Below are 288,358 nucleotides of genomic sequence, written 5' to 3' on the forward strand. Positions count from 1 at the left end.
TAAGAAAATCTTTGAAAATCACTGGGATGTTTTAAAAACAGATAAAATCTTGGGACCTCTGTTGCCCAAGACTCCAAAGGTGGTGTTTAAGGGTGTTCCATCTCTCCGGAATAGGTTAGCACCTAATGTCATCAACCCACCAGAGAGACCATCCTTTTTCCACAACTTGATTGGATTTTATCCTTGTAAAAAGTGCTTGGTCTGTAAATTTAATACCTGTGGCAGAAGGGCTAGTCATAGTTTTTCTTCCACCGTACTTACAAAATTAAACATTTCTGCACGTGTGCCACTACAGGAATAGTTTATCTTTTAACTTGCCCTTGTGGCAAGCAATATGTCGGCCGGACCATCAGATCTTTTACTACATGGGTTTCGGAACACATCAATCTCATTAAAGTGGGCAGTACTAAACACACTGTCCCTAGACACTACAGGGAGGTTCACGATCGGAACCCTGTGGGTACTCAATTCCTCATTATAGATAGGTACGTGCCCCCCTGGCGGGGCGGGTCGATTTTTAGAGGTGTCTCGCGTTTAGAGACCTACTGGGTATATGAGTTGGGGTCCCATTTTCCACAGGGTATCAACGTGGAGTGGGACATCAACTCTTTTATTAACCAAGCTTGAATATAAATATGATCTCTCTTATTGTCTAAATGACAAAGAATATTGTTATTATTTTTTACTATACAAGATGATTATTGGTTGTCTTAATTTATGTAATGGAGTCCGGGATAATTACGGTTTAATTCAGAATGCAATTTTTGATATGTACGCTGTTGATGTCCCCCATTGGCAGTGTCCCTTTAATATTATGGTCCATGATTCTAATATTGATCACTAATTAACCTTATTAGAATGTCCTTGTATCACCTTTATAAGGTAATGTTATTGCAAGCATTAGCCTTGTGTAATAATTTTTATCCCCTTTTTTTCTTTTTCTTTTTCAATCTGGTTTTATTTTAACACTAATGCCTTTTTTCAGTGCACTGATTTATTTCTCCTCTCTGCTGACACTTCGCCTCAGATTGAGGCTTGATTTTCTCCTTATGGAGTGCAGCGGTATTACTTCCTCTCTGTGTGATGGGAAGTGCATCACACATGAAAGTGAGGCTTGAGGTGCAGGCTGGCTGAAAGGGAGGGTTGGCTAGTGCTCTGACCAGTTCCTGGTAGATGGACTGATTCAGGGCACAGCTTACCGTTTTTTTTGTACTTATTTTTTTGTACTTATTTTTCATTTTTAATCTCCTAATTTAGAAACATGAGATACATGGTTCTCTGCTTCATTAATTTGTTCTTAATATAACTATTCAATTAGTCATCCTATGACCCTGTAAACCGGAAGTGATTCTTACTTGTTGCACTTCCGGTTTGTAGACACTCCCAGTGGGGGTCATCTTCTGTTTATAGAGCGGTGAGGTGAGGGTGGTCCATACCCCAGATGATAGCTCCTTAGCTGAAACATGTCAGGTGGACCCCTCACGATCGCCGCTATTTGATATTTGAGTTCTGTTTCGTTCTTCCAAAATGTGAGTCTGTTTTTTATTATTTTAATAAACTAGTGTTTTAAAACGTTATTACGCTATGTGAGTTTTGTTTGCTCCTTGCATGGCATATAAAACTACACGTTTGGCTTATGCTGGATTACCTATGGGAGAGGAAGCCGTGGGGACCCCCCCTTTTCTTTCCACCATCTGTTGATGACATCTGACAAGACGCATTTCCCAGAACCAGTGGTTATTATGCTTTTTTGACTTGTCTGGCGTACGCCATTTCAGGTCAATATTTTCCGGTAAGCCTCCTCTACTCCTGGTGTTGGCCCCGGCACGGATGTACAATCTATGCACACTTGTGTTCTCCCTTCTGCCCACTCGCCAGATTTGGTGCGACTAAAATTCTGTGAATACCATCTGGCTATGCATCATCACCCCCTTTGAACTCTGTTGATGTTTTCTTCACTATTTTTCTACACATTTTTTATGGACTTTTAAAGTTTCACGTTTTTTATGTTTGGTGTCTGGCTCATGGAACCAGCACGGGTTTCTACTAATCACTGGCACATCTGATGATTAAGTATTATTGTGTATTTACTTTATATGTGATCAACACTGATTAATTATTTGACACTATCCATTTTATGGTTATACATTTTTTGGTAGTATTCACCTATTTTTATATGTCTTTATTGTAATACACACGGCTGTGGATGTGATATATACCGCCACAAAACTTTTGTTTCTTTTGTTTTTTTTCTGCCTTGAGTCTATAGGTGTGTTGGCTGCTTTTCACTTTCACTCTAAACGTAGCGCTGTACTTAATTTTTATTTTTGCTTTCCACGTTTTTGGACACGTGTTTTTACCGCAATTTGCGTTCCTTCTTTTTTTACACTGTATATAGCTGGTTGCTTTAGAGGGGGCCGGGAAGCCGGCCACCGTGTCCCTAACAACCGATGAGTCATCATCAGCTGTCAGCGGGCTTCCCCGCTGAATGTAAAAAAAAAAAAAAAAAAAAAAAAAGAAGAATTGCCGGCTAAAAAAAAATGGAAAAAAAAACAGTCAATTAAAAAAATAAAATGGCGTGAGGTCCCACCCAAAATCCATACCAGGCCCTTATCCAAACATGCAGCCCAGCAGGTCAGGACTTCTGCGCATGGAGGGATGGGGCGCTTTAAATTTTTAAAATTTTTCTTTTACTTTTTATTTTTACGCTGTACCTTTATTTTCTTTTTTTTTTTCCTATTACAAAGAATGTAAACATCCCTGGTAATAGAAATAAGGATGACAGGTCCTCTTTATTGAGATCTGGGGTCAGAAAGACTCCAAATCTCTCATTTACCTTTAAAAGCAAAAGAAAAAAAAATTTAACTTTTACTTAAATATAAAAAAAATTGTTTACTATGGCCCGGGAACCAGAGGTGACGTCAGACGTCGCTCCAGTCCTCCAAGGGCATAGAGACGAGTGGTGGCCATCTTGGCCTTACTTGTCTCCATGCCCAGCGAACGACTGCATTGGATCGTCCTCTGGCTTTACCAATGGGTCAGGTAAGCCCATAGTACAAAAACAATAGGGGTTATGGCAGTTAGCTCCTGCCATAACACTGGTATTTAACATCAAAGTAATGACGCATTTTTACTATGGGCCCGTCGGCAAGAAGCACAAAGAAACGGGCAACGTTGAGGACCGTAGACGCTGTGGTCAGCCAATGAAACTTAATGCAGCATCATGCTTACTTTCCTTTGACATCAGAACTGGTGGAAACCAGTGGGACCCAGGTACAGCCATCTTCTATCAGGAGAAGTCTGACAAGACATGGTCATCATGGAAGAACTGTTTCCAAAAAGCCATCCTTCTGACGTGGAAACAAAGTTAAGTGACTCAACTATGCACAAAAACATAGGAACTGGGGGAGCAGAAAAATGGCATCAGGTGCCCTGGACTGATGAGTCAAAATTTGAAATATTTCGCTGTAGCAGGAAGCAGATTGTTCGCCAAACAGCTGGAGAATGGTACACAATAAAGAGTGTCTGCAGGGAACAGTAAAACAAAGTGGAAGTTCTTGGCATATTTGGGGCTGCATTTCTGCAAACGGAGTTGGAGACTTGGTCAGTGGTTAGTTCTTCAAGTTGTTTGGAACAACCTACCTGCCGAGTGACTTCAAAAACTGTGTGCAAGTGTACCTAGAAGAACTGATGCTGTTTTTAAGGCAAAGGGTGGTCACACCAAATAATATTACTATTATACAGGCTTTATATAGTGCCAACAGTTTGTGCAGCGCTTTACAGCATTAGGGCAGACAGTACAGTTACAATAGTATTCAATACAGGAGGAATGATTTGTATTTTGATTCTGTTCATTATCTTTCCATTTTGTTAATTCATAAAAAAAATGTGTGAAATTATATATACACAGTATATACACACTATATATAGGAGAAAGTATTCAGACCCCCTTACATTTTTCACTTTGTTATATTGCAGCCATTTGCTAAAATCAAGTAAGTTCATTTTTTTCCTCATTAATGTACACACAGCACCCCATATTGACAGAAAAACACAGAATTGTTGACATTTTTGCAGATTTATTAAAAAAGAAAAACTGAAATATCACATGGTCCTAAGTATTCAGACCCTTTGCTCGGTATTTAGTAGAAGCACCCTTTTGATCTAATACAGCCATGAGTCTTTTTGGAAAAGATGCAAGTTTTTCACATCTGGATTTGGGGATCCTCTGCCATTCCTCCTTGCAGATCCTCTCCAGTTCTGTCAGGTTGGATGGTAAACGTTGGTGGACAGCTATTTTTAGGTCTCTCCAGAGATGCTCAATTGGGTTTAAGTCAGGGCTCTGGCTGGGCCATTCAAGAACAGTCATGGAGTTGTTGTGAAGCCACTTATTTTAGCTGTGTGCTTAGGGTCATTGTCTTGTTGGAAGGTAAACCTTCGGCCCAGTCTGAGGTCCTGAGCACTCTGGAGAAGGTTTTCGTCCAGGATCTCTACACATACCGCTTAGAATTAAGGCCAAAAAGTTCTATCTTGGTCTCATCAGACCAGAGAATCTTATTTCTCACCATCTTGGAGTCCTTCAGGTGTTTTTTTTAGCAAACTCTATGCAGGCTTTCATGTGTCTTGCACTGAGGTGAGGCTTCCGTCGGGCCACTCTGCCATAAAGCCCCAACTGGTGGAGGGCTGCAGTGATGGTTGACTTTCTAAAACCTTCTCCCATCTCCCGACTGTATCTCTGGAGCTCAGCCACAGTGATCTTTGGGTTCTTCTTTACCTCTCTCACCAAGGCTTTTCTCCCCCGATAGCTCATTTTGGCCGGACAGCCAGCTCTAGGAAGGATTCTGGTTGTCCCACACGTCTTCCATTTAAGGATTATGGAGGCCACTGTGCTCTTAGGAACCTTAAGTGCAGCAGAATGTTTTTTGTAACCTTGGCCAGATCTGTTCCTTGCCACAATTCTGTCTCTGAGCTTTTCAGGCAGTTCTTTTGACCTCATGATTCTCATTTGCTCTGACATGCACTGTGAGCTGTAAGGTCTTATATAGACAGGTGTGTGGCTTTCCTAATGAAGTCCAATCAGTATAATCAAACACAACTGGACTCAAATTAAGGTGTAGAACCATCTCAGAAGAAGAGATCAGAAGAAATGGACAGCACCTGAGTCTCACAGCAAACGGTCTGAATACTTAGGATCATGTGATATTTCAGTTTTTCTTTTTTAATAAATCTGCAAAAATGTCAACAATTCTGTGTTTTTCTGTCAATATGGGGTGCTGTGTGTACATTAATGAGGAAAAAAATTAACTTAAATGATTTTAGCAAATGGCTGCAATATAACAAAGAGTGAAAAATTTAAGGGGGTCTGAATACTTTCCGTTCCCACTGTGTATATGTATATTGGCCCACTGACAAAGAAATGATCAGTCTATAATTTTAATGGTAGGTTTATTTTAACAGTGAGAGACAGAATAACAACAAAAATATCCAGAAAAACGCATTTAAAAAAAGTTATACATTAATTTGCGTTTTAATGAGTGAAATAAGTATTTGGTCCCCTACTAATCAGAAAAATTTCTGGCTCCCAGGTGTTCTCTATACAAGTAAGGAGCTGAGATTAGGAGCACTCTCTTAAAGGGAGTGCTCCTAATCTCTGCTTGTTACCTGTATAAAAGGCACCTGTTCACAGAAGCAATCAATTAGATTCCAATCTCTCTACCATGGTGAAAACCAAAGAGCTGTCCAATGATGTCAGGGACAAGATTGTAGACACACACATGGCTGGAATGGTCTACAAGACCATCGCCAAGCAGCTTGGTGAGAGGGTCACAACAGTTGGTGCGATTATTCACAAATGCTGGGTGGCACAGTGGTGTAGTGGATAGCACTTTCGCCTAGCAGTAAGAAGGGTCACCGGTTCAAATCCCAACCATGACACTACCTGCCTGGAGTTTGCATGTTCTCCCTGTGCCTGCATGGGTTTCCTCCGGGTACTCTTGTTTCCTCCCACACTCCAAAGACATGCTGGTAGGTTAATTGGATCCTGTCTAAATTGTCCCTAATATGTATGAATGTGAGTTAGGGACCTTAGATTGTAAGCTCCTTGAGGGTAGGGACTGATATGAATGTACAATGTATATGTAAAGTGCTGCTTAAATTGAAGGCGCTATATAAGTAACTGAAATAAAATAAAATAAATGGAAGAAACACAAAATAACTGTCAATCTCCCTTGGTCTGGGGCTCCATGCAAGATCTCACCTTGTGGAGTTTCAATGATCATGAGCACGGTGAGGAATCAGCCCAGAACTACACAGTAGAATCTTGTCAATGATCTCAAGCAGCTAGGACCATAGTCACCAAGAAAACAATTGGTAACACACTACGCCGTGAATGACTGAAATCATGCAGCGCCCGCAATGTCCCCCTGCTCAGGAAAGCACATGTATGTACAGGCCTGTCTAAACTTTGCTTATGAACATCTGAATAATTCAGAGGAAAACTGGGTGAAAGTGTTGTGGTCAGATGAGACCAAAATGGAGCTTTTTGGCATCAACTCAACTCGCCGTGCTTGGAGGAGGAGGAATGCTGCCTATAACCCCAAGAACACCATCCCCACTGTCAAACATGGAGGTGAAAACATTATGCTTTGGGGTTTTTTTTCTGCTAAGGGGACAGGACAGCTTCACCAAAGTGAAGTTCATCAAAGGGACGATGGACGGGCCATGTACCGTCAAATCTTGGGTGAGAACCTCCTTCCCTCAGCCAGGGCATTGAAAATGGTTTGTCATGTTTTGTGAAGGGATCAAATACTTATTTCACTCATTAAAATGCAAATCAATTTATAACTTTTTTTGGATAATTTTGTTGTTATTCTGTCTCTCACTGACATAAACCTACCATTAAAATTATAGACTGATCATTTCTTTGTCAGTGGGTAAACTTACAAACTCAGTAGGGGATCAAATACTTTTTTCCCCTCACTGTGTATATATATATATATATATATATATATATATATATATATATAAAATATGTTTTTTGTTTGTTTTTTTATGGAAGGCTAACACCATATTTGACTTAAAAACTGTTTTTGTTGACAGCAATTTAAAAGAAGTGAATACAGTTCCAGGAAAAGAGAAACGAAAGTAGCTGCCATTTGGGAGTGTGCTCAGGGGAATTCCAAATTCCAGCCTCAGCAGTTTTATCTTTAACCTCACATGGGATTAACTACCTGTGAAACTAAACTCACATAAATTTGCATATACAGATTAGGAAATCACCACTATACACATTACAAAGCTTACTAAAAGAGATGTCTCATTCCTCCTGCTGAATAAATTCATGTTAACCACTTCAGCCCTGAAAGATTTGGCTGCTCCAATGACCAGGCCATTTTTTGCTATACGGTACTGCGTCAATTTAACTGACAATTGCACGGTCATGCAACGCTGTACCCAAACAAAAATTGGTGTCCTTTTTTTTCCCACAAATAGAGCTTTCTTTTGGTGGTATTTGATAACCTCTGTGGTTTTTATTTTTTGCACTATAAACAAAAGAAGAGCGACATTTTGAAATAAAACAAAACAAAACAAAAAAAAAAAAAAACACAATCTCTTTTACTTTTTGCTATTATAAATATTCCAAATTTTTTATCAAAAAAAAATTTTTTCCTCAGTTTAGGCCGATATGTATTCTTCTACATATTTTTGGTAAAAAAAAAAAAAAAAAAAAATCGCAATAAGCATATATTGATTGGTTTGCGCAAAAGTTATACCGTCTACAAAACAGGAGATAGATTTATGGCAATTTTTTTATTATTTTTTTTTTTACTAGTTTACCCTAGTGGCCAAAAGGTGAAGCGACGTAAGGTAATGTCGTTTCGCCCAGCCGTGCCATGGTCGGCAAGCAATTAAGGACTTGTTCAAATGTGCTTTGAGCTCTGAATAGCAGTCAGCATTTGGGTCACTCTTCAGAGAGCATTAGACAGGCCTGCTTTAACTCCGCAATAGAGCACCCCAACTGTCTGCTTTGCACACGGTTATGGGGCGCTTGCGAAGCAGCTAATTGAATGGGTCTTGATCGATGAGGGTATCATTTCTGCCATGGCTGCAAAGTATAGCATTAAGGCAGTGGCATTTTAGCAATGCTATCATCATTTGATTTCTTTTGGAGGGGGGGGCCTGTGATATCTAACAGCAACTCTGCTCTTGAGCATCCAGAGACACACACAGCAAGCCATGCCCCTCACTGCCTCCGCACAGGAGTTTGACTGACAGCAGAAGGAGCCTATTGCCGCTTCTGCTGCCTATGTCTTCTGGGAGACCAGGAAGAGAGGAGAGCAAGGCTGCATCCGGGACAGAGCTAAATCAATACCAGTGCTCAGGTAACTGTTTAGGGATGAGGGGGGGACAGGTAGTTATTTGTTTATTTTTCAAAACCGCTTTAATAATAAATAAATTTAAGAAACCATGGAGCATGTGCTTAGCACCACCCTCCCTAGTAACATATAGACTGTTTTCCAAAGTGGTTGTAAAGTAAAGACTTACCTGTAAAATAAAGCCATCCAGCGAGATGCTGTCACCACTGACAGAGCTTCTTCACCCAATCTTCCTTATGGTTTTGTGGGCTCTGGCCGTGCAAAGGAGTCATGGCCGTGGCACAGAGCTCTTTCACCGTGCGCTCAATTCACAGTGCAGTGTGCATGAGCCGGTGACGCCACCACCTGCAAAACATGCAAATATCTCCTAAACGGTGCAGGTTTATGAGGTATTTATTTTACGTACACGTAAACTTAACTATAAGCTTGCCTGTAAAAGTGACAAAGCATATTTTATTACCCCTTTAAAAACTTGCCGTCCGGCTCACGCCAATATACATCGGCAGAGTGGCACCGCTGTGCAAAAGGGCATACCTGTACGTCCCTCTGTAAAAGCAGGATAGCGGGTGGGAGTGTGCCTGTGGGTCTTGCGGACTCAATGTCCGCCGGTGGCCCGCGATTGCGGTGAGGAGAGGCAGAACGGGGAACTGCCTATGTAAACAAGGCATTTCTCCTTCTGCCTAGTGACATGACAAAGATCTACTGTTCCCAGTGATCTCTGTCATGTTTAAGTAAGCCCATCCCCCCTACAGTTAGAACACACTGAGGGAACACAGTTAACCCCCTTGATTGCCCACTAGTGTTAACCCCTTCCCTGCCAGTGTCATTTTTACATTGATCAGGACATTTTTATGGCACTGATCAATGTAAATGTCACTGGTCCCCAAAAAGAGTAATTTAGGGTCAGATTTGTCTGCCACAATGTTGCAGTCCTGCTAAAAATTGCAGATCGCCGCCATTACCAGTAAAAACAATTTAAAAAATTAAAAGTCCCTTTTTTTTACCAAAAATATGTAGAAGAATATATATTGGCCTAAACTGATGAATAATTTTGTTTTTTTAGAATTTTTTTTTTTTGGATGTGTAATAGCATAAAAGTAAAAAAAAAAAAAAATTCTCAAAATTGTCAGTCTTTTTTTTGTTTATAGCGCGAAAAATAAAAACCGCTAAGGTGATCAAATACCACCAAAATAAAGCTCTATTTGTGGGGAAAAAAGGAAGTCAGTTTTGTTTGGGTACGTCGCACGACCGCACAATTGTCAGTTAAAGCGACGCAGTGCTGTATCTCAAAAAATGCTCTGGTCATTAAGGGGGCAAATCCTTCCAGGGCTGAAGTGGTTAAAGGGGAAGAAAGTTTTTATTTGCTATCTAAGCCAAAGATAGCATTCTTCTCACAACTGTCTGCAGAAGCACAAGTAAAATGTTTTAATGAAAAATAATGAATAGCCACCCATATATAGTATGTATAATATACTTTATTGTATAACAGATCATACAGCAGATATAAGTTTTCATCAGGGTATACGGGTGCTGATGAACACTACAGGTATACTGAATATGTATGTAATAAATACTAATATTGATGCTTGGAACATAACGACAGTGATAAAATAATCTGCACTGTTAACCACATCTGTTTTGGTGTGTATGTAATGTTTGTATAAGTTGTAGTAAAAATACAATAAAATGTATCTGATTCAAAATGGAGACCCAATAGGCCTGCATTGTACGCGAGGACGGCGAGTGCCCAGCCGGGCATTGGAAGGAAAAGAAGAGTACCGGTGACCCAGGGAGTGAGGAATAAGGCAAATATTACAGACTTTTCCTCTATTCCTCTACCCCGTAGACTTAACAAACTTATATTTAACTGACAAAAAAAGATTATATATATATATATATATATATATATATATATATATATATATATATATATATATATATAAAAAGCAGCCTCTCAGTGGGTGGGCTTTAACGCTGAGCAGCCTCAAATATATGTAAACCGTTTACTGTGCTGAGCGCGCTCCCAGCACAGTAACTGAAGTGTCACGAAAGGCTCCCAACACATACTTGTGATTGGAAGCTTTCGATTGTGTAATCGCTGTGACAGCCAATCACAGCGGTCACGTGAGCAAAATCCTTTCTTCCACCTCCCGACATTTCGGTCCACTTAAAGGGCTAAGAGGTGGTGGTGGAAAGGGGTTAAAGCTAGATTAAAAAAAAAAAAAAAAACCCTCGTCGTGGGGCCCCTTGAACTGCAAGGGTTGTTTTTATTTTAAACCATGATATTCAGTCTATAGGTGAGGTCTTTTGGAAAAGGAATCATATCTACTATGCTATCAGCCCCCTAAACACTAAGTTTACTTTTATTGAGAAAAAAAAAAACAATCCTCTTTAGGGTGAACAATGTACATTTGCAAAAAAAGTGAATCTGAATGGGAGTGACATTTTTCATTGTTAATCAGCTTGTGCACTTGCAATGTTCTAATGAGGATAGTGGCTGGCCGCTTCCATCTTCACCAGTTTACCTTCGGGGTCCCTGGACACCGGTTATGGGACTGGCTGGAGCCGCAATGACGTCACTCCCACGCATGCATGGGGAGCTGCCGTTTACGGCACAGGACTTCCTTCAGTTCGCATGCGCCAATGACGCCATCAGCTGCATATACAGTAAATATCTCAACGGGGCACGTTTAGGAGATACTTACAGTACCTATAGGTAAGCCCTAGATTATAGGCTTACCTATAGGTACAAGTCAGAGATGGGAAGTTTACTCCCACTTTAAATGTGTATTTCTATAACAAAAAGTGTAAAAAAGTAGATTCAGATTTAAAACTTGTAAAACAAGAATAAAATAGAACTGACCCCCTGGACAACAATAGCAATATGTTCACTCAACACTCAAGGCTGCTTATAAAGTGCTCCTGCGGTGGTACTGGGTCCCGGCTAGGTTTGCCCACGCTTATCCTGGAAGCAGCGATGGATGTTTTCGGAATTGTGGTCAGTGTGGGGACGTCCTACATATATCGTGGTCCTGCCCACGTTTGATCGACTTCTGGTCCAGAGTCTCTGGCCTATTGCATACTTTATTCCATGTGACGGTCCCAAAGGTTGCCCGGCTGGCTCTCTTGCATTGCCCTATACCAGGCCTCTTTGCACCTCAGCAGAAATTGGCCTCATACCTTTTTATTTCTGCCAAGTGGACCATTGCCCATGCCTTGAAGACTCCAGCTGTTACCTTCCAGGGGGTGAAAATCAGAATGACTGCTCTTATGGTTAATGAGCAGATGTCCAGTATATTGAGAGACTTGCGTGCAAAGTTCTTGAAAATCTGGGAACCGTGGAGAAGTCTTTCTTTCCCGTCCCTGCCTCCGACTAGCCATGGTCGACTTTAAAAGCTTGCTTGCATGGGTCCCGCATGGGCATGGGCGACACTCTCCTTTCTTTCTCTCTATTTTCTTTTCTTTCTCCGTTTGCTCCTTTTCTCCCTTCATTCTTGATATGAAAGCTATCATTACAGATTGCTGTTCTCGGAGGAGTAGAGTATATAGCCTGTGATATCTACCCAATACCTAACTTGGTCCTCCATGGTCCAGGTAACAGTTTTTTGTTATGCATTACACGTTCATATGCTGTTTCATGCTTGTCTGAAGATGCCCCTGCATGGGCAAACCATTGCATGCTATGGTTCTTGAAACTTTAATAAAAATATTTTAAAAGAAAATAGAACTGACCCGAAAACCATTTAGTTTAATTTTAATTCATAGTGCTCTGCAGTTCTTTTATCATAGATTAAATGTATTTGTAAAAAAACAAAATAAAAAAGTATTTAATCATATATATATATATACACATACACACACATACACACACACGTACATCTCCAAAAATTAGAATAGAATCAAGAAAGTTAATTTATTTCAGTAATTCAATTCAAAAAGTGAAACATATATTACATAGATTCATTACACACAGAGTGATATATTTCAAGCATTTATTTCTTTTAATTTTGATGATTATGGTTTACAGCTAGTGAGATAGACCTGTAAATTATATACATCTATAACTCTGTGACTCTATAACAAGTGTGTGAAAAAGAATGAGAGACAGGCATTTACCCTTTCCAGAAAAAGAAAAACCACAGATATTCCCCATAATCAGTTTTCTTTTAAAAAGCTCTATGCATTCCCTTTAAAAGTGACTTGGTCACCTTGATACAACAATAAAAGCACAGGTTCCCTGGAAAAGAAGTCTCTTAAAGCCCAATTAAAGATTCTTATTTTCTTTCTATAAATGCAGTTGGGCTGCATAAACAGTAAAATGTGGTTTTTTCCTTTGTTTTTAGGGAGCACTGTTGACTGAAGTACAATGCAGGCGGCTTATCTGACCACTAGAGACTCCACTGCTGTGGCCTGTGTTGCGCAGTGGTCCAGCTCTCCAGCCAGCACAGAGTATTTTAATCCTAGCCGCAACAAGTAGTACAGTAATAAAGAAAACAGAAAGGTGCTCAAATTCATTAATGCCTATGTAGTTTGACTGCGTTACAGTTCTAATATAGGAAACTTCAATTGGGCTTTATTACCCATGTGCTCCGTTGATAATCTCTTATGTATTCTGGGGGTACTGTTTCCTGAAGGATCTTATACATCGGATATCTGCGGTGTGTTTCCTCTCACCAGCCCCTACGTCATTATGGGACACAGGAACGATGTGAGGACCAGCAAAAGGAACCACGAAGCACTACCAGAAGCGTCAGATTTCCTTCAGGAAACGGAATCTCAGCGGCACTGTAAACCCAGGGAACACTGGGACTTGTAGCCTTTCCATCGGGCAATACAATTACCATCCCCACAACAAATGAACCTCCGGTCTTTAAGAGGTTTCTGTTACCAGGAGGCGAGGCAGGGTTTCTGATCATATGACTGCCGTTATTAGCTGTCACAGCAGTCACATGATCAGAAAGCTCCCGATCGCAAATAGAGATCGGAAGCTCTCCGTTAGCCACCAGCAACTGTGCCAAGAGCATGCATAGCGTGTGCTCTCGGCACATCTTTGTTTACATTCTGGTACGCATATATGCAGCCGCTCTGCGTTAAGGCTCTCTTGCCGAGAGGCCACATATATGCGTACCCCTGGCATGAAGTGGTTAATACAATTGTTATGACACACAAACATAACAAGTAATAATGTATATCATTATGGATATGTATTTCATATACATAAGGTTATAGTGAAGTGTGCTTTTTTTTCAATATTTCAATTTTTCTGCACTTAACCAGGGAAACGTCACTATAAACCCAAGAACAAAAAAGTGTAAAATATTGCAACTCATTCAGGCTTATCCGATCCAATCGTTAGATGTGATGGCTGCAATAGTTTTGTTTTTATCAGGGTGCTCACTAAGCGCCGGTTCACATTAGAAGCGGCACGACTTGTAGGTCGCCTCACCGAGGCGACCTGCACACGACTGCCGCGGCGACTTGCAAGACAACTTCTGTATAGAAGTCTATGCAAGTCGCCCCCAAAGTAGTACAGGAACCTTTCTTCTAAGTCGGAGCGACTTGCGTCGCTCCGATTAGAACGGTTCCATTGTACAGAACGGGAGGCGACTTGTCAGGCGGCTAGGTCGCCTGACAAGTCGCCCCCGTGTGAACCGGCTCTAACAGTATTGTTTTGATTTCAGGTAAACAGAACTTCTCTTCCTCTTCTCCATAACATGGGGGGGTTCTGCAGTCCACAGAGATAGCTGGGAGCACTGTAACTTATAGCTCTGTGCAGCACAGGAAGTTACATCTCACTAACTGTGCAGCACAGGTATAGAACACAGGAAGTTACAGCTTGCAAGATTTATGACAGGATCAACGTAAATGTTTTATACTAATCAAAAAGATATGACAAAACAATAGTATATTTAACAGACCAAAAGGAAGAAAATTAGAGAAGATCATTGTTAGGGTTTACACTATAGGAAAAACACTAAGGGATCATACACTGGATTTCAGCAGCAAGAATCAGTAGATTCTTGTGATCAGCATGACAGGTACATATAAATAGCGGTAGCTGCTCGGCCTATATAAGCTGACAAGCACAATAAAGCCGCAAACCACAGCTGAAGTTAGGGACGTATTTCCGAACCTGGGCACAGTCAACCACAGGTAACTGCTTGGTTTGCAGCTATATTTGCGAACAGCGGTGGCTGCTGTCAGCTTGTTACTAGTTTATATAGGCTGAGCAGCCTCCACCATTTGCATGCACCTGTCATTCTGGTCGCAAGAATCTGATGATTCTTGCCACTGGAATCCAGTGTATGCAGCTAAATGGCTGTGCGAAGGAAGCCTTAAAAAACAGTGTAGCCCAAAACTGCCAAACAAAGTAATGAAAATGAGTTTAACATTTAAGCAAGGTGTGGTAAATTGATTGAACAATGACATATAAAAATTTAGCAATCATTTCTTATAAACAGGAATCCTTCAGATTAATTGCACTAAGCTACCACACAGTACAAGAGCTTACAACTTCTCTTTGTGTATCTGTATACAACTCTCCTCCACATATAGTACGGCGTGAAGGGGCTCGGTTAAGGTGTAGAGGTGTCTGATCGGGTCACACAGCTCATAAAAGGATAGCTCCCCAGCTTCATAATCCAGGTATACCCTGAACCTCTTAATGGTAATTCCAGATAGATGTTCCAGACGAAAGTCATAATTACTATAAAACCTCATCAAACACCAGGACTTGTTATTAAATCCAATCCGTGAAAAAGGTACTATTCTGTCCATGCTGGGATAGCACATTCCTATCCCCCACTGATATTCTTTTAGGATCTCCACCTCCCAGTAATGTCGCCCTGAGGAACATGTCCTAGTGCTAACACCTGAGGGAGCTGCTGGAATCTGTTAGGGAATCATGGGCGAATCTGCTTTTTACGGGTCCAGGATGCAGTTTTCATGTCATCTGATATGCAGTTTTTTACCTGCTGTGTTTACATCAAGTAATAGGTTGGCGCGTTCTGGTGTACAAAAGCAAAGATCCACAACTTTCTTTAGATCAGTCCAACTTTTGTGTAAAACTCTTTTGATCAGAGCCTGATCTATTTAGCGTTGATCAGGGTGATGAAAACCAAGCTTCTGAAACATCTCTCTGTCCTTTTCCCACTCCAAGGCAACCGTGTTTGATGTTTTGCCTGATGTTTGTACGTGAGTCAGCGGATCAGTAATGTCACACTGCTTTTCGAACGGTTGTCCCTTCCTGGACAGTCTGTCGTGCCTTATTTCCAGGTATTGGATCACCTCACTGAATGAGCATACGTAGCCTGCTCTTGTTGTCTGGCAATTTTCCTCTGGACTTTATTCTCCAGATCTCGCAATTGTCTCCTGATGTCTTTAAACACAATAGTCAATCTCTATGTTTTAGTAACTACGCTTTTCCTTAATCTTCCAAGGTCATCTTGAAGATCCTTTATTAACTCTTCATTTCCTTCCTTTTCTTTCTAAGGCTCCAGTCAACGGGTCCATGCAATATCTTCTGTTCCTTATACAACATACATGGACAATCACAAGGCTGGTCCTTATCAAAATACAAGAGCCACACCCAGGTAGCCATTTGTATGCTGAAGCAAATATACCTAATATGGAAATGTAGTCACAGCATTTAAGATGTAGCCTACTATAAAAATATATATATTTATTACACACTGTGTCCACACGTATATACAGACTGTAAACTGTTTTTTTTTATGATTTGGGATAGAATTTTGATTCTGTTAGATTTTTATTGCTGCACGATATCCAATCACTTTCTTTTCAGTTGACCACCCACCTTGTGCCTTTACAGTCATGTTACTCTGTGAGTTTGATACCGTAATAGGAATCAGGAATTAAAGGTCCACCATATGTACAACACTCCTCAGCTGAAAAAAATCTCTCTGACATATTTTAAGGGGTCGTCCTCTTCATCAGATAGAGTCTCGGGCAGGTTGGTGGTGTTTGACAACTTTTTTGGAGGTGATGGTGTCAATTTTGGGCTTTGGGTTCCTTCTGAAGAAGTCTGAGGTTTCTCGTCTCTGTTCTTGCAGGATTCCGCCTCATCTCTTTCTATAACAGTTTCCGCATCACCGCCCTGCTCCTTTTTACTCTAAAGTAGAAACAAAATTACAGTTGCCATTAGGGCAGTGTAGAATTTCTTTTCTGCCTTTCTGCTATCAAAGTTAGGTGAATTTATCAAAATTGGAGCAGCCAGAACCTGGAGCAGCAGTGCACAGCAACCCATCAGCTTCTACCTTATATTTTCAAAGCTTAATGTGGAAGTAAAGGCTACATAGTACACTGCTGCTCTCTCCTCCTATCTATGATATATACTGCTGGCAAAAAAAGATGTTTGTAGATACTTTTTTTTTTAATCCGCTCCAGTCCGATCACGTGATACATGAGCTCTGCCTACCCTGTGTCCTGTACAGGCTGCTGCAGGGGAGAGGAGGGATTGCTGACATTGGAGGAGCAATGGAAACTGGTTGGTGATGTCTGGCTCTCATGACATAGGGGAGCTGGAGAGTATGTATCACATGACTGGACTGGAGCAGATTAAAAAAAGGTATTTACACACATCTTTTTTTACCAGCAGTATACAGCAAATGTAGAAGAAGGGGGGTGGAGAAGCATTTTTAAGCAGACGTATATATAGTCTTTACTTTCACTTTAAAATGAACAAGCTGAAGATACAAGCTGACTTATTGCCACGTACAGCTACTCTGGTGTCTGCCTGCTCCTGTTTTGATAACTTCCCTCCAATGTATGATTCCTTAAACATCTAAAAGGGTTGTTCATTCTATTATTTTTTTTAAGGACCCGGGTTCCTATACTGTTAGAATCAGCAACAATCTTCAATAAGATTATACAACAAATTACCTTGTTTTGCACATTCAATCCCCCTGTAAATATTGATGGTATTATAATATTAAACAGGCCTAACCCTGCTGCTGTCACTCAAATGATGCTCTGCTGTATATAATCACTATTATTTTTTTAAGTTTGAGCCTCACTAAACAGCCTGTCATTTATCTCACGAGAGGTCATAGATGCAGACAGTAGGAGCTTACTCACAGCAGAGCACTGAATCGTGCCAGCAGAGTCACCTCTTCCACCCTGCACACATTTTGATCAGCTCCTGCTTTGTTTAAATTTTTTTGTGCACAATGATCACACTAATGCGACTGACACTGCATATGATACAGTTTGTATGGCTGAAATCACATCACATCGCATTCGCACCAAAATGGTGCAGGACCCTTTTTTTTATGTCCGCACTGGAATCGGATAGCATGGGTGTTCAGACCTATGCGATCAGATTCCATAGTTTGCACTGCGGTCTGCGAACCCATTTGGGGGTGTCAATAACTTTATATTGACACCCGCAGCAGGTCAGAGAGCGCAGTGTGAATTGCCTGCAATTCGAATGCGATGCGGGAACCCGACCCGCACAGGAATCACCATGGTTCCCGCATCACACCAGTGTGAACCTTGCCGTACTCTGCTTCAACTGACACTTCTGTTTTATTACTTTATGGATGCACAGATAAGAATTCGTTGATCTTGACTGAAATCATAACATTTGCTAAGAAGCTGCAGACTCCTCTTGTCTGCCTACACAGTAGCAAGGAATGGGGTGATACAGACAGGAATGGAAACTTCCAGGAAATGATCAGATTCCTTCTAAAGGGCCACAACATGGCAAAAGAAAAACTACATTTTTTTTTTTAAAGAGTGGGGAAACATGCAAATGCTTTTTATCCTGTACTGCTGCAAAGCTTTCATTTCAAAAGTGAGGTCTGGCGTCAGTGCTTCTTTAACCAATTTTCTACAGGAGCAATTTTTTTTAATTTTTTTGCACACTTTTCACAATCTGAATTTTTTGCTGTAAAATTAAATTAAGGTATATATTTTCTGAAACCAGGGGCAGTTGCAATATTTTTATGTCGCACATTAATTGCGCCAACTTTTTATCAAATGCATTTTTATTTTTTTTAGGAACAAATAAACTAAAATGAATTTGAGTGCAAACACAATTTAATACCCAATTTTTGTTAAAATATAAAAGATGGGGGGGGGCGCATGCGCGAAGCCGTCCCAGCAAGGCACGCTGGCTTAGAGCTCCATGACTCCCGCGATTATACAGCCCAATAGCCATGCTACCCCATCCCGCTGCTGGGTCACAGTTACCGTGGCAACCTCCCGAGACTGTCACAGATCTACAGTCCACCATTACTGCGTTATTCCAAGAACTGGCACCATCAATTCCAATATAGCGACTTGAAATGGATAAGATCATCGCACTCTGGCACCGCGTACTGAAGACGGCCCCCCTCACGACATTGTTGTAAAGCTCCGTTTTTTCCGAGCCAAAGAACAATTGCTGACAGCATTGCGTCACAGACAATCGCTGGAGTTCCAGGGCCACCATTACCAGATCTTTCATGACCTATCCCAAGCAACGCTGGCGAAACGGAAAGCCATGAAACCTCTCCTTCAGATTCTACATAAACAACGCATTGCCTATTGCTGGGGATTTCTATTTTCCATTCGCTTCTCATACAAAGATTTATCTCACCAGTGCAAGTACAGCCGAGGATCTCCAATCAACACTCCAAGAACTCCTGATGCCTTAGGACCCCGCTGCTATAGGATGCTGCCGCAGATCTGCCTCTCATTCTCCCAGGAAGCCCCAAGCTTCCTCCGACCTGAAAGAATCCTCAAGCATCCATAAACGTGGACGATTTGCCTCACCCGTACCTGCCCATGAAGACTCCATGGACTGACCACCTACCCACAAACAGATGTCACTTTCCACCTCCACCTTGGAGCGTCCTTCCGGGACTTCCACCCTACCGTAACTATACCCTGAAACCTTAGAACTACTTACCATACTCAGTTTCTTGTTTTATTGTTCACAATATTAAAATTGCCTGAATCACCATGTCCATTTTTGAACACGGTGCCTCACGCTTAGTCCTTGAGCCACTTAGTTTATATGGTTTCTGCTAGTTAAATGTTGTTCTTTGCCTTTTTTACAGGTACTTCTGCCTCCCACCATACTTACTGCCTGGGCTGGATTGAGGGCATTTATTCCTGGCCCATGCAGCAAGACCTACCCTGAGCTTTAATGCGTTCTCTTTGTTCATGGAATGCTACCAGATGCCATATATGGCACCTTATTTCTTTACTGATGACCCATTATCAGCTATGTTCTAGTGGACCCATAGGTCTCCTACAACACTCCATTATCAGGTTCCACATACTCAACTATTTGCCTATCCCATTATGAGGGCTGTAGATCTCTCAGAGACTGTTCACTGCTGCCCACTCCAAGTCCACGAGTACCCTACTAGGAAATCTCATGGACCCATTTTTTGCCCTTGGTGACCAACCGGAGCATATCTTTCCTCTTAGACGCCTGAAGAGAACTGAACCCTGCACGGCGCCAGTACACCCACTACTCGCATCCACAAAGTATTTTCACGTATAGACCACATCTTCCTCACAGTCGGCTCCTCTCCTCCTGGCCTCTTCTATCGTCCCTTACACCTGGACGGACCATAGTGCGGTACTTGTGTCACTTTCCTCTCTCATCCCTAGGCCAACTCACACCGCCTGGTATATCAATGATAGTTTTCTGGCTAACCCCACCCATCGATTGGACATTGAAACAGCAATCAAAGATTACGTAGCAAATAACAAGTCCACTCACATATCTCCGCTAACTTTATGGGAAGCCCATAAACCAGTCAGAGGGGTTTGTATCAGTCAGGCTTCCCACCTACGCAAGGAGAAATGTTTACAACACAAACTTTGGAAGATACCTTCTTTAAAGCCTTGGCGACTTTCCAATCTTCTCCCTCTTCTGACAACCAAAACATTCTCGAAAAAGCACGCCTTGAACTGGACCTTTTTTTGACACAGGAGGCTGAAAAAACCCTGCGAAAAACTAAGCAGGCCTTCTAAATGAAGGCAAACAAACCTGATACCTTCTTGGCCCTAGCGTTCCGTAGAGCCGAACATACCCCAAAACCCATTAAAAACTTAAATTACCGTATATGCTGACACATATTTCGGCAACCCCCTAAAAATTATAAGGGAATTCCGCAGACGCCTCACTGACCTCTACCGAGACCCCAAAACCTATGACCAAGCCCTCCTCTCCTTCTTACGAATGCCCGCTCTCAACTCTGAGCATCGTGAAAACCTTGACAGGCCAATCACAGCGGAAGAAATACTCTTAGCAATCAAATCCTTAAAGCTGCGCACACATCCAGGTCCAGACGGCCAATCCGCAACCTACTATAAGAAATTTTCTGATCTTCTCTCCCCCCTTCTAGTAGATGCATATAATGCCCTCTTGGATGGCCACTCCTTTCGCACAGAATCCCTAACGGCAGCTAAATCTGATACCCAAACCCCACCACTGATGACTCTACCTGGTCTAACTTTAGACCCATTTCGATCCTCAACTTAAATGTCAAAATCCTGGCAAAAATCCTGTCCACCTGTCTTAATCCCTACATAGGCTCCTTAATACACAGAGACCAGGTTGGGTTCATTCCTGCTCGCAAAGCAGGCGATAACATTTGACGCGCAACGATTCTGCCTCATGCTGCTCGCACACGCCATATCCCATCCTGCTTTATCTCCCTAGATTTTCGCAAGGCCTTTGACATGCTTTCATGGCCTTACTTGAACTTTATCTTACGTCGATGGGGGTTTGGCAAGCACTTTCTGTAGTGGACTTCAGCTTTATATTCGAACCCCAAAGCTTTTGTCTCATATGCTGGCTTTCGCTCAGATCCCTTCCCCATAGAGCAGGGCACAGGACAGGGTTGCCTACTCTCCCCACTTCTCTTTGCCCTGGCTATTGAGCCCCTAGCCCTCCTTATACGCTCGAATCCCAACATCCAAGTCCTAGAACTGGGGGGTCACCAGCATAAGCTCTGCCTTTTTGCGGACAATATCCTTATTTTCATGACCTCCCTCTGATCTCAGCCCCCAACTTGTTAGACACGCCCTCTATTTTTGGCCAAATTTCTGGCCCTGAAGTCGACAGCCCTCAACAAATCTATGCCAAATTTTCTCCAATCCCACCTCAGTGAGGTCCTCCCCTTTCCTTGGGCAAACAAACATATCCCCTATGTAGGCATCAAACTAACCGCCAATCCCTCTGACCTTTATACTGCTAACTAACCCTCCCCCATGCTCTCCCACATCACATCCCTTATGTCCAAATGGACCCTGCTACCAATATCCTGGATGAGCCGAATCACTGTTGAAGATGTCCATCCTCCCGAAACTCCTCTACCTATTCCGTGTATTCCCTATCACGGTACCTTCACACCGCTTGAGAATTCTGAAACGCCGAACTTCCTCCTTTATTTGGAACAAACTGAGACCCCGCATACCTAAACCCACTTTGTACACCCCTAAAATAAGGGGAGGACCACGGAGTACCACATTTTTTTAAATACTACTATGCTGCAAAGCTAGCTCAGCTCAAGAAGTACCATGCCACTGTAGAAACCCCGTTATGGGTAGCAATAGAGTCCATGGACTGTGATCCTCTCTCAACAGCCACTTTCCTCTGATTGGCCCCAATCCACCGCAGATCTTTTACCAACCCGATGATAAGACATAGCCTTGTTTTCTGGGATAGGCTTAAAAGTTGATTTGGTCTCCAATCTCCTCAAAACCCCTTACTCTTTTCTCTGCAACCCCTTTTTTTACCCAGCTTGGTCCTCCCGGACCTAATTTTCGAGCCTGGACTAGAGCTGGCCTCATTAGAGCCCATCAGTTCTTCACGTTTAGCTCTTTCAAGCCCTTCCGGACCCTATGTGAGACACACGACATACCCTCTTCAGAACTGTTCCGATTTCTACAAATCAAACATTTCCTTATGCCGTGTACCCCCTCTGACCCCTCAGACTCAGGTTTTACCCATTTGAACGGGCATGTAAGTCTGACCCAAACAAGTGTGGATTAATCTCGGAGCTCTACACTTTACTAGTAGGCTGATACCGCAAAGCCCCCCCATTTACGTTAGCAGATGAGAGAGAGATTTAAACCTCACACTTGACCACGCAGATTGCTCCTCTATCTGGCAGGCGACTAAATCTTCCTCCCCCAACATAGCCGCCTTGGAAATGAACTATAAGGTGCTTACCAGGTGGTACCTGGTCCCTTCCAGGATACACAAATTCCTCCCTCAATATTCACCACACTGGTTCCGCGGATGTAGTGTAGATGGAACACACCTTCACATATGGCGGGATTGTCCTATCACACAAACCTTCTGGTCGTAGATTTTCTCCATCCTATCAAAGCTGTTTAATACATCCCTATCACCTGATCCCACTGTAACCCTCCTGAACTACAAGCCCAAGACCCTGACCCACTGTCAATTTAAGCTTCTGCTATACGTCACAACAGCTGCCAAACAGACCATAGCAAAAGCCTGAAAATCCCCCTCCCTCTGTGTACTCGCAACCAAGCATAGACAGAACAAAATGGATGCCTAGCATAACCTTTCATCACCCAAGCGCTGATCCATGCTAAAATTGAAGCAACTTTATTAAATAAAATTCCAAAATCCGAGAATCCCTTGAGTGACCCATTTCTTACCCACAGGTTTCGACGAAACCCTATTACGCCCATAGCCCTGATACCATACTCTCCTCGCCTCACCCTTAGAGTCTGCCTTCCACCTCTCCTACCCCATTACCCTCCCCCCTCAACTCTTACTCTCTGTCCCCCCCCTTTTTTTTTATCTTCTCTCTCCCGTAGCCTCCTCACCCCTGCTCGGAATCTGCACTAAACAATCCCCACACATGCCCACATATTCTATCTTAGACTACAGTCTCCCAAATATCTTAAGTTCTTTACTACTCTCCTTAACCAGGGAGCCCCATTGCTACCCTCAAAAATAACGATTGGGCACACCACGGAGAGTATAGGCTGAAACCCTCCTCTCCCCAAAATTCCCCACCCCTACAGTTAATGTGTTCTATACCCGTATCATACTCCCTCACCTCGTAGTAATTTGAAATAGACCATTCCTCCTTGCTTTCCCTTATTTGACCACTGGCCTTCTGTGATTGTCTTTGAATGTTAATTAATGACACATTACACCTGCTTTATCCCAAAGACTATGTCAGTGCTGCTCCCCCTTCTATTTTGAAATCTATTGTTCCATTCTTATTAGTTGTTCACATAAATACTCAATGTCTAGAAGTATTGCCTTCCCCTCATGGCGCAGTCTGCTCCCAGTAGGGGTGCTTGAGGATGTTAGGCAATACTCCACACTTTACACTCTGCCTCTGGCATATACACACACACACATATATATATATATATATATATATATATATATATATATATATATATATATATATATATATATATATGTATATATATGTATGTATGTATGTATATATATATATATATATATATATATACAGTAAGGTCCATAAATATTTGGACATCATCACAATTCTAATCATTTTGGCTCTATACACCACCACAATGGATTTGAAATGAAACGTACAAAATGTGCTTTAACTGCAGACTTTCAGCTTTAATTTGAGGGTATTTACATCCAAATCAAGTGAATGGTGTAGGAATTACAACAGTTTGTATATGTGCCTCCCACTTTTTAAGGGACCAAAAGTAATGGGACAATTGGCTGCTCAGCTGTTCCATGGCCAGGTGTGTGTTATTCCCTCACTCCCATCCCATTTACAAGGAGCAGATAAAAAGGTCCAGAGTTCATTTCAAGTGTGCTATTTGCATTTGGAATCTGTTGCTGTCAATATGAGATCCAAAGAGCTGTCACTATCAGTGAAGCAAGCCATCATTAGGCTGAAAAAAGAAAAACAAACCCATCAGAGAGATAGCAAAAACATTGGATGTGGCCAAATCAACTGTTTGGAATATCCTTAAAAAGAAAGAACGCACCGGTGAGCTCAGCAACACCAAAAGACCCGGGAGACCACGGAAAACAACTGTGGTGGAAGAATTCTTTCCCTGGTGAAGAAAACACCCTTCACAACAGTTGGCCAAGACAAGAACACTCTCCAAGAGGTAGGTGTATGCATGTCAAAGTCAACAATCAAGAGAAGAATTCACCAGAGGGCATACAGAGGGTTCACCACAAGATGTAAACCATTGGTTAGCCTTAAAAACAGGAAGGCCAGATTAGAGTTTGCCAAACAACATCTAAAAAAGCCTTCACAGTTCTGGAACAACATCCTATGGACAGATGAGACAAAAATCAACTTGTGCCAGAGTGAAGAGTATGGAGAAGGAAAGGAACTGCTCATGATCCAAAGCATACCACCTCATCAGTGAAGCATGGTGGTGGTAGCGTCATGGCGTGAGCATGTATGGCTGCCAACGGAACTGGTTCTCTTGTATTTATTGATGATGTGACTGCTGACAAAAGCATCAAGATGAATTCTGAAGTGTTTCGGGAAATATTATCTGCTCATATTCAGCAAAATGCTTCAGAACTCATTGGACGGCACTTCACAGTGCAGATGGACAATGACCCGAAGCATACTGCGAAAGCAACCAAAGGGTTTTTTAAGGAAAGAAGTGGAATGTTATGCAATGGCCAAGTCAATCACTTGACCTGAATCCGATTGAGCATGCATTTCACTTGCTGAAGACAAAACTGAAGGGAAAATGCCCCAAGAACAAGCAGGAACTTAAGACAGTTGCAGTAGAGGCCTGGCAGAGCATCACCAGGGATGAAACCCAGTGTCTGGTGATGTCTATGCATTCCAGACTTCAGGCTGTAATTGACTGCAAAGGATTTGCAACCAAGTATTAAAAAGTGAAAGTTTGATGGATGATTTGGATGTAAATACCCTCAAATTAAAGCTGAAAGTCTGCAGTTAAAGCACATCTTGTTCATTTCATTTTAAATCCATTGTGGTGGTGTATAGAACCAAGAAGATTAGAATTGTGTTGATGCCCCAATATTTATGGACCTGACTATATATATATATATATATATATATATATATATATATATATATATATATATAAGATGGGGTTACTTTAAGTAAATAGATACCAAACATGTCAAGCCTTAAAATCGCATGCACCCATGAAATAGCGAAAACCTATGGTACCCAAAGTTGTCAAAGGGCAACACTGTGTCATTTAAGCTTTATTTTATTTTTTTCATTAAAATAACAAACATGCTATACTTACCTGCTCTGTGTAATGGTTTTATACAGAGAAGCCCCGATCCTCTTCTGGGGTCCCCCGCCAGTGCTCCAGGCGCCTCCCCCCAACCCAGTGCGCCCATGGAAAGCTGCATTTTATGGGGGCACCCGTGCATACTCGCTCTCGAGCCATCCTGTCTGCGTCTATTGACACAGAGCGGGCGGCTCGGCCCTGCTTGCTCGGCACAGGAGTTGATTGACAGCAGCGGGAGCCAATGGCTCCCACTGCCATGAATCTGCCCAGGGAGGAGGGAGACAGCGGCAAGAGACGCTACTCTTGTACACATCACTGGATCGCATCGGGCTCAGGTAAGTTTAAGGGGGGCTGGGGGATTTTGCAGTACAGAAGTTTTTAAACTTAATGCATAGAATGCATTAAGGTGAAAAACCTTAAGGCTTTGGAACCACTTTAAAAGCCTGTACATCTTATCTGTTTAGCGTTGACCATAAATGATAGCCCTAGGATTGCTGTTCTCACTCTGACATTCAAGATGATACTTCACATGTGTAATGCAACTTATGTTTACAACTAAAGAGAAACAGGGCCCTCTATGTCACATGACTGCCCAAAAGAAAAGAAATCATCTTCCTTTGCAGTTTTTTTTTTTTTTTTTTTTTAATCTGGTAACCGAGTTGTTTTAACCCCCTGAATTCTAGAACTTTTTCTTGCCCTTAATACCTAGTACTTAATAATACTTAAAGAGTAACTCCAATTTTGTTGAGAAAAAAAAAACACTCCCCTCCACCTGATCTATGTACATTGCAAGGATTTTAAACTTTTTGCAAAGATTCCTACCTTTTGTTATTCTGAAGAAATAGTTGTTTGTGTGTCCATGTGCTAAGTGAATCTAATGGGATTGGTTCTAATGAAGAAATTGGCAAGGACTGCAACCCTTTAGATGTGATTTCCCTTTGGGAGTATCCCACCAAAAATGATATGTTTGTTGCCAAAAATCTGATTTGTATCTTAGTACAGACTTCTGGGAAAATCAGTTAGCCAATCACACAATCAAGAAATGACATTTTCAGGGGGTGTACTGTACATCACCTGTGTACAGAACGTCTCCAGGTAGCAATGATGCATTTTACAGAAAATTACAGCACTGCAGATTGAAAAGGAAATGTAAAACACATTCAATTACAATATGACTTTATTTGCATTTGCTATATTATTTTTTATTTGCTATTTTTTTTAGTTTGTCTCTCTGGAAACAGGTAAAACATAACTTGTCACAGAGCCTTTGATAAACCCTGCATTAGCTGTAGGTATATTTAGCCACACAGTAAAGTGACCAGGTAATTGGTTATGTATAAGGCCCCTTTCACACTGGGGCGGGGGTGGGGGCAGCATTGGTGGTAAAGCGCCGATATTGTTAGCGGCGCTTTACTGTCAGTATTCGGCCGCTAGCGGGGAGGTTTTACCCCCCCGCTAGCGGCCGAGGAAGGGTTAAAAACCACCACAAAGCGCCTCTGCAGAGGCGCTTTGCCGATGGTATAGCCGCACTGTCCCATTGATTTCAATGGGCAGGAGCGGTGAAGGAGCAGTGTATACACCGCTCCGAAGATGCTGCTAGCAGGACTTTTTTTTCCGTCCTGCTAGCGCACTGCTCCAGTGTGAAAGCCCTCGGGGCTTTCACACTGGAGAGACAGCAGCGGCTGTTTCGGTTCGGTTTGCAGGCACTATTTTTAACGCAATAGCGCCTGCAAACTGCCTCAGTGTGAAAGGGGCCTTAGTCTTTAGATCTGCAACAGAAAAGAGTCTTTTAGGCCATTTGTTTCACTCATATGTTACTTTTTTTACAAAAAGTTACCTTGTTTATGATCTCAAGTGCGTAGTCAACCAATTCTTTTTCATTCATACAGTAAACTGTTGACTTCCTGGGTGATCTGGACATGTAAAACAAAAAGAAAATTTACTTACACAAGAACACATCCTTGCCGTGATCTTATCACCAGACCACTCATTTCAACAACAATTTTCCCACAAGATTATATGTGCATTTAACATATTTTATGCATGTTATCTAGATGTACCAATCTCCCTTGTGTTGACATCCAAAAGTCCTGAGACTGCAGCTGGGCACCGCCATCTTGGATGTTATGCCAGCAGCCCCAGCTGTCACTTAACCACTTAAAGACCAGGCTTTTTCTTGCACTTTTTGTTTACATGTAACAATAATTTATTTTTTGCTAGAAAATTACTTAGAACCCCCAAACATTATATATTTTTTAAAGCAGGGGGGTTAGAAAATAAATTGGTGGGTTTTGCAATTTTTTATGTCACAAGGTATTTGCCAAAAAGAACAAAAAAAAATCTGCAAGGACCACTCTTAGTATAAACTAAATGGCTGAACTAAAATATTCCAACCAGCCAAATATCTACCGCTGACTCACCTTCGTATATATAATATACGGATATCCCCACTGCTATCTGATGAACTGGCTATACTGCTGCTTGTACAACAGCACTTCAGGTGCAATCAATGACTGTCCGGAAGCTGTGATATTACAGCAGCATCCACTTTTGTATCCATGTAATACTCACAGTAAAAAGCCAGGACAGTAATATGCCCCAAAATTGTTTAGAACATGGTGTATACACTGCAGCAGAGTGCAGGGGTCAGGACCATGTAATGCACAGGGCAGCTTGCAGATTTCAGTGGGCAGAGGTCAATGCCCCCTTATGGTGGTGGCTGGTAGTAAGTTCCTCTTTAAATGCTGGTGGTCAGCGATACAAGCCTCCTTAAATGGTGGTGATCAGTGGTGAGTGCCCCATAACTGTTCATGGTCAGTGGTGCTTTTGCCTTCATAACATCAATCGCCATTGTGCCTCTAGATGGTCAATCTGCCCCCTCGCTGCTGTGTATCCCTTTTAATGGTCAATATACCCCCTTTGTGATTAGTGAGCCCTCCTTTCGTTGGTGGTCAGTGGGAGCAGATACTTACAAAGGAAGAAGCAATAGGCAGCAGAGGCAGAAGGAGGGGGCTGTGTTTACATTTTTTTTTTGTTTACACTTGTAAATGCAGTGATTGGTTCACATCAATCACAAGGCACAAAGCTGCTCTGCATGGATCTGTGTATTTTGCCTGTGACAGCTTGATTACCAGAATCAAAAGGGTCCATTGGCCGTCCATATTTTCTACTGAGTCTGATAACCTGACTTTTTTTTTTTTTTTTAAACAATGGCGTGATTATAAGGTGGTGAAACTAAGTGGTGATTGGTCAAGAAAGTAGCAAGTCAAGTCTTACCTGTACTTCTTTCTCTTCACATTTCTTGAAAATGGTTTCTTTGTATCTACTTTGTCCTCCGTCATCCACTGTGGTAGGACCCTCTTTTTTGCCTTGGATTCATCACCATCCATTGAACTGGGTTATTCACATACAACAATATTCAATTATTTGCAGTCGGTTACATTGCAAATAACAAAGATGTAAACCCTAACTGGATGACATTTAGTTTGCAAAAACACTGTGTATCATAAGCCATTTTTTTTTAAATACAGTTTTCACCTTTTTTTTTTAAAAGAAAATCAGTTTTATTTATATTATCTCCTTCAAGCTTTGAACTCTCCCAACTGCCAATCCCCTGAAACTACTCCTTTTTTACCACTCTAAGACCCCTTTCACACCAAGGGCGTTTTGCAGGCGCTATAGGGGTAAAAATAGCTCCTGCAATCCGCCCTCAAACAGCTGCAGCATTGTCTCCAGTGTGAAAGCCCGAGGGCTTTCACAGCGGAGCGCTGTGCTGGCAGGACGTCAGGAAAAATCCTGGCAGCAGCTTCTTTGGAGCGGTGAAGGAGAGGTGTGTTTACCGCTCCTCCACCTCTGCTCCCCATTGAAATCAATGGGGCAGCGCCGGGATACCGCCGGCATAGCGCCGCTATTGCGGGCAGTTTTAACCCTCTCTTGGCCGCTAGCGGGGGGTAAAAGCACCCCGCTAGCGGCCGAAATGTGCCGCTAATCCGACGTTAAAGCGGCGCTAAAAATAGCGGCATTTTACCACCGACATTATGGGGGCCCGGTGTGAAAGGGCTCTAACAGTCGCATTCTGACATCATTGTCGTACGATGCAGGACCAGTAGTGCTGCATTGTAAGAACACCAAAGGCATGCCCTCAACCCAAGCATCAGAAAGAACAGGAGAGCACTGCCAGGGGGACCAAGAGGGTGAAGTATTACAGCTTATTCATTATCCCATCCCCAAGACTTAAAGTGCAATTAAACTCAAATGTTTTTTTTTTTTAAACCGCTGACAGGTAGAGTTTTTATTACAGAAGAGACCTTCCCTGTCTATGGTGATGTACACTAAGCCGTGCATGCACAGCTTAGAGTACATTTGCGGCATCGCTCTGTACTACGATGAAGCGATTCCTGCACACCTGTTTGTGAGTAACGTCATTGTGGCCTGGCCATTCAATCAGTCAAACATTAAACCTGGAAGGAAGACCATGAGAAGATGGAAGCACCCGGGACCAGATGGAGCACTGGAGGGCTTTATTTTGACAGGTAAGTCAAACTAGCACATTATGGCAAAATCCTCCTGGGGGCCCCCTTTAAAAATAATATATATATATATATATATATATATATATATATATAATTTCAAAAATAAGTTGCGCTAAACACATAAATGATGAATAAAAATTGTGAAAATTAAATGAGTAATTGAGTCCATCCAGTGAAAAGATATCCAAGGTGATCCCACAGTGATAATAAATGAAAATGCACCAAGAAATGAGTGATATTCAGAAAATCGACTTCCACCTCTTATAGAATGGCTGCTTACCGACTCCCTATGATCTCCTATTACGGGAGAACACACACGCTTTCGACTCTATACCCAGCCAGGGCCTTTAGTGAATCCAGAGAAAATCGCATTTCAAGATGCGATTCACAATTGGGCACAGTCGTACAGTAAACCCAAAGAAAAATAGAAGCCTCCATAGCATAAAATCTTTGTGGCATTTATTGGTTTAAGAATGTAGTACACTTACAAATATGCAAATAGTTTGTGGCATAAAAGCATGCCGGCCGGCTCAAAGTTGCAGCCCGTCACTCGGGGACCTGCGCAAACGCGGTGACGTCAGCACGTCGCTTCTCCCTATGCGTTTCCTCACAAATGACGTCATCCTGGTAGGACACGTAGGGTTTTGGATAGAGTGGAGAGGGATTAGAACACCTATCAGTTTTATTGTTGCCTGTGACCCCGTTAAGGAGATTCAGCCTCTCTTTTTGTCCTGTTCAGTTATTGAAAGTGAAAGGAAAAATCCTAAATTTTGAGTTGTCCCCAGAACAGGAATGGAGCAGAAATCTTCCAATGGGGACACTAGTTTTGGTGACAACCATGGATTTGCTCACACTTCCTGTCTTAGCCAAGGGACAGAAACTGAATGGGAATCTTCTCAATGGGACACAGATGGCAAACAAAACAAAATAACTAAAACAAAACTGATGGGGGTTATAACCCTCCCTTACTCTATCCAAAATAAAACAAAAAAAAAAAGTGTCTGTAAAGCGGAGCTCCAGTCATTTTTGTGTTTATTAAAACTCAGCAGCTACAAAAAGTGTAGCTGATGACTTTTAATAAACACACACTCACCTGTCCCACGATCCAGTGACTCGGCCGCCTAAACCCTTGATTCTGTCCCTCTCCTCTCGCCGGCATTACAACTTTGGGCACCCGACTGACAGCTTGTTGTTTTACAGCCAGGTGCACACTGTACCTCCCGAATGGTCCGGCAATCTTCTGGGACCTGTGACGTGTCCCAGAAGATTGCGGGGAGAGAGGGGGAGAAGAGAACTTCTGCTTGGATCGCCTAGGCCAGTGATGGCGAACCTTGGCATCCCAGATGTTTTGGAACCACATTTGCCATGATGCTCAACTACACTGCAGCGGGCATGAGCATCATGGGAAAATGTAGTTCCAAAACATCTGGGCTGCCAAGGTTCGCCATCACTGGCCTAGGCAGTTCGAGCAGTGGGGAGCGGGTACCTGTCAAAACTATGTACCCCCTCCACCAAAAAAATAAAAAATGACATGCCAAATCTTGCAGGGGAGGTGTGCTTAAAATGGAACTTCCCCTTTTGGGTGGAGCTCCATTTTAACCACTTCTTGACTGCACGATTGCCAAAAATTGCTACAGCGTGGTCATCCATGGATGTCCTACCAGAACCATGCCCCCGTGCGCCCCCAGCTCGCTCTGTGATTGCTGTGTCCTTCAGACACAGCTGATCGCAAATCGGGGTAAAGGGACAATCACAGCAGCCCTTTACCATGTGATCAGCTGTGTCCAATCACAGCTGATCATATGTAAACAAACTTGCCAGTTATCGGCATTCCTTTCCCCACAGGTTGTCACAGCATGAGAAGGGAGCCGGTCACCAGCAAGTATGACAGGGGACATTTGCACTGATGATCAGTGCGGCCTAACAGCGCACATCAAGGAGAAAAATTACTTATTTTCAAAAAATTTTAACAGAAACTAAGAAAAACTTTATTTTTTCAAAATCTTTGGACTTTTTTCATTTGTTTAGCAAAAATATAAAACCCAGTGGTGATTAAATACAACCAAAAGAAAGCTCTATCTGGGAAAAAAAAAAAAAAAAAAAAATTTCACATGGATACAGTGTTGCACGACCACACAACTGTCGTTCAAAGTGCGACAGCGCAGAAAGCTGGCATGGGCAGGAAGGGGGTGAAAGTGTCCGTATTGAAGAGGTTCATTTTACTTTCAAATGACATTGTCATGTCATTGCATATACTGATGAGTATTTTTGTTTAAGGCAGAAATTGGGGTTGAAAGAGAAACCAAACCAGAGCAGAGACCTCTCCAATAGGGTCCTGCCTCTTTCAGAGGGAGAGGGACTATTGCGGTACCATGAGGAAAAGAAGACTTTATTTAAAAAATAGTAGATTTATTTCAAAATAACAGTAAAAAGTCCTACAAGGGACATGTACTATACATTATCATGATTTAACATACACACAAAATATATAGTGATTGTTACAGCATTGTTGACACTAAGTTGGTATAACTGATGCCCACATAGATGCATGGACAGAGGTTATATAGTATAATACTTGCAGACGTGACCTCTACAGTTTCGCGGTCACAGCCGCTTCTTCAGGAGGCGTCTGATAGTATATAATCTATAAAAGATAAAGGAAACAATACAGTATCAACATGACAAACAAGAATAAATAAGCAGTTATCAGAAGAAGTACAACATTAATATTGGAGAACATAATTGAAATTTGGAAGTTGCACTCACCAAACTATAACCTCAAAGGTTCTCTGGAGCGATACTGTGAGACGCCCTCAAGAGGCGTTCCCCCGGGGGTGGGCCAGGGAGGCAAATTGGGGTGATACTATTGTAAGAAATTCAATAAAATAAAAAATTTTTAAAAAATTTGTACGGTGTGTGTTCTACTTGAGAAACCACCCGGGAGTGTCAACTTAAAAGGTAAGGAGGGGTGGAAAGAAAGGAAAAGGAGAGGAAGATAGATAACCAAGAACTGAAACCAGGGAATGGTGAGGGGGGAGGGGGAATTGAAGAGAATCAAAGGGGGGGAAAAAAGGAAAAAGAGGGGGGGGGGGGGGGAGATGGGATGAAAGGAGGGAAGGAGCGGAAGGAGAGGAGGGGTAATGGATAGGGGGAAGAGCGGAGAGGCGAGGGGAGGAAAAACAGGGGGGAGAAAAGAAGGGAGGAAAGGGGGGAAAAAAGGGGAAAGAGGGGAAAAGAGGAGAAAAGGGGGGGGAAAGGGAAAGAGGGGGAAGGGAAAGGAGGGTGTAAGGGAGGGGAAGGAGAGAAAAGGAGGGGAAAGGACATAGGAAGGAACTAGGGAAGGGTAGGTAGGGGGAGGGGGGGAAAAGGGTGGAAAAGGGGGGAAAAAAAGAAAGAGGTCACAGGGGAGGGGTGGAACGGAGTGGGGGTGGGCAAAGAGAGGGAAAGAAACACAAAAGAGGAAAGGGGGGGGGTTAGGGCGGAGGGGAAAGAAGGAATAGAAAGGGGACAGAAAGGAATGAAGAAAGGGAAAGACGTGAAGGGGAAAAAGATAATGACCCAGTCACCTGGTTAAGAAAATAAAAGAAAACACTGAACTGGGGAAGGGGATCATGGTATCAGAAAGATTACCCACCGTTGCTGTGGTAAAAGCTAGATTCAAAGGCTGCTGGCACCCAGAATGACGTGACTAATGCAGTCGATGGCCAAAAAGCCACACCGCACTGTCAAATGGAGTCGCTGTAAGGAAGATGGGTAAAGAAAAGGTATTAGGAGGTGGTTTGAGGAAAGTGCAAAGGTCGCAAGGTACTCTGTGCCAAGGAGGAGGGGGAGATACCATAAAACAAGTAATGGTAATCCCTGTCCTACATGGGGGACATTGCATAGGTACTTACAGGGGCTCCGGATAGCGTCGGTGAAGTGCTGGGTGTCCGCCTGTGACAGTGAGCAGCAGAGTCTAGACATCTTAAATGCCTCCAACCCGGAAGTTCAACGGTGCCGAAGACGACCGCTGCTAATACTTCCGGGTCCGGTCCTCCACTGTTGCGCAGGAGCAGGAGAGTCACCCTGCGCAAGCGCACAGCTCACATAGTGATCGGTGCCTAAGCAGTGATCAGACGAGGCAGCAGCTGGGCTCCGTAGAGCCAAGCCTGCTGCCGGAGGAACGCAAGCCCGCCGTGGGGGGAGAATTAACTCCTCACATCCCTCCACAGAAGGATGGCTAGTGCAATTGATAATAGTAACTTAAATACAGACAGTGTTGATCAAAGAATAGACTGAGAGAGGGGAGGGGATGCATAGTCTCCAACGATGGGAGCACACAGGGACCCACAGTTAAGGGGACATGCATCACAGCCCATCCCAGGAAATATAGAGACAATTCAATCTAAATATACATAACTCTTGTTAATAAAGCATGTAATCTACTGGGAATTTGGAGTCAGCCATAAAAAGAGGAACATCAAAATATCAAAATTATATAGTGAAACCACTATATGTAAAGAGTCCACTTACATACAATCATAGGAAAAAACCTGAGACTTTGTTGGGGAAAGCCTAAAAACTTTTTTCGAATCACGGCAGAGGCTGGGGGAACTATAACGGAATTATTCAAGAAAATGTTTGTATGAATGTGCCTCGTTGATACCGGGAGGAACACATGCATTAAGTCGCTCAATCCAGAGGGACTCACGTTTTAAAATTTCGCGGTCCCAGTTGCCCCCTCGGGGGTCTTCAGGGACAACGTCTAACACGGTGAACCGAATGTAGTCAAGATTAAAGCGATGGTGGATGCCTATATGGCGGCCCACAGTAGTGAGCTTGCCGTTTGTAGAGGCATACAAGTGATCCCCCAGTCTCTGCCGTAACTCCCTGATTGTCTTCCCCACATAAAAAGCGCTGCAGGCGCAAGTCATGAGGTAAATTACCCCGCGTGTGCCACAGTGGGCTGAAAGTTTGGGGAAAAACATTTCACCATTGGGAAGTAGAAAGTGTTGTCCTTCTTGGATCCAGGGGCAATGTGGGCAATTGCCACATTTGAAAGTGCCCCTGGGTTCCAACGGACCAGAGGAAGGAATCCTATAGTGACTGTGTGTTAATCTATCCCTCAGGGAGGTGGCCCTCCTGAAGACCAAATCAGGAGTTGGTTTAATGTATTTTCTAAGTGTGTGGTGGTCGGTTAGGATATGCCAATGGCTGGACAATATATTTCGTAGTTGCTGGTGGTGGGAAGAGAATTTAGTAATGATCTTAGTCATGTAAGGCTGTTTAGGACGTGAAGGGCCAAATAATAATGTTTGTCGGTCTAGAGCTAGGGCCTTATTAAATGCTTTTCTCAACACGGTGCGTTTGTAGCCTCTAGCCAAGAGTCGTGTGCGAAGAGCATTGGCCTGTCTATAGAAATCCCCGTCCTCTGTGCAGTTCCTTCTCAGTCTCAGATACTGAGCATAAGGAATACTGCGAACCAGAGGACGGGGATGGAGACTGGAGGCGTGCAACAAGGTATTGCCCGCGGTGGGTTTGCGGTAGAGGTCCGTAGTTAAATGTCCAGTAGAGTTTTTAGTGATCTGTACATCCAAAAACGGGATGCTCAGTCTGTCGTAAGAGAAGGTGAAGTGAAGATTGAAGGAGTTAATATTGAGCTTTGCAATGAAAGTTCGTAAAAACTGCTCTGTGCCTGTCCAGATGACCAGAAGATCATCGATAAACCTGAACCACCTTAAAACATGGTTCAAGAAAGGTTCCATAAGGTCGTCACTGAAGACAGCCCGTTCCCAACCGCCAAGATACAAGTTCGCGTACGAAGGGGCACAGGATGTGCCCATTGCGACGCCTTGAATTTGAAGATACATTTGGTCCATAAACAAAAAATAATTTTTAGTCAAAATGAATTCTAAAAGTTTTAAGATGAAGGTATTAGTGGGCCAAGTATGGTGGTCCTGTTCCATCAGGAAGGAGCCAGCCATCCGGACGCCCTGTTGTATCCCTGATGTAAGAAGGTAGTCTCATGACGTGGGGTAAAAGAAAAGTATCCACCAGTTTACTGGCGTTCTCCGTTAGTGAACCTTTGCCAGAGACAATAGGTCGACCTGGAGGTGCAGAGAGGCTTTTGTGAGTTTTCGGCAGAGCATAAAACGTAGGGGTACGTGGGTATTGTACATTGATGAATTTATAGGTGTCTTCATCGATGAGGCCCTCAAGGAAGGCCCCACCGATGAGTCCCCTAAACTCATCAATGGTTTGTTGAATGAAATGGTTTTCAATAGGTAAGTACCAATTGGAATTGGAGAGAATTTTAAGACACATGGTCTGATATTGGTGATGAGTCATCAGCACCAGGTTTCCACCTTTGTCAGATTGCTTTATGACAAGGTTGGTGTTTTTTTGAAGTCTAGTGACGGCTCGAAACTGTTGTCGAGTCAAATTAGAGGGTAATGTTTGCCATCGCTCTCTTTTAAGGGATAGGATGCATTCGTGCAAGAAAGCCCAAATGGATGGGCAAGTCAATAAGTCAGGGAAGGCTTTGGACTTCATTTTTAGAGAAGTTTTGGGGGTAGGATGTTGAGGCTGGAGGGTACTGATCGTTTGGCAGGAAGAGGGAGAGTCGGAGTTGCCGTCTAAGGCATCCGACGCGACCTCTCCCTCGTCAAAGAGTAACATGAGGTCCCGTAGGGCTCTGGATTCCGCTATCGTGAAATTCTTGTTTTTTTCCGCTAGTTCTTTTTCCAAATTGGCACGTTTACGGTCAGGATCAAACATGTAATTAAAGGTCAATTTTCGGGCAAATAAATAGAGATCTTTAATTGTCTCATAGATATCGATTGGTTCCGAAGGACAGAAGCCCAGGCCCAAATGAAGGACCTGTTCCTCCTCCGGAGTCAGCCGGTGGGATGTAAGATTGATAATATTGAGGGAATGGGAATCTTTTCCGTTAGTGGGAGTGATTAATCGTGAGACGTGCTTGGGGTTGGGGCCTTTTGCACAAACATGTCCAGGTTCCCTTGTTTGGGGGGCTCTGGGTTTGGTTGTACTAAAAAACCAGGCTGTGATAGGAGTGTTTGGATGTTAGGTTGTAAAAGTTTTGGGATAATGTTGTGTAAGGTGGGGTGGAGAGAACCCGTGGAAGGGGTCTGTCCACCAAGCCTTGGTGTTTGTGGTGTTTTTAGTGCTTTGCCATGTTGTTTGCCTTTTTTAGGGTGTTTGGTAGTGGAATTGTCACCAGTAAGGGACCTTTTTCGAGGGGCACCTGGTGCTCGTGACAAAGTGGAACGGGTAGTGACCTGTGAAGATACGGAGGATATCGATGAGTCAGATTCCGTGTAGTCTGTTGCTGTCGGGATCGGGGATTGACGATTTTGACGCTTGTTTTTACGGGGAAATGATTTCCCAGACCACTTGTATGCATAGCCCTCCGAAAATGCCAATTTGTCCTGGGAAAATTTTCTTTGTTTTTTAATGATAATGTCTTTGTTAAGACTTTCAATTTTATCTCGTATTTCCTTCCACTTATTTGTGAAGGAGTTTGATTCTTGGATATTGGGAAATTGATTGAGTAATCTGTCAATTTCCGCATCAAGAGACATCATGTCAGAACGATACTGGGTGGTGAGTTTTGACATGAGTTCTATACTGCACTTAGTTAGAGTATTTTCCCAGGACTTTTTAAAATCCACAGAGGGATCTTTAATTGTAGGGAACATTTGGACGCGGAGTCCAAGGGGACAAACTTTTTCAGTAATGTACAGTTCAAAATATTGGATGTGCCAATATAGGTGGGATTTTTTCTTAAGGAGATTGAACAACCTGTCTGTGAACGTTTTGGTTGCGTCCTCTAGCTGTTGGTTGGCTAAACATCCTGCTTGTATGGTGGACATAAAATCCCCCCAGGCAGTGCCCAAAACATCCATAGCCCAAAATGTACAAAACAACAGGAAGGAACCCTGACCGTAAGCAAGAAGGACTCAAACAGAGAAAATTAATTAAATAAAAGGCTGCTACAAAACCAGAAGTAACCACAGTTTAGAAACATATATTTAACAAGTGGCAAAAGGGGAACAAAAGGGGGAAAAAAAAAGGGGGGAAAATTGGATCCGAGGATCCGGGTGTGTTATCCACCCAATATTTGGGTTATCCACCCAAAGATTCCCATTCCCTCAATATTATCAATCTTACATCCCACCGGCTGACTCCGGAGGAGGAACAGGTCCTTCATTTGGGCCTGGGCTTCTGTCCTTCGGAGCCAATCGATATCTATGAGACAATTAAAGATCTCTATTTATTTGCCCGAAAATTGACCTTTAATTACATGTTTGATCCTGACCGTAAACGTGCCAATTTGGAAAAAGAACTAGCGGAAAAAAACAAGAATTTCACGATAGCGGAATCCAGAGCCCTACGGGACCTCATGTTACTCTTTGACGAGGGAGAGGTCGAGTCGGATGCCTTAGACGGCAACTCCGACTCTCCCTCTTCCTGCCAAACGATCAGTACCCTCCAGCCTCAACATCCTACCCCCAAAACTTCTCTAAAAATGAAGTCCAAAGCCTTCCCCGACTTATTGACTTGCCCATCCATTTGGGCTTTCTTGCACGAATGCATCCTATCCCTTAAAAGAGAGCGATGGCAAACATTACCCTCTAATTTGACTCGACAACAGTTTCGAGCCGTCACTAGACTTCAAAAAAACACCGACCTTGTCATAAAGCAATCTGACAAAGGTGGAAACCTGGTGCTGATGACTCATCACCAATATCAGACCATGTGTCTTAAAATTCTCTCCAATTCCAATTGGTACTTACCTATTAAAAACCATTTCATTCAACAAACCATTGATGAGTTTAGGGGACTCATCGGTGGGGCCTTCCTTGAGGGCCTCATCGATGAAGACACCTATAAATTCATCAATGTACAATACCCACGTACCCCTACGTTTTATGCTCTGCCGAAAACTCACAAAAGCCTCTCTGCACCTCCAGGTCGACCTATTGTCTCTGGCAAAGGTTCACTAACGGAGAACGCCAGTAAACTGGTGGATACTTTTCTTTTACCCCACGTCATGAGACTACCTTCTTACATCAGGGATACAACTGACCTGTTAAAACATATTGAAGGGGTCCAGATCCCTCCGGACGCCCTCCTCGTGGCTATTGATGTTGAGGCCTTGTACTCAAGCATTCCCCACGAGCAGGGCGTCCGGATGGCTGGCTCCTTCCTGATGGAACAGGACCACCATACTTGGCCCACTAATACCTTCATCTTAAAACTTTTAGAATTCATTTTGACTAAAAATTATTTTTTGTTTATGGACCAAATGTATCTTCAAATTCAAGGCGTCGCAATGGGCACATCCTGTGCCCCTTCGTACGCGAACTTGTATCTTGGCGGTTGGGAACGGGCTGTCTTCAGTGACGACCTTATGGATCCTTTCTTGAACCATGTTTTAGGGTGGTTCAGGTTTATCGATGATCTTCTGGTCATCTGGACAGGCACAGAGCAGTTTTTACGAACTTTCATTGCAAAGCTCAATATTAACTCCTTCAATCTTCACTTCACCTTCTCTTATGACAGACTGAGCATCCCGTTTTTGGATGTACAGATCACTAAAAACTCTACTGGACATTTAACTACGGACCTCTACCGCAAACCCACCGCGGGCAATACCTTGTTGCACGCCTCCAGTCTCCATCCCCGTCCTCTGGTTCGCAGTATTCCTTATGCTCAGTATCTGAGACTGAGAAGGAACTGCACAGAGGACGGGGATTTCTATAGACAGGCCAATGCTCTTCGCACACGACTCTTGGCTAGAGGCTACAAACGCACCGTGTTGAGAAAAGCATTTAATAAGGCCCTAGCTCTAGACCGACAAACATTATTATTTGGCCCTTCACGTCCTAAACAGCCTTACATGACTAAGATCATTACTAAATTCTCTTCCCACCACCAGCAACTACGAAATATATTGTCCAGCCATTGGCATATCCTAACCGACCACCACACACTTAGAAAATACATTAAACCAACTCCTGATTTGGTCTTCAGGAGGGCCACCTCCCTGAGGCATAGATTAACACACAGTCACTATAGGATTCCTTCCTCTGGTCCGTTGGAACCCAGGGGCACTTTCAAATGTGGCAATTGCCCACATTGCCCCTGGATCCAAGAAGGACAACACTTTCTACTTCCCAATGGTGAAATGTTTTTCCCCCAAACATTCAGCCCACTGTGGCACACGCGGGGTAATTTACCTCATGACTTGCGCCTGCAGCGCTTTTTATGTGGGGAAGACAATCAGGGAGTTACGGCAGAGACTGGGGGATCACTTGTATGCCTCTACAAACGGCAAGCTCACTACTGTGGGCCGCCATATAGGCATCCACCATCGCTTTAATCTTGACTACATTCGGTTCACCGTGTTAGACGTTGTCCCTGAAGACCCCCGAGGGGGCAACTGGGACCGCGAAATTTTAAAACGTGAGTCCCTCTGGATTGAGCGACTTAATGCATGTGTTCCTCCCGGTATCAACGAGGCACATTCATACAAACATTTTCTTGAATAATTCCGTTATAGTTCCCCCAGCCTCTGCCGTGATTCGAAAAAAGTTTTTAGGCTTTCCCCAACAAAGTCTCAGGTTTTTTCCTATGATTGTATGTAAGTGGACTCTTTACATATAGTGGTTTCACTATATAATTTTGATATTTTGATGTTCCTCTTTTTATGGCTGACTCCAAATTCCCAGTAGATTACATGCTTTATTAACAAGAGTTATGTATATTTAGATTGAATTGTCTCTATATTTCCTGGGATGGGCTGTGATGCATGTCCCCTTAACTGTGGGTCCCTGTGTGCTCCCATCGTTGGAGACTATGCATCGCCTCCCCTCTCTCAGTCTATTCTTTGATCAACACTGTCTGTATTTAAGTTACTATTATCAATTGCACTAGCCATCCTTCTGTGGAGGGATGTGAGGAGTTAATTCTCCCCCCACGGCGGGCTTGCGTTCCTCCGGCAGCAGGCTTGGCTCTACGGAGCCCAGCTGCTGCCTCGTCTGATCACTGCTTAGGCACCGATCACTATGTGAGCTGTGCGCTTGCGCAGGGTGACTCTCCTGCTCCTGCGCAACAGTGGAGGACCGGACCCGGAAGTATTAGCAGCGGTCGTCTTCGGCACCGTTGAACTTCCGGGTTGGAGGCATTTAAGATGTCTAGACTCTGCTGCTCACTGTCACAGGCGGACACCCAGCACTTCACCGACGCTATCCGGAGCCCCTGTAAGTACCTATGCAATGTCCCCCATGTAGGACAGGGATTACCATTACTTGTTTTATGGTATCTCCCCCTCCTCCTTGGCACAGAGTACCTTGCGACCTTTGCACTTTCCTCAAACCACCTCCTAATACCTTTTCTTTACCCATCTTCCTTACAGCGACTCCATTTGACAGTGCGGTGTGGCTTTTTGGCCATCGACTGCATTAGTCACGTCATTCTGGGTGCCAGCAGCCTTTGAATCTAGCTTTTACCACAGCAACGGTGGGTAATCTTTCTGATACCATGATCCCCTTCCCCAGTTCAGTGTTTTCTTTTATTTTCTTAACCAGGTGACTGGGTCATTATCTTTTTCCCCTTCACGTCTTTCCCTTTCTTCATTCCTTTCTGTCCCCTTTCTATTCCTTCTTTCCCCTCCGCCCTAACCCCCCCCCTTTCCTCTTTTGTGTTTCTTTCCCTCTCTTTGCCCACCCCCACTCCGTTCCACCCCTCCCCTGTGACCTCTTTCTTTTTTTCCCCCCTTTTCCACCCTTTTCCCCCCCTCCCCCTACCTACCCTTCCCTAGTTCCTTCCTATGTCCTTTCCCCTCCTTTTCTCTCCTTCCCCTCCCTTACACCCTCCTTTCCCTTCCCCCTCTTTCCCTTTCCCCCCCCTTTTCTCCTCTTTTCCCCTCTTTCCCCTTTTTTCCCCCCTTTCCTCCCTTCTTTTCTCCCCCCTGTTTTTCCTCCCCTCGCCTCTCCGCTCTTCCCCCTATCCATTACCCCTCCTCTCCTTCCGCTCCTTCCCTCCTTTCATCCCATCTCCCCCCCCCCCCCTCTTTTTCCTTTTTTCCCCCCCTTTGATTCTCTTCAATTCCCCCTCCCCCCTCACCATTCCCTGGTTTCAGTTCTTGGTTATCTATCTTCCTCTCCTTTTCCTTTCTTTCCACCCCTCCTTACCTTTTAAGTTGACACTCCCGGGTGGTTTCTCAAGTAGAACACACACCGTACAAATTTTTTAAAAATTTTTTATTTTATTGAATTTCTTACAATAGTATCACCCCAATTTGCCTCCCTGGCCCACCCCCGGGGGAACGCCTCTTGAGGGCGTCTCACAGTATCGCTCCAGAGAACCTTTGAGGTTATAGTTTGGTGAGTGCAACTTCCAAATTTCAATTATGTTCTCCAATATTAATGTTGTACTTCTTCTGATAACTGCTTATTTATTCTTGTTTGTCATGTTGATACTGTATTGTTTCCTTTATCTTTTATAGATTATATACTATCAGACGCCTCCTGAAGAAGCGGCTGTGACCGCGAAACTGTAGAGGTCACGTCTGCAAGTATTATACTATATAACCTGGGACTGGGTCATTATCTTTTTCCCCTTCACGTCTTTCCCTTTCTTCATTCCTTTCTGTCCCCTTTCTATTCCTTCTTTCCCCTCCGCCCTAACCCCCCCCCCCTTTCCTCTTTTGTGTTTCTTTCCCTCTCTTTGCCCACCCCCACTCCGTTCCACCCCTCCCCTGTGACCTCTTTCTTTTTTTCCCCCCTTTTCCCCCCTCCCCCTACCTACCCTTCCCTAGTTCCTTCCTATGTCCTTTCCCCTCCTTTTCTCTCCTTCCCCTCCCTTACACCCTCCTTTCCCTTCCCCCTCTTTCCCTTTCCCCCCCCCATTTCTCCTCTTTTCCCCCCTTTCCTCCCTTCTTTTCTCCCCCCTGTTTTTCCTCCCCTCGCCTCTCCGCTCTTCCCCCTATCCATTACCCCTCCTCTCCTTCCCCTCCTTCCCTCCTTTCATCCCATCTCCCCCCCCCTCTTTTTCCTCCCCCCCCCCCTTTGATTCTCTTCAATTCCCCCTCCCCCCTCACCATTCCCTGGTTTCAGTTCTTGGTTATCTATCTTCCTCTCCTTTTCCTTTCTTTCCACCCCTCCTTACCTTTAAGTTGACACTCCCGGGTGGTTTCTCAAGTAGAACACACACCGTACAAATTTTTTAAAAAATTTTTATTTTATTGAATTTCTTACAATAGTATCACCCCAATTTGCCTCCCTGGCCCGCCCCCGGGGGAACGCCTCTTGAGGGCGTCTCACAGTATCGCTCCAGAGAACCTTTGAGGTTATAGTTTGGTGAGTGCAACTTCCAAATTTCAATTATGTTCTCCAATATTAATGTTGTACTTCTTCTGATAACTGCTTATTTATTCTTGTTTGTCATGTTGATACTGTATTGTTTCCTTCATCTTTTATAGATTATATACTATCAGACGCCTCCTAAAGAAGCGGCTGTGACCGCGAAACTGTAGAGGTCACGTCTGCAAGTATTATACTATATAACCTCTGTCCATGCATCTATGTGGGCATCAGTTATACCAACTTAGTGTCAACAATGCTGTAACAATCACTATATATTTTGTGTGTATGTTAAATCATGATAATGTATAGTACATGTCCCTTGTAGGACTTTTTACTGTTATTTTGAAATAAATCTACTATTTTTTAAATAAAGTCTTCTTTTCCTCATGGTACCGCAATAGTCCCTCTCCCTCTGAAAGAGGCAGGACCCTATTGGAGAGGTCTCTGCTCTGGTTTCTCTTTCAACCCCAATTTCTGCCTTATTCACATTTAGGATGATGGTACCTATTAACCACTTCAGCCCCGGAAGGATTTACCCCCTTCCTGACCAGAGCACTTTTTACAATTTGGCACTGCGTCGCTTTAACTGCTAATTGCGCGGTCATGCAATGCTGTACCCAAACGAAATTTGCATCCTTTTCTTCCCACAAATGGAGCTTTCTTTTGATGGTATTTGATCACCTCTGCCGTCTTTATTTTTTGCGCTATACACGGAAAAAGACCGAAAATTTTGAAAAAAATTGATATTTTCTACTTTTTGTTCTAAAAAAAATCCAATAAACTCAATTTTAGTCATACATTTAGGCCAAAATGTATTCGGCCACATGTCTTTGGTAAAAAAAATGTCAATAAGTGTATATTTATTGGTTTGCGCAAAAGTTATAGCGCCTACAAACTAGGGTACATTTTCTGGAATTTACACAGCCTTTAATTTATGACTGCCTATGTCGTTTCTTGAGGTGCTAAAATGGCAGGGCAGTACAAAACCCCCACAAATGACCCCATTTTGGAAAGTAGACACCCCAAGGAAATTGCTGAGAGGCATGTTGAGCCCATTGAATATTAATTTTTTTTGTCCCAAGTGATTGAATAATGACAAAAAAAAAAAAAATTACAAAAAGTTGTCACTAAATGATATATTGCTCACACAGGCCATGGGCATATGTGGAATTGCACCCCAAAATACATTTAGCTGCTTCTCCTGAGTATGGGGATACCACATGTGTGGGACTTTTTGGGAGCCTAGCCGCGTACGGGGCCCCGAAAACCAATCACTGCCTTTAGGATTTCTAAGGGCGTACATTTTTGATTTTACTCCTCACTACCTATCACAGTTTTGAATGCCATAAAATGCCCAGATGGCATAAACCCCCCCCCCAAATGACCCCATTTTGGAAAGTAGACACCCCAAGCTATTTGCTTTGAGGCATGTTGAGTCCATGGAATGTTTTATATTTTGACACAAGTTGCGGGAAAGTGACACATTTTTTTTTTTGCACAAAGTTGTCACTAAATGATATATTGCTCACACAGGCCATGGGCATATGTGGAATTGCACCCCAAAATACATTTAGCTGCTTCTCCTGAGTATGGGGATACCACATGTGTGGGACTTTTTAGGAGCCTAGCCGCGTACGGGGCCCCGAAAACCAATCACCGCCTTCAGGATTTCTAAGGGCGTGAATTTTTGATTTCACTCTTCACTGCCTATCACCGTTTCGGAGGCCATGGAATGCCCAGGTGGCACAAACCCCCCCCAAATGACCCCATTTTGGAAAGTAGACACCCCAAGCTATTTGCTGAGAGGCATGGTGAGTATTTTGCAGCTCTCATTTGTTTTTGAAAATAAAGGAAGACAAGAAAAAATTTTTTTTTTTTTCTTTTTTCAATTTTCAAAACTTTGTGACAAAAAGTGAGGTCTGCAAAATACTCACTATACCTCTCAGCAAATAGCTTGGGGTGTCTACTTTCCAAAATGGGGTCATTTGGGGGGGGGTTTGTGCCACCTGGGCATTCCATGGCCTCCGAAACTGTGATAGGCAGTGAAGAGTGAAATCAAAAATTTACGCCCTTAGAAAGCCTGAAGGCGGTGCTTGGTCTTCGGGGTCCCGTGCGCGGCTAGGCTCCCAAAAAGTCCCACACATGTGGTATCCCCATACTCAGGAGAAGCAGCAGAATGTATTTTGGGGTGTAATTTCACATATTCCCATGGCATATTTGAGCAATATATCATTTAGTGACAACTTTGTGCAAAAAAAAAAAAAAATTGTCTCTTTCCCGCAACTTGTGTCACAATATAAAATATTCCATGGACTCGACATGCCTCTCAGCAAATAGCTTGGGGTGTCTACTTTCCAAAATGGGGTCATTTGGGGGGGTTTTGAACTGTCCTGGCATTTTATGCACAACATTGAGAAGCTTATGTCACACATCACCCACTCTTCTAACCACTTGAATACAAAGCCCTTTCTGACACTTTTTGATTACATGAAAAAATTATTTTTTTTTTGCAAGAAAATTACTTTGAACCCCCATACATTATATATTTTTTTAAAGCAAATGCCCTACAGATTAAAATGGTGGGTGTTTCATTTTTTTTTTCACACAGTATTTGCGCAGCGATTTTTCAAACGCATTTTTTGGGGAAAAAACACAATTTTTTAAATTTTAATGCACTAAAACACACTATATTGCCCAAATTTTTTATGTTATAAAAAAGATGATCTTAGGCCGAGTACATGGATACCAAACATGACATGCTTTAAAATTGCGCACAAACGTGCAGTGGCAACAAACTAAATACATTTTTAAAAGCCTTTAAAAGCCTTTACAGGTTACCACTTTAGATTTACAGAGGAGGTCTACTGCTAAAATGACTGCCCTCGATCTGACCTTCGCGGCGATACCTCACATGCATGGTGCAATTGCTGTTTACATTTGACGCCAGACCGACGCTTGCGTTCGCCTTAGCACGAGAGCAGGGGGGACAGGGGTGCTTTTTTTTTTTTTTTTCTTTATTATTTTTTTGCTTTTTTATCTTATTTTTAAACTGTTCCTTTCATATTTTTTTTTTTTAAATCATTTTTATTGTTATCTCAGGGAATGTAAATATCCCCTATCATAGCAATAGGTGGTGACAGGTACTCTTTTTTGAAAAAATTGGGGTCTATTAGACCCTAGATTTCTCCTCTGCCCTCAAAGCATCTGACCACACCAAGATCGGTGTGATAAAATGCTTTCCCAATTTCCCAATGGCGCTGTTTACATCCGGCAAAATCTAAGTCATAAAATGCTCGTAGCTTCCGGTTTCTTAGGCCATAGAGATGTTTGGAGCCACTCTGGTCTCTGATCAGCTCTATGGTCAGCTGGCTGAATCACCGGCTGCATTCTCAGGTTCCCTGTTGAGACAGGAGAGCCAGAGAAAAACACGGAAGACGGGGGGGGGGGGGGGCATTCCCTCCCACTGCTTGTAAAAGCAGTCTAGAGGCTAATTAGCCGCTAGGATTGCTTTTACATGAAAGCCGACCGCTGGCTGAAAAGAATGATACCAAGATGATACCTAAACCTGCAGGCATCATTCTGGTATAACCACTCAAAGTCGTGAATGGCGTACCTGAAGACAAAAAAATGGTTAACAATAAAGCACAGTAAACGGTAAAGTATAAAAAATTGCAGACCTGAAAAACAAACATGATAAAACATAATAACAATAAAACATTGCAGAATAGAATACAGTAAAAAAGAGCAGAACAATAGAGAGAGAATAGAGAGAGAGAGAACAATAAAACGACAACTATTTTTTTTTATTTTATATTTTTGTATGTGTTTTTTTTTTTTTTTTTTTTACACTTTTTTTTGTAACTAACTTTTATAACTGTAACCGGTTCCAGGTTCGGGTCTCTCAAAATGTGATGGCATCTTGGGAGACCCTGTGAAAGTGTGCCTAGTCTGTGGAATGCTGTACCCTACGCTAATACTCAACTAGTGAATGGTAGCGTTCAAAACATTCACCAATGCAAAGACCAGGATTGTCAGGACAGGAGGGACAATAATAGCGGGTGTCATGCCTATATCCGCGCTTGCTGCAGACACAAAAATCTTTTTTGGGGGGGTTCGTTGGGTAGGGGTACTCGGGAGGACATAAAGAAAATGCCTCTCATGCAGCCGACTGCATTTGGTTGGGGATGTGAATGGGGGAAGTACGGGCGCTGCAGAAGTGGTCGGTTCCCAATTAGGATTGGCAAATGCAGCAGGAAGGGCATTATGGGCACGACGGGCCTGTGTTTGTCTTCTTCTTGGTGGCAGCGGGACACTACTTGTGCTTGCCACCTCACCAACTTGAACTGCACTTATGGGACTCGCCACGTCACCAAGTGTTACTGCAGTGCTGGTTTGACTACGACCGGGGTGTACTAGGCTGCTGGTGCTTGCCAGTTCACCAAAACGCTACCAAAAAAACTGTTAGCGATCGCAGGGATCAGGCCTGACTCTGCGAACGCTGCAGTTATGCGTTTAGTGACAGTGATCGATCGATACTGCACTTGGGTGGGCTGGGCCGGGCTGGGCGGAGGGGCAAAACGCAGGTGCTAGCAGGTATCTGGGCTGATCCCACTAACACTGCGTTTTTGGGAACCCTAAACTGCTGGGGACGCTAGTATAGATCTGATCGGATCAGGTATTGATCTGATCAGATACTATACCACTAAGGGAGGTGTACGGTGCGTGCGTGGGTGTTAGCGCGACTGGCGCTAACCTGACGCTGCCTGGGGCTGGTGCTTGCCAGTTCACCAAAACGCTACCAAAAAAACTGTTAGCGATCGCAGGGATCAGGCCTGACTCTGCGAACGCTGCAGTTATGTGTTTAGTGTTTTGTAAGTGACAGTGATCGATCGATACTGCACTTGGGTGGGCTGGGCTGGGCGGAGGGGCAAAACGCAGGTGCTAGCAGGTATCTGGGCTGATCCCGCTAACACTGCGTTTTTGGGAACCCTAAACTGCTGGGGACGCTAGTATAGATCTGATCGGATCAGATATTGATGCGTTCAGATAGTATACCACTAAGGGAGGCGTATGCTGCGTGCGTGGGTGTTAGCGGTACTGGCGCTAATCTGACTCTGCCTGGGGCGACGCATATCACCGCCGGGCGATCAGGGGGCTAAACCTTTATTCGGTAATAAACGGCGGGTGCCCTGACACTATGAAAAATAAAGGAACTAACCAGCATCACCCGTAACGGTTATACGGTGATCAGTGGTGAAAGGGTTAACTAGGGGGCAATCAAGGGGTTAAAACATTTATTAGGTAGTATATGGGGGTCCCTGTCGCTATAAAATGCTGACGGCGAACCTAAATATTTACGTCCCTAACTAGCGTCACCAGTGACACTAATACAGCGATCAGAAAAATGATCGCTTAGCGACACTGGTGACAGGGGGTGATCAAGGGGTTAAAACTTTATTAGGGGGGGTTAGGGGGGTACCCTAGACCTAAAGGGGGGTAACACTCACTGTCCTACCACAGTAACTGTCACTAACTGACACCATGCAGTAATCAGAAAAAAAAAAAAAATACTGCTTGGTGTCAGTGTTACAGGGAGGGGGGAGGGGTGATTGGGGGGTGATTGGGGGGGGATCGGGGGGCGATCGGGGGGGGGGGGATCGGGGGTGTTTTGTGTGCCTGGCATGTTCTACTGTGTGTGTGTGTGTTGGTGCACTTACATGGCTTCTCTCCTCGGCGCTAGAACGGAAACTGCCGAGCCGAGGAGAGATGACATCACATCCTCTGCCTGTGTGTACTATACACAGGCAGGGGATGTTCCTCATTGGCTGGGAGCGATCGCGAGGGGGGGGCCACGATCGGATGGTCTCCCCCTCGTCTCTCATCGCTCCTAGCCAAATGCCGACCGCCGCTGGCACCGGGGGGGGGTCCGATCGGACCCCCCGCCCGCGGGAAGGCAATCACGTATGGGTACGTGATTTTGCCTGCCCGTGCCATTCTGCTCACGTATATATGCGTGAGGCGGTCGGCAAGTGGTTAACGATATCATACCCCCTTTTGTAAATCATGTGGCATACCCTTGAACTGGAGAATTTTTGTTTGAAATTCTGCTAGTACATTGGCAGCTTTGGATTGTGGAGGGTCGGGTCAAAGTGATTTGTACTCCCCACACCGCTCAGTGGAATATTACCCTAAAAACTGATTGAGCTGCAGCCAGTGAGCAGGAGGAAAGTCTGTGCCCCCTCACTGCTGGATCCAGTGGCGTCACTAGGGTTGGTGTCACCCGGTGCCAAAAAAATTGGTGTCACCCCCCTCCACCAACTACCTCAGTACAGACCCCCCTCCACTAACTACAGACCCCACTCCATCAATATAGCCCCCCTCCCTCAGTACAGACCCCCTTCCATCAATATAGACCCCCCCACAGTACAGACCCCCTCCATCAGTACAGACCCCCGCTCAGTGCAGACCCCCTTTCCTCAGTATAGACCCCCCACTAAGTACTGACCCCCTCCCTCAGTACAGACCTCCCATCAGTACAGTCTGCAGACCCCCCTCCATCAGTATCAACCTCCCACCTCAGTGCAGACCGCCCCATTAGTACATACACCCCCCCCCAGTGCTGACCCCCATCAGTATAGAATCCCCCGTCAGTGCAGACTCCCACATCAGTATAAAATCCCCCCCTCAGTGCAGAGCCCCCCATTAGTATAGAATCCCCCCTCAGTGCAGACCCCCCATTAGTATAGATTCCCCCCTCAGTGCAGAGCCCCCCATTTGTATAGAATCCCCCTCGGTGCAGAGCCCCCATTAGTATAGACATCCCCCTCAGTGCAGAGCCCCCCATTAGTATAGACATCCCCCTCAGTGCAGAGCCCCCCATTAGTATAGAATCCCCCTCAGTGCAGAGCCCCCCATTAGTATAGAATCCCCCTCAGTGCAGAGCCCCCCATTAGTATAGAATCCCCCTCAGTGTAGCGCCCCCCATTAGTATAGAATCCCCCTCAGTGCAGAGCCCCCCATTAGTATAGAATCCCCCTCAGTGCAGAGCCCCCCATTAGTATAGAATCCCCCTCAGTGCAGAGCCCCCATTAGTATAGAATCCCCCTCAGTGCAGAGCCCCCCATTAGTATAGAATCCCCCTCAGTGCAGAGCCCCCCATTAGTATAGAATCCCCCTCAGTGCAGAGCCCCCATTAGTATAGAATCCCCCTCAGTGCAGAGCCCCCATTAGTATAGAATCCCCCTCAGTGCACAGCCCCCATTAGTATAGAATCCCCCTCAGTGCAGAGCCCCCCATTAGTATAGAATCCCCCTCAGTGCAGCGCCCCCCATTAGTATAGAATCCCCCTCAGTGCAGAGCCCCCCATTAGTATAGAATCCCCCTCAGTGCAGAGCCCCCATTAGTATAGAATCCCCCTCAGTGCAGAGCCCCCCATTAGTATAGAATCCCCCTCAGTGCAGAGCCCCCCATTAGTATAGAATCCCCCTCAGTGCAGAGCCCCCATTAGTATAGAATCCCCCTCAGTGCAGAGCCCCCCATTAGTATAGAATCCCCCTCAGTGCAGAGCCCCTATTAGTATGGAATCCCCCTCAGTGCAGAGCCCCCCATTAGTATAGAATCCCCCTCAGTGCAGAGCCCCCCATTAGTATAGAATCCCCCTCAGTGCAGCGCCCCCCATTAGTATAGAATCCCCCTCAGTGCAGCGCCCCCCATTAGTATAGAATCCCCCTCAGTGCAGCGCCCCCCATTAGTATAGAATCCCCCTCAGTGCAGCGCCCCCCATTAGTATAGAATCCCCCTGCACATGTCCACCCACATACTGTATGCATAAAGTTTACAGACCTCAGAACAGCGCGGACAGATGCACACAGCCGTGTGTGTCCCTTGGGCTCCTCCTGTGTGAAGTAAACAGAGAGGAGGGGGAGGCGGCTTCAGTCCGCTGTGCTGAGGGACACAGCACAAGCCGCAGCGGGCAGTGTAGCGGTGTGTGCCGCTACCTACGGGTGTCACCCCTCTGGCGGGTGTCACCCGGTGCGGCCCGCACCCACCTAACAACGCCACTGGCTGGATCCCCTAGGAAGATAGAAGTAGCCAGTCAGGCCGCCTCCACCTAAAAGTGAAATATCACTGTAGGCTAGGTTCACACTTGTGTGGGAATGCTCAATCACGTGTACTCCTGACCCAAAGGTGCTACTCTTAGCCAGTGGCGTCACTAGGGTTGGTGTCACCCGGTGCCAAAAAAATTGGTGTCACCCCCCTCCACCAACTACCTCAGTACAGACCCCCCTCCACTAACTACAGACCCCACTCCATCAATATAGCCCCCCTCCCTCAGTACAGACCCCCTTCCATCAATATAGACCCCCCCACTAAGTACAGACTCCCCTCCCTCAGTACAGACCCCCTCCATCAGTACAGACCCCCGCTCAGTGCAGACCCCCTTTCCTCAGTATAGACCCCCCACTAAGTACTGACCCCCTCCCTCAGTACAGACCTCCCATCAGTACAGAAACCCTCCCTCAGTACAGAGTCTGCAGACCCCCCTCCATCAGTATCAACCTCCCACCTCAGTGCAGACCGCCCCATCAGTACATACACCCCCCCCAGTGCTGACCCCCATCAGTATAGAATCCCCCGTCAGTGCAGACTCCCCCATCAGTATAAAATCCCCCCCTCAGTGCAGAGCCCCCCATTAGTATAGAATCCCCCCTCAGTGCAGACCCCCCATTAGTATAGATTCCCCCCTCAGTGCAGAGCCCCCCATTTGTATAGAATCCCCCTCGGTGCAGAGCCCCCATTAGTATAGACATCCCCCTCAGTGCAGAGCCCCCCATTAGTATAGACATCCCCCTCAGTGCAGAGCCCCCCATTAGTATAGAATCCCCCTCAGTGCAGAGCCCCCCATTAGTATAGAATCCCCCTCAGTGCAGAGCCCCCCATTAGTATAGAATCCCCCTCAGTGCAGAGCCCCCCATTAGTATAGAATCCCCCTCAGTGCAGAGCCCCCATTAGTATGGAATCCCCCTCAGTGCAGAGCCCCCCATTAGTATAGAATCCCCCTCAGTGCAGCGCCCCCCATTAGTATAGAATCCCCCTCAGTGCAGCGCCCCCCATTAGTATAGAATCCCCCTCAGTGCAGCGCCCCCCATTAGTATAGAATCCCCCTCAGTGCAGCGCCCCCCATTAGTATAGAATCCCCCTCAGTGCAGCGCCCCCCATTAGTATAGAATCCCCCTCAGTGCAGAGCCCCCCATTAGTATAGAATCCCCCTCAGTGCAGCGCCCCCCATTAGTATAGAATCCCCCTCAGTGCAGAGCCCCCCATTAGTATAGAATCCCCCTCAGTGCAGAGCCCCCCATTAGTATAGAATCCCCCTCAGTGCAGAGCCCCCCATTAGTATAGAATCCCCCTCAGTGCAGAGCCCCCCATTAGTATAGAATCCCCCTCAGTGCAGAGCCCCCCATTAGTATAGAATCCCCCTCAGTGCAGCGCCCCCCATTAGTATAGAATCCCCCTCAGTGCAGCGCCCCCCATTAGTATAGAATCCCCCTCAGTGCAGAGCCCCCCATTAGTATAGAATCCCCCTCAGTGCAGCGCCCCCCATTAGTATAGAATCCCCCTCAGTGCAGCGCCCCCCATTAGTATAGAATCCCCCTGCACATGTCCACCCACATACTGTATGCATAAAGTTTACAGACCTCAGAACAGCGCGGACAGATGCACACAGCCGTGTGTGTCCCTCGGGCTCCTCCTCCTGTGTGAAGTAAACAGAGAGGAGGGGGAGGCGGCTTCAGTCCGCTGTGCTGAGGGACACAGCACAAGCCGCAGCGGGCAGTGTAGCGGTGTGTGCCGCTACCTACGGGTGTCGCCCCTCTGGCGGGTGTCACCCGGTGCGGCCCGCACCCCCCGCACCCACCTAACAACGCCACTGCTCTTAGCACCCCCACACATCAGCAAAGGCAGCACACTCTGGCGCATACCAAATCGCATGGTGCTGCCTCAAAGTGCTGCAATTTGATCAAATAAAAAAAAAGTCTGGCTGGGACTTCTTTCACCGCATTTCTTGCAGGTACAGCAGCCCATTTACATGAATGCACCCGCAACATTTGTGTACAACCTTAGTACCACCCAATTTTGACATCACGGGCTCCTAGACAGGTAAGTGTCCTTATTAAAAGTCAGCAGCTGCAGTGTTTGCAGCTGCTGACTTAAAAAAAAAAAAAGAAAATTTGGCTGGAACACTGCTTTAAGGTGGTCAGAACATTAGCAGCATCCTGAAAAGGTGCCAGTGAGATAACTACTGACAGACATCTCAGAAACAGAATTGCTCCTGTAGCCCAGGGGTAATGTCACAGCAACATTAGCCATGGGGGGGGGTCTGATCTTAAAGACCTGTTGGCAAGCAATAGGCCCTCCTCACACGAAGCATAAATCATGAACCCCCTTCCTTATTTTATTAATGCAACAGCCAATGATCGTCCTCCCACCCAGCTCAACCCACGTGCTCCCCTCACCTGCACACAGCCACTTCCGCGTTCCAACCATTCTGCACTGCCACGCCCACTCCTGTCCTGGGAGGGCGCAGTGGATTCTGGGAAGGCAAGCTGTAAGGCTGAAATCAATTTCAACGTGCAACTAACCAAATTGACAGCAGGTGGCGCTGTTTGCTGACAGAGAATAGGTGGAATTGCAGATTACAGAGCCCCGAAGAATGTTTGCTCTAGCTCAGAACCGCTGTGGGGAAAACTTGAAAGTGCAAAATCTGGCACAGCTCTGCATAGAAACCAATTAGCTTCCAGGTTTTATTGTCAAAGCTTAATTGAACACACTAAAGTTAGAAGCTGATTGGCTATGCACAGCTGCACCAGATTTTGTACTCTCCACTTTTAAGTAAATAATCCCCTCTTTCTCACTCATGGCAAATGTTCCCCATTTTATTTCTCCATCTATACAAATGTCCAATAATGAGAAAATGTAAAAGGAGACAAGTGCTGCACTAATCTGATTTTACACTCTACTATGGTTACACCTGCACTTCTCTTGCATTGGCTATCATTCCTGCATGTTGGTGGGAAGGCAGCCCAGAATTCAGCAGAAAAAAACACTTGAGAGTTCATTCACAAAAGGCAAATGTATGCAGGTTCTTGGTGGCAGAACTAGCAGAAGATCCCACATAAAATACGTGCCTAAAGTACTCACATTTAGGCACATACAATTCGAATTTCATTTCAATGAATGATTACACATGTATGTGATTATGTGCATGTAGAGGCAGCTGTGTGTATGGGCTCATCTATTACTATAGCACTGCATTTGGATGTGCACAAAACTATACGCTGTACACATCTAAATGCAGCAATTTTTCTTCCATGTGAAAGAGCCCTTAAGGTTGAACTATAGTCAAAACTTTTTTTTTTTTTTCCTCACTATGGATAGAGCAAGGGAGGGCTATAACCTCTGTTTCTTTTTTTTTTTCGCCATCTGTTTCCATTTGTGGAATTTCCCTTCCCTTCCTGTCCCATAGCCAAAGAGGAAGTGAGAGGAAATCCCTGTCCCCATTGGAAGATTTCCCTGCTATTACTTTTCTGTGGACAACCCAAAATTTAGGGATTTTCTTTTACTTTCACTTATAATAGTAAACAGGACAAATAGAGAGGGTGAATCTCCTTAGCGGGGGCACAGACAACATTAAAAACTGACAAGCTTTCTAATCTCTCTGCGCCCTCACTATATTTTAAAAGCTATGCTCCTTGCAGGATATGCCCAGACATCTACTTTCATCTCTATACGGCTTGATTCAAGCCCTTACACATAATGACTTACCCACATACATAGCTACCAACTGTCCCTGGTTTGGAGCAATGTCCCTCTGTCCCTCATTCCACCTCATTTTGGTCTGATCTATATAGATGTATATAAAATGCACTTTTTATGTTTCAAAAAGTGTTTCCCAGTGGTAAACCTTTCATCCAATTTCTAAATTGCTGCATTTGTACATTTTAAAAGCCAATATAAGACCCCTTTCACACTGGCACTTTAGCGTTAAAAAAAGCACCTGTAAAGCGCCTGAAAGAAGCCTCATCTGTACTCCCAATGTGAAAGCCCGAGTGCTTTCACACTGAGGCGCTGCGCTGGCAGGGCGTTAAAAAAAAAAGTCCTGCAAGCAGCTTCTTTGCAGCGCTTTAGGAGTAGTGAATACACCGCTCCTAAAGCGCCCCTTTCCCTTTGAAATCAATGGGAAGCACCTGCAAAGTGCTTTTGGCAGCTGTGCTTTGTGGGGGCTATGCCTACATACATTTGTTAGTAGGTGTCCCTCATTCCCATCTCAAAATGTTGGGAGGTATGCACATATACTAGAATATGGTCCGCAGATCTGGGTCAGGACGTCTCAAGAACGGAATGGCAAACCTCATTTCATTTTACTCACAAATCCTCCCATTTCCTGCTACTCATAAGAAAAGAATTTAAAAATTCTAGCCCGTTGGTACAGAGATCCCGAAACATTACACAGGAACTTCCCGTCCACCCCTGTCTCCTGCTGGCGTTGCGGTGCAGTTTCCGGCACCTACCTCTATGTCTGGTGGGAATGTGAGAGGATACGTCCCTTCTGGAATCAGGTATTTCAAGTATACAGTACTATCTATGAAGAACCCTCTGAGGTCAACTCCAACTGTTGCCCTTCTTTGTATTCTCCATGGATCTATGCCATCACAAAAAAGAAGCCTTCTCCGTTTCTTTTTTTTGCAGCATGGCAGCTCATTCCATTATATTGGAAAACTGTCACAACCCCACCGCTGTCATTGTGGGTCTCCACGGTGAATGACATTATGAGGATGGAAGAGATGTTGGCACTTGATAATAATACCTTTCATAAAAATAGGATCTAAGGCTGGATTCACACCTATGCATTTTTAGTGCTTTTTGCATTTTGCAGATTTGCACCACAGTCCATTTAACATGGTTTCCTATGGAACACGTTCTGTAGTGCAAATCTGCAAAATGCAAAAAGCACTAAAAATGCATAGGTGTGAATCCAGCCTTATGGTATATTTGGCTCAGCTTCTCTTCCTCTGATACCCTTGCTAATATGCTCTTGAATCTACTCAGGCCCACCCCACATTAGCCTTGACTCAGGGCTCCTAGAGATGGTCCATCCCTGGTACATCTTCCTACCCATGATTCCCCAGCAGATCTTCCCCCTCTCCCTCTGTTCCTACTGCTCCCGTTTTCCTATCTTTTCTTTGCTCTCTCCTCTTTCTATTTTTATTTTTCCTTTTTTATAGTCTCTCCCTATCGTCTTCTTTTCATATGCAAAATGGAACAACCTTTTTCCCTTTGTTGTTGAATTATCATGACATTTACCATAATCCTTTATGTTTTGATGTTTACTGGCACGAGTCCGGCTGTAAGCGATAGCCACTGGGCTGACTCGATGTCCCATTTTACCATTTAATGTCTTGCTTATGTATACTGAATGTTGTTCTCAATAAAAACATTTTCAACCCTAATCTCTCAGCGCTCTATCCAAAACTAAAAAAAAAAAAGTTTTGCCTTTAGTTATACTTTTAGATGAATTCCAGGTATGGATTTTATAGCATAGTTACCTATGAGATCCACGTGGAAGCTGGAAATCAATGTAGTAGTTGCACAGGAATCACAGCTCAGAGGGTTACCCTTCATCGGTGTAACATTGATGATGCGTAAGGACCCACTGTGCCCCCACACATTACACACCAATGAAGAAATGCCATTCTATTCTCTGTCTTTGCTGTAGCAAAGATTGACACTCGCAGCTGCAGCAAAGATCCCTCTACTGCAGTGGTTCTCAACTCCTGTCATCAGGACCCACTAACAGGCTAGATTTTAAGCATTACCTTGGGGAGAAGCAGACTAGAATACTGCAATCACTGAGCAGAAAATTGTATCACCTGTGATGTATTTCAGTTGGCCTGGCCTGTTACTGGGTCCCGAGGACAGGAGTTGATGGAAGAAGAGATCTAGAGCCAGTCTAATGCTAGGAGGTGGGGGACTGTGATTGGCCATTGCTAAGGCCAATTACAGTCCTGCTGGCTCTGCCTACCAGACCCAAGGAAAAGAGGAAGAGAGCCCAGAACAGACAAAAGGAACCAATGCATGATGGCAAGCTGTTCAGGGGAGGGCTGTGTGGGTTAGTGTGTCACTTCTGAACTTACCCCCGAGCTCTTCATCATCTAAAGCTGATCTCTGAACTCAGCGTCACTTACTCCTGACTATGTATGGGCCATACACCCCCCCCCCGGTTTGGTTTGTACCAGAACAGGCAAAAAGTTCTAGCGAACGTGCGAACCCTGGGACACAAACATGAAAAATCAAAAGTGCTCATTTTAAAGGCTTATATGCAAGTTATTGCCATAAAAAGTGTAACTTTTTTTCAGGAGCTGTGATTTTAATAATGCTTAAAGTGAAACAATCAAAATGAAAGATTCCTTTAAACATCGTGCCTAGGTGATCCCCTTAGTCTGCCTGTAAAGTGGCGCATCTGTGCGATGTGTAGAACAGTTCCGCAGCAAAATTACATTTCTAAAAGGTAAAAATGTCTTTCAAACTTGTTTGCGGTTGTAATGTATTGCCGGCTCCCGGCAATATAGATTAAAAAAAAATCAAGGAAAAAACAGCATGCAGTCCGCCCCCTTCGGGTCTAGTATGGATTTTAAGGGATACTCAAGGCCAAAAATTAAAAAAATTGCCGTGGGGGTCCCCCCCAAAATTCATACCAGACCCTTATCCGAGCATGCAGCCTGGAGGTCAGGATAGGGGGGACGAGCGAGCTAGCGGGCCCCCCCATCCGAACCATACCAGGCCACATACCCTCAACGTGGGGAGCGTGCTTTGGGGTCCCCTGGCCATTGGTTGTCTGGGTCTGCGGGTGGGGGGACTTATCGGAATCTGGAAGCCCCCCTTTAACAAGGGGACCCCCAGATCCCGCCACCCCCCTTTGTGAATGGGTGTTCCCTACTGCAGTAGTTATTATTAATTTGGAACCACTAATCAACATGAGGATAGGAGTCGCCTATCTATAAAATGTCCAACTCAGGTACATTGTACCGTTTTCTCTCTGTCATAGGGTTCACCTTAACCACTTCAATACACGGTATTATATACTCTGCACTATATATATTACACACACACACACACATACACACACGCATATACATACATACATACATACATACATACATACACACACACACACTATCCTGCCTAATCTAGCTCAAGTTCTCTCAATCTCTCCATGTTATCACACTACATACGGCCATGAGACACAGATAATTCATTTCAGAACTTTTTCCACCTTTAATGTGATCTATAAACTGTACAACTCAATTGAAAAACTATTTCAGGTGAGAGAAGTAAAAATAAAAAAATAAAATAATGTGGTTGCACAAGTGTGCACACCCTCTTATAACTGGGGATGTAGCTGTGTTCAGAATTAAGCAATCACATTTAAACTCATGTTAAATAGGAGTCAGTACACACCTGCCATCATTAACCACCTCAATACTGGGCACTGATGATCAGTGCCCTGATTACATACCTAGGTGTCCTCTGCGAGGAGATGCAGCTGATCGGCTCTCCTTTCTTCACACTCTGTCAGTGAGGCGAGGAGCGCTGATTACCGGCATCTCTGTGTTTACATGTGACCTGCTGTGATTGGACACAGCCGATCACATGGTTAGAGTGGCAGTTCTTTACAAAGATCGGGGTCCTGCGCCATATCCTAGCAACACGACACGGCCGCGATCCCGTGGCCGTTCTGGGCGCCATCATATGACGTCCAGCAAGAACGAGAGCCGCACCGCCCCCATTTAAGTGTTTAAAGTTCAGCTGTTCTAGTAGGTCTTTCCTTGAATTTTCTTAGTCGCATCCTACAGAAAAAGCCATGGTTCGCAGAGAGCTTCCAAAGCATCAGAGGGATCTCATTGTTAAAAGGCATCAGTCAGGAGAAGGGTACAAAAATAATTTACAAGGCATTAGTTATATCATGGAACACAGTGAGGACAGTCATCATCAAGTGGAGAAAATATGGCACAACAGTGACATTATCAAGTACTGGACGTCCCTCCAAAATTGATGAAAAGACAAGAAGAAAACTGGTCACGGCGGCTGCCAACAGGCTCTTCAGCAACATTAAAGGAGCTGCAGGAATATCTGGCAAGTACTGGCTGCATGGTACATGTCACAACAATCTCCCATATTCTTCATATGTCTGGGCTATGGGGTAGAGTGGCAAGATGGAAGCCTTTTCTTAGGAAGAAACACATCCAAGCCAGACTAAATTTTGCAAAAACACATCTGAAGTCTCCCAAAAGCACATGGGAAAATGTATTATGGTCTGATGAAACCCAGGTTGAACTTCTTGCACATAATTATAAGATATGTTTGGTGCAAAAACAACACTGCACATCACCAAAAGAACACCATACCCACCGTGAAGCATGGTGGTAGCAGCATCATGCTTTGGGGCTGTTTTTCTTTAGCTGGAACAGGGGCCTTGGGCAAGGTAGAGGGAATTATGAACAGTTCCAAATATCAGGCAATATTGGCGCAAAACCTTCAGGCTTCTGCTAGAAAGCTGAACGTGAAGAGGAACTTAATCTTTCATGCATGACAACGACCCAAAGCATACGTCCAAATCAACAAAGGAATGGTTTCAGCAGAAGATTAAAGTTTTGGAATGGCCCAGCCAAAGCCCAGACCCGAATCCTATTGAAAATCTTTGGGGTGATCTGAAGAGGGCTGTGCACAGGAGATGCCCTCACAATCTTAGAGATTTGGAGTGTTTTTGCAAAGAAGAGTGGGCAAATATTGCCAAGTCAAGATGTGCCATGCTGATAGACTCATACCCAAAAAAGACTGAGTGCTGTAATAAAATCAATAGGTGCTTCAACAAAAAAGTATTAGTTGAAGGGTGTGTACACTTATGCAACCATATTATTTTAGTTTTTTTATTTTTACTTCCCTCCACCTAAAAGATTTCAGTTTGTTGTTCAACTAAGTTGTACAGTTTATAGTTCACATTAAAATGTGGAAAAAGTTCTGACATTATTTATCTTTATCATTTTTTTTTACATCACAGAAACCTGATATTTTAACAGGGGTGTGTAGACTTTTTAGATCCACTGTATAGTGTGGGGCGTGGACTTAGCCCCCTGAGCCATGATTGGCCAAAGGCACCCTGCCTTTGGCCAATCGTGGCTCTCACAGCAGATCGCGCTGTGATTGGCCAAAGCATGCAGGTCAGGTGCATGCTTTGGCGAATCTACAGTCTTCAATGCACTGCAATCTCGCAGTGCATTATGGGGCGCTCCGTGATGCTTGAATTTGCCGCGAAAGCCCCATATGTTCGGTTCTTCTGCAAACAAACGAACATCGGGACCATCCCTACTCCTGACCCCTAAACTTTGCCTCACTTACTACTGTCCTCTGAATCACTTACTCCTGAACTCTGCATCATCTACTACTGATCTCTGAACTCTGCGTCACTTATTACTCATATACCCTGTTTCCCCGAAAATAAGACCTAGCGCGATTGTCGGTGATGGCTACAATATAAGCCCCACCCCCCAAATAAGCCCTAGTTAAAGTCCTTGTAGGTCTTATTTTCAGGGTAGGGCTTATTTTCAGGGAAACAGGGTAGGGCTTATTTGGGGGGTAGGGCTTATATTGCAGCCTTCACCGACAATCACGCTAGGTCTTATTTTCAGGGAAACAGGGTAGTTACATAGTAGGTGAGGTTGAAAAAAAGACACAAGTCCAACCTATGTGTGTGATTATATGTCAGTATTACATTGTATATCCCTGTATGTTGCGGTTGTTTAATAGTTTCAAAAAACTATTAGATGCTCCCTGCTGAGACCACCACCTGTGGAAGGGAATTACACATCCTTGCCGCTCTTACAGTAAAGAACCCTCTACATAGTTTAAGGTTAAACCTCTTTGCTTCAAATTTTAATGAGTGGCCACGTGTCTTGTTAAACTCCCTTCGGCGAAAAAGTTTTATCCCTATTGTGGGGTCACCAGTATGGTATTTATAAGTTGAAATCATATCCCCTCTCAAGCGTCTCTTCTCCAGAGAGAATAAGTTCAGTGCTCGCAACCTTTTCTCATAACCAATATCCTCCAGACCCTTTATTAGCTTTGTTGCCATTCTCTGTACTCGCTCCATTTCCAGTACATCCTTCCTGAGGACTGGTGCCCAGAACTGGACTGCATACTCCAGGTGCAGCCAGACCAGAGTCTTGTAGAGCGGGAGACTTATCGTTTTACCTCTGGAATTAATCCCTTTTAATGCATGCCAATATTCTGTTTGCTTTGTTAGTAGGAGCTTGGCATTGCATGCCATTGCTGATCCTACCCCCAGGTCATTTTCCATCCTAGATTCCCCCAGAGGTTCTCCCCCCAGTGTATAGATTGCATTCATATTTTTGCGACCCAAATGCATTATTTTACATTTTTCTACATTAAACCTCATTTGCCCTGTAGTTGCCCACCCCATTCATATGTTCAGATCTTTTTGCAAGGTTTCCATATCCTGCAGAGAAGTTATTGCCCTGGTTAGTATCGTTCGCAAATACAGAGATTGAACTATTTACCTCATCCTCCAGGTAGTTTATGAACAAAATAAACAGGATTGGTCCCAGCACAGAACCCTGGGGGGCCCCACTACCCACCCCTGACCATTCCGAGTACTCCGCATTTATCACCACCCTCTGAACTCGCCCTTGTAGCCAGTTTTCAATCTATACACTCATCCTATGGTCCATGCCAACGGACCTTATTTTGTACAGTAAACATTTATGGGGAACTGTGTCGAATGCTTTTGCAAAATCCAGATACACCACGTCTATGAGCCTTCCTTTATCTAGATGGAAACTCACCTCCTCATAGAAAGTTAATAGATTGTTTTGGCAAGAACGATTCTGCATGTGATTCCACATCTGAACTTGGCATCATTTATTCCTGACCCCTAAACTTTGCCTCACTTTCTACTTACCGCTGAATTCTGTATCCCTTTCTCCTTAACTCTGCATCATCTACTACTGACCTTTGCATTCCTTACTCCTGAACTCTGCATCATCTATTACGGATCTCTGAACTATACGTAACTTTTTACTGACATTTAAACTCTGCATCACTTACTACTGACCCGATTTACTTACGCCCGAACTTTGCATCATCTACTACTGACCCCCCAGACTCTGCGTCACTTACTCCTGAACCTTTAACTCTGTCTCATCTACTACTGATCACCGAACTCTGGGTCATCTACTCCTGATCTTTGTATCACTTACTACTGAACCTATGCGTCACATATTAGTGAAACTGAATCTCTTTAAGCCATGGCCAATATTCAGCGCAATGAAACCCACACTCAAATTCCGCCACAGCATATTGTGCAAGCCACACTTTCTCTTTCAGACAGGAGTGTCCAACATATTATCCTGTATACAGGCCCACTGCTGTCTGCCGGGTTCCATGCCATGCTGCACTGTGAACACTAGGATCACACGGTTGGCGAATAACGTGCACTGGGGACCTTTTTTTTTTTTTTAAGGCCACACCTATTGCAAGTGTGGTAAGTTGACCACTGTATGCACCCCTTTAACTGTCACTTTTGCTGGACAGTTTGGTCTGTTACAAAAGTGGAAATTATCGTATCTACTAGATAATTAAAATTATATCATGGCGGGGGAAGGAAAAAAAAAAAAAAAAAAGACTTCTGTGTTAATGCTAGTAATCGCATAACATATGTAAAAATAATCTTTCCCTTAGCTCCACTTTAACTTACATGTATGCTTTTGACATGTGATGCAGAGAGCAGAGGGAACAGAACACAGGACCCCGGTGCTGCAACATGACAATGCTAACTGTGCTACCCCAAGAAAGGAAAGGATCAGACACATCCGTAGTACTGGCTAGGAAGCTGCCAAGTTTAATGTTAGAATATGTTACAATTAGATGATGCAAGTGCTGAAAAATTCCAGTACATGGAATGAAAAAAAAAAAAAAAAAAAGGAAAATGTTAAATAAAAACACTTTTTTAGAGTATCTTTAAAATAAAGTAACAAATAAAAATCTATAAATATATTGCAGTTCATGAAGGTGGAAGAAAGTAGTTCCAGCAAAAGCTGTGGAACTAAAAAGGCCCAGCGTGACAGGTGTTTTTCTATGAATCAGACTAAAATACATGCTGGCTCTATCCATGTATAACGAACATAGTTCAAAAAGCAAAACACCACTGCCTGGATGGTATGAACACTGGCTAACACTCATATCTTTTGTGCAGCAAATCTGGCACTTTTTTTCTATTTTGCCAGAGAAAGAAAAGCATAATTTCAGTTGCTTGAGTGTACTTAAAGGGGCTCTCCACTTTAAATGATGGGAAGAGAGATGACTCTTTGTACTTACATGGAAGGGACACCCCTTCTTTCTGCTCCACACAAAAGCAACAGTTGAATCCACATCGAGACTGACAGTGCCAATACATGGACCCAGGCTGTACCCTCCAGATCCCACGTGTAGTGCTGGACATAGAGGCAGGTTATTTTTCCATAGAAGCTAGTGTGCTGTTAAAGTGCATCCAAAGTCAGAACTTTTTTCATTATTAAACTGTGGAAGCGCCCCTGTCAGATTAATATTTCTCTATGTCCATTATGGAGAGATTCACCCTCTTTGCCAGGTAACCACTCATCACAGATGTCAAAAATTCTTCCAATGGGGACATCTGTTCCTTTGCAAGAACGAAAAATAATTATATGCAATACTAATGGTTAAATTACAATATTAAGTGCTTATATGCCCTTAGGCTTTTTATAAAACAGGTTCACTTACTAGAAATTACTTTGAGATGTTTTAGTCGATCGTCCCTGGCAAATGTACAAGATTTGAGACTAAAAAAAGGCATTCTTTGCTTAACACTTGTCTTGTCAGCACATAAAAGCCTAACTCCAGGTTACACTTAAAAGAGAAGTATTTTTTTTATTTCAGAACCATACTTAACAAGCAACATCAGTCCCCCGACACCTCTAAGCCAGAGCGATCAAACACCGCTGATCGGTCGGTTCTCACAGCATCCTGAGCAGAGAGCTGGTGACCGTCAGTCACTATTCTCTGCTCTGCCCCCCCCACAAGTTTTTCACGTCCTAATCTTTGCTCTGTAACTTTTCCAAAGAAACATGTAAAACCTTTCATCGTGAGCAGAAGATTGTTGTTTACAATGTCAGTTATGTCTCACAGGAGGCAGGTTTCATTTTCTGTTCTGTAGACCCAACCGGAAGTTAGAGGAAATCAAAAGCCAAGATGGAGATTTACTATCACTTCCTGCTGGGACTTGAGTGCAGAGAGTGAAAGTCCCTTAGTGGAAAACAATCAGCAAAAAAATAAAATAAAAAACTGACAGGACTTTCACCATTCTTTGTTAAAAATGTAAAAAACAAAAAACACTTGGACTTGAGTTCTACTTTAAGAGTTTTTTCATGGTTAAGAATACTCATCATCAGACCCCTCCCCCCCGGAAGTTTTATGTAGGTGGAAACTTGCCCCAGCGCTGCAGGTAATACTTCCAGCAAATAGCTATGGTGATGTTTACTGGCTAATTGGTCTTCTGATCCCTTTAACTAGAGGATTCACATTCATTTTTGTAAAAGATGATTACTCGGCTGATACTTGTTGCAAAATTTGCATATCATGGCTCTATACACTTCATTCAGTAGGGCTCATGGAATGTCTTCAGTCAGTGATATCAGTTCTTCCATTTAGCAGATGGTGCAGAGACAGTAGCCTGTGTTGCTGTATGGAGGGGTCAAAGTCTAGCTTTCAATGGAAACCCCCTTTCATTTGTATTACCTACCCAATTACAGAAAATGGTTACATAACAGTCAGTAAAGGCAAAACACACCTAAGAACACCACCTTTTACAAGCACTTTACTTAAAGCGGTTGTAAGCCCTGAACACCCCTCCCCCCCCCCAAAAAAAAACAAAAAACCCTGTAAAAGGCATAATGAGCTAGTATGCACCGCATACTACTCATTATGAAATACTTATCTTAGAACGAAGCACCCGCACGGCCTCCTGGTCACCACTGAGGGAGCTGACATGTTCTCTCTTCGTTTCTTCTGTATTCATGGCTCTGGCGATGTGCGTGGCCAAAGCCGCAATTACGTCAGTCCCGCGCATGCACGAGGGAGTACTCTTTCCGGCAACATCCATCGGACCTTCAGAGCGCATGCACCGCTGATGTCAGCAGCTGCATGCAAGGTGAATATCTCCTAAACCATACAGGTTTTAGGAGATATTCATTTTACCTACAGGGAAGCCTTATTATAGGCTTCCCTGTAGGAAGAACAAAAAGGTGCAGGAGGGGTATACAACCGCTTTAAGGTTTTTCACCTTAATGCATTCTATGGGGGGGGGGGGGGGGGGGGTTCCGGTCCAGCTGTCTGTATCAATGGACGCAGCAGCAGGACTCATGCTCCCAGGGAAAGCCGCTTTCCACAGGGGCATCTTATGAAGAGGTAGGGCCTGGGGCGCAGGCAAGGGACCCCAGAAGAGGAGGATCGGGCTGCTCTGTCCAAAACCATGGAGCAGGTAAGTATAGGCATGTTTTTTTTTTAAACAAAAATAACGGTTTACAACCACTTTAAATAATTTGTTTGGGCCACTATGTTCACATCTAAGTGATGCAGTCACTGTCAGTACTGTATCATAATGTAGCATCAGCTACCTACAGTATGCAGTGCTGTGTCCTAGCAGCAGTGCAGGGACTTCCCACCTGCTGCCAGCACATAATTCAGCTGGGCTACTTCTCAGCCATTCATAGAAAACCTTGTATTGTTATGAACGAATACAGGGCTTCTTCTGATTGGATGAGATGAAAATCATGTCATCATCCACGTATCACTCCACCTTGGCCAGTCAGAGGAAGCCTTGCATTCATTGTTAAAAATTCAAACCCTGTGAATTGCTGAAAAGCACTAGATTTTTTTTTTTTAGCAGCAGACAGGAAGTCTTTGCACTGCTGCCGAAACACAGCGCTGCATGCTGTAACTGATGCTACAAGAGTATGATACAGTATCAGAATAAGAATTCGGAAAAAAAGTTTGCTTTGGCCACTTGGCCCAACTATAGTTTCTCTCTGTGAAAATTATGCTTTCCTGTCCTCCTCTACAGTGCTCTATATTGGCAGAATTGAGCAACAGCTACACCCCTCTGCACAAGTGTCCTCATACTGAGGAAGCGCATCTGACCAGGACTGCTACTGACTGCTTACAGTGGATCTTCACTGAATCTGAGCACCAAAACCAAAACACTATTCAATTCATTTTTATTATTGAAAGAAAAAAAAAAAAAAAAAACTCCCCCATCCATGTCTCTCTGCTTCATTTTGTTGAAAAATCACATTGAAAAAAAACCCTTAGCATTTCTGACCATAGCCATCTTGAATAAGGGCAGATGATTCATGTAGAATCATGCATGCAGGAGAGTGTGCTTAGCTGAGAAAAGCCCTCCTCTTCCCTTTCTGAAGACTTCTGGGATATAGGACATCATTTGCCTAGGCAAGAAACCTGGAAATAACCGAGGAAATTTAAAAAAAAAAAAAAAAAAAAAAGTTTAAAACAAGTAAATATGATATACTTTCCTATCCATTTACTAATGCTAGCACCACAAGGATAGGATTAAAAATAACCAATACTGATTGGGAGAGTGCAGATTCACACCTATGCAAATTAGTGTGGGTTTCCCCACATCTAATTCCCATAGCAGGAGAATGTGACTGGCTCCCTATGGAGACGGTTCACATATCTCCGTTGCGGCTGTGGAGAGCACTGCACAGAAATGCTGTGTGTGTCTTTGGCTCCGTTTCAGGGCCGAATTCAGGCATAGATTCAGCCCCGATTCGTCCCTGAAACAGGGAATAGGGACGCACAGCACTCCTGTGCGATCCGCAGCGGGTTCCAGTGTGAACCGAGCCTAATACTGAGGGCACTGGGTCTACCTGTGGTGCTCACTGGACTCCCAGTCATATTTAGATACCTACACAATTGGGGTAACAAGGAACTGAAAAACAGGACTAAGAAAATAAAGGCTGCGAGTACAATGTGACAGATGCAGAGCTTGCAAGTCAAAAACATGTTCGCTACAGCATGTTTAATAATATTTACCTTCCAGGTTACTTTTAAAGCAAGACCATCATTTGCATGTGTACCATAAACTGCTAAAATTGAGCAAGATTGTCCTCATTCATGTGCTGGTCTCTGTAGGCAACTTTCCATCCTCCAGAGCTCAGTCACCCTCCCACATCCACCAACTAATGTGGGCCTCATGAATGAGGCATTGCAGGACATGGGCACAAGATGCCAATGCCTCCAGAACCCAATCACACAGTTATGGTAGTTTAAAATACAAGTTCAAACACTACCTTAAAGGAAACTCATACGGAAGAAATACAGAGCAGCCATCCCTGATGTCTCCTGAAAAATGAATGCCTGCCTATCAAACTGACTTTCATACAAGTAAGCAAATCGGTTGTTGTGACCTCAATCTGATTTTGATCATATTTGTTTTGGACCAGTGGCCCAGTTCTGTAACCAAAGAGGGTCAGGTAAGTAGCATTTTCTAAAACAACTCAGCAATGGTACTCTACAAATATCTTGCAGTAGAGGATTTTTAGGAGCACTTATCTTCCAAACACAGAGGAGACAGTGCAAGAAACTTCAGCATTGCAACTGATGTTAGAGAAGTGAAAGGGTGATTCTGGTTGGCCACTACTGGTTATTGCACAATGGTCTTAGTCTTGCTCAAATGATGACTATCTATCCCCTGCAAAGTCGTTCTGATATTAAAGTGCCTTTAGAGACGCTGTGGCAGAACTGGTGGCAAGGGCCCCTGCTGATTGCTAAAAGCACTGGAGCAAAACTGGGCAGGAATTAGAAGTCCTGTATTTACATTAGTGATGCAGACTATTGCACCTGCCATATTTGTTGGCTCTCCAATAATCATATAAGAGTAAAAAGGGACGTTTCTTCATCAACACCTCCACTTTAAAAAACAAAAAACAGGTCACCTCTCTCCAACAGTCATTTCAGTAGTAGGCAAACTGTGCTGGCCTGAATCGTCAGCAAATTGTCACACACAGAGCATTGCTGTGGAGACTATTTACTGAACGATCCCTGCCTTTGTCCTCCTCCTGCAGCAGAAGTAACACGCCTCCCAATGCATCTTCCACAGTGGAAATAAATTCAGCAATCTGGGGTAAAATAGGACCTCTCTTCATAATGCTGCAGAGGTGGTAGAGCTGGGAGCCCACTGCTGAGCTAAAAGAAATTAGTTCAGCTTGCTCCCAAGGCTAAAATACTATATCCAGATTGGTGGTTTCATCCTAGAAACTTACTAACAAGCCAGAGATTTGGGGAGCTTTTGTTAATAAATAAGACACTGTGTGAACTGGTAGCCTGAAACCTGCTAAGGTTACCTAAATGTGAGTTGTGTTAGACCTGAACATAGAAAAATGTTAAAAAACAAAACAAAAAAAAACAAACACGTTCTTTGCACCCACAACAACCATCATTTTGTTCCTTCCATATTACTATTGCAAAAGGGTAGAATTAAAAGGTTAATGGTTGCTACAGGGAACAAGTACAGTTCTTCTTTTAGAAGCTTTGAATCACAAAGTCCAATAATACTGGTAAATTTCTACCCATGCTGGAATGTACAATGGCCAGATCTGTGCTGCTACATTTAATGTGTCGAGAGATTTCCACAAGTCTGAACTTCCTGCTCCCTAAGCTAGGATGGCGGCAAAGATTCAACAATTTTCCTCGGTTATGAAATACAAAAGAAGTCTGAGATGCAGAGTTAGGATTTTTGGGCCAGTAAAGTGGTCAGTCTGATTTTTCCATCCATTGAGGCAGTTAGGCAAGTGCCGCATTCCACCGCTGTACTCCAGTCCACTGTGACGACAGGGGCCCTGTGTCCACCCAGAGACAGGCAGTTCTCTAATGTACTACCATCACTGTTAAGCTGCAAAGGAAGGAAAATAAATTACAAGAATTAGTTTCCGATTTACCGGCTCAGATTTAATTTTCATCGTACTGTATCTTACTTTACAGTGGACAATTTACAACTTTACAAATTGCAAGCATGAAAACAAATTCGGACAATTCACAATATACGTTTTCAGAAAAGCTACTTTTATCATTAAAAAATCCATCCTTCAGCTCCAGTACAGTAACTTTGCCTAGGCTGCAGTTATGCCATCAGTGTGTCCCAGGCAGACAAGGAGGATTTTCTCAGTGGTACAGAATGCAACATTGTAACAAGTCACAAGGTCAGAGACTGTAGCAGGGGCTAAGGCCCAATTCATAAGGGGCGATTTTTGTTGCATGCTCAATGCTGGCACTCCATTGTTCTTTATTAGGACACGCAGCTGCATAGACAGAGCTGCTGTGTCACAAAACGACATGGTTATTCAGGCACCTGAACACAGATGTCATATTGGGGCTCTGTCTGCAGCTGCATATCCCAATAGGGAACCATGGGACGGTGGCATGGGGATGTATGCAACAACTATGCAGGTCCTACACGGGTATGCAGATAAATCGCCCCATGTGAATGGAGCCCAAAAAGTGTTAAAGTATTTATCAGAACTGCACGGTGTATCTAAAGCCAAAACTTGTTTTATGTTGATCTTTAAAAAGGGAGAAGAAGTTTCCTCACTCCTTTCATAAGGCGTGAAAGAAAACCTCAAATAGGAGAAGTAAAAAAACCCCAAAAAAAACACACACACACTTTAACCATGCATTCCCCCCCTCGCCCTTGTTCCTTCAGTGTTTTGCAGCTGAACAATTTCTCACCCCGATTCACTGCACACTGAAATTTTCACAATGTACACTAGAAGCTGCAGCAAGTCAGATACAGTCCACCTTTTTTGCTGGATGGAGGACATCCAGCATTAGCTAGCCCCTCCCACTAGTTCTGATCAGCATGCATTGCATAGTAAAGCAGATGTGCATCACTGAGGCAAAAAAAATAGAAAAAAAATAAATAAAAAGGGTATGTAATGCATGTGCTTCTACTATGGAAGCTCTCAAAATTTAGAGTTAGGACTGCAGATAATAGTAGGGTGGCTTGGTGCAGCTCTGCAGCTTATGCGTGGATTTGCAAAGGTGTGCAAACTAAACCCCTACTTTTAACTCATACTGTTAGACAGGATAATTGGGTTGGTTGCAGGCTGGTTGGTAAGTTAAAGCGGAGTTCCACCCAAAAGTGGAACTAACGCTCATTTGTTGTCCCCCCCTCCAGTGCCACATTTGGCACCTTTCTGGGGGGAGGGGAGAGCGGATACCTGTGACAGGTATCCTGTCCCCACTTCCGGGAGTCTGTGCACAGCGCATCATGTCACAGCTTGGCTCCCTTCTCCTTCCCTCCGCCGCCGGGCCAGTAGGACAGCGCAGCGGTGCCTCGCACATGCACAGTAGGGATCGGGCGTGAAGCCGTAATGCTACACTGCCGGGTTCCGCAGCTGATGGAAACATCACTGGACTCTAGGACAGGTAAGTGTCCCATTATTAAAAGTCAGCAGTTGCAGTATGTGTAGCTGCTGGCTTTTAATTCTTGCAGGGGTGGGCGGACCTCCCCTTTAAGCTGGGAATTTTCTTTGGCTTTGTTTGACATGCAACACCCTTTCATGTACTTCTTGCTGCAAAGGCAAGTTATAGGTGTGGGCAAAGGCAATTTGTTTTTACTTTTGGAATACTGGTGAGGGGATGCACTGGACACCTTTGCTGCCATTGTGCTATATGCTGGGTGTCCAGTGTGCCCCTCTGCCTTTGAGGGGTGGGCTCCCTCCAGGCTAACCTGCCCTCTGCCTATCCAGTGACCATTTGTTTGTACTGATTGCATGAAAAGGGTAAAAGGGAAAAGTTTTATTAAAAAAAAAAAAACAAACAAAAAAAAAAATCACTCATATGTTCATAGGGAAGGAGGTGGGAGAATTAGGGAACTCAAAATATATGCAGAGTAAAAAAAAAAAAAAAAAACATCAGCTTTAAACATTGTAGGAAGAAATTATTTTGAGACAATACTGACGTATAAAGCACCAGAATGTCTCAAAAGAGATCAATGTGATAAAAGGGAATCACCTTATAGATAACTCCTCCATTACTTGAGCAGGTGAGCATGTAATTGCCTTCTGAGTCAAAAGCGAAGAGCCTGCCCCTGGGAAACTGGACTTGCTTGTAGCCGCTATAACCGGAGAGCATAAAGGGGCCAGTGGCGTCAGATGGAAGTGAATATTCTGAAACTTTCTGACCACTCTTGTGAATATTCCACTGGATGAACTGTAAGGCAAAAGGGTGGTAATGGGAGGGGGGGATAGGTATAAAACAGAGGCACAGGCAGTATGGCCACACATGCTGTATTATCATGCACAACACAGCTTACAACCTCCACTCAAATGCTCACCTTCCCGTCTTCTCCGATGCTGTACACGGCATTCTCATCATAGCTGAAGTCAACGGAATAAACTTCCCCCTTATGTGCCTTCCAGCTCATGGCGCACTGATGCTGCTGCATGTCTATGGGAAGAAAAACAATCATAGTTTGCAACACAAAGTCCACCAGAACTATTAGGGCTCATTCAGATATATCTAATGCATTGTTATACGTTAACGAGCGCATGTTAACGAATGCTATAATGCGTGTTACAAGAGTTGCATTATAGCTGAAATCGAGATTTCCCCTGCCCCCACACCCCTTTCTCCCACTAATTACTAGCATACATTTTTTTTTTTTTAAAGCCTACCTAAAAGCCTCTTTTATTCACCTATGTCCATGGTCACGTCACATTTTGGTCCCAAGTCTATATTATTCTTCTGCTTACAGAAGGTGTGCACACTCCCTATTATCTGCTCAGCACCAGGGTTCTCTCAGGATCCAAAATAGAGAGTCTGCAGGCAATGAGGGGATCAGTCAATGCTGGCACCCAGAGAAGGAGCCATTAAGGAACCTGGACTGCAGACTCCACAAAGTAGGCTTTAAGGCAGCACACTCAATGAATTCAACACACCAGAATGCAGTGAAAATTGTATCTGCACAATTTTTTCTGATGCAGCATATAGAAGCGAGTTACCATTATGGATTACTGCTTTATGGTGTCATTCCAAATGCAGTACATGTGTTGCTTGTGTTGCTGTGCATTATAGTAATGTGCTTAAAATGTTTTACCGCTGAGCAACAGTGTTAATAGGCCCTTACAGTAATAGGCATGGTCTTTGAAAGTTGAGCTACTTTTGTCACCACCCCATGTTTGCATATAAATTTCAATGGAGAATCCACCAGAGGGACAAATAATAACTTTTACAGTAGAGAGTACTCCTCATGGAATTCTCACAAGCCAGTGATAGAACTAAAAAAACTCCCATAATGCAATGAGGATGCAGAGAAATGAAACCCACCCCTCTCCAACTAAGAGGATATATGTTGCGGGTGCACTTACATATTCAAGCATCTTTTTCTTTGTTGTAGACAAAATACATTTCCCATCACTTCCTGTCCGAACAATGAGGTGAACTTGCTCCAACATGGTCAGAGATGGTAAATGAACACCTGACAGAGTTCAAATCCTCCCCCACTCTGTCCAACACTAAAGAAAAAGTCTGAGCTTGAGTTGTGCTTTAAGGTTATGTTACTACAGAAAGGGGGGCAGGGGGTAGGGAACGGCCGCAGTTGGCTGCTCCTGTCGGCCAATATCTCAACCCCCCCACAAGGAAACAGGAGGGGACTATTGCGGTACTGGATATAACTAGATATTAGATAAGAAAGGGTAGAAAAGGAAGTGGTGGTTGGATAAAAATTCAATTTTAATAGAAAACATTATTAAAAAGGATTATTACAATATCACATATAGTTGTAGTTCAAAGCAAAGGCAGTATATACAACCATATGATTTACACCCGAAATTAATGATGGATACATAGATAGCTTGAATTCTCGACCGGTTTCGCGGTATTCACCGCTTCCTCAGGAGAGCAATATCTATAGTACAACATGAAATAAATTGTAATAAATACAAACAGATCAAAAGGTGTATGAATAAGTAATTATTGCAGCAAAATCATTAAATCATACATTCAACAATTACATACAAATTATATACAATAGGGATAAGCTCACCCGTTCAGGGATTCTCCGTGGGTATGTAAGGCCCCATGTAGTTCCCCCTGCGGCGAACACAGGGGATAGCAAACAGCCTCTGGTGAATAAATTTTTGAATAATTGAAATATGTAGGTCACTGAATTAGGGGATCAAAAAAATCAAAAGGAAGAGTGGAATATAAGGGTGCCAGTGTTAAAGCTCTGAGATTTCCAAACAATCAGTGTGCAAAAAAAAAAAATATGAAAAGAGATAATTGATAGTGATAGAGAGTGTCCCCGGTGCCCTTGGGTCCACGAAAGTAGAACTGTGGTTCTACCCATAGGGGAGATTCTGGTCCCACGGACCTTCGCCAATTGTGGTACAAAAGGGGTGATCTATCTTATGAACTGTATATGCAAAGCCTTTTATGTGGGCAAAACAATCCGGGAATTTAGACAGAGAATTGGCGACCACCTCTATGACTCAGAAAGGGGCAAATTAACGACTATCGGCCGACACATTGGCCTATACCATAGATTCGATAACACTGTGGCCAAATTTCTGGTACTGGAGGTGGTTCAACCTAGTCCCAGGGGTGGCGATTGGGATCGCTCGATACTTCAAAGGGAATCCCTGTGGATCGAGCGACTCAATGCCACCATCCCCCCCGGCCTAAACTAATCAGTGTCCTATAGGGCCTTCCTATGAGGTCTTGTTCCAGTTTTTCCCTCCCCCCCCCCCCCCCCGTTTTTCTCCTCCCTTTCCTTCCCCCCTCCCCCTCCTTCCCTCCCTCCCCCTCCTTCCCTCCCTCCCCTCCTGTCCACATCTCCCTTCACGGCCGCTATGAGAGCCTACAGCCTCCTGACGCTGCGCTTTTTGAGGATCACCTTGTGGGTAAGTTCTGTTCCCTTTTGTTTTCCCTTTTCCCAGCCAGACCCTTCCTGCACATCGTGTCCTCTTTTTACACTAAGTTCACCCAATACGGCTTTCCTATGTAATGCCACTTGTAGCATTAATGTACTTCTGTTTTTGTCCATATCCAGAGGGTTTTCCCTCTGCTGAGGACCAGTACCCCCCAACCCGGCACTGCTCTGTATCTACTGTTAATCCACATTACCTACAAGGCTGCAAACTTTATCCCCAGTTTGTTACTTGTATATTGCTCGTTACTCGTGGGCAAATCTTTTTTATATTTATGGATGGTAATTTGAATATTAATTTCGATTGCAGTTGCTGCTGTGACCTCCCTCTCCCCGCATACATCACTGGTTCCAGCCTTGGGGGGCTCTCATTGCTATTGCAACAGTGCTTGATCTTTCCAACTTTGGTATATGATCCCCTGCTATGCTGTCGTCCTCCTCCTCAGCTCATGCGTCTTAATCAATTAACGTTTTAGTGGTGAGTGCCAGCTCTCAATACCTGTGTGCAACTTTTTTCAGTTCTGATCTACTCCCTACACAGATGGAATTATTGGTTTGCTCCCCTTTTTCACTGACCCACTGGTCCCTCTCTTCCGCTTACCTTTCCCTCTTCCTCCCCCCCCCCCCCTCTTCCCCCTCCCCCTCCCCCCCCCCTTTCTCTTCCCTTCACTGTCTTCCTCCCCCTTGCCTCTTCCCCCCTGTTCCCCCCCCTCCCTCCCCCCTCCCTTCCCATTTCTTGTTCCTTCCCGTCTTATCCCCTGGTTTTCCCCTCTCTATCACTATCAATTATCTCTCTTCATATTTTTTTCTTTTTTTTTTTTTTTTGCACACTGGTTGTTTGGAAATCTCAGAGCTTTAACACTGGCACCCTTATATTCCACTCTTCCTTTTGATTTTTTTGATCCCCTAATTCAGTGACCTACATATTTCAATTATTCAAAAATTTATTCACCAGAGGCTGTTTGCTATCCCCTGTGTTCGCCGCAGGGGGAACTACATGGGGCCTTACATACCCACGGAGAATCCCTGAACGGGTGAGCTTATCCCTATTGTATATAATTTGTATGTAATTGTTGAATGTATGATTTAATGATTTTGCTGCAATAATTACTTATTCATACACCTTTTGATCTGTTTGTATTTATTACAATTTATTTCATGTTGTACTATAGATATTGCTCTCCTGAGGAAGCGGTGAATACCGCGAAACCGGTCGAGAATTCAAGCTATGTATCCATCATTAATTTCGGGTGTAAATCATATGGTTGTATATACTGCCTTTGCTTTGAACTACAACTATATGTGATATTGTAATAATCCTTTTTAATAATGTTTTCTATTAAAATTGAATTTTTATCCAACCACCACTTCCTTTTCTACCCTTTCTTATCTAATATCTAGTTATATCCAGTACCGCAATAATCCCCTCCTGTTTCCTTGTGGGGGGTTGAGATATTGGCCGACAGGAGCAGCCAACTGCGGCCGTTCCCTACCCCCTGCCCCCCTTTCTGTATTAGACATTTGGGATGATGGTACTTTATCTGGTAATTAAATCCTTCTATTGCAAGCGCTTTTTCCCCTTTAAGGGTATGTGTTTTTTTTTTTTTTTTTTTCTTTTTCGATAAAGAGGTTAGATCGCCTGTCAGGTTTCATTGCTCTTCTTCCCAGAGGGGGGACGCAGACAGCAAACAGCAGGCAGGTCACCAGAACACAATGCAGCCTATAAACCAGGGCATTTATTTGTAACAAACCAAAGTACGATATTTCAGGGCCACCAAGGGCCCCTTCCTTAGACAATCATATAAAACAGCGACAAGATGTAAATAGCCCAAACAACCAATCACAACCCTGGGGTTGTGACTGGTTGGGGCTATTTAAATCTTGCAGGCATTTTATATGATTCAAGCTTATAAAAGGTCTAAAGAGAGCACCAGAGTTCAAAAAGGTTCAATATTAGTATTAGTTTACAAACAATACCATAGAACAGCCGGGTTCCACGGACTCACCCTTCTTCAGGGCTTAAAGGCTAAGAAGGCCACTGTTCACTGTTGCAAAACAGGGAAAAACATGTACTTATTTATTTTTACAAGACCATGTTACGTCCTAGATACATGGTTCAAAAGGTGAACTCAGCCTTTACACATAATATATAATTATAAAGGGTATAGGATAAATAATTTAAAAAGTCAGTGACTCTCCTTACCACCCCTTCCCCTGGTAGGCCCTTAAACTACATAGATGCTGGCAAGTCTAAATGATATTGTACAAATAAGACTGTAATGTATGTGGCCAGCTTTAGGTTTAGAAATGTTTTAACATACCAAACAATCTGATAACGCCATCTGCAGCCCCGGTCACAAGTAAGTTGCCATTGTGATTGAATGATGTGCAGTTCACAGCGATGGGTGCAGGTTCCAGGGAGAACTGAAGCTGGAGAGATAATGGAATACATACTTAGTGTCTGGACTTTACTGGAACTGAGATTTGCATCTGCACCTAATAAAATTTGGCACTGTGGCACAAACTAAAGCCAGGTTTTCACTAACCTATGAATTGCATTCTTACATCTGTCTAACCTGCTGTGTATTCTGGTGAGGCCTGATATGGCAGTTATAGCTAGGTCTTGGAAAACTTTAATTCTTTGTGTCCCAGTGACTTAAAACAGGATCATGCAGGCAATGGCCCATGCCAAAATTGAGGCAACCCTGCATGATAGAATCCACAAATATCAGAAAGTTCGGCAGCCGTGGATTGATAACTTCTTGCCTCCTGATTTTGATACAGCCTTGCTTGAGTTACAGGGACCTTTTGTTTTTCACCCTAATAACTACCGTGGACATTACACAGCAAGGAACCTACCCCACCACTTCCATTTGATTCCTCTTCCTGGTACTTCTGATTCCTCTAGGGAACTATCTGCCCCTCCATAATCCCGAGCTATGGTTGGGAAGAGGCATCTAGCACTCGCCTCTTGGACAGTTGTCTTAATTGTTGCTGGTTCCTCTATATTTTAAACCATGAAATGCACACTTGCACTATGACCCTTCTTTGACAACTTTTCTACGTTAAATTTTTTTCACATGATCATTGGGCAATATCTCTCCTTGAGAGGAGATGGTTAAAACCCTACAAATTGTTTATACTATTTGTGCATTATTTTCCAAGTTACAAATAAAATATTTGAACAAGAAGAGGGGCCCAAATTCAAAGGCGCACCATTGGGCTTTCAAGGATCCTAAATTACATGTCTAATTTCCTGACTGACTATCACATTTTTGGAAGCCCTAGCGCACCAGAAGAGTGGAAAACCCCATAAAATTACCCTATTTTGTAAACAAACACTCCAAAGTAAATTTTACTGAAAAGGCATAGTGTGTCTTTTGAAAATGCCATTTTTATCCACAAGTTTTTTGGAATTTCTTTTTTTTTTTTTTTAACACAACCTTTTCAATCAAAAAGATTCAGTATTTCTAACACATATATTAAAGTGTTACTAAACCCACAACAGTAAAATCAGCCTGTATATGCAGTAAAGTATGCTTGGTATACTCACTGTGGAACCTAAGGGGTAATCCTCCTGCATTACGTAAAAAGGCTATTTAAATCGGTCTCCTCTGATCCTCCTCTTCTTCCACAGTCCCCAATACATCTCCTGACGGAACATAGCTAGGGGGACAAGCTGCACATGCTCAGTTTGGTGTGTATTGCTAGAGTTTTTTTTTTTCTTCTTGGGAGAGTGCGTGTGATCAGCATCAGCACTGTCCAGGCAGAGGGTCAGGGGTCCTGCATTCTCACAGGACAATCAGGGGAGAATGAAAACTCCTCCTACAAGCTTTAACCAGACACTGATAGAAGTCAAAAGACTGCTATGTACTGCTGACGAGAAAAGGTATTTAGTAGTTTATATTTACTAACATAACTGCAATTCCATGTTCTGTGTACTGCGGGAGACCAAAATATAGTGAATGCAGGGTCTTGAGTTTAGTAAAACTTTAAGGAATACTTAGAATTACACCCAAAAACGAATTCTGTTTCTTCTTCAGAGTATGGCGATACCAAATGTGACACCTTTCACAGCCTAGCCACATAAAGGGGACCAAAGAAGGAAGCACATTCAAGAGTTCCAGGGGCAAAAATTATGCTTCCAATTTCCTGACTATCGATCATATTTTTGGAGGCCATGGAGCAACAGGACAGTGGAAACACCCATAAAATGACCCCCGTTTGGAAAGCAAACACCCCAAGGTATTTTAAGAGGCATAGTGAGTCTTGTCATTTTTTTGCCACAAGTTTTTGCAAAATGCAGAAAGAAAATTATTTTTTTTTGACAATTTCTCACACAACACAGACACTGCCATACTTCAAACTACACCTCAAAACTCATTATGCTACTCCTGCAAGAGTATGGCAATACCATGTGTGAGACTTGTCTGAGCTGATTACATACTAAACATTGTATCTTGTGTATCACACAAATCAACCGTCTCCAAACCAATGTATTGTAATGGTCACCTCTACACAAGTGGTTAGGGAATATAAATAAACCTATAGCAGCCCTAGTTCCTATAAGCCAAACAAGCAGAGCCTACTGGTACTTGGCTACCCCAGGAATGCCATGTTCATTAGCCTGGTGTCTTGCAGGAATGTAGTCAGCAGAATGCGCAGATGGGGCAGTTCAGGCCGCAGGCAGACATGGTCAGCAAACAGGCAATGGATTGGCCCAGGCAGCAGGCAGAAACAGGGTCAATCAACAAGCCAGAGTGAGTACAGGCACTGCACTGGTGTGGCAGTGATCTGGGACAAGAGGACTGCTGCAATGGTGTTCAGGGACACTGCGAGGGGGCTGCAGTGGTCAGGGATAGCTGCGAGGGAACTACAGAGGTCAAGGACACTGACTGGTACAGTGGTGATTGGGGATACTGACTGGTGCGGTGGTGAATAGGGAAACTGACTGGCACCACTGATCTGGTGACATCAGAATAATTTATCATTTTACAGTAAAAATCATAAAATAAAATGCAGATGCAGTCTCCTTACATAAAGAGTCATCACATACCTCACATGGACATTATCTTCATAAAAATACATACATTGCATAAAAACATACTGCAGATTTAATTTAACCCCAAAAAGCCTCTAGCATTCAAAAAAAAAAAAAAAAAAAAAACAAACATACAGACTGTGGAAAGTAACCATTTTGCAGTCTGGTAGTACAAGAGGAAATACTTCTAAATCTCCTGCCCCGAGGGCAACACTTTAAACAAGGCATTCGCAGGATGGGAGCGATCAGAATAATAGCAGCGCTCCCCTAGTTCTTTGATGCTCAGGAAATATGTCCCTTTAATAATCTTGCTTGTCCAAGATGGAAGAGTGACCGGGCGTCTCTCCCAGAGCTTTGCTGGCGTGTTCTAATATCGTACCTGAGTCTGGTGTTGTCCTGTGCTGCTGCTGGGTAGACGGCGGATGCCTTCTAAATCCTCCGGTTGTGGGAAAGCTGCCAGGAGGATACATTTTCCCCTGGATATATCATTTGTGGATGGCCCCGAACACCGTCCTAGGCCTGAGCGGCGGCAGCGTGCCAGCATGGCGTCCCAGACGGACTCCTCGGAGGACCCCCCCACTTCCCCGCCGGGGATTCCGGAGGTAATGGCGGGGATTGCCTCGTGTCATTCGGCTATTGCCTTGTGTATTGCTACACGCCTCACTACTGCAGAAGGGCGGATAGGCCATGTGGAAGATACTGTAGCGGCGCATGATGGAGCTATACGCACGCTACAGTCTAAAATGAAATCCCTGGAGTACAGAGCCGAAGAAGCAGAAAATCGCTGAAGGAGAAACATCCACATCATTGGTCTGACAGAAGGGGCTGAGGGCAAAATTCCTAGTCTTTGTGGAGGAACTCCTGCGCTCCCCTTTTACCAGCGGCTCAGTTATCACCCTACTTCACTGTGGAGAGGGCACACCGTATGCCGCCACAGCCAGGGCCAGAAGGAGCCCCTCCACAAAATTTCATACTCCGGCTCCTTAACTTCAGAGACCAGGACGAGATACTGCGGGCAGCGAGATCTGTGGGTGAGCCACTATCGGAATAATCGGCTGATGACGTTCCCAAACTACTCTGTGGAGACACAGAAGCTTTTCAGGTCCTTTGACTCGGTTAAAGCGACACTCCGTCCCAGAGGGCTTAAATTTAGTGTCCTTTTCCTGGCCAAGCTGAGAGTCATCGATGAGATGAGACAGTCCGGTTATTTCTCTCCCCCAAAGATGCTGCGGACTGGCTAGAGTCCCTACTCCCACGGGGTTGAAGATCCTGGACATCGCTGCAACATGGTTACTACTCATCTACCTGCTGTTCCCGAGCTGTGACCCCTAAGATACTTTAGTTCTTTCGGTTGGTGGGAGGCCCCATTACTTACCTTGTTTGTCTCATGTTTTTGTCTTGGGGACTTTTGGGGGTCTCTTCCCTTATATTGGGGCTCCTCACGAACTACAGAGGCATTCGGGATGCTGCAACCGCACAGGCCCTTTCAAGATTTGTGCCCCTAGCTCAGTCCAGGCAATTGATCTGACTCAGGTAATATTTTTTCATCTTACCAGCACCTCCTGATGGGAACTTTATGTCTTTATTGCTATCGTTTCCAGAAGGCTGTCAAGACTGACTACAGATATGGCTTGCTTTTCACTCTAGTTTTGTTACACGTCTCCAGTGTTCCAGTTGCCTTCGGGCCAGTTAGTTAGTGTGAGACCACATGGATCCCCATCATGTGGGAACTGCGGGGTGGGAAAAGGGAAGGTCGGCAGTTGCGGACTAATGCGTTATTTTCTTTTATGCGAGTTTAATATGTACAGATGCATTAGTGTTCCTTTATGGCATGGTCTGGTGTTTCTTGATATATTAACTGACATTATGTTACTGATATGGGGTACAATTGAGAATGGATTGGCCCTGTTCGGGAAGGTTCCTCTGGATGGGGCCCCTTGGGGAGTTGGAGTGAGGGCTGACTGGAATTGGCTTAGGTTCATTTCTGTGGTTTTAATTTTATGGCAGCTGTATCTGTAATCTCCTGGAATGTCCGGGGGCTTAACTCCGCTGTCAAGAGATCCCTAGTGTTCAAATTCCTCCAGATTGTTTTTCTACAAGAGAGACAATTAGTAGGATCTCGTATCCTGGGCCTCAAGGGGGCATGGGTTGGCTCGCACTACCACGCCTTGCACTCTGGCTACTCAAGGGGGGAGGCCAGTATACTGGTACACAAATCTCTTCCCTTTCAGCTCTTGGACATTAAAACAGATACAGAGGGGCGATATATAGTGCTGCATGCTTTGATAGAGAGTATACCCCTGGTGTTAGTGGGCTTATATCTACTGCCTCCGGCAGATGGCTCCTTACTTGGGGATATTATGCGTACTGTGTTGACATATGGGGTGGGTGATGTACTGTTCCTGGGGGATTTCAACATGACCCCTACTCCAGATTTGGACAGACTCTCCTTTACCTCCCGTTGGACCCCCGACCTGGCTCAGTGGATGGGTCCGTTCGCTCAGGTGGATGTCTGGAGACACTTTCACCCCGCTATACGGGAGTTTACGTGTCATTCGGTGTCCTGCCGGACGTTCTCACGCATTGACCTAATCCTTGCTACTCGTACCTTGCTCAACCGTTTCAGAGGTCTCCATCCTTTCCAGGGGGGTCATGCTCTGGTGAGGGTTGTACTGAGGATAGGGGAGAACGATTGTGGAGGCTGTCCATATACTGGATAGAGGATCCTGCAGTCCAAGAGGGTATTCAAGAGGGATTGTGTCAGTACTGGACTGATAATGCTAACTCCACTGACCCAGCTAGTACTTGGGATGCGTTTAAGGCCTGGTCGCGTGGTGCCTATATATCCCGCATTGCAGTGGCCCATAGGACCTCTGCTCAGTCATTAGAGTTAGAACGGGAGGTGGGTGAAAAGGAGGCCTCCTATGTCGCTAACCCCAATCCCACCGCCTATGGGGCTGGCAATTCGCCCTGCAGAGATCACCTCTGCTCCGAGTAGATATGACTCACAAGTCAATGCTAGATACTGCTCAGAGAATATTTGAACATGGCAATAAGAATGGTAGGATTCTGGAGTGGCTTTCCAATTTACCATGAAGCACATTAGTGGGGTTAAAGACGATACAGGTGCTTATATTCCTCCCGTGTGGTTTATACTACAAATGACCTACACGCTTACATGGGCGGGGTTGCTTTTCCTAGACTGGACTTGCCGGACAGGGCTTATTTTGAGCAGGATATTTCTTTAGAGGAGGTTCAGCTAGCCATGACTACTTAAATCTCTACTACTAAAACTCAGGGAAGACCCCAGGGACTGACGGACTTCCTACAGAGTTCTATACACAACATCCGGATCCGCTTGCCCCGTGGCTTACTTCCCTACCGCAACAGTTCTTTTTAATGGGGGGCTTGCCGGATTCTATGTTGGAGGCGGTGGTGGTTTTGGTGCCCAAACCAGGAAAGAACCCTGAGGAATGCTCCTCGTACCGTCCAATCCCTCTCCTCAATGTGGATGCAAAAATTTTGGCCAAGATACTGGCGAGTCGGCTATCCACAGTGTTGGAGCAGGTCATCCATGTTGATCAAATTGGCTTCATGCCTGGGAAGGGCAACGACATCAACATTTGCCGCCTCTTTGTGAACCTTTCTATCCCCCATGACAACAGCGGGCAGAGGGTCATAGTGTCTTTAGATGCTGAAAAGGCGTTAGACTCGGTGGAGTGGGGCTTTCCCTGGAAGGTGCTGGATAGATTCAGGTTCGGACCTAAATTCCTTCAGTGGGTGTAGATGTTGTATAACTCCCTTAGCGCATGAATACGCACTAATAATCAAATCTATGAATCTTTTCCATTGCCTTGGGGTACCTGGCAGGGATGCCTTTTGTCCCCTGCCCTGTTTGCCTTGGCCCTGGAGCCCTTGAAAATTCTTATTTGGGATTCTGCATCGGTTAAGGGTTTGCGGGTGGGACCTATGGAGGAGAAGATATCTTTATATGAAGACGACACCCTCCTCTATTTGCAAGAAGTAGGCTCCTCTCTGAATGCAGCTCTGGCCTTGTTTAATGCATTTGGGAAATTTTCTGGGATATGTATTAACTGGGACAAATCCACGCTGTTCGCTCTTGATCCTCAGGGTGGAGTGGACAACCCACCTACCCAGCTGACATGGGTTGAGCAGTTTAGATATTTGGACATCCAGGTAGGGAGGGACCCAGCAAAATTCTTAGACCTTAATGTACTCCCGCTGCCGTCTCAACTTCTGGATAAATGCACGGGGTGGAGATCTCTGCCACTGAACCTCTTGGGGCGGATTAGTCTCCTTAAGATGATTTTTCTCCCCAAGTTTCGTTTTTCGTAATTGCCCGACATGGATGCCCAACTTTTTTTTTTTTTTTAAGGCTGTGGAGCGCTGTATGGGGGATTTCATTGGGGGGGGCGTTCCCAGACTGGCAAGGTCGACGTTAACTCTTCCGATGCATTCTGGTGGAATGTCGCTACCTGATCTGAGGGTCTACTTCTGGGCAGCTGTCCTGGTAACTGTTCGATGGTGGTTCATGCAATCCCGGGCTAACGCAGCGGTGTGTCTTGAGGCAGCTGCCCTGGGGTGCATTGGGGAGGTGGGCAACCTGGTTTATCATAGTCAATGTGTGCACCCTATCCTGCCACATCCCACCAAGACTAACCTTAAGGTATGGACGGTAGCTAGGAGGAGATTCCATCACCCTGATAGATGGTCTCCTGTTACACATTATGGGGAAACCCCAACCTCCCGCACCTTCGTTCCATCCCTGACACTCAACTCTTGGCTAGGCATGGGATAAAGACACTGCGAGATGTGTTGGCAGCGGGCACTTTATTATCCTTTGCAGCACTTGGCGCCAAATTCAATTTACCAGGGTCAATGATCTTTAGATACTTCCAGCTGCGGCATGCAATACGGGCCCAATTCACTTCTCCACCTAATCTAAAAATGGATCCTATTGAGGAATTACTAGCCCAGGAATCCCTACCCAAACACCTATCTGCCCTATACTTTGATCAGCTTAGTGCAGATTCTCCCAGGATGACGAGTCTTTGGGACAAATGGAAGAATGACATACCTGACCTTGACAGGGAGGACTGGGAGGATTGCTTGGGTGATAGTATCAAACTGTTGATCTCATGCCGGGATAGGCTGATCCAAATTAAGTTTATACACAGGGTGTACTACACACCACAGAGACTGCACCATATCTATCCTCAAAGATCCCAGGATTGTACTCGCTGGGGGGGGGGGCGGGGGACTGTTGCCACTTATATGCACATGTTCTGGACCTGCCCGAGAGTGGCCAGCTTCTGGGGTGAAGTGATTGATATTATAAATTCCCGTCTCCAACTGGACCTTCCGGTCAACCCGGAGTTGCTACTATTAGGGGTGAACGATGATGATCAGAGGCCTAGATGTACCAAAATGTTAATCTTTTACTCATTGCACTATGCTAAAAGAGATTGTCCTTAAGTGGAATTACCGTCCCCCCTCCATAGTCTCATGGGAAAAGGCTATAAATGCAGCACTTCCTATGTATAAAATGACATGCATCAGCAGGAATTGCCCCCAAAATATTTGACAGGGTGTGGCTGCTGTGGACGGCATAGGGAAGGATGGCCTTTGTTTCCTCCTTCTGTGTGGTGCACGGTTGAGCCCCTCTTGATATACTCCATATTTAATACTGTAAATGGGTGTTAATGGTGGGGTATTTGCAATTACTATCGGTCTTTAAGACTAGCTATGTGATCTACGCTACCTTTCTTCCTATGTCTGTATATAAAGTAACTTTGTTATTTTACATAGGGATATTTATACGTGTACCATGCTCAAGTTTTTCAATAAAGGAACATTCTGTTTAAAAAAAAAAAAAAATCTGACAAAGATGAACATGAAGCTCTACCTAGGACAGGATCTGCTCTACCTCCTCTTTCTGCAGCAAGATTTCTGGGTCCTTCATGATGGTTGATGTATGCCTCTGGTCCAGAGTAGCAGAAACAACACCAGAAGTTCTATGATGGTGATTGAGAGATTTCTCAGACAACCAAGTCATTAAAACGGGGCTGCAGAAAAGGACATTAATTTCTCCTCCTAGGACACTAACAGTGTTTGCCAGTGTCTGATTTTCCTGTAGGCAGCGTTATAACCCCAATAGTAATACCTTCTGTGTCTCTTATTGGACAAGAAATATCTATTTCTGCAAATTCAATTGCGCTTTTACTTTTCTGAACAGGTCTAAGTGATAGCAGGAAGATAGCCTTACCTGTTGTTTCATGGTTTTTGTGTCCCACAGTAGTAATCTCCCTGGCACTTGGTTGGTCCCATTCTCTCCTAAACCAGGAACTGATGGTTCTAGTTGAGTAGGTGAGCACACTGCTGCTGCAGAACATACAAAGGAAGTCCCGCTGGGGTTGCAAGCCAGAGATAGGATCCTGAGAAGGCAAATATTAAAACATTTGTTTGAGAATGATTCTGATAAAACTACAACCTTTACATACACAAATGTTCTACAAAATGTGTGCACAGATGGTAACACTACAACATCATGTGCATTAGTGATGTAATTCCCTCCGTCAATGGGCTGCTAGACCCCAGCACTATCAAAAAGCAGAAGCTCATTTGTTCCATCATAACTCGAAGCACTTTGTGTCTTCCATGGCCAAGGCAGCGGAAGAAGCGTCAGGGAAACACTGGTAAGTGGACTATCAGTGGGTCGGGAAAGAAGGGAGGGGCCTTTGCAAAGACATCACAATTTTGTCCTCCAGTATCAAATAACCCAAAAGTATAGAGCAAAGACTGTTACGTTAAAAAGACATAATACAAACAGCACTAACCTTGGCATATCATCAATAATATTGATCTCACACAAGTTTTTCTTTGCTTCCGTGTCATACAGGCGGACAGTACCAACCTCACTGCCTAGTAAGAGCTGCATCGGAGAGGGACAAGAAAAAAAAAAAAAAAAAAAGGAAGAACACATGAAATTCATATTCAAGCCAAGTGATCCAACACTACAGTCTACAATTTTACATAAAGATATGGATCTCCATTATTGCTACAGCAAATTGAGCCAGGAATCTGCATTTACCTTAAAAAAAAAAAAAAAAAAAAAAAGACCCATTCCACTGAGAACACTAAAGCCCCTTTCACACGGACATTCTAATTAGGGCAGGTGAACCTGATCAGAAGGTCTATTCTTCCCTATGGACAGACAGGTGTAAACAGACCGTCCATTTACACCCACCTAGCTCCAACTGGGCCTGCTATAAAAAACAGGAGAGGACTCTGTCCTCTTCCTGTTTAGGTGGAGCAGGTAGGAGGTAGTTGGGTGTAAATGGAAAGTAGAGTCCATTCACTCCCAGCCACCAATGGAGCAGACCAGGATCGGTCTATGTCCGCTTTGCATTAACTGAGCAGACACAGATGTGTCATCCGTCTGCTCCGATCAGCAAGGGATCTTTTTGAACTTCATAAATTAAAAAGAAAAAAATTTTTTTTCCCACATATTTAAAAAGTACCTGACTGTAAGGACCCTAACTGGATGACATTTAGTTTGTTAAAGAATGTATATCAATTACCATTTAAAACATTTGATTTTTTGATTTTTGTAATGAAGATTGCATCTTATAGGACAAGCAATCAAGCAATCGCGCTTTGTAAAAATTTGGTCCCCCTGGCTTAGTTAATTGCAGGTACTGGACACGCAGGGTTGACCCCAGGAACGAGAGAGCATGACCCCTCCCCCCCCCCCCCCCCCAGGGGGAACCACTTTCTTCCCTCTCCTTCCCTTTTTAGACCTACTATTCTTTCTTCTATACTCCCTTAGTACCTTTCTTCTCTTTGATTTCTCAATTTCTTTTTATATGTGCATGGCCCTCCTGGTATTGGTAGAGGGGTCATTGGACCCAAGTACATGGTAGAACAGATGTCAAGACCTAGCTCTGGGAGTGTACTGGTTATAAGATGAAAATGTTGTTATAGAGAGAGTTTTTATTGATGCTCAGGTGTTATGATGCCATAGGTTTTAAGGGCTTTTACTTTATTACTTATAAAGGCACGGTTTTTCTTCCAATCAGGGTCCTTCACATCATAGAACTGCTGTGAGTCTGCCCACAATCACTACCTAGACCTTTAGGCTTCATTTACACTGCTGCTGGTAAACAGACATTTAGGAGCAGTTGTAAAACGTCCCGTGTACATTAAGCAAATACTGCTGTGTATGGTTATATATATTAAAAAAAAAAAAAAAAAAAAAAATGTACTCGTGCAAATGCTCTGATACTAAAACGGATACCTTCACACAGTTTCAGTGCGATTGTAGAAAGTCTGGTGTGATTTTGTTCAGGGGTTAAGGTGGGAATCTTTAAATCGTATGACACTGGAAATTGCTCTTGAACAGTTATGAAAATCAGATAGATAGATAGATAGATAGATAGATAGATAGATAGATAGATAGATAGATAGATAAAAACTGCGCTATACCATTGATTGAATGTGAATATACATAAATGAATCGTACATGTCATGAGATGATGAAATATGAATCTAGAAAATTCCTCTCATGAAATACCAACACTAAAGAAATCCAAAAAAAAATGCAATGATCAAATAAATCATAAAGGATCAGTGACAAACAATGCAAATAAGGCTGTGAATCAATATATGCATATCAGAGTTCATAAGTGATCTTGACTGAAGAAAATCAGAAACCTTGAGTGAAAGTGAGAAGAGTCCCAAAGAAAAGCCCCTCAATACTCTACGGAGAGGACTTGATTGTGAAAACTACGTTGAAACACTGCTCACAGTGATCCTTCACCACACAGATTTTACGCTTACCAAAAAGCAAGCAGTAAAGGCTTGTATGCAGACCCAAACCAGGGATATCCAGCTGGCAGTATGACTTGTCTGTGTGCAGCGTAACTGCGGGAGTGCAACAAGAGATCCACCCACTCGAGCTCAGAGGCCAGTCGCTCTGTGTTGTCCAGTTCTTCTGGATAATTGGCTCTCTAGCCTTTAGTTGAAGTTCCCTGCTGCAGTATGGCCCACCTCTGGCCTATGGATTGGGTTTACTCCTGACACCCCGATAGGAACTGACCCGACTCCTGAAATAAGATTTGCTGTCTCCTGGCCACCTCTGACCCCTTGATGAGACCCTCTGTCTTTGCCCCCCTGGTGAGAACTTCTGTCTCCCTCACTGGGAGCGATCTCCAAACTGAAAGTATGAAAATCATACCCGATGCTTAAAAATTACACTGCGGCTTTTCCGCACATACGTGAACCGGCTCCATCGAAATAGGCATCGGTAATTAGTATACGCGAGTACTTGAGAAAAAAGTATCGGTACTCGTACTTAAAAAAAATAAAACTGCCATTGGTGCATCCCAACTTTCCAGGACCTGTACTGTCAGCTGGACATTTGATATCCGTTTTTTAAGCTGATGGTGGTCCAGGTAGCTCACAGTGGGGATATCCTGGGTCCTCAACAACCCTAGAACCAGACCAAATATTTTGGTAAACATTCTGAGGCCCGTGGACACGCCTTAGAGTAAAGGCACAAATATTGGCAATCCTCCACTGCGCTGGTGAGGGTGAAAAATCAGGATGTGTGGGTAGCCATCGTTAATTTCCACAGATGCCAGGAAATCCCCCCCCCCCCATGAAGTGAAGCATTCACCAACCAGGTGGATGCCATCCTGAATTTCTGAAATTCCAGCAACTTGGTTAATATCCAGAATAGGCTAGGACCTTCACTGTGACGAGTATTTCAGGGTCCATTTTTTCATACAGAGCTTAAAAGTAGGCTTTACGTAGAGGCTGCGGTTTTCTACTCAAGAAAATAACTCTTCTTGGATTCCAAAGATGTCATAGGTTTGACCTGTCACCTTCTTTAAAGGGTTAAAAGTGTGCTTTTACTTTGTCAACTTGGGGATAAAGCCACCCAAAGATGGTGTAAATAATAGGATTTTTATAACAGCTTACCTGTAAAATCTATTTCTCGGAGTACATCATGGGACAGAGCCTTAAGTAATTACTTAATAGGTTATAGGCCACCTTCAGGTAATGGACACTGGTATACCCAATCCGAGGAGTTCACTCCCTATACAACCCCTCCTCCTTCCAGGAGCACATCAGTTTTTGTAGCAAAGCAATATACTTAAATCCCAAAAAAGAGGGGAGGGACTTCTGTGTCCCATGATGTACTCCAAGAAAAGGATTTTACAGGTAAGAGGTTATAAAAATTCTATTTTCTTGATCATGGGACACAGGGCTTTGCTTAATGGGATGTCCCATAGTAATGCTACTTGAGGGGAGGGAGACACAACCCGGAGGGTACCCCCAGACTTGAGGACCTATGCGGCTGCCTGCAGCACACTGCGCCCAAAGGCGATATCCTCATACCTCCTTACATCCAGCTGATAAATTTTGTGAATGTATGCACTGAAGACCAAGTTGCGGCCTTACAGAGCTGAGCCATGGAGGCCTGATGACGCACTACCCAAAAAGCACCAACCACCCTGGTAGAGTGCGCCTTAACTTGAAAAGGGGGAATCTTACCCTTAAATCATAAGTTTGAATTATCACTTGCCGAATCCACTTAGCGACAGTGGATTTCGACGCTGCCTGTCCTTCTTAGGACCCTCTAGCAGAATAAATAAGACATCAGTCTTACGACTCTGAACAGTTGCCTTTAAATAGATTTTCACTGCTCTCACCACATCAAGACAATGTAGTGACTTCTCTTCCCTGGAACATGGTTTTGGAAAAAAACGATGGCAGCACAATATCTTGGTTAAGGTGAAAACCTGAGACCACTTTTGGTAAAAAAAAACCTGGACGAAGGCAAAACACCACTCTGTCCTCATGAAAAATCAAATATGGCTCTTTACAAGAAAGAGCAGCCAATTCCAAAACCCTCCTTGCTGAGGATATAGCAACAAAAAATACCAAATTCCTTGTCAAAAGGACTAAGGGAATATGTTGTATCGATTCAAATGGCTGTTTTTGTAACAGACAAAACTAAGTTCAAGTGAGGTTTGAGGGGCGGATTAAGCCACGTTACCCCTTGTATAAAACTCTAGAGTAAAGAATGAGTAGCAAGTGGTCTTTGAAATAAGACCGATAAAGCTGAGACTTGGCCTTTAATAGTACTCCAGGCCCATTTCATTTCTACCCCTAATTGTAGAAAGGCAATAATTCTGCCTGTGATATATCTCCGAGGGTGCCAACCCTTGGATTCACACCAGGAAACATAAGCCTTCCAGACCCTATAATATATAGTTCTGGAAGCTGTCTTCCTTGCATTAATCAGGGTAGAGATAACTGACCCGGAAAGCCCACGTTTCTTCAGAATGTGGTTTTCAAATAGCCAAGCCATTAAATTTAGAGACCGTAAGGAAGGATGGAATATCGGTCCCTGTGAACAGATCTGGCCGTAGTGGGAGGGACCATGGGCCCTCCACTGCTATCTTTAAGATTTCTGCATACCATGACCTTCTGGGCCATGCTAGTGCCACCAGAATTACCGGCTTTCTTTCCAGCTTTATCCTGCAAAGAAGTCGTGGCAGCAACTGAATAGGGGGAATGCATAGATCAGTGAGAACTGATCCCATGGGGTCACCAACGCATCCGTTTCGCATGCGAATGGATCCCTTTTTCTGGCCACAAAGTTGACTAACTTCATGTTGAACCTGGACGCTAGAAGATATACGTCCGGAGTCCCCCATCTTTGACAAACAGCCTGAAATATGTCGGGGTAAAGAGACCATTCCCCTGGGAATAAATGCTGGCAACTCAAGTAGTCCGCCTGCCAATTCTCTACTCCCGAAATGAAGACTGCCAATAGGCACGGAACATTCCTTTCTGCCCAAGTTAGAATATGGTTCACCTCTCTGCGCTGAGAGGCTCTGGGACACCCTTGGGGGCAGCTGCATTGGCAAGTCTAAAGCTTGAATTGTTCTGTTCCAAGCAGACAGGATACAGTTTTGCAACAGTCTTGAATGAAAGTGGGCATAGGGAACTGCTTTGAATGAAGCCACCATGGTTCCTAGCAACCTCATGCAAAGGCGAATGGAGGGATCGCCATTTGACCTGACCATCCGCATCAGCTCTCTTATGGAGTTGATCTTTGCCTGAGGCAAGAACACCTTTTCCTGGGCTGCGTCTATGATCAGATCCAAGTACTTCAGCCTTTTTAGCGGTATTAAGGAAGATTCTCTAGGTTGAGAATCCAACCCAAACTTTCCAGATAATTGGTTGTAGTGTGTACACTCTGCTCCAAACGAGCCACCGACTGATCTATTAGCAATAGCTCGTCTAGGTACGCTACAACTGTTATGCCCTGTGCCCTTAACCTGGCTAGAGATGGGGCCAGCACTTTGGTGAACACCCGGGGTGCTGTGGCTAGCCCAAAGGGCAGGGCTACAAACTGGAAATGCGGCTGTTCTAACTCGAACCGCAGAAACTTTTGATGAGCGGGAAATATAGGGACATGCAGATATGCATCCCTGATGTCGACTGATGCCAGAAGTTCTCCTCCTAGGATAGAAACTACTGACCTGATGGTCTCCATGCGAAAGGAGCGGATCTTCAGGAACTGATTTAGATTACTTAGATCTAGAATGGGTCAGACGTCTCCACTTGGTTTTGGTACCATGAAAAGATTTGAATAAAACCCCAGACCTTGCTCTTTTGTGGGGATCTGTATGATCACCCCTTGAGATATTAAATCGGTCTAGTGCCTGAAACAGATGGTCTTTTCTCTGGATCTTTGGGAACGCTTGACCTCAGGAAGCGAGACGGTGGAAAGTCCCGAAATTCCAGCTTGTACCCCAGCATTGCTGTGGAGATGATCCATCTGTCCTGAATTTCCTTTTTCCAGACTTCTGAAAACTGCAGAAGTCTCCCCCCCCCCACCTTGGTGAGGGGGGTTGCTTCTTCACGATGAAGCTTTAGAATTCTGCTTTGCAGGTTTCCAACCCCAGGACTTCTTTTGAGCCTGGGTTTGACCCTGAGGTTTTCTTCTAGTCTGACGGCGGAGGCCGTCTCCACTGCCTAGAGGCGGAAGCCCCTGGTGCAGGGGAAAGAGCCCGTTTAGATGAAGGGGTGTTTATACTTTCTTTTGACTGGCAAGAGTACTTTTCCCACTAGAAATTGTTTGGATATATTTGTCCAAATCTTCTCCAAATAGCCGCTCCCCATGAAAAGGTAACCCAGTTAGGAGGTTTTCACATGGTGCTTCAGCTGACCAATTTTTTAACCACAGGATTCTATGCATATGCACAAGCATAAGGCGGGACGCCTGGTGAATAGAATCTTTAATGGCATCTATGGCAAAGCATAATGCTTTTGGTAGTTCAGCCAAATCCCGAGCTTGTTGTACAGGAAGTTCTCTAAGGGCCTGTTTAAATTCGTCCTTTAGGGATTGACAGATGCCTATTGCAGCAACTGCAGACCGAGTAACGGCACCTGCCATGGAAAAAGAAGATTTTAACAGGGATTCCAACTTTTTATCTGTTGGATCCTTAAGCATTTGTGCATTGTCTACAGGACAAGTTAGGCCTTTATTCACATTGGAAATCACAGCATCAACTGCTGGTATTTTCCATCTTTTGGAGAATTTCTCCTCCAGGGGATAGAGAATTGAAAAACTCTTAGGAGGGAAAAAATGCTTATCCGGGTGATCTCATTCAGCAAAAATAAGCTGTTCTAGTAATGCATGTGCAGGAAACGCATGCGAAGGCTGAAGAGGTTCGAAGAAACTGAGCTTTCAGGAGACTCCGTCAGGGGCAGCATGAAAGTGGAACGAACCATCTCCTTAAGAGTTTGTATCAACAATTTCTCAGATTGTGAGGCTGAAAAAGGTTCATCTACCGTTGTTTCCTCCACAGAGGAATCATCGGTTTGTTTTTCCTCCTAATTGACAGAGTAAAACCTCAACCTGAGACCACTGTTCCCTTTGCAAAGGTTCTGAAGTTGGGGAGGGGGATCTAGCACAGCGCTGATGTCCCCCTAACCCTTTGGTCCCATCAGGGGGGAGAAAGAAAACATTTTGCAGATTTCTTTTACCTTGAAAATTTCCCTGCACACGCTGCTGCGACCACACACAGACTGAGCTTTACAGTGAAGACAACAGAGTAAGGTATGTGCATAGACTCCCTCTACTGGAGAATTAAGGCATGACATTTTTTCCCTAATGGAAGAATACATAGATGTTTTTAATACCCAAGTTTCTTCCCTTACCTTATCCCCGCCGCAGGATTTGCTGAATTAACAGACAATCCAACCCTCACCCATCACGGCGGGCTGCGTTTAGCAAACCTTCAAGGACTGGGTCCCTAGATACTGGGGTTCCAACTCCCTTCAACCTGTAAAAGCACCCTACTAGGAAAGCTAGGTAATGTAGCAAGACCAAAGCCCTGGGTTCCAGCCCTACAAAGAGGCGTTACAGGCAAAACCTCATGCTTCATATACGAGGCCTCAGTTACCATCCTTTTAGGCCTCAGTGGCACTTTGGATGGACCTGGTGTATGGAGGCTATTTAAATCCAGCATGGATCCCTCCTGGAGCTCCTCAGAGCACATCTTCACTCGTGACCAACACCTTAGACACTGGCGAAAAAAATCAGATGTACTCCTGGAAGGAGGAGGGGTTATACAGGGAGTGAACTTCTTGGATTGGGTATACCAGTGTCCATCACCTGAAGGTGGCCTATAACCCATGAAGTAATTACTTAAGGCTCTGTGTCCCATGATGTACGATAAAGAAAAGCATTTACCCGCCAAGGGCAGCCACTCAATTTGCAACTCAAGTTGCAGTGACATTCTCCCGATCAACACTTGAGCTATAGGATCCTCCTCATGTGGACAGACATGGGGCCCACCCTTGAAAGTTGCTGTATGGAATCTTCCATGGCCACTACAAAGAAACTCTAGGCCCTCTGTAAATCTTCCAGGAACTGCCAGATGACCTGTTACTTTTTGTCTGATTCTCTAGAATGGAGCATACTCTTTGCCCAAACTTTAATGGCTTGACAAACTCCAAGCCAATTTCAGCAGCTGCTGAACATTAACGAGTTTATATTTTGAGATCATATCATATCCAAATGACGAATCACAGTAAGAGTGTATATAGGCAGATCTTATTTTCTTAAGCCCGGATGAAGGGGGCAATGTGTGGCCCCCAAAAGGCAACCAATATATGCCTTGTATTAAAATCTCATTGTGGACTTTAATCCTTTGGTGTAGAACTTCCACTTTTAAAATTAAACATTCTCCAACATATCAGAGGCACTTACTAGTTCAATACTACAGGTCCAGAAGGCCCAATCTTTATCCATCATGGCTGGTGTGCCCCTGTAAGGTCTTCAGGGACTTTACTGCCCTCCAGGGAGACCAGTATCCTGAACATGTAGAAAACCCTGCCAGCAAGCTCGCCATATATATTGCACCCTAGACCGCTGCCCACAAGGTCCAGTGTCAACTGGCAAAATTACATGCCATCCTCGCTCTTGCCTGTAGGCACTAGGTACAGTCCCTCTCAACCATCAAGCCGCAGCATACAGACTGGATGCAGTTCTCCTCCACTGTATCAGGGGTGTTCATAAAGGCCATAAAATAAAGGAAATCTTTAGAGACATCACAGGCAAATCCATTACCTAAGGAGACTTGCTAAAAACTGAGTTAGCTTAGCTGAGAGGGGTTTTATCCAGGAGGGGACTTCATGCTGTTTTTTTTGGCTGCGGCTGCTTTATAAAGGAACATGTTTTTGTTCTTTGTTTATTGAATTGAAACAAAGTAGAATTAAGCTTTAACAGCGTGGGTTACAGTTAAACTCTTGTGCACTTACCAGTCTGTCTCTCTTTGTTGCCCACTCCAGAGACAGCAGAGCGGACTTGGAGATGGCAGATGCCTTGGTCTGCATAATACCATCGATGGACCATACTTTAATCACGCCATCAACATCCAAACTGGCTACCCTCCTTCCTGAGCAATCCACCCTGTGGGAAGGAAGTACAGAAACGTTAGTGCAAAGCTTATGCTGCTGAATACAAGGTAATCCAAGTAATTCTATTTTTGCCCAAACATCTTACACCAGTAAGGGTATGTAGACTAAGAATGTGAGTGTCTCAAAAAATGCTAGTCAAGCAGCCACAGTCAAAAGGCTTATACTCTTTGGATGCAGTGTCACCTACCTTCATTTTCCAATGTAAACAAAATTAATGGTCATGAGAAAAATGGGTCAAATACATTCGGATAAATTATCACTAATGTACTATACTCCATTTAAATAATCTGAGTGTCGTAAAGCAGCAAAGCAACCCGCATCGATGTATGTGTTCTCAAGACAAGAGCAGGATTTTATGGAAAAGATGATGAGTGAATTATTTCAACTACAAGGAGAAACTTTTTCAATTTGCCTCAATATATTTATGCACTTTTGTACAATCTTTAGAGAAATATACAATATATCAAAGCCCAATGTCAGCTAAAAAGGACACACACTTCGTACTGGAGAAGGATCTGGGGGTTTTGGTAGTTCATAAGTTCAATAAATAGCATGCAATGCCAAGCTGCGGTTTCCAAAGCGAGCAAAGTCCTTTCTTGTATTAAAGAGGAACTGCAGTCTGCTCACAGAATTTGTAATAAAAACATCTTTGTCATTCTGTAGCTTCCCTCGAACCACTCTGCATATTATTTGATCTATTAACTGTGATTCTGTACGTGCCAGATATGCTTCAGAAAGCCCTCTCCATGAAGTCTGGCTGCAACCAGTGCAAGATATCATTTTGCCCCTGTTCAAATCATTAGTAAGACCTCATCTGGAATATGCAGTTCAGTTTTGGGCACCAGTTCTTAAAAAGGATATCGAGGAACTGGAGAAAGTGCAGAAAAGGGCAACCAAACTGATAAGAGGCATGGAGGAGCTCAGCTATGAGGAAAGATTAGAGAAACTGAATTTATTCTCTCAAGAGGAGATTAAGGGGGGGGGGGGGGGGGGTATGATCAACATGTACAAATACATAAGTGGTCCATATAGTGAACTCGGTGTTGAGTTATTCACTTTACGGTCATCACAGAGGACAAGGGGACGCTCTTTAGGTCTAGAGAAAAAAAGATTTCATCTCCAAATACGGAAAAGGTTTCTTCAAAGTAAGAGCTATGAAAATGTGGAATAGACTCCTTCCAGAGGTGGTTCTGGCCAGCTCAGTAGATTGCTTTAAAAAAGGCCTGGATTCTTTCCTAAATGTACATAATATAACTGGATACTGACATTTATAGGTAAAGTTGATCCAGGGAAAATCTGATTGCCTCTCGGGGGATCAGGAAGGAATTTTTTTTCCTGCTGTAGCAAATTGGATCATGCTTTGCTGAGGTTTTCCGCCTTCCTCTGGATCAACTGTGGGTGAAGGATTGTGTATATGGGATTGTATGAATTTTTTTGGTTGAACTAGATGGACTGGTGTCTTTTTCCAACCTGACTAACTATGTAACTATGTAGTGTGTTTCTGCAGAAAGCACAAAAAAAAAAAAAAAAAAAAAAAAAAAAAAAAAAAACCTCATAGGGGGGAACCAGGCCAAAGACATTTAGTAGCGGCAGCATGCTTTTTTTTTTGTATCACCTGTCACAATGGGGTTAAAAAAACTAAAATTAGTCCTTTATTAATACAAAAAGAGCAGATAATCGCTACTCTAAGGGGTTCATTTATACTGTGAAACAGTGAACATAAATAATAAATATATAAAAACATGAATCTATATGAAGGGTGGAAGGGAGATAGAAATCTTTTATATTAAAGTTTTCATGGATATGATCATTTTAAATATAATGCACAATACTGGTAAAAGTTTACTTTAAATGTAATTGTAATGCCTTCTATTACCTCCAGTCTATCAGCCTCCACCTTCTCTGGGTTCAGATGCTGATCTTCCCTGCACACAGTCTAAAGTAATTTTTTTTCTTTTAACAAACATGTTATACTGTGTAACGGTTTTGCACAAAGCGGCCCGGATTCTCCTCTTCTGGGGTCCCCCACCGGCACTTCTAGCTCCTCCTGCCTTTAGAGTGCCCTAATAGCAAGCTGCAAAGTATATTATAGCGTGCCGCTATATTAATTAAAAAGGCGAATACTATCTATCTCGCTATCTATCTCGCCATCTATCCATCGATTTAGCCATCTATCTCGCCATCTTTTTTTTTTTTAAACTATCATTTTCGATACCAAAATTTCCATTTGGTGCACCTCTAAATATTTTCCTTCACTGGCCTGAGTAAGGACTCCGGAAAGGGAAACACAGACTTATGACTTCAGGGGCCTGAGGGCAGCATAGTAGGTGTCAAAAGGCCTCAGGTTGGGCACAGGAGTCTAGCCCATGAATATCTAGTCCACATGATTGTAGGTGACTCTACTATTTCCTTTAAAAAGAAAACATGGTGTTAACTATTCACATATCGAAGTTTGTATTTTAACTGTGTTGAACTCTTTGGCCTGGCATTCTGCTCGTCTACTATAGTTTGACATATTGGTGACAAAGCAGGTACCTGCAATGCATGATGGATGAGTGATGCTCTCCATATTCGTCCTGGCTCAGCACTATGAAGGGTTGCTCGGGTTTCTCTCCTCTTGCACCGTTTCCCCCGACACCCCTTATCAATGCCTCTACTGGGTCTTGCTGAGTTTCAGGGCGAAGCTCAGGTTCTGGCTCTGAAATTTCAGGCTTCTTCTCTGTGCTTTGCTGTAAGAATTAAAGATACAGTTTATCTCGTCTATGCTGCGATGTATGGACAACCAGTGCTTATCTAAACTTTGTTGTTGTGATCTAGAGGTTAGTAGCAACAAACCAGTGAATGCAACAGGGACAAAAGACACACACTCCCGAAGTGTTGGATTCCATAGAGCAGGTGGGAGGCGTGCCATCAGATTAATACAGGAGAATCTCCTGTTTACTCGGCAGCGTCTGTAATAGGAGGGCCTGTCTCCTGGTCTGGCATTGGACGACTGTTCTATCATAGGAGACGAGATTTTGCTTCAAAGAGGCCGCCGCGTAAACAGGAGATTCTCCTGTATGTAATGTCAGCGCTCGTCCTGCCCCCCTTCCTGTCCCCTCCGAAGCTGCAGATGGGCATGGATCAGGCTGCATTCATGGCAATGGGGAGGCTGCAGATGGGCACTGACCCTTATTTTGCTTCACAGTTCTTTATTTATAAAATTTAAATTTTTTTCCTGAAACTTCCCTCTTAAAGTTAAGGTGCGTGTTATACGCCGATAAATACGGTATATCCAAATAACAGGAACACAAATCATCCTTAGTCCTGGGCGGTGCTCGAGGATTCATTGGGAGCCACAAAAGAGATAGAGATGACAGAGACACACACAAGTTCATCTCTTCACCACACAGCGGCAAGAGAATTCTTGTTGGGCAGTGTATTAGGGCTCGGACGAACACACTTATGCCCTGTACACACAATAGGGTTTTCCGACAACAAAATCCATGGTGTTTTTTTCCTGACGGATGTTGGCTCAAACTTGTCTTGCATACACACGGTCACACAAATCTTGTCGGAAATTCTGAATGTCAAGATCGCTGTGACGTACAACATGTACGATGAGCCGAGAAAAATGAAGTTCAATAGCCAGTGCGGCTCTTCTGTTCGATTCCGAGCATGCGTGGAACTCTGTGCGTCGAAATTGTGTACACACGATTGGAATTTACGAGAGCGGATTTTGTTCTCGGAAAATTTAAGAGCCAGATCTCAAATTTTGTGTGTCAGAAATTCCAATGGAATATGTCCGATGGAGCCTACACAAGGTCAGAATTTCCGACAACAAGCTCCCATTGAACATTTTCCGTCGGAAAATCCTATCGTGTGTACGGGGCATTAGGATGAATTTTAATGGTTCAAAGAACGTCAGGCAAAATGGTCAGCCCTCATCCATGTTCACTTCATCAAAACTGGCCCTCTATGAAAAAAGTTTGGACACCCCTGCCGCGGGAGCCTTTGGGCAGTGGTCTTTGTTCATTATACCAGCAATTGGAAGCGCTGGCCTTGGGAAAGGTATTTACCAACTTTTTTTTCCCCTCAGGCACAACTTTTATTGCGACTTTAAAGGCCTGTTTCGGTTGGCTTTTGAATCCCCATACAAAAGTCTATGGGAGTGCAAAACCCAGGAGGTGGTTGACTGCACCGGTCATCGAATTCTGAATAAGCTCAGAAGTGTCAAGTTGATGCCATCGTCAAAAGCTCAAAAGCCCATTGGCAAAGGCCCAAATTTTGGCTATAGGGAAACTTTAAAAAGTTTTATGTATAAAGCTTGGAGTGCAGCTGTGATAAAAATTAGGTACTGGGTTTCATACAAATTTCAGATTTATATGGAAGATACACACCACAGCAAACAGCGTCACTGCAAAATATATGTAATGTATGTAAATTCCAGCAAGCCTAAATCAGATATCCAGATTTATTTTCTCATTCAGACTTTTTTTTATATCAAGTAATTTAAATTTATATCAAATAAATTAAAGAGTTTTACATAGAAAAAAAAAAATTACAAACATTAGTTCAGGGTTGTTCTCAATCAGTTTAAGCCATCCATAAAAATGTTGTAATTGGGAGGCCAGATAATATAATGTGGCATTAAGGACTAAAAAAACACTTCTATCCTTAGAGAGTTGGAGCGTACCAAGTTTAATTCTAGAGTGGCCATGTTTCCATAGTAATTCCCTGAATTGGGCGTCTATTGTTCTAAATATAGGCTGTGAAAGCCATACTGGACAGTTGAGCAACCGGTAAAGTAATTGTGGCATCCATATCATCCTTCATTCAGACTTTAGCTCATGTTCAGCTGGTATAAACATATTTTATTGAATGCATCCATATGTTCATATCTGGGAGCAGTAATTTTGTGAACATTTAAGGAATGGCTGGAATATCAGCCACTAAAAAGAGTCAGGTAAAGAGGACCTCTGCTCACTTGAGACGGTGTCTTAGCGAGGAGCTCTTTCCTCTCCTGAAGCCGTCGCTGTCTCTGTTGCAATAAGGTCGGATCACTGGCACTGGGCACACCAAGAACACTCTGCACGCTCTTCACCTCCTTGGCTAGGCTGAGCACCTCTTTAGTTTTCTGGGCCTTGAAGGTAGAGAAGCACCATTAAATACTGATCAGATGATATAGTAACAGAAAACTAAACCATCTATACATTATAACAGCAAGGTATAGCAAAGTGGCTGTGTTCGTTCTGTTTATAGATACACAGCAAACAAAAAAATTACAAACCTTTAAACACTAGTGAGGGTACACAGCATATCCACTAACTGGCTCTCATTTTCATAATGTGCTCTCCTATTGCACGGATATGTATATTTCTAGTCTGATAGCCTTTTATTCTATGCTATTATTTTTATCTTCTGGATAGCGCTAACTCTAGACTGAAAAATCAGGCAGAGTATTCTTTGATTCTAAAAATGCCCTATATATGAGCCCACCGCAGCCATGCCTTCACACATTGGAGTGCAAGAAGGAAAATGCAAAGGGCGTGACACTGTACTTCCTGCAACTAACTAAAAGTTAATCTCCAGACAATACACTTTTGAAGAGGATTGGACACCCAAACTTTTATTGCCATCTCTGTACCCACTGGGAAGATTAACCACTCTATTTGCAATGGTGACCTTTGATGGGAAATCCAAAATGTTAGAGTTATTCCCAGAAAGGCGATGGAAGGTATTCCAATGGGGACACCTAAGGTCTAAGGGGGGGAAGCATCACACCATGGGAGATTTACCTGCAACTTCCCTCTGGGACAGGAAGTGAAGAGAAATGTTGAAACCCAATGGTACAGGGACATGGGAAAAATAAAAAAAAGAAGAAGTGTAGAAAATCCACACTAGGTAAGTGAAACTCAAAAAACAGTTTGCTAAAAAAATTTGATAATTCTCGAAATACAACCCCTGGCAAAAATTATGGAATCACCAGTCCCTGAGGATGTTCCTTCAGTTGTTGAAAAAAAAGCAGATCACAGACATGGCCAAAAACTAAAGGCATTTCAAATGGCAACTTTCTGGCTTTAAGAAACACTAAAAGAAATCAAGAAAAATAATTGTGGTGGCCAGTAACAGTTAGATTTATAGAACAAGCACAGGGAATAAATTATGGAATCACTCAATTCTGAGGAAAAAATTATGGAATCACCCTGTAAATTTTCATTACAAACACTAACACCTGGATCAGATTAAATCTGCTTGTTAGTATGTAGGTAAAGAGGGTAAATCATCACGCCGTGTTGCACAAGATGTTGGTTGTTCACAGTCGGCTGTGTCTAAAACATGGACCAAATACAAACAACATGGGAAGGTGGTTAAAGGCAAGCATACTGGTAGACCAAGGAAGACATCAAAGCGTCAAGACAGAAAACTTAAAGCAATATGCCTTGAAAACAGAAAATGTACAACAAAACAAATGAGGAACACATGGGAGGAAACTGGAGTCAACATCTGTGACCGAACTGTAAGAAACCGCCTAAAGGAAATGGGATTTACATACAGAAAAGCTAAAAGAAAGCCATCTCTAACACCTAAACACAAAAAAACAAGGTTACAATGGGCTAAGGAAAGGCAATCGTGGACTGTGGATGATTGGATGAAAGTCATATTCAGTGATGAATCTCAAATCTGCATTGGGCAAGGTGATGATGCTGGAACTTTTGTTTGGTGCCGTTCCAATGAGATTTATGCAGACGACTGTCTGAAGAAAACATGCAAATTTCCACAGTCAATTATGATATGGGGCTGCATGTCAGGTAAAGGCACTGGGGAGATGGCTGTCATTAAATCTTCAATAAATGCACAGGTTTACATTTAAATTTTGGACACTTTTCTTATCCCATCTATTGAAAGGATGTTTGGGGATGATGAAATCATTTATCAAGATAACGCATCTTGCCATAGAGCAAAAACTGTGAAAAAATTCCTTGAAGAAAGACATAAGGTCAATGTCATGGCCTGCAAACAGTCCGGATCTCAATCCAATTGAAAATCTGTGGTGGAAGTAAGAGCCCTTGCACACTGGGGCGGGGTCGGCGGTAAAACGCCGCTATTATTAGCGGCGTTTTACCGTCGGTATGCGGCCGCTAGCGGGGCGGTTTTACCCCCCGCTAGCGGCCGAGAAAAGGTTAAATACCACCGCAAAGCGCCTCTGCAGAGGCGCTTTGCCGGCGGTATACCCGCGCCATCCCATTGATTTCAGTGGGCAGGAGCGGTAAGGGAGCGGTATACACACCGCTCCTTCACCGCTCCGAAGATGCTGCTGGCAGGACTTTTTTTACCGTCCTGCCAGCGCATCGCTCCAGTGTGCAAGCCCTCGGGGCTTTCACACTGGAATGAAAGCAGCGGCACTTTCGGGGCGGTTTGCAGGCGCCATTATTAGCGCAATAGCGCCTGCAAACCGCCCCAGTGTGCAAGGGCTCTTAAAGAAAATGGTCCATGACAAGGCTCCAACCTGCAAAGATGATTTGGCAACAGCAATCAGAGAAGGCTGGAGCCAGATTGATGTAGAGTACTGTTTATCACCTCAGTCAATGCCTCAGAGACTGCAAGCAGTTATAAAAGCCAGAGGTGGTGCAGCAAAGTACTAGTGATGTGTTGGAGTGTTATTTTGTTTGTTTTTCATGATTCCATCATTTTTTCCTCAGAATTGAGTGATTCCATAATTTATTACCTGTGCTTGTTCTATAAATCTAACTGTTACTGGCCACCACAATTATTTTTCTTGATTTCTTTTAGTATTTCTTAAAGCCAGAAAGTTGCCATTTGAAATGCCTTTAGTTTTTGGCCATGTCTGTGATCTGCTTTTTTTCTACAACAATAAACAACTGAAGGAACATCATCAGGGACTGGTGATTCCATAATTTTTGCCAGGGGTTATATATGTGCCAAAGCAGCGCTATAGATCAAATATGCAAATAATTGCAATATGAAACAGCAAATAAGGCGCAAAAAGTGCAATATGGAACAGCAAACCATAAATGCAATATAAGACAGCACATAATTAAACATGCATGTTCCAATAAGAAATAGTAGATAAAGTGCCACAGTGCAATATGGAACAGCATTCAATAAACTGTGGATATACATCCAACACGTAACCATGCATAAAATGAACAACACATCTGCAAACAAATGGCCAGTAAACCTGTACAAAGTAAAAGTAATCTGAGCGGCTACAGAGCCACTGTATTACTTTTTCAGGTGACGGAAGGGGGTCTTCTTCCTGCCGCCACCTTTACTGGGTTCTACCATCCTATCAGGGAGGCCGGTACCAATGCAACTGGCAGCATCAGCTTCCCTATACACAGTGAGAGGAACGGATATTGTTCCTCTCACTATGTTATGTCAGAAACCAGAAGTGACGAGGTTGAAGTTTACAAGCTATTACCGGCTTGTAAAAGCATCGGATTAAATCAATCTCGGCTTCATCAGATGCTTTGGAGGTCAGAGGAGAGATATAGGGTCTAATAGATTATAGAAAAAGATCTGGCAATAGGGTATATTAAAGCTTAAGCCCAGGTTCACACATGTGCGAACACAGACATCGCATGCAATTCGCACCCACACTGTGGTGCTGATCACTTGCAATGTCTGTGCAATGTGAGTTCAGCCATACAGTTGTATGGCTGAACTCGCATTGGATTCACAGGAAAATAGCGCAGGGACTTTTTTTTTTCCCCTCGCACTGCAATCGGATCGCATGGGTGTTATCACCCATGCAATCCAATTCCTGTGCGAGTTCACTGCGATCTGTGAACCGGTCTGTGGGTGTCATTAACATTGTATTGACACCTGCAGCGGTTCGCAGAGGGCAGTGTGAACTGCCTGCGGGAGAAATGCGATGCGGGAACAGGCGATGGAATCGCGCTGGTTCCCGCATCGCACATGTTAACTTAGGCTTAAACGCCATGTCATTTTTATCTGCATGTCCGGTAATCTCCAGCTGTTCAATGCTGCAGTGTGTTATGACCAAGGCCCGAGAAAGGGCTGAAACATCAGCCTTGTTTTGGCTTGGATTCCCTTAGATGTCTTAATGGATCTACAATAGATTACATAAAGTTTTAAGCGTTAATATACCATAATGTCGGACTTTCTATTATCTATATTGTGGAGTGGCACGTGCGGCGGCATCCCAGGCACAGGTATTTTACCCTGTCCAGTCAAGTATATTTATTATTTGGTTAGTAGAATCACATTTGTTTAGTTTGAAGCAGGGGCGTTGCTAGGGGGTGGCTATTGGGGCTATAGACCCGAATCTGGGGCCCATAGCCCCGAGTCTCTTGCTGCAGGGTCCCTGACTAACCAGCGGGTAGCGGCGGGCAGGCTGGCTGCATGAGAGAGGCTGGAGGAGAGGAGAGAAGCGAGTGGGCAGACGAGCAGAGATGACATCTCTCTCTGCCCACTCCACATCAGCGCTCTTCACAGCCGGGCCTCTTCAATTTTGGAGCGAGGTGCGTCGAGCAGCAGAGAAATGACATAATCTCTCACTGCCCGTCACACATCAGCGCTCTTCGACCCTCACAGCACGGTGGAGTGGAGGTCACGTGCTTCCTGTCATCGTGGAGCTCCACTTTGCAGCCAGACCCCCTTGCTTCAATGTCGGAGGTGCAGCGGGAGCAGCGATATGACATCTCTCACTGCCCGCCCTGCATCATCGCTCTCCTGCTCTTACTAAATGGACCAGTGCTGTCAGCCTGCCACCAATGCAGTGTCAATGCACATTTGGTGGCACTGGCTGGCATGGCAAGTTACAATCCACATCAGTTGGCAGGTGACGTGGCAAGTGACAATCTGCAAATGGTGACAGGAGATGTGGCAATCTGCAAACTGAGCCAGGAGACGTGGCAAGTGACAATCTGCAAATGGTGGCAAGAGACGTGGCAAGTGACAATCTGCAAATGGTGGCAAGAGACGTGGCAAGTGACAATCTGCAAATGGTGGCAAGAGACGTGGCAAGTGACAATCTGCAAATGGTGGCAAGAGACGTGGCAAGTGACAATCTGCAAATGGTGGCAAGAGACGTGGCAAGTGACAATCTGCAAATGGTGGCAAGAGACGTGGCAAGTGACAATCTGCAAATGGTGTCAAGAGACGTGGCAATCTGCAAATGGTGGCAGGTGACGTGACAATCTGCAAATGGTGGCAGGTGACATGGCAAGTGACAATCCACATCTGCTGCCAGGTGAAAGTGACAAGTGACAATCCACATCTGGTGGCAGGCGACATGGCAAGTGACAATCCACATCTAGTGGCAGGTGACGGTGGCAAGTAACATGCTGTATCTGGTGGCAGGAGATGTGGCAAGTGACACGCCCTGGTCTCCCACTGATTCTGCAGTATGGGGAGTTGAACCACTTCATTATATATTAGAAAGTAACAATAGAAATAATGCACTTCAATCACCCTGACACCATATCAACCATGGTGCCATGATGATTGAAGCACCAACACCAACCATCGCCCGTGAAAAATTGCTTAGGTCTCCCCCTAACACATGCAAAAAGGTTGGTGACTGCCGCTATGGGCTCTAGCCCCAGATCTTTTGCAGACCTAGCAACGCCCCTGGTTTGAAGTATGGGGTTTAAAAGACCTCAGCTCTCTCCATAAAGAGGACTTGTCATGCCCTATGCCATCACAAGGGATGTTGTTCATCCCTTGTGATAGCACTAAAGTTGATCAAAAATGATTAAATCTACAGAGTAAAAAAATAAAAATAAAGCCCACCCGTTCCCACACGTAAATGGGAATGCACTCAAAAGTCCCGCACGCACATGTAATCGGTGATCACACCACATGCGTGAGGTATTGCCGCAAATGTCACACTGAGCAATAATTCTAGCGCCAGACCTCATGTGTAACTCTAAACTGGTAGCCTGTAAAAGGCTTTTAAAGAGTCAGCTATGGAAATTTTTAGGCAACGTAGTTTGGCACCGTTCCACGGGCACACACAATTTAACCACTTGCCAAAGGCTCGCTGTAGTTTGACGGCGGCAGAATGGCTCCCCTGTGCAAATCACCGTAGCTTTACAGCGGCTGCTTCAAGGGGTATAGGGGGGCGCGCGCGATTGCTCCTTACAGAGCTAGAACTGGGGTGTGTGTGTGTGTGTCCCCTGGTTCTGGCAGGGGAAAGGAGACAGATTGCGTGTTCCTAGTAAATAGGAACAACGATCTGTCTCCTCCCCCAGGTAGTCCCATCCCACCCTACAGTTAGAACATGCTGAGGGAACACATTTAACCCCTTGATCACCCCCTAGTGTTAACCCCTTCCCTGCCAGTGACATTTATATAGTAATCAGTGGCCATTTTTAGCTCTGATCACTGTATAAATGTCAGTGGTCACACAAAAGTGTCCGATCTGTCCGCTGCAATAAAAAAAAAAAAAAAAAAAAAAAAAAAAAAAAAAAAAAAAAAAAAAAAATCGCAGATCGCCATTACTAGTAAAAAAATAAAAATGCCATAAATCTATCCCCTATTTTGTAGACGCTTTAACTTTTGCGCAAACCAATATACGCTTATTGCAAATTTTTTACAAAAAAATATGTAGAAGAATATATATCGGCCTAAACTGAGGAAGAAATTTGTTTTTGTTTTTTTCATTTTGGGATATTATAGCAAAAATTAAAAAGATATATATATATTTTTTTAAATAGTTCTTTTTTTGTTTATAGCGCAAAAAATAAAAGCCACAGGAGGTGATCAAATACCACCAAAAGGAAGCTCTATTTGTGGGGAAAACAAAAAAAAAAAAAAGGACATAAATTTTAAAGCGACGCAGTGCCGTATCGCAAAAAATGGCCCAGGCAGGAAGGGGGTAAATTCTTCCGGGCTGAAGCGGTTAAAAGTGTGACAGGTTTGGTATCCATTTACTCGGTGTAACATAATATTTTATGTTTTACCAAAATTTTGTTAAAACATTAAATACATTATATTATTAGTATTATATTGTGTTTGTGCCCACATTTAAGTGTATATTATTTCCAGAAAATGTGTTTGATAAACCACTGCGCATATATTGTGTGAAGTGCAACAAAAAACATTTTATTCTCCAGGGTCTCTGCTTAAAAAATTGCACGTTTCAGTCAGTTTTTATGCATGTTGACATCAGTTTTCATGCACATCACATACCCTGTTGATACCAATGTTGATTTCATGCAAATTTTTTTTTCCTTGCAGAAGACAGCATACACATTGCAGATTCCTGCGCAGAGAAAATCTGCACGTTGTGGTGTGAACAGGGCATACAAAGAAGAGTTTGTGTACAGGAAAACTGACGTCTCTGCACCATGGTGTGAACAAGGCCTTAGTCTGTTCCTTAATTTTTGCAGAAAAAAAAAAACAAATGCCTACCCAAGAGTCAAAAAAACAAAAGAAACCCATTAAAAGCAGAGTTCCACCTAAAAATGGAACTTCCGCTTTAAGGGAGGTGACCCCCTGACATGCCACATTTGGCATGTCATTTTTTTTTTTTAGGGGAGCCGGTACCCTGTTTTCAGAGGGTCCCAGCTCCTACTTCCTTGTGGCACAGGAAGGGAGATCACCTCTCCCCCCCCCCCCCCCCCCCTCGGCAATCATCTGGGACACGTTACAGGTCCCAGATGGATTGCCCGGCCAGACGCGGCTCGCGCAATGGGTGCCCAGCTGTGAAGCCAAAGCCAGGCGCCAACGCTTACAATGCTGGCGCCGCAGAGAGGAGGGGGAGACGAGTGGTGCTTCATTCCCTCGCTTCGCTGGACCCTGGGACAGGTAAGTGTCTGATTATTAAAAGCCAGCAGCTGCAGTATTTGTAGCTGCTGACTTAATTTTTTTTTTTTTTTTTTTAGTAGAACTCCGCTTTAAGGTTCTCAAACTGCCAGACCAGCAGTATTTACATCTGATCTTACCTGATTGTTTGCTGGCTCCTTCTTAAGTGGCAGTGCAGTGGAACTCTGCGTTGGTGAGGATATGGTAGCTGGTGGAGGCCTGGAAGGCACAGCCTTTTTACTCTGCGGGAGCAAGGAGGAGAGGAATCCAGAGGACTTTTGGGACTGGACCATTGATCCAGCATGCCTTTGACTTGATACCATGTTACTATGAAAGATAAAAAAACAGACCAAATCCTTTATGAAGCACCTGGAGCTTCCTATGATTAGCATTCTAGTCTTGTAGCACTGGTGTCTAGGGTTTAATTTCTCCTATGAATGCTGTTTTTATATTTTGTATGTGTCCCACCCAGTACTTTTTCAGAGGACTTTGAGTTCACCTGCTTGCTTGTTTTGGATCAAGCAAGGAAACTAAATCTAAACTAGTGTGCATGTGTGTGCGCGCACGTGTCCTTGCATCTATATTAGTAACATAAGACTAAGCACAGGCACTGAAATCAGTGCCCAATATACACTGTTAGGCACACTTAATGTTAAACTAGATGAATAAAATTAACAGGCAACTAAACCTGCATCTCACCAGTACTTCACTTACAGCTCAGAGTCCCCCAGCCGATCCATGTTGGAGACATAATGAGGCAGCTTGTGATGCACTATGGGGCCATCGTCACCTTCTTTTCTCAGTCTGTGAGCCTCCGCCTGAAGAGCAAAGATCTAAAAAAACAGAGACAGGATTCAAACACACAATTCAAAATTACTTTTTTTTTTTACAATCACTTGAAACAAAACTTCACAAAAAGCATCTTTCTCAGTTATCTTTTATTTCCATGGAGATAGGTTGCCCGAGGACACAACCCAATGCTGAAAGTGCTAACACATCATTAACATTATGCAATAAATGAATAAATGACCATAATAATGACAAGCAATGCAGAACTGATTAGATAGAGTCCATAAAAAGTTCATAAATATTGAATAGTTCATAAGCTTCAAAGTGCGGTTTCAAATTTCCATTGTGCTGTATAAAGTGCCAAGTGCTGAAAAAACACAAAATATTCTGTGCAGTCCGTGCTCTTCTCGGTGTGCCCTCTCACTCACCAGATATAATGGACTCCCTTGACAGAAATCACAAACGCTTGTGTAGATGGCTGGGCTCTGTTGTCCCATGGGCTGTACCTCAGACTGTAGCGTAGATTGTTCTCAGTGTACCGTCATAGGATATGAATAAATGGCAGAGAAAGCGATGTAGCATAATTCAGTTTATTAACCATAAAAAAAAACAATATTCACTCGCATGTTAAAAACACTGTAGCAAGTGTAAAAGCCTGGAACCAGAAGTAACCATTGTTAGTGAGTGAAACTCCTCCCTCACACACCTAATCTGAATGAATAGCTCAATGACTACAGAATGAAGTAAAAAAAAAAAAAAAAAAAAAAAAAAAAAAAAATTTGATCTAGAAATATTTGTGGAAGGTACCCATCTCCATACGCGTACACATTTCAAAGACACTGACAGAAATGGATATATCCCTGTCAAAAGTGGTCATCACCCAAAATGGCTCAATGGTATCCCTAAGGGACAAATTATGCGCATTAGAAGGAACTGTGATTCAGTACAGGATTTCAACACACAAACAGAATTATTGATGGATAGATTTGAAGAAAAAGGGTATAAAAAGACACATTAGTTAAAGAGCAGGTCAAGAACATGAGTAGAGAGGAAATACCAATAACAAAACAGGAAAAATACATTTGGGAGATTAATTTTAGCACGGTGTTCAACAAAAAAATTCAAACAAATTGAAAAAACCATATAAAAAACATTGGCCCGTACTGAAGAGGGACCCTATACTATCAAAAAAATCTAGTGGACAAACCTTGTTTTGTTTACAGGAGACCACCTACTCTTACAAATAATTTGGTGGGAACTGTACCTGACCCCCCCCCCCCCCCCCCGAAAAGACTGTCACTTTTTTGATCTAGATGTTTTTTTCAATTGTGACAGGTGTATGATTTGTAGAACATGCTCTTCAAATAGGAAAAGGAAAACTACTGATTCCAGTCTAACACCACAGGAAAAACCTTGATTTCATATGATAGGTGACATGTACTATCTTTTGGAGTGTACTTGTGGTCTGCAGTATATCGGAAGAACCACGAGACAACTAAAAATTAGACTTATGCCGCGTACACACGACCGGACTTTTCGGCATCAAAGGTCCGACGGAAAGAATCCGGACAATTCGATCGTGTGTGGGCTTCATCTGACCTTTTCTGTCCAAAAATCTGACGGACCTTAGAAATAGAACAAGTTTCAAATCTTTCCGACAGACTCGATTCCCATCGAAAAATCAGTTCGTCTGTATGCTAGTCCGATGGACCAAAAACGACGCAAGGGCAGCTATTGGCTACTGGCTATGAACTTCCTTATTCTAGTCTGGTCGTACATCATCACGTTCGAAACGATTGCACCTTGGTGTGATCGTGTGTAGGCAAGTCCGTTTCGTTGGAACTCCGTCGAAAAGTCCTTTGGAGTTCAGTCCGACGAGAAGTCCGCTCGTGTGTACGTGGCATAAGAGAACATAACATAAGAAAATAATCTTACCATCATAGTCTATCCAACCATTTTAGACTACATCATAATAGGGACCCCATACAACTCAAATTTTGTGGGATACACAGAATAAATAGACATTGGAGGGGGACACGTATGAGAAGAGCCATTTTCTCAGAATGAATCAAGATGGATATACCAGATGGGTATATTGATGCCCAGGGGGTTAAATGTAGAGATGGATGTTAACCATTTCATCTCCTATTATAATTTGTTTAAAGTAATAGGGTTAATAATACCTCCAAAATGTAAATTTATGAGTCCATTAGAACAGTTATCAAAATAGTAGATTAGAGCCAACCAATAGTGATAGTAAAGCCTTAAAATTATATTAATTTCCAGGAACTTAGTACCCATATTTTAGTAGATTATCTAGAAATTCCTATGTATTAGGGATGCATCCAACCATTAGATGGGGATATTATTAGGGTTGTCCCGATACCGATACTAGTATCGGTACCGATACCGAGCATTTGCCCAAATTACTTGTACTCGGGCAAATGCTCCCGTTGCTTCCCCCGATACCTAGAGGACAGCTGTGATCGGCGGTGGGGGAGTTACAAGATTCTCCCCCCCCGCCGGCTTTCAGCTGCTTTAGTGACATACAGCGGTGATCGCTTACCGCTGACTGTCACTGCATCCTCCTCCATGCCCCCTCCTTTCCTCTGTCCCTCTCCGCTGCCCCCCTCCGTTCCCCTCTCCTTTTCTGTGCCTCTCCGCTGTGACTGTCCCCTCCGTTCCCCTCTCCTTCTCTGTGCCTCTCTGCTGTGACTGTCCCCTCCGATCCCCTCTCCTTTTCTGTCCCCCTCCGTTCCACCGTCCTCCTCCTCCTTGCTTTGTGAATAGACAGAGTCAGCTGACTCTGTCCATTCACATAACTGAAACATTGTAATCTCCTGTGATTGCGATGTCTCAGTTTATGAATGGAGAGGAGCCGCTGTCTTCTCTCCATTCATTCTCAGTGCAGCTGAGGCTGCAGAGAAAGGGACTGGGGAATCTCTATCCTCTGCCTCTTTCTCTGTCTCAAGGGGGAGATATCAGAGGTCTGTTAAGACCCCTGATATCTCACCAAAGCCCCCCAACAGGGCTGATAAAAAAAAAAAAAAAACACATATTGCAATAAAGTATAAAAAAAATATTATTTTAAAAAATAAAAATTGTAAATAAATAAAAAAAAAAAAAAACAAAAAAAAAAAAACCACACACATACACCGTTCACCCGCTCCCCACCCCCCAAAAAAGAAAGCACTGTTAAAAAAAAAAAAAAAAAAACCCAACACACTGTCACGTGACATTAAAAAAAAAAAAAAAAAGTATTGGTAATCGGTATCGGCGAGTACTTGAAAAAAAGTATCGGTACTTGTACTCGGTCCTAAAAAAGTGGTATCGGGACAACCCTAGATATTATTATGTAAAAGTACTTAAATTATCTAGCATCAATCATACCCGAAGAGAGTATGAATATTTCCTGCGGAAATTTTTAGAGTCGATATGACTTAAAGCGGAGTTACAGCCCCTTTTCAAGGTGGTCTTAAACTAAACTAAAGACCACCCCTCGTTTTTGTATATCTCTCTCTTTTTTTTTTCTTACCTACCTTTAGAAAGAATAAAATTTACTTCCGTCCTAGCCCGGCTGCGGCGCAGTATGTCACGTGTTCTTCTGCAGCAAGCCCTCCTCCTTCTCCCCCGCTGCCTTCTGGGACTTGTGTGTGTCTCAGAAGATGAGCTGGCCAAAGCGCAGCGCGACTCACGCATGCGTAGTAGGAAACCGGCTGTGAAGCCTGAAAGCTCCACTGCCGGTTTCCCTTGGAATGGTGGCGCCTGCACCCGAGACGGTGGACGAATCGGCCTCGGGTGTCCAACATTGCGGGCTCCTTGGACAGGTAAGTGTCCTTATTAAAAGTCAGCAGCTACAGTACTTCTATAGCTGCTGACTTTTAAAAAAAATAAAAAAAATTGTGGCTGGAACTCCGTTTTAATCTTTGTAAGCATTCACTAACCAAAAAAAATGTATATCGTAAAAACCATATAGGTAATCGCAGAGAATTTAATATTGGGGTGGTTAGATTCCTTATCTAGCCACTATAAACAAAGATTTGGTTCAGAAAAGGTTCACCAAACCTGAATTACATATAATTTTAATCTCTATTTTTAACATTTATTTGAAATCATCCATTTGTTTGTTTAATTTGACCCTTTATTAATTCATCTACCTCAAACTGAAAGGATATATACAGTTAGAGACATTAATTTAGTTCTGCGAGTTCTTGGTGTACTAAGATGGAGGATTCAGAAGAGGTGAAGCCTAGTGCACCTTTAGAATCAGACACAGGAAGAGGCTATGACATAATTCTGTAGTCATTGAGCGATTCATTCAGATTAGGTGTGTGAGGGAGGAGTTTCACTCTATATACTTGCATACAACACCACCCGGGGACATCCTTTGATACCGTCTCGTGGGAGGGACGAAACGCTTCAGTTGACCGCAGGTGGTGATGTCACTTCCGGTCGGCGAGTCACAAGTCAGTCAATGGTTACTTCACATTCTGGGGTTTAACACTTGTTACAGCATTAACATGTGAGTGGATATGTTTTTTTTTTTAATAAATGGAATTATGCTACATCGCTTTCTCTGCCATTTATTCATATCCTATGACAGTAAACTGAGAACAATCTACGCTACAGTCAGAGATACAGCCCGTTGGACAACAGAGCCCAGCCATCCACACAAGCATTTGTGACTTGTCACGGGAGTCCATTATATCTGGTGAGTGAGAGTGCACATCGAGGGGAGCACGTACTGCACAGAATAATTGTGTTTTTTCAGGACTTGGCACTTTACACTGCACAATGAAAATTTGAAACTGCACTTGAAGATTTTGAAACTTATGAAGGATTTGTGAACTTTTTATGGACTCTAATCAGTTATTATGTATTTATTATCATTATTAATATTGTCATTTATTGCACAACGTTAATGATGTGTTAGCCCTTTCAGCATTGGTTAGTGCTCTTACGTTGATTTTCACATTCGAAGGCACATTCACCTTTTGAGAGTGGCAACCCATTTATTACATTTATTTAAATATTTGTTCACACAATTTCTCACCTATCCATTAGCGCAGGAGTATATCCTGGTGTGTTACACACATCTATATACCCACCAACTCTTGCCTGAGGACACAGAAGGCTCCAGTCAATGGAGTAACCAAAGAGTCCTGGTCAACAAAAGGGTCTACAGAAGTCATGAGCTCGTTACCATTTTCTTCAGTTAGCTCCCAGCTATCAAGCAAAGGTGATCACTTTTATGGTACCGTAATGTGTGCTTGATCGTCAAAATAGACCCTTGATGTCTACATAAAGAGATTGTGTTACCTGTGAATCCATTTGGCAAAGCTTTAGTCGACACAGGGCTTCACTCTTTAGCCCTATCCCACTCTAGCAGTCCTCAGTTTTGTAGTAAGCAATGCAGAATAACAGTATAGGAGGGGGAGTGTGTTCTGTGTGCCAATAAATGTAATTTACAGGTAAGTAAAAAAAAGACAAAGATAAGTAATTTTAGAACTTTTTCCACCTTAATGTGACCTATAAACTGTACAACTCAGTTGAACAACAAACTGAAATCTTTTAGGCGGCGGGAAGTAAAAATAAAAAAACTAAAACATTATATTTGCATAAGTGTGCACACCTTTAAATACTTTGTTGAAGCACCTTTTGATTTTATTACAGCACTCAATCTTTTTGGGGACAAGTCTATCAGCATGGCAGATGTTGACTTGGCAATATTTGCCCACTCTTCTTTGCAAAAACACTCCAAATCTGTCAGATTACGAAGGCATCTCCTGTGCACAACCCTCTTCAGATCACCCCACAGATTTCCAATTGGATTCAGGTCTGGGCTCTGGCTGGGCCATTCCATAACTTTAATCCTCTTCTGGTGAAGCCATTCCTTTGTTGATTTGGATGTATGCTTTAAGTTGTCAAGCTGAAAGATGAAGTTCCTCTTCATGTTCAGCTTTCTAGCAGACGCCTGAAGGTTTTGTGCCAATAATTACTGGTATTTGGAACTGTTCATAATTCCCTCTACCTTGACTAAGGCCCCTGTTCCAGCTGAAGAAAAAAACGCCCCAAAGCATGATGCTGCCACCACCATGCTTCTCTGTGGGTATGGCGTTCTTTTGGTGATGTGCAGTGTTTTTGTGCCAAACGTATCTTTTGGAATTATGGCCAAAAAGTTCAACCTTGGTTTTATCAGACCATAACACATTTTACCACATGCTTATGAGAGACTTCAAATGCGTTTTTGCAAAATTTAGCCGGGCTTGGATGTTTTTCTTCATAAGAAAAGGCTGCCTTCTTGCCACTCTACTGCATAGCCCAGACATATGAAGAATATGGGAGATTGTTGTCACATGTACCACACAGCCAGTACTTGCCAGATATTCCTGCAGCTTATTTAACTGGTTTCCAACCGGCTCACGCTGATATACTGTGGCAGAATGGCTCCCCTGGGCAAAAACCCATATGGGTACGTCCATTCCTTTAGCAGCCAACAGAGGGCGCGCGCCCGCTGCATGGCAGGGGTACCTGATGCGCTTGGCCGACGGGCGCGATTGCGTGTGCAAGCACCAGCAAGGGGATTTGTGTGTGTAAACACACAAATCCCTGTGCTGTCAGGGAACAGGAGCCATATTGTTTGTTCTTACTAAAAAGGAAAAACGATATATGTCTCCTCTCCTAGTTAATCCTATCCCCCCAGTTAGAACGCAATAGTAACCCCTTGATCGCCCCCTAGTGTAAACCCCTTCCCTGCCAGTGACATTTACACAGTAGTCAGTGCATTTTTATAGCACTGATCGCTGTATAAATGCCAATGGTCCCAAAATAAGTGTCAAAAGAAAGTCTCTGATCTGTCCATCACAATACCACTAAAAATGGCAGATCACCGCCATTACTAGTAAAAAAAAAATAGGATTTTTTAAAACAGCTTACCTGTAAAATCCTTTTCTTTCGAAGGACATCACGGGACACAGAGCCACAGTAATTACTGATGGGTTATATAGGTATCACTGGTGATTGGACACTGGCACACCCTATCAGGAAGTTCAACCCCCTATATAATCCCTCCCCCTTGCAGGGATACCTCAGTTTTTGTAGCCAAGCAATATAGTGTATTAGAAGAGGGGCGGGACCTCTGTGTCCCGTGATGTCCTTCGAAAGAAAAGGATTTTACAGGTAAGCTGTTTTAAAAAATCCTATTTTCTTTCTCGAACAGCACGGGACACAGAGCCACAGTAAATTAAATTACTGATAGGCTGTCCCAGAGCAATGCTACCTGAGGGGGGGGAACCACGACCAAGTAGGGTGCAATCAGACCTGAGGACCCTGTACCGCTGCCTGCAGCACGCTACGCCCAAAGGCGATATCCTCATGCCTTCTCACATCCACCTGATAGAATCTGGTGAATGTATGAACTGAAGACCAGGTTGCGGCCTTGCAGATTTGAGCCATAGAGGTCCGGTGATGCACTGCCCAAGAAGCACCAATAGCCCTTGTGGAATGTGCACTGATCTGAAACGGAGGAATCTTCTGTTTCAAACCGTAAGCTTGAATGATCAACTGTCGAATCCATTTAGAAATGGTAGCTTTTGACGCTGCCTGTCCTCTATTGGGACCCTCTGGCAGCACAAACAAAACATCCGTCTTGCGGATCTGAGCAGTTGCCCCTAGATAGGCCTTAACTGCTTTTACTACATCCAACGAATGTAGAGATCTCTCTTCCGGAGAACAGGGATCTGGAAAAAAGGAAGGTAGAACAATGTCTTGGTTTAAATGAAAATCAGAAACCACCTTTGGTAAAAAACTAGGATGAGGGCGTAGTACCACTCTATCCCTGTGTATAATCAAATAAGGCTCCTTACAAGAAAGAGCTGCTAATTCTGATACTCTTCTAGCAGAAGAGATGGCCACCAGAAAAATTAATTTCCTTGTCAACAAGACCAAAGGAATCTGACTTATTGGTTCAAAAGGCTGTTTCTGTAACACAGCCAGGACCAAGTTCAAGTCCCAGGGGTTTAGGGGCGCTTTAACCGGAGGATTAAGACGCATTACCCCCTGCATAAAGTTTCGGACCAAAGAATGCGAAGCAAGTGGCCGCTGAAATAATACTGATAAAGCAGAGACCTGGCCCTTGATGGTACTCAAGGCCAGCTTCATCTCTAATCCCATCTGTAGAAAATCAAGGATTCTACCTATGACATATTTCCTGGGATGCCAACCTCTGGATTCACACCAGGTTATATAAGCTTTCCAGACTCTATGATAAATCATCCTGGAAGCTGGCTTCCTTGCATTAATCAAGGTAGATATGACAGGACCTGAGAGCCCACGACTCTTCAGAACGTGGGTCTCAAGAGCCAAACCGTCAATTTTAGCGTTTGTAAGGCAGGATGGAACGCTGGACCCTGAGATAACAAGTCTGGGCGTACCGGAAGGGTCCACGGGGAACCTACCGTCATCCTTACTATTTCTGCCTACCAAGTCCTTCTGGGCCAAGCAGGGGCCACCAGAAGTACCGACTTCCTTTCCTGCCTGATCCTGCGAAGGAGTCGTGGTAATAGCAGAATAGGCGGGAATGCGTAAATCAGTGAGAACCGATGCCACGGAATCACCAACGCATCCGTCCCGCATGCAAGAGGATCTTTTGTCCTTGCACAAATCTGTCTATCTTTTTGTTGAATCGGGATGCAAAGAGATATACATCTGGAACCCCCCATCTTTGGCATATGGCCCAAAGGACATCGGGAGACCATTCCCCTGGAAGTAACTGCTGGCGACTTAGATAGTCCGCCTGCCAATTCTCTATTCCCGGGAAGAAAACTGCCGATATGCATGGCACATGCATCTCTGCCCAGACTAAGATCTGGTTCACCTCCTTTTGAGCAGCTTGGCTCCGGGTGCCTCCCTGATGATTGACATAAGCCACTGCTGTGGCATTGTCGGACTGGATCCTGACCGGACAACCCTGTAGCCTGATAGTCCAGGCTTTTAGAGCTAGATGTATCGCCCGGATCTCCAGAATGTTGATGGGTAAGGTCCTCTCTGTTTTGGACCATACCCCTTGGACCGCAGCCTGTTCCAGAACTGCTCCCCAACCTGACAGACTGGCATCTGTTATTACCACCGTCCAGGTAACCGGCAGAAAGGATTTCCCCTTCTGCAGGCCTTCGGGTATGAGCCACCAATTGAGGCTCTGACGCACCGCATGCGACAAGTGCATCAGAAAGTCTAATGCCTGAACTTTCTTGTTCCAGGTCGACAGAATACTGTGTTGCAGCATTCTTGAGTGAAACTGAGCATAGGGAACTGCTTCGAAAGAAGACACCATCTTCCCTAGTAGCCTCATACAAAGGCGGACTGAGTGACCCTTCTTGGTCCTTACTGCCAGAATCAGCTCTCTCAAAGCAGCGATCTTTGCCTGGGGTAGAAATATTTTCTCCTGGCTTGTATCTATAATCAGACCTAAATACTCCAGTCTTCTTACTGGTTTTAGGAAAGACTTTTCTAAGTTGAGGATCCAACCCAGGTGTTCTAGATACCTGACTGTGGTCCTCAAGTCTCCATTCAAAGAGGCTACCGACCGGTCTATCAAGAGCAGGTCGTCTAGGTATGCTATAACAGCTATACCCTGAGCCCTTAATCTGGCCAGAGGAGGAGCCAAGATCTTTGTGAACACTCGAGATGCAGTGGCTATCCCGAAAGGCAGAGCCACAAACTGGAAATGGCGCCCTCCTACCTCTTTTTTTTAATAAATGGAATTATGCTACATCGCTTTCTCTGCCATTTATTCATATCCTATGACAGTAAACTGAGAACAATCTACGCTACAGTCAGAGATACAGCCCGTTGGACAACAGAGCCCAGCCATCCACACAAGCATTTGTGACTTGTCACGGGAGTCCATTATATCTGGTGAGTGAGAGTGCACATCGAGGGGAGCACGTACTGCACAGAATAATTGTGTTTTTTCAGGACTTGGCACTTTACACTGCACAATGAAAATTTGAAACTGCACTTGAAGATTTTGAAACTTATGAAGGATTTGTGAACTTTTTATGGACTCTAATCAGTTATTATGTATTTATTATCATTATTAATATTGTCATTTATTGCACAACGTTAATGATGTGTTAGCCCTTTCAGCATTGGTTAGTGCTCTTACGTTGATTTTCACATTCGAAGGCACATTCACCTTTTGAGAGTGGCAACCCATTTATTACATTTATTTAAATATTTGTTCACACAATTTCTCACCTATCCATTAGCGCAGGAGTATATCCTGGTGTGTTACACACATCTATATACCCACCAACTCTTGCCTGAGGACACAGAAGGCTCCAGTCAATGGAGTAACCAAAGAGTCCTGGTCAACAAAAGGGTCTACAGAAGTCATGAGCTCGTTACCATTTTCTTCAGTTAGCTCCCAGCTATCAAGCAAAGGTGATCACTTTTATGGTACCGTAATGTGTGCTTGATCGTCAAAATAGACCCTTGATGTCTACATAAAGAGATTGTGTTACCTGTGAATCCATTTGGCAAAGCTTTAGTCGACACAGGGCTTCACTCTTTAGCCCTATCCCACTCTAGCAGTCCTCAGTTTTGTAGTAAGCAATGCAGAATAACAGTATAGGAGGGGGAGTGTGTTCTGTGTGCCAATAAATGTAATTTACAGGTAAGTAAAAAAAAGACAAAGATAAGTAATTTTAGAACTTTTTCCACCTTAATGTGACCTATAAACTGTACAACTCAGTTGAACAACAAACTGAAATCTTTTAGGCGGCGGGAAGTAAAAATAAAAAAACTAAAACATTATATTTGCATAAGTGTGCACACCTTTAAATACTTTGTTGAAGCACCTTTTGATTTTATTACAGCACTCAATCTTTTTGGGGACAAGTCTATCAGCATGGCAGATGTTGACTTGGCAATATTTGCCCACTCTTCTTTGCAAAAACACTCCAAATCTGTCAGATTACGAAGGCATCTCCTGTGCACAACCCTCTTCAGATCACCCCACAGATTTCCAATTGGATTCAGGTCTGGGCTCTGGCTGGGCCATTCCATAACTTTAATCCTCTTCTGGTGAAGCCATTCCTTTGTTGATTTGGATGTATGCTTTAAGTTGTCAAGCTGAAAGATGAAGTTCCTCTTCATGTTCAGCTTTCTAGCAGACGCCTGAAGGTTTTGTGCCAATAATTACTGGTATTTGGAACTGTTCATAATTCCCTCTACCTTGACTAAGGCCCCTGTTCCAGCTGAAGAAAAAAACGCCCCAAAGCATGATGCTGCCACCACCATGCTTCTCTGTGGGTATGGCGTTCTTTTGGTGATGTGCAGTGTTTTTGTGCCAAACGTATCTTTTGGAATTATGGCCAAAAAGTTCAACCTTGGTTTTATCAGACCATAACACATTTTACCACATGCTTATGAGAGACTTCAAATGCGTTTTTGCAAAATTTAGCCGGGCTTGGATGTTTTTCTTCATAAGAAAAGGCTGCCTTCTTGCCACTCTACTGCATAGCCCAGACATATGAAGAATATGGGAGATTGTTGTCACATGTACCACACAGCCAGTACTTGCCAGATATTCCTGCAGCTTATTTAACTGGTTTCCAACCGGCTCACGCTGATATACTGTGGCAGAATGGCTCCCCTGGGCAAAAACCCATATGGGTACGTCCATTCCTTTAGCAGCCAACAGAGGGCGCGCGCCCGCTGCATGGCAGGGGTACCTGATGCGCTTGGCCGACGGGCGCGATTGCGTGTGCAAGCACCAGCAAGGGGATTTGTGTGTGTAAACACACAAATCCCTGTGCTGTCAGGGAACAGGAGCCATATTGTTTGTTCTTACTAAAAAGGAAAAACGATATATGTCTCCTCTCCTAGTTAATCCTATCCCCCCAGTTAGAACGCAATAGTAACCCCTTGATCGCCCCCTAGTGTAAACCCCTTCCCTGCCAGTGACATTTACACAGTAGTCAGTGCATTTTTATAGCACTGATCGCTGTATAAATGCCAATGGTCCCAAAATAAGTGTCAAAAGAAAGTCTCTGATCTGTCCATCACAATACCACTAAAAATGGCAGATCACCGCCATTACTAGTAAAAAAAAAATAGGATTTTTTAAAACAGCTTACCTGTAAAATCCTTTTCTTTCGAAGGACATCACGGGACACAGAGCCACAGTAATTACTGATGGGTTATATAGGTATCACTGGTGATTGGACACTGGCACACCCTATCAGGAAGTTCAACCCCCTATATAATCCCTCCCCCTTGCAGGGATACCTCAGTTTTTGTAGCCAAGCAATATAGTGTATTAGAAGAGGGGCGGGACCTCTGTGTCCCGTGATGTCCTTCGAAAGAAAAGGATTTTACAGGTAAGCTGTTTTAAAAAATCCTATTTTCTTTCTCGAACAGCACGGGACACAGAGCCACAGTAAATTAAATTACTGATAGGCTGTCCCAGAGCAATGCTACCTGAGGGGGGGGAACCACGACCAAGTAGGGTGCAATCAGACCTGAGGACCCTGTACCGCTGCCTGCAGCACGCTACGCCCAAAGGCGATATCCTCATGCCTTCTCACATCCACCTGATAGAATCTGGTGAATGTATGAACTGAAGACCAGGTTGCGGCCTTGCAGATTTGAGCCATAGAGGTCCGGTGATGCACTGCCCAAGAAGCACCAATAGCCCTTGTGGAATGTGCACTGATCTGAAACGGAGGAATCTTCTGTTTCAAACCGTAAGCTTGAATGATCAACTGTCGAATCCATTTAGAAATGGTAGCTTTTGACGCTGCCTGTCCTCTATTGGGACCCTCTGGCAGCACAAACAAAACATCCGTCTTGCGGATCTGAGCAGTTGCCCCTAGATAGGCCTTAACTGCTTTTACTACATCCAACGAATGTAGAGATCTCTCTTCCGGAGAACAGGGATCTGGAAAAAAGGAAGGTAGAACAATGTCTTGGTTTAAATGAAAATCAGAAACCACCTTTGGTAAAAAACTAGGATGAGGGCGTAGTACCACTCTATCCCTGTGTATAATCAAATAAGGCTCCTTACAAGAAAGAGCTGCTAATTCTGATACTCTTCTAGCAGAAGAGATGGCCACCAGAAAAATTAATTTCCTTGTCAACAAGACCAAAGGAATCTGACTTATTGGTTCAAAAGGCTGTTTCTGTAACACAGCCAGGACCAAGTTCAAGTCCCAGGGGTTTAGGGGCGCTTTAACCGGAGGATTAAGACGCATTACCCCCTGCATAAAGTTTCGGACCAAAGAATGCGAAGCAAGTGGCCGCTGAAATAATACTGATAAAGCAGAGACCTGGCCCTTGATGGTACTCAAGGCCAGCTTCATCTCTAATCCCATCTGTAGAAAATCAAGGATTCTACCTATGACATATTTCCTGGGATGCCAACCTCTGGATTCACACCAGGTTATATAAGCTTTCCAGACTCTATGATAAATCATCCTGGAAGCTGGCTTCCTTGCATTAATCAAGGTAGATATGACAGGACCTGAGAGCCCACGACTCTTCAGAACGTGGGTCTCAAGAGCCAAACCGTCAATTTTAGCGTTTGTAAGGCAGGATGGAACGCTGGACCCTGAGATAACAAGTCTGGGCGTACCGGAAGGGTCCACGGGGAACCTACCGTCATCCTTACTATTTCTGCCTACCAAGTCCTTCTGGGCCAAGCAGGGGCCACCAGAAGTACCGACTTCCTTTCCTGCCTGATCCTGCGAAGGAGTCGTGGTAATAGCAGAATAGGCGGGAATGCGTAAATCAGTGAGAACCGATGCCACGGAATCACCAACGCATCCGTCCCGCATGCAAGAGGATCTTTTGTCCTTGCACAAATCTGTCTATCTTTTTGTTGAATCGGGATGCAAAGAGATATACATCTGGAACCCCCCATCTTTGGCATATGGCCCAAAGGACATCGGGAGACCATTCCCCTGGAAGTAACTGCTGGCGACTTAGATAGTCCGCCTGCCAATTCTCTATTCCCGGGAAGAAAACTGCCGATATGCATGGCACATGCATCTCTGCCCAGACTAAGATCTGGTTCACCTCCTTTTGAGCAGCTTGGCTCCGGGTGCCTCCCTGATGATTGACATAAGCCACTGCTGTGGCATTGTCGGACTGGATCCTGACCGGACAACCCTGTAGCCTGATAGTCCAGGCTTTTAGAGCTAGATGTATCGCCCGGATCTCCAGAATGTTGATGGGTAAGGTCCTCTCTGTTTTGGACCATACCCCTTGGACCGCAGCCTGTTCCAGAACTGCTCCCCAACCTGACAGACTGGCATCTGTTATTACCACCGTCCAGGTAACCGGCAGAAAGGATTTCCCCTTCTGCAGGCCTTCGGGTATGAGCCACCAATTGAGGCTCTGACGCACCGCATGCGACAAGTGCATCAGAAAGTCTAATGCCTGAACTTTCTTGTTCCAGGTCGACAGAATACTGTGTTGCAGCATTCTTGAGTGAAACTGAGCATAGGGAACTGCTTCGAAAGAAGACACCATCTTCCCTAGTAGCCTCATACAAAGGCGGACTGAGTGACCCTTCTTGGTCCTTACTGCCAGAATCAGCTCTCTCAAAGCAGCGATCTTTGCCTGGGGTAGAAATATTTTCTCCTGGCTTGTATCTATAATCAGACCTAAATACTCCAGTCTTCTTACTGGTTTTAGGAAAGACTTTTCTAAGTTGAGGATCCAACCCAGGTGTTCTAGATACCTGACTGTGGTCCTCAAGTCTCCATTCAAAGAGGCTACCGACCGGTCTATCAAGAGCAGGTCGTCTAGGTATGCTATAACAGCTATACCCTGAGCCCTTAATCTGGCCAGAGGAGGAGCCAAGATCTTTGTGAACACTCGAGATGCAGTGGCTATCCCGAAAGGCAGAGCCACAAACTGGAAATGGCGCCCTCCTACCTCGAAGCGCAGAAACTTCTGATGAGCAGGAAAAATGGGCACATGCAGATATGCATCTCTGATGTCTATTGATGCCAGAAATTCTCCTCCCTGCAGGGTGGGAACTACTGTTCGAATTGATTCCATGCGGAAGGATTGAATCCTTAGGAATCGGTTCAGATCCCTTAAGTCCAGAATGGGCCTGACATCCCCATTTGGCTTTTGGACCGTAAAAAGGTTGGAATAGAAGCCCAATCCCTGGTCCTTTGCGGGAGCTATCATAATGACCTCCTGCGACAAAAGTCGCTCTAACGCTAGAAGGAGCGACTGCTTCTTCTCTGGGTCTCTGGGGACACTTGATCTGAGGAACCGAGGAGAGGGGAATTCCTGAAACTCCAGCTTGTACCCTAAGGTTACCGTGGAGATTACCCATCTGTCCTGGAAATCCTCCTGCCAGAGCTCTGAGAACTGTCGCAGTCTTCCCCCCACTCGAGTGAGCGGGGGCACCCCCTCATGCAGAGGTCTTAGTGTTTTGCCTAGTAGGCTTCTTTCCCCAGGACATCTTTTGTCCCTGGGGTTGACTCTTGTCTCTGGACCCCGATGGAGGCGGCCGTCGAGACTGCCTGGAGGCTGAAGCCCCCGGCGCTGGGGAAAGAGTCCGTTTGAAAGAGGGACGCTTACTCTTCTTCTTGACAGGTAAGAGAGTGCTTTTCCCACAAGAGATTCTCTTGATATAGTTATCCAAGTCCTCTCCAAACAACCTTGCACCACGAAATGGAAACCCAGCCAGTAGCTTCTTACATGGTGCTTCGGCTGACCAATTTTTCAACCATAGGATTCTACGTATATGCACCAACCCCAGTGAAAGACGGGAGGTTTGCACGATAGAATCTCTAATGGCATCAACCACAAAGCATAAGGCCGCTGGAAGGTTATCAAACCCCTGGGCCTGCTGTTCAGGTAATACTTTGATGACCTGCTTAACATGGTCTCTTAAGTATTGACAGACTCCAATCGCTGCTACTGCAGGTTGGGCCACTGATCCTGCTAAGGAGAAAACATCCTTCAATAGGGATTCCATCCTTTTATCTACAGGATCCCTGAGCATCTGAGCATTGTCTACAGGACAAGTCAGGCTATTATTTACGGAGGAAATGGCGGCATTAATAGCCGGAATTCCCCACATTTTAATAAACCTTTCTTCCATCGGATAAAGTGTTGAAAACTTTCTCGGCGGAAAAATACGTTTGTCTGGGTGATCCCACTCAGAATAAATGAGCTTTTCAAGTAAAGTATGAACAGGAAAAGCATGTGCTGCTTGGAAAGGTTTCAGTGACCCCAAAGCAGAAGAGGATTCTTTAGCAGTTTCAGGTATGGGCAACTTAAATGTGGAGCGGACCAATCCAGTGAGGATCTGCACTAAGACTTTCTCCTCTTGGGAAGTCGCAGAGGGTCCCTCTCCACCTGATTCCTCTGAAGAGGAACCATCCGTCCCATCCCGATCCTCTGAAAGGGATTCATCTCCTTTATCCCAGAGCTCCTCTTCCTGAGGGTCTTGGGGAACAGAGGAAAGCCTAGTGCGTTTTCTTCCACTGAGTGAAGACGTAATCACGGCCATTAATCTTTCCTCTAGACCATTAATGGTTGAGGAAAAAACCTCTTGTGTAATATATACAGGGGCTAAAGTGCCAGAAGCAGGTGTAGCCCCTGACCCCGATGGCTCTCCCTGGCTAGCCGTCCCTGGCCCATCTTTAGGGGGGGAGGATGCTGCCGACAGGGGGCCCTCAGAACCTGAACGAGATCCCCTAGTGTCTCTGGTTCTTGGGGTGCTTGAACCTCTTCTACCCATAGTGCAAAGCAACAAGGTGTGAGGTATACAAATGAACACTGCCTGCTGAGCGATGTAGTCTGGCTAAAAGCCTTGCTACCCAATGCTCAGTCTGGTGTTACTTCAGTAAATGCTGCCTAGGAGAATGCCTGTGTCCCACCTTACATGCGACCGTCAGCTCTGTGTCTCTCAGAAGGCTGAGTGCACCTGTACAGAGTGCCTTTAATAGCCTGCAGCTGGCCTGAGTGGGAGTCTAAGCACTCTGTGCTGACCTCCCGCCCCCCCCCCCCCCCTCGAGTTTTGAAAAAAAAATAGCGTTTCCCACGCCGGCCGACTCTCCTGTCATGCTTCTGGAGGAAGGCTGGGAGCGGGGGGGGGGAGAGAAGGGGAGAGGCTGGTAGCAAGATCTGCCTGAACGGCTATATTCAGAGATGGTGGCCATAAGGCCACAGAGCCCGGGTGGTATAACCACTTTCTAGACCCCTGTGGCCCCTCTCTAGCCTGGGGGGGACATTCAACCATGAGAAATCCCCCCCTTCCATCTTACCTTGCAGCCGGCCTGAGATGCTGGGATACATGTGCAGCGAAAACAAACACTGAGACAGACAGTCAGCATGTGAAAGTTTGTGCTCTTGGCAGCCCCCGGTGGTCACAATAGGCATAGCATGCATTTACCTTAAAGGGGTTGTAAAGTTATTTTTTTTTTTTTTTTAAAATAACAAACATGTTATACTTACCTTCACTGTGCAGCTCGTTCTGCACAGAGTGGCCCCGAACCTGGTCTTCTGGGGTCCCTCGGCAGCTGTTTCAGCTCCTCCCCGCAAGCATTTACCACCTTCATGCGAGCTCCCTCGCACGGTGGTGAGTGCTTGCGGGCGCGCTCCCGTGATACAGCCGGCGGCTATAGCCGCTCGCTGTATCACTCGGCCCCGCCCCCCGGCGCGCGCTTTCAATCCATCCACTGCAGCCAATCAGCGTCCAGGCTGAGCTGCAATGAAGCTGACGAGGACGAGGAGCGAAGATTCGAGGCGTCAGGTAAGTAAAACGGGGGGCCTGGGGGCGGCGGTACTGTCAAAAGTTTTTTCACCTTAATGCATAGAATGCATTAAGGTGAAAACATTTTTACCTTTACAACCCCTTTAAAGGAGAAAAGCCACTAGAACTTCTGTGGAATCTCCTCTTACCTTATCCAGCCGCAGGGTGCTGTTTACACAGACCCAATCTTCACCTCTCACGGTGGGCTCCGTTTGAAAAACCGTCAGAGACTGGGGCCCCCTACGAATAGGGGGATCCAACAGTTCTGGGACCGAAAAGCACCTCGCCAGAAATTAGGAAGTTTAAAGCCATTTTCTGATCTGCGGGGTCCAGCTCTCTAAAAAGAGAAGCATTACGGGTAAAACCTCGTTTCTTCGGACACGAGGCCCGGGTACCATCCAATTCAGCCTAAAAAGGACACTTTGAATGGATCAGGTTCGCCTGGCTTGCCCCAGTATAGGATATCAGAATATTCCCTTTGGAGCTCAGCACAGGACATCTTTACACGTCCATCACCTAAGACACTGGCGTAAAAACTGAGGTATCCCTGCAAGGGGGAGGGATTATATAAGGGGTTGAACTTCCTGATAGGGTGTGCCAGTGTCCAATCACCAGTGATACCTATATAACCCATCAGTAATTACTGTGGATCTGTGTCCCGTGATGTTCGAGAAAGAAAATAAAATAAAGCCATAATTCTTTCCCACAGTTTGTAGACACTTTAACTTTTGCGCAAACCAATCAATATACGCTTATTGCGATTTTTTTTTTACGAAAAATATGTAGAAGAATATATATATTGGCCTAAACTGATGAGGAAATGTGTTTTTTTTTTTTTAATGGGGATAATATAGCAAAAAGTAAAAAAACATTGTTTTTCGTTTTTTCACAATTGACGCTTTTGTTTTTAGCGCAAAAAATAAAAAACCGCAGAGATGATCAAATGCCACCAAAAGAAAGCTCTATTTGTGGGGGGGAAAGAAGGACGCAAGCATAGTTTCGGTACATCGTTTAACGACCGCGCAATTGTCAGCTAAAGCGACGCAGTGCCAAAAATTGTAAAAAGTGCTCTGGTCAGGAAGGGGGTAAAATCTTCCGGGGCTGAAGTAGTTAATGTTGCTGTAGGCCTCTTAGCAGCCTCCCTGACCAGTTTTCTTCTAGTCTTTTCATAAATTTTGGAGGGACGTCCAGTTCTTGGTAATGTCACTGTTGTGCCTTATTTACTCCGCTTTTTGAGGACTGTCTTCACTGTGTTCCAAGGCATGTCTAATGCCATAGAAATTCTTTTGTACCCTTCTCCTGACTGATGCTTTGGAAGCTCTCTGCGGACCATGGCTTTTGCTGTAGGATGTGACTAAGAAAAATGTCAGGAAAGACCTACTAGAACAGCTGAAATTTATTTGGGGTTGATCTGAGGCACTTTAAAATGATGGCAGGTGTGTACAGACTCCCATTTAACATGAGTTTGAATGCGATTGCTTAACTATGAACACAGCTACATCCCCAGTTATAAGACAGTGTGCACACTTATGTAATCACCTTTTTTTTTTTTTTTTTACTTCCCCCTCCCTTTGTTTTTTAATCGAGTTGTACAGGTCACATTAAAAAGGTGGAAAAAGTTCTGAAATTATTTATCTTTGTCTCATTTTTTTACGTCACAGAAATCTGACATTTTAACAGGGGTGTGTAGACTTTTTACATCCACTGTAGATCCTGGAACTTCCCCAAACAATAAGGATGGGCAACAACTAGACAAACAGGACTGCCAGCAGGCCCAATGGATCCAGTCTCAGGGTGCAGCTGCAAGAAACTTGCATTCAAAAGCTGCATCTTCACCTGTCCAGTTAAAAGACAGGATGTTCACCTAGAACGCTGAAAAGGTATAAACAGAAGAACATGTGGTGGCCTTACAAAGCTCAGCAACAGAGGCATCCAGGAAACCCCCACAGATCTGGTGGAGCTAGCATGTAATAGTGCAGAAGAAGTCTTGTCATTTAAAGTGCAAGCTCCCACGATGAGCTGTCTTACCCATCTAACGATGGTGGATTCTGAAGCCAGATGTCACTTGCAAGGTTGTGAAGGTAGGACAAATAGCAGCCCTTCCTGATTGAAGCTGTAACTTTGAGGTCACCAACTGTTCTATTCCTGGCTCCATATTACCTCTCCAGTGCTGTCCCTGGCTACAGCTTCACTCCCTCACTTCTGGCTTTCAACTCCTGTGAGGGAGCAGGGCGTGATGTACCACTGCTGTGCATGTCACACACAGCTTGGTAAAGGATCCAACATGAACACTTATGCACAGGAGCCTCCGTACACACCCAGCTTGCTACAGGGGACAGCTGAGGTAGGGGGAGGAGCCTACGGCACCAGCAGGGACAGCAAGAAGAGGAGGAAAACAACCTTTCTGTGCAAGATTATTACACAAAAGCAGGTGCCCATTACTTTTTTTTGTCTTTAAAGTCACAAGGAAACACAGGGTGCTGCAAGGGAGGCATGATCCGAAATAAGCCTCGAATAAAAGGTTTTTAAAAGGGCGAGTGCGTTCACACCAGGCAAAAAAGGATCTCCAAGTGCAATAAATAGATCTTTCTAGAAGATTCTGCTTTTAGCAAAACAGGAATGACAAATACTCTGCTGTCCCTCAAGAACTGGGCTTCAACAGCTATGATGTTAAAGCCAGTGACTGAGAAGCAGGATGGAATAGGGAGTCCTGAAAGAGTAGGTCTGACCTGTTTGAAAAGAGTCAGTGGTCGTCACCTAGCAGTCTGAGTATATCTGTATACCAGGTTCTTCTAAGTTAGTTTGGTGGAATGAAAATCACTGGCGTCTTCTCTTGCTTGATTTTTGCAGAGCAGGAGGGGCAGAATTTTCACCAGATGAAAGGTATAAGTTATCCTGAACCAAGTCCAGGGAATTCAATGCCAGTGCTAATGGGTCTTCGGTAACTAGTTTAATCCAGAGGCTAGGATATGAGTGCCTGGAGTCCCCCCCAAATCTGATATACAAGGTTGAAGAGGTTAGGGTGAAGGGCTCATTCCCCTATGTCCAGGCGGCGGAGGTTGAGCTAATCCACCTTCCAGTTGTCCACTCTTGAGGCATGGATAGCAGAGAGAGAGAGATCGCTGGAGATTGTTTCTCTGTCCAGGAGATATTCTTGCTTGCTTCCTTCAAGGCTGCATGACTCCTGGTGCCCCTTGGCAATTGATGTAGGCAACAGCCATGGCATTGTCTTACTACACCTTGATTGGGCGTTTCAGAAGGGGGGGGGTGGGGGGGGGGGTCAAGTGGTGAGAAGCCATCCCTATTGCTCTGAGCTCCAAGATGTTAATGGGGAGCTTGACCTCCTCTGGTGACCATGTTCCCTGAACTGTGAGGGATTGGAACACTCTTTCAGAGCCGGAAAACTGGCATTGATTATAACTTTCCAGTGATATGGGAGAAAGGACTTACCCATTGTCAAGGCTAAGTTAAAAATCCACCAAGATAGGAAATTCCTTGCTTAGCTGGATAGGAGCATGGGAAGGTTGAGAGAAGGAGCATACTTGTTCTATACCAACAAGATTTTGTGTTGAAGAGGCCTTGAATGAAATATGGGGGAATAGAACAAGGTTCAAAGGAGGCCATCATGAAGCCTATAACTCATTGGAGAATCTCAGAGAGGGGCATCTCTTTCATCTTAGGTCCTGTGTAAAACGTCTGTCAGGAGAGAGTAATTTGTTATCTGGAAGGAAGAATTTTGCTTGGGCTATGCCTAGAATTAAGTCCAGGTATTCCAAACCAAGAGAAGGTTGGGGAGCAGATTTTTAGGAGGTTGAAGTATCCGATTTGTCCCGCGGACATCTGCAGATAGCTGAAAGGGAGACAAATCCTTCAGAACTAGGTAGTCTAGATAACCTGTGACCTGGGTGCCCTGAGTTCTTAGAAGGGCAAGAAGAGGTGCAAGGATCTTTGTGAAAATCCTGGGAGCAGAGGAAAGGCCAAAAGGCAGTGCAACAAACTAGAAGTACTGCAAAGTGCAAAAAGCACAGATTAAGTTGAGGAGGTGGATAAATGGGAATATTCAGACACGCATCTTGTGTGTCTAGGATAGAATGAATAACCCCATTGGGTTTTTGAACTGTCAACACATCTGAATAGAATCCTTTGAACCTGCCTTGAAGTACTGAACAACTACTCCCTGGAACCAGAGACAATTCCAGGTGTCCTGCAAATCTGACTGTCCTTGGGCAAATTTTGTTTCACTTGAAAGAAGAAAATGGTGAGGAGGCAGTTTTGGAACCATGTTTCATTCCTTTGAAACCAATTGAACTCACAGGTCTGGAAAGTTTGTATCCCAGATGTGCAAAATGTACAAGACGCCAGTGTCAAAGGGCATGCATGGAAGGTGCCCGTTACAGGCAGATTCAGCTGACCAGGTCTTAAGCCACAATTTTGCAAATGTGAACAGAAATCAAAGCCATGCTGGAGATCTGTGCTAAAAATGCATCAAAACAACAAGGCAGAGGGTAACTGCTCAGTTAAAGTATGGTCCTGGATCAGACCATAGATCAACTTCTGTACAACCTCTGTCCCTGAAGAAGTAATCAAAATTTGGTCAGTCCCTACTGACCCGGTCAAATTTAGATTCATGTATAGCTGACTTTAGAAATACTTCTCCATGAACACTTGATTCCATTTGTTAGTCCACACATGCTGACCTGCTGTCTCAGCGCCTCATTCTCCTCCCGGATGTGTAGAATTCTCTTCATCAAAGCTGAGAATATTTGGGACAGGTGCAGGCAAATTAACCCTTCCACAGTAGGAACGAGCAGCATTTCCTGAATTGATGCAAACCTTTATCTGATTGGATGAAGTGGAGAGGCGGGGTGGGGATGTCATGCTCTTCACCTCATCCAATCCGAGAATGCTTTGCTTTCATTCAGAAAATGCTAAGCATTTTCTGAATGGTGCCCGTGTCGAGTAGCCAACCTCCTGTGCTCAGCTCAGCAAAGAGGTGCAGCCATTTGGCCTGGAACTGCTCTTGGCCTGGAAAGCACTCTGCAGCTACCTTGGTACCAGCTCCTTATGTGGAACCCAGTGCCAATCCAGCAGGATCCGGACGTAGCAAAAACCAGTCTGAGGATGGTCAAGCCAAATGCAAAAATCGAAGACACAAGCTCTAGCAGCAATGAAGAGAAAAAAAAAAAAAAAAGGGATGCTAGCAAAATTTAGGTTAGACTTTTCTCAGCAGAGCTAGAGAAAAAGTAATTCACCCCCCTAGGACACTAGCAAAAACTAAAATATGCTGGTAGTGGGAGGGGTTATGCTGGGCTTGCCTACAGTTTTATACAGGAAGTATACCTCAAAAAGGTTAAATGCTTCCTGTCAAGAAAAGATTTTACAGCAAATATTCCTATTATTAGTGATGACTGATTGGACACATTACTAAGGAATAAAAATGTATAATACAGAAACCTTTCCAAAGGGTTAAAATGGAGAGGAGAGGGAGGGGCGTGGCTTAGCAATGGCCGAGTAGAGACATGTATTGTCAGAGCTCCCGGCCCGACCCGATTTACGGAAGCCACAAACCAGATAAAGACCTAGATGGGCACGGAATGAGCACCCCTAACCGATACAGGACACGATCGGCAACTAGGGGAACCCGACACTGGACCTCTCAACCCAGCATCCAGCGATATTTTAGAGACTCTCAACGGCAAATCACCAGGTGCCATTGTAGCCGTGCCACGTGAGTCCCGCATGGAACAGCTCCACATCCCAGCGCAGGGGAACTCATCGACTCACTCAACGAACCCAGACCCCTTCACAGAAACGCCGGCAGCTTTCCAACCAGGGATGGAGGATCACACCCAAAGCCAGAGCTGCTTAGATGCCGACCTCCAGACCATGCTTAGAGCCCTCCCCACGAGGGCAGACATTGAGGCCCTAATAGTGCGGATAGAGGAAGCACATAACAGAGATATCCAGGAGGTACAGACAGAACAACATTCTATAGCAGAACGGGTGACCTCAGGTGAAACATCGGTGGCGTCATTAGAGACCCGAATGCAGGCGGTGGAACGAACACAAGCAGCCCAAGACTTGGCTACCCAGGAGATGCAACTACATCTCGAGGAAATGGAGGACCGCAGTCGCCGCAACAACTTGAGACTGCGGGGAATCCCTGAAGCAACAGGCCCAGAAGACCTTGTGGAAACGGTCACCGCAATATTCCGCAGAATCTCGGGAACTCAACCGCCCACAATGGAATTTGACCGGGTGCCCTAAATCCACAGACCCGGTCAGACCGCGGGATGTTCTCTGCCGCCTGCACAGGTACATACAGAAGGAAACCATACTACGGAAGGCCTGGGAACAAGGAGAAATTGATTTCCACGGCGCAAATATCCAGATCCTCCCAGACCTTTCCAGGGCTACACTGCAATGAAGGGCAATGCTAAAGCCGGTGCTGGAGGCTGCGAGACGACACGGATGTACTTACCGATGGGGATACCCTTTGGCGGTCATTTTCCGTTCCGCACAGACCTCCTTCACATTGAGAACGCCAGCCGACCTTCCGGGGCTCTTCATCTTTCTGGGAACGGAACCTTTCCAGATGCCCAACTAGCTACAGAGACTCCCAAAACCAATGGGCCGTATAGGCCCATCTACTGGTCGATTCTCCCAAACTGCACGTCCGCAGAGGAACCGTGGACGCTGTCGCATTCCAACCAACGACGGAACACGTGAGTTCTAATTTAAAATCACTCCAGTAGCCTGACGTTAAGTTTCAGAAAAGGCAGACTATTTCTACACCTTGTTGCTAAAACCCGCTATGCTAACTTGACCGCATACCCCGTCGACCTTTACACTGCTACCTAGCTAGGGACTCTGCGTTGTGATCGGTCACTATTGCCGTGATATGGCCAGAGGGGAGGGGGTTTATAGAGATGCCCCTGCTTACACGTTTGACTTGTGCACCCCTCCGCCCTGCATCTTGCTGCCCGGAGTCGGTATCATGGTGAGGTCATGGCGGGTCCCGGAGGCAGATGGGGGAGCCCTGTTTATTTGCAGTTTGCTATTTGGCTGTGCCCTACTGTTCCCGGATGGTCGCCCCACAAGAGAAAACTTTTACCAGCTCTGCACCCCCGTTCTCCTCGTCTCCCACAACCTCCCCCCCCCCCCCCCCCCGACACTCGCCCACGGGACTGTACCCTCATGGATAGTCATCAATACTCCATCAACCTCAAGCTACAGCTGACCCGTACACCTCCCTGGGCTCTGGATTTACTGACCCCGGATTTCTGTGCATCCACATGTGCTTGAAGTCTCAGAGGAGTAATGAACAAGTCCCCTCCAACAATAATAGCGGTCTAACATTCCTGGAGCCATTTATTTTCCTGCCTTTATTCCTCTACTTTACACGCCAGGTACACCAGACTTCCCTTCGACACTAGAACTGTAATCCTGAGTCGAGTGGGAGAACCAGAAACATCAGGAAGCACCGAGACATTCCAATAAAGGTCACGTGAGTAACCCCGCTGGAAGGACTAACAATCGGATGCAATAAGCTGAGACTTTCTTGAATATATATGCAATTGGAGGCCATTTATTGCAGTGCACAGAATCAGGGGATCCGGTCAGAACAGCTATTTTAGGAACATAACACCGATGCTGGGAACTGAAATTTTTGATAATCCCTAAAGAGGGGGGGGGGGGTATGAACAGTCTGAAATGACACATGAGTGGGGGGGATTGGGGCAGGGGGAGGGGGAAGCAGCCTTCATCTTCACTTTCGGCTCTGTCTTCCGGGGTGACCCTGGGGCACCCGGGCTGGGGGGGGGGGGGGGGGGGCGGTTGGCAAGTTTACTCTTTGATAAGTCAGCCTTTATCTTATTTTTGTTGAGAAGAAGTTATGTTATGTTAACTTATAGAATGCTAAGCAAACTGTGGTTCTTTGTGGTTCTAGGTCCTCTTGTCACATACATCTTAGCACCATAATAATACTACCTATTATTATCTATCCCATACACAGTTATGTAGACTAGGCAGATGGTCGGGAAGGGTCCAGGGGCTCCCTGGTAGCCCTTGCTGTACACGCCCCCACCTAGGACAACGCTCATCATCCCAGTGATACTGGGGAGCGTAATAGCATTTATTTCTTGCTAACTTTTAGATTTTCAACCAAGTGAATTGAGTGGTTGCTGTAGGGAAACTTTCTCGGCGGACACTCCGTTTACTACTAGAAGACTGGTCAACTCCAGAGACTAGTCCTTCTGCACGTTCTTTTTTCTTTAACCCCCCCTCCCCCCACCCCGGTATGGAACTGTAACTTTTCCCCTTCTCATTCCCAATCTTCATACTCTTTCACACCCTAATCCCCTCGAGCATGGATGAGATTAAGATCGTCTCCTTAAAATGCAAAGGGTCTTAACGTACCCGAAAAAAGACGGATGATGCTTAATAGCATGAGACGTCTGAAGGCAGACGTAGTCCTGCTACAAGAGACTAATTTCCGCGAAAACACATTTCCAATTCTAAAAAACAGATATTTCCCGATAGTATATCACTCTACCAATTCGGAAGTCAAATCCAGGGGAGTCTCAATCCTGATATCGGCCCAACTACCGTGGTCTTTGACTGCTGTTATGTGGGATCCATCGGGCAGATTCCTATTCATTAAAGGGCCAGATAGGGGGTATTGGGGGTAACCATTGCAAATCTATATGCCCCGAACACCCAGCAAGACGCCTTTGTCAAAAAACACCTAAACATCTTGAGGAAATTCTCCGAAGGGCAACTAATTGTGGGCAGTGACCTCAATACCCCATTACATCCCGAGGTGGACACTTCGACGGGCAGCTCCTCTACCACTCGTGGCATGCGTAATGCCATCCATTTAGCTCTACACTCAACACAACTAATCGACGTCTGGCGGCTTTTTCATCCTGGGGAATGCGACTATTCCTTCTTTTTCTCGGCCACATAACGTTTACACACGTATAGACTATTTTTTACTCCCTCACAACCAACTACACGCGGTAAAAGACACCTCCCTGGGATCCATCACGTGGTCGGATCACGCCCCGGTCACTCTGATGTATGCCCTGACGGACTTCTACAGAAGCCAAAGGAAACCGTGGAGACTCAACGAATGTCTGCTACAGACCCCCGAGGTACTCACAGACGTGACAAGGGAAATAACCAACTACTTTCAGACTAACTACGACACTGACTGTGAAGCGGGTTTAGTGTGGGAAGCCCATGAGGCAGTAATACGCGGCACATTCATCAAACATGGCGCAAGAACAAAGAATAGCACAACTAACCTTATTACTGAACAAACTTCAAGACCTGGAAACCAGACACAAACAAACCCCGACCAACTTAAAAGGAAATAAACTTGACGCACTACGCACACAAGTAACCGATCTACTTAACTTTAGAGCTAAAGCGGCGCTCCAGATATCGCGTAAGAAAGTCTACGAATCGGGTAATAAGTGTGGTAAACTACTGGCACAATCCCTACACTCCCAAAAATTGGCTTCCTACATACCGTCTCTTCACTCCGCGACGGGTCAAAAGGTAACCCTACCCCACCACATAACACAGGAATTTTGATCCTTTTACAAGTCACTTTATAACCTACATGAGACATCGACATCATTGGACCAGATAACCGACTATATCAACACGTCTTGTATGCCCACCCTGCCGACAGAGACATGCAAATTATTGGAAGAACCTATCACACTACCTGAGCTACAATTAGCAATTAAAAAAACTAAACCAGGGAAAGCCCCTGGGCCAGGCGGCCTCACGCTTCAATATTACAAGCCATTATTACCTTCACTAGGGGACCACTTAGTCAAACTTCTAAACAATCTCCTTAGAGGAGGAAAACTGCACACCACCACATTGCAAGCCCAAATATCCGTCATCCCAAAAGAGGGCAAAGAGTTATCGCCCCATCTCTCTGCTGAATACCGACCTCAAATTATTCACCAAAATTATAGCCACGAGACTACAAACCCATATACCCCACCTAATACATTTAAACCAGGTGGGCTTTGTTCCAAACAGGGAGGCCAGAGACAACACCACCAAAGTCCTGACCCTACTTTACACGGCCACTCGTACCAAAACTCCTAGCGTCATCATAGGAACGGATGCGGAAAAAGCATTCGACCGTGTCAATTGGGCCTTTATGTTTGCTACGCTACAACATGTGGGTCAGGGCCCCAACATGATTAGATGGATTACAGCAGCATATGAATCACCATCTGCTAGAGTTAAAGCCAACGGAGTACTATGAAAATCCTTCCCGATTGCTAAAGGGACCAGACAAGGGTGCCCTTTGTCACCCCTTCTCTTTGCGCTCTCCCTGGAACCTTTTTTATGCGACATACGATTAAACCCTAATATCACAGGTGTCGCAATAAACCAAACTCAGTATAAGGTGTCGGCGTATGCAGACGACCTTATGTTCTCACTCACCAATCCAGTGATCTCCCTCCCGAACTTGTTAAGGGAATTTAAAACATACGGAACACTCTCTAACTAAAAATTAATTTTACTAAGTCAGAGGCCATGGGAGTGGGAATTTCGCAATCCCAACTTACACATCTACAGTCCAACTTTAATTTAAAATGGACAAAGACGACACTGAAGTATTTGGGCACACATATCCCCTGCACATTCTCACGACTGTATGAACTAAATTTCCCACCATTCCTACGAACAGTTAGATCTCTGCTCAACCGATGGCACACGGGACTTCACTCATGGATAGGATGCTGTAACATTTTAAAAATGTCAATCCTCCCGAAGTTTCTGTACCTTATGCAGGCATTACCTATCCATATACCCCCATCATACTTCAAACACATACAATCTACTTACGGAATTCATATGGGCCTCGGCTTACACAAACTATTGATACTCCCCAAACAATACGGTGGCCTTGCAGTACCGGATATTCGGGCTTATAATCAGGCTGTACATATAGGGAGGCTCATAGATTTGTGTCGACACCAAGTTATGGACACAACTAGAACACCAAAGCGAAATCCCCATGAACAGATCCCCATGGTGCTACACTAATTTGCCAGCAGAAATGAAACATCATCCACTGATTGGCAACACGACACAAGTCTGTGCACAGCTCATCTCCAAAGCGTCATTATCCTCACCCAATACACCTTTATAACCCATCTTGGGTAACCCCAAGTTCTCACCAGGCATACAGGACATAATTTTCCAGGGACTGAGCGACGCAGGGTTACATCAGGCCGACCATTTTAGTGTGGGAGGACGTTGGTATACTATAGCTGAACTATCTGATCCCAGAGGACGGTTTAGCTTGGACTTCTGGAGATCCCAGCAACTAGGCCACTTCCTACATTCCTTAAAACCACCTGATGTCGATGATAAACCCCTTACATCTTTGGAGGAACTCTGTGATAATACGGGACCCATAGCACATACACTTTCCCTGGCATACAACTTACTAAACACACCAAAGGCAGACTACATACCCCGGAGCCTAGCCAAATGGGAAACAGATTTAAACTGTCAGTTCAATTTGCCCAAACGACAATACATTTTAAAGTTTACACACAAATCCTCCATCTGTAGTAAAATTCAGGAGACCAACTACAAACTCCTTTCGAGATGGTATAGGACCCCAACACTGCTTCACAAATTTTTTCCGACAACACCTGACATCTGCTGGCATTGCCAGGCAGACAAGGGAACACTTTTACACATTTTCCGGTCTTGCCCTAAGCTAACCCATTACTGGCAGGAGATACGAAGAGTGACCCAAAAATCCCAGATGACCCTGCATTCTTCCTACTGCACGCGACTAACATCCCTAAGAAAATTTATAAAAAAATAATTGATAAGACACCTACTAGACGCAGCCAAAGCCTGCATACCACTTCTGTGGAAATCCACACACCCACCTTCCATGGATCTTTGGATTGGGAAAGTAGAAGAAATAAAGCATATGGAGGACCTTAATCCTCACGGCACAGAACAGACAGGAAACCTTCACTAACACTTGGCAACAATGGAATATCTTCATCTACTCAGACGAAGGTCAGGCCCTAAGAGGATCCACTACTATTACATAAGATTAGGGATGAGCCGAACACCCCCCTGTTCGGTTTGCACCAGAACATGCGAACAGGAAAAAAGTTTGTTCGAACACGCGAACACCGTTAAAGTCTATGGGACATGAACATGAATAAACAAAAGTGCTAATTTTAAAAGCTTATATGCAAGTTATTGTCATAAAAAGTGTTTGGGGACCTGGGTCCTGCCCCAGGGGACATGGATCAATGCAAAAAAAAAAGTTTTAAAAACGGCCGTAGTGATTTTAATAATGCTTAATGTCAAATAATAAAAGTGTAATATCCCTTTAAATTTTGTAGCTGGGGGGTGTCTATAGTATGCCTGTAAAGGGGCGCATGTTTCCTGTGTTTAGAACAGTCTGACAGCAAAATGACATTTCAAAAGGAAAAAAAAGTCATTTAAAACTACTCGCGGCTATTGCATTGCCAGTCCGACAATACACATAAAAGTTCATTGATAAAAACGGCATGGGAATTCCCCACAGGGGAACCCCGAACCACAATTAAAAAAAAAAAAAAATAAAATAAATAAATAATGTGGGGGTCCCCCTAAATTCCATACCAGGCTCTTCAGGTCTGGTATGGATTTTAAGGGGAACCCCGCGCCAAAATTAAAAAAAAAAAAAAAACACCACACGGTGTGGGGTCCCCCCAAAAATCCATACCAGACCCTTATCCGAGCACGCAACCTGGCAGGCCACAGGAAAAGAGGGGGGGGGGGGGGATGAGAGCGTCCCCCCCTCCTGAACCGTACCAGGCCACATGCCCTCAACATTGGGAGGGTGCTTTGGGGTAGCCCCCCAAAACACCTTGTCCCCATGTTGATGAGGACAAGGGCCTCATCCCCACAACCCTGGCCAGTGGTTGTGGGGGTCTGCGGGCGGGGGGCTTATCGGAACCCCCCAGATCCTGGCCCCCCCCCCCCGTGTGAAATGGTAAGGGGGTACAAAAGTACCCCTACCATTTCACTAAAAAAACTACCAAAAATGTTAAAAATGACAATAGACAGTTTGACAATTCCTTTATTTAAATGCTTCTTCTTTCTTCTATCTTCCTTCATCTTCTTCTGGTTCTTCCTCCGGTGTTCTCGTCCAGCATCTCCTCCGCGGCGTCTTCTATCTTCTACTCCTCGGCCGCTCCGCACCCATGGCATGGGGGGAGGCTCCCGCTCTTCTCTTCATCTTCTTCTCCGGGCCGCTCCGCATCCATGCTGGCATGGTGGGAGGCTCCCGCTGTGCGACGCGTCTCCTCTTCTGACGGTTCTTAAATAACGGGGGGTGGGGCCACCCGGTGACCCCACCCCCCTCTGACGCACGTGACTTTGTGGCATTCCCCGTGACGTCACAGGGAAGTCCCGTCAAGTCACCGTGCGTCACAGGGGGGCGGGGTCACCGGGTGCCCCCCCTCCATTATTTAAGAACCGTCAGAAGAGGAGACGCGTCACACAGCGGGAGCCTCCCACCATGCCAGCATGGATGCGGAGCGGCCCGGAGAAGAAGATGGAGAAGAGAAGAAGATGGAGAAGAGAAGAAGATGGAGAAGAGAAGAAGATGGAGAAGAGAAGAAGATGGAGAAGAGAAGAAGATGGAGAAGAGAAGAAGATGGAGAAGAGAAGAAGATGGAGAAGAGCCATGCCATGGACGAAGAGCGGCCCGAGGAGAAGCAGATAGAAGACGCCGCGGAGGAGATGCTGGACGAGAACACTGGAGGAAGAACCAGAAGAAGAAGAAGGAAGATAGAAGAAAGAAGAAGCATTTAAATAAAGGAATTGTCAAAAACTGTCTCTTGTCATTTTTAACAGTTTTTTAGTGAAATGGTAGGGGTACATTACCATTTCACACGGGGGGGGGGGGCGGGATCTGGGGGTCCTCTTGTTAAAGGGGGCTTCCAGATTCCGATAAGCCCCCCGCCCGCAGACCCCCACAACCACCGGCCAGGGTTGTGGGGATGAGGCCCTTGTCCTCATCAACATGGGGACAAGGTGTTTTGGGTAGCCACCCCAAAGCACCCTCCCAATGTTGAGGGCATGTGGCCTGGTACAGTTCAGGGGGGGCGCTCTCTCATCCCCCCTCTTTTCCTGCGGCCTGCCAGGTTTTTTTAATTTTGGCCGGGGTTCCCTTTAATATCCATACCAGACCTGAAGGGCCTGGAATGGAATTTAGGGGGACCCCCACGTCTTTTTTTTTTTTTTTTTTTTTTTAAATTTTGGTTCGGGGTTCCCCTGTGGGGAATTCCCATGCCGTTTTTATCAATGAACTTTTATGTGTATTATCGGACTGGCAATGCAATAGCCGCGAGTATTTTTAAATGACTTTTTTTCCTTTGAAATGTCATTTTGCTGTCAGACTGTTCTAAACACAGGAAACATGCGCCCCTTTTACAGGCATACTATAGACACCCCCCAGCTACAAAATTTAAAGGGATATTACACTTTTATTGTTTGACTTTAAGCATTATTAAAATCACTGCTCCTGAAAAAAACAGACTTTTTAAAACTTTTTTTTGCATTGATCCATGTCCCCTGGGGCAGGACCCAGGTGACCAAACACTTTTTATGTCAATAACTTGCATATAAGCCTTTAAAATTAGCACTTTTGATTTCTCCCATTCGAGTTTGCCGCGAACACCCCAAATTGTTCGCTGTTCGGCAAACAGCCGATGTTCGAGTTGAATATGAGTTCGACTCAAACTCGAAGCTCATCCCTACATAAGATGTACCCCTTCATAGGTTCCGCGCTCCCATTGGACAAAGTCATTACAGAGCCACACCAATGTACCATGAGAAAACCCTTGCGACATCCCAGGCTCGAGGGGACATTTCATTTCCCCTCCCTAACCCTCTCCCTTCTTCCATTCCCCCCCCTCGACACCATTTAGCCCACAACCCCCTTTCCTTTCCCTTCATTTCAACCCAGACTGCTCTTTTCAACCTTTCCTATTCCCATATTCGGGAACCCCCTTTTTCTAAGAGAAAATGAAGGGACGGGATACACGTGTCTCAACAACACATCTAGATATACATAAACACAGAAGACAACTTCATTACTGAATACCAGAACCTTCTGACAATGGTTTATGTTGTGACATCAGGCGGAAGTAAACTAGAAGTTGTACCTACTATGTCAGAAATTGATGTTAGTAATATTGATCTACATTCTGTAATATGTGTTACCTTGTAAAATGTAGGCCCGTGTGGCCCTGTTCCGGTTATAAATAAAAAAAAATATATATATATATATATATATATATATATATATATATATATATATATATATATATATATATATATATATATATATATATATATATATATATATATATATATATATATATATATGAGAGGGAAAGGGAGAGAAAAGAGAAGATAAAAAGGGTGTAAAACAGAGTGTTGGCGCCAGAAGAGGCAGCACTAGTGAATGAAAGCAAGAGAGAGCAAAATAGAGAGCACAAGAAAGCAAGTGAGAAAGGAAGAAGAATTTTCCTATATTTCTACATCTATAAGTGATTTGTGAGAATAATTTCTGGGTAAAAACTTAGACACTTCTACACTGATAAGCAGGGCTCTACTGTGAAGTGTTTAAAAGACTGGTGCTGGGAAACCACTTAGTGAAATACTTCCCCATAGATAAGTAGACTTCATTCCAATTATTCCCCACATATACTGACCTTCTGTCTCAGTGCCTCATTCTCCTCCTGAATTTGTAGAATTCTCTGATATTCCATGTCAAAGCTGAGAATAGTTGGGACAGGTGCAGGCAGGTTAAGAAAAGTAAAAGAATAAAGGGTTAAGAAGTCAGAATGAAACATTTAACTTTTGGCTACCGATTATGCAAATGACTATGCTTTATATACAGTACTATTATGTTTCACCATCTGTTGATAAATGTCATTATTCTGGACATGCCAGCAAAATGTGGGGAATGGGAAGGGGGGCAGCATGAATGGCAATTATACTGAATTGATTGGCAATTTTTGATGGCCAATCAGCTTTAAAATGGATATTAAAAGGCTCACATTTTAAAAAAAAATAAACATGTTATACTTACCTACAGTGCAGTGGTTTTTTACAGAGTGACCCTCATCTTCCGCTTGCCACTGGGACACTGGTGGTGTGCTCGCTCCCAAGTTGCCTCTGTGTGCCCATGAGAGAAACTGTGTGTGTCTTGGCCCCGCCCCCTGCTTCCGCCTCACTGCCTATGATTGACAGCAGCGGAAGCCAATGTCTGAGTTTTAGCCAATGAGAATGGAAAGACCTGAGAGAGCCACTGCTCTCGTGCAGATCGATTGATCGAGATGGGGCTTGGGCAAGTATTGGGGGTTGGGAATGCTGAACACAGGTAGTTTTTTTTTTAATCTATCTTCATGCATAGAATCCATGAAGGTAAAAAAACCTTCAGCCTTTACAACCATTTAACTATGAGTTATCAAGAGAACTCTATGCAAACAGCTAAATACACATATATGAAATGTTTTACCTGCCAAAAGAATTTGTATTTATAAAAAGGACGAGGCGAGTCGGTTTATGACTGGGCATAGAATTGTGCTACATCCAACGTTTACAAGAAATGAAACAAGATCCCCTGATGGCGGACTTTTAAAGGCAAAAATGGTAAAAAAAAAAAAAAAGTATTCTAATATGAAAAGTATTTATTGAAATATGAAAAATACACAACATTTAATAAAAAATATGTTTAAAGTAAACATTCTAGTGTTGTCATACAAATCAGAATACATATAACGAACTAATTTTTCTTGTACCCAACGCGTTTTGAAGTGAAAGTATGATTCTCCTTCTTCAGGGGTATAGTTTATACAAGAAAAATCAGTATTCTACAATAAAAAACAGAGAAAAGGATAGCATAAATATATAACATAATGTACATCCAAATATAAAGTGTCAGGCAGGATTGATGGAGGAATAATAAAGGGGAGGGCACTTACATAGACTGGAAATGACAATGGTTTCCGATTAAAAACATAGAGGTGCCAAGAGAAGTTGTTTCCAAATTGCTTGAGCAAAAAAGTATACAGGTATACCTCAAGATCAAGGAAATGCCTGGCCCAGCTCCCCCACAACACCAAACAGCAGGAATGCAATCGCAGATCAATAGACCACCCCGAACGTCCTACAGTTAGCAAAATGTTTGGGGTGGAAAATCTGGCCATTCGACAAGACAGGATTTTTTTTGAGTGAGCATGAACCTGCAATAGTTGCAGGTCCCGCACATAAATGTCCCCTTGTATTTACAGTGGTCCTTGCGATAATCGCCTTTAAATTCAGTGCTCACAACTCTGTCTTTCACTGAAGTAGCTCAGTTGAATGTGAACAGAGGTTTGTTGGGGACAAGTCGGGCTAAGAGTGGGTTGAGCGAGAGCATGCGCCAGTACTTAACAATATTCTTTACTTTATGTTGTTGATTTGTGAATCTTGTGATAATTCTAAGGGAGTTGGCATTGCTTTTGGGTGTTTGGTAGTATAACAAATTAGGTCTTGATCGTTTGGATGCCTTTTGAAAGGTGGGGGGGTTTCTCTGCACTATAAGGCCTCTCTCTCTCTCTGGCATCCAGTTCAGTCCTAGGCTGGGTGCTGGAGTGAATGGTCACATTATCTTTCCAGGTATGTTTTTTGTTTTGGCTGGCCAGTCTACTCTATTATTTTCCTGCATTTGGTCTGGTGGATTCCCAACTCTCTTATACATCACACTTTGTTCCTATATATTTTTTTTTCGCACATATTTACAATTCTTATTGATTCCCTCACATTTTTTCACTCTCCAACAATTTCTTTTTTATTTTTCTTTTTTATCCTGATCTATTTCCATTTTGTTTTCACGTTTTCTGTCAGCTGTGGCATCTGCAGACAGCCTCTCCTCTCGTTGCATTTTTTACCACATAAATAGCAAACGTAGTCAAGTGATTTCCACGCACCATTTTGCAGGTATTTTTTTGTTAAACAAAATTAATTTACATACAGTTTTTTAGAACCAAGTTATTTTCCATAATGGGGTATTATATAACTAATATACTTCATTGCATGCTTACCTTTTTTAAAAAAACTGTTTAAAGAAAATGTTTACATTAATTAATACCTTACACTTCTCAATCTGTTTTGTGCTTTCAGGGTCTTTTCCTGCTTTCCGGCCCCAGTGAGTCCTCCGGCTTCCCCTCCTCCAGGTTGGTGTTGTGTGGGCGTGGGGGAGCTGGACCAGCACATACGGGCCAGGCATTTCCCTGCTCTTGAGGTATGCCTGTATATTGAACTTTTTTTGCTCAAGCAATTTGGAAACAACTTCTCTTGGCACCTCTATGTTTTTAATCGGAAACCATTGTCATTTCCAGTCTATGTAAGTGCCCTCCCCTTTATTATTCCTCCATCAATCCTGCCTGACACTTTATATTTGGATGTACATTATGGTATACATTTGTATATTTATGCTATCATTTTCTCTATTTTAATGTAGAATACTGATTTTTCTTGTTTAAACTGTACTCCTGAAGAAGGAGAATCATACTTTCACTCCGAAACATTGGTTCGTTATGTGTATTCTGATTTGTATGACAATACTGGAATGTTCACTTTAAACATTTTTTTTATTAAATGTTGTGTATTTTTCATATTTCAATACTTTTCATATTAGAATATTTTTTTTTTTTTTTAATCATTTTGTGCCTTAAAAGTCTGCCATCAGAAGATCTTGTTTCAGGAGGGTGACATCACTATTTACTAATGAATCTGTGTGTGTGTGTGTGTGTGTGTGTGTGTGTGTGTGTGTGATTTCCCTGATTACTGGACAATCAACCTTGGTGATTCAAACACCAATAAGCAGGAAGATGACACAGGACACGGCAATGGTGTTGGAATCACAAGAATGGCTGAACATAATTAAATTAGATACCCGCTGGTCAGTAAAAGTATTTTACATTCTATTTTAGAACTTTAAAGCTATATACACCCCCCCAAATACTACTACTCCTCTGGCGACGCAAATAAGCATATTGCCAACAAATTTCAAACTTGCTTCTCTTCTGTGGGTTAAAGTGAAACTCCCAACATTTTTTTTTTCTTTCCATTTAGTAAGGAAGGGTTAAAACTAGAGGTCGACCGATATATCGGCCTTTTTTGGCATTGGCCGATTATGCAAATTTGGCTGATTAACACAGCGGCGCAGCTGTACCCCCTCCTCCACACAGCCACCTCTCTGTAGTGGAGGATGGTGGGGGTACACTACAGAGAGGTGGCTGTAGTAGAGGATGGTGGGGGTACACTACAGAGAGTTGGCTGTAGTAGAGGATGGTGGGGGTACACTACAGAGAGTTGGCTGTAGTAGAGGATGGGGGGGGTACACTACAGAGAGGTGGCTGTAGCAGAGGATGGTGGGGGTACACTACAGAGAGTTGGCTGTAGCAGAGGATGGTGGGGGTACACTACAGAGAGTTGGCTGTAGCAGAGGATGGTGGGGGTACACTACAGAGAGTTGGCTGTAGTAGAGGATGGGGGGGTACACTGCAGAGAGGTGGCTGTAGTAAGGATGGGGGGGGGGGGGGGTACACTACAGAGAGGTGGCTGTAGCAGAGGATGGTGGGGGTACACTACAGAGAGCTGGCTGTAGCAGAGGATGGTGGGGGTACACTACAGAGAGTTGGCTGTAGTAGAGGATGGGGGGGTACACTGCAGAGAGGTGGCTGTAGTAAGGATGGTGGGGGTACACTGCAGAGAGGTGGCTGTAGTAAGGATGGTGGGGGTACACTACAGAGAGCTGGCTGTAGTAGAGGATGGGGAGGTACAGAGAAGTGGCTGTAGTAGAGGATGGGAGGGGGGTACAGAGAGATGGCTGTGGAGAAGGGGGGTACAGAGTCTGTACCCCCCTCCTCCACAGCCACCTCTCTGTACCCCCCTCCTTTAAAATGTCTAAGATTGTAATTATTAAAAAAGAAAAAAGAATACAGTCTGATGATGGCTGAAAAGAATTCAAACCCAGTATGGCAGCATTTCAGTGAGCCAACATCAGGGAAGACCAAATGAAATATCTGCCAGAAACTGCTGAGCATGGGAACAGAAAAAGGAAAGACTAAAAATACCACAAACATCTGGAATCATCTGAAAGTCCACCACTTCCAAGCTTATAAAGATGCACAGAAGCAGAAAGAAGATGCAGCTGCACCTTCAGCCCACTAGTACAGATGTTTGATTCTAAAAGAAAATGGCAAAATACTGATCCCCGGTCCAAGAAAATTGATACCCTAATCACAGAAACGATTGCTACAGACAACCGGCCCTTTACAGTTATTGCAGATATTGGCTTCCAACACAATAGAACAATAGAACCAAGAGATTCAATCAAAAGTGAAAAATACTACCGCACAGACATGCTGGACAGTGTGTACAAAAAGATTACACAGCGAATTAAGACACTAATTGCATCAGAGAATGCTGGTCCCTATTTGTCCTTCACAACAGACTGTTGGTCTGGAGAAACAGAATCACTTATGAGCCCAACATGTCATTTTGATAGACAGTAACTGGCAAAGGAAACAGGTAATTCTAAATGTCAAGGCCATGTCTGGCTCCCATACTTAGGGCTACATCAGGGAGATGTTCCGTAGTATGCTGAATGATTGGGACATCAACCAAGACAGAGTGGTGCTTGTGCTGCAAGACAGTGGTGCTAACCAGTGTTAATTTAATCGACTAAAACATTTTTGTCGACCAAATGAATATTATTTTAGTCGACTAAAACAACTGAAATGACTAGAATACGACAAACTAAAATGCCATTTTAGTCAAAAGACTAAGACTAAAACTAAATTGAAATTTGACTTCAAAATTAACACTGGTCTGTAATGCATGTTCATACCTCAATGTAATAATAAATAACAGATTAGATTTTTCACACGGGCAGTATATAACGAGTTTGCAAATTGTAGACAATTGTTAACTAATGCATTACAATTGAATTACACCCATTCGATTTTAGACGACTAAAATGAGTTTTAGTCGACTAAAATGTACTGGATATTTAGTCGAATAGATACGACTAAAACAATTGCAGAAGACTAAAATGGGACTAAAACTAAAATGCCATTTTAATCCTAAGACTAAAACCAAATCGAAATATGCTGCCAAAATTAACACTGGTGCTAACATGATTAAAAGGCCTCAGACTGGCAGATATACCAGACTTAAGCTGCAGTGCACACACATTACAGCTTGTGGTGAAAGAGGGCATCAGCAGTCAGCGAGTAGTGGGGGACATCATTGCCAAATTAAAGACTTGTGCTACACACTTTAGCCACTCTGTGCTTGAAAAGCAGCATCTTGGAGCCATCCAAAAAGATCTGTTCCTCCCCCAGCACAGCATCGTTCAGGATGTTCCCACTCACTGGAACTCCACATTACATATGTTGCAGAGGATGCTGGAGCAGAAGCTTGTCCTGAATCTCTATGTAGCAGAACATGGCACGTTTACCACACCTCCAGCAGAACAATGGGATATCATCTCAAATTTGATAGATACACTGGGCCCTATTGAGGAAGCGACTTTGCATATCAGCAAGGCAGAGGCCTCCATCTCCTGCATCATCCCATGCATTGCTGTGCTGAAGATGGTGCTTCAGGCAGAGGGTCACACCACAAAGGGGATCAAAACACTCAGGGAAACCATGCGGCAAAGCTTGGAGAGACGATTTGCAAAGATGGAGGATACCAAAATGTTTGGTGCTGGCAACACTGCTTGATCCTCAGTACAAGGGTAATGTATTTGCAGGGGACACACTGAGCAAAGCAAAAACTTGGCTGCAAGAAGAGCATGCTATTTTGTCCGAACAAAAAAGAGCCACCAGTGGAGACGAAGGACCAGAACCAAAAAAAGACAAGGTCAAGTGTAGAAAAGGAGGAGGAGTAACCCAGTCCCTCTGGTCTTCTTGAGAAAATGTGTGCAAACATTTGGGGGCTCATGGAACTCCTGCTGAAGAGAGTGATGAGCACTCTATCTCTGAGCAGTTGGAAAAGTACCTCCGTGAGCCACTAATAGACAGATGGACTGGTCTGCCACTGGAATGGTGGAAACAGAATGCATCCCACCTGTGCCACCTTGCACCACTGGCAAGACAATTTCTGTCCACCTTCCTCTTCTCTTCCCAGTGAAAGAGTATTCAGTGAGATTAGGATCATCTATGACAAGAAGAGGAGCAGGCTCACAGGAGAAAATACAAAGAGACTATTTCCTGAACTACAACCAGAAGCTCTTTAACTGGGAGTACTAAGAGAACTTAAGTGATGGATGCGGGTGAAGAAGAGAATCAGGGACAGGGACTGGAACTGAAGCTAAAAGCCTAAAACTAAAAGGTAATGTGCACTTTTGTATTGTTTACAAACTTACCTCAGTAATGGCCATCTATTGATGTTGATTACGTTGAATTCTTTCAAAAGTTTTGATTGCCTCACCTGTTTTTGTGTATTTTTCAGATACATAATTTTTTTTTTATCTAAATTACATACAAGTGCACTGATTGGAGGCTTGTTGTGTACTTCAGTTTAATAAATGCTTAATTTAAGCAATTTTCTGTATCTCTTCTTCATTATTTAACTTAACCATTAGATTTAATGAGATGAAGGAAAAAAAAAAAAAAAAAAAAAAAAAGGCATCATATAATCGGCCACCGGCTACTCCGATTTTCTAAATATCGGCATCGGCCAGAGAAAAACCCATATCGGTCGACCTCTAGTTAAAACCCAAGTTAGGTTTTTATCACGGTCTGCGTGCTTGTTTAAAAGCTTGTCGTTTAAAGTACGATTAAAAATACAGTAACAGAGGTACAACGTGAGGGAAAATCTCCCCAAATTTAACAGAATTCCCTCTAAAAGGTGCCTTTCAGACGGGTGATCGAATTCCCTCTCAAAGGTCCCTTTCAGACTGGTGATCCAATCAGGTCCACCTGTCAGTTTTTCAGGCGGACCTAATCAAATAGTCCATGGAGCCCTATGGACACACAGGTGTAAAACAGACTCCTGTCCTATCCGCCCCCTCTGCTTAGCAGGGGATCAGCTTACAGATACCTATTGGAAAACCTGGATTACCAGCGGAAACCCAGAACAATAAAACACCTTCCCACATTAAAAAACAATAGATAAAAAAAGAGTTGTGATAGAGTTCCACTTTAAAGCATGTCATGTGACCTGTGGCCAGCACTCATGACTCATCTTGCTTGTCAATTTCCTGACAAAGGATATGCATGCACTGGAAGAGGACGCTCAGAAAATTGTGCAGCGATACAGTGAAGGTGTCTGCCCACTGCCTGGAAAAGTATGTGGAGAAGGTTGGATTGGCATCTGGTGCTGGAAGGAAAGGGAGAGCGAACCATTCTTTCCACTCAGCCTGGTTCTGCAGCTCTGGTGCTTGTTTTTGGAAGAAGTCTTGTGCCTTGTCTGTCCGACTGCTCTGCAATGCAACCATAGCACAGAGATACAGTTATAGTGGGTTTTTATAAGATAAACCTATCACTATTACAATCTGTTACTATAACTAACAAAAGTGTGCCTATTCCAGAACATACAAAATGCAAGGTTAGGGATATTGCAAACAATGCTAAAGAGCGTCTTTACCTGCTTGTACCAAGCTGAAATCTAGAACTGTGGTCTCAGATACACATATGTAAACAAGAGTGCGAGAATGAATGGAATGCGGCTTTTGGCATATAAATGGAATAAATGAAATGCTGCAACATCCCTGGCAGGGTCGTCTGGCTCCTCAATTCCAAAGGCAGCAAAAGCTTGGCTCTGGCCCAAAGCTGAACGCAACCCGTCCCTTCGGTCTTGCACAGGTATACAGGCTCTGCTCCTGTACTAGGATCTCTTCAATTTCACTGCACAATGTGACCTTCTCACAGTGTGCATTAGAAGATGCATCAAATTAGATTGAGCCCACCAATTTTCCTGGCTTGCAGGACATCCAGCATAATTTCCTCTCCATCCTGAATGTTACTGGCTCACCCCTTTCATTCACTGTATTTCAGTTATTTCATTTATTAGCTCAGCATCAGATGTGGGTGTTAGCTGAGGCAGACTGCCTAGAAAATGCCTACTCCTCCAGATGGACTTCCTCCCATTGCAGCATATTTGCACAACTCATCCCAAGAACCAGCCAACTGCTTGTATCAGAGGGCTCTGGAGAGAGGTACTGAGACAGGATGCTGTGATGTTTTCTGGGAGCCCCGCCAGCCCCTCCCACCAGTCATGATCTGCCTGCAATGCATACAGAAGCACAGAGACTCAGTGATGACATTATTGGGTATGCAATGCAAACTGAAAGGCTTCATTTAATATTTGTATTACTATATTGATAAGTGGTGAAAGGAGGAACCAGGGAAGGCAAAATACTTAGCTTTAGACTCTCTAGCTTTAACTAAAAATAAGCTGCTGACAGTCTTATAAAGCAGGCACCTAGAGCTACTCGCGCATCCCTGCAACAGCTTTCAGTGTCTCACTCCACTCAAAACTTAAGCTGTTCTGCCCCAGACAAAGCTAAAAGTGGTTATAAAACGGTAAAAGTTTTTTTAGTCTAACGCATTATCTGCATTAGGGGAAAAACCCCCCCCCCCCACTTACACTTACCCGAGCCCAATCACGATCCAGCGCTGTGCTCACCTGGCAAATCCTGTGAGCAGACAGGGGCGAGATGGGGCCAATAGACACAGACAGTGTGGCTCGGGATCAAGCCCGCACGAGTGTCCCCATAGCGAGTGGCTTGCTATGGGGTACTCAGAGCAGAAGCCAGGAGAGGAAGATAGGGGCTGCTCTGTGCAAAACCATTGCACAGAGCAGGTAAGTATTACATGTTCAATAATAGAGAAAAAAAACTGTAAACCTTTACAAATCACTTTAAACACTTGCTGATATTGTTGAAGCTTGTCAGCTCCCTTCCACCCTCATACTTCTAATTCAGCTTCTATGAATGGAGCAGTTGTGCAGAAAGGGTGGGCATAGTTGGGCTCTCATGATGAAGGGCCATAAGCTGTATTAACTCCTGCCGCACCGTAAGTTTACAGTGGCAGAGGTGGGGATTTCAACTAAAAGAAGTGACATCAGCACAAGGGTTGCATCCTACCTACTATAGGTTATGCCTTGTGTGCTGATTTTTCTATTTTTTATTTCAGCTGCACTTAGGCTTTAAACTTATTTTATGAATGCAAGCAGTGCAAGTGCCTAATTTTAACGTGGTATCAGCCTGTTGCAATCCCTGTTCAGCAGAACTGGAGCATGATAGGAAAAAAGCAGCACAAGGATCCAGTGAGTTTATGTACCAACAAGAAGCATACTGATAGGAGTAGACAGAGTGACAGACGAGCTCATCACTATGCTGCTTCTCTTTTCACTGTCCATTCACAAGCTGGGGGTGGGTCGTGCACAACCTGTGCTCTGAGGAAGTGGGTTGAATGATGCTGGCCATCAGACTCTGGGAAAACTATGGATTGAAGGTGATTATTGCAGCAAAAGATGATTTTTTTTAAATTTTATCTTTTAATGAGTTATTGATTTTTATCTCGTTATTTTGAGTGAGTTGTGAGTTTTGCTTTAACCCAGTGTGCACAATTACCATTTAATTCATGTCTTAGCAAACTACTGTGCAAATAAAAAATGAAGGATTGAATAGAAAACAAGATAATGATTTCACAGAGCACTGGTTCCCTTCTACATCAGTATGACCGACGGTATGCCATAATCAGGAAGACTGCTGCATAAGGTCACAAATTCGAATGTGCAATCTTGTCCAATGGCTAGTTACCTTATCACAACAATCATAACATAATTTCTCTGTCATATGCAGAAAATAAAAAAACGCCTACCTGTACTGTGCAGACAAGGTAATAGCGGAATAGGCTAGTTTTCAACTTGTTGACAGTTGGCCGATACACATCCTCCAATCTGCTGAAAAGGCGTCGCTCCAGATATCCCCAATATTCCAGAAGTCCATTAAGGTCATAACTCTGGATAAACTGCAGCAGCTGCTCCACAATCCTGTCCACCTACAGTGAGAAAACAGCAGACATTGGGCACACAAAGAACACTGTAAAGCTTTTTTTTGTTTGTTTTTTTGGCATTAAAAAAAAAAATAAATAAATAAAAAAAACAAAAACACTCTAAAAACATTAGAAATTAAAGGGGAACTGCAGTCTTCTCACATAATTTGTAATAAAAACATCTTTGCCATTCTGAAGCTTCCCTCCAACCACTTTGCATATTATTTTATATATACTGTCATTCTGTACTTGCCAAATATGTTGCATAAATCTCCCTCCACCGAGTCTGGCTGCAACCATATTAACTGTGGGCAGCTGAAGCTGCTGCCTGTTCACTTCCTGGATTTACACAGATACACACCTACAGCTCTGCAGCTCTCATGGGCCTTATGACTCATCCCCCCTCCCTTCCTGGCAAACTTTCACAAGAGTGAGAGAGAGAGCTGCGCATGATGTCATAAGCCTAGGCTTTTTTCCCCAGACAAGAAACAGGTGGAAAATATCTGGTATAGTCATTATCACGTCTAATTATAGTTCTAAGACTAAGATTGAAATGTAAGGTGCCGCCCACACATAAATTTACCAGCTATTTGCAGAGTACTGATTTTAGGGCCAAAACAACTAATCGCTTATGAAAATAGTTGATCGGTCCGCTGATTAGTTGGCCTGCATACAGAATCCATTTTTTGTTTACATATCAGGAAATGCAGTGCAGCACACATACCACTCAGTACACCATCCATACATGTCAGTAAGTGCCTGAGAACGTGAATGTGAGGAGCAATGCTTCATGGGACACGTAGTCCTGGGCAGGAAGTGAGTGGGTCTAAAAGGCAGAAGTTTTTTTTACCTTGCTATTGGGGCACTCAAAGCAGGAGGAGGACCCCAGAGGAGGGGATCAGGGCTGCTCTGTGCAAAACCATTACACAGGAGCATGCAAGTATAAACATGTTTGTTTAACAAAAAAAAAAAATCACTTTAAAGACTGTGTGCAGGAAGATCAGCATCTGAACCCAGAGGAGGTGGAGGCTGATAGACTGGAGGTAATATAAGGCATTACAATTACAATCGCAGCTAAATCACGTGTGCAAAAATTCAAAACGCACAGCAAAAAGCACTGCAGAAACGGATCAAAAGCAGACTGCATAGGTGCGAACTGAGCCTTATGCTGGCCATACACGTATTGCTTTTCGGATGAGAATATTCATTACGAAAAATCTTTGTACATTCGCTGAATGAAAGAATGTCGTTTGAAAATTTCACTTGCTTTTAACATTCAGTTTAAGAACGAATGTAATTTCTGAACGAAAACCACATACACGGTCCAAAAAGTCCTTTGACCAAGAAGTTTTCTATTCTGCTCCTTTGAATTTTCCCATCACGGTGGTCAAAAACGACCATCGATTTGACCCCACCAACGATTACAAAATTGAACGAACGTTCTTTATATAATTTTTTTTTTTTTTTTTAAAGAAGACATTGTTTTTGTATGGCCAGCATACGTACAGCACCTGCCTATGACAAGGTGGTCTGTCATACATAAGATATTACAGTTCTGTCTGAAAATTGGCAAAAGTCTTTTTCTTTTTTTTTTTTTCCTTCAATAAAAAAAAATTGCTCCGAGTCTGATGATATTTATCAGATTCATCCTCTAATCAGTGCAGTATATCTCTTCCGTCTGTTATTCTCAGAGTGGATTAGAGATTTTGCTCCCTAACCATATAGTAGTTTGTGATGTATATTTACCACTGCATATAGGATATCAAAGAATAAATTGCCTTTTTTTTTTAAAACTTTACATATTAGCTAAAATTATACACCACACTTTTAAGGTTATTATCCAATTAATTGAAATAAAATCGGCCAACTAATCGATTATGAAAATAAATAAATAGTTAGTCACAGCCCTAATTGATTTTTTCTAAAAAGTATCTAAACCCGAGAACAAAGCCTGATTTTTTTTTTTTACAGAACAAGCTTTTTTTAATATATCTATACAAAAATGTTTTGCCTTTCATTTCTATTTTAAACTGAATCGCTTGTTTTACACGGTGATAGTTTACAATCACTTTAGGACAAACCATTTACATACTGATAGGGGTGCTTACAATGATTAGTTTTTATTTATTTTACTTTTTTTGAGAAACCTTTATCTCAAAAGAAAAAAAAAAAACGGTTGCTGTAACTGCTGATTAAAGTGTTAGCTGAAGTTGACTGGAAAATGTGTTTAGTGTATTTAAATCAGTTAAATCTGTATCTAATCCCCACTAACAATGCTGTTGGCCAAAGGTGTCTCTCTGTTGCTCCTCAGAAGGATAGTGCTGCGGAAACTTCAACGTGGATACCCTATACTTTTATTTAAGCCTGTCATGTCCAACATTTATAAAAGGTATCCAAAATCAGCACATATAAAGAATATCCATTTTTTTTATTGGGTCTAGTGACGCTTTAATGACAATGGGCATGGAAGGATTAAGCAGTCATCACAGTAGCACTACCCACATTATGCAACAAAGCAAAGCTGCTTGCCCTGAGCTGCTGCTATAATTTTTTGATGATATCAATGCATGGCTAAAAAAAAAAAAAAAAAATCTGGAACTGAGGTGTAGTGGAAAATGAACCCAAACAAGAAGTGCCACATTCTTACTTACCCGGAAACCTTTCTCCTTGTCAGTTTTAATATCTGCTTCAAAGTGTTTCAAGGTGCTGGTAAACCCTCGGAAAGTGAGGTACTCTCTCACCAGGTCATCCGTACGCTCCACGGCTGACGTCATCCCAGAGGCTGTACAGGTTATTCTGGAGACTATAATAAACAGTAATAAAATAGTAATAGTTATAAGTTTTTTTTTTAAAACTAAAAAAAAAAAAATAAAATAAAAACCCCACACAAACACACCGTTTTGTACCTGTTAACTGATTTTCCAGGGCATCTGCACCCCTTCTGTCTCCTCAGTACTGGAATATCACTGAAGGCCTAAAAAAAGTACATACAATAAGACAGTAGCAAGCAACATATCAACAAGGTGACCGTAAAATATCCCAAAAATACAGAATTATCGGGGGAACTGCACTGTCCTGTAGAGATTCCTGGAAATTCAGTTAACAGGTACATAACTTTGTTTTCCCAAGTTATCTTCCAGGACTTAACATGAGAGAATTGAATAGGAATACCTACATTGGGGTGGGACTGCTGCTAGTAAGACCTTCCTGCCAAACGCCTGATCATTAATGGAGGTCTAACCGGTAGCGTTTGATGAAAGTATTAGGCTCCATTCACACTTGTGTGACTTATCATGCAACTTTGGACATCAAAGTTGCATGACAAGTCGTTCCCAGTGTTTTCCAATGATACCCATTCATATATGCACGACTTAAAGTTGCAGCAACTTCAAAGTAGTTCATGCACTACTTTGGTCCGACTTTCATGCAACTTAAAGGGTTACTAAACCCTAGTTTTTTTATTTATGTATTTTTTTAAATACCATACATATCATACTTGCTTCCACTGCACAGTTCGTTTTGCACAGAGTGGCCCCGTACCTCATCTTCTGGGGTCCACCGGCGGTGCTCGCAGCTCCTCCTGGCATCTGGAAACCCTCTAGGAGGAGAAGTGCTCTCCCAGGGGGTTAACGTGTGGGCGAGCTCCCGAGTCCAGCATTTGCATCTATAGGCACAGAATGCCGGACTCAGCCTCGCATCATTGGATTTGATTGACAGCAGCGGGAGCCAATGGCTGTGCTGCTATCAATCTATCCAATCAAGAGCAGAGAACCGCGGCCAGAGAGATAAAGTGCATAGGATGCATTAAAGGTGAAAAAACGTGAGGGTTTACAACCCCTTTAGGGACCATAGATTTCAACGTTAACCCTCAGAAGTTGCATGAAATTTGTACCTTAATGTTATTCAATGCAACTTGTGTGCAACAGTTGCCATTATCACTGGTCAAAGCCAAAGTCGTGTTAAAGTTGCACACCAAAGTCATTGCAACTTTGGAGTCGTAAAAGTGTGAATGGAGCCTTAAAGCTGAACCATGTTGCGGCTCTTCAGATGTGTTCAGGGAGGCAACAGCTTTCTCTGACCAGGAGGTTGCAGTAGCTACAGTTGACAGAGCTTTGTAAGCTTCTGAAATGGCTTCTTTTAATCATCTTGCAATAGTGCTCTTAGAAGCTCTAGAGCCTTTCCTGTAACATTTGAACAAAATGAAAAGGCTAGATGAATTCCTCCCCGCCTTCTTACGGTCAATATAGGAGATAAGATATTGCCTTACATGAATCTTATTATAATCTGTTTCCCTGTTGTTGCTAGTTTTTCACAAATGGAAGGGATATTATTTTATTTTTTTTGGATATGTGGAAGTCCGACGTGACCTTTGGTAAAAATGCTGCGTCTAATGCGAATATAATTTTGTCTTTGCAAGCTGAAACCAAGGCTACTAGAAGTGCAGACTTGATTGTTATAAATCTCATTGAACATTCATCCAGAGGTTCAAAGGGTTCTTGTTGAAAGCTTCTTAGAACTGTACCTAAATCACAAGCGGGAAACTTGGGTCTGCATAGGGCTTTGCTCCTCGCGATCGCCTTAAGAAACCTTATGGCAAGAGGATCTTCTGCAAACTTTAGCTCCAAGAAATTAGATAGGGCAGCCATCTGTACTTTGAGAGAGTGTTAGATCTGCCCCGCCAGTAAAAATTCTAGGACTGCTTTAAGGGTTGGCGCTCCGAAGCAATAAGTTTTCTACCTTCCAGTGGGAGAACCTCTTCCAATTTTTATTGTAAATGGAGTCTGTACAGTTTTTACGGCCAGATGGTGGAGACAACTTTACCAACAAGCCTCTCCCAAGTTTAGAAGCCATGCTGCCAAGGAGAGCCTCTCTGGATGAGAACGATGTATTCTCCCTTGGGACAAAAGGTCCTGAGTAGGTAGCAGAATCCAGGGGACTGTTCCCTCAGGACAGAGAAACATGGTATCCTCAGCTAAAGTAGCACAATCAGAATGACTTTGGCCTGTGACGTCTGTAGCTTTGGCAGTACCCGCAGGATCAGCTGAAAGGGCAGAAAGGCATAGAGGAGATCTTCCCGCGGTTGTGCAAGAGCGTCTGTCTGCGCTTTGAGGATCTTTTTGTAGGTACAAATATTTCCTCCGTTTCGCATTCTGTTGATAAACTTTGCTTCTGCCCAGCCTAAAAGCTCTCTGGCTGCTACCATTAAGCTGGCTGATTTGGTACCCCCTTGCCTGTTTAAACCGTGGTCACGTTGTCTGATAGAACTTGTACCCCTTTCCCCTTGATCCTTTGTTGAAAGGCTAAGAGGGCTTTGGACACGGCCATTTGTTCCATCAGGTTTGAGGAGTTCCTCGCCGTTGCCAGATCCCATTTTCCCTGGGCTAGGAGGTTTTCCCGAATGGCTGACCATCCCTAAGTACTTGAATCAGGGGTAATTCTGGTTGGATTGAGTTCCACTTCAGCCCGTGCTCCAGAGTCTGCTTGTTGGTCCACTAGCTGAGGGATACTTCACTTCACAGGTGAGGGGGATTCTCGCATCCAGCGAACTTTGACGACCATCCCAGAGAGCAAGGACATGATTCTAGATGGTTCTGGAGTGCAACTGAACCCTTTGGACCCCCAGCACAGCTGCCATCATGCTTCTAATTAGTTTCATGGCAACTTTGATGCTGCTAGACGATTCGCTATGTCTTATTGGAGATTGTGCACCTTCTCTGGGTTAAGTACAGACAGGTGTTTGCTGTATCTACAGTGTACTCCAAGTATGTGAGCTTGTTGAAAGGAGTTAGTTGCAACTTTTCTAGATCAACCAGCTCAACTTCCTCAAGAAAGATAGTGTATCTGCTACGTTTAACAATATTTTTTGTGAGTACGCAAAGGGCAGTAGGTCGTCCAAATAGGGGATGTTGTTTATCTCCCTTAATCTCAGGGCTTGCAGAGCTTCTGCCAGTACCTTCATAAAGATTCTGGGGGCCGATGAAAGACAAAGGGAAGGGCGTTGAACTGAGACAGCTTTTTTTTCCAGGTCCCTTTAGAGCAAATCTCATAAATTTTCTTGAGGCTTCTCTGACCATAATGTGACAGGCATGCATCTTTCAAGTCTATTGAAGCCATGAACACCCCTGGGGATAGGAATTCCTTTATCGTGTAGAGTGATTCCATGCAAAACTTTTTAAACTTCACACACTCGTTCACCTTTTTCAAGTTCAGGATCATCCTGCAGGCTTTTTTTTTTCTTAGGAAGAAATGAGAGTAAAAACTTCTCTCACTTCTAACAGAAGACTGAGTACATTTTGTTGAAGCATATCTTCTAAAAGAGTTTGGAGTGTACCTGCCTTCTCCTGATCTCTGGGCAGAAGGGTGGCAAAAAATCTCTGAGGGGGGAAGATGCAAAAATTCTATCCTGTAACCATTTTTAATTATATTTAGGATGAAAGGATTTTGCGTAGTCTCCAGCCATTGTGGATATCCTATAGTCTTCCTAACACCCGGCTTTGCGACTCATATGGATTGGACCTTGGATTTGTCTTGGGAAGGGTTGAAGAAGAAACCGACTTTTTCTTTACCTTTTTGGTGAACCAACCCTTCCTTTGACCCTGAAACTAAGTTTCTTTGGCTGTCTGTCCAGACTGAAAATTTTCTTCCCGACTGCTTATTTGGAGTAGGAAAAATTTTGTCAGCAGATCTTTCCCTTATGGAAGACAATTCTGAACCTAACAAAAGCTTACCCTTGAATGGCAGGCCACATAATTTGGATTTGGATGTTGTGTCCCCTTGCCAAATCATTCTTCTTAAGAAAAAGTCTAAACAATCAATCATTCACGCAAAAATGAAAAAATGACAGTTGGGTTGCTGCAGCTTTAAAATGGTATACAAACACATGTACCATCAAAGTGTAAAATGTTATAAAAGCTGTGCTACCCTTTCCATGTGCCAATGAAAATCCTAGATCATATATACACAATACATATAACGTGCAATAGCGCTATATAATCAGTCAAAAATAAAGTTCATAAAAGTCCATCCAGAAACTAAAGTGCATAAAAATCCATTCAAAAAAGTTATGGGCCCAATAATATCTGTGAAACTACAAGGTAATCTTCAAATACATGCTCCATGCATCCACTAGCGCTCCACTGCAATACACCTTCTGTGCCCCCATTGGAGTATGTATTCACCCACCAGCATGGACCCCCTAAGTGTACACCAAGGAAGGTTAATCAGGCTTCTATGTACTGCTGTATCTCCAATATAATACAATGGATCTGTAAAATGTGGCTCAGAGAGAGGAAAAGACCATAGAGTGTGTCATAGCATAATTCTGTTTTTTTAATAAAAAGCCAAAATACATAAAATTGTGTCCACTCACAAAGGGTGTGCCCTTGTCTTGGCACCTGTAATGATCTGCCAATGTCTCAAGATGGCCGCCACAGCTCTGCAATGCCCTAGAGCCAGCATGCGTGCCATTGGGCAGAAGTGACTTGATACGAGGCAAAGTCCCGCCCCTATGCATTTCGTCACCAGGAAGTCATCAGTAGGCCCCGCTCGCTGCGATAAACTGAGAGGGCAATAGAATAGAAAAAGGCCCCTACTTTATTGCTGGCCTCCCCCAGCTCAGATTACATTATGGCCACCATATGAGCCAGGGCAGCTGAATGTCCTTGTAGGAATCACAGGGCTCCACCCCTTTCCCTGGTTTACTCAAGATGGCCCCCTCACAGACAGGGTGGAACCAGGGGCATGCTGTGGGGGGGGGGGGGGGGGGGGGGGGTTGAGTCGCATGTCCCACTGGTGATATGCCCATATTAAAAATGGTGGAAGCCCACTTCCTCCCAGCCATGGTGCCTGGAAGTAAAGCCAGACCACTTTGCACCACTCCATATGGGTGGGATCAGCCATGCACCGAGCAAAATTTGCAAATGAAAGCATAAAAGAAAAAGGCAAACCAAGCCATTAATGAAGCCAGCCTGCAAAGGGTGGCCGCATTCAGGCGGCCTCTGTAACCCCCCCAGATGGCCTGGATAAAATAACAACAAATGGGGGATGTGTGTATACTGACCAGAGGTAACACAAACTGAGGACCTGAAGGGGTGCAGAGACCTTTATGTGTTTCCTGATGGAAGGAGCCTATGTCATGTTAAGCTGTCCTGGAAGATGAGTTGGGGAAAAAAACTTGCTCTGATTTTTTTTTCTGTACAAGATTAACTGCAATTATGTTCACTTGCCAATCATTACAGTGGCTTTGTCATATATAAATACAGACAATATTGCTATAGAACGTTTGAAAAAATTCAGGTACTTTTACTATTATTATATTCAGTGTCAGTTCAGACAATGCATGTATTTTTGTGCCTTGGGACAGACCATTCATATGAAACATGCTGGCAATGCACCTCAATGCATGAAAACTATTTGTTCCCTGTACTGTGCACAGATAGTTCAAACAATCGTTGTGATGCTCTGCCTGGATGTATTAAATGCAGAGAAAAGGCACTGCAATGCACTTTGTTCCATGTGTTTGTGCATTGGTGTAAAACATGCATTTTTTTTTGTTTGTTTATAGCAAAAACGCATACGTTTAAATAGGTCCCTATTAAAAGAGAAGTAAATTCATAATTACCTCGGTAGACACAGCATCGCTCCGATGCTGCATCTGTCCCTCGGCGCCTCTACACTGACAGCCGAGTGATCGAACTCTGATCACTGATCACTCGGTTTTCAGAGCTCCGTGAGCAGAGAGCTGCAGACTTGTCAGTCACAGCTCTCTGCTCTGCCCCCTCTTCGCTCACTGGCGCGCTGGGGGCGCCCGACTGACTCAGGCTCTCAGCGTCTCGCTGAGAGCCTGAGCCGGGTGTCAGTCCAGGCAACTGGCAGATCCAAACTTTATTGTGGCGATGACGCAGTGCCTGGACTGACATCAGCAGAGAGTGGACTTCAATCCATCTCAATGTAGATCTTAATGTGCTGGACGTCACTTTAAATGACCTGCTAGCAGGCTTCAGCACAACTGGAAGCCTGCTATTACCTGGAAAAGAAGGGGGGGGGGGGGGGGAATAAAGGTAACAAACCTCGGGACTTTTAAAAGTCCCGAGGTTTGTTATCTCTATTTCCCCCCCCCCCCCTCTTCTTTTCTAGTTTATCGGGATGTAGGGCTGAAACAACTAATCGATTAATCGACAACTAATCGATTATGAAATTAATCGATTACTATTTTCATAATCGGCCAGTAACATAATGGGGTTAAAAAAAAAAAGCTAAAATGAGTCCTTTATAGTACAAAAAGAGCAAATCGCTACTGTAAATATTACTTTCACAGTTCTACAGTAAAAAAATAAAAATAAAAAAAATGAACCCCTTACATTAGTGATTTTTTTTTTGTACTATAAAGGGCTAATTTTAGTTTTTTTAATCCCATTATATTACTAAATGTCTTAGACCTGGTTCACATCTATGTGTTTTTGGTGCTTTTTTCAGAAACACACTACAGTTCATTTACATGGTTTCCTATGGGACACGTTCATATCTACGCTTTTTTCAGCCGCTGCGTATTTGGAAAGGGTCAAGGACTTTTTAAACGCAAAACGGTGCTTTTTTGGTTTAATATACTTCAATGGAGAAGCTGCAGAAGAGCATGTAATGTGTTTTTGCAGCAATTTGTGTCTTTTTTTAATCTGCTCAACAACAAAATGTCCAAAAAAAAATGCAAATCGCAGCAAAATCATGTGCGCAAAAATCACAAGGCACAGCAAAAAGCACTGCAGAAACAGATCAAAGGCAAACGGCATAGGTGTGTACCGAGCCTTATGCTGGCCACACCGATCAATTTTCAGACGAGAATATTCAGACAAAAAAATCTTTGTACATTCTGCTGATATAGGGGGTCAGCAAAGCCAGCAGACGGTGAAATACGGGGTCCGTCATCCTGAGAAAGTTCCTGAAATCATCAGGATTATTCTCACGGATCTCACGGAGCAAAGGCATATGACAGAACTGGTCACGCTGAAGCAACCAATTCTTGGTCCATGAACTCCTCCCAACCCTGTTCATGGACTGGACTTGTGTCAAGGTTAGGACCCCAACACCAAGCCCCCGCACAGCATGAACTCTACGAGGAGTACTTATACGCAACATGGCTAGAAAACGGTCGGCTGCTCAGAACTAAGTAACAGAACGCACTGAAGAACAGCAAGGCCTGTGAAGAGCGACCTGAAAAACCGTAACGAATGAACAAGAACACACTGACAAGTAAATGGTGCCATTTACTTGTCAGTGTGTTCTTGTTCATTCGTTACTGTTTTTCAGGTCGCTCTTCACAGGCCTTGCTATTCTTCAGTGCGTTCTGTTACTTCGTTCTGAGCAGCCGACCGTTTTCTAGCCATGTTGCGTATACGTACTCCTCGTAGAGTTCATGCTGTGCGGGGGCTTGGTGTTGGGGTCCTAACCTTGACACAAGTCCAGTTTTTAACATTCTGTTTTTAAAACGAATGTAAATTTCTGAACGAAAACCACATTCACTGTCTGATAATTCCTTTGACCAAGAAGTTTTCTATTATTTCCAAATTTTCCCGTCACTATGGTTGAAAATGAACATCGACTTTACCCCACTAACGATTAGAAAACGAATGTTCTTAAAATTACATTTTTTTTTTTTTTGAAGGAAGACATTTTTTTTTTTTAAATAAAAAAATGTGATCTCTGAGTCTGATGATATTTACCAGATTCAACCTTTAATAGTATATACAGTATCTCTCCTCTAATAGTATATACAGTATATTTCTCCTCTAATAGCACATACAGTATATCTCTTCTAATAGTATATACAGTATATCTCCTCTGTTATTCTCAGAGTGGATTCGATATTTTGCTCCCTAACCATATAGTTGGTTATTTATATATTTAAGAATAAATTGCCTTTTTTTAAAACTTTACATATTAACTAAATTATACAATTTTTTTTTTTTTTTTTTTTTTTTTAAGGTTATTAACCGATTAATCAAAACAATAATCGGCCAACTAATTGATTATGAAAATAATCGTTAGTTGCAGCCCTATTGGGATGTGGTGTTCAATTTGATTCCTGTGTCTCGCTCTGTACAATTTACTTGCTAATACCTTGTTTAAAGTGAAGTGACAATCGGGACTCCCATTAAGATCTCTGTATAACAATTCCAAACAGGAGTCAAAGGGTGCCTTAAAGGCTTAGAAAAAACTGCTCAAAGCTTGCAGAAAGTTTCATAAAAGCTTGCTGTTCACACTGGAATGCATGTGTTCTCTCGCATTCTGGTTTTGATCATGCTGCCCCAAAACCACATGGTATAGCGGTAGCATGCAATTTGGTGGCTGCAAACACGCTGTGTTTGTGGTGCGTGTCTCGCAAGGGCAGATGATAAAATGCAGTGGTGAAAATGTATTCCATTGTGAACAGACCCTTATACAAGCTGAAGCCCATGTAAAACAGCCTTAAAGCTGTAGGAAAGGCAAAAAAAAACCCTCCCCCCTGCAAGTTAACAGCATAATGTGCTAGTATGCATTGCATACTAGCATAGTATGAAAGACTTACTTTAAAACAAAGCCCTCCAGCAGTGCTCTGTCACCGTTGACAGGGCTTCCAGCTTCACCTAATCTTCCTTCCGGGATCGTAGGCTCCAGCGGTTTGAATGGCCAAACTGCAATTACATCGCTCCCACACATGTGCACGGGAGCCGCGACCATGGCACAGCATACTCCATATGCAGTTGCTTCAAAGCGCAGTGTGCATGTGCCGGTAACATCACTCGCTGCAGAGATAGTGAAAAATTTCCTAAACGGTGCATGTTTAGGGGATACGCCTTGATCCTACAGGTAAGCTTTACTAGAAGCTTTACTAAAGTGCATGTATAGCCAAAGTTATTAATCAGTGTTAGTTGGAGCATGAAAAAATTAGAAACCTTATCAGGTTTTTATTTCCATTTGTGTCCCCGTTGGGGTATATTCACCCTCTCTATATGTCCTGGTGTCAGAGACAGAAAGTGTCTGGAAAATCTCAAAGGCTAGAGGAGGGGGAACTTCCTATGAGGACACCTGTTCCAATGATAACTAAGAGGGGTTTTCCCTTCACTTTGGAGAGATGACATCTCGCTTCCTGTGGAGCCTCCTGGACAGGAAGTGAGGGATAATCACTTTACACTGGGACACAGACAGCAAAAAAATATTCCCACCCTATCCAAGAACACACACACACAAAGAAAGTTTTGCCTATGGATACAAAAATAAAAAAAAAAAAAAAATGAGCCAATGGCTGCATGAAGAAGTATGCTGGTATATTAAAGCCACTTGCTTTTTTTTTTTTTTTTTTTGCCTCCCCCAAAAAAGAAAACACACCTTCAATATGAAGATTTCTAGCTGTATATCAGCGTATAGTCACCTGTGAATGTACACATTGAAGGGCCGGGACCTCATCTAGATCACATGCCTACTAGATTATATTATAAATAACACATACATACATACATACATACATATATATATATATATATATATATATATATATAGCTAGCAACAGACATGCACAGCCATTTCTCTTTATGATCCCCATACAGCACACTTCCCTCTTTCACTTTCCACTAATCTACATAGGAAATCTGCATTCTGGTCCGCAAGGACACTCTGTCATCATAGAACCCCATTATCCAGTCCTGTAAAGCTGCTGTGTTTCCCCTCTGACACCCCCTCGTACCCCCAACATCCCCCATCCCCGGTACCTGATCCGTGCACTGTCCCAACTCTCCGCACACACTCCCCAGGGTGCTGTCAGTGTGCAGTGCGGGCGGCTGAGGTCACATGACACACGGAGGACGCGCCGGTCACGAGGGGATGTGAAAGTCCCCTATTAGATAGACGGCGGTTGCGCGGAGCAGATAGAGCCTTTTCATATCCGCCATCTTCATCCCAAAGCGAGGCTGCCGGTGTCGCGCTGCTCAGTGTCTTTTCTTCCTAGAGCCGAACAGTGCAGTGCTGTTTGTTTACAACACCTGGCTCAGTCCAACCATTGATGTTATACGAATATGTTTTGCTATTCTTTAATATTAGCAGTCATTTTAGTTTTTCGGGGAAACTTTTTTTTTTTTATAGTTGAAGCTAAATGTACTACTTCTGAAGGTGAAAAGATTTGTTGGAGCAAAATGAATTGCCAGGTCAACCTAAGGGCATCACATGTTGATTTTGCAGAAGTCACACACAAAGCCAAAATTGGAATATAGCTGATGGGTGTAGCTGAAAAGCAGAAACATTCATTAGAAAAAAATAAATACGTTGTAGGATGCAGATAATTATTCATACATGACATGGTCTGATTTCTGATACCGTGGTCTGGATAATCATCTAGGGTGATCTCTTCATTGTGTCTCCACCTTACTGTACACCCAGACATTCTGCTGGACCTCCCTCTACTGTACACCCCCCTTCCCCAGCCTCCTACTGTACACCCCCTTCCCCAGCCTCCTACTGTACACCCCCCTTCCTCGGCCTCCTACTGTACACCCCCCTTCCCCGGGCCTCCTACTGTACACCCCCCTTCCCCAGCCTCCTATTGTACACCCCCCTTCCCCAGCCTCCTACTGTACACCCCTCTTCCCCGGCCTCCTACTGTACACCCCCCTTCCCCGGCCTCCTACTGTACACCCCCCTTCCCCAGCCTCCTACTGTACACCCCCCTTCCCCAGCCTCCTACTGTACACCCCCCTTCCCCGGGCCTCCTACTGTACACCCCCCCTTCCCCGGGCCTCCTACTGTACACCCCCCTTCCCCAGCCTCCTACTGTACACCCCCCTTCCCCGGCCTCCTACTGTACACCCCGTTCCCTGGCCTCCTACTGTACACTCCCTTCCCCGGCCTCCTACTGTACACCCCCTTCCCCGGCCTCCTACTGTACACTCCCCTCCCCCAGCCTCCTACTGTACACCCCCCTTCCCCGGCCTCCTACTGTACACCCCCGTTCCCCAGCCTCCTACTGTACACCCCGTTCCCCAGCCTCCTACTGTACACCCCGTTCCCCAGCCTCCTACTGTACACCCCGTTCCCCAGCCTCCTACTGTACACCCCCCTTCCCCGGCCTCCTACTGTACACCCCCCTTCCCCGGCCTCCTACTGTACACCCCCTTCCCCAGCCTCCTACTGTACACTCCCCTCCCCCAGCCTCCTACAGTACACCCCCTTCCCCAGCCTCCTACTGAACACGCCCCCCTTCCACCGGCCTCCTACTGTACACCCCCGTCCCCAGCCTTCTACTGTACACCCCCCCTTCCTCTGCCTCCTACTGTACACCCCCCTTCCCCGGCCTCCTACTGTATACCCCCCTTCCCCGGCCTCCTACTGTACACTCCCCTCTCCCCGGTCTCCTACTGTACACCCCCTTCCCCGGCCTCCTACTGTACACCCCCCCTTCCCCGGCCTTCTACTGTACACCCCCCTTCCCCGGCCTCCTACTGTACACCCTCCTTCCCCGGCCTCCTACTGTACACTCCCCTCTCCCAGCCTCCTACTGTACACTCCCTTCCCCAGCCTCCTACTGTACACTCCCCTCTCCCAGCCTCCTACTGTACACCCCCTTCCCCAGCCTCCTACTGTACACTCCCCTCTCCCAGCCTCCTACTGTACACCCCCCTTCCCTGGCCTCCTACTGTACAACCCCTTCCCTTCTACTGTACACCCCCCTTCCCCAGCCTGCTACTGTACACCCCCCTTCCCCGGCCTTCTTCTACTGTACACCCCCCTCCCCCGGCCTCCTACTGTACACCCCCCTCCCGTTGCCTCCCTCTACTGTACACCCCCCTTCTACTGTACACCCCCCTCCCCTTGCCACCCTCTACTGTACACCCCCCTCCTCTGGCCTGCTCCTACTGTACACCCCCCTCCCCCGGGCTCCTACTGTACACCCCCTCTCCCCCGGCCTCCTACTGTACACCCCCTCTCCCCCGGCCTCCTACTGTACACCCCCACCCTCCCTCTACTATACACCCCCCTCCTCCAACTGTACACCCCCCTCCCCCAGCCTCCCTCTACTATACACCCCTCCTCCTCCAACTGTACACCCCCCTCTTCTCCCTCTACTGTGGACCCCCCTCCCCGGCCTCCTACTGTACATTCCCCTTCCCCGGCCTCCTACTGTACATTCCCCTTCCCCGGGCTTCCTTCTACTGTACACCCCCCCTCAACCTTCCTCTACTGTACACCTCCCCTTGCCTATCTCTACTGCACACCCCCCCTGACCACCCTTTACTGTACACCCCCTCCCCTGGCTTCCCTCTACTGTACACCCTACTCCACTGGGTCTTCCATTACTGTACATCCTTCACTGGTCCTGCATCTACTGTACATCCTTCTTCAATGGGCCTACACCCCACTGGCCTCCCTCACTATAAACCCCCCTCCAGTGGGCCTCCATATACTGTACACCCATCTCTAAAGGGCCTCTCTCTACTGTACACCCTCCTCCACAGGGCCTCCCTCTACTATCCACCCTCCCTAATTGGGCTTCCATCTACTGTACACCTCCCTATGCTGGGCCTTCCTTTACTGTACACTCTTCTCAACCTAGTCTTCCTTTACTGCACACTCTTCTCCACTGGGTCTTCCTTTACTATACACCCCCCTCCGCTGGACCTTCCTTTACTGCACACTCTTCTCCACTGGGCCTTCCTTTACTGCACACTTTTCTCCACTGTGTCGTCCTTTATGGTACACTTTTCTCCACTGGGCTTTCCTTTACTGTACACTGTCTTTCAATAAGCCTCCATCTACTGTACAACCCCCCTCCACTGGGCCTTCCTTTACTGTACCTTCTCCTCCACTGGGTCTTCCTTTACTGTACGCTCTTCTCCACTGGGTCTTCCTTTACTGTACGCTCTTCTCCACTGGGCCTTCCTTTACTTTGTGCTCTTCTCCACTGGGCCTTCCTTTACTGTACAAACTTCTTCACTGGGTCTTCCTTTACTGTACGCTCTTCTCCACTGGGTCTTCCTTTACTGTACGCTCTTCTCCACTGGGCTTTTCTTTACTGCACCTTCTTCTCCACTGGTCCTTCCTTTACTAGATGCTCTTCTCCACTGGGCCTTCCTTTACTAGATGCTCTTCTCCACTGGGCCTTCCTTTACTGTACAAACTTCTCCACTGGGTCTTCCTTTACTGTACACTCTTCTCCACTGGGCCTTCCTTTACAGTACACTATTCTCCACTGGGTCTTCCTTTACTGTATGCTCTTCTCCACTGGGTCTTCCTTTTTTGTACACTCTTCTCCACTGGGTCTTCCTTTACTGTACACTCTTCTCCACTGGGCCTTCCTTTACTACACACTCTTCTCTAATGGGCCTTCCTTTACCGCATACTCTTCTCCACTGTGTCGTCCTTTACGGTACACTCTTCTCCACTGGGCTTTCCTTTACTGTACACTGTCTTTCAATAAGCCTCCATCTATTGTACACCCCCCTCCTCTGGGTCTTCCTTTACTGTACACCCTCCTTCACTGGGGCTCCATCTACTGTGCATCTGCCATCACTAGGCCTCCCTCTTCTGTACACTCTCCTTCACTGAGCCTCTACTGTACATCCTACTTCACGGCTCCTCCATCTATTGTACACCCCCCTCCTTCAATGTACACCCTCTTCTGCTGGCCTCCCTCTACTGAACACCCAAATATTTTGTTGGACCCCTCTACTGTACACCCCCTTCCTCTGGGCCTTTATTTACTGAACATCCTCCTTCACTGGCCCTCCATCTAATGTACACCCTCCTTCACTGAGCCTCCATTTAATGTACACCCTCCTTCACTGGGCCTCCATCTAATGTACACCCTCCTTCACTGGGCCTCCATCTGATATACACCCTCCTTCACTGGGCCTCCATATAATGTACACCCTCCTTCACTGGCCCTCCATCTAATGTACACCCTCCTTCACTGGGCCTTCATATAATGTACACCCTCCTTCACTGGCCCTCCATCTAATGTACACCCTCCTTCACTGAGCCTCCATCTAATGTACACCCTCCTTCACTGGGCCTCCATATAATGTACACCCTCCTTCACTGAGCCTCCATATAATGTACACCCTCCTTCACTGAGCCTCCATCTAATGTACACCCTCCTTCACTGGGCCTCCATCTAATGTATGCCCTTCTTTACTGAGCCTCCATCTAATGTACACCTTCCTTCACTGAGCCTCCATCTAATGTACACCCTCCTTCACTGGGCCTCCATCTAATGTATGCCCTCCTTCACTGTGCCTACATTTAATGTACACCCTCCTTCACTGAGCCTCCATCTAATGTACACCCTCCTTCACTGGGCCTCCATCTAATGTATGCCCTCCTTCACTGTGCCTACATTTAACGTACACCCTCCTTCACTGGGCCACCATCAATTGTACACCCCCCTCCTCTGGGCCTTCCTTTACCATACACTCTCCTTCACTGGCCACCCTGTATTGTAAACCCCCCTACCTTGGTCTACCTATACTATATACCCCCTCCCCTAGCTTCTTTCTACTGTACACCCCTCTCCTGGCTTCCCTCTACTGTACACCTCCTTCTGCTGGGCCGCGCTTTATTGAACACTGAGACCCTGCTGGCCTCCCTCACTATACACCCCCTCCAGTGGGATTCCATATACTCTACACCCATCTCTACTGGGCCTCTCTTTACTGTACACCCTTCTTCACTGAGCCTCCATCTATTGTACACCGTCCTCCCATCTACTGTACACCCCTCCCTCTCCAGTGGGCCTCCCTTTACACCCTCAGTTTACTTGTCACCTTCCTCTATGGGCCTCCCTCTATTGTATACTCCCTTCCGCTAGGCCCAAGCTTTATTTCTAGTCCTCTCCACCCGGCATCTTCTCTGCCCTTCAGTTTTTCTAATTTCCGAATTTGCTGTAAATATCTTCAAACAGCAGAGCTTCCATGTCTGCTGGGAGAACGCATGTCCTGTTTTATAGAAGGAACAGGGACCCCACTGCACATGTGACTGCTGCAACCCCACTTTCTACACCCCAAGCAGGACACAGCATCCCAACCAGAGAAAATAATACATGATGACAATTATGGACATGTATACTGGTCATAACTATCATTTCCCCTGTACTGGATGTATATTGTGCCATATTTTCCTCCACACTGCACCCCCACACACACCCCGCACCCCGATATTCTCCCGCCATTTCTTTCATCAGATTCTCCAGTTTTACAAGGATACAGTGTGATCATTTTCCTCTCTTCCTATTGGCTGTGCTGCGCGCTCTGCTCCATCGCCTATCGGCTCGCGCTGACATTCCATTGGCCGGTCTGTTGCTCCCTGGAGCCGGAGATTGCTGTGATTGGCAGGTGCGTGAAACGTCACCGCAGGGAGAAGTTCTGCGGGAAAAAGTACTGTGAGGACTTTATACAGTGTGTGACGGAGGAGTAGGGGCAGGTAAGTGCTCCTAGTATTGTATTTGTATTTAATATAGGCTACGAATGGAATAAATGTATTTATTTATGCCTGTTTATATGTGTGCATTGTTCTCTATGGGTGAGTTTTGCCTAGTCTGGTCTGGTCTGGCTGGCTTCTGAATATGTCAAAATAATATATTACATGTAAAAAATTATATATATGCATTATTCTCTCTCTCTCTATATATATATTATAGTATATTTACTATATACATTTATCTTGGCTTCATATATACTGTATATAAATATATAGATATACCTGTATATATCAGTGGTGGTCAACCTGTTTGATTTAGGGGAGCTTCAGTGTGCCCCCTGACATGACCAAAGAACTGCACATAATGTACAATGTATGTACAGCAGTGGTCTCCAAGGTGCGGCCCTTTGTTTGCCTCTTGGGGCATTATTTCTTTCACTGACACCATTAATGGAGCATTGTTATTCCCCCTGAGACCGACAATGGGGCAGTATTTATCCCACTGACACCAATGATGAGGCACAATTCCTCCCAATGACACCAATGATGGAGCACTATTCCTGCCACTAACACCAATGATGGGGTACTATTCTTACCACTGATACCAATGATGGAGCACTATTCTTACCACTGACACCAATGATGGAGCACTATTCTTACCACTGACACCAATGATGGAGCACTATTCTTACCACTGACACCAATGATGGAGCACTATTCTTACCACTGACACCAATGATGGGGCACTATTCTTACCACTGACACCAATGATGGAGCACTATTCTTACCACTGACACCAATGATGGAGCACTATTCTTACCACTGACACCAATGATGGGGCACTATTCTTACCACTGACACCAATGATGGAGCACTATTCTTACCACTGGCACCAATGATGGAGCACTATTCTTACCACTGACACCAATGATGGGGCACTATTCTTACCACTGGCACCAATGATGGGGCACTATTCTTACCACTGACACCAATGACGGAGCACTATTACTGCCACTAACACCAATGATGAGACACAATTCCTCCAAATGACACCAACGATGGGGCACTATTCTTACCACTGACATCAATGATGGAGCACTATTCTTACCACTGACACCAATGATGGGGCACTATTCTTACCACTGATACCAATGATGGGGTACTATTCTTACCACTGACACCAATGATGGGGTACTATTCTTATCACTAACACCAATGATCGTGCACTATTCTTACCACTGGCACCAATGATGGGGTACTATTCTTACCACTGGCACCAATGATGGGGTACTATTCTTACCACTGACACCAATGATGGGGTACTATTCTACCACTGACACCAATGATGGGGTACTATTCTTACCACTGGCACCAATGATGGGGTACTATTCTTACCACTGGCACCAATGATGGGGTACTATTCTTACCACTGACACCAATGACAGAGCACTATTACTGCCACTAACACCAATGATGAGGCACAATTCCTCCAAATGACACCAACGATGGGGCACTATTCTTACCACTGACATCAATGATGGAGCACTATTCTTACCACTGACACCAATGATGGGGCACTATTCTTACCACTGACACCAATGATGGGGCACTATTCTTACCACTGACACCAATGATGGGGTACTATTCTTACCACTGACACCAATGATGGGGTACTATTCTTACCACTGACACCAATGACGGAGCACTATTACTGCCACTAACACCAATGATGAGGCACAATTCATCCAAATGACACCAGTGATGGAGCACTATTCTTACCACTGACATCAATGATGGAGCACTATTCTTACCACTGACACCAATGATGGGGCACTATTCTTACCACTGACACCAACGATGGGGTACTATTCTTCGCACTGACACCAATGATGGGGAACCATTCCTCCCACTGACACCAATAATGGGGAACTATTCCTGCCCAGGGTGGATTTGATTTAAAAGAGAAGTATGGTTTTTTTTTTTACAATACATTTTTTATTGAAAGTTATTAATTAACAATACAGATTGTCATTTACTTTAGTCATATGTAACCAACATACTTACATTGATTCATAAAGGTTTTTACATAAGTACATAATACTTGATAACCTGTACCAGTCTACCCCTAATAGATTCAAACTGTAGGCATGGACAGGCCACCATGTTAACTAGATAGTTGAGTTCATAAAATGAAAACAAAAACAAAACTTGCAAATCAGATTAACCCTTTCATGACTAAGCCTATTTTTGACATTTGGTGTTTACAAGTTAAAATTCGTATTTTTTGCTAGAAAATTACTTAGAGCCCCCAAACATTATATATATATATATTTTTTTAGCAGAGAATCTAGAGAATAAAATGGCGATTGTTGCAATATTTTATGTCACACAGTATTTGTGCAGTGGTGTTTTAAACGCAACTTTTTTGGAAAAGGGACACTTTCATGAATTTTAAAAAACCAAACTGTAAAGTTAGCCCAATTTTTTTGTATAATGTGAAAGATGATGTTACGCCGAGTAAACAGATAACAAACATGTGATGCTTTATAATTGCACGCACTCGTGGAATGGCAACAAACTATGGTACCTAAAAATGTCCATAGGCGACGCTTTAAATTTTTTTTACAGTTACCAAGGTTAGAGTTACAGAGGAGGTCTAGTGCTAGAATTATTGCTCTTGCTCTGACGATCGCGGCGATACCTCACGTGTGATTTGAACACTGTTTACATATGCGGGCGCGACTTCCGTATGCGTTTTCTTTGTTGCGAGCTCGTGGCAACGGGGGCGCTTTAAAAAAAAAAAATTTCTTATTTATTTTTATATTAATAAATTGTGTTTTAAAAAAAATTTTGATCACTTTTATTGCTGTCACAAGGAATGTGATCATCCCTTGTGACAGTAATAGGTGGTGACAGGTACTCTTTATGGAGGGATCGGGGGTAAAAGACCCCCGATCCCTCCTTTGCACTTCAAAGTATTCTGATCGCCGTTTTCGGGCGATTCTGAATACTGTATATTTTTTTAACACCTGCGCCATTGGCAGCCAAGTAAACGGGAAGTGACATCATGATGTCACTTCCGTGTGTACACGCAGGATACTGGAGCGAAGCCGCTTACGGCTTCGTCCAGACTGTCACTAGCGGAGGAGGCGGATTGTCGTTCGGTGGAACGGGTGGCCCGGTAAGAGCGGCGGAGGGGGGGGGGGCGTCCCCTCCCGCTCCTCTGCTATAACATCCGAGCGGCTTATAGCCGCATAGGCTGTTATCACTGGAAGACGATCGCCGACTCTAAAAAACAGTACCGGGATGATGCCTGCAGCTGCGGGCATCATCCCGGTATAACCCCCGAAAGCTGAGTACGCACATCTGTGGACGCTCGGCGGGAAGGGGTTAAGAAGGTAGGTCCAAGATGATAGACTACATCAAAAATATGCACATATATGACTTAAAGTGACACTAAAGCTTAGTTTTTTTTTTTTTTTAAATAACAAACATGTCATACCTACCTCCACTGTGCAGCTCGTTTTGCACAGAGTGGCCCCAAACATCCTCTTCTGGGGTCCCTCAGCGGCTCTCGCGGCTCCTCCCCGCATTAGAGAAGCGCTCTCCCAGGGGGGTTACCTTGCGGGCGCGCTCCCAAGTCATTCATTTGGTGTCCATAGAAGCCAAATTTATGATTTGGCCCCACCCCCCGGCGCCCGGGTCAATGGATTTGATTGACAGCAGCGGGAGCCAATGGCTGCGCTGCTATCAATCCATCCAATCGGGACCTTTTGCTGGTGTGCTCGTCCCCGGGACGAGATAGAGGGGGTACAGGTAAGTAAAACGGGGGCTGCAGCATTACAGGAGGTTTTACACCTCATTGCATTGAGAAGAAAAACCTTGAAAGTTTACAACCCCTTTAAGGGTACTTTAAACTTAGGGAATAAGTTACAAATTCCACTCTTTTAAGTAGTTGGATGCTCTAGGATGAGATAGCCAGGTATTCCATTTCTTTTTGAATGTGATGGTGGAGTCGTTTTTATAGGCAAGCATACGTTCGTACTGAGCTTGAGTGTTTAGTCTGGCTATAGCAGTCGCTAAGTTGAGGGTGTCCCTGGATTTCCAGAGGCTGGTTATAGTGAGCCTTGCCGCTATTAGTGTGTGGATTACTATTGTTCTAAATGTTGTAGGGTATATGTCCAAATTGAGGCCGAGTAAGGCTGTAGTCGGAGTAAGTTTGGTTAGATTTCCCGTAAGATCTGCTATAAAAGAAGCTATTGAGTTCCAGAAGCTTTGCAAGTTTTTACAGCTCCATAATATGTGCAGAAGGTTACCTGTCTGTTCGTTTCATCTCCAACATATGTCAGATGTAGAGGGATACATTTTTGATAATTTATGTGGGGTCAAATACCATCTATTCAATATTTTTTGTGTATTATCCCAGTGTTCGATACACATGTAAGATTTACTGGATATATGAATGGCTTTTTTCCATTGGCCCCAACAGAATTCTTGAGCTAAGTCTTTCTCCCATTTAGTCATGTGTGTGTTTTTAATATTTGGGTAATTAGTTAGTAGTTCATAGAAAAAGGAAATTCCTTTTATTGTTTGGTTATTTTGTTGAGTGAGAAATTGCCACATTATTGAGGGGATTTCTATAGGATTATTGGGATTCAACTCTTTTAAACGGGTGTACTTTCCTAGTTTGCTTAAAATTATCGTTTTATACTGCAAGGGTAGATTTATATAAAGATGGTATCCTTCCTTAACCCATTCATCAACATTTAGGCGTATTCTGCAATAATTAATTATTATAGATAGTATGGATTTATTTTTGATGACTTTAGTTTTGGAAAGTATGTGCTCCCAGGCTATTAGTGTAGCTCTGATACTGAGTAAATTAGGTAGGTTAATCTTTGGAAGTATAGAGTAAGCTATTGCCAGGACATATAAGTCGTGTCTTTTGGTGGCTTCTTTTTCTATGTTTAACCACTTGACCACTGGGCACTTAAACTCCCTTCCTAACCAGACCAATTTTCAGCTTTCGGTGCTCTCACACTTTGAATGACAATTACTCAGTCATGCAACACTGTACTCATATGAAATTTTTGTCCTTTTTTTCACACAAATAGAGCTTTCTTTTGGCGGTGTTTAATCACCGCTGGGTTTTTTATTTTTTGCGCTATAAATCAAAAAAGACTGAAAATTTGATTAAAAAAAAATTCTTTGTTTCTGTTAAAATTTATTGCAGAGTATTGGCAAGTATTGGCGAGTATTGGCAGAGTATTGGCCAGTATTGGCAGAGTATTGGCCAGTATTGCAGAGCATTGCACAGTGTTGCAGAGTATTGCACAGTGTTGCAGAGTATTGGCAGAGTATTACACGGTGTTGCAGAGTATTGGCAGAGTATTGCACGGTGTTGCAGAGTATTGCACAGTGTTGCAGAGTATTGCACAGTGTTGCAGAGTATTGGCAGAGTATTACACGGTGTTGCAGAGTATTGGCAGAGTATTACACAGTGTTGCAGAGTATTGGCAGAGTATTGCACGGTGTTGCAGAGTATTGGCACAGTGTTGCAAAGTATTGCACAGTGTTGCAGAGTATTGCAGAGTGTTGCAGAATATTGTACAGTGTTGCAGAGTATTGGCAGAGTATTGCACAGTGTTGCAGAGTATTGTGCAGTGTTGCAGAATATTGGCAGAGTATTGCACAGTGTTGCAGATTATTGGCACAGAGCAGCACTGTGGGCACTAAACATCCAACCCACAGTGCTGCTGCAATCTCTCCCCCTCTCCCCTCGCACTGTACCGATCGGTACACAGAGGGGAGGGAGGAACCGGCGTCATGATGTGACGCAGGTTTGTTTACAAGTGATCGCTCTGTTATTTGACGGAACGATCACTTGGTAAACGGCCGCTATCAGCGGCTATTTACCGTGATCTATGATGCGCCGGGTCCTCAGGACCCGACGGTCACGGATGTTCCGGGATGCGCGCCCCAGGGGGGGCGCGCGGGAGCAACATTCTGGAAGGACGTCCCACGGACGTCCACCCAGAATAAGCCGACCGCGCTGTAGCTGTCTTTCGGCTATGGCCCGGTCGGCAAGTGGTTAACCATAGTTTGTCTTCAGTGGTAGAGAACCAAAATTTCTTCTGATCCAATAGGGTTGCAGAATAATAATTCTTGACGTCGGGTAGATTAATACCTTCTAGAGATTTTCTGGTAGTTAAAATGGAGAATGCCACCCTGGGTTTTTTTCCGTTAGATATATAATTTTTTAGGTTTGTATTACATTGTGTAAAAAACTTGGTCGGAATTGGGATGGATTGGCATCTGTCCCCCGCTGCCTGTGCACTGAGAACCGAGTGATCGAATACCACCGATTGCTCGGCTCCCTGGTTCTCACAGCTCCCCGAGCGGAAAGCTGCTGACTGTCAATCAGCAGCTCTCTCCACTCTGAACCACCCCCCACCCCCACCCCCGCGCGTGCTCACTGGAGCTCTGAGCTGTGGAGGGGCACAGAGCGGCCATCTCAGGCTCTCAGCGGCTCACTGAGGGGCTGAGATGGATGTCAGTCCTGGCGGATCCAGATTTTTTTGTTGTAATGACGCGGTGGCCAGACTGTTTCTAGTGACGTCAGCAGAGAGCGGACTTCAGATCGCTCTCTGCTGAAAACGGGTCACAGGAGTGCAAAGGGTATTGTGATCCATAGGAGAAGCCCAGCCAAACGAGCTCAGGCTGGACCTCTCCTTTGAGTCATAATTTTTAAAGAGCAACTGTCATCTCTGTCCTGCAGCAGCTCCTCCTCTGACCCGCTGATGACTCACCAACAGCCCTATTCACTTTAATGGGACAGCTGGTGATGTGGCAGTGACACAACAAGGTGATGGACGTGGCGGCAGCAGGTGAGTGTATGCCCGCTAACAGGTACTGCCATGATGGATCTGAAATGACAGGTGCTCTTTAAATGTAAGGACTTATTCTTGCTGGTAGTTAAAATCTTTAATATTTGCAAACAAAATGAAGGTTTCCTATTTAGAATAATAAGATGTCAGATTAGTAAAACAGCGATATCAGAACCGATTCAATCAGTTTGTACTGTACATAGATTTGCCAAACAATGGGATAAAGAAAGGAATATTCCTGAACTTTGTTTTATCTCATGGTTACTGTGAAATTGTGTGACTGCATCAATGCAGTGCATGTTATCTCAGCTTGCCAAGCTTGGATTCATTGAATGAGTTTACCAAAAATGATTTCCGATTTTTTATTTATTTATTTTTAAATCCTTGATTTTTATCCACCCTGTTCATGCCACTGACACCAATCCTATTCCTCCCCTAATATATGGGGGCATGTTTTTCTACTTCCGCTGGCCACATTCTGGCCCCCCTAAAGTCTGAAGGACAGTAAACTTGGTCCTTTGTTCAGAAAGTTTGGTTACTCTTGATGTAATGCAACAGAAAATGATCCATGCCTGGACATACTACAGTAGTGGGACCCCAGAGGCATTCTGTAGGATAACACATGCACACTCCAATCAAAGCAAATAAAAAAGTTTTGGCTTCAGATAGATTTTAGAATCAAGCTTATGAAGGGTTAATGTCAATGTCATCCATGCACTGGGGGACCATTGTTATGTAAGAACTTATATGTATTATTGATGGTTTAGGTTTGTTGGATGCTTTAATGTGTTGGGTACAAATGATAGGCCCATTTATTGACAGCATAGTGTGTTCATTTGAGATAGAAACTAGATGAGCTGTGATAGAATCCTAAATTAAGGTCCAGGTCTAAAATCTCATTATGATGTAAGCATGCATTGTGTACAGAAAAGGAGGGAGTACTGTAGATGCTCCTCTTTGATTGATTATTAAAGCGGTTGTATACCCATTCAGACAATTTTTCTGTATGTGAACAATTGCAGGTTATGAAATGTATTGTGCTCTATGAATATCTCCTTACCTGCTTTCCTTTTAAGTAATCTATATTTTTCTTTCTTATGACGTCACTCACACATGCGTCGTGTGTCCTAATTCTCCGGCAAGCATAGACCCTGCCGGAAAAATGCAGGGGCTGCGTCGTTTCCTATTGACGATGTCAGCCCCGACATCCCGCGATACAGCCTTATACTAGCTCCGCATTGAGAAGAGGATCGTGGACACCTTGCTATTACTGCGCATGCGCGGGATTATGGACAGGAAAAGCTACTGCGGGCAGAACTAGCTTACTGGACAGACGCGGAAGACCATAGTTGGGATGGCGCCGACGAGCAGCAGCTTTTCAAATAGATTTATGACAGTAAGAAATATTTTTGGGCATACTCTTATTACCAATTTCATTGTAAATAAATAGTTATATTAGAATATTGTTTAAATCCAGTATCATTAGGAGAGTTTGCTACCGCTTTAACTTTGTCAGGATTGTGAGTTCCGTGCTGGAGATCTATGTTGGGTGAAGCCAGGCTGGTGGAAGTGAATATGGCCGATACCGATTACATGTAGGAGACCCGGCAGGGGTTCCTGGCAATTAGCTGCAGCCAAGAGCCCCATTTAAAGCATTGAAAAGCAATAGGAGGCTGACAGCTCTGGCAGCTAACCATGGCTGCTGACATTTAATTGCTTATGGAGCGAATACCTCTAGTGATCAGACCTGCATGGAGAGGCAGACCGTGAACTGTCAGCCTCCTCTTGCTTTCAATGGGGGTGCCGCCTGCAGCTAATCTACGGGAACACCCACTGGGTCTCTCGGTTACGCCCCCATTTGCTATGGTAAAATCTGCATTTATATGTGTTTAGGGGGCACTGCTAATTGCATATAAATGTAGGTAATGATTTTACCTGCCTATAGGTGTAGTCATTTTAGTTGAATTCTGAACGTCCAGGATCCAATTATACCCTCTAAATGCATGTAAATGAATCTCAACACTGCTAAACACACTTCAATGCAGGAACTTCTAAACACGGGATCTGTACAGCATAAAATTTGTTTGTAGTTCACAGAGAACTTCTCTTTCTTCTAGAAAAGCAAAAAAGTAGGAGAGTCAGTGTCTATATATAACCTTAGGATGCATGGGCATTCCAGTCAAACTCTGCGTTTTGAATTAAAACAAACCTTAATAGGACATGATGTGTCTACAGAAACACAGCACAACACAGTACAGGTCGATTGCAGTCTCTGAGGCTCCATTCATACCTGAGCATATTGATTTACTGGCGTTTTTCGGGCGTTTTTAAGCTTTTTTTTTACTGCTTTTTACAAAACGTTTTAGAAGTGTTTTACAGCTTTAGGCGTTTTTTGTTTAGCCAATATAAAGCACTTGGGGGAGGAGAGGGAGAGGAAATTAGAGGTGGAGAGCTGCTGTTTGAGCAGAAAACGTGTGTAAAACGATCGTAAAACGCTTAAGTCAGGCATTTATATTGAAGTCCAAAAAACGCTTGTAATCTGCCAAAAAGAAACTCGTACTTTTGTGAGCTTCAGGTGACAGAACGCTCAGATGTGAACAGGGGCCATTCAAATGAATGGGATTTGGCTTGTTGAGCATTGTCGAGCTACAAGCTTCAAGCAGAAAAGCGCTCAGATGTGAATGGGGCTTAAATTACCATGTGTCCCTGTTCAAAGAAAGTCAATGGGACTTTGCCGACCTACATTTGACATGGCTTCCAGATGAAGGAAAACAACGCCTATCAACATGAGCCCTAACAGTAATGGAAGGCAGTATGAGAGGCAGGCAGGCTATAAAAGTGTATACAAACCTTAAAACAGTAAATGTAATATATTAAAGTGTTTGTAAAGACCAAAGGTTTTTTTACCTTCATACATTCTATGCATGAAGGTAAAAAGATTATGTGTGCTGCTCCCCCCACAGCCCCCTATAATACTCACCTGAGCCCCCTCTTGATCCAGCAATGTGCACAAGAGCCTCGGCTGTCCCAGGACTCCCTCCCCTCATTGGCTGAGACAGCAGCGGGAGCCATTGGCTCCCACTGCTGTCAATCACAGCTGGTGGGCCAATGAGGAGAGAGTGGGGGCGGGGCCAAGCTGTAGCAATATGTGGACATGTGGAGCAGGGCTTGGGAACGAGCACGCACCAGTGCCTCCATAGCAAGCAGCTTGCGATTGGGGGCACTGGTCAAGGGGGAGGAGCCAGATCGCTGTGGTGGGACTCGAGAAGAGGCTGTGCAAAACCACTGCACAGAGCAGATAAGTATAACAGGTTTGTTATTTAAAGAAAGAAGAAAGCCGAACTTTTAATACCACTTTAGAGCTTGCTGGTCCTTTTGTTTTGCTGCATTAGATTTCTTTTTTTACCTTAATTTCACCTGGTGATTCCAAGAATAACACACATCCTGTCCTAGGGTGGTTACATTGACTTTACTGTATTTATGGAGGGAGCCATGGTTGTCACACAGAATTGATTTTAAAGTGGACCTTCACTGAAAAAAAAAAAAAACTTTGCCCGCTGCAGTTCTCTCCTTCCACGGAGTAAAGGAACTTTTTTTTTTTCTATCAAGCCTCTTCCCTTCTCTCCATTCACACCTAGGCGAGAAAGACGTGTCATGCTTCTGAAGCTTCCTGAGATATACATATCACATGTCCCAGGAGGCCTTGGCTTCCACACGGGGGCTGGTGGAGGGCATAGTTGGTGCATGTCCACAGGGGGCCAGCTGCCTGAACCCAGACGAGACGGCTCCTGATGATGTCAGAAAAGAAGATGGAGGTGCAGGACCTGCTATTTGGCAGCCTAGTGCCAGATCACAGCAGGACAACACTGAATACATTGGATGGGTGAGTATGTGAATTGAGGGTAAAGTGTATGAAGAAACTACAGGTGCTTTGATCTCTGAAGAGCGATCCAAATTCAGATCACTCTTCAGAGTGCATTTGACAGGAGATGAGGAGACATTGCATCGCCTACTCACTGTTTGCTTTAACCCCTTGAATCCCACACCATTGCGTAGCAACCATGTGCATTGCACTCTGCACTTGCAGAGCGGCTCCATTCACTTGAATGGGTCGCGCTGGGTGGACGATATGCCCCACCGAAAGCATCCACAACCACTAGTGTGAATGAGCCCTAAAACAAACTAACACGGGGGAGTGGGGGGTTCCTCTTTAAACATGTCTGCCTTTCTTTATTTATTTTTTTGGTTCAATCCATGGCACTAGTAGTTTACACAATAAAGATAAGGATGTTTGTGCTTTCTTTTCAGCTCACAGGAAGTGACAAGGACACTGCATTTCTGACAGGGTCAACAAGTGTTTTTTGTACTTGCCGAAAAATTTCTTAGCTTGAAAATTGAAAACAAATGCAGCCACAATATCTAAGGACTTGTAAGATGCAATAAATTACATTTTTGTTTGTGGGTTTGGATACACACTACAAGTCAGTTATTCCTAATCATTCTGGTTATCTAGTTTAGGAGATCAGCAAATGTGACTATTAACAGCCCCTCCCAGGTTTTGAAACAGACCAAAATAATTCTAGAGGTCTTTAGTCTGAACTATCCATGGCCACCAATTAGAATTAATCTGTCTTTTTTTATAGTGTTCATGTTTTCTAATAATAGCTATGATGCCCAATTTTATAGTGTTCTCACAGTTGTCTGAGATTTCAGTCCACTGATGTGCAGATGTGTGCCGATAGTTTCCTTGAAATAACCGGTGTTCATTACAAAGATGAACAGAGGTCCATACATACTTGCTGACGGCTTTGAAAGTCCATGTTGGAATTAAGACCTCTCAAGTGAGGATGATCTCCGGCGTGTTCACACAGCCCTGTGTTTTATGCTGCGCTAATCACAAGCAGTGAGACGTTTCTTGATCTCTGCAGCCACGCATCGGGAAATGTCTCACTGCTTGTGATTAGCGCAGCGAAGTGCCGACTTCCTGGCAGGCTCTGCACATCGGCTGTGCGAACACGCCGGAGCTCATCCTTACTCTCAAGTTAAAGACTAGTTGACTTTTAAGACCATGGTACACCTATATTTAGTGCCAAGTAGACCCCCAAAAAGCCCCCCCTACTGACAGCTTGTAGGGGTTCCTCTCCCCTGCAGCAGCCATCAGATTTGAAATCAGCCATTAAGGATGAGCTCCGGGGTGTTCGCATGCTGCACGTGACGAACCTGCCAGGAACTCGGCCCTGCACAGCGCTAATTACAAGCAGTGAGACATTTCCCGATGTGTGGCTGCAGAGATCGGGAAATGTCTCACTGCCTGTGATTAGCACAGCGCATTTCCAACTTCCTGGCGGGTTCTGCATGTGCAGCATGCGAACAGGCCGGAGCTCATCCTTATCAGACATCTGTGTAGGGCTCTGTCTGCACATCCACATCATTCATTCACGGAGATCTTTGAATGTACAAACTATTAGTCCCGTTTTCTACCTTGGCAGACAGACTTGTAGTTCTCAATGGAACACAAATGTGGTAACTACCGCACTTGTAGTCTATTGATACTTTCTCCAGCTCTGTAAGGCTGGGTTCACACTAGATACCCAAGAAGCTCACAGGAGGAGCCCGGTGCGTCTCCATTCACTGTTTCAGGTCCAATTTCAGCCCGAATTTTGGGCTAAAATCAGACCTGAAACAGACCAAAAGACGCACAGGGCTCCTGTGCAATTTGCACCAGAGCCTCTGCGGAGATGTGTGAACCAGCTCCATAGAGAGCCGGTCACAATATCCTGCTATGCAAATTGGATGCGGCGAAATCCACATCCAATTCTCCATAGTGTGCACCTAGCCTAATTGGAAGTCCATACCTTGGAAAGTGTATTGCAGGCTCATTTGCAAAAAATAAATAAATGCACTTTTTTTTCTGCAGATCTACAGTATGTGCATTTATAATTTTTCTTGCAAAAGGCGGACTTAGCCTTTAAGGGTCCTTTTACACCTGTGCAATCCGATGCGGTGTGTGAATACATGCATGTTAGGCTACATTCACACGGGCACTTTTCTGCAGATAGTTAGGTGCATTTAGAAGCATTCTGTTCTATGGCCACATACAAATTAGCTGCATCCAGAATTCTGCAGAAATGCCAACCCTGGATATATACACTGTCTGCGTCCAGGGTCGGTCGAAGTGCTATTCACATGAGCCACTGACAGCTGCTGCTGGTGGTACACAGTGTGTACAGGCAGTGTTTACAACCGTTGGCAAGAATATCCTGATTCCTGCCAGTGGCCACCCCTGGATGCTGCTGTTCAGCCGTGTGAATGTAGCCTCATGACGTGTGTTGTGTTAAGGCAGCCCGTTAATTTGACCTACAATGGAACATGCACGTTTTTTTTGTCAGCACAACCCTGAGCAATGACATGCAGCCATCACTGGAGTGCATATAGACATGAACTGGGTGTTAACAGGCTGCATGAGATCAACGGTGCTGAAATGTTAAGGATGAAAAGGCGAAAAAAGAGTTTTGGTGTTTTTTTGGCAATTCTTTATGATGCAGAGTGCTAAAGCAAATTAAATGTAATTGAGTTTGGGTTTACATCTGTTTTGAATCTATCTGATCCAAAAAAATATCAGTTTTGGGTGGACTGACCTTTCAAAATGATTAAAGAATACCCATTGAATTTACCAGACTCTCAGAAAAGTAAGATGATTTTTTTTTAATCTAAAGAACATTCTTCTTCATTTAATGGGTTCTCAGTTTTCCATTAAATATTGCATCCTCCTTTTCTCTATTGCAATTGAACAGTGTATTTAATTCTCAGTTTTGAATATGCAGATTTCACCGACAGCAGTAATTGGTGATAACTGGGGCTTGTTAAACACCATTCACCTAATGACCTGTATAAGGCAGCATTGAGTCTACATCCCTGGATCTTCTTGGCTGCAAGGCTTGAGTAGACTACTGACAACAGGTAATATGTTCTTCATGTGATGTGATATTATGTCCATAGAAAAATGGAAGTGTATGAAAAGATATTTGAATAAGTTAACTGGGAAAAAAAAATTAAAGTGGCTTTCTACTTTCTAGATGCCAGCAGTTAGGGCCTTCACTAAAGCGACACTGTTGAGGTTGTTCATCTCAAATTATTTGGCATTCTTATTGTATCTAATCAATATGTGTAGTGGATGTTGGTAGAACCTTATATCACAGACGCACCAGAAATCAGGCTGTTAGGCTGCTGCTTGGTGAACAGTTTGATGTTGGTCAAAACCATACAGACCATATCATTTTGGAGAAAGTTGTTTTTTTTTTTCTAGGCTGGTTACAGGAAAACTGCATCCAACTTACAAGTACAGTGTCAGCCATAAACCGTGTGTGTTCCTGCATTGCGCAAAAGAAGTGCGGATATATTTTTCGAATAAAGAAGTGTTAATTGGTCCTAAAATATGTAGAGAATCTCAGTTTCAATACTCAGGAATTCTTTATTGTGAGTAAATCGAAGGTATATCCAAGCCACAGTTGTGTACTGAGTTGACGGTAAAAGAAACCCCAAACACTGAAGGGTTTAAAGCTTTAGTAGTCATCGAGGGGAATTCAGTAAAGCTGCTGCACCACTTTTCTGGTGTTAATCTCCCTTGTTAATGTATTGCACAAAATTCATAAAGCCTTTCCGACCCTTTTTGATTCTGACTGACTCATCCACCAAATTCAGTCAGTTGTAAAATGTGCTTCTTTACACTCGCAAAATAAATGTGCCAAATTCAAAATAAAATACCGACACTTCGTATCTTACAAAAGTAAAGCTTAATAAGACTATTTAGACTGCATAGGGTGCAATATAAAACATAGAAATGCCCTATGCACTCTATTGCTTTAAAAACACACACAACCCTGCAACATGTGTTGTGGTGCGCTGCAACACAGTTGCGTTGCCTTAGTGCGTTTGGGTAAGATTCAGAATAATTGGCACAGCAATGCAGCAACCAATGTTACTTGCATTACTTCTAGCTGTTGTTTTGCAAAAAATTACATGGGCCCTGAAATAATCACAGGTCCCACTTTGTGCACCGTTTTTCTGACACAGTGCACCACAACATGCTGCAACTCGTATGTGTCGGAGGTGCTTTGGGTTAATGCACTGGGATGCCACTAACAATAAATGTCACCACAACAAACCAACGTGTAACATGCCTAAGGCTGGATTAACACCGCAGCATGGATCGGCTCACAGCAGGGGTCCAGTGTGTCCCCATTCACCGTTTTAAAAAGCAGACCAGAAGACACCCGGGACTCATGTTCAATTCGCACCGGAGCCGCTCGGGAGATGTGTGAACCGGCTCCATAGAGAGCCGATCACAGTCTCCTGTCATGCAAATTGGATGTGGAGAAATTCGCATCTAATTCACAATAGTGTGAGCCCAGTCTTAAGGTGAAATACTGTAATGTATGAATTCCCTCAACGCTTCACACTGGAAAATTATGAATGAGCTCTAAAATGGTATCAAATAGGTCAGAAACTAGCCTTATGACTCCCACTTTAGGGATTTGGTTACATTTTTGCAAAAACTCAGACAGCAAGAAAACACAGAGGAAACTGCACCGTTTTGTGTTATTGGGACAACATGCAAGCAAGCTGCTTGCTAAATGCATTTTTTTTTAATTTTTTTTTTTTTTATTTATAGGCAACAGTGGAAATGAGAATTTCTTAGAATCATTGACTTAACCAGGACTGGACTGTGCACGCAAGCGCAGTCTGATATCATGTTGCTCATCATTATAATGGGCCTTACCAACACAGCTCAATACAATTGGTAGAAAGCTGAGTGTAATATGGTCAGTGCATAATAGTTGAGTTAAACTCACTTTCTAATATGAATCCAAGTGAGTGAGACAACAAAGGCAACCTACCAGTAATGATCATGCATGACAGACAAATTTTGGTCAATTAAATTTATTAATTGAAAAAATTTGAATTATTTGATTGAAAGTACTAAAATGTTTATTTAATCCTTATGGAAAAGTGAATTTAAATTGAGATCGATCAGATTTGCTTGTGATTCCAGCAGCAATATAGATAGCCATTGGTGCCTGAGTTTTGGGTGTTTCCACCCAGCTGGGGAGTTTGTGCTTTTCCTGTTAATATCTTTTATAACATGAAATAAATACCAAATCCAGCAGGGATGGTGAGAGCCCCTTATAATAAGCACAGCCAGGGTGTAGATCTAAGAATTCAGCACAGGACTAGTGGAAACCCTTATAATGGGCACAGTAGGATTGCAGATCTTGGAACTCAGCCAAGAGATGGCGGAACCCCTCATAATAGACACAATGGGTGTACAGACCTGGGAACTAAGATCAGGGATGGTGGGAACCCCTCAGAATTGGCACAGCAGGTGTGTGAACCTGATAACTCAATGAAGGTATAGTGGAAGCCCCTCATGATTGGCACGGCAAGTGTGCAGACCTAGGAACTCAGTACATGGATGCAGGTGTCCAGACATGGGAACTCATCTCAGGGATGGTGGGAGCTCTTCATAATGGCACAGAGGTCTTACAATGAGAGCCCCTGAGAGATAAGAAAAAAACTGTCTGGTGGATTAACTCTCCAATTTTGGTGGACTTACCCTTTAATTGTGAGCATATGCATTCTTTGAACAGGTATACATGCAGCATGCTTGTTGTTTGAATGGATACGACTGGTGAGGGCAGCACCAAGAAGGGAAAGCGTAGGAAAGATAAAGGGAAGGCTCCAGCCAGGAAACGTCCAGCACGGACTCGGAAACCCACTTCTGCCACTCACCTCATCCAACAGCTGCATCAGACTGTGTTTCCTAGTACTAATACACAAGCCACAAGGGTAGGTAGAGTCTAGGTAGTGTCTGGTCAAAGAAAGTTAACATATCCTTAAAGACTAACTTTACATTCAACCCCTCCCTGGACCAAATTTTAAATGTAAAGCATACATACCATAATTCCAGGTGTCTGCTACATGGTCATGTGGAGTACCCACCTCAGTGCTGCTTAGAAAGGTGCTCAATTTGTGACATGTCAGTACTGTATAATGCAACGGTGCACTATTTGCCTAGGCTGTGTGATGATGCTAGCCAGGTGGGTGTGTCTGTCCATGACAAGCTGGGCTCACAAGAAGTGGTTGGATGAAGCTGAATGTTGAGCCCAGAAGACTGTGGACATCTAATGGTGGAAACGACTTGCTGTCGGGGGCAGCGGCAGAGAGATGGTGAGTATTGTAGCAAACTCCTTTTTTTTTTTTTTTTTTTTTTTTTTTTTTTATTACTGGTGTTGCTGGGATCTACTTTAAAACAAACCAAAGAAAAGCCTGGAGTTGGGCTTTAAAGCTTAACTCCAAGAATAAGACAATCTACCCTTGTTTAGTCTGAGGTGCAGGGATAAAGTGTATTACTTACCCTATGCCTTGGTTCGGTAGTTCCAGCACTTTCTTCAAGTTCCGCGTGGTGGGTGGAACTGTGGCATCTTCACGCACAGTGCAGGGAAAGCATGCGACTGCTGCCCAAAGCTGCATAGAGAGGACATTACAAGGGGCCACCACATAGATTGAGGAAGCCTGCCAAAACCAGGAAAAAGGTAAGTAATACACCTTATCCATGCTCCCCTAGAAGCACCACTGCAGGGGTAGATTTTCAGCTTTAAAGTGAATGTTTGTGTTTTTCAAATGCAGTAAAACAGGATCAGGGTCACTTTAAAGGTGGCCTCACAAACAGCATTTACATGACTTTCCTTGTTGCCTCTGTATTTTTAGGTATGGGGAGCATGTGATTTTAAATGTATGTGGACTCTTGCCTTGTGATCACATAATCTATCTCCGATGCATCAGAGGCTTAGAGAGCTAGGGGTGAAGAAACAGCAGTACGTTGATCTTTCCAGTGAATTGATGTGTGGGTTTCTATGTGAGCACAAGTCTTGGCCATTGGGGAACAGGCAGGCTGTTCTCCTGGGATAGCCAGAAAACTTTGCATGTTGTGATGAATGTTGCTGTGCCCAGCGTGGTCAGTTTGAAATAGAAAAGCAGGGGGAGTGTCAGGTATTTCACACATAGGAAGAAATACAAAGAAAACATGATACTTTTTACTGCAAGTATGTGGGACAATAGGCACATATCAGGAATATGAAATGTTGGGGTAACATTTTATAAAGCTGAATTCCAGGAATTCAGCGACTGTCTTAAATCTGCTGGCTTACTATAGGTAAACTCCATCAAGTTGCATGCTACCTTGTGGACTTAATCTCTTTTATTTACAACTAACAGTTTACTGAGGACAGCTATCACTACACTCTGACGCTGCTTTCTCATAAAGCAGCACCTACAGTATGTCTGCCTCTCCCCTTCGTTGCCTAATTACAGAAGACTTTGTATTATGTGAACCCAATCACAAAATACAATGTGCTCTGTGGTTAAGCAGGAGGAGGAGGAGAGGGGCAGGCGGAGCAGTTGTATAACTCTGCAGCTTAAGAGCTGAGACCAGAAAGTCCAAATGTTGGAGTGCCGAAAGTATAGCAATAACTGTACTAGCACTGAGTAAAAATTGTAAATTAAAGAGATAAATCCACAATGTGGCATGCAGTTATTGGACCCAACCCTTACCAATACAGAACATTTTAGAACGTTTCTGAATTCCTGCAGTTCACCATTAAGCCTCTTTGTTTTGCGTCACAGTGCTCTTTATTAATGGCTAGTCAGGCACTTGGTGCTTTCCCATATATTGCTGTATAGAGTTCAAGTTGCAGCGGTGGGCTTACACAGGCAGTTTTTAGTGCGCCTATGGGCATAAGATTCTCAGGTGACAGATCCCAGAGGAGCTGGTGTTGGTCAGTTTTAGCTGATACTATTTACCCTGCAGAGATAGTCAGTACCGCAGGTTTTTACTCACTCTCCTTGCCTCAATAGGAATAAACATACATGCTTGAGTGATTCAGTTTGTTTTTGCCAGAATCTGTGAAAATGCAGGGGAAAAAAAGCTTGCCATTTTCCCTACTGATTAGAGTGGTGTAGCTCCGACTCTGGTGTGACAGACCTTTTGCAGAGAGACCACTGCTTCCATGCCGAGAGCAACGGTCTGTGTCTGCAGAATGCTTGCAGGGGACAGGCTTTTCTACTCAGGCTGTGGCTGCTTTCTAAAGAAAACAAACCGTGCAACCTCTTGTTTTGATGCACCTAGAATGTATTTAGCTGATTTAAACTGAAAGTATACAGTTGTGCTCATAAGTTTACATACCCTGGCAGAATTTATGATTTCTTGGCCATTTTTCAGAGAATATGAATGATAACACAAAAACATTTCTTTCACTCATGGTTAGTGTTTGGCTGAAGCCATTTATTATCAATCAACTGTGTTTACTCTTTTTAAATCATAATGGCAACAAACTAGCCAAATAACCCTGATCAAGAGTTTACACACCCTGGTGATTTTGGCCCGATGACATGCAGACAAGTTGACACAAAGGGGTTTGAATGGCTATTAAAGGTAACCATCCTCACCTGTGATCTGTTTGCTTGTAATTAGTGTGTGTGTGTATAAAAGGTCAATGAGTTTCTGGACTCCCGACAGACCCTTGCATCTTTCATCCAGTGCTACACTGACATTTTTAGATTCTGAGTCATGGAGAGAGCAAAAGAATTGTCAAAGGATCTGCGGGAAAAGGTAGTTGAACTTTAAAACAGGGAAGGGATATCAAAAGATATCCAAGGAATTGAGAATGCCAATCAGCAGTGTTCAAACTAATCAAGAAGTGGAAAATAAGGGGTTCTGTTGAAACCAAACCACGGTCAGGTAAACCAACTAAAATTTCAGCCACAACTGCCAGGAAAATTGTTCAGAATGCAAAGAAAAAAACACAAATAACTTCAGGTGAAATACAGGACTCTCTGAAAACATGTGGTGTGGCTCTTTCAAGATGCACAATAAGGAGGCACTTGCAGAAAGATGGGCTGCATGGTGGAGTCGCCAGAAGAAATCCATTGCTACACAAATGCCACAAAGTATCCTGCTTAAAATATGCCAAACAGCACAGAGACAGTCCTCAAACCTTCTGGCACAAAGTCATTTGGAATGATGAGACCAAAATTGAGCTTTTTAGCCACAGCCATAAACACTACATTTGGAGAGGAGTCAACAAGGCCTATGATGAAAGGTACACTATTCCAACTGTGACACACGGAGGTGGACCGCTGATGTTTTGGGGATGTGAGCTACAAAGGCACAGATAATTTGCTCAAAATTGATGGCAAGATGAATGCAGTATGTTATTAAAAAATACTGGAGAAACGTTTGCATTCATCAGCCAGGAAGTTGCACATGGAACGTACTTGGACATTCCAACATGACAATGATCCAAAACACAAGGCCAAGTCGACCTGTCATTGGCTACAGCAGAATAAAGTGAAGGTTCTGAAGTGGCCATCTCAGTCTCCTGACCTCAATATCATTGAGCCATTCTGGGGAGATCTCAAACGTGCAGTTCATGCAAGACAGCCCAAGAATTTACAGGAACTGGAGGCTTTTTGCCAAGAGGAATGGGCAGCTTTACCATCTGAGAAGATAAAGAGCCTCCAGAAATACCACAAAAGACTTTGAGCTGTCATTGATGTTTAAGGGGGCAATACATGGTATTAACTACTGGGGTATGTAAACTTTTGAGCAGGGTCATTTGGGTAGTTTCTGTTGTCATTATGATTTAAAAAGAGTAAAAACAGTTGATTGATGATAAATGGCTTCAGCCAAACACTAACCATGAGTGAAAAAAGTTTTGGTGTTATCATTCATACTCTCTGAAAAATGGCCAAGAAATCATAAATTCTTCCAGGGTATGTAAACTTATGAGCACAACTGTAACTAAAGGCGAAACTTTTTTTTTTTTTAAATTTGGGATAGAGTGGAGATAGATTAGAACACCTATTAGAGGATTTTATTGCTGTCTGTCCCCATTAGGGAGAGTCACCCTCTATTTGTCCTGCTTACGTTTAAGTAAAAGAAAATCCCAAATTTTGGGTTGTCCCCAGAAAAGTAATAGTGGGGAAATCTTCCAATGGGCACACTAGTTCAGGTGACCTGGGGGTCCCCGAAGGATTCCTGTAATTTGCAGGGATTTCCTCACTTTCGGTTCTGGCTATGGGACAGGGAGTGAGGATTATCTCCCCAGTGGGACACAGATGGCAAATAGACTGACAAGGTTATAACCCTCCTTACTCTAATCAAAATGGGGGGGGTTTAAAGCTGAGTTTGCACTGGCGCACGGAGCTGCTTACAGCAGGGGTCCGGTGCGTCCCTGTTCACCATTTCAGGTGCAAATTGGGAGCCACTCCGGAGATGTGTGAATCGGCTTCATAGAGAGCCGTCTCACAGTCCCCTGACATGCGACTTGGATGCAGGGAAACCCGCATCCTATTTGCAATAGTGTGAACCCAGCCTTACCTGTAGTTCTACTTGGAGATTCAGTTGGACTTTAGGCTGGGTTCATACCTGCATGATGTCCTGCTGCTGTGTGGGCTTCCTAATTTACCAAAAAGTGCAATAACTATATATTGTAACACAGCGTGCTATAATGTATGGTAGTGAATTGCTGTGTGTAGTAGTGTGCTGCAAAGAAGTTTTCATTAGCCTCTACCTGAGTGATAACACAAATCTGTAGACATCCTGGCTTGCAAATGATCTGTCTCTTGTTTTTTAGCATCAGGTGCTGCATCGGACCAGAATCTACATCCTGGAACTGGAAAAAACACTGGATTCCCTGCTGAAGATGAGAGGTGGGACATTATCTTAACCTATAAATCAGGTGACATGGCTAAAGTTAGGACCTTTCCATCTGGATAAAATCAGAATATAGGGGATGGTGCTGTGTAAAACAAGAGTGTGAAAGTGAGTGTTTTTAAAGTGACAAGTGCTTTGGTGCGTGATACAATCCTACTTAAATAGAAAAATAAAATATAAAAAATGATATAAAATAACAAAAATAAATTATATAAAAAATAAAACTGTGAATGGACCAAAAACGAATATATATTGTAAAGTGATAAATCCTTATTAAAATTCAAGTACTATATTCCTAATACATTAATATATATATTGAGCAACCACAATCCTTACTATTCTAAATAGTAAGACATGTGTTGATCAACTGCAAAGTGACAGGTGTTAAAGCTGAGAAGGTTTAGTAGTGCACCACACACACTACAATTATGTGAAAAACCGTTGAAAATTAAAACCAGTCCATAAAGCAAGTGTATCAAAAAATGTGTATCAGAGATATATCAAAAATATATATATAAAAATGTGTATCAAAAATTATGTGAAAATATATGTAGTCCCAAATAGTTCATCTAGTGATACAATATACAGTGCAAGAGCGCATTTCCCAGAAGATTCTTCTTTATCAATGGCGATCCATGCAATACTTTTAGCAATTTCCCCCCAATCTGATTGCACTCACCGGAGCTCCCTGCCCCTGCAGGGGTATGAGCGTGTGATGTCGGCCTTTAATCGATCCGATCCCACCGGTGCCAGTATCCTTCCACTTAGCCCAGTTCAGGTGAACCACTCGTTGAGGAGGGGAGGGGGACTCACTGCCCCTTACTGCAGCACATATCCCAACCAGGCATCCACCTTCCCACCTGCCTGCTCCATTCATAGAAGCTGTACTATGGTTTTGCACAATGTACTATGGTTTTGCCTTTTCATTGTGCAAAACCATAGTACAGCTTCTATGAATGGAGCAGGCAGGTGGAAAGGTGGATGCCTGGTTGGGATATGTGCTGCAGTAAGGGGCAGTGAGTCCCCCTCCCCTCCTCAACGAGTGGTTCACCTGAACTGGGCTAAGTGGAAGGATACTGTCACCGGTGGGATCGGAGCGATTAAAGGCCGACATCACACGCTCATACCCCTGCAGGGGCAGGGAGCTCCGGTGAGTGCAATCAGATTGGGGGGAAATTGCTAAAAGTATTGCATGGATCTCCATTGATAAAGAAGAATCTTCTGGGAAATGCGCTCTTGCACTGTATATTGTATCACTAGATGAACTATTTGGGACTACATATATTTTCACATAATTTTTGATACACATTTTTATATATATATATTTTTGATATATCTCTGATACACATTTTTTGATACACTTGCTTTATGGACTGGTTTTAATTTTCAACGGTTTTTCACATAATTGTAGTGTGTGTGGTGCACTACTAAACCTTCTCAGCTTTAACACCTGTCACTTTGCAGTTGATCAACACATGTCTTACTATTTAGAATAGTAAGGATTGTGGTTGCTCAATATATATATTAATGTATTAGGAATATAGTACTTGAATTTTAATAAGGATTTATCACTTTACAATATATATTAGTTTTTGGTCCATTCACAGTATTAGTTTTTATGTTATTTTATATAATTTATTTTTTATATTTTATTTAATTTTTCTATTTAAGTAGGATTGTATCACGCACCAAAGCACTTGTCACTTTAAAAACACTCACTTTCACACTCTTGTTTTACACAGCGCCATCCCCTATATTCTGATTTTAACCTCTTTGGGGTAACACTGAGGTGTTCCCTACCTACATAGGGGGGGCAGCAGTGTTTAAAAGTCTGAAGTGCGAACCCATTGATAGATTTATTCCTTTCCATCTGGAGTTTACAAGAAAATCTCCAGACTAAACACAACAATAAAGCATTGTGGCCAACATCGTGGAACCGTGTTTGCTTTTTGTATTTGGGTCTGGGTGAAAAAAAAAAAAAAGCTATGGCCTGTTTCTGATGTTGTGGCTAACTAGTACACATTTTTTGAGGCACTATCAGAGTTGATAAGCCTGGTATCAGCACAGAGCTGGTGTTTTTGGATCCTCCTTAGGCTGGGTATAATGGCATTTTGTGGGGTGCCTGCTCCTGGGAATACCAGCATGTAAGCTTAGTATGCTGGACTGGTATTGAGAAGAAAAATGCATTATTCCTAAAGTGTATGTAAACTCTACCAATTAACTCCATTTTGGTTTTGGTAAATATACCATTGAAAATGTTTTATTATAGCTGTTTAATACAGCTGTACTCATAAGTTTACATATCCTTGCAGAATTTATGAATTATTTGCCATTTTTCAAAGAATATGAATAACACAAAAACATTTCTTTCACTCATGGTTAATGTTTGGCTGAAGCCATTTATTATCAATCAACTGTATTTACTCTTTTTAAATCATAATGGCAACAAATTAGCCAAATGACCCTGATCAAAAGTTTACACACCCTGGTGATTTTGGCCTGATAACATGCACACAAGTTGACACAAAAGGGTTTGAATGGCCATTAAAGGTAACCATCCTCACATGTGATCTTTTTGGTTGTAATTGTGTGTGTGTGTGTGTGTGTATAAAAGGTCAATGAGTTTCTGGACTCCTTACAGACCCCTTGCATCTTTCATCCAGTGCTGCACTGACATTTCTGGATTCTGAGTCATGGGGAAAGCAAAAGAATTGTCAAAGGATCTGCGGGAAAACGTAGTTGACCTGTATAAAACAGGAAAGGGATATAAAAGATATCCAAGGAATTGAGAATGCCAGTCAGCAGTGTTCAATCTCTAATCAACAAGTAAAAAATTAGGGGTTCTGTTGAAACCAAACCACGGTCAGGTAGACCAAGTGAAATTTCAGCCACAACTGCCAGGAAAATTGTTCTGGATGCAAAGAAAAACCCACAAATAACTTCAGGTGAAATGCAGGACTCTGAAAACATGTGGTGTGGCTGTTTCAAGATGCACAATAAGGAGGCACTTGAAGAAAGATGTGCTGCATTGCCAAGTCACCAGAAGAAAGCCATTACTACGCAAATGCCACAGAGTATCCCGCTTACAATACGCCAAACAGCACAGAGACAAGCCTCAAACCTTCTGGCACAAAGTCATTTGGAGTGATGAGACAAGGCAGATCTCCATTCTGACAGGGGTGGAAGGAATGGATTTTTAGTCCCTGCAAAGCAGGGAATAAAATCATCTCTTCCCTTAGTAAAAGCAGCAGATACAGTACACAAAGACACTGACTAAGCAGTTAACCCTTTGATCCTAGATGTTTAACACCTTCCCAGCCATTGTCATTAGTACAGTGACAGTGAATATTTTGAGCACTGATCACTGTATTAATGTCACTGGTTCCTGCAAAGTGTCGGTTCGTGTCCGATTGCCCGTTGCAATATCGCAGTCCTGCTATAAGTCCCTGATTGCAGCCATTACTAGTATAAGATAAATAAATAAAAATTACATAAACATATATTTTTTTTTTATTTGATGTATTTTATAGCAGAAAGTAAAAAAAAATGCTGTTTCTCTTTCAAAATTGTCAGCTTTTTATTTTGTTGTTAATAGCGCAAAAAAGCGCTAAAAAAAAGAAAAATAAATGCAGCGGTGATCAAATACAACCAAAAGAAAGCTCTATTTGTGGGGAAAAAAATAACATACGTTTTATTTGTGTAAAGCATTGCATGACCGCGCAATTGACATGCCCGTATGTCAAAAAATGGTCTGCTCAGGAAGAGCGGAAATTCTTCCAGGGGTCAAGTGGTTAATACAAGAGAGGATTTTGCTCGCTTTGGAAACCGCTGCTTGGCATTGCATGCCATTATTAAGCTTATGATCTACCAGAACACCCAGATCCTTCTCCTCCACTGACTCCCCCAGTTGTACTCCCCCTAGTATGTATGATGCATGCATATTTTTAGCCCCCAAGTGCATAACTTTACATTTATCAACATTGAACCTCATTTGCCACACAGTCACCCATTTAACCACTTGACCACTGGGCACTTAAACCCCCTTCCTAACCAGACCAATTTTCAGCTTTCGGTGCTCTCACACTTTGAATGACAATTACTCAGTCATGCAACACTGTACCCAAATGAATTTTTTGTCCTTTTTTCACACAAATAGAGCTTTCTTTTGGTGGTATTTAATCACCGCTGGGTTCTTTATTTTTTGCGCTATAAAAGAAAAAAGACCGAAAATTCTGTTAAAAAAATGCATTTTTCTTCGTTTCTGTTATAAAATTTAGTAATTTTTTCTTCATATATTTTGGCCAAAATGTATACCGCTACATATCTTTGGTAAAAATAACCCAAATCGGTGCATATTATTTGGTCTTTGTGAAAGTTATAGAGTCCACAAGCTATGGTGCCAATCTCTGAAAATTGATCACACCTGAAGTACTGACGGCCTATCTCATTTCTTGAGACCCTAACATGCCAGAAAAGTACAAATAACCCCCAAATGACCCCTTTTTGGAAAGGAGACATTCCAAGGTATTTAGAAAGATGCATGATGAGTTTTTTTGAAGTTGTCATTTTTTTCCACAATTCTTTGCAAAATCAAGATTTTTTTTTTTTTTTTTTTTTTTTTCACAAAATTGTCATATTAGCAGGTTATTTCTCACACACAGCATATGCATACCACAAATTACACCCCAAAACACATTCTGCTATTACTCCCGAGTATGGCGATACCACATGTGTGAGACTTTTACACAGCGTGGCCACATACAGAGGCCCAACATGCACGGAACACCATCAGGCGTTCTGGAGTGCCCAGGCCAATTCTGACATTTCTCTCCTACATGTAAAAATCATAATTTATTTGCTAGAAAATTACATAGAACCCCAAAACATTATATATATCTTTTTAGCAAAGACCCTAGAGAATACAATGGCGGTCGTTGCAACTTTTTATCTCGCACGGTATTTGCGCAGCAATTTTTCGAACACGTTTTGTTTGAAAAAAAAAACAGTTTTGTGCTTTAAAAAAAAACAAAACAGTAAAGTTAGCCCAATGTTTTTACATAATGTGAATAATGAAGTTATGCCGAGTAAATAGATACCTAACATGTCACCCTTCAAAATTGCACACGCTCGTGGAATGGCGCCAAACTTCGCTACTTAAAAATCCCCATAGGAGACGCTTTAAAAAACTTTACTGGTTACATGTTGTGAGTTAGAGGAGGTCTAGGGCCAAAATTATTGCTCTCGCTCTACCGATCACAGCGATACCTCACATGTGTGGTTTGAACACCATTTTCATATGTGGGCGCAACTTGCGTATGCGTTCGCTTCTGACTGCGAGCACACGGGGACACTGGGAAAAATTTTAATTTATTTTAGTTTGAGGCTTTTTTCCAAAAAATAAATTTTTTGATCACTTTTATTTCTATTACAAGGAATGTAAACATCCCCTGTAATAGGAATATGGCATGACAGGTCCTCTTTACAGTGAGATGTGAGGTCTTATTGACCCCATATCTCACCTCTAGGCTGGGAAGCCTGAAATAAAAAAAAAAAAATGATCCTGGCTTCGATCGTAGCGGTGAGTCGGTAGAAGCACCTGAGGGCGGCAAGAGGGGGGGGCGTCCCCTCTCGCCTCCCGTAAGAATGATCAAGCAGTGGAACAGCCGCTATGATCATTCTTATGGTGTAGGGAATCGCCGGCTGAAAAAGATGATATCTGAATGATGCCTGTAGCTGCACCCATCATTCAGATATCCCCGCACAAAGTCAAGGATGACGGCTGGCGGGCAGGAAGTGGTTAAAACACTTTTTTTTTTTTTTAACACAAAGTTGTCCATTTATACAATATTTCTAACACATAGCATGTACATACCAAAAATGACACCCCAAAATAGATTCTCCTGCTCCTCCTGAGTACGGCGATACCACGTGTGAGACTTCCACAGCCTGGCCACATACAGAGGCGCCGAGTATGGCGGGGCATGGCGGAGTATTGCACAGGGTTGCACAGGATCATTGCAGAGTATTGCACAGGGTTGCACAGGATCATTGCAGAGTATTGCACAGGGTTGCACAGGATCATTGCAGAGTATTGCACAGGATCATTGCAGAGTATTGCACAGGGTTGCACAGGATCATTGCAGAGTATTGCACAGGGTTGCAGAGTATTGCACAGGGTTGCAGAGTATTGCACAGGGTTGCACAGGATCATTGCAGAGTATTGCACAGGGTCATTGCAGAGCATGGGGGGGGGGGGATGGCTGAGCATGGATGGATGGATGTGACTGTACATGTCACTGAGCTGCGCTGTGGGCACTACACATCCAGCCCACAGCGCGGCTCCCATCCGATCTCTCCCCCTCTGTACCGATCGGTACAGAGAGGGGAGGGAGGAACCGGCGTCATGACATGACGCCGGTTTGTTTACATGTGATCGCTCCGTCATTTGACGGAGCGATCACATGGTAAACGGCCGCGATCAGCGGCCGTTTACCGTGATCTGCCGGGTCCAGAGGTCACGATGTTCCCGTGTGCGCGCCCCAGGGGGCGCGCGGGAGCAATTTTCTGGAATCACGTCATATGACGTGATCCCAGAGTTATCCAGCCGCCCTGCAGCCGTCATTTGGCTATGGGGCGGTTGGCAAGTGGTTAAACAGTGCATTGCGGTTTACTTACAAGTTTGAGTCATCCTGTAAGGACATTATTCCACTATACAGCTTAGTGTCATCTGCAAAGACTGAAATCTTACTTTTAATCCCAGACCCTATATCAGTTATAAATATCTTAAAAAGCAAGGGTCCCAGCACTGAACCTTGGGGTACACCACTAATAACCTTAGATCATTCAGAGTATGTATTAACCACTACTCTCTGAATTTGATCTTTTAACCAGTTTTCTATCCATTTACAAATTGATCTTTCCAAGCCTGTAGACTTTACCTTACACATTAGCCGTGTGTGGGGAACTGTGTCAAAACGCTTATACAAAATCCAAGTATACCACATCCACCGCCACCCCCCTGTCAAAGGTTTTGCTTACCTTCTCATGAAAAGTCAGATTTGTTTGACAGCTTCTGTCTTTCATGAATCCATGCTGTCTACTGCTTAAAATATTAATATGGCGTCACGTTTCCACTTCGTATGTCTGATTTTATTGTTCCAGTATAATACCAAATTCACTCTAATGCCCCGTACACACGGTCGGATTTTCCAATGGACAATGTCCGATCGGAGCGTGTTGTTGGAAATTCCGACCGTGTGTGGGCTCCATCGGACATTTTCCATCGGATTTTCCGACACACAAAGTTTGAGAGCAGGCTATAAAATTTTCCGACAACAAAATCCGATTGCGTCAATTCCAACCGTGTGTGGCCTGTTCCGATGCATGCTCAGAAGAAATTCCGAGACGGAACAGCTCGGTTGCGTAAAATTAGTGTTCGGAATGGATACAGCACTTTCGTCAGGCTGCAGTGTTAAAAATGGTTTAATACAGCGCACTCTCTTCTTCTTTATAATGTGAGAAGAATTAAGTAGTTTTGCTGCTCATATTCACACAAACGTATTTCTTTACTATTTATCGGGATTCCCTCAATATATTTGGATTTGTCACATCTGACAACAACTTTTTTATTTTGGTTTTAAGGCAGATTAATTTTTTTTTTTAATTTTTTTTTTTTTTTTTGGTTTGTCTTTTTTTCAAGGCTGATCTTTCTTTTATTTTAATTTTTACTCCAGAATATTTTTGTGTGTGTTTTGTGTGTGTTTTGTGTGTCAAGTTACCACAACACCATTGATACGTTGTTCTATTTAATCTGTAAGAGATTGTTTGTTTGTTTGTTTGTTTGGTGTTGTTGTCTCTTGTTAATTTCACATTGTATTTGGAAATGTACCTGAATCCTCACCAACCAACTGTCCTTTTTGGAAACACACATAGGAGAGTCTAATTTTCCAAAAAATGTAATTTATTAAGGGCTCACAACTAAACAAAGAGGGAGGCAACGCTGGAGAAACAGCAGAAATGGGTGAAGCCTTGGACCCCCAGGGCAGACATCAACTGTTTTCAATCAAAATTGGTGGCCTGAGGAGTCCATATATAAGGGAGTGCAGTCTGGTCCAGAAGTCCCAGAGATCCGGAAAGCAGCAGATGACATGTATGTCCCCAGGCTGTGGTCATACAAGAGACTGCAGCTTTTGTCAGACCAGACTGAACCCAGGGCCATCACTCTCTGGTCTTCTTTCCACGCTTCCTTCCACGCTGTGGCTGTGGTGATGGAGTTGTGGCAGCAGGAGGAGGAGGATGGTCCAACTCAATCACGTCAGTCTTGGGTGTTATTTCGCCACTCACCCCCTTAGTTAGGACTTTATAAATAAGTTGCTCACACATGAGGCGTTGACCCTCCTGCATGCCCTGCAGTTTTGTGGCAGCCCTGCAGGCAAAGGCCTCTTCAGGAGTGGGTAAGGCTCTGAGGGACGCAGAAGCCTCCTGAATGAGCCTGAGTGCAGAATCCTGAACGTGACTCCCCTTCCTGGGTCTTTTGTATGGAAGGCGGAGGGGAGGAACCTGCGATTCGGTCAGGCTTCGACTTGTCCCAGGCTCCTCTTGGCTGACACTTAGTCCCGCCTCCTCCTGGCTGCCACTAACCCCCGCCTCCTCCTGGCTGCCACATTCCACAGCATCCTCCTGGCTGAGGTCTTCCTGTGTATGAAAAAGGGACATACTTTTAGTATTTGTTTCATCAATCACACACAATTTTCACCTCCTGACTGTTGCAAATAGAATGTGAACAAATATAACAGACTATCATTCTGAGCCCAGCATTTTTCATTCTTGTCCCAATTTTGGGTGCCCATTACTGTCTATTGATATGTCAAACACTTTATTAAATCGCCAAGTAGTGATCAATAATAACAACATCTAGTAAAGATCATTTATTTATTGACCAGAAATCTGTAGAAGAATGCTATACCTGACTCCAGCTGGGCTCCTCCACTTCTTCCTGGCTGGAAGGCCCAGGTTGGACATCGGAAGCCTCAGCTGGGGTGGAAGGAAGAGTGGAGAGGGTTTCCCTGACTTCAGTCTGGTCTGACAGAAATCGCAGTCTCTCATAGTACCACAGTCTGGGGACATAAACATCATCTGCTGCAGCTCCGGATCTCTGGGAATCCGTGACCTTCTTGCGCTCCCTAAGATAAGTGCTCCTCAGGCCACCAATTTTGGTTTTTAAATAGGGGATGGTTGCTGTGGGGACCTCCGGCTTCACCAACTCCAGCAGTTTCTCCAGCGCTGTCTGCCTCTTTTGTTTATGATTATAATGGTGTCTCACCTGCCACAGACAGGGCAGCTCCCTGTACTTGTCTATGAACAGGGGGAGGAAGTTGTGGTCATTGAAGCCATCCATTCTCTCTGCAAGACACAACACGAGACAAACCCTAAGGTCAGGCCAAACTCTCCTAATCTTGTTACAATATAGGCTTCAATTTCGAAGCAGTATAGGCCCAAGTTTAGATCTTACCTTCGTTATCACGATCGGCGCCTCCAATGCTCCTTCCTCCGCTCACAGATCGTACGTAATACGCACGCGTGTTACGCTTTATACACACTGCGCATGCGTCTAACTCCGCCCGCCCCTGACGTTCTTTCTAGTCTATTCCCCGCCCCTTTTCGTTCTGTGCAGTGGGGAAGAGCACATGGCGGATACACAGCAGGTGCGCGCTAATTACAGGAACGAGGAGGAAAGGCCGGAGCCTGAAACGTCTGGATCCAGAAGGAGACGATTTAAGGCCTCAAATATGTCCTTTGGGGAGATGTTGGAGATGGTCGACATCCTGAAGAGGGCCGACTATGACGGGAAGTATGGACCTTACCTCAACCCCAATGTCAGAAAGGCCAAGATCATGGCGAAAGTGGTCAGGAGTCTGCACCGGAATTTCTGGGTACGACGATCGAAAGATCAGCTCAGGAAGCGGTGGTCGGACCTGAAATTACTAGAACACGAGCAGTACAGAAAGATCCGGAGAGTGCTGCAAAAAAGTAAGTAGTTGTCCTGTGTTCCTAATCTTTTTCTGTTTATTACGTTCGTGCTGCTCCATGTGCTTTTCTTAAGTGTACATTTTAAAATGGCAACTTTCATGTTCATGGGCACATTATTCGTTCGTATCAAACATTTTTATTTCGGACTATAAAACACCATTGTTTTGGCCATATGCATTTGGCCACATTTTTGACGCCCTACTTGTATGAAACTAATTTGGTTGTGTAGATGTGTTTGTTACTTGAATGAAATGCAAACTAGATTCTGTGTAAGGAGAGGACACTCAGCAGCTGTTTTCACATCTGGACACTGGAGCACTAGCGTGGGACACAAGAACACCCTTTTTATTAGGGGGCCCACACAGGTGCTCCAGTGTATACTATAGGGGGTCTCCATCTGTGAAGCTTGTTTAAAACAGGTAAAAAGTATTGCAGCTTGACAAAGGACACTGAAAATGCTACATTTTGGAACTCGGCCAAAATAGACAATTGTACCCCACTTCCAAGCAATGTTTCCTATTTATAGTTCTGCCATCAAATATCTGTGTGCTAAGTATACCATTTTTATTTTACATAGGGGAGAAAAGACTCGGAGGACACCCCTCATCCGAGGAGAACAGAGACCCCCCCACCTCGGGAAGGAGGGGAAATACCCCCAACCCAAGCAGAGCAGGAGGAGGAAGAAGATGTGGTTGAAATTGTCACCACAACAGGTGAGTGTCTGCGACCACAGGCTCAGGTAAGAGATGGATGCCGGCTTATTTTTGATACCTGTTTTTGTTTGGTTTCTCTCTTTTTAGGTGATCGTGATGTTGTGGATCCAGATCCTTTCACATCAGAAAGTGCCCAGATCCTGATCGGGGAGATCATGGGGTGTAATTTAGAATTGGAAAACCTCAAGAAAAACAACAATGATGTTATTCAAAAAACTAAAAACATCATTGATGTTTTGGGGCGAGTTTAAAACCACTCCAAATCCCTTTTGTTTTTTTGTGTGCTACAATCTTAAAAATGTTTGAGCGATTTTTAGAAAAGCCACATTTGGAGGATGCACACAGTGTGCCAACATGTGCTATCTGCCATCACGGGAGATCAATGGACGCGTTTTGGGGGTGCAACCCCTTCCTCAATAATAAAGTAGCTGAGAGGAAGGGGTTTCTCCCCCAAAACATGTCCCTTGATCCCCCGTGATGGCAGCTAGCACATGTTGACATTGGCAAAATTGTGTGCATCTTGCAAATTTGGCTTTTCCTGTGGTGACTTCACCCCATCTGAACGCAATATCAAACACAGTTCCTAAATACTCATGTATGATATTGCCTTCAAGTTCTACCAAATGTGAACTCTCTAAGTTCAAGATTTGTGTCTTTCTTGTTGGTTTTACACATGCCTGTTTTATCTTAAATGGATATTTTATATTATTGATAATGCCACCCCAAAAAAGGTTTGTTTTAAAAACCTTTTCTAAATGCACATGTGATTGTGCAGGTATTAAAAAGATAGTGAATCAAGAATGTGTGGATTGTCTCAACGCTACAACACTTTTGTGGTGATGTAATTGCTGCTTTCTATGAAAATAAGGGTTATTTCCTAAGGGCAAATCCTCTTTGCACTACAAGTGCAGTTTCAAGTGCACTTGTAGTGCAAAGTGTCTTTGCCTTTAATAAATAACAGCCAACAGTGCTTTGGATAAGGTTACACAATCACGCCATTTTCAGGACTACCCACATTTCAGTCAGGGTCAGCTAAAACAAACACAAGCCGTAAATGTCACCAAAGATTTATTTTTTTTTCTTTTGTTTTTATTTGATAAAGGCTTCACAAATTGTCTGGCATATTGATGGCCCCCCTACCCGCAAAGAACTCAAGGTATCTTAACCGGACATCACGGGCACTCAGGGAGGGCAAGCCAGGATGGCCACTTTCAAGCGCCTTCAGGGTTGTTTCATTTAAAATTCCGGCCTCAGGCCCAACTGAGCCAGCATAGTTGGCAGAATGTTGGCGTAAAAAGTTATGTAGAACACAGCACGCCAGGATTATATGATTAAGTTTATACTCCGCCATATGGATGGGTGTAAGAAATAGGCGGAACCGGCTGGCCATGATTCCAAACGTGTTCTCCACCACTCTTCTGGCTCTGGCCAGCCAGTAATTAAAAACCCTCTGGTCCGGGGTGAGGGTCCTCATCGGGAATGGCCGCATAAGATGGTCCCCCAGCGCAAAGGCTTCATCCGCAACGAAGACAAATGGGAGTCCTTCCACATTCTCTTCTGGAGGTGGCAAGTCCAAGCTGCCATTCTGGAGATGCCTGTAAAACTCCGTCTGGGCGATGACTCCACCATCGGACATCCGGCCATTCTTCCCCATGTCCACATACAAGAAGTCGTAATTAGCCGACACCACCGCCAACATCACAATACTATTGAACCCCTTGTAATTATAATAGTACGACCCCGAGTTGGGTGGTGGGACGATGTGGACTTGTTTCCCATCAATTGCACCTCCGCAGTTAGGAAAGTCCCACCGCTGGGCAAAGTGGGAGGCCACAGTCTGCCATTCCTGTGGCGTGGAAGGAAACTGTTGAGGAAAACCAATTAAAATTAGTATTTTTGCACATAAACAGGGAAAGCAGATTAGACACAAACATTCTTGGCCAACATGCAGATAAAGCATTTATTAAGGGGAATTTTACAACACCAAAGTATAAGGTACACCTATCATATCCCCCCCCCCCCCCTCTCATGGCCCATTTATAACATTATAGGGGGGGGGGATCTTGGACAGGTAACCCTATTCACTTCATTGAGAGATGAATGCCTAATTAATGGGTATTGAACAGCCCCTCCTTAGTTACACTATTGGCAGCCCACTGGACAGGTAAGAAGTGTCATAATACAAAGATATAAATACACATTGTACACATTTGAGCACATTTGGACATTCTGCTCTTACCTATTAAGATAATAGGATACAAAAACTTTAAACAGTACCATTTGCAAGTATACAGGCAGGCCCTACTACATGCTTTGGGGAATTCATCCATAAATCTCACCACTAAAGAGATGGGTATAGTGTGTATGGGTTTGGCCAAGTCAGCAGATAGATGATTGAGGATAGATAGATAATTGGGATCAGCTGACTTAGCAGTTGGGGGGAGGGAGGGTTAATAAAAATTATTTGGGGACACTACAAAAAATGCCTCTGGCACTTTTCCTAAATTTAAAGCACAAATCACATGTAAAAACATTTTAGGGGGTGTTTGGGGTAAAGCACTACTATGGAGCTGATAAAATACATTGTTAAGTGACTACATGAGGTGAATATAGGGGCAGGAGAGCATGCTGGGGAGGTAAGTGAAGGCAAATATGTATGAAGGAGAAAAAAATTTATTACATAAAAATCCAGCATGCATGAGGACAAAGGGGACATTCACAGCATATTTTAATCATGGTAATTAGGGAATAAGGAAAGAAATACAATATATTATCAAACATTATATACAATAAAATGTGATGATAATGGATAAAAATCTTACCTTCATATACTCCTTCTGCAGGACCTGGATGATGGCAGAACAGGTCTCTGGGATAATGATCCCCAGAGCCTGGGGGGAGATGCCTGTCGAGAACTTGAGGTCCCGCAGGCTTCTCCCTGTCGCCAAGTACCGCAGGGTAGCGACCAGCCTCTGCTCCGGAGTGATGGCTTGCCTCATGCAGGTATCCTGCCTGCTGATATAGGGGGTCAGCGAAGCCAACAAACGGTGAAATACGGGGTCCGTCATCCTGAGAAAGTTCCTGAAATCATCAGGATTATTCTCACGGAGCAAAAGCATATGAGCGAACTGGTCACGCTGAAGCAACCAATTCTTGGTCCATGAACTCCTCCCCACCCTGTTCATGGACTGGACTTGTGTCAAGGTCAGGACCCCAACACCAACCCCCCGCACAGCACGAACTCTACGAGGAGTACGTATACGCAACATGGCTAGAAAACGGTCGGCTGCTCAGAACGAAGTAACAGAACGCACTGAAGAACAGCAAGGCCTGTGAAGAGCGACCTGAAAAACGGTAACGAACGAACAAGAACACAATGACTAAGTCACGCGGAACTTGCTTGCACGCACTGAAGAGCAGATACAAACCCACAAGCACAAACTGAACCGCAGAAAACGATCTGAAAGCCAGGAGTCTGAAAGCGCGAATCGTCTCTCACCAAACTTTTACTAACACGAGATTAGCAAAAGGAGCCCAAAGGGTGCCGCGCTTGGTTCTGAACTGGCCTTTTCTAGTCTTGTACGTGGTTGACGTCACCGCGTTGTTGGCGATCGGAAATTCCGACAACTTTGTGCGACCGTGTGTACGCAAAACAAGTTTGAACCAACATCCGTCTGAAAAAATCCTAGGATTTTGTTGTCGGAATGTCCGATCAGTGTCCGACCGTGTGTACGGGGCATAATTGTGGCCATTTTTAAATGATTATTTTATAGCATCCATAGCTTCTGACTGTATACAGATTTTTCTGACAGGATCAGAAAATTAAATAGATAAGCCGACAGTGTGAGTGTTTTAGTATAATTGTTTGTGGAATAAGTGTTCCTTTTGTACACTGGTTGAAATGAGAAAAATATGTAAACTCTCATTATTTCAATTCTTTGTTGTGTTGTCTGGCAGGTCACTTTAAGGCCGACGATATTGGCTCTGGCAGTCTGAAGGATGTCAAGGAGGAATACATGCAGATGACTTCTTGTCAAGAGCAAGGGTATGAAAGCATGCATTCTTAGTGGAACTTAAGTCTTCTTGGTTACGAGTTTACTTAAAGTGATTGTAAAGTCTAATTTTTATTTTTTTTCTATAAAAGCAACAAACATATTATACTTACCTGCTTTGTGAAATGATTTTGCACAGAGCAGCCAGATTCTCCTGTTCAGTGCTCCTGGCCCCTCCCTCCTGTTGAGTGCCCCCACAGCAAGCAGCTTGCTATGGGGCACCCAAGCTGAGCCGCAGCTCTGTGTATCCATTCAGATACGGAGCCATGGTTTGGCCACGTCCCCTATCTTAATTGGCTAACTAACTTTGACAGCACTGGGAGCCAATGGCGCCACTTCTGTGTCCCAGCCAATCGGGAGGGTGGCCGAGGCACTAGTGGATTTTGCTGGATTGAGAAGGGGCTCAGGTAAGTATTAGGGGGGCTGCTGCACACAGATGGCTTTTTATCTTAATGCATGAAGATAAAAAACTTTCTGACTTTACAACCACTTTAAGCTGGGTATACCCAGAAACATTTTTTTATTTTTATTCAACCAGCTGATGTGGGAGCCTCCCCTATATTATTCTGACAGTGGGGACTTCCCCTCAGCGGAAATACACAGATCAGCCATTGGCTGCATGCGCTGATTGAATGCTGGTTTGGGATATACACACACATTGAAATTTGGCTAGTTCCTGCTGAACGGTCTGAATTTTAATAAGTGTATACCCTGCTTTACTCTTGCTTCCAACTGAGTTGTCTCCAGAAACTATTGCAAAAAACCCTTAGATTTCTTTTGCCTGCTGCAGTGGACAGAGGCCCCCTCTTCTTTTGTACATGCTGACATTCCCAGAACCGTTAGTGGATTATGTACTGTACATTTTACCAAGCAAACTGCTGTGTCGAGGGATAACCACTTGTAGCGGTTTCAAGGGAGAACTTCCTGGATGGCTTAACTCCAATGTAAAAATGCATATAAAAGCAAAGGAGAAGGCCTTCAAAAAATACAAGGTTGAGGGATCATCCACAGCATTCAGAATTTATAAAGAATGCAATAAGAAATGTAAGGGTGCAATTAGGTTGGCTAAGATAGAACATGAAAGACACATAGCGGAGGAGAGCAAAAAAAATCCCAAGAAATTCTTTAAGTATGTAAACAGTAAAAAAGGGAGGACAGACCATATATTGGCCCCATAAAGAATGAGGAAGGACATCTGGTTACAAAGGATGGGGAGATGGCAAAGGTATTGAATTTATTCTTCTCCTCAGTCTTCACGAGTGAATCGGGGGGCTTCAGTAACCAAAACTGCAGTGTTTATCCTCATGACACAACACAGGAAGCACCTACATGGTTAACAGAGGACGGAATTAAAATTAGACTTGAGAAACTTAACATTAATAAATCACCGGGACCAGATGGCTTGCATCCGAGGGTACTTAGGGAACTCAGTCAGGTGATTGCCAGACCGTTGTTCCTAATTTTTACAGACAGTCTATTGACTGGAATGGTACCAGCTGATTGGAGAAAAGCCAATGTAGCACCAATATTTAAAAAGGGCCCAAAAAACATCCCTGGGAATTACAGACCAGTTAGCCTAACATCAATAGTATGTAAACTCTTGGAGGGGATGATAAGGGACTATATACAAGATTTTAGTAATAAGAATGATATCATTAGCAGTAATCAGCATGGATTCATGAAGAATCGTTCTTGCCAAACCAATCTATTAACCTTCTATGAGGAGGTGAGTTGCCATCTAGATAAAGGAAGGCCCGTAGACGTGGTGTATCTGGATTTTGCAAAAGCATTTGACACAGTTCCCCATAAACGTTTACTGTACAAAATAAGGTGTGTTGGCATGGACCATAGGGTGAGTACATGGATTGAAAACTGGCTACAAGGGCGTGTTCAGAGGGTGGTGATAAATGGGGAGTACTCAGAATGGTCAGGGGTGGGTAGTGGGGTTCCCCAGGGTTCTGTGCTGGGACCAATCCTATTTAATTTGTTCATAAACGACCTGGAGGATGGGATAAACAGTTCAATCTCTGTATTTGCAGATGATACTAAGCTAAGCAGGGCAATAACTTCTCTGCAGGATGTGGAAATCTTGCAAAAAGACCTGAACAAATTAATGGGGTGGGCGACTACATGGCAAATGAGGTTCAATGTAGAAAAATGTAAAATAATGCATTTGGGTGGCAAAAATATGAATGCAATCTATACACTGGGGGGAGAACCTCTGGGGGAATCTAGGATGGAAAAGGACCTGGGGGTCCTAGTGGATGATAGGCTCAGCAATGGCATGCAATGCCAAGCTGCTGCTAATAAAGCAAACAGAATATTGGCATGCATTAAAAGGGGGATCAACTGCAGAGATAAAACGATAATTCTCCCGCTCTACAAGACTCTGGTCCGCCCGCACCTGGAGTATGCTGTCCAGTTCTGGGCACCAGTCCTCAGGAGGGACGTACTGGAAATGGAGCGAGTACAAAGAAGGGCAACAAAGCTAATAAAGGGTCTGGAGGATCTTAGTTATGAGGAAAGGTTGCGAGCACTGAACTTATTCTCTCTGGAGAAGAGACGCTTGAGAGGGGATATGATTTAAATTTACAAATACTGTACTGGTGCCCCCACAATAGGGATAAAACTTTTTCGCAGAAGAGAGTTTAATAAGACTCGTGGCCACTCATTACAATTAGAAGAAAAGAGGTTTAACCTTAAACTACGTAGAGGGTTCTTTACTGTAAGAGCGGCAAGGATGTGGAATTCCCTTCCACAGGCGGTGGTCTCAGCGGGGAGCATTGATAGCTTCAAGAAACTATTAGATAATCACCTGAATGACCGCAATATACAGGGATATGTAATGTAATACTGACACATAATCACACACAGGTTGGACTTGTGTCTTTTTTCAACCTCACCTACTATGTAACTATGTAACTTGAAGGAAAATACCTTCCTTTTTTTTTTTTTTTTTTTTTTTTTTTTTATTGAACAAAAAAAACGAAAAAACAAAAGTGCATACATGTAATGCCAGGTATTTGTAAATTTACATCGACTCAGTGTGGTATACTATCATAGACATCCAGTACATAGCCGTCTTAGTTTGTTATTCCTGAGTCAATGCTAAGAAATAAAGATCTGTTTATATGGAGACTGATGTGATCATATTAAAGATATGCATTAGTTATGAGCAGGTTTCCAAGTCTTGTATCCAGCGATCCTATTAAACTTATCAGGACAACCTCTATTAATGTATAGGAACCTTTTGTAGGGGAGAGTTGCATTTATATCTGCCCTCCATTCTCCAATCACCGGGGGTGTTGGTCGCATCCATTTTCTGGCTATTATTTTCCTTCCAGAAAAAAGTTTCCTGAAGGAAAATTTTGGTGAATTTGTCAGGAAGGTTGGGAAATATTCCCAGAAGACACTGCTTCGGGTCCAACGTTACAGGAGAACCCATGTTATCATGCAGGAAAGTTACAATTTGTTTCCATAAGCCCTGAATCCATGGACAGGACCAGATAAGATGAAAAAATGTACCATTTGTGGATTTGCACATTGGGCACAAAGTAGGTTGGCCCCTTTTATATCTAGCCACCCTAAGCGGGCTTAAGTATGCTCGGTGTAGTACATATATTTGGGATAACCTGTCTGAGAGTTTGGGCGATACTTCTTTACAAGACTCCATCGCTTCCTCCCATTCCTCATTCTCCATTTGTCCCACATCTTCTTCCCAGTGTGGTTTGAGCTTATATATTACCTTGGTAGATATCGGTGTATTGAGCATAGTGTAAAAACAGGATATTAATTTTTTGGGATCCGTTTCTTTTATGATTGCTATAATAGGATTAGGTGTAGGTCGTGGAGGAGTCTGTAAAAACTGTGACTGAGTTGCATGTCTCAGTTGGAAGAATCTAAAGAACATTCTATTATGTAGTGCAAATTCTTCTTTAAGGGCGTTGAGGTTTTTGAGGATTCCATTTGATAGTATGTGGTGTAGATAAAATATACCCTGTCTGATCCATAACCCTGAATCTTGCATGTGTTGAAACTCTGGGAGGTCTCCGTTATACCATAGGGGAGTGTAATCGTTGTGTGAAGGGATATCTTGCTTGCCCATAGCAAGGTCCCATATGCGTCTGTAATGGTACAACAAAGACTTCTTATCTCCTCTTCCCTCCAAAGTCTTTGTGCCCATAGTGATAGCGTAAATGGGATCTGCAGTTTGTTGTGCCCAATGAGGACACAACAAAAGTAAAAATCTTTCCCTGTCTGTTTTGTCAATGTGGAATAGTTGGGACAGTTGGGAAGCAATGTAGTAATGGTTAAGATCTGGGAGTGCTGTGTCCCCCATGTCTGTTGGGTTTTTAAGGGCCTGCCATGATAACTTGTGCCTATTATTCCCCCAAACAAAGGGTTTAAGAAGGGCTTCGAGTGACTTAAAATATTTTAAAGGTATGTATATTGGAGAATGCTAGAGAATATATAATATTTTGGGGAGTAATACCATTTTGATAAGATTAATACGGCCCCATATTCCCAGAGGTAACCGAGACCATATCTTTAATTTAGCTCTGATTAGGGAAAATATTGGTTTAATGTTTAACGTTATGTAGTCTGCCGGAGTTCTGGAAATAAAAATCCCTAGGTATTTGATCATATCTACTCTTTGTAATGGCATATCAGCTTGAAATTTTGTGGGCGGAAAATTGTCAATTGGAAGGACCTGAGATTTCTCCCAATTAATCTTGAGTCCGGAAAATTTCCCAAATCTTTCTATAGTCTGAAGGGCATTATGAAGTGAATGACCAGGGTCGGCTAGGTATAGTAGTGTGTCGTCAGCGTACATGCTAATCTTTTCAATGAGTGATCCTAATTTCAGTCCCACAATCTCAGAGTCGGCCCGGACAGAAATGGCAAGAGGTTCTGCAGCTAATGCGTAAAGTAATGTGGAGAGTGGGCAGCCCTGTCTCGTGCCTCTGCCGAGGTCGAACTGTTGAGACAGCCACCCATTCGCCACCACTCTAGCTGTGGGTTTTTGGTACAACAATTGGACCCATTTAATAAAATTTGGACCAAAGCCATATCTCTCCAGACAGCCCCAGAGGTATTTCCACTCTACTGAATCGAATGCTTTTCCGTGTCCAGGGTCACAACCACCCTTGTGCCAATATTTTCATGTGTAGCTTGTAGATTAATAAATAGTTTTCTAAGGTTAAATGAGGTATTGCGGCCGGGCATGAAGCCGGCTTGGTCTGAGTGTATAAGGGAGAGTATGACCTTGTTTAGTCAAATGGAGAGCGTTTTTGGCCAAAATTTTGATATCTACTTGTAGTAATGATATGGGGCGATACGATTCTGGAAAGCCTGGGTCTTTACCTGGTTTGGGTATTAGAACTATTGTGGCTTCTCTTATGGATGGAGGTAAAGTAAATGACTTAAACATTTCATTATATAGAGTTAATAGCTTAGGGGTGATCTCTTCACTATATTGTGAGTAAAACTCAATGGGTAAACCATCTGAGCCTGGAGACTTGGATCTGGCGAAGTTAGATATCGCTGTATCTATTTCCTCCACAGTGAGGGGGACTTCAAGGAGGAGCACCTGCTCTTCTGTGAGCTGGGGGAATGTGACCCCGTCCAGAAAGGAATCCATATCAGTGGTCCCTTCCCGTACCGTGGACGCGTACAATTCCTTGAAGAATTCCCCAAATCTAGCCGACACTGTTGGGGGGGGGTCTGAAATTTTTTGTCCATCTGAGCCCTGGAATGAAATAGCCACAGGAGGTTTATCCTCACTATGGACTAAGTAGGCGAGGAGTTTGCCAGCCTTTTCACCCTGCTCAAAGTGTTTCTGTTTGGAGAAAAATAGTTTCTGTCTAGCTTTCTCGTACTGTAATTGATTTGCCACTCTGGTCTGCATTTTAAGGAGAGAGGCATTGGCCGGGGAGGGGTCGGCTGTGTATGTTTGTTCTGTAGATGTAAGTTCCTTCACCGCCTTATCATACATTTCTGTTGAATCCATTTTTAGCTTAATAATACGGGTTATTAGGGAGGCCCGGGCATGTAACTTGAAGGATTCCCAGACCACCAAGGGAGAGGCAGAGTCAATGTTCTCTGTATAAAACCTTCCCCACTCGGTGGCAAGGTCATCATCGTCGGGGAATAATGATAACCAGAAAGGGTTTAAGCGCCATGTCCATGATGGTTTCTCAAAGGGGAAATTTAATGTGATCCAGTATGGTGCATGATCTGATGATAATCTAGGACCAAACTTGGCTTCAAGGAGGCGTGGAGCGAGTCTTTGAGATATCAATATATAATCAATACGTGACATGGTGTTGTGTGTTGATGAGAAACATGAATAGGCGCGTTTGTGTGGGAATCTATATCTCCAGGTATCTATTAAATGAAGATGAGAGATAAGATTAGAGAATCTAGTATCTCCTGTACAGCGTATATTGGGTGTGGAGGGTCTAAGTCTGTCCAATTTTTCGTCTAGTGTGGTATTGAAATCGCCCATCCACAAAGTCAGGGCCGTGGGATATTTGGCCATAAAAGAAATACCTTCCAGTATTACCGAAGTAGAAAATGGAGGGGGGACATAGAAGGCCATGAGTAAGAAGGATTCCCCGTGTATTTTGGAGAACATAAATGCATATTGGCCTCGTGGATCGGTTTGTAGTTCACATAGCTCAAAGTGCACTGATTTTGCAATAAGTACAGAGACTCCTCTGGAGTGAGGGGTATGTGTCGAGTGAAATGTCCAACCCACCCATGGGAGTCGGAGTGCCATTTTAAGTCTGCCTTCCACGTGTGTTTCAACTAGGGTAACCACATCTGCTCTCTGTTTCTTGAGGAATGTGAGCGTCGCCGTGCGTTTTAACCTTGTCACGCAATCCTCTCACATTCCCGGTAAGAAACTTCAGCGATACATTAGACATTGATATCTATAAACATATATTTTGTACTGGATAGCCATAAGTCTGTGGATGGATCACAGTAAGCAATTTATGCACCGTAAATATATGTGATGCGACCCAGTAAACATATATAGAATACCTTATTAAAAGTAAGCTTACTAGTACTTTGTGTATACACCATTATAATATGCATTTTTAAATGAAACGGTTTAGTTTCCCCTCCCCCCTCCCAGCCCTGCGCAGTCCCAGAGAGAACGGCATCTGATAAAAAAGAAAAAAAATAAAGAGAAAAAAGGCAGAATAGAAAAGACCTCTGCAATTCAGAGCTGTACAAGATTATCCATAGAAAAAAAACATCTGCCCTTTGAACTGCAGGATTTCCTATGATTGTCTGATCTATGGTAGATTTCTTTTTGCAATGGTGACTGTCTCTTGTGCTGTCTTCTCCAGGAGTGCATGAGGGCCAGTCACGCTGCACTGTACACGTATCCAGTAGGGCTATAGCATTCCTAGTCTCCTGCTACCATTGTAGCTTGCAAGATTGAAAACATGTCCCAGTAAGGGCAATCCAGGAGAAGTTGCACAAAATCATATCTGAATGTTATCTCACGGTTCTAGGATGAATTGTGTCCCATGAGGATTGTAATTATCTGTGATTAGAAAGGCCTCCTCTGTGGTCTGTGAAGGCATATCCACAACGGTAACAACAGGTGGATAATAAACTGCTATGAAGCAAAGTTTATGGGGTTAGGGGTGACCACAGATTATTGCCGCATGTAAATTTGGGCCTTATGTATATTCTCAATAGTGCGTCTCATACTCACAGATACTTTAGTCCGCTTTGTCAGAGGTGTTCCTCCGCTCCAACCAGGCCAACAAGTCAGCAGGATCTTCAAAAAAGATGCACGTCCATCATGTTCCACTCTAAGTCTTGCTGGGAATAGCATTGCATATTTGAGGTGCATGTTACGAAGTTTGCGTTTGGCTTCCTTGATGGTTTGTCTGCGTCGCTGGACCTCCGCCAAAAAGTCCGGAAATAATGCGATTTTAACATTACCGAAGGGAATATTACCCCTCTCCCTTGCCATACGCAGGGCCGCGTCTCTGTCTTTGTAGTTTAATAATTTTGCGATAAAGGTACGTGGCGGGGCTCCCTGTGGTGGTGGTCTTGCCGGCATACGATGTGCCCTTTCCACTGCCAGCATGGGGGAGAAGGCCTCTCTGCTATAGGTAGTTGTGAGCAGTTGCTCAAGGAAGGTGGTTGGATCTTTACCTTCTGCTCCCTATGGAAGACCAATTAGACGAATGTTACATCTCCTGCTTCTGTTCGTAGCCTCCCTGGCGGTATTCCCGAGTGTGGCTCGGGGTTAAAATTCAGTACCATTAGCGGTAACCCCGAGCCACACTCGGGATCGCATTGCAGGATCCTGGGGCGGCGTTACTTACCTTGTCCCCGGGATCCTGCGATGTCCCCCGCAGTGTCCGAGGGCTCCGTCCTCCTCCGAAGCCTCTCCGTGCCAGGCTCCGTTCCCTGCGAGCGTCGCGACGCACGGGGGCGGAGCCTGGCGGCAAATTCAAAAAACTGTCAAAATCATAACACATACAGTACTGTAATCTTACAGATTACAGTACTGTATGAAATGATTTCACATCCCTTTTGTCCCCAGTGCTCTGGCCCATGCCCTGCATGCAGTTTTACATGATATACACTGTTCTTTCTGCCTGGAAACTGGAGATTGTCCATAGCAACCAAAAAGTGTCCCTTTACGTCAAAAGTGGCTTTAGACCAGCTAGAAAACAGCGATAGTAAATTAGAACACTTGCAGAATTGAGCGATAGTGAATTGTGGGGAAATTTATTTTATTACTATTTTTTTAAATTTTTTTTTAATTATTTATTTTTATTTATTATATTATAATTTATGTTTTTGTGTTTCAAACTTTATCATACCCGGGATATCTACTAGACTCTGGTTTGGACAGATTTAAGTGTGTTATTGTTAAGATTTACAGACCTACAATATAAAACGCCAAATTTCCATGCAAAATAATGGTACCGCTTTCAGCACCTAAAATCCGAAATAATCATACCGCCAGGGAGGTTAATGTCGTCTTGCTTAGAGAACAGTTGTTGAATTTGTTGTTTTTTATCTGTTCCATACCTGTCTGAAGTGGAGGAATGGCGTCTTCTGCATTACTGATGCGTGTCTCTGTCTCCTTGACGCGATCCCGGAGTTTGTGTAGATCTTGCCTTATCAAGGATATGTCTACTTTAACTTCTTCTATTTGGGATGTAAGCGATGTGCGGCAGAAGGTAATCGCTTCCAGTAGCTTATCTGTATCTCCCGCCATACGCTCCTCTCCTTGCTGAGCGGAGCCGCCATTTTCCTTGTGGTCTTCCTTTTCCTGGCGGCGGTATTGATCGAGTCTCGTAGCCACGGATTTCTGCAATTTCGGCGGAGACATAGTATCTGAGGTCTGGTATATCTGTAGATGTAATTTTGGGGTCAGGATATCCACCGTGAGTTACAGGATGCCGAGGATTGCAGGATCAACGTGCGGAGACACTCGGAACATGTCCTACTCCATGTAACGTCAGGCCACGCCCCCCCCAGGAAAATACCTTTTTAACATGAAGCTGGCAGACAAAGATTTTATTCAGTGTTATTCTTTTACTTTAAGACAGGGGTCTCCAAACGTTTTACTTCGAAGACCACATTGTATATTTTACAGATCTTCGCGTGCCAAAAAAAAAAAGTTATTTATAAATGAATCCTCAGCCATGTAATAGCAGCCTTTTTTGAAATTCTACTCTATCAGTGGGGCTAAATGGTGCTCCTGTATCCAGGGCTAAACATTAAGTGTGCATGAGGCCTTATATCTGTGTTCCTGTCAGAGCCACCCTGCCCATTTGTGTCCCCAGCAGAATCTCCACACAATGGTGTCCCCAGCAGAATCTTCCCACACAATTGTGTCCTCATCAGACTCTCCCTACACGCCTGCAAATGTCAATTTGGAGACAAAAAGGTCAAAATGTGTTATTCTAAATGGTTGCTTGGTAATACCTGGTGGTTTAAAATGTAGAAAGGCAAGCCAGGGATCTCTAAGGAGGCTGAGGTGAATTTGTGTGTAGTTCACCAAACAAAGGCGGAAGGGGGAGTTGAGTCCAAGTTGGAAAAGAGGATTGCTTAAAAGGAGCAGGGAAGGTGGGTAGGGAGCAAATTTTTGGAATATTTTATACTATCCTATACTATAATAAAATTCAGAATAATGGGGAGTCATTTGAATACCCAGATATCAAATCTGTTTAGTTTTTAGTAAATTTAAAGCATGATTTAAACAAACTGAGCATGGAATTGGGTAGGGAAATGTGGAGAGCCAAAGAAATTTGGGTGAAGGAACGTAGAGTAAACAGTAAGTTGGACAAAGTAATTGGAGGTTGGATCAAAGTTAACAAGAAATCGTCTGCCGAACTGCTGGCTTTGTAGAGTATAGAGTCAAAACATGAATTCCTCAGATTGGGCATGGAAAAGAAAAAGGGTAACAGCGCTCTCTGCAGGGACAACTCAATCCATACACCAGGTCCACTCACAGGTGCCGAGGCTCGATGTGTCCCAACACACTCCAATGCAACAGTAGTAAGAAGAGCCGGCAAAACTATAATCCTTGAAGTGTTGTTTATTGGTACATCAGAGTGACAATAAAACAATAAAGCTGACGCGTCTCGGCAATAGCCCTAGTCGTAGCTACGTTACGTTTGTTCCAGGGCAAGGACAAATAATATGAGGGATAGGGGGCAGCCCTGACGAGTTCCTCGACCCCATAGCCATGACTAAGGTTACATGCCGAAACACGTAAGCCCTGTAATATTTTGCACCACACCTGGATTAATGAACATATTCATTGTGGAGGATCGAGCTGCTGGCTTTCTTTCATCTACATGTGTACTTGGGTGCTAGGAGGACACTACAAGCCAGTGCACCGACTGCTCACCACCTCAGCGAATTACTACAGGTGTTTTCTACTATATTTTATTGGTACACTGTTTTATTAAAAACTTTGTTCTGTATTTTTTTTATTATATATTAAAAATATGCAAAAAGGGTTCCTTTTTAATACTGTAATTGTATATAAATCTTATAGTATTAAACATATGACCCTCTCCTTCAGTCTGCAGTGCCATCTGCAAGACGATGGCTTAGTTTGATCACATGCAGGTTGGAAGGCTTCACTGTCGTTTTGTCATAGCTTTCATAGTGATTGTTTGATGGCAAACCAATCTGAGTGCATTAGAGATGTCAGTAATCCAGAGCCACCAGTGCGCAAAGTGTTGGCTCAGAAAGGGATTAAAAAACTATGTACAATAAGAGCTCAGTATACTGAGCCTCTCAGTCCTGTCTGTAACACGTGCTGTTTAACCGTTAGGGGCGCTCTTGCCAACTCTGCGGTGACATCTCAAAGTGAGAGGATGTTCTGGCACCTTCAGTCAGATTTTGAAGTGGAACTGGAAGAAGCAGTGGAAAAATTGCTGACTGACAAACCGCAGACCCCAGAGCCCCTTACATCTCCAGATCTTATTGAATTTGAAAGGTAAAATCTTTCTTTTCTTTTTCTTCTTCTTCTTCTTTTTTTTTTTTTTTTTTTTTCTGAACAGTTGTTATAGATACACACACACACACACACACACACACACACACACACACGTAATTATAATTACATTTTATTTATTTACTGAATTTGAGTGAATTAAACTACATTTATGTAAACCCACTGAAGCAACCGGTATTACAATGGTTTAAATAAATGTCTCTTGATTCTTAGAACTGATCTTAGGGAAAAACATTGGTGATATAGTCAGGGAGCTAGTATACAGGCAAAACCCTACCCTTAGTAGCTCTGCCTGACCTGTCTCCTGACTTCACTTCCCCAAAATCATCATCTTTATTTAACAGCATCAGCTGATAAACTTGACAGTAAATGTAGGACTAATTTGGATTCCTAAGTCCATTTTTATATTTTTTGGCTTTGGTAGGTTAGTCACTCCTGACTAAATTTCCTTTAGTATTTGTGTGCAGATCTACAGCTGTGCTGCTGAGTCAATGCTGGGTGGGCTGACCTGCTGAGTCACTGCTGGGAGAGAGGAGCAGTGTAAGCTGAGCTGCTGAGTTACTGCTGGGAGAGGGGAATAGAGGGAGCTGAGCTGCTGAGTCAGTGCTTGCAGGGTGAGCTGAGCTGCTGATTCTCAGCTGCATGGAGGGAACAGAGGAAACTGAGCTGTTAAGTCAATGTTTGAACAGGGAGCTGAGCTGCTAAGCCACTGCTGGGAAGAGGGAGCTCCAGAGAGAGCACTCTTAATGACTTCTGTGCTTCTACTGTGAAATTTGAGGATGAATTGCTCCACGGTGCCAGAAGCTATAGGGGACAGTGAAGTCTTTTCCTAAGGAACATTTACCACTTGGTTAAACACTCGCATGTGCATAGCCTAGCCACAAATTCACTTTAAAGCGGGATTCCGCCGGTTAAAAAAAAAAAAAAATGTAAAAGTCAGCAGCTACAAACACTGTAGCTGCTGACTTTAAATAAGTACTTTACCTGTCCTGGGTGCCCGCGATGTCGGCTGCCCGAGGCCGACCCGTCTCTCGGGTCCCGACACCGCCATTCTAGATAAGGGAAACAGGCAGTGGAGCCTTGCGGCTTCACTGCAAGCTTCCTACTGCGCACGCGCGAGCGGCGCTCTGTGAATGGCCCCGTGGTGTTCTAGGAACACGCACAGTTCCCAGGAAGAAGCAGATTAGGAAGACTGCCTAGCAACAAGGGTTTAGGTAAGTTTAAATTTTTTTTTTTTCCATTATTTTTAGGATTTTTGGTGAAATTTTTATTTTTTTTTCAGGGTGGCCCTCCACTTTAAGCACAATGGAAACTTTTGGGGTAGGCACAGAGCCAATTACAAGAGCGTGAGGATTCTGGAAAGTGTTAGGATCAGGTTAATTACTATGTTGACCATACATGGGGCAGATTTCTTGCAACCAGCTTTATAAACCCAAAACACATAAAACACATCCATGTCTACTTACCTTCAGGTTATATGATAGGGAAGGCTATAAGTTGCCTTGATCCATATGATTGTTTTTGCAATGGAAAGCTGATAAAAGTAGTTGCTGTTTGTCTGTCAGCCAGCATTAAGGAGTGAGGGATATAGCTGCACAAGTTAATTGTTTTGACCCACCAAAAACCCTCCAAATAAAATTATTGTGCCGGGCTCCAAAGCCAAAATCTATGGCTAGGCTCTGCTTTTCTGTTCTGTTGATTATCTGATGAGGCTAATTCTGCTTTCATCACAGGTACCTGCATTTTTATAAGCATATGATGGATATGCTGACAGAGAGCCATATCGTTTCCCCAGAACAGATTGCACAACCTGTGGTGTCCAAAGTCGTTGCTAACCTGTGGCAAGACCTTAAGCGGGAGGGGGATTCCAGCATCTACCAGTATGGTATCCCCCAAGCTCAAAGTACTCCCTACTTCTTCACGTTTCTGCCTGACTTGGGCTGCACCGACGAGGGTGCAAAAGAAAGCTCAACAGGGAGCCAGGAGGCCACAAGCTCCTTCCTTTCCTCCACCCCAGAAGAAGTGAGAAACTTATATCGTCTGTATAATTTTGCAGTGATGTGTAATTCTCTCTGTTGTTGTGACTTCTTTTGTTAAAGGGGTGAAAGGGGATTATGTGTATTTTATATGGGTGAATCAGCCTAAAGTGAATGTAAACCCTAACTGACTGATGAATGTTAATTTAAGATGTGCATTTTAAATTACATTTTTTTTTTTTTTTTTTTTTTTTTTTAAGCGGTATTAAACCCAAAAGGAAACATTTTATTATATTATTGTACCGATTTACCGATTTATACATTTATTATTATTATACCAATTTTTTGGTGTGATGGCTGCATTGGTTATCATATATTATATATTTTATTTTTTTTATTTTTTTTTATTTTCACCTGGTAAGCCTGTGGTTTTTCAACAAAACAAGCTCTCCTGCAAATGTATTGGTTAAGATGATTAGCTTTTATTTATTCATGTAAAATGAAGGGTGTTACGGGCCAGATCAACAGATAAAAACAAGCCAAAAAAAACTAATGCAGCCAGCACATCTAATGATTGGTAAGCTACAATATATAACATTTTTGAGTTTAATACCACTTTAAATGTTTTAATCTTTTTTCACCCTTCAGTTGTGTCTCAATGCTGCTGATATCGTGTCACTTCATGTCTATGTGCACTGCAGCAATGTGTGCCTGACATTTCTCAGGGTGGGTTATTGATGGTGACAACAGTGAACCATGTCTGTTGAAATGGTTGCCAACAGAAACCCAGGTGACAAAACAGGAGCTCAGCTGGGAGGGGTCAGAGCTTTTATCATCCTATAGCAGGAAGTGCCTGAACAAGGACCTTCATAACATTTCAGGGCTATGAGGCAGCTCAGACTGGTTTAAAACTCAGCAATTGTTTAAAGCGGGGTTCCACTTTTAACTTAATCTTACCCCCTTCAGTTAATTGCATAGATGTTCAAATGCTGCACAAAAATTTTTTTTATCGCTGTAATTACCTTTTATATTGTACTTTTATTGTGGCACTTCCTGTCTCTCCTCCCATGGGAGTAGGCATGTTTATTGCCTTTCCCTGGCGCCACACTGTCTCCTGGGAGCTTAGTGTCAGGCTTCCCAAGATTCAGTGCGGAAACAATGATCATGCGTGTGAACAAGCTGTGAATGAGCAGCATTCACCGCATCCCAGAAATCAATGCTTGTGGGCTTCACATGCCCACAAGCAAGATGGAAACAGACAGCATCACATTTTTTAAGTTATTCTTCAGTGCGGAAACAGACAGAGGTGGAAATATTACACCCAAACTGTGAGTATTTTGGGATTAGCAAAGTGTCTCAATGACCTAAAAAAAAAAAAAAAAAAAAAAATTGGTCGCCGGACTCCCGCTTTAATAGGGTTGTTGACTATGGAGAGGGAATATACATGTCTGTGTGTACTTTGAAACGTTCTTGTAAAAAATTACTGTTCTGTAATTGTTACATTTAATGACAGAAAAATACAGTACATTTTAGTTTACCTTTTTTATTGTGTAAATTCACCCAAATCTGATTTCTTAATCATACATCACAGGGCACAGAGGAGTTAATTAATAATCTTGACTATTTGGGTTATCCTTCTGCCTTCAGGTGAATGGACACTGGGCAAAAAACGCCCTCTGTTTTTCGCTAGTGTCTGAAGGTGATGGATGCTTTCTTGTGTGCCTCTGAAGATCTCTTTTATTTTTTTTTTTTTTGTTCGGACTTGTTCCCACATCTTCCGGCCTGTTCCTTACACATCTATTCGGGCAGATGTGGGCTCTTTTCAGATTTGTCGCTACAGCCAGCAGGCCAAGAGGGACAGAATCCGTATCCCGCTTGCAAGAGCAGGGACAGCCTGTACTGTCTGCTGTTCAGCACTGAACCCTGCAGACAGTGGCCTCTGGTCTACAGCATGCCCAGGTGGCAACGCTGGCAGGGTGTTCTTCAGGTCCAAGGCAATGTTCCTCTTGGAGGTGAGTCAACTCACTATAGGCCCTGCAGGGTACCCCTACCATGATGGGTGAAATCTGGGCCTAGGATGGCCCTGCAGCATCGTCTATGTATGTGGAGTAGTGACATTCTCCCCTTGTGAAGAAGTGGCAGAGCTGTCCTGGGTTTAGAGGCTTTGGGCAGCTGTAGGCAGTCAGGTGCAGTAATTAATTATAGGGTCAGATGCAGTAATTCATTATAGGGTACCATATTACAGTGACTGTTTGTGAAGGGGGGGATCTGGTACAGTGCACATGCAATGACATCAATGCACGTGTGCCATTTTGTTCAGGTTTCAGACCCCGCACTGACATCACACAGAATCCAGATTGAATCTTTGGCCAGATTAAACCTCAGCAAGCCATGGCCTTGCACAGGCAGAGAGGTGAGGAGAAGGACAATGGGATGGGCTTCCAAATCCCTTTTTCAGGTAGGGAGGTTCTCCTGCAAAGGTGTTTTCAACACCAAATCAGTTTACTCATGAGTACCCTATTAGAAAGAATTGTACAAAAAATGGAGATCTTCGGCTTGTGATCAAGCCATTTCTTATCAACAAGACCCTGACAGTCGCAGTGGATGTGGTCCCTGTCTTTAAGGACACCACGGATAGGAGGTAAAAGTCCCCCTTTAAGGCATCCTTCTCTCTGGCAAGAGTGGCTCTGCAGCCTGCAGTGGTAGTTTGCCAAGCCCTTAAACTCTTGGCGAAGTGGGTGTTTCCTTCCAGGGAATGAGATCAGAAAGACCCTGCTGTTCAGCAGCACCTGTAAGACTTTCCAAAAGCCCTGAGTTTCCCGTTGAAGGCCTTGGAAGACTCCATAAGGCAACTTTCACCAGTGGGTACCATGCTGGTCTACATGACAAGGTTCCTATGGCTCAAGTGTTGGTCAGCGGACATTCTCTGCAAGAAGAAGATTGAGAGATTGACTATTTTTGGATGACTGTATCCAAAAAGTGACTGTAGGAAAAAGCACACTCTTACTTCTTAAGAAGACTATTAGGGGGACAGGCAAGAAACAAGTGATGCCTTCACAGACCAAGAAGGGTTCCATTCATAAGCAACCAGCGCCAGGGAATCCTGCCTTTTTTTTGGCCAGTGTCTATTCACCTGAAGGTCAAGATTAATTCCTATATGTCCTGTAATGTACTTCCAAGAAAAATTTTTTACAAGTAAACCAAAAATCTTGATATTTCAGTTTTAGATGTTGGTGAGCTGATTTGATTCATAGGCTTCTTAGAGGACTGAATTCCCAGCTCCACTCATATGCTGCAACCAATGGGAAATAAAAGGAGGGGGGGGGGGGGTTCCTTTTTTATTTTACTTTGCTGAGAATGCAGGGTGAGTGAAACTTATACAGCTGTGGCAAATGTGAAACACCAAAATGGGGGCTGAATCTGGACTTCAGATAGAGTACATTTAGGAATCTCTAATGATAGAAGAGCATAATTTGTAGCTCAATCCAACAGCTTCTAACAGAAATTTTAGTTTTTAATGGACTGACCATCCATTCTGAAACTTTGACCTTTGAAGTGCTCATGGAATGTCCTTCCATCCCTTGCCCAATGTAGGCTATATACCTAGAAATCTATATAACCGTGCAGAGGAGGTAGAAACATTTTGAATTTAATTTCTTTATATTCTGGCAGCAGATTATGTTTGAAGATGCTTTCGATGTGGCTTCAGATTTTCTAAACCATGGTGCTATTCAGACCACCTCCAGCCCCAGGTATAGTCCCAATATAGATTTTTTTATGTTTGTCTGTAATTTAGTAAACAGTTTTTATGTTGGTAGCCCCGCTATTGGAGACATTGCAGTGGCGGGAGGTTCTTTTTCTTTTTGTTGGGGTAAAAAGTATAATTTTGATTTTGTATATATGTAGTTAGTTTAAAAAATGTAGTTACCTTTTTAGGCTGTGTCCCCTTTTTGCTAAAAAACAGTTGATTTAATAAATATGTCATATTTACCGATCCCTTCTTTTTCCAAATGAATCGGTACCAATCACTCCTGTGTTTATTCATAAATGAAGAATGGTAAAGAAAGCCTCTGTTCAAAGAGCATTACAGTATATAAATGAGACAAATAAATAATTGCGCTATTACAGAAGGTAATGCGAGTGATAGCTGCCAGCATGTAACAATGTGGTTAACAGTGTAGGAATAAATAGATACTAAACACATGCAGTGCTAAAATAAATGATAGAGATGTGCGTTTACATCCTGTACATGTATAACGTCATATGTCGTGAATAAATAACAAAATAATGTGTTCATAACTTAAATCCTATACCAATATAAGCAGTGTGTACGATCAGTGGGCATTTCACAAATAACCACAATTTAAGGAAAAAAGTCCATTCGTATGTGGTAAACCATATAAACGTCCACAGAAACTGGAGGTTCATGGGCATATGAGGTGCCACATTTAAGCATAAAGCAGAGGCTGGGGCCAAATACGTATAAAGGTGACACTTTACACACGGATCTTCTAAGATTCCGACTTAAAACTGTAAACGACAGGAGTGAATATCCTTACCAGAGGGGATGGACACAATCACCATACGGTGGAGTGTCATACGAGCTTGAGGGATCAAACGGTCCCAGGGGGTATCAGGCTGGAGAAATCCTGGCGGAGAGTCCCATCTGGGGTGACCGTAACTGTCCGATGGTGTTTGGGTCCACGACCAATCAGGGTGTCTCTCTCAGGTGGAATGAGTATGCAAAGGAAAACGGCTAGAACTCAAAGGGGTCCCATTCATGAAGGAAGGAAGGAACAAAAAGTCTCCACATAGGGCATGAATCCGGTAAAAAATGCTTTTATTAAAAAGCTCTAAACAGCGCACTTAGAAGGGTAAAACGTGATCACAAAAGAGATAAAATCGCGTGGTGACAGAGCATCTGGAGGATTTAGCAACCCTTATGCCCCATACACACGGTCAGACATTGACCGGACATTCCGACAACAAAATCCTAGGATTTTTTCCGACGGATGTTGGCTCAAACTTGTCTTGCATACACACGGTCGCACAAAGTTGTCGGAAAATCCGATCATTCTGAACACGGTGACGTAAAACACGTACGTCGGGACTATAAACGAGGCAGTAGCCAATAGCTTTCATCTCTTTATTTATTCTGAGCATGCGTGGCACTTTGTGCATCGGATTTGTGTACACACGATCGGAAATTCCGACAACGGATTTTGTTGTCAGAAAATGTTATAGCCTGCTCTCAAACTTTGTGTGTCGGAAAATCCGATGGAAAATGTGTGATGGAGCCTACACACGGTCGGAATTTCCGACAACAAGGTCCTATCACACATTTTCCGTCGGAAAATCCGACCGTGTGTACAGGGCATAAGGGTTGCTAAAGTTATGAACACACTATTTTGTTATTTATTCACGATATATGACGTTATACATGTACAGGATGTAAACGCACATCTCTATCATTTATTTTAGCACTGCATGTGTTTAGTACCCATTACAGTATATACGTTGTGCACAATCGCTGCAATGCATTGTTACAATGCTTCGCAGTGCTTGATTTTGTGTGTTTTTTTTTTTTTTTTGTTTTTTTCTTTTACATTCATTCAACTCCTATGTGTGGCAGCATGTTGCAGTGCATTGAAATGTACCAAGTTGAAATAAAATGCCTACATCATTTTATCACAATGTAATCCAATGCAGGGCATTAGCACAATGCATACCGTAGTTCTATAACCGACCACCAGATTGCTTATAGTTTTGCGTACGTTTGAATATCACCATTTCCACAAAAAGGCACAATTTTTAAAATGTTTGTTATTAGCTCTATACAGTTTTAGCTTTTACATTTAGTAGGAATTTTTTAAAGTGATACTAAAGTCTCGTGTTAGTTATTTTTAAACAAAAAAAACATGTTATACTTGCCTGCTCTCTGCAGTGATTTTGCACAGAGCAGCTCAGATCCTCCTTTTCTTGGAGCAGCTTGCTATTGGGCGCACCTAAGCCTAGCCGCAGCTCTGTGTGTCCATTCAGACATGGAGCCACAACTCAGCCCCGCCCCCTCTCTCCTCATTGGCTCACTGACTTTGACAGCAGCGGGAGACACTCGTGCAACATCGCTGGATTGAGATGGATCAAGTATTAGGGAGGTTGAGGAGGACTGCTGTACACAGAAGGTTTTTATCTTAATGCATAGAATGCATTAAGATTAAAAACCTTCTCACTTTAGAATCACTTTAAGTTATGTTGTCTATGTGAGTGTAATAATGATTTTGGTGTATTTTTTTTTTTTTTTTTTTAAACAAAAATATCTTTTTGATAAACATTTGCACAGTCATTAGCAAAGGACCAGCCAAGGACCTACGCAATAGTGCTATTTACAAACTCTGAAAGCTGTAAGTTGAAAATAGCTTAAGTCCATACAGAGATAAGTACATTCTGTTATGGAGCTGGAGGAAGAGCTACAAATTGGTGTGATTTCATTTCGCTACTGCTCCAACCAACCACCTCCATGCTAGATTCATGTCTGTTATTCTTCTATGAAAATGTGTTCAAGGATAATTGATTAGAATACCCGCCTTAGTGCCAGACTGCGGCTACCACACATGAATGAGCAGCATCCATTCAGTTTCTGTGTGCTGCTTGTTCATTTTGTGACATCACTTCATTGAAGGAGGAACTGGAGACAGAGATGGAGACACCAAGTGTGCATCTGCAGAGTTCCTTCTGCCATGGTGGCAAATGGGACTTGTAGTCATTGAATGTTAGCAATCTCAAATCTGGATCATGATGCTGTGTGGGCAAAGCCACACACAGCCAGGCTGAAATAAGAAAAAATAAATAGGGATCAAGAGGCGATTCTGGTAAAGGGGGTGGAGATTTGTAAAGTGTCATGCAAGGCTTAACAAGAGCGACATCACAATTCAATGCCTGCACTTCTACAGATTTAGTGTTTCTGCCCTGCTAGTGCTGAAATGAGTGTCTTTTTCCAGTATGTTTGGCAATGTATAAAGTTTCAGTAAATTAGTTATTTGTTTGTGTTGCATTTTCTTACCTGAAGATCGTGTTGCTCTTTGCTCCCCAGTATCACACATGCTATGTAACATTTTTGCTTTTCCTGAAGTGGTTTACATGAACTTTTCCCTTGGGAGAGCCATGAAGGAAACCTCTATCTGTACCAGCAAATCTATGACTTCCTGAGGTCCAGTCTGTCCTCTTACACCAAGGTACAAAACTGATACTAGTTTGTATAAGCCTTTACAGGTAAAGTGGGATGGTTTTTGGTCACTTATTCTTACATCTTTTCAAATCTTTACAAGTGCATAGGGGTATGTTTTTTATTAAATTTGTTTTATTTTAAGTATTTGTATGTAGTCTTTAGTTTACAGGTCAACATTTGTTTCAGGATGCATCAATGATTCGTTTGCAATCCATACTTGGTTCCCAGTGCTGCCCTCCAATTTTTTATTATAAACTACTGTTTTTTTCTCACCCAATAAGCATTAAAGTGGTTGTAAACCCAAAAAAAAAAAAACCCTGTAAGAAAAAGGCATAATGAGCTAGTATGCACTAGCTCATTCTGAAGTACTTACCTTAGATCGAAGCTGTTGTAGCGGCCCCGCACACCGCTGTGACCGGCAACATGTCTCCCGGAGTTATTGCAGGGTTTGCGGGCTCCGGCGCTGTGATTGGTCAGAGCCGCGATGACGTCACTCCCATGCACGTTTCCTCAGTGCGCATGGGCCGATGACGTCAGCGCAAGCGTATATGGTAAATATCTCCTAAACCGTGCAAGTTTAGGAGATATTTACAGTACCTATAGGAAAGCCTTATTATAGGCTTACCTGAAGGTACAAGTAGTGTGACTACATTTACAACTACTTTAAAGTGATTGTAAAGTCTCGAGAGAGATATAATATAATATATATATATCTCATATTATTTATTTTTTTTTTTTTCCTATAAAAATAATAAACGTTTTATACTTGCCTGCTCTGTTTCAGTGGATTTGCACAGAGCAGCCTGGATCTTCCCCTTATCTGGTCCTTCTTCTGTGACCCTGGCCCCTCCTTTCTGTTCAGTGCCCCCACAGCAAGCAGCCTGAGTCACAGCTCCCTGTGGTCATGCAGACACAGAGCACCCTCTCTCCCCTGATTGGCTAGCTGACTTTGACAGCAGTGGGATCCAATGGCGCCGCTGCTGTGTCTCAGTCAATCAGGAAGGAGAATCTCGGGCATCTGTCACACACGTGGACATCACTGGACAGAGAGGGACCTCAGGTAAGTATTAGGGGGGCTGAGGAGGGCTGCGGCACATAGGTTTTTTTTATCTTAATGCATTAAGATTAAAAAACCTTCTGCCTTTACAAGCCTTTAAGGGGCACAGGTAGTCAAAACCCTTTGGATTATACTGCTGCCTACAGTAGGCCTGAACACTGGCAAACAAAAAAATAAAACTGTAGGTCAGCCCATATTCTCTCCTTCACAGCAGCCCGTTTGTTTCTCCACTTACTCGAGTTTAACATTCAGTCCTCACTCCCAATTCGCCTGCAAAGTCTAACACTCCAAGCCTGAAAATTCTTCCTTGGTATGAAGGTGCACCTCCACTTTTCAGAGTGGGAGTATGCCTTTTAACCTTTCCAGATGCTTCCTTGCAGTCCAAATGCTTGTGAGCAGAAGGGGTGTGATAGGGCTAGAAACTCAAGTTTTGTCCCCTGCCCCCTCCTCGTTTTCTGACTTCAACTTTCCTGTGTCTCTGCACAGATTAGCAGATCTTGTCTGGCCCTCTCAAGTCTTCTGGATCAGAGTGTCCTTGTCCTAGTTCCTGTAGTAGAATGCTTACAGGGGTTTTACTCTTTACCTGTTCACTGTTCCCAAAGCCAAAGAGCTAATTCACCCCATTTTTTATCTTAAGGCCTCACTTGGTTCCCTACTCCGTGGGATCTAAATCTGATCCTCTCTGAAACCACTGTTTGACTGTTTAAACCATTAAAGACATTGCTCTCTTTTCTCTTACCCACAATGTGTTGTGTTTGTTTTTTTTGTTTTTTTTTTTGAGTGGGAGGAGTGTCTGAATTGGAGACCTTATCTTTCAAAGAGCATTTGTTGGGCACAAGGTGATGTTTAGGCCCAGGACCTTGTTGACATTGTTCTACTTTCCCTCTTTCCACTTCAGGTTCATTAAAAAAAAAAAAAAAAGTTATTTCCATTGTCTGGATGTGTTTCAAGCTGTTGGATTCTCTTTCTAGCCATTACTTCTTTCAGAAGACTAATTCCCATTCCCAGATGGGCCACAGAAGGGTGCCCATCTTCTTGTTCCATCATGTCTAAGTGGCTAAGACAGACCATCATTCAAGCTAATGGTCTTAAGATTTTGCTTCCCCTCTTTCCTTTTGAGGCTTACTGTACATTAATACTCTGGTGCCCACCCTGCAGCCCTTTTGGCAATTTTTGTTGAAGCCTCGGGGCCCCTACAGACACTAACCTGTGTTTCCCTATTGCCCCATTATAGCAGTGATTTTTAGCAGTCTCATGTGATATGTCTCCAATTAATGACTGTCCCCTGAAGCATGTCCCTTGTCTCTGACCATCTCTTGTATCATGTTGGCAGTGTGTGATCATCTCCTGTATCATGTCTGCAGACTCTTACCGTCTTTTGTTTCATGTCAGCTGTCTCTTAACGTCTTTTGTATCATGTCTGCAGTTTCTGACCATAACATTTACTATGTCTATAGTCACTGAGCATCTCTCGTATCCTTTCAACAGTCTCTGATCACCTTCTTTTTTATGTCCACAGTCTCTGACCATTTCTTGTATCGTGCCATTAGTCTTTGACTAAATCCTCTTGTTTGCTTGCTGTCCCCTGACACTGAATACTCATTGAATGTTATGTGTGGCCATTTTGTGATGTTGAGGCCCTTCATATCATGAAAGTTGACCACTACTGCTCTACTAGATCTGCAAGAGCTTTTTGGCAACAAGAAAATGTTTCCCAGATTTGTAAGGCTGCCACCTGGTCTTCTGTTTTCATATTCTCTAAGTTCTACAAGAGGTTTCAGCATCATCTGTTGCCAGCTTCAGGCATAAAGTCCTTCAGCTGGAAGTAGTACCCAGTTTCCTGGTATTTTACGTTGGCCTGTTTGTGATTGTTTGCTGTGTTGCCCACCTGTCAGTTGGACTGCTTTTGGATGTCTTCTGTCCCTTAATGTAGTCCAGTAAGCGACACAGACCTCAACCCTCTGTTTATGATCATGCTCTTGGCACTAGTTTTCTACAAAACTGAGGCATGTTGGTAGTAGCAGGGGTTATTCTGCTAGTTTGCCTACTACTGTTTTTTTGTTTGCCGGTGTACAATCTTCTTGTAGGTGACAGTATAACCCAACGGTAAGACCCCCTCCTGTGATCTTCAATGGACTCCAAGAATAGTATTTTACGGTAAGTACAAAAATCTCAAATTTCGTCTTTTTCAATCATAATTTTTTTTTTTTTTGCATCCCAGTGACCCTGATCTCCTCTACCCTCTTAAAGCCACTTCCTGTCCACGTGAACTAGTTCCAGCATTGGCTGTACATTGATGCTTTCCTGAAAATAGTGGACCATGCCTGAACAATGTGCGTCGACACTGTCACTTGTACTCTGCATTAGGAGTGCACTTGACAGCGTGACAAAACTAGTGCACAGTTGACTGGGACTGAGAGTTGTCGCCCTATAACAGGAAGTGCATGAACAAAGACTTTCATGGCAGGATCACTATGCATTTTTTAATGCAAGCTGCAGATTTAAGAACATTGAAAATAACCTTTGAAATTACAGTAACATTTTAGGGCCCATTCACACCAGAAACTGTGCGTTTACTGCATGTTTTTGCATGCACAGTGATGTGCATTTGGCATGTATTTTTTTACACAGATGTGTTTGCATTTGCGGTGCATTTTTCATAAGCTTGCATTCCCTTCGAGATCATTTCTGTGTTCTTTCTTCTTTGGGCTTTTATATGCACTGCAGTGCATTGCAATTCATCTGCAGTGCAAAAAAATGCAGCTTGCTGTGCTTTTTTTTTTTTTTTTTTTTTTTCTGCACTGCAATATTGTGATGCATACCCATGAGATAACCTGGATTTGGACTGTCTATGCAGTTGGAGTGCAGTCAAAAATACATCCCACTGCATCTGGTGTGAATGAGCCCTGACAGCTTGAAATTTTAGTTACTGTGTTTAGATCTGCTTTAACTCTTCCTCACTCTATCCAAAATAAAACTAAAAATAAAGGCTCCTTTAAGTCTGTAGCCTGTGCTGCACCTAAAGCCATAGATAAGCTGCCTGTTACACTGTTACGCTGTAAGGAGTAAGGATGACCCTCTGCCTCAACTTGTACAATGAGACATTATAGTTTAACATCCCTAAGTCAGGGAAGTTAATCAGCTGACTTGGAAGTTATCCACATTTGTTGCACAAGACCATACAGGATGAAATTCTTATCGTGTATGGGGGACTTCTGATTCATGAATTAAGGGTTCTCTTGACTACTCAGCAGAAGTACATCCTGCAAAGTATAAGCAAAGCCTCTCCAAAAGGAGAGATGACTTCTGGGTAAATTACAATGTTCCTTAGAAGTCCTCACAATGTTGCACCTGATTAATCCATCACATTTCTGTTGCTGAATTGGAGAACTGGCCTGTCAACAGAACTGTGATCCTCCAAGCACACCTGCTTTTGCAGAGGAATATTTGCATTTGGTGATTTAAATAGGGTTGCCACCTGTCTGGGACTCACCCGGACAGTACGGGTCTTGAATCATGTGCCCGGGTTTTGTACTGTCTGTAACCCAGGATCATGATTCGGGACAGACCATTCAGGCAGGGGGGGACCATCAGCACACCTGCTACTGTGCAGACAGCAGCAGCGGCATTGCTTATAAATTAGGGGTGCACAGAAATTTCGGCCGCCGAAACATATCGGCCGAAAATGGTGTTTTCAGGACTTTGCCGAAAGAGAAATGTTGCCAATAATGGCGCAGGAAAAGGGGCGGGGCCACCCGCTGGGTGCCGCACATGTATTATCCTGGCGCGCCCTTCAGAATCTCCCCTCCCTCTTCCTCCTCTTCTCACTTCTGTCATACACAGCCTACCTGGTAATGCATGTCACGCTGTGTGTCAGAGCTAGATCTGAATCGCCGTGCAGCCGCAAGAATGTCCCGCCTCCTAGACCGCCTCTTGTGATAGACGGCACTCTGATTTAATGCTAGAAATCATTGTGCCGTGTGTCAGGAGGCGGGAACATCGTTACATCAGCTGCACGGCGATTCAGATCCAGCTCTGACGCACAGCGTGACATTGCATTACCAGGCACTGGCAGGCTGCACATGATGGGCACTGGCATGCTGCACGTCATGGGCACTGGCAGGCTGCACGTCATGGGCACTGGAGGGCTGCTGCATCTAATGGGCACAGGCACTGGTGAGGCTCCATGACAGGCATCGGCAGGCTGCTGCATCTGATGGGCACAGACACTGGTGAGGCTGCATGAAGGGCACAGGCAGGCTTGCTACATCTGACTGGTAGGCTGCATCTGACAGGCACTGGTGAGGCTACATTGATCTCCTGTAGCATGTCTGCAGTCTCTGACCATCTCCTGTAACATGTCTGCAGTCTCTGACCATCTCCTGTACCACGTCTGCAGTCTCTGACCATCTCCTGCATCATATCTGCTAGAGGTGCACCGCATGGAAATTTTGCTAATACTATTAGCAATGTGTTATATAAAAATGTATACATTTTATTTAAAATAATATACAGTTATTTTCGGTTTTCGGCCTAGTGTATTTTTCATTTTCGGTATCAATTTCGGCACCAAAAAACCTATTTGGTGCACCCCTATTATAAATCAGTACTGTGCACTGTGCCTGTGGTGTGTGAATGTGAGGATGTGTTCTTTAGATGATGCAGTGAAGGGTTAAGGTGATAGGAGAATAGGAGGAGATAGTGAGTGTGTGTGGGAGGGGGGAGTCTGCAGCCCATCACAGATGACAGATAACTCCTAAGCAGCATTCATCTGTCTATGCAAACATCCCCCAATTGTTCAGACCAGATAATGTGAAGTAATTAATGACCATTCATACAGAGTGCTAGTGGCTGAATTATGTAGATATGTACTTACAGTTTTTATAACAGATTGTTTTCATCTAGTAGTACTGTTGTATGATTAAGATCCCTTTCACATTGGAGGCGCTTTTCAGGTGTTTTAGCACTAAAAATAGTGCCTATAAAGCGCCTGAAAAACGTTTCTCAATGCTCTCCAGTGTGGGCGGTGCGCTTGCAAGCAGTCCTGCATGCAGCGTCTTTGGGGCTGTGCAGGAGTGGTGTATGCAGCACTCCCAGACCACCCCTGCCCATTGAAATGAATGAGCACCACTGTCGAAGCACCTGAAAAGCGCTTCAGCAGTGGCGCTACACGGGCGCTATTAACCCTTTATTCAGCCGCTAGTGGGGGTTAAAAGCGCTCCGCTAGCAGCTGAAAAGCGCCGCTAAAACGACGATAAAGCATTGCTAAACTAGCGCTAACGTGGCAGGCGGCTCAGTGTGAAAGGGATCTTATTGTTGTACATATTAGTGGATGAGCACAAAAACTATTTTTTGATTACATACATCACTATCTGACCACTTCTCTGCCCCCAATGCCCCCCAGCTTGCATCACCCCCAGACCACTTCATACATCCAGCTGACAGACATCACTGCGAGCTGCTTCTTACCCCCCAGCTGAGGGACATCATTCCATAGTCACTTTCCTTACCTTATCTTCCCAACATCACTCTCTGGTCACCCCATAGACACTGCAAGAAATCCCTCCTCATTCTGCCACCATCATACCCTCCGCACTCCTCTCCTGTATGTACTGCCCCCATCATACCCCCCGCACTCCTCTCCTGCAGATTTAGATGTAAAGGGAAACTGCAGAATCAGATGTAAAGGCGAACTCTGCAGATTCAGATCTAAAGGGCATCTCTGTGGACTCTGATGTAAAGGGGGGCTCTTGTGAATAACTCCATATGATTAGAATTGTTATTTAATCACAAAATATATGTATAGTGTACACTACATAAATTGAGGTGTATTGCTTTGTACAGCGGTAATGAATTTAATGTACTACAAACAAGAAAAATGTGTGTGTGCGCTGCTAAAGTGTTCGGGTTTGGCTTGGCGAAAAGGTGGCAGCCTCGATCGGTGAAGCCCCCTACCAAAGTTTTATTTTTCATTTGTCTTTTCTGTGATTAATTTACTGACTAAAACCAACAGCCCAAGTCTATATTTTTGGTGTTTTCTGTGTCAATGAGTTTGTGTGCTGCCTGTTGCAGTTTTCCCTGCACTACCATGTGTTGTGTTGTTTGTAAGAAAAGTTGCTTCATCCATAACATAACTTTTAAAATACAAAATGGACTGGAGTGAGGGACCATTCAGACTTATGTTTTGCAGTAATGATAAGTACAAAACCTGCATACTGCAGTATGTTGCAGTGCCACTCATTTTGAACAATGAACTTGCTGTGCATATAGTCTATTACATTGAAAATAAAGGGTCGCGCAGCTTTTAAAAAAAATTTTGGGCTAACCTGCCACAGTCCACAAGGGACTGCAGAGTGCAGTCCTAGGATTTCGAAGCTCCGCTATCGCTGGAGTGGCAGCTGTCAGATTAACATTAGCCATGTTCTCCTAATTGTACAATACAGGACACCGGCTGAATATTCATAGAGCCTGGGTTATAGGCTGGTACCTTCAGGTGATTTGTCACTGGCAAGCTTTTGAGGGCATGCCCCCTGGGCCCCTATAACCCTACCCCACTTTGTGAGTCCTCAGTTTTTTTGCTATTGTCCTAGGGAGATGAACCTCTTCTTCCTTACAGAGAAATAACTCTTAGCATAACCACTTCAGCCCCGGAAGGATTTACCCCCTTCCTTACCAGAGCACTTTTTTACAATTTGGCACTGCGCTGCTTTAACTGGTAATTCCGTGGTCATGCAATGCTGTACCCAAATTAAATTTGCGTCCTTTTTTTTTTTTTTTTCCCCACAAATAGAGTTTTCTTTTGGTGGTATTTGATCACCTCTGCGGTTTTTTATTTTTTGCAATATAAATGAAAAAAGACTAAAAATTTTAAAAAAAGATATTTTCTACTTTTTGCTATTAAAAAAAAAAAAATACAATAAACTCAATTTTAGTCATACATTTAGGCCAAAAAGCATTCAGCCACATGTCTCGGGTAAAAAAAAATTCAATAAGCGTATATTTATTGGTTTGCGCAAAAGTTATAGCGTCTACAAATCAGGGTACATTTTCTGGAATGTACGCAGCTTTTAGTTTGACTGCCTATCTAATTTCTTGGGCAGTACAATACCCCATTTTGGAAAGTAGACACCCCAAGGAATTTGCTGAGATGCTTGTTGAGCACATTGAATATTTTATTTTTTTGTCACAAGTGATTGAAAAACGACAAAAAAAAAAAAAACATTTTACACAAAGTTGTCACTGAAATGATATATTGCTCAAACATGCCATGGGCATATGTGAGATTACACCCCAAAATACATTCTGCTGCTTCTGGGACTTGCTGGGACTTTTTGGCAGTCTAGCCGCGTACAGGACCCCGAAAAACCAATCACCGCCTTCAGGCTTTCTAAGGGTGTAAAATTTTGATTTCACTCCTCACTACCTATAACAGTTTCGGAGGCCATGAAATGCCCAGATAGCAAAAGAAAAACCCAAATGACCCCATTTTGGAAAGTAGACACGCCACGCTATTTGCTGAGAGGCATGTTGAGTCCATGGAATATTTTATATTTTACTACAAGTTTTGGAAAAATTAAAATTTTTGCAGATCTTGCTTTTTGTCACAAAGTTTTGAAAAAAGAAAAAAAATACATTTTTCTTTTCTTTCTTTTTCAAAAACAAATGAGAGCTGTAAAATACTCACCATGCCTCTTAGCAAATACCTTGGGGTGTCTACTTTTCAAAATGGGGTCATTTGGGAGGGGGGGTTGTGCTATCTGGACATTTCAGGGCCTCTCTAATCGTGATAGGTAGTGAGGGGTAAAATCACAATTTTATGCCTTTAGAAAGCCTGAAGGCGGTGCTTGGTTTTTGGGGTCCTGTATGCGGCTAGGCTCCCAAAAAGTCTCACATGTGGAATCCCCATACTCAGGAGAAGCAGCAGAATTTATTTTGGGGTGTAATACCATATATAACCATGCCACGTTTGATCAATATATATATAATTTAGAGACAACTTTGTGTAAAAAATAAAAAGATTGAAAGAATATTATATGCAAACAACATGCCTCTCAGCAAATAGCTTGAAGTGTCTACTTTCCAAAAAGGGGCAATTGGGGGGGGGGGGGGTTTGACCTGTCCTGGTGTTTTATGCACAACATTAGAAGCTCATGCCACACATCACCCACTCTTCTAACCAGGAGACACTGTCAGACAAGGATGGATGAAGCAAAAGGAGAGCCGGATACACAAGAGATCAGTTCACGAGAGGTCAGGTTTAAGGCAGGTTACACGAAGGGAGCTCCGAAACAAATGTTGCTCAAGCAACCAGTAGCTGGTTTGAAAGGGATTTAAATAGGGAAGCACATGAGGGGCTGGACAGGAAGTAGCAGGAAGGAATCGTATATTAGGCAACAGGTGTGGCCGGCGACACCCATAGCTGCAGAGTGCACAGAGCAGAACACAAGCTAGTGGAACAACAGGTGCCAGCCGGCCTACAGCAGTAAGGCCCCTTTCACACATGCGGACCGTATGTCCGTATTTCATCCATCCGTTTTCGGATGAAATACGGACATACATGCATCCCTATGGGATAGCGGGTGTCAGCGGATGTACATCCGCTAACATCCGATGTCGTCCGCCTCCGCTCTCGTCCGATTCTGTGGACGGAAGAAAATCCTATTTTTCTATCCGTCTGCAGAGCGGATCGGAGGAACACGGACAGACGGTCCGTGTTCCTCCGATCCCCCATAGGGGAGAGCGGAGATCTGACAGGGCGGTCCCTGCACAGTGTGCGGGTCCCGCCCTGTCATCTGCCTGCTCAGCTGGGGAAAACGGAGCGATCCCCGCTGAGCAGCGAATCAACACGGGGCGGATCAACACGGATCCGTCCCGTGTGAAAGGGGCCTAAAGGTGAGACACAGATCAGCTCCGCAGCTGATCTGTGACAGTACCCCCCATCTTATGAGGTCCCCCTACACATCTTGGGGCTGGCCTGGAGGGAAATTTCTGATGGAATCTGGTCACCAAATGTGGGACTGAGACATCGGTGGCAGGAACCCAAGACCTCTCCTCCGGACCATAGCCCTTCCAGTCAATGAGATAGAGTAGCCTCCCCCGGGAGTACTTGGATCAGTATGAGATTAAATAAATATTGGACTCCGAGGTATCAGCCACAGGAGTGGGGTGAGAAGAAGGTCGAGAGAAGCGATTTGAGGACCAGTGGCCTGAGCAGGGAGACATGGAAGGCGTTGGGTATGCTGAGAATGAGAGGGCAGACGGAGCTTGAAAGCAACTGGATTGATCTGACCGAGAATGGGAAATTAACCAATGAAGCAAGGGGCAAATTTCATTGAGGGCACCCGGAGTCGGATGTGCTTGGTAGAGAGCTGAACTCTATCGCCAGGCAGGAACTTAGGAGCCAGACGGCGATGACGATCTGCTGCTGTTTTATGCCTGGAAGCAGCTAGGTGAAGATTTCCAGAGACTTCTTTCCAGATTGAGTTGAAGGAGCTTTGGGTCTCAGCTGCTGCTGGTACAAGAGGAGAAATGGGAACAGGAAAGGGAACAGATGTATGCTGCCCGTAAACAGTGAAGAAGGGAGATTTTCCAGAACTGGCATTGGAGTGATGGTTTAAGGCAAACTCCGCCTAGGGCAAAAGGTCCTCCCAGTCATCATCTTGGTGGGCTGGGATGAAGGCACGGAGAAAACGTTCTACATTTTGATTGACACGTTCTGTTTGCCCATTGGACTGGGGATGAAAGACAGATGAAAAATCCAATTTAATCCCAAAGGAGCTGGCCAAAGCTCTCCAAAACCGAGCAGTAAATTGAACTCCTCTGTCAGAAATGATATGAGTAGGCATCCCATGAAGACGAAAAATCTCCTTAATGAAAGTTGTGGCAAGACTGGGAGCAGAAGACCTGGTAGACCTGGGAGAGGAATCAAGTGACACATTTTGGAGAACCAATCCGCCACTACTCAGATGACTGTAGAACCTGTTGAGGGAGGCAGATCTGAGATAAAATCCATGGAAATACAACGCCAAGGTATATCGGGCACTGGTAAGGGCAACAGCAACCCAGCAGGGGCAGACGTGGAAGATTTGGATAGTACACAAACCATACAAGCTTGAACATATTCCTTGACATCCTTACGAAGAGAAGGCCACCAATAATGACGCTGAAGGAGATCACAAGTACGAGGTATGCCAGGAAGTCTAGAGAACTTGGAGTCATGTGCCCAAGCAAGGAGTTTGGGACGAAGTGCGGGAACTACAAAAGTTTTACCTGGAGGAGGCTGCGTAGACTGGAGCTGAGTAGTGGCTAGAATACAATGCGGAGGGATGATGGGGCCAGGATCTAAGTGATTCTCAGAATCATTGACATCAAACGACCTGGACAAGGCATCGACTCAAAGGTTTTTGGCACCTGGACAAAAAGTAATGTTAAAATTGAAGCGGGCGAAAAAGAGGGCTCAGCGAGCTTGACGTGGGTTCAAGAGTTTTGTGGATTGTAAATACTGCAGATTTTTATGATCAGTATAGATGGTAATACAATGGGGAGCGAGTAGCTCACGGTCCCCAATGGGGTAGTTCTTCTCCGCATCAAAAAACTTCTTGGAAAAGAATCCGCAAGGCTGAGACTTGCCCTTCTGAGCTTGGAGCAGGACGGCACTGACTCCTACTGAAGAGCCATCTACCTCCAAAGAGAAGGGTTTAGTAACGTCCGGTCGTAGGAGAAGTGGGGCGGAGAGGAAGGCTGCCTTGAGTTTAAAGGAAAGCATCAATGGCTTCAGGGGACCAGAGCCGAGCATTGACACCCTTGCGGGTGAGAGATGTAATAGGGGCCACCAAGGTGAAGTAGTTACGAATGAATTGATGGTAGTAATTGGTGAAGCCCAAAAAGCATTGGGTGACTTTAAGGCCAGAGGGCTGGAGCCACTCGGAGATGGCCCGAAGTTTGGCTGGGTCCATGAGGAGACCCTGAGACGAGATTATGTAGCCTAGAAATGGAACTTGTGTTTGTTCAAATAGACATTTCTCCAATTTTGCATATAGACAATTGTCCCATAGACGCTGTAGCACAGCTTTCACATGAAGACGATGGGTAAGTAAGTCTGGTGAGAAAATAAGAATGTCATCCAGATATACAATAACACAGACATACAGAAGGTCGCGGAAGATCTCATTAACGAAATTTTGGAAGACCACTGGGGCATTGCATAAGCCAAAGGGCATCACAAGATACTCATAATGTCCGTCCCTGGTGTTAAAGGCAGTCATCCATTCGTCTCCTTCCCGAATTCTTATTAAATTATAGTCCCCTCTAAGATCCAGTTTAGTAAAAACATGAGAACCTCGCAGTCTGTTAAAGAATTCTGAAATTAAAGGAAGAGGGTATCGGTTCTTCACGGTGATGGCGTTAAGACCCCTGTAGTCGATGCATGTATGGAGTGAACCATTTTTTTTTTTCGCTACAAAGAAGAACCTGGCTCCGGCAGGCGAGTTAGATTTCCTGATGAAACCCTTTTGCAGATTTTACCGAATGTATTCCGACATGGCTTGTGCCTTGGGGATAGAGGGTAGACTCGGCCTCGGGGAGGAAAGGTCCCAGGTAAGAGATCAATGGAGCAGTCAAAGTTTCTGTGAGGGGGAAGGCGATCAGCGAACTTTTTGCAGAAAACATCTCGGAAGGATTTATATTGGGCAGGCAACATGGGAGTTGTGGAGGTCTCAGCCAGGGGAATGGAAGGAGGAGGTAGCACCTTGGAAATACATCGTTGCTGACACTGAGAACCCCAAGCCAATACTTGTCCAGAATTCCAGTCAAGATGTGGGGAGTGTTTCTGCAACCATGGAAGGCCTAGGATGATGGGACTGGAGGATTTAGGCAGAATTAGGAAAGAGATCTCCTCACCATGCAAAACCCCAATGCGTAACTCAATAGGAGGGGTTTTATACCGGATGGGACTCATAGGCAAGAAGGAGCCATCTACTGCGGTCACGGAGAGTGGTATAGCCAGGGCAACAAAGGCAGTGCCCAACTTGGAAGCTAAATATTGTTCAATGTAATTTCCGGCAGCACCAGAGTGCACGTATGCAGAGAGTTGGTTCATTTTGAGCCCAGTGGAGAGCCACGGGAAGGGTGAAACGAGGGAAGCGAACAAAATTAACGGATTGGTCTAGATCACCTCCCTCCGAGTGAGCTAGACCCTGAAGTTTCCCGGACGGACTGGACAGGAGTTCAAAAGATGTCCTTTATCGCCACAGTAAAGGCACAAGCCCAATCCCATGCATCGGGCATGTTCCTCAGGAGTGAGGCGGGTTCGCCCAAGCTGCATAGGTTCTTCCAACGTGTGAGAGGTTGAAGACGGAGAGGATTTCACAGGTCATTGGACTACCTGTGCTGGACGGCCAGCAGGGGGATGACTGGTTCTGGATTTCTCCAGGGCCCGCTCCTGGAAGCGAATGTCTATTTGAATGCTTAATGCGATTAAGTCATCCAATGTGGTAGGAATGGTGCGTCCAGCGAGTTCATCCTTGACACACGCAGATAGGCCTTGACAGAAGGTAGCAGTATAGGCTTCAATATTCCATTCGAGTTCAGCGGCCAGCATACGGAATTGAACTGCGTATTGGCCGACTGTCATTACTCGCTGACGAAGATGGAGGGCCCCAGCAGCCGAAGACACTCTGCCGGGCTCATCAAAAGTTTTCCGACATGCATCCAAAAAGAGCTGGAGGTCGGAGGTGATAGAATCACGTGATTCCCAGAATGGGGAGGCCCAAGCTAAAGCATCACCGGAGAGAAGAGAGATGATATATGCGACTTTGGTGCGATCAGTTGGAAAATGGTGGCTGGAAAGTTCAAAGTGGATGGAACACTGATTAATGAAGCCCCGACAAGACTAATGCCCCGTACACACGGTCGGATTTTCCGACGGAAAATGTGTGATAGGACCTTGTTGTCGGAAATTCCGACCGTGTGTAGGCTCCATCACACATTTTCCATCGGATTTTCCGACACACAAAGTTTGAGAGCAGGCTATAAAATTTTCCGACAACAAAGTCAGTTGTCAGAATTTCCGATCGTGTGTACACAAATCTGACGCACAAAGTGCCATGCATGCTCAGAATAAATAAAGAGATGAAAGCTATTGGCTACTGCCCCGTTTATAGTCCCGACGTACGTGTTTTACGTCACTGCGTTCAGATTTTCCGACAACTTTGTGTGTCCGTGTGTATGTAAGACAAGTTTGAGCCAACATCCGTCGGAAAAAATCCTAGGATTTTGTTGTCGGAATGTCCGATCAATGTCCGACCGTGTGTATGGGGCATTAGGGTCGCCAGAAAAATGAGGTGGTGATGGCAGATGCAGGCAGGGATTGCCAGGTGTAGCAGGTAACACGGGAGCAGCAGGAACGGGAGGAGCTGAGGTTGCAGCGAGTTGCAGACGATCCAGACGGGGCAAGATCCTGAAGAACCAGCATTATTTGCTCTTGATTTGCTTGCTGGGAGTTAAGTCTCTGAACTAGATGTTGCATTTGATACTTGGTCAGTGGCCGATTCTCAGAGGCGCTCATGGCTTGAGCAAACTGTCACGGTACTACTTACAGTGAGCCCAAAGGCGAGCAGGTGACACGGGTTCCCCCAGGGCATGGAGTCTAAGGGCTAGTCAGCCAAGGTCAGGGCAGGCTGCAGACAACGTAATCAGAACAAGCCGAGTCGGTACACAAGAGATCAGTTCACAAGAGGTCAGGTTTAAGGCAGGTTACACGAAGGGAGCTCCAAAACAAATGTTGCTCAAGCAACCAGTAGCTGGTTTGAAAGGAATTTAAATAGGGAAGCACATGAGGGGCTGGACAGGAAGTAGCAGGAAGGAATCATATATTAGGCAACAGGTGTGGCCGGCGACACCCATAGCTGCAGAGTGCACAGAGCAGAACACAAGCTAGTGGAACAACAGGTGCCAGCCAGCCTACAGCAGTAAAGGTAAGACACAGATCAGCTCCGCAGCTGATCTGTGACAAGTACGTTGCTGGTCCTTGTTGGGCATATATTGTAATGTTCTTTTTTTTTTTTTTTCATGCAGCCTGTGGGCTGAACGAAAAAGAGATTTTGATCGGTGGGTATGCTCACCATTAGAGTACCTCCCTGCATCCACCCACTTCTAATGATGGGCATACATGCACCATGCACCGCTGTGGTGGTGAAATCCTCCTACAGCGCTGGAGTCGCTGATTTTCGTATCGTCGATGCAAATGCTGTTGCTGCCAAGATAAATAAATTAGTGCTGCAGCTGAATGGCTTACCTGAAAAGAAAATAATGGTTAACAAAAAAAACACAGTAAACCGTAAAGTATAAAAGAATTGCATACCTGAAAAGCAAACATATTAAAACATAGTAAAAAGAGCAGAACAATAGAGCGAGCAATAAAATGACAACTATTTTTGGCTTTTTTATTTATTTTTAATTTTTTAAAATTTTTTTTACACTTTTGTTTGTAACTGTAACGGTTCCAGGTTCGGGTCTCTCAAAATGCGATGGCATGTTTGGAGACCCTGTGAAAGTGTGTCCTAGTCTGTGCAGTGCTGTACCCTACGCTAATACTCCACTAGTGTGTGGTAGCATTTGAAACATTCACCAATGCAAAGACCAGGATGGTCAGGACAGGAGGGACAGTAATAGCGGGTGTCACGCCTATATCCGCATTTGCTACAGACACGACATCTTCTTTGGGGTGATAGTTGAGTAGAGGTACTAGGGAGGACATATGGAAAATGCCTCCCTTGCAGCCGGCTTACTGCATTTGCGTTGGGACACAGTACCGTCTGGAAACAGAAGGGCTGTGACGATCTCTTCTTGGAATTTAAGGAAGGAGCCAGTTCGTCCTGACGCTTTATATAGCACATAAGCATTCAGCAGAGCCAGTTGGAATAAATATACAGACAATTTTTTTTATACCAGCATCTGGCCTTACTGGCAATTAAGTACGGCACCATCAACTGGTCGTTGAGGTCCACCCCTCCCATATTAAGGATGTATTCGTGGACACAGAGGGGTTTCTTCACAATACCAGTCGCCTTTGAATTTGGACCATCGTGTCTGCATGAAGGGAGGACTGAACGAAAACATTCTGTGAATCCCTTCACTTTACTGCGAGCAAATTATTACTTCTCAAGCAAGCTGTCTACCCCAGCCTAAGATGGGAATCTGCAAGCCGCTGGGGTAAGCCCCGGCCATTAGATCGCACAGTGCCACATGCACCAATTCCACGATCAAACAAGTGACTAAAAAGTGGCACGCTTGTGTAATAATTGTCCACATACAAGTGGTACCCCTTTCCAAATAAGGGTGACACCAAGTCCCACACAATCTTCTCCGGCTCCACGTGACTATCTTTTCCATCGTAAACCATAAAACTATATGCATAGCTTGTTGCCCTGTCACAGAGATTTTACATCTTGACCCCATATCTGGCACGCTTGTTGGGAAGATAGTGTTTGAATGACAAGAAAACGTAATCGGGGACTCATCAACACAGACAACTTGATTGGGAGTAAACAAGGCTGCAAACTGTTGGTTGAAGTGGTTTACGAGGGGCCGAATTTTGTGGAGCCGATCGTATTCAGGGTCACCCCGAAGACGACCGAGTTCATTGTCGTTGAAGTGCATAAATCTCAAGATCTGCTCGTATCTAGCCCTGGTCATGGAGGCAGAGAACATGGGCATATGGTGAATTGGGTCAGTGGACCAATATGACCGCAACTCACTTTTTTTAGTTATGCCAATGAGGAGGGATAGGCCCAGAAAGGTCTTAAATTCGGAGACCGTGATAGGTCTCCAATTTCTGGCAAGGGTCAACTGGGGATTAGCGACGATTAATTGACCAGCATACAAATTGATTTGGTCCACAAAAGATCTATACAGATCTTCCGTGAAAAACGGCGAATAAAAATCAAGTGACGTAAAATCAACTGTTTCCACCTGAATTACGGGTTGGCCAGTGAATGGGGGAAGTACGGGTGCTGCAGAAGCGGTGGGCTCCACATTAGGATTGCAACAGGAAGGGCACTATGGGCTTGACGGGCCTGTCTTTGTCTTCTTGGTGGCTGCGGGACACTAGCCACTATGACCAGGGTGTACTAGGCCGCTGGTGCTTGCCAGTTCACCAGAAGGATGAGCAGCACTAGTACTGGCTCTCTGCTCCATACGAGAGCCCTGCGGTTCTTGCACCTCAACAACAGCAGAAGAAAGGGTCGGGTACGTCTGACCTTAGCTCTGACAACGGAGTAGTGGTCCCTGCCATCTGTCAGGATGCCACTGCTGTCTACTGGATCGTATTCTGAGCCTGAATCTGAAAGATGGGTGACTTCCTCTTCACTCTCATCTGTCATGCTCAGAAACGTGTAGGCCTCTTTACTAGTGTACCTTTGATTGGACATTGTGGCCTCTAAATTTACTGGTACAACAGGTGAAACTCACAGGAAAAAAGAGCACCTGACTGTCAGCGACTGCTTCAAACACTACCAAAAAAACTGTTATGCCCCGTACGCACGCTCGGATTTTCCAAGACGGAAAATGTGTGATAGGACCTTGTCGGAAATTCCGACCGTGTGTAGGCTCCATCACACATTTTCCATCGGATTTTCCGACACACAAAGTTTGAGAGCAGGCTATAAAATTTTCCGACAACAAAATCCGTTGTCGGAATTTCCGATCGTGTGTACACAAATCCGACGCACAAAGTTCTACGCATGCTCCAGAATAAATAAAGAGATGAAAGCTATTGGCTACTGCCCCGTTTATAGTCCCGACGTACGTGTTTTACGTCACCGCGTTCAGAATGATCAGATTTTCCGAAACTTTGTGTGACCGTGTGTATGCAAGACAAGTTTTAGCCAACATCCGTCGGAAAGAATCCTAGGATTTTGTTGTCGGAATGTCTGATCAATGTCCGACCGTGTGTACGGGGCATTAGCGCTCGCAGGGATCAGGCCTGTCTCTGTGAATGTTTCAGTTATATGTGTTGTGTTTTGTAAGTGACAGTAATCAATTGATACTGCACTTGGGTGGGCTGGGCGGAGGGGCTAAACCCAGGTATCTGAGCTGATCCCGCTAACTCTGCATTTTTGGGAACCCTAAACTACTGGGGACGCTAGTATAGATCAGATATTGATATATTCAGACACTATACTACTAAGGGAGGTGTATGGTGCGTGCGTGGGTGTTAGCGTTACTGGCACTAATCTGCCGCTGCCTGGGGTGACGCAAACCCTGACTGAAGCTAAAACCTAAGGCCCCTTTCACACTGAGGCGGTTTGCAGGCGGTATTGCGCTAAAAATACCGCCTGCAAACCGCCCCTAAACAGCCTCCGCTGTTTGTTCAGTGTGAAAGCCCGAGGGCTTTCACACTGAAGTGGTGCGCTGGCAGGACGGTGAAAAAAGTCCTGCAAACCGCTTCTTTGGAGCGGTGACGGAGCGGTGTATTCACCCCTCCTAAACCGCTCCTGCCCATTGAAATCAATGGGACAGCGCGGCTATACCGCGGCTATAGCCGCGCTGTACGAGGGATTTTAACCCTTTTTCGGCCGCCAGCGGGGGTTAAAACCGCACCGCTAGCGGCCGAATACCGCTGCAAGAACGACGTTACAGCAGCGCTAAAAATAGCGCTGTTGTACCGCCGACGCCCCCACCGCCCCAGTGTGAAAGGGGCCTAACTGATGTCACCTGCCGGGTGATCAGGGGGTTAAACCTTTATTAGGTAATATATGGTAGGTGCCCTGACGCTATAAAAAACTAACTAACTAACCAGCGTCACACGTGATGCTAATACAGTGATTACTGGTGAAAGGGTTAACTAGGGGGGAATCAGGGGGTTAAAACCTTTATTAGGTAATATATGGGGTATCTGATGCTATAAAAACCTGACGGTGAAACTAAACAACTAACTCGCTAACTAGCTTCACCCGTGACACTTAATACAGCGATCAGAAAAAAGATCTATTAGTGACACTGAGACAGGGGGTGTAAGGGATAACTGTGGGGGCGATCAAGGGGTTAAACCTTTATTAGGGGGGTACCCTAGACCTAACGGAGCCTACTACTAATTGCCCTAACACTGATTAGAGTCACAAGTGACACCAATGCAGTGATCAGTGAAAAATCTGAAAACTGCAATTGGTGACACAGTGACAGGAAGTGAAGGGGTTAACTGGGGGGGCAACAAGTGTACTGGTGTTAGTGTAGTGTTGTGCAACTCACAGTAAGATGTTCTCTCTCCTCTCTGGAACAGAAAAGAATTCCAGAGAGGGAGATGACATCACTTCCCCTGTGTGCGTTTACACTTACAGACAGGGGAAGCATTTTCATTCGCCTGAACCGATCAGCAGGTCCAGGTCAGAAATCATTAGCCTGGACCTGAAGACTGATCGCCGCGGGGGCACGCGCGCCCGTGGCCGATGTACGGGATTATGCGCACCTGTGCCACTTTGCTGATGTATATCAGCGTGAGCCGGTCGGCAAGTGGTTAACTGGTCTATTGTTTTTTTTTCTTCAGATTTTTCAATTCAAATCTTCAAAAACAAGAATAGAAGCAGTACATTTGGATCGGGAAAACCTCTATAGAACCTTGGGAACTGTACCTGGACCCCATGTTGTGGAAACGGCCTGTAATGTTACTTTAGGCACTGGATTCTGGATGGGAGCTAAGCACTTTCCGCAACGCGTGTAGCTAGCCACCTGGTGCCATACAGGTCCAGGACTGTGATCCATCCCCCTAAAATCCAGACCATGAAGATGCTTCTGGGGGTATGTCCACCATGACGGCCAATGCCCGGACCCTATACAATATAGGGACCAGCAACATGGTTGCTGTATATTCTTTTTGGAATTTCACTCGCCCTATCCCACGGAGGGGGATACCCGCTGTGGTAGTGATGGGGAAATAAGGCAAAAGACCTATGGCAAAAACTCAGGCAAACTTTTGCTTTGCTGAAGGCCCACACAACACTTATATTGACAAGGCTGTCCTTGCACTGGAGCAGGATCTGATTCCGGGCTCTATCTCAGGCACGCAACAAGTGGGCCTGACTAAAGCACATTAACATTCATTTTCTTGTACAATTTTCATTTCGACTTACCAAAAACCATATAAAATGAGGTCAAACCTAAACAACACTTTGAATTTGTATGCAATCACACAGGCCCTTGCACTACCTATTTGAAGGTAAATTAAAAAAATTAAAGGAAATTAAAAAAAAAAATGTTTTAATATATAGCCAGCTTAAAGCAGACTTTTCTGCACCTATGTTACAATTCCTAAGACATCTAAAGGCTTTAATACAACCATCACTTTCCAGGGTTCCAAAATGCCAGATTTCTCAACGCTAGGCACCTATGCACCTGATGTTATAACTTTATGCAATGTGCTTGCGAGTGTTAATATGCTCTACTGTGCACAAGAGCCCTAGCATTGTCGCACTTGAATCTCCCATCTTCCCATGATTATTTGGGTACAAAAAGACCTGTTAAATAAAAAGACATTTCCTATTTGTTAACAAATAGAATGGAAAAAGTGTTCACAAAAAAGTGGTGTGCTGTGGTAGTAGACTCTGTCGTCTCAGTCTTAAATATCTCACTGGACCATTCTGCAAATAGGACGTTTGAGATGCTCTTAGAGGCTCTCTTTGCTCTTGCAGGCCAAGCTCTGCAACTAACTATTGCTGCAATTTTTGTCTGTCAAACTGCAGCTAACTGGACTAGGGCAACGATCAATCAACACGATCTGATATTCCAGGACTGTACTTTACCTGCGGAATTACCTTCTGCCCTGCTCTTTTGTGTGGATGCCTTAGAACAAGTTATGACACAGATCTGCAGAATGGCTCTAATACCATTCATATGCATAGAACCTTGTGGCTCAAACCCTGGTCAGCTGAAGCTGCCTGTAAAAGATTTATTCTCTTTTGAAGAAGGATGCCTCTTTGGTGAAGCACTTGAAAATTTAATCAAAGATCTCACAGGAGAAAAGATTCTTCTTTCACAGCGGAATGTTCTAACATCCCTTTCCTTCTGAGCCTAAGTTCAGCCTTTTGTTGCGGTGCAGAACTTGGCCTACCAAGTCTTCCCAATGAAGCCACCCTCATTCCGAAAAGTGGGAGAATGTCTGTTAGTTTGCCACCTCTAGGTCACAGACGTCCCAGATCTAGGGGTTCAGTTGGTGGTTTCAAAGGGTTACCATATGGAATTCAAATCTGTACCCACTCATCGCTTTCTTCTCTCAAATCAATCAAAATCTACCCAAGGACAGTCAAATTTGCAGAATGCCCTGAACCCTCTTGTCCAGGAGAGTAGCTGTGCCAATACCTGTAGAGGAACCAAAACCAAACGGGCATTCGTCCTATCGTAGGCTTAAAATCCATAAACAAATATCTTCAAATTCAAAATTTTTACATGAAATCCTCAACGTCAGTCATTGCCTGTCTGAGACAGGAGGAATAATTGGCATCTGCATCCATCCAAGATCCAAGCCTACCTGCATATTCCCATTTATCCATGGGTAATCAACTTACAAAAATCTGCTCTCCAGCCTTCTCTTCACCTGAGCATACTTGAGACAGAGTTTCCAGATATATCCCAAGCAAAAGTCCTCTTCCCAGAGAATAAACTGCTATGTCTCAAATCTCATGCGCAGGACTTAAGTTTAAGAGACTCCCCTCTGTAAAATTCTCCATGAGAGTTCTGGGTCTCATGGTGGCCTCCTTTTGAGGCTGTTCAATTCACCCTATTTCATTTGAGACTCATCCAACACATCTTGTTGACATATAACAGGCATGTTGCTTGGTGCTCAGCCCTAACAACGGGGAAATTCTTTCTGCCACATCACTGAAAACTAAGCTTTAAGCCGTAAGCCCATCAACATCCTATATCTGAGTTATAACGATGGTCCTACACCACTGACATCCTTCCTTCTACAAGGACATCAATCAGGGGGCAGTCATACAATGCCATGGCTGTAGCTTACATCAATCACCAACGGGCAGGAGTCATGCAGCCTTGAAGGAAACAAACCAGATAATTTCATGGATGGAGAAACACTGTCCAGTGATAACGGTTCTTAATATGCCAGGAGACAACTGGAAGGTGGATTTTACCCTGCCTGGACCAAGGGAAATGGACCCTTTACCCCAACATCTCCAACCTGATATGTCATAGATGAGGGACCCCAGGCGTGCATATTCTGGCCTCCAGATTCAACAAGTCACCTCTGTTTGTGGCCTGGACTAAGGATCATCTGGCACTGGCATTGGTGCTTTGATAATCCCTTGGTCTTGGTTTAGGCAAATCTGTGCCTTCCTCCAGTCCAAATTCTTTCTCGCCTGCTCCACAAAATAGAGCAAGAGAATAAACGGGTGAATCTCATCGCACCGAACTGGCCTAGAAAAACCTGGTACACAGACATTTTCAGACTGCTAGGAGACGATTCCTTGTCTCTACCCAACAGGCCAGACCTGCTGCCCTCTTAGGGCCCTCTACTCCATCCTGCTTCTCCATCACTGGTTTTAAGGGCATGACTGTTTTAGCTCAGATGTAAAGGAGCAGAGGGGTCTCTGAGTCTGGCATTGCTAGTTTACTAAAATCAAGAAAAGCTACTTCCAGAAAAATCTACTGTCACATCTGGAAATAATTTTTGCCTAGTGACACAGGCACTTCAATCCCAGAAATTGCTCTGTGCCTCGTATTTTAGGCGGTTAATCAGGCTTTGACCAGAATTTGGCCCTAAATACTCCGAAAGGACAGGCTTTGGCCTTGCCTATTTTCTTTTTTTTAAAAATTCCAGTCTAATTTTCCCTTATCAAAGCCTTTATTCAAGGTGTATCTTGGATCTAGTTCGCCTCTTACAGCACCTGGTGCCTGATGACGTGCACCTTTAAAGTGGCGTCAGACAGGACAAGCCAGATTTACAGCAGGGAGAAACAGCTAGGTCATTATGTGTTATGATATGTGAGTACATATTTGCACTATGCTGAGTGCACCAAACTTGTGGGTGTGGTGTGTTTTGTTTTTTTTTTGTTTTTTTTTTTTTTTTTACCTTTTTTAATAAAGCTTTCAGAAACAGTTTTACACTATGTGCTGTTTTATGCTTCCTTCTATGCATTGAATAATTGATGGGAGAGTGTTTGTTTCTATACGAACCCAGATGTACAGTAAATCTGTCCTCCATCAGTGGAGACATAAACAGGCTAGACCTAACTAATGTATATTAAGATCAGGTGAAAATGTGAGTGTGATTCCGATAGAGAGGGGATTGTCACTGATTTCACAGATATCATTGATTGACAAAAAAAGCATAAATGTGGATGAACTGTACTGTGGATTAATGCATTACACAATTATTTTATATGTATGGTGCCCTGAAAAAGTATTCACACCCCTTGAAATTTTTCACATTTTGTCAAGTTACAGACAAAAACGTAAATGTATCTGGAATTTTATGTGATAGACCAAAACAAAGTCGCACATAATTGAAATGGAAGGAAAAGGATAAATGGTTTTCAAATTGTTTTACAAATAAATATATGAAAAGTATGCCGTGCATTTGTCTTCAGCTCCTTTACTCTGATACACCTAAAATCTAGTGGAACCAATTGCCTTCAGAAGTCACCTAATTAGTAAATAGAGTCCACCTGTGTGTGATTTAATCTCTGTGTAAATACAACTGTTCTGTGAAGCCCTCAGAGGTTTGTTAGAGAACCTTAGTGAACAAACAGCCTCACGAAGGCCAAAGAACTCCCCAAACAGGTCAGTGATAACGACGTGGGGAAGTTTAAAGCAGGGTTGGGTTCTTAAAAAATATCCCAAGCTTTGAACATCTCACGGAGCACTGTTCAATCCATCATTCGAAAATGGAAAGAGTATGGCGCAACTGCAAACCTACCAAGACATTGCCCACCCCACTTAACTTTTAAGGCCAGGCAAGGAGAGCATTAATCAGAGAAGCAGCCAAGAGGACCATGGTAACTGGAGGAACTGCAGAGATCCACAGCTCAGGTGGGAGAAGCTACAGGGCATTGCTAGAAGAAAGCCTGTTAGAGTCTGCAAAAGACTTGAGACTGGGGCGGAGGTTCACCTTCCAGCTGGACAACGACCCTAAACATACAGCCAAAGCTACAATGGAATGGTTTAGACCAAAGAATATCCATGTGTTAGAATGGCCCAGTCAAAGTCCAGACCTAAATCCAATTGAGAATCTGTGGCAAGATATGAAAATTGATGTTCACAGACGCTCTCCATCCAATCTGACAGAGCTTGAGCCATTTTGCAAAGAGGAATGGGCTAAAATTTCACTCTAGATGTGCAAAGCTAGTAGAGACATACCCAAAAAGGCTTGCAGCTGTATATGCAGTGAAAAGGGGTTCTACAAAGTATGGACTTGGGGGGCTGAATACAAATGCACACCACACTTTTCAGATATTTGTAAAAAAAAAAAAAAAATTGAAAACCATTTATTTTCCTTGCACATATTTGTGAAGTGGTACTTTGTGTTGGTCTATCACATAAAATCCCCAAAAAAATACATTTACGTTTTTGGTTGTAACATGAGAAAATTTGGAAATTTTGACTGTATGAGTATCACATAATGATGATTGTTATTGTATATGTATGGGAGACAATGTTGAAGCACTGTGTGGTTTACATGTGACATCTAAATTTGATGTGGTATTAATTGGGTAATGGGGTAAGAGCGCTACACTATTCACTGTTGTACTTTTTACTAATTGAGTGTTGGCTGCTCTAGCTAGATAGTTTTGTTTTTTTAAGGTAGCATTCACGCAAAGTGATCTCGATCTTAGACAAAGCAACAGCTGCTGTCAGGAAGACGAACGTCCTATTTGTCCTATACTCAGGACCTTGCAAGGGATATCCTGCTTCCAAGTCCGCCATGGCTAAATGGATAATACAACTAATTACCAGAGTTTGTGTTACTCTGCTTTGCTTGCTGCAAAACTGAGGGGGGTAGGGTTATAGGGGGATGCTCAGGAGGCCTGTCCTCAAAAGCTTGCCAGTGTCTAATCACCTGTAGGTACAAGCCTAAAATCCAGGGTCTATGACTATTCAGCCTGTGTCCTATAGATATGAAATGTACAGGTAAGTCAAATTCCCTTTTTTTTTTTTTTTTTAAGGTTTATTTATATATATATATATGGTGTGTGTTTCCTTTTCCAGATGTCTGCCCCACAGTTCGATTATGAGACAATGTTCTTGAGATGTACCGAGTCCTTTGATGATGAAGATGACCTGTGAACGCGTTGAAATCCATCTTTTCAGCACTTACACCGACAGGAAAGAGAACAGTCAAAACAGCCACCATCTTCCCAGTTTGATTAAAATCTGCAGGCCATTTTTTGTGCCAAAGCTGTGTCACAGATTTCCAACAAAAATGTTTCCATCTGGCTAACTCTTAGGCCCCTTTCCCACTGGGGTGGTTTGCAGGCGCTATTGCGCTAAAAATAGCGCCTGCAAACTGACCTGAAACTGCCGCTGCTGTGTCTCCAGTGTGCTTTCACACTGGAGCGGTGCACTGGCAGGAGGGGGAAAAAAACTCCTGCCCATTGAAATCAATGGGGCTATACCGCCGGCTTAGCGGCGCTTTGCGGGCGGTTTTAACCCTTTTTCGGCCGCTAACGGGGGTTAAAACCGTCCCGCTAGGGGCCGAATACCGCCGCTAAAACCACGATAAATCGCCGCTAAAAATACCAGCGTTTTACCACCGATGCCCCATCTCCTCAGTGTGAAAGGGGCCTTAGAGCAGACAGATATTAAGTTATTCTGTGTGCAGGCTGGCTGTCTGTTGAACACAGCTAACAATCGATATTTCATTTTAAATTTGATGGGTTACAGTGTAAAGCCTGCTAAATTTATACATTTTTAGCTGTAGCCATGTTAGAGCGTTTTTAGCTTGTTTCATCTTTATTCTCAGATATCACAGGGAAACCCGTTTTAAGGCATTCTGTGCCCTTAAGGAGTTTCTTCAGCCCACAAAACATACTTTTTTGGTGGCTGTTATGTCGAAGTGCCTTAACAATGTCACATGATCCATGCAAAATGCCTGCTGCTGCCAACAACCAAAAAGCTGTGTATATGCATTTTTTCTCCACTTTTCTCTAGACTGGGGTTTGGCGTCCTCTTCAGTGCAGGGGACAAAATTTAAACCCAGTTTTTTTTTTTTCCAATTTAAAGTGTACATATAACTAAAACATTTTTTAGTTTTGAATAGAATAGGGAAGGGGTTAAAACTCCAGTTAATTTATTTTTTGTGCTGTCTGTCTCTTTAACTTCCTGTCCTGGAGATGCAGCAGAAAGTAAAGGGAAATATTATCGGAGCAGGGAAATGATCCCCTCTTACACATTTTTGTCCTTGTGTGAAGATTCATCTTCTAATCCTGTTCTGGTGACTGCTCCATCACCAGGACAAACGGAGGGTGAATATTCCCAGCAGGGACACAGTAATAAAAACATGACAGAAGGTCTAACTCTTCCAAACGCCATCCAAAATCAAGTTTTGGGTATGCATACACCTTTGAGGCCCTTAATTATCTTTTGGACCAGAAATTTAATTTCTGAGAAGCTCAAACCAACTTTACCGTTTCAGCACAATAGGGAACACTCCACCCAGCAACTGACATCTTTCGCCCCCTGCTGGAACAAAGTTGGTTTTAGCTTCTTGGAAGTAGCAGCGGCTTTGTTACATTGAGCTGCTCTGTGAGGGAGGAAATGGATCCTGACCAGAATTGTTCTTGTCTTAAGTTATATATATCTATTTATATTAGAAATGTTGCGGAAAATTTTAATACATTTTGTTTGACAAAAAAAGTATTTATAAGACTATAAATAACAGATGTTTTAATTTATTTATTAAGACATGCAGCGTATTTAAAATATTTAAAACATTCCTTCTTCATTAGTGCTTTTACTGTGAGGGAAGAAAGGCATTTCTAAACTGCTGTGCAGAACTGTTTCCTTGAAGTTCAATTAAAGTGTTCACCTTCTGGGTAAAAGGTGTGTTTTATGTAAAACGACTGATGCTCTATATTTTTTTGTAATGTGGAGTTTTTCTGTAGGACCTGTTACAGTGCATTTCCCAAAGAAAACCTTACAAAATCAGGTCCTTTCTATTAAAAGCCCAAAGGGTTGGCTTTTCTTGATGTGATCATTGGGTGGCATTTATGAAAGAGGGGAACTTTTACAAATATTGAAAGTATGCAGTAAATTCCTAACATTGCACAATATGGGTTCATCCACTTGGTTGTAAAAAAACACTGTGTTCATATCAGTACAGAGTCTTGCGGGTCTAAATGCAGCAGTCTTATACAGTCAGGACCATAAATATTGGGACATAGACACAATTCTAATCTTTTTGGCTCTATACACCACCACAATGCATTTGAAATGAAACAAACAATGATGCTGGGTTTCAGCCCTGGTGATGCTTTGCCAGGCCTCTACTGCAACTGTCTTCAGTTCCTGCTTGTTCTTGGGGCATTTTCCCTTCAGTTTTGTCTTCAACAAGTGAAATGCATGCTCAATCGGATTCAGGTCAGGTGATTGACTTGGCCATTGCATAACATTCAACTTCTTTCCCTTCAAAAACTCTTTGGTTGCTTTCGCAGTATGCTTCGGGTCATTGTCCATCTGCACTGTGAAGCGCCGTCCAATGAGTTCTGGAGCATTTTGCTGAATATGAGCAGATAATATTGCCCCAAACACTTCAGAATTCATCCTGCTGCTTTTGTCAGCAGTCACATCATCAATAAATACAAGAGAACCAGTTCCATTGGCAGCCATACATGCCCACGCCATGACACTACCACCATTATGCTTCACTGATGAGGTGGTATGCTTTGGATCATGAGCAGTTCCTTTCCTTCTCCATACTCTTCTCTTCCCATCACTCTGGTACAAGTTGATCTTGGTCTCATCTGTCCATAGGATGTTGTTCCAGAACTGCGAAGGCTTTTTTAGATGTTGCTTGGCAAACTCTAATCTGGCCTTCCTATTTTTGAGGCTCGCCAATGGTTTACATCTTGTGGTGAACCCTCTGTATTCACTCTGGTGAAGTCTTTTCTTGATTGTTGACTTTGACACACATACACCTACCTCCTGGAGAGTGTTCTTGATCTGGCCAACTGTTGTGAAGAGTGTTTTCTTCACCAAGGAAAGAATTCTTCCGTCATCCACCACAGTTGTTTTCCGTGGTCTTCCGGGTCTTTTGGTGTTTCTGAGCTCACCGGTGCGTTCTTTCTTTTTAAGGATGTTCCAAACATTTGATTTGGCCACACCTAATGCTTTTGCTATCTCTCTGATCGGTTTGTTTTCTTTTAATGATGGCTTGCTTCACTGATAGTGACAGCTCTTTGGATCTCATATTGAGAGTTGACAGCAACAGATTCCAAATGCAAATTGCACACTTGAAATGAACTCTGGACCTTTTATCTGCTCCTTGTAAATCGGATAATAAGGGAATAACACACACCTGGCCATGGAACAGCTGAGCAGCCAATTGTCCCATTACTTTTGGTCCCTTTAAAAGTGGGAGGCACATATACAAACTGTTGTAATTCCTACACCGTTCACCTGATTTGGATGTAAATACCCTCAAATTAAAGCTGAAAGTCTGCAGTTAAAGCACATCTTGTTCGTTTTATTTCAAATCCATTGTGGTGGTGTATAGAGCCAAAAAGATTAGAATTGTGTCAATGTCCCAATATTTATGGACCTGACTGTATATGATGGGCCTATGCCCACAGCTGCATTGTGCTTAGTAATTTATGCAGCGCTTTACATATACATTGTACATTCAAATCAGTCCCTACTCTCAAGGAGCTTACAATCTAATGTCCCTAACTCACATTCTTATACTAGGGCCAATTTAGACAGAAGCCATTTAACCAATTAAGCCTGTCTTTTGAGTGTTGGAGGAAACCTGAGTACCTGGAGGAAACCCATGCAGGCACAGGAAGAAAATGACAAACTCCAGGCAGGTAGTGTCGTGGTTGAAATTCGAACCAGCAACCCTTTTTACTGATAGGCAAGAGTGCTACCCACTACACCACTGTGCCGCCCAGATTTTGTGCTCTGTTAAAGCGTCACGAAATCCACATAATAAAAAACTATCAATAAATGGTTTATTACAAGCTTTTCATACTCTTTCAGTCACTATGAGATCCGTTTTGTGTATTCTGCAAAAAAAACTGGTTGATCCTACTGCTGTGTCTCCCCCTTCTGTTCATGTGCCCAATTTAGCTAGGGATTTTGAAGCTGTGGTGGCAACTCTGCACATGCTCGGTTTTCAGTGAGTTTCTATGCTGAGCATTTCCTCCCTATCGTATCTGAGCAGCCCATGTGACTATAGAGTCACACATGTGGGTGTATACACAGTGGTAAATGACAGCCCCCTCTCTCCTTCTCCATGCCCACTAACCAGCTAAACACAATGGGGGCAGGATATTACATGTAGATTAATGCTGGTTTTAGCTCCCCCTTATTCTAAGACAAAGGCTGGAGGGGTGTGACACAGCCTGTGACTAGCAGAAATCTGCCCACACTATTATTTTCACAAAATAATAAAGGTTTGGTTTCAAATATATATTTGGATGAAAGTTTATTGATATTATTTATTTTTACTATGTATTCCAAAGGCTGTTTTTTTTTATTTGAGCATGTGACCAGCAGCAGAGGATTAGAAGCTCCTCCTGCTTATGTTTCCCTGCAGACAGGCTGGGAAAAAGCTGGGTCATGTGACCGCTGTATATCGATTATGAAAAAGGTACTTTTTTTTTTTATTAAAATAATTACAGTGCCATCGTCAAAATATAGAAGGGAAAATGTAAGTTAAAAGGTGTATGTTTAGTATAACTCTAAACTGCACAAAATCAAAGTAGAAAATTCTGTATCCCTGCGTAAATTACACATGTAAACACAGGTTGAATTGAAAACGGGGCTAGAGAAATGGATATAGTATTTTAACCAGTTACCGACCAGGCCATTGCCAAATGACGGCTACAGCGTGGTCAGATAACTCTGTGAGGCTGTCAGATGACGTCCTTCCAGAATCACGCACCCGCGCGCCATCTGGGGAGCACATGTCCTCCAGGCACGTCACGGAACGAGGTAACGTGTCATTGAAAGCGGCCCTTTACCACGTGAAAAGCAGATGAAGGAATATCTCTGAAAGGTTTGCTTTAGGCATTTTGTGGCTTTTTTGAAAGCTTGCTGAGCACCTTTCAGGTCCACTCGGCCAGTATTAACCCCTTCCCGCCGACCGTACGCACATATGCGTACTCGGCTTTCCGGGGTTATACCGGGATGATGCCTGCAGCTGCAGGCATCATCCCGGTACCGTTGTTTACAGCGGGCGATCGGCTACCCGAGTATAACAACCGATGCGGCTAAAAGCCGCTCGGTTGTTATACCGGAGGAGCGGGAGGGGACATCCCCCCCCCGCCGCTGTTACCGGGCCTCCCGTGCGATCCGGAGGCCCGGTATCCAATCGGGTACCTTCGGCGGCTGGGGGCGGGCTGGAACGAAGCTGTGGGCGGCTTCGTTCCAGCCTTCTCGTTGTAAACGCGGAAGCGACGTCATGACGTCACTTCCCGTTTACTCGGCTGCCAATGGCGCCGAATTTAAAAAAGTACACAGTATTCAGAATCGCCGTTTTCGGCGATCTGAATACTTTGAAGTGTAAAGGAGGGATGGGGGGTCTTTTAGACCCCCCATCCCTCCATAAAGAGTACCTGTCACCACCTATTACTGTCACAAGGGATGTTTACATTCCTTGTGACAGCAATAAAAGTAAAAAAAAAATTTTTAAAACACAATTTATAAAGTAAAAAAATAAATTAAAAAAAAAAAAAAATTTTTTTTAAAAGTGCCCCTGTCCCCGCGAGCTCGCGCAGCAAAGAAAACGCATACGAAAGTCACTCACGCATATGTAAACGGTGTTCAAATTACACATGTGAGGTATCACCGCGATCGTCAGAGTGAGAGCAATAATTCTAGCCCTAGACCTCCTCTGTAACTCAAACCTGGTAACCGTAAAAAATTTTTAAAGCGACGCCTATGGAAATTCATAGGTACCGTAGTTTGTCGCCATTCCACGAGTGCGTGCAATTATAAAGCGTGACATGTTTGGTATCGATTTGCTCGGCGTAACATCATCCTTCACATTATACAAAAAAATTGGGGTAACTTTACTGTTTGGATTTTTTAAAATTCATGAAAGTGTCCCTTTTCCAAAAATTTGCGTTTAAAACACCGCTGCACAAATACCGTGTGATAAAAAATATTGCAACAATCGCCATTTTATTCTCTAGATTCTCTGCTAAAAAAATATATATAATGTTTGGGTACTCTAAGTAATTTTCTAGCAAAAAATACGGATTTTAACTTGTAAACACCAAATTTCAAAAATAGGCTTAGTCATGAAAGGGTTAAACATATCTTAAAGGACACTAGCACTAAGGAAATATGTTGTGTTGTCATGGCCATGTTCTCATTTTAATCAAAAGGATTTTATTTCTTTGAGTCACTCATCCAATATAAGTATGTTTATACCAAGGATCTGGAATTTCCAGCAGCAGTTAAATTGAACAGGTTTCTTTTAATGGGAACGATGGCTGTAGCAGTGGACAGCTATTTAAGCAAATTCTAGCAAATCTTGTATTAGCCCTCCCTTACTCTTTCCACAATGGGAAAAAAACAACACATTTTGCCTCTAGTTCTACTTTAAGATGCTGGTGTGTCATTAAAAATGAATGCGGCCGCAAGGCAATAAGACACATAACATGCATTGATATCTGCTGCAGTAACACATGCCTTACCACAACTCACTATAGATACCAAGAGTGAGAGAAGCTGCAATTACTGAACAATTCTAAAAAAATGTAATATGTCATATCAATCCAGTATTTTTTCTCCTTTCCTACTTAATCAAAAAAAGTTTTGGTGGGACATGCATATTAAAAAGTCTGGCTAAATGGCTCAGTAACCTATCTTGTAAGATATATGCACATTGTTAACCTTGCTCAAAAAAGATTATCTCCTTACTCTTGTAAGTCTGCTCACAGTGATAGGCAGCCCATATATGGTGCAGATGTATTTCCTGGTGCCTCCCATGTCAGCATACCCATGGTTGCTCCGCCCTCTACCAACCCACAGGACCATTTTAACTCTATAAAAAAAGAGTTCCTCCCCTTAGTCGGTATTCTTTTCTTTGTCCTCATGCCAGCAGGATCATTATCAGCCTTACCTCACCGCTTTATGGTGTAACCGTTGCAGGTTCATGCTCTCCTGCAGTATGGAGTCCCATCGCTTGGGCTGCTAAAGGCGCCAGATAAGTATGGGAGGCCGTTTTTCTCTGTGGATCTTTTTTTGGGCCATGTTGGAAGATTAACAGGAGCTTAGCCTCTCCTCTATGCTCTTCCCTGATGGTATGTCTCCTATCCGTATGTGAGCAGGCTGTTACTTGCACATGTGACAGTACGGTGCATGCCCAGTAGCAAACTGAAGCTGTCGGTGGCCGTCTTGGTACTCCCAAAGTGCTCTCAGCATAAATGGAGAGCCTGGGATTCATTACAGGGCCAGCTATCAAGGTAAAGACATCTCCCTTAAGTGTCTTCCCTATTTTTTGCAATGGAGCCTGGCCCAGGTATTTAGGGGCTTGCAAATGGGTACTTTTGTTTAATGTTATGTATATATATTGTGTAGATATGTGTATCTATATGTGTGTGTGTGTGTGTGTGTGTATATGTATATATATATATAATGTATGTATATGGTTAAAAAGGAAAGCAGAAAGAAATCTATCCTTTTTTTGTTTTTCTCTTGCCCAGCTGCCCCTAGTAATGTGATACCGCAACAAAAAGATCCTCATCATACCGCTAGGTAAGGGCTGCAACAATCAGGTAAGTTTTAAAGGAAAATAAAAAAAGAGCACTACGGGCAAATTAGAACCATATTTTTTGTTTCTACAGCCCGCATCGGGGATCATCCCGCAGATCATCTCACCATAGCTCCTCAGATAGGAGATCCAAAGGTCATAGGAGCTCAGGACACTCTCACTCATCCTCAGATCATGCCTCCCGCAGTGGCCAGAGGTCACCCCGACATACCCCTAGCAGACACGAATCCCACAGACCGGTGTATCCAAAAGAGAAGACCTGTTGGGTATGTGAAAGACAAGCGCTGCCGGAAAAATTGGTATGCGAGAAGTGTCTACTAGAGGCTACAGGGGATAGAGAAAGATAAGCAGCAGTCTCTGGAATCAATTAAGAGCTTGATCAAGGATTCAATCAGGGAGTTGGCCCTCTCCCAAGACCAAATTAACCCACCCTCGCCTGAAGCAGCAGTAAGCGCGTCCACTCCTCATTCGGACGCAGAGGTGGATTCTGAAGACGAGGCGGAAGGGGTGGATAGCAATATTTCAGCTTTTGACTTCGCTCTAGTTGAGCCTTTCATAACCGCGGTCAAGGATGCAATCCAGTGGGAGGAAAATCCGGAGCCACCTTCTAAAACAAAGAAATATTTCCCACATCTGAAAAAGAAGGTATCAACTTTTCCCTTGATGGAAGAAATCAAGGAGGTGGTAACAGATGAATGGCAGAAGATAGACAGAAGACCTATGGCGTATAATCGTTTTCTTAAGTTATATTCACTGGCAGAAGCAGATGCGCAACTTTTTGATGCTGTACCAACTGTGGACGCCTCAGTTATGAGGTTGGCTAGAAACTCGACCTTGCCACTAGAAGATGCAGTCTCCTTTTAAAGATGTCCTTGACCGAAGGATTGACTCAGACCTGAAAAAAACATATCAGGAGGCTGGGGGAGCATGCAAGCCGGCGGTAGCTCTGACTTCGATCTCAAGGGCCACCAGAGTATGGTCAGACAATGTGGAAATGGCCCTCAGACAAGGGGTAGGTTCAGAAGAAATCATTAAGGCACTGGATGTATTAAAGCTGGCTCAGATTTCATAGCAGAAGCGGCTATTGACGTCCTAAAATGCTCTTCCAGGGCCATGCTGTATTCCATAACGGCCAGAAGAGCGTTGTGTCTAAAACCATGTTCGGCCGACCCAACGTCTAAGCAATCATGGTGTCGTATTCCATACGATGGGAAAGCCCTGTTTGACGAAAAAATGGATACGGCAATTACCAGAGTCACAGGGGGGAAAAGTGGGCTAATTCCCCAGGACAGAAGCAGGAGAAAGAGATTTGCAAACCGCCCAGTGGGCCAGTTAAGAGGGAAGGACTCCAGATCCTACCGTCCGGGAAGGGAGTATAGAAGGGGCTGGAAACGTTCACAAGCTACCTTTCTGAGGTCGGCTAAACCAAAAGCCTCTACATACACAGTTGATGGCCAGAAGTCCTTTTGACGCCCTCTCCACCCAAGCCGGTCCGGTAGGAGCCCGTCTAAAGGCGTTTGCCCAGGTTTGGGTGGAAGGTTGCGTAGACCAGTGGGCAGTGTCCACGGTCTGTCAAGGTCATTTCTGGGGATTCAAAAGGCAGCCTCCCCTCTATTCCTTTCAGGCCACCAAAATTCCAACCTCCAGAGAGAAGGAGGCCCTTTTTCAATGTGTCAAAATGCTTGTTCTCTAGCAGGCAGTAGTACCAGTTCCAGACTTGGAGAAGCACTTAGGCTTTTATTCCCCAGTCTTCTTGGTCCCCAAAAAATCGGGGGTAGGAGGCCGGTGCTAGACCTGAAGAGGCTGAACAGGTATATCCGGGTGGAACATTTCAAGATGGAGTCCTTAAACACGGTCATTCTATCTGTTCAGCCAGGAGATTGGATGGCGTCCATAGACCTTCAGGATGCGTATCTGCACATACCTATCCGCCCTCAGTTTCAACCTTTTCTTCGGTTCAGAATAGGCGACTTACATCTTCAATTCCAATGCCTTCCCTTCGGGATTTCAACAGCGCCCAGAACTTTCACCAAAGTGCTAGTAGCGACCTTAGCTCCTCTTCGAGAGAAGGGGATTTGAGTACTACACTATTTGGACGATATTCTAGTTCTTTCTCAGCACAGGCAGACCTTGGTGATAAATGTACAGTTGGTCCTAGACACACTGATAAAGTTTGGTTGGCTAATCAACTACGCCAAAAGTCAACTTACTCCCACCCAGGAGATAATTTACCTAGGGGCATTCTTCAACACTCCAGGAAGAGCAGTTTCACTCCCGGCAGAAAAAATCCCTTCATTGATAGGGAAAGTGAAAAGGGCGCTAGCGAGCCATTCTATGGCAGCATCAGACTGTCTAAGCCTGCTAGGTTCCCTCTCTTCATGCATACCTATGGTGAAATGGGCCAGATGGCATCTACGGACTTTCCAGGTGGGCTTCTTATCACAGTGGAAGAAAGATCGCCTAGAGCAGAGGATATTGATTACACCTACAATGAAATCCAGCCTTTGGTGGTGGACAAGACCATCCAACCTTCTGCTTCACTGTCCCCTTGGCCCCATCCCATGGACTGTTCTGACGACAGACGCAAGTCAGTTAGGATGGGGGGCACATTACCAAGACCAGTTGGTACAGGGCAGATGGCAATTCAATGCGACAGAAGTAGTATCAAACACCTTGGAGCTAAGGGCGGCTTGGTTAGCAATCCTGTCTCTGGCCACCTTCTTCAGGGGAAAATCCATCCTTCTCCAGATGGACAACAAAGCAGCAGTAGCTTATGTTCAGAATCGAGGAGGAATGCACAGCAGGTCCCTTCTGAATGAAGTGACACCCATTCTGACATGGGCCGAGAGGAATTTAGTCAACCTACGAGCCTCATATATCCCAGGGCCAGAGAACCAGTTAGCCGATCAGCTTTCAATATCTTTCAGCCACAATGAGTGGTCTCTGAATCCGAGGGTCTTCTCCTAGATATGCCAACAATGGGGCACTCCCCATATAGACCTATTTGCCTCCCCGCTCAATGCGAAGACACCGCTTTTCTTTTCAAGGTTCCCATCTCCGAAATCAGCAGGGGTGGATGCCCTAACCCAGCCATGGAACTTTCAGATGGCATACGCATACCCACCAACTCCACTGATACTGAGGTTTCTCCGACGTCTAACCACAGAAGCGATCACAGTTTTAGCAGTGATTCCATACTGGCCCAAGAGACCGTGGTTCATGTTGCTAATCAAGATGATCTTGCGCAAACCGCTTCACCTTCCACGCATAGACAACCTTCTGTCTCAAGGCAAGTTCTGTCACCCGCACCCGGAGATCCTAGACTTGAGGGTTTGGAAGTTGAGCAGAAAAGGTTGGGCGAGTTAGGATGTTCGCATAATGTCATTCAAACACTACTACAGGCGAGAAAAGCATCTACGAATTCCACATACTATAGAGTTTGGAGAAAGTTTACGGAATTGGCAGAAACGAACCATTTCGATCCTCCAAACCCCGGAATCCAGAACATACTCCTCTTTTTACATAGTGGATTGGACTTAAGTTTGGGCCTGAATACGCTTAAGGTCCAGGTTTCAGCCCTTTCAGCTCTAACAGACACCCGGTGGGCGCTAGATCCTCTGGTGGAACGTTTCTTGAAAACAGTTCTAAGATTGAGACCGCCTAGAAAGACGCTATACCCCAAATGGGATTTGACTATCCTGCTTAATATCCTTTCAAAACCTCAGTTTGCTCCCACAGAAGAAAGAACCTTGGAGGATATTTCTCTGAAGGCAGTCTTTCTAGTCGCCATCACTTCGGGTCGCAGGGTATCAGAGATCCAAGCATTAGGGTTACAAGAACCCTACATTACCTTCTTCCCGGACAGGGTGGTGTTGCAACCTATTCTTCAGTTCATCCCTAAAGTACCTTCAGTCTTCCATCTGAACCAAGAGTGGGTTCTTCCAGCATTCGGGGAGGATCCAGCCTCCTCAAAACTGCATGAGTTGGATATAGCCAGATCCCTAAGTCACTACCTAAATTTGACGCAGCAGTTCATCCCCAAGGGTGCCAGAAAGGGAATGGCAGCATCTAAGACGACCTTGGCAAGCTGGATTGTAAGGTTAATCCAAAGAGCATATCGGGCTAGTGGTCTCCCAGTTCCAGATGCGCTCAATGCGCACTCAACGCGTGGAATAGCTTTCTCCTGGGCAGCTTTGGTGCGGGTCTCCCCTGAGACAATTTGTCGAGCGGCCAGCTGGTCGTCCTTCAGCACGTTCATGTCACACTATAGTGTGGACCCAGTAGTCCTTACTTCCCGAGAGTTTGGGGAAAGGACTTTGCAGTCATCTGTACTGTAGCTTTTTTGTTTAAATTGCTTTATTGCAGTACCCTCCCTGTAAGCGAGTTATTTACCATGGGTATGCTGACATGGGAGGCACCAGGAAAACGGAAAATTGAATACTTACCTTTCCGTAATTTTCCTTTCCTGGTGCCTGCCCATGGCAGCATACACCCTCCCTTCAATGATCCTTAGTGTTATGAGATCTAGTTAAAAGAATACTGACTAAGGGGAGGAACTCTTTTTTTATAGAGTTAAAATGGTCCTGTGGGTTGGTAGAGGGCGGAGCAACCATGGGTATGCTGCCATGGGCAGGCACCAGGAAAGGAAAATTACGGAAAGGTAAGTATTCAATTTTCCGTTTTCCTGCAGCCATAGACAGTGCTGACAGAGGAATTAGCAATTGTCGTCTCCCGCCGGAGGAGGAAGCCACACCTGCTGGGAGAAGACAGTGATTATCGCTAGCAAATCCGGCAGGCTCTAAACCCAAGTTGATAGATCAACTAACTTGGTGCATTCAGCTTTCCCATTAACGGTTCCAACCACGAGATTTGAACTGAGTGTGGCCGGCCTTAGCCTAAAGTTGGCCATAGATGGATCGAAATGCAGCCAGTTCAGCAGGGAGCAGACAAATTTTGATCCATCCATGGCTATTCCCTTTTGAAAGGAGGTGATCTAATGATTGGGACTGTTGATATATTTTCATTCGATCATTGCTTGCAGCCAATTGGCTGCAGTGCTGATCAGTGAATTCTGGCAGCAGGAGGATTCCTCCTACTTCGCTTGTGTAGATTGGGACATCTTCATTTTTTTTTTTCATCAGCCATCTATGGCTAGCTTTAGGATTAGTTTACACTAGTGTTAGACCTCTGAATAAAAAAAAAAAGGGAAGCACATAACAGTGCAATGAATCTTTTTATTAAAATGTAGATTTAAAAAAGGTAAATGCACTCACATGTTCAGAAAGGCCAGTGTGTCCTTAAGTAATTCACAGTAAAAATTAAGATGGTCTGGTCAGAACTCCTTCTCGTCTCAGCACTGGATAAAAACTGCCTCCCATGTCTATCACTAGTGCTGGTAAGCTGGAGAAAGGAAGCTACAAGCGCCCACAGTGGTAATACGATGGCACAGGAAGATGGCTGCGCTGATCATAGAGTACTGCTGGAAAAGAGCGTGGCAGGTTGCCATGGATATGACACATTTCGGGAGCGTGCTCCCCTTTCTTAAGCATATGGCACACTCTCCACATTTGTGTTTATAAAGGGACCAGATGCACACACCTTAACCCCTTATGTGATCTTCCTGATCACTGTACAATAAGACTCCTCACTTATAATAAAGTGTGCTTCCTTTCTGCTTAAGGTGCTGATGTCATCAAGCTATGCCCCACCACGTTTTGCCACACCCACTGTGGCTTCCTCATGGGAAAGTTGCATTTGAGGTTTAACACCTATCAGTAGTGTGTTTCTTTTGATTACATTGTGATTGTGCTGCACTTTTCAAGGAATATTACCATTGGTGCATAAATGCACGATTTGCACTATCACTGGGTAGCATAGACACAACAATACAAATATTCCCACTTATAGTGCTAGTCCTCTAAAGAGTGATCTATGGTGGATTGCTCTTCAGAAGCATGATGTCACCTCCTCCTTGCCTGTTTTAACCCCCCAAAAACCTGCAACACCATGTGAACGTGCAGCATTCTTTGGGCATTACTACCAACAAAGCATGCTTGGTGAACATTTTTGCCACTCTGTCCACTGCCTTCGCAGCTGAAGGGTGGGCAGTATGAAAAAGGCTCAACCACAGCAAAAATAATCCCCCCTGCTGTGTTTGTCAGGCAGTATAGCCTCTGAACGTGACCTATTCCTGCATGTACACAAGGTTGCGTTGCAGCATTTACAGGGCTGCCTCCTCACCACCTGTCAAACACTTCAGCAAAGCGAGACTGCTTCTCAGAGGCACGGTAATCTTACCGCATGTGTAGATCGAACCTAAAAGTACTGTATATTGCAGAATAGTTCACCGCATTGCCCCTTTCCCTACAGCACTTCCCTCCCCTCCCACCGAATCTCTGTTCTGTATATTGAAAAATGGTATGCTGTCAAATACCTTAGATATATTTGAGGTGGTATCAAAAAGTTTGTAACACACCAACAGATGGCAGCATGCACAGTCACAGGTAGCACAGACCTTCACAAGTCAGTGTGCCAAAAGACATAGTTTTGTGTATATTGGGATCTGTGCAACTGGTGCTATTCTGACCATGTATATTGGGAGTTGTGCAACTGGTGCTATTCTGACAATGTACGTTACCACGTCTGCTATTTCATCAATGACAGCAAGTTACAACAAAGTATAAATGTGATATTCTTCGTAAAAAAGTGAACAAATTTGCCACAGAGACAGTTGACATGATTCAGCAAGTTTACGGCGATGCTGCAATGAGTCATTTAAGGTGTTTTGAGTGGCATGTGTGCTTGAAGAGCTGAAGAACATCACTGGAAGATGACGAGAAATTTGGAAGACTTTCAATGAGCTCAACCCTGAAAAATTTGAAACCATTTGACAACTTGTAGATGATGATCGTCGTAGAACAATCACGCGTGCCACTCAAAACATCTCGAACGGCTCATTGCAGCATCGCCGTAAACTTGCCAAATCATGTCAAATGTCTCTGTTATAGATTTGCCCAGTTTCACGCAGAATTTTATGTTTGCTCTTTGTTCTAACTTGCTGTCCATGATGAAATAGCAGACGTGGTAACACCAGGGCCGCTGATAGGGCAGTACAACCAGCCCTGTTGTACAGCTACACAGTGGGGCCCGGGCAACATTATAGTTTGTTACTGCATTTAAAAAAAAAAAATTATCTAGAATCCTCTCCCACTCCTACTTGCTTACAGGTGGGTATATCATTTTCCTGGGCCCCATCAAGTCAACACAGGGGCCCAGGAGGGGAGCGTAGCGGAGGGACTATTTCTTAATTTTCTGGCGAATGTACATCATGCCGCCCCACTATTTTATTAGTCCCGGCTGGCAGAGTGATACTGTGATTTTCCGTTCGGCTCCCGGCTGAGATGTGAAGAATTTGAGCGGCTGGCAGGGGAGAACAGGAGAAGAGCGTGGCTGCACTGGACACAGTGAGTGGGGAATAGAGCATAGAATACTCACTGTGTCCTATCATGTATCTCACAGCACAGCAGGTTATCAGCTCAGCATTACAATTATTACATAGGCAGCACAGTAAGAAAGTGCTCTATCATGGCTCTGTGTCACATTGCTTTTGGGTGCTGACTTTGTTATGGCTGTGCTTTGTTACAGTCTTTTACATACAGTACAGCCATATATTAACAAAGTCAGCACTCAAAAGCAATGTGACACAGAGCCATGACAGAGCAACTGCTTACTGTGTTGCCTGTGTGATTATCATAATGCTGATGATCATAAAAAACGGTGAGATGTTACTTTACACTTCATTTGGGGAGCAGTAAACGTGCAGCGGAGCTGCATTTTTACTGCCCCCCCAAACCAATCCTCTTTAACTGATTCCCTTCCAACGACGTACCAGTACATCGCTGGAATGGAAGGATGATATCTTGGTCATCACTAAAGCAATGATCAAGATATAATCTTTTAGCCCCAGCAATTCTGCAGAAGCCACTGGATTACTTTTACAGGCAGTGGAAGGGGGTCCCATCACCACCTTTATTGCTTTTAAGATGTGACCAGTAGCATCTGGTTCCAGGGACACAGTGAGAGGGATGGATGTTGTTCCTTCCACTGTGTGACGTCAAAAACCGGACGTGACGACTATTTCATCACTTCCAGTTTCAGGCTCATGTAAAGAAGCCATCACCAGCTTGAACAAGCATCTGATCAAACTGATCTTGGTTTGATCAGATGCTTTGGAGGCCAGAGGACAGTTATGGGGTCTAAAAGACCCGAAATCTCCCCATAAAGAGGACCTGTCATGGCCCATGCTTTCACAAGCAATGTTGTTCATCAAATGTAAAGATACAATGTAAGATTTTTTTTTTATTTGTAATAAAATACAATTTAAAAGAAATTTAAACTGGCCCCGCTCATTCGTGCTTATTAATTGCAAACGCGTGCATTGGCTCCGCATGCATATGTAAATGGCAATAAACCTGCATTTTGTTTCAAGGCGGGGCCAGGGGTGGGGTCAAGGGTGTGGTTGAAGGGGACCCCATCAGGTAGGCTGTACGGGGCCCCATGATTTCTAACAGCGGCCCTGGGTAACACACATGGTCAGAATAAAGGTTAAGGGCAGGGCATGAAATGTCCCTGCCACACCACCTATGGGATCGTGTCCGACCTATTTTATAAATATTTAAATTAAGTTATTTTTTTTAAAAAATGTAATAAATAATAATTATCAAATACTTACCTTTGATTGGTTACCGAGATTGGCAGTTGCCCCAAACGGTCCTTTGGCACGAGAATACAGCCTATAAAAGCAAGAGGATGCGTCATTACTGGGCAGAAGACGGCGAAGATTTGAAGAGCACATCCCACCCTCCCTCCCTGTCGTGGCCTGATTTATGAGGTTTTATGTCCTTTTTTCGAAAAGGGATAATTGTTTTTGTTTTTAATTATATAGCTTAAGCTTAAATGGCTGAGCTATTTATATGTTTTTTATATTGATATATTATTATTATATTTAATTTTAACTCACGCTAAGTGTGTTGAATATTTCTGATTTATTAAAAGTTGATATGACTAGATTTATAATTTATACCTATAAATAAAAGGCCACGGCCAATTTAAACCACAGGTATTTTATGAAGTATTATTCATTCAAAGATTATATAATATGTTATTTAATATTACTGCTTATTGGTTATGACTACGATCCCATAGCACCAGTTGCACAGCTCCCGATGTCCACATGACAATGTCTTTTGGCACACTGACTTATGAGGGTCGGTGCGCCCTGTGACTGTGCATGTAACCTTGTGCTGCCATCTGTTGGTGTGTTACAAAACTAGGCTCGAAGTCTAAACTTTCTGATACCACCTCTTATAGCCCATTACAAGCACCAAACTTTCAGCATCTCCCACTATGAGCACCCACAGGTCTGAGGGGCATTTTTCTGTAGTTCACCCTGGAGATAAAAGGGATGAAGGAAAGAAAACAACTTTTTTCAACATAAGGTTTACGAAAAGCCAATGAAATTATTTCAAATACTGACTATACTAACATTTAAAAAGGCACACAAGCTTTTTTTCCAATGAATACATAACCAAATTATATATATATATATATATATATATATATATATATATATATATATATTTGCCTGTCACTAAATCTAATCACTAAATCTAATTTGTCACTAAATCGGCCAGCTAATAATGATAAAATTATTTGTCAAAATACTTAGAAATTGCAGGTTTACAGTTTTTTGAGACAATAGCGCTGACGAGAGATGAGTGCGCCCCCCCCCCCCCCAAGTCATTTACAGCCAAAATACAGGACTTATAGAGGCACAAGTCCAGTTCTAAAATTGGGGAAATAAGTGTTTTCAAGACATTATAAAGAATACTGCTTGTCCCTCGGGGCACCCAGTCCTGTTTTCTGCAAGGACCCCCATAGTGGCAGCTTTTCCTTAAAGCGGTTGTATAGTCTTTTTTTTTACTTTTACCTACAGGTAAGCCTATAATAAGGCTTACCTGTAGGTAAAAAAAATATCTCCTAAACCTGTACGGTTTAGGAGATATTCCCCTTGCTATGAGCCGCTGACTGCAGCGGCGCATGCGCACAGGGGATTCTCGGCTGAAGGCCCGGCAACTGCCGGACCTTGCCGGAAAAGAAATCTTCCGCGCGCATGCGTGGGAGTGATGACATCGTGGCTCCAGCCACTCACAGCGCTGGAACCGCGATACCCGGAAGACACGCTGAGGCAACATGTCAGCTGCCTCGGCGTGGACCAGGTAAGATACCGACGCATCGTTCTAAGGTAAGTATTTCATAATGAGCTAGTATGCGGTGCAGAGCTTGCAATTACTTCTTCATGGCCAGCGTCCTAACACATGGCTAAATTCTATAAGTCAAAGCACTTTTTCCACCTCCCTACCTGAAACATGAAAATCTTCAAGTTGAACTCCAGCCTTCCCTTCCTTCTTGCACAGTTGTACAGGCTCCTCTCCTGTACTGAAATTGTTTGCTCTGATTTCACTGCACACTGTGAGCATCTCACAATGTGCATTAGAAGCTGCAGAAAGTCAACCAGAGCCCACCTCATTTCCTGGCTAGAGGACATCCAGCATTCTCTAACCCTTTCCCCCCCAGCTTGACTATCTCTGTCTCCTTTTATTCATTGCATTAGGTTAATAAGTCCTAGTTAAAAATTTGAATTGGCATGTTGATGAGGAGGGAGGAACCAGGGAAGGCAAAATATAAACAGAATAGACTTAAGTTTTAATAGTCACATTACCACTGTAAATTAAACATCATTTAATCCTTTAAGAGCTCTCTAAAGACATTGTAAACCTTCCACTTGCACAAGCTGTGCATTTATCATATAGTTTCATGGTGTCATTTGTTGCTCTGTACACACACCCTATAGTAGAGTAAATCTCACATTACGGTGTCAGAAGTTTCATTATGTCATCAAACATGAGGCATGGGGACTGGCACTGTACAGATTACGCCATGACCTCTGTCTGTTGTCTGAGAACTGACACTTCCTGCATAGAAACTGCATATCCCACAATCCCTGGGTCTCTTTTTTGGTGCTCTTCCGGTGCAGTAAGATCTGACAGACACAAGCAGATAAAACATTCAGACACACATTTATTTTACATTAGCAGTCTCACATTTGTGATGCCACACAGACTGGATAGCAATGCATGCATTGGATGCTTTAACCTGGAATAGGAAGTTGCCTTGTCACTTTGGAGAATAGGGACAAGCTGGCTGTAGCAAACCATGGACATAGGGCAATTGATCAGCCAGGACACAACACTGCAGCCATATCATGTGAGCCCATTATTACAAGGTAAGCAGGGCTGGCGCCAGCATAAGGCTGCTTGGGCAGCCACTTTAGGGCACCAGGGAGAAAAAAAATGCAAATCCACAACCATTAGCTGGGAATTCAAATTTTTAACCCCTTCCTGCCGCCTATACACACCAGTTCTTGGGCTGAGAGCATATTCCCAGCACAGAGACTGGGCTCTTAGGCTCCATTCACACTAGCGCGTTTTTTGATGCATTTTGCAGAAATGCATGGGAATTTTTTAACATGGGTTCCTATGGAACATGTTCACATCAATGCCTTTTTGTTTCTCTGCATTTTTGGAAAGGGTCAGGGACTTTTTTTCATGCAAAATGCAGCGTTTTGCATGTAATAGAATTCAATGGACAAGCATCAAAAACGCAAGTGCACCGTTTTTGCAGCGTTTTTGATGCGTTTTTGCCGTTTTTTTTTTTTTTTTAATTTTTTTTTTTTTTTTTTTAATTTTTTTTAAGACTGTAAAAAAAAACTGTAAAAAAAAAAAAAAAAAGCAAAACGCAAATCGCGGCAAAAACGCTGCTCAAAAACGTGGCAAGCATGAAAAAAAAACCTCCAAAAACGCTCAAAAGCAACATGCATAGGTGTGAATCGAGCCTTACCATTACCTGATTGCTGTGATAGCCTCTGATTTACTATCACTGTGATCACTCACTGTGCAGCCCGCCCATGTGTTTTCTTTCTCCTCTGAATGGAGAGAAAGATACATTGCATCTTTCTCTCCTTGCCAGAGAAGAAAGATGTAAATATCAAAAGTGTGTAAAAAAAAAGGAAATAAAATTTTAAAAAATAGCTAGATCAAGGCTTGATCTAGGTCAGAGTTAGCGATAGGATCAAGTTAAGTGTCAAAGGTCAGAGTCAGTATATTTTGGGTAGGATTTTTTTTAAGCATCTTTTAAATTAGTGTCAGTGTGTTTTAGGTAGGATAAAAAAAAATAAAAATGCACACTATTGTTACCCCTACTATGGGTACAAATAACACACATATGTAGTATCACTTTGATTGTCAGGAGCAGGAGAATTTGTTTTGGGTTGTTCTTTGGAGATAAGTTATGGTATTAGCAAGACATATGTCAGCTAAAATGTCATTTTTTTTACTATTTTGAGGCAGTTTTCTTTGGATAATAATAAAAAAAAAAATCTGTAGATATCTATTACTATTTACCACCAAAAGAAAGCTCATTTTTTCCTGGGAAAAAAAAGATATACAGTAGTTCACCACCTGGATACACAACGTAGTTGTAATGATATGTAAAGTTTTACTAACACATGTCAATTTGCAAAATTGTGTTCAGGCATTAAGATTTGTTTTACCTTCCGCCACAAAGGGGACCTCTCTTCCGTTACCTAATGCTGTGCCCTCCTAATGAGCACAGAATGGAAGTTTCAGTTTGCCTTACCTGCCAGCTGCCCGTAGCCAGTGAGGGAAACAAAGAATGCATAACCTCGCCCCCTCATTACACACTGCCGTTTACTGGCAGTTCAGCGTAGCTCAAATTTTCAAAAGAGAGGAGGGCAGGTGGATGGAGAGTCGCCGTAATGGCAGTGGGAGCGGAGTGGCATATCGTTGACCGCCCCATGGCCTCTAACCTGGAGTAGAAGCTGTGGAGGGACATTCCTAAACAGAAGAAAACCCCTTTCCTGACAGACTCCATGGCAGCCTACGTATGGGTTAACCCTGCCTCCTCTCCAATGCTATAGGACCCCATTCCCATAAATGAGTACTCACCACTAGCTACTGCGTTCCTTTTTTGTCCTCCTCCTATGGACCTATACATGCTGTTTGCGTCAGGATTGGATGGATCCAGGATTTGGCATACCTTTTGAGCGGTGCAGCTCAGAGCCCAGCCATGGGCGGGCGAGTAGCTTTAAGAGGCTTGAGTATTTCCCCTTGGTGGATGGGTGGTCGCCTCTGTATGCCCAACGGATGGACGCATCAACGGCTGGCAAGGTCTGTGGTGTCCTCATCTCTTTCTCCATGGCAGTCTTCAGAACAGTGTATTTCTTTCCCCTCATGGCGGCTGGAACACTTGTGCGTTCCAACCTGCCACGGCACTTCCGGGTTGCGGCCGTCTCCACTGCTGGCGCCTGCGCTGTAGCCGCCTCGAGAGCGTGGCTTGGCTCGCGCATGCGCAGTACGGCGATTTGATCGTTGGCCGCGCAGGCGCCATGTGGCGCCGTCCTATTGCGCGTGCGCAGTGAGAGACGATAACGTCACGGGCGGGGAATTTAAAATCCGCCCTCCAGCCCTGATACAATGGGATTTCCCTTGGCAGGGAAAGGAGGAGTCGGTTTCCTGCTGTGGTTTCTTGGTCTCCAGGTGAGTGGCATAAAGGTTGTATATTTCTGCACTTGTTTCAAAAAAAAATAAATTGTGCTTTAGGACTAATTATTCTTTCTAGTAAAATTAAAAAAAAATATATATATATATATATATATATATATATATATATATATATATATAGAGAGAAGACAGTATTTATTTTTTGTTTACAAAAAAAAAAAAAAAAGGGGGGGGGGGGAATAATATAAATATACATATATATATATATGTGGGAAAAGCTTCTTTACCTTGGCATAGTATTTACGTTAAGATACGTATAGACATGTGCATTTGTGTATCGTTAAAGAGCAGAGTTTTTGAAACCTCCTCATTTGGTGCCTTGGCTTTTTCAGGCCATTTTTCTGCAGACTGCTTTACCTGACGTTCCTCGTCCAAGGTCATGGACAAGTCACCGCCTTTAAGTGGCCAGCCCTCACGCACAAGGTATGTGCTCGTGAGGGGAGGGGATGAGATACGGGCGCAAGTGTTGCGGTTCTGATACTATGTCTTGCCTTTCCCCCTCCCCCTCTTGTTTTTTCTCCAGCCCTTCCAGGTCGGACCCGTTAGTCATGGTCCAGAAAGTCAGTGACCTTGCCAAGCCACAATATCACTCATCATCCAGATCCAGACGAGACTCCCAGTCCGGATCCCACCAGAGGAGACATTCTCGCTCCTCCTCCAGACACCGCTCCCACCGCCATGACAGCCACTCTGATCACAGAGCCTGCTGGGGATGTAGGACACGAGTCCCTGAGGGCAAGTCCTTGTGTGACCGTTGCTTTGCCCGCGCGGTTGGGGAAAAGGAGACGGAAAACCAGCGTTTGGAGTCTCTTGTGAAACGTGTGGTGCATCAATCCCTAATGGAGAGGGACACACCTCGCACGATGAGCCAGTCCACTACCTTGTCTGGCCCGCCAGCTGATGAGGCCCGTGATGATCCGGGCACTTCCCAGCCTTATGTTGCCTCGCTTGACTCTTCAGACGACGAGTTCGTAAATGAAGAGGACATCGGAGGCTTTGATTTCGTTATGGTCTCTCCATTAATCAAGGCGATCAAGGAGGCTTTGAAGTGGGAGGATCCTTCCACTCCCCCAGCCAAACAGAAAAAATTCTTTAAACATCTGGGGAAAGAACGCTCAAACTTTCCGCTCCTTCCTGAACTAAAGGACATCATTGATGAAGAATGAAGTAAAATGGAGAAGAAGTCCTCCATGTCAAATAAAACCTCCAGATTATAACCCTTCAAGTCAGAAGAAGTGAAGAGTCTGGAGAATACTCCCCTTGTGGACGCAGCCCTTATGCGTCTAGCCAAACATGTGAGTCTTCCTTTAGAAGACGCAGTGTCTTTCAAGGATGGGCTCGAGAGGAAGATAGATCTGGATCTAAAAAGAATTTATGGGCTCGCTGGTATGGCCTGTAAACCGGCCCTGGCACTAGCGGCCATGTCTAAAGCCATGGAAGCCTGGACGGAGAATGTGGAATCCTTCCTCAGGGGCGTGTCGGAGGAACTGTCCGGAAGTTCGGCAGCCGCAGAGCTGAAGCTGGCAGCGGTCTTCCTGGGGGAGGATTGATCTGATTTGCCTATTGGCTCGTATTATGCTGTCTTCGGTCACGGCCAAAAGACCCCTATGGCTGCGCCCCTGGCTTGCCAACCCGGTTTCCAAGCAAGCATGGTGTAAAATCCCTTTCGAGGGGTCCTCACTGTTTGGCAATAAGCTTGACGATGCCATAACGCGGGCCACAGGTGGTAAGTCAGGCTTCCTTCCCCAGGACAGGCGCATGCTTGGTCGCAAGAAACCCCAGTTCAGAAGACGTAGCCCGGAGCGCTCCAGAGAAGCACGCTCTTACAAGCCTGGCCGGGACTTCAGGAAGAATTGGAGCAGGGGGCAGGCATCTTTCCGTAAACCTGTTAAAAGCCAGACGTCCAGTAGTCGTGACCAGGCCAAGTCTTTTTGAGATTGCGCCCGCCCAGGCGGGCCGGGTGGGGGCTCGTCTGCTCCTCTTCCGGCACGTCTGGGTGGCCTCGATCTCAGACTTCTGGGTCATAAGGACAGTCTCGTCAGGCCACAGATGGGCCTTTTCCAGTACTCCTCTCCCCAGATTCGTCTCCACTCTTCTTCCTCGTGCAGAGGAACAGAGACAGATATTGCTGTCCTATGTGGACCTTCTGAAAACTCAAGGAGCAGTGGTACACGTCCCAGAGGACGAATGTTTCCAGGGGATATACTCCCCTCTCTTCCTAGTTCAAAAAAAGGGTGGCTCCTGGCGCCCAGTCATAGACCTCACCTATCTCAACAAATTTATAGAAAACGGAAGATTCAAAATGGAAACCCTGTCGACCATTCAGAGAGCCATACAGCCAGGCGACTGGATGACCTCGATCGACCTGAAGGACGCTTATTTCCACGTCCCAGTGGAAAAGGAGTTTCACAAACACCTCCGTTTCCAAGTCGGGCCAGATCATCTTCAATTTATCTGCCTCCCCTCCGGGCAGACAACATCCCCCCGGGTCTTTTCAAAGGTTCTCCTAGCTACGGTGGCACTTATAAGATCAAAAGGGGTACATCTTTACCACTACCTCGACGACCTGTTGGTATTGTCCCAAAACAGGGAGCAATTGCTGGCCCACCAGGAACAAGTGATCTCCACCCTGTCCAGCTTCGGGTGGCTCCTAAACTTAGGAAAGAGTCAGCTGGACCCAGCTCAATGTCTAATATATCTGGGAGCTCAGTTCGACACAGTGGCAAACACTATCTCCCTTCCACTACAGAAAATCCCGACGGTTCGGGACAGAGTTTCTCGGGCCCTTCATGTCTGGCGACTGAAAGCCTCCCAGTGCCTGAAAATTGTCGGCACGATGGTTTCCACGACTCCCATGGTCAAATGGGCCTTGTGGAGATTACGTCCCTTCCAGTCAGGTCTCTTACGACAATGGAAGTCAGGGGACAAGAATCAAGTCATCTGCATAACATCTACAATGAGGAACAGCCTCTTCTGGTGGCTTCAGCACAAGAACCTCCTGACTTGCCACTCCATCGCTCCCATCTCTTGGGTGATGGTCACAACCGATGCCAGCGGTACCGGTTGGGGAGCTCTTTGCGGTTCGAACCTTGCTCAGAGCAAGTGGGACACATGCCTCCCCAACCCAGGTTCGAACGTCTTGGAACTTCGAGCGGCCTGGTGTGCCCTACAGTATTTCTCTCGTCTCCTGATAGGGGAGTCAGTGTTGTTAAGAATAGACAACACCACGGCGGTCTCGTATGTGAAGAGGCAAGGGGGTACTCGGAGTCCCACTCTCCTTCGGGAAGTCGAGCCCATTCTATCATGGGCACAGAAGAATCTTTCTGACATCTCAGCAGTCTTCATCCCAGGGGTCCAAAACACTCAAGCAGACTTCATGTACCAAGTTGGACAACAACGAGTGGTCCCTGCATGTGGAGATGTTCAAGTGGATTCTGTCACTGAAGACCGATCCCGAAGTAGATCTGTTTGCTTCCCCCTGCAATTGCAAGCTGAAGAAGTTTTACACCAGGGGCCTCTGCAGTCAGGCCTTCGGGACGGACGCCCTGACGGATCAGTGGAGGTTCAAGAGGGCATATGCCTTTCCGCCACTGCCAGTTATGCTGAGATTCCTGCAGAGGCTCCGAGCGGAAGCAGTCAAAGTGGTGACCATAGCTCCCTATTGGCCGAACAAGCCTTGGTTCCCTCTCCTTGTCCAACTCAGCTGTCGGGACCCAGTGCCTCTCCCTCTCAGACCGGACCTTCTTTCTCAGGGGTCAGTCCTGCACCCTTGTCCGGCAGTGCTGAGACTGATGGTCTGGTTCTTGAGAGGGAGAGGCTAGAATCCCTGGGCTGTGCCTCAGAAGTGATCTCCACTCTCATGAGTTCAAGAAGATCTAGCACAAATAAGGTCTGTGGAAGAATCTGGTCCAAATTCATGGAATTTTGCTCTCCTCAGGGCAGGTCTTTTAGACATCCAAAAGTTCAAGATGTTCTCAGCTTCCTTCAAACAGGCCTAGATTTACCTTTATCTATGAGCTCTCTCAGAGTCCAAGTTTCTGCATTATCGGCCTTCTCCGGTACTTCGTGGGCAGTTCATCCTTTGGTTAGGCAATTTTTTCACGGTGCATCAAGGCTCAAGCCCCAAAGGAAATCTAGGTTTCCCAATTGGGACCTTCCACTTGTCCTTGACTCAATCTCTGGACTTAGCACTACGGGGCCCTCCCCACTCTCCATCAAGGACTTTTTAGCAAGAGTTGCCCTCTTAGTAGCCGTTACTTCAGCCAAAAGGGTCTCTGAGATCGGATCACTGGGTCATGAGGAACCCTTCTTGACGTTTATTCCGGACCGTGTAGTTCTCATCCCTATGCTGGGTTCCAACCCGAAAGTGTCTTCAGTATTCCACGTCAATCAGGAGATCGTCTTACCTACATTCAGGCCCCCGGGGTCCACTGAAACTCACCCTCTGGATGTAGGAGAAGCTATAAAGGAATATCTCAAAGTTACTTCTCCCTTTAGACGTTCTAATCATCTCTGTCCTTCACTCGGGCAGCAATATAGGGAAGAAAGCCTCAACCAGGACACTCGCAGCCTGGATTGTACAGACCATACAGCAAGCATACAGGGCTAAGGGCTTGGCTCCTCCAAAGGCGGTGACAGCCCATTCCACCAGGGGAATGGCAGCTTTGTGGGCGGCGGCCCGACATGTGGCTCCAGACACCATTTGCAAAGCAGCCTCACGGGCTTCTATTACTACATTCATGTCACATTACTGTATAGAGCCTGCTTCACTGTCCTCTGTAAACTTTGGGTTGAAAATCCTATTGGCTGATAGGGCAAATTAAAATGATGTTTGTTCAGCATAACCACCCGTGTGGTTGGCTAGTTATTTCCCACTCGTAGGCTGCCATGGAGTCTGTCAGGAAAAAGGAAAATTTATTATCAAATACTTACCGTAATTTTCCTTTCCTGATGGACTCCATGGCAGACGGAGTTCCCACCCATTGGTCAAAGAGTAGGCTAGTTACGGAACGCAGTAGCTAGTGGTGAGTACTCATTTATGGGAATGGGAGAGGAGGCGGGGTTAACCCACACGTAGGCTGCCATGGAGTCCATCAGGAAAGGAAAATTACGTTAAGTATTTGATAATAAATTTTCCTTTTTCCTACATCCTACCTGGAGCTTGGGCTCGAAGGAAGCATGCAGCTTGTGACACTGAGCAAGACTGAGCAGCATGGAACAGGTAGGTGCTCTTGACAGCCCCCCGGTGGCAACTTTAGGCATGACAACATTTACTTAAAGCGGGGGTCCACCTATCTATCGTTTTTTGTTTTTTTTAGTTCATTCACAAACTTTTCTTCTCAGCATTACATACTCACATATTGTGTGTAATATGTCCGCCTGTGTCAGATTTCGTCGGAAAGAATAACTTATATTATTCACTGCAGGCGGTTTCCATCTTCATTGTGGGCATTTGAAGCCCACAAGCATTTATTTCCTGAATGTGGTGAATGCTGTGCTCCCAGCATTCACTGCTCATTCCCGCACATGCTCAGTGGCATCCTGGGAAGCCTGAGACTAGCTCCCAGGAGTCTGGGAGAGGCTAGAAACACGCCTACTCCCACGGGAGGAGAACCAGGAAGTGCAAAGAAGAATAGAAAAATAAAAGGTAATTACGGCGATTTAATTTTTTTTAAACGGCATGTCAGCATCTAGGCAAGGAAGAGAATACATACAGATATTGTTCAAAATTTGGGTGGAACCCCGCTTTAAAGGAGAAAACCCACAAGAATTAGAAAAATTCCTTAGGAATCTCCCTTACTTATCCAGCTGCAGGGTTCTGTGGTAAACAGACCCAATCTTCACTGCTCACGGTGGGCTCTGTTAAAAAACCTTCAGGGACCGGGCCCCACTTTTCATCAGGGATCCACAACCCTGGGCCTGGGGCTGAAAAAAACAAATACTGGATCCCGGGGTCCACCTCTCTAAAAAGAGAAGCATTACAGGTAAAACCTTGTTTCTTCGGACACGAGGCCCGGGTACCATTCAATTCGGCCTGGAAAAGACACTTTGAATGGATCCGGTTGCATAGCTAGCCCCAGCAAGGAGTACTCCAGTGGAGCTCAGCACAGCACATCTTTACTCGTGAACACCTAAGACACTGGCGAAAAAACTGAGGTACTCCCTGTAGGGGGTGGGATTATATAGGGAGTTGAACTTCCTGTTTAGGGTGTGCCAGTGTCCATTACCTAAAGGTGACCTATAAAACCTACATAGTAACTACTATGTCTCTGTGTCCCGTGATGTACAATTAAGAAACCTTTTTTTCAGGACAAATTGGGCTTTCATTTAGTGGTAATGGATATCCCCTGATTTTTTTTTTATCAAAGAAAAACTGGCCCAAAATAGTAAAAAAAAAAAAAAAAGAGGTGTTCGAATGGCTTCTGACCCTGGGAGTGTCTCCAGAGGTCGATCTGTTTGCTTCCCCATGAAATCACAAAATGCCGAAATACTATTCGAGGTTCAGAGACCCTCAGGCATATGGGACAGATGCTCTCAAGGAACAGTGAAGGTTTCAGAAGGCCTATGCCTTCCCTCCGGTACCGGTGATTCTTTAATTTCTCCGGAGGCTTAGAACAGAGAAGGTGGAAATCATAGCAGTGATTTCATTCTGGCCCAACAGGCCGTGGTTCCCTCTGTTAACCTCAGGGTTTGGCAGCCAGAGGGAGGAGCCGGATGTGGGTGGCTAATTGGGACGGCTGCTAAGCCCGGGATGCCGGACGTCTCTCCCTCCAGCTCCGGCGTGTGGCCGAGAGCAGCCTCGTCCCCGCAGTAACTCACCCGTCCTCCTCCCTGGAGCCTGACACCCCACACCGCCCCGCACGGCATCGCAGACCCCCACAGCCATCTCGCAGCCTTCTTGGGCACGGAGCCCCGCCGCAGCAGCGAAGCACCCCGAGTGTGTTCAGGCAAGCCGGCAACTGAAGGAGGAGGATGGTTGCTAGGTGAGGACGTGTTACAACGGAGCCTGCTGACAAGCATTGACAAGCGGCTGATTGAAAGATCCGTGTAAGGAAAACGCTGCACAGAGAGAGCTGGGTAAGACCGGGTAGAAGCGGCTGAGGGGGTGAGTGGCTAATCTAATATATAATGTATTCGAAATGTACAAGACCCCCCCACCTCGCAATGGACTGAAAACACCAGGTAAAACCTGTGGGTTGTTGGTTTGCATCCTTGTGCCACTAGTTAAAAATATAAGACATAAGTCTGAAGATAACTGGGACCGGGGAATGATATTAAAGCAATAATAGACCGCAGTCTAACAGGAGCAGGACGGGCATCAGCAAAAAAGCCCCTTTTTTTTTTTTTTTTTTTTTTTTTTTTTTTGAGGGGTTCAACCCGGACGGGTACCCCTTCTGTGTGAATAGGTCTGGAATCAGCGAAAGTAGTCCCCTCTCTGAGGGGTATTAACCCGGAAGGGTATCCCCTCTGTGTTTTACTGGTCTTTCTTGTTTTTTTTTTTTTTTTTTTTTTTTCCCCTTTACCCTCTTTCCTTTGTGTGTCGATCCTCCCTTTCCCTCCTGAGAACTTCAATCTAGAGCAATTGTACAGGGTGGGTATAGTGGAGAGGCGTAATCCTAGGAAAACTAGAGGGCCCTGGGAAATACCTGTCCCAAAGAGGCCGGAGGAAAGTCATCCCGCGGCCGACCGCATAGTGTACCAGGGAGGGTCGAATACACATACTACTACTACCACTACATACCATAGCACTAGAGCATAATACGAACTACACCGGCAGAGTATCCATATCTGGCCCCCCAGACCCCAAGCACAAACAGCATAATGAAGGGGAGAGGAGGGAAGGCTGCTACAGCCAGTTCGGTCAGTAGTAGTACCAGCAGAACAAGTGTAAGCCCGGGCGCCATAAGGAAATACATGGTCCAAGATGGGAATAAAGGAAGCCCAGGAAAGGCAGGGGGGACTAAATGTAAAACCCCCGAACCTCTACCCAAAATAAGCACACGAAGACAATTGGCAGAGATGGAGACCCACATTCTGGATACGGAGACAACGGAAGTGGCATCTAGGGCCCCCCAGGAAGATAAACAACTAGCAACAAAAAATGAGATGGCAGAAATGTTCGCTAGATTGGAAATACTAATCAAAAGTGAGATTGGAGCAATCCGACAAGATATGGGCCACACACTAAAAAGAGTAGAGGAATTGGAGGCAACAACGGATACCCAGGGAATGGAGATAAAAATCCTTAAACAGCAGATGGAAGAAATCCAGAAAGAACAAAGAAACTTATGGTACAAACTGGAAGACCAGGAGAACCGGAATAGGAGGAAGAACCTGCGGATAAGAGGCTTGCCTGAGGTGGAGGGGAGGAAAGAGAACCTACAAGAAATAATTGATCAAATTTTTGGAGAGCGTCTGGATCCAACTGATAATAGACCCAAGATCAAGTTAGAGCGGGCCCACAGGATAAGAAAGCCAGTGGAAATCAGGGGGGACGCCCCACGAGATGTTATTGTCAGGTTCCAAAATTTCCAGGATAAAGAAAAGATCAAATCAAGTATGAGAACAAACCAACAAGTGAAATATGGAGAGATAAACCTACAGATCTTCCCAGATTTATCTGCTGAGACCCTGGCTAGGAGAAGAATCCTCAAACCACTCCTTGCCCAACTCAGAGCAAATGACGTCCAATACTCATGGGGCTTCCCGGCTTGTTTGATAGGACATAAGGAAGGTCGCTCAGCGACACTCAGGTTCCCTGAAGAGACACAAAAATTCTGCCAACGCCTGGAGGTACCATTGGTGGAAATTCCGGGTTGGTGGGAAAAATCTGAAAATCAAGATAGTCGAGAGGGGACCCACACCTGGAAACCAGTCACTAAAATGATGCGACAATAAAGAAGAGACACAAGCCTGTACAACGATTAGATAGATAGATAACGTTAGACCCAATCTGTAAAGGAGAGGATGAAGTAAAGGGGGGGGGGGGGCAACAAAAAAGGGGAGAAAACAGAAGAAAAAAGAAAGAAAAAGGAAAAAAAAGTGCGGTGGAGGTCGGGGGGTGGGGGTTCGGGGGGGGGGGATGGGGGGGGAGGGGAGCGAGGAGGAGGGGGGGGAGACGGGCATCCAGGGGGGAGCGGGTGGACCCAAGGAAGGTTCCCCCGAGCTCAACCTCTAGGGGGAAAACCGTAGAGCCGGGAGGAGTTAGTGGGGCCACGGTTAAAAGGGCCATGAGAGGGTCCGTTACCCCAAAAGGGGGGGGAGAGGGAGGGGGGAGGACAAGGGAGGGATGATGGAGGGGCAGGGGTTAGAGGGGGGGAGGGGGGGGGCGAGACCAGTACAAACCTCAGAGTGACCAGTACAAACCTCAGAGTATCCTGTTGTGGTTGTGGTTGGGCCCTGGAAAGAAGAATAAATGGTTGGAACTAACTTGGTAACATATAATGTGAGGGGGCTCAACTCGCCCATAAAGTGCGCGAACGTGATGGGCGAGTTGAGATCCAACAAAGCCGAGGTGGTTTTTCTCCAGGAAACACATCTATACCTGGGGAGAAATCAGAGGATTTCGTCAGGAGACTACCCGTGTTGGTTTTATAGCGACTCCCCGATAAGGGGAGCAAAAGGGGTGGCTATTGGTTTTGCCAGGGGGACCCGTTTCCAGATAGAGGAGAGAATGACTGACCCGGAGGGCCGATTCTTGTTTCTGAGAGGAAAGCTAAATGGTCAGGAATACACATTAGCTAATATCTACTGCCCTAACAACAATCCAAGTAGATATCTAATTGGAGTATTATCAAAGTTAGAGAGCTTTAGGAGAGGGAGGACCATTATGGCAGGAGACCTGAACCTATGCCTAGAGCCAGGCAGAGACAACGCGTCGCGTGCCCGGGGGACTGGGGGGGTATGGCTGAACAAACTTAAAAAAAAACTGCACCAGTCCCAACTAATCGATGTTTGGAGGATGCAACATCAAAAAACATTGGATTATACCTACTACTCCCCCGTGCACGCGACGTACTCAAGACTTGACTATATTTTCGTAGATCATAGATTTTTAGAAGAGGTAGAAAACACAAATATCGGATCTATAACCTTCTCGGACCATGCCCCGGTGACATTACGAATAAAACAAAATAATCTAACACCCCCGTTTCAAAATTGGAGACTGAATGAAGATCTTCTTCACGATAAGGAAATTGACAAATTAATAAATGAAGAACTGGAATTTTATTTTAGAACTAATTCCTCCGAAGAAATGTCAGAAGCAATAGTCTGGGAGGCCCATAAGGCCTATATTAGGGGGATAATAATAAAGGCGGGAGTGGAGAAAGAAAGAAGGCAGAACAAAGTCCTGGGCACACTTCAGGAGGAGGTGAGAAAACTAGAAAGGCAGCATAAGGACACGAGGGATAGAGGGATCATGGGGAAACTACATGGTACTAGAGAGGCCCTGAGACAGCAGATAGAGGCAGAAAATCGTAAAAAATACAATTTAGTCAAAAAAGAAAGATACATCTCTTGTAATAAACCGGGCCGACTCCTGGCGAGAGCACTAAGCAAAAAGAAAAGTATTAATTACATTGACAAGATAAAGACGAAATCAGGAGAATTTAAATATAAGGATAAGGACATAGCAAAAATCTTTCAGGAATTCTATGGGGAACTCTACTCAATAAACACAAAGGACAAGGATAGAGTGAGAGAGCAAAAACGAGAAAAAATCAAAAACTATTTAAAAGATACCGGGATGATTAAGATATCAACAGAGGAGAATCTTGCGTTAGAAGCCCCCATCACAGAGGCTGAGGTAAGGAAAGCTATTAAGGAGACCCCGACGGGAAAGAGCCCGGGTCCAGATGGACTGACAGTGCTATACTACAAGAAATATCAAGAGCTTCTAGTCCCAAAATTATGTACCTACATGAACGAGATAGGTGAGAGAGGGGAAATGAGTAGAGACGCATTGGCAGCTACTATAGCGTTAATTCATAAGGAAGGAAAGGACAACACCCTGTGCTCTAGTTTTAGGCCCATATCCCTCTTAAATAATGACACAAAAATTTTCGCAAAAGTTATCGCGGGTAGAGTCAAGCAAACGTTGAAAAATATCATCCATCCCGATCAAGTGGGGTTCATAACAGGCAGACAAGGTAGGGATAATAGTATCAAAACGCTATTGATAACCCAGGAAATTAAAAGGAGCGGGGTCCCAGGACTACTGCTATCAGTAGATGCTGAAAAAGCATTTGATAGGGTAGACTGGGACTTCATGACAGAAACACTCAAAGAAGTGGGCTATGGGGAGAGGATCTGTAGTTGGATAAGGGCGCTCTACACAAAACCTTCAGCGAGAGTCAAAATAAACGGGACCTTATCCGAGCCTTTTAATATGTATAACGGAACTAGACAGGGATGCCCAATCTCCCCATTGCTCTTCCTGATAGTATTGGAACCCCTCCTGGTTAGGATAAGACAGAACCCAGACATTGGAGGAGTCAACATAGGGGGAATTGAGTATAAGCTCGCCGCCTTTGCGGACGATATCCTCCTCTACATAACAAACCCGAGAATTTCTCTTCCAAATGTCTTGGCTACATTAGAAGAGTACGGGAAACTGTCTAACTTTAAAGTAAACACTACCAAGTCAGAAGTACTAGATATCAACCCAAATAAGACAAGAGATTTCGCCTATCAAAAACATTTTCCATTTAGGTGGGAGAAGGAAGCTCTAAACTATCTGGGAATTAAAATCACAACGTCCGTAGAAGAACTATTCCAGGCAAATTTCATCCCGCTCATAAACGAGGTTAAATCAGAACTAAATAGAATTCAGCAGGGGCAACTGACGTGGTCGGGAAGAATCAACATTTTCAAAATGGTTCTGTTACCAAAAATAACATACAAATGCTCCCAGTTACTCTCCCACCTGGTTACCTCAAAAGGCTGCACTCAATGATATTAAAGTTTATATGGAAAGGGAAAATACCACGGATAAAATATAACCAATTAATAAACACAAAAAGTAAAGGGGGATGGGGAGCACCTGATATCAGTAAATATTATGAAGCTATCGCACTGGGGAGGGTAGTAGATTGGGTTAAAAATAAAGGTAAACACTGGGTAGAAATTGAAAATAATGTTAGTAAATTAAAACTCCACAAAATAATATGGTGCCCACCAAAATTAAGAAAACAAGATATAAAATTGCACGAAATCACTAGCCACGCACTTAGAATTTGGGACTGGACCCACAAAAGGGAACACTGGGAATATAATTCACCGCTAATGTCATTGAAGGAAGTAGAATATTTCCCTCCGGGGAAGGAAGAGTGGTTTGGGAAATGGCTCCTCGACGAGAATTTGCAATTAAAGGATGTAACAGACAGGGGGAAAATATGCTCAATCCAGGAGCTTAAGAAAAGAGGAGACAAGATAAATATTAATCCATGGCGCTACGGTCAATTAAAACATTTTGTTGAATCTTTGCCACAACCAATTAGAACAATGAAAAATCTACTTCCACTAGAAAAAATATGTATGGAATCAGACGATAAAAGGGGTTTTTCTAGAATATATAAAATACTGGTAGAGCTGAGGAGGGTAGATACCCTGGCTTTTATAAGTAAATGGGAGAAGGAGTTAGGGGTAACACTGGCAGAGATAGAGGTAGATCTGATACTAAAGCGTCTTCTGATCACGTCAGTTAATTATAAAGTGCTAGAGCTAAACTACAAGTGTTTAACAAGAATGTACATGACCCCGGACAAGATGTATAAAATCGATAGGGACAAATCTCGGCTTTGTTGGAGGGGCTGTGGTGAAGTTGGGACGATGGCCCATGTGTGGTGGTCGTGTCCTGAGATAGGGGTCTTCTGGGACGAGATCAGGAAATATAT

General features: G+C 44.0%; 2 protein-coding genes across 5 annotated transcripts; both read right to left on the reverse strand.

Annotated features, from left to right (window-relative positions):
• Positions 1-12,274: 12,274 nt before the first annotated feature.
• Positions 12,275-54,130, reverse strand: CYREN (cell cycle regulator of NHEJ). Of its 3 annotated transcripts, none has more exons than XM_073621784.1 (4): positions 54,030-54,130; positions 28,890-29,006; positions 27,451-27,526; positions 12,275-16,506 (listed from the first exon to the last, which is right to left on the reverse strand). In XM_073621784.1, the coding sequence occupies exons 2-4, from the start codon at positions 29,000-29,002 to the stop codon at positions 16,279-16,281; spliced, it is 417 nt and encodes a 138-aa protein (XP_073477885.1). In that variant the 5' UTR covers positions 29,003-29,006; positions 54,030-54,130; the 3' UTR covers positions 12,275-16,278. The 3 variants fall into 3 exon arrangements, with proteins under 3 accessions (XP_073477885.1, XP_073477886.1, XP_073477888.1); XM_073621785.1 differs by lacking the exon at positions 54,030-54,130 and adding an exon at positions 53,214-53,274; XM_073621787.1 differs by lacking the exon at positions 54,030-54,130 and adding an exon at positions 51,358-51,393.
• Positions 54,131-63,934: 9,804 nt separating this feature from the next.
• Positions 63,935-166,080, reverse strand: WDR91 (WD repeat domain 91). Of its 2 annotated transcripts, XM_073621788.1 has the most exons (17): positions 165,899-166,080; positions 156,065-156,132; positions 155,810-155,961; positions 152,985-153,164; positions 150,373-150,580; positions 142,809-142,891; positions 109,167-109,285; positions 108,593-108,779; positions 100,642-100,797; positions 98,211-98,404; positions 95,517-95,667; positions 86,507-86,601; positions 85,936-86,104; positions 76,930-77,038; positions 72,017-72,129; positions 71,695-71,892; positions 63,935-69,574 (listed from the first exon to the last, which is right to left on the reverse strand). In XM_073621788.1, exons 3-17 carry the CDS (start codon positions 155,930-155,932, stop codon positions 69,410-69,412), a joined length of 2,250 nt encoding a protein of 749 aa, XP_073477889.1. In that variant the 5' UTR covers positions 155,933-155,961; positions 156,065-156,132; positions 165,899-166,080; the 3' UTR covers positions 63,935-69,409. The 2 variants fall into 2 exon arrangements, with proteins under 2 accessions (XP_073477889.1, XP_073477890.1); XM_073621789.1 differs by lacking the exon at positions 156,065-156,132.
• Positions 166,081-288,358: the final 122,278 nt, after the last annotated feature.

Source organism: Aquarana catesbeiana, linkage group LG03 (assembly GCF_042186555.1).
Source record: "Aquarana catesbeiana isolate 2022-GZ linkage group LG03, ASM4218655v1, whole genome shotgun sequence".
Classification (NCBI taxonomy): Eukaryota; Metazoa; Chordata; class Amphibia; order Anura; family Ranidae; genus Aquarana; species Aquarana catesbeiana.

Bases quoted from the DNA above. Each gene is read 5' to 3' on its own strand.
- CYREN (XM_073621784.1), bottom strand. From the start codon at position 29,002: ATGGATGGTGATGAATCCAAGGCAAAAAAGAGGGTCCTACCACAGTGG. The intron at 27,527-28,889 runs GTAAGACTTGAC...TTACATGTCCAG, and splicing joins GTGAAGAGAAAGAAGTACAG to ATCACCCAGGAAGTCAACAG. The intron at 16,507-27,450 runs GTAACTTTTTGT...TTTCTACTTTAG, and splicing joins CACTTGAGATCATAAACAAG to AGTAAAAAGGAGCAGGGCGG.
- WDR91 (XM_073621789.1), bottom strand. From the start codon at position 155,932: ATGACGTCAGCCGTGGAGCGTACGGATGACCTGGTGAGAGAGTACCTC. The intron at 98,405-100,641 runs GTGAGCAGAGGT...TAATTCTTACAG, and splicing joins TCGCTAAGACACCGTCTCAA to CAAAGCACAGAGAAGAAGCC. The intron at 95,668-98,210 runs GTACCTGCTTTG...TCCTTCCCACAG, and splicing joins TCATCCATCATGCATTGCAG to GGTGGATTGCTCAGGAAGGA.